The sequence below is a fragment of the Lithobates pipiens genome, unplaced genomic scaffold (genome assembly GCF_037356315.1).
Source record: "Lithobates pipiens isolate NorthernLeopardFrog02 unplaced genomic scaffold, aLitPip1_a1.2 Scaffold_8, whole genome shotgun sequence".
NCBI classification, from domain to species: domain Eukaryota; kingdom Metazoa; phylum Chordata; class Amphibia; order Anura; family Ranidae; genus Lithobates; species Lithobates pipiens.
This window is the reverse complement of record NW_027507903.1, coordinates 603,442,350-603,730,707: the sequence shown is the minus strand read 5'-3', so window position 1 is coordinate 603,730,707 and position 288,358 is coordinate 603,442,350. Positions and strand designations below refer to the sequence as shown.

At 45.0% G+C, this 288,358-nt stretch overlaps 1 protein-coding gene and 1 non-coding gene across 2 annotated transcripts; both read left to right on the top strand.

Moving 5' to 3' along the window:
* The first annotated feature begins 101,354 nt into the window (after window positions 1–101,354).
* Window positions 101,355–228,037, top strand: LOC143961315 (galactose-3-O-sulfotransferase 4-like). Its single transcript, XM_077470572.1, has 3 exons — window positions 101,355–101,461; window positions 149,010–149,304; window positions 227,246–228,037. The coding sequence occupies exons 1-3, from the start codon at window positions 101,355–101,357 to the stop codon at window positions 228,035–228,037; spliced, it is 1,194 nt and encodes a 397-aa protein (XP_077326698.1).
* Window positions 228,038–284,182: 56,145 nt separating this feature from the next.
* Window positions 284,183–284,256, top strand: TRNAI-AAU (transfer RNA isoleucine (anticodon AAU)). Its single transcript has one exon. It is a non-coding gene; the product is annotated as a tRNA-Ile (tRNA).
* The last annotated feature ends 4,102 nt before the right edge of the window (window positions 284,257–288,358 follow it).

Here is a 288,358-nt window from a genome sequence, read left to right as displayed (position 1 = left end):
CGGTGTTCTCGTCCGGCATCTTCCTCTACGGCGTCTCTTCTTGGTTCACGGGCCACTCCACGCAATGGGAGGCTCCCGCTGTGTGGCGCTTCTCTTCTTCTTACAGTTCTTTTATAACGGAGGGCGGGGCCACCCCGGTGACTCCGCCCCCCTCTGCAGCACGGTTCCATGGGTGGTCTAATAGTAACTACAGGAGTCTCTCGCTCAGCAAAGCCAGTATTCAGAGAAGGTCTTGCATTTTTCTCTATGAATGCAAAGTGTTCTCTAATTGGATGAGGTGGAGCTCGCAATATTGCCACCCGTTCTCTCCATCTCGATCAATCAGAGAATTCTTTGCATTCACTAGGAAAAATGCAAGGTGGCCATGCTGATTTAGTGGCTCCATATGTCCAGATGGCCACCTGGAAGACCACGGCCATCACTACAGCTTCCATAGAAGCCAATCAAAGATCACATATGCATACTTATATTGTGCCAAACTGACCCATTGTAAGTATGGAAAATATATTATCCTTAGATACATAAAAGAGGAAATAGGAAAGGTATAGCACATAAAAAGTAGGAAAGTGTGAAATAAATAAACCTAGAAACCAGCCCATGGATTATTTTTCCTTGATTGGCCCCAAGTAGGCACTTGGGTAAGGAAAATACTGACTACTTGCTGATGGAGACCAATGACCCCACAAGTACTGAAGGGCCTCATGCCCATAGCTTGGGCCCTCAGGCTTTTTATGAAGGTAATCTTAACAGCAGGTTTCAATATCTTCTGAATAAAGCTTTAAAGGATATTATTACAGCTGAACATATTTGAGGTTGTGGGGGTGTATGGGATGGTTTCACGCACAGGCTAGACTTATGGTTTTGTAAGCGAGTTCTAAGTTACAGGAAGCCACTCGGTGCTTAAAATAAAACAGCTACAGAAATTTACTCTAAATGGAGTTAAAAAAATGCCCATATTCAGTAATTATATGAAGATCCAAATAAAACGAGATTAAACCCACCAGGTTTATAATTCATCATAGTGCAGCACAACGCACATTGTTCTGTGCGCTGACCTGTGCTGGGTTAAAGTATGGTATGAACCACAACACAGTGGTAGACCCTACATGGATATTTTTTATTCGACATGTGCAATTTATTTTTGTTACAAATCAACATTTGGACAAAAGTTTTGTTATTTGAAGATTCGGATAAATTAAAATAGTAACTAATACAACATTCATTTTTAACGAATTGAACAAATTCATTTCAATTAATTTGTTTCAATTGGATGACATAATGAGATAGTTTGGACCTCTTGTTAATGTTTGAAGCATCTCAAATAATGTAATGACTCGGATCCATTAGTTTTTATTTAGTCAGCATAGAGTGAATTAGAAAAAATGCACTACATAATACATAGGAAATGGAAACATACGTATTGTAATAAATAGTTACAGTAAGGTATGAAAGCTAAGTAAGATGATTCCTACTTGTGTTTTGGTTGGATGGAGGTGGATCCATCAGAATCTCTGTATCATAACATAACATATAAATCCGAATGTTCCAAAATAACTTCAGAAAATACAAATCGATTCTGAAAAAATATATGAAACAAATCCAAATATGTGAAACAAATTCCAAAAACGAACCATTGTAATATAATGAATATGACAAAACAAAATGAACGACTTAAAGTGGGGTGCCCCTAAAAAAAAAAAATTAAAAGTCAGCAGCTACAAATACTGCAGCTGCTGACTTTTAATAATCGGACACTTACCTGTCCCAGGGTCCAGCGATGGGGGGGAACGAAGCCCCCCCTCCCCACTCCGCTCGCGGCACCGTCATTCGTACTGTGGGCACCCGGCTGTGGCTTCACAGCCGGGCACCCACTGCGCATGCACGAGCGGCGCAGGGCACCGTGATACGCTGCACAGTCATCTGGGACACGTGACAGGTCCCAGATGACTGTGCGGCGTGAGGGAAAGTGATGTCACCAGCCCGGGCAAGGAAGAAGGCAGACTACGAGGGACTACGAGGGACCCCCCAGCAACAGGTATTTAGAGGTGAGTAAAACATTTTTTTTCCAATAATTTTTTTAATTTTTTTTAAAGATTTTTAATCACTTTTTTCTTTTTTGGTGGCAACACCACTTTAACAAATAAATCCAAAACAAAACACATTTTTCTGTCGTGCATATTTTTCTCATTTTTTTTTTTTTCAAAGTGCTTTTAGATGTTTGTTTGCTTAGAACGATCCAATTATGTCTCATCTTACGCAATGATCATGAGAAATAAGGCTGTTAATTGCTTCTTTATTCTACAAGTGTATCAGCCTCTAGTCTAGTGTGTGCTAAGTTGTTAATGTAGTTCAATATTAGTTTGGCTCAGGGCCAAGCCTGAGCTGGGAATCTGGGTCAGCGTTCAATGAATCAGGACTGGGTGACTCATCCTAGCATCTCCCTGGTGCCTCCCCTGTTCTCTGGGACATTGTAGAATGTTCTAGACCTAGTGGGAGGAGCTGCTTGGAATATTTATGAGGGTCTCAGCCAATCCCCAATAAAGGGCTGGCAGGGGGCAGGCCACCTCATAAATAGGCATGAGGCATGAGTCATACCAGTGAGGGACAGTCAGGTGGAAGATGGAGATGGAGTGCTGAGGAGGCTGTCAGTAGCCCTTGAGGGTGCCCCTTGGGATGGGGCACATGTGCTGGAAGGATGCTGCCAAAACACATAGAGAAAGCGCCTCTTGGAGGCACGGGAGCCAGGAGATAGGACAACAGGAGCAGATCAGCATGTCTGGGAGGTCTCCTGAGAGTCAGCAGGGTGGGCTGGTCAGTGTGAGTCTGAAGTACTGCGGGGAGAAGTTAGCTTGGAGGGCCAGTGAAAGGGGAAGCTGCAGCCAGGTGGGTTGACAGTGTCCGAAGAGGTGGTGCTGGGATCAGTAGCCACTGGAGTGATGTAAGCCAGACACTGAAACTCTGCTACACAACTAAGGTTCCTGCCTGTAATGGGCTATTACTTTAATCTGACTGAGTGACTGTCATATATTCACAGTGTTCCAGTTGGGTTCTGCAAGCAAATGAGTGCTTGCATATGAGTGTTTGCATTCTGGAACAATAAGAGACCGAGAATAGCACTTGGACTGCTGAGCCGCCACAGAGACACAGGAGGTCTGGGCCTCCCAGACACTCAGAGGTATTATAGGGCTATTGCCCTTCAGAGGATACTCAACTGGCACATCCATACTCAATGCAAAATATGGGTCTCCCTAGAGAAATATATGGTGGGCAAGAACCTGTCCTATACCCCGTGGTTGGCCTGGGAACACAGGGGGCTGTCTGATTCTACCTCTCCACTGACGATCCAAGCATTGAAAACCAGGGATCGCATCAACGCCAGCTTGATGCTGGTGCCCCGTGTCCCCACTGGCCCCTCTGGGAGGTTATCTGTGGTTTCTGCCTGGAGAACAGGCAGCCTTTTTTGGTCCTTGGGTGGATGACGGAAACGCCAGTTGTGGTAAACTAATGCAGGATGGCAAGTTAATACCCCTTGAAACCCTCCGAGATCCGGCTGTGAGTTTTCCTATGGATTTCTGGTGCTATAGGCAGATTCACCACTTTTTTAAAACACAAGAGAGCTCCATACGGAATATCTCCACCCTTATGCCCTTCGAACACCTCTTCATAGCAGAGGAACTAATCCTATACATGGTCTCAGAAGTTTACCAACTGCTCAGCTCTGCGGCTTCCATGGTGAAGCCCTCATACATTAGGGTCTGGGAACCAGACTTGGAGATAGTTCTTACCCCCGCCCAACTGTCTTCCCTAAACCAACTGACCCGATCCAGCTCAATCGACTCTAAGACACAGGAATTGAACTAAAAGATACTACTATGCTTGTACTGTGTACCAGCAGACTTGGTAAGAATCTACTAATCCACATCAGACCAATGCTGGAGGGGCTGCGTCCACAGGGGCACCCTTGTGCATATCTGGTGGGAATGCCCAGCGATTAGACCTTACTGGTAGGACATCAACTCCCAAATCAATGAAATTATGGTCATAGACATCCCTCTCTCTCCGGTCAACTTCCTGCTACACATTCCTCCCATACATGTGAGCCGTACAAGAAAAGTGTGCTGCCCCACTTACTAAATGAAGCTAAATGGCTACTTCCCATATACTGGAAGCGACAGCAAATCCCAAGTAGGGAGGAATGGTGTCGCAAGGTGAGTGACATCAGAGAGGCTGAGGACTGGATTGCCACTTGCAGAGGTACCAGAGACCGCTTCACTGCAACTTGGCAGACCTGACTTCATATGTTTTTGAACCCGGGCCATATGCCCTCTAGCTTGGACGTGACCCTGCTGGAACTTACGGATCCGTCCCTGAAGGGGTGACCCTGAGACTCTCAAATGGAAACCAAGGACTAAAGGGACCTAACACACTACAACGCTATTTAGTTGATAGAGAGAGTGGGGACGAGATGTTCCCTTTTTTTCCTTTTAGCTCTTCGGCAAGTATTGAGATACAGACAGGGCTCGGAGCGGGAGCGGAGTTGGATGACAGGTTCCAGGTATGTTCTACTTTTTTTCCCCCTCTATTTTTTCCCCCGCTACTACTCTATGTTCCAACTGGTCATTGACGCCTGTCTGTAGGTGGCTGACCTGTCACTCATCAGGTGACAGATGAGAGGTAGGCGAGCTGGCCCGACAGAATTAAGTGAACTGATACCATGAGACACCCCGACTTGTAAGGGGGTCCGAGCACTTTGTGCCACCATGGTGCAGAAGCCGAGGCACAGGGAGTCATCAACGGGGAGCGATGTGGGGTGAGGTTAGTTGGAGATGCGTGTTCACCCCCCTCCCCTCTCAATAACCCGTCTGAGACACCCCTCAATCTACACGATACACCATAACTTAAGTATTGTCTGGGAAGCCGGCCAAAATTAACATGCACAATGACTCCTATCGGGAGGACAGCCTCGGTGAGGGGTTGGACGATTGGAGCCTGACTCGCCCTTTGGGCGGCTCGGGATCTTGCTGCTGACCAGCCAATGACTGACCTTTTTATATTCTCAATTATGTCAAATGTCCTACTATGACTGTTTGTCTTTTATGTTCCTATATCCCTTTTATGTGAAAAAAACAAAAGAAATGACCAGTGTATTACTTGAAGCCACCACTTTTGGCAAATGTTTATTGAACTGCACTACCCTGTCTTTCATAAATAAAGATTTTATAAAAAAAAAATTAGTGCTGGAGGAGGAACTAGAGCTGTACATAGAGCTGTACATAGAGACTGTAAATAGGAAGAGTTGTCCCTGAAGTTTATTGCTTATGGGCATCCCATAACCTCCCATCCCTATCCAAGTTATTACCCTCTTAAAAGAAAAAAGTCACAGGCTGTTCTCTGGAGTGCCTGTGAAGATTCTGTGTGCTTGGCTGTGCAGGAATCCCACTTCACTTGCAGCTGCTAATGCTGAGTGAGCAGGTGCCGCTCATCCACATTGCTGATCTGCGATCAAATCTCTGCAAGGAACAGCCGTAGAAGTCCCGGGAAGACCAGGGCGGGCCTGGGTCGGGTAGCTGGTACCTGAAAGTACTGCTCATCAGGAGCCAGACCCTGTCCCTCAAATGCCGGCTTTGTTTGTACACCCTGTCAACTCCACCTGGAAGGAGCCAGTGTTGGAAGACAGCTCATCTGCAGATGAGCCAGTGGTGAGTGGCAGTAGTGGGGCCATAGACTGGGGGTCGCCCAGAATGCAGGCAGAATTCAGGCCCTTAGATGCAGAGTTTGCAGAGTGGTCATCCCATAGTAGCTCAGAGGTGGAGTGGGAGTGGGGAAACTCGCAGGAGAATGTAGAAGTGTTGTCCGAGATGTTGGAAGTACCAGACTAATCTGAAGGGACTGAAGGATCCGTGCAGGCCCCAGTTTGTGTGAGGTAGAAATTCCTAAACAGACCCTCTACTACCCAGGCCAGAGCTGCTGAGTACAGGCAATGGGGCAATGAGTAGTAAAGTCACCCAAAGTCTGTTTTCTCCCTGGGAAAGGCAAGCCTCAGAAACTGCCAAGGTTTTCAAGATTCCAACAGGAGGTGCAGCAGAGAACAGCTCTGGAGTGGGGTCTGGACTACCCCTATGTTCCCCAAGATAGCATGGACATCATTAAGGACTTGTTTCTTTGCTTTATGGACTAGGCCAACCTGATGCCATGACTTGTTTTCTAGATGGATGTCCTATTTAAAACTGAAGAACTTTGGGTGAGGTCTAGTGTGCTATTGAAAAGAAACTGACGACAAGGAGGAGCTCCTCCTATCAGAGACTTTTTTTTGCCTGTTGTTTCTGCCGGCAGGCTCATAACCCTCTGCTGGCAGAATGTACAGATAGATGGTAAGTTAGTGTTAGGAATTGTTTTATTCTTCTGTTCTACAGGTATTGTTGTAGACAGCTTTGTGATGGACAGTTTGCTGGGAGGGCTTCCCTCTATGGGGAGATTCTCCAGATGAAGTGTCTGTTTTTACTGTGCCTGTTATGATAGCTACAAAGACCTATAGTTAAATTTGGATAAGTGTGCGTAGTCAGGAGCTGGCTATTATGTCTGCAATTTGGAGACATTTTTGTTGTGTTATTATTGTGGAGTTGACTCCCTCTAGTGTTTGCTGGACTCTGTGTCATTTCCCTTTCTTGTGACAAAATTCAAAGCAAAGCATTGTGGCATGTGTAGTTCAGAATGCTAAAGTTTCAATGCCAGCAGGACTGATCTGAACTACAATTGACAGAATGCTGAGTGGACAGAACAGACTGCTGGGTAAGGATATAAAAGGGCTGGCGCAACTTAGATCTTTCTCTTGGGATGCCATTTGACTCTGCCAGCAGGAGGTCTGTGTGACAGTGAGCTGCTGTTGATTTGGGGCCTATACAGTGGGGAGCCATTCAGATATACCCAGAGGGACCTCTGTGGACAGCATCGCTTCTTCCCTGCAGTGGACCGGAGAGTGTTCCAGGTCATCCAGAGATACCTGCACTTCAGATTCAAGTAGGCCACAGCGTGGCATGGTGGGCGCCATTTCCTAGAGCCAGGATACAGAAAGGGTTCCTCTTAAAGTCGTCTTCATCGCCTACATCATTGCCAACTGTATCTGAGTTCCAGTGTGGTGAGCGGGCATAGCCCATCTTGTTAAAGGGCACTGCTTTCAGACATCATTCACACAGTTCAGCTTGGTACTTGTAGTTTCACTGGAAGTCAGTTCTTATGCTATAATGAACACTGAAAGCAGACACCCATGCCTTGTTCACATTATTGATTCTTGTAGCTGCACTGAATAACACCATTAGGATCATATGAGAGGAAGTTGCAATATAACAAGGATACCTTAATGTTCTGCCATATTTGCTATACCCTATTATCACAAATTACCTTAGTTACAATACTACAAGGCTACCTGAAGATATCTGGATTTCAAGGAATACCCTTTTACCTTTTCTTATCCTTTTCCTCATCTGCTTTAATTACATCGGACTTCATTTAAAGGAAACCAAAATTAAATATACTCTGCACTGGAATGACTATGCACTGAATAATCTGTATCTTAATCGATAGTTATAGATCCACAAGAATATAATAATGTGCATAAAATATTAAACATACAACTGGTGTAAAGTGCAAGTGCAAAATATAGCAAAACAAATAATTTACACAAAATCTATAAAAGCACAACTAAAACATACAACTAAATATAAAGTGCACAAGTGCCAATAAAACTCTGTGAGGTTATATGGACCCCTAAGCCCACGTACACAGGGTCGGAGATTTCCACAACCAAATCCGTCGGATTTTGCCCGTCGGATCTTGTCCGAAACTGTTGCATACACACAGTCGGACAAAGTTGGCGAAAAATCCGATCTTTCAGAACGTGATGACGTAATTTCATTACGATGGGACTACATTCAGGCTAGTAGCCAATAGCTTTGATCTAGGAATTTGATCTGAGCATGCGTGGCACTTGGTCCGATCAAAATGCTCTACACATGATCGGATTAGGTCCAACCGGCCTAGTTGGTTGGGAAATATTTCCAACATGTTGGAAAATTGGGTCAGACGGAGATTCGGACGGAATCAGTCCGATGTATACCACACACAGTCGGATTATCCGATGACACGGTCTGATAAGACGCATTCCGACGGATTCTCCGACCGTGTGCACGCGCCATTAGAGTTACAAGGTGCCATGCACAATAACAAACCAGGAAATAAAATATCAATAATAATAATAATAATAATAATAATAATATTAGATGAATAAGTGCTAAATGCATACATATGTGATAGCAAACATGTATAAATAAAAGACTTATAAAAAAAGCTGCAAGTGCATAAACCATACAAGTGTCTCTATATTATTAAAAAACAGTTCTTTGTGGCAGCCTGTCTTGGGCTGTGATAAGAAACATAAAATGTTGATTGATGTGAGACTAGATACAGGTGACATGATCTCCAGTGATCATACTATTGACATGCTTGTTACATTTGTACCTCCTTACCATTTCAAACGGGGGGGAGGCCGGGATCTGGGGGTCCCCTTGTTTAAAGGGGCTTCCAGATTCTTATAAGCCCCCTGCCCACAGATCCCCACAACCACTGGCCAGGGTTGTGGGGATGAGGCCCTTGTCCTCATCAACATGGGGACAAGGTGCTTTGGGGGGTACCCCAAAGCACCCTCCCAATGTTGAGGGCATGTGGCCTGGTACGGTTTAGGGGGGGCTTTCTCTCGTCCCCCCCTCTTTTCCTGCGGCCTGCCAGGTTGCATGCTCAGATAAGGGTCTGGTATGGATTTTGAGGGGGCCCCCATGTTTTTTTGACGCGGGGTTCCCCTTAAAATCCATGCTAGACCTGAAGGGACTGGTATGGATTTTGAGGGGGACCCCCACGCCATTTTTTTTTTTGCCGTGGGGTTTCCCTTAATATCCATACCAGACCTGAAGGGCCTGGTATGCTCTTGGAGGGGAATCCATGACGTTTTTTTTTTTTTGATGAAAGTCGCCTGTCCTGGGGGCAACTTAAAGTCGTGTTGTAAGTCGCCCCAAGTTGTGTTATAAGTCGCCCCATGTCGCGCTGTGATTCACACTCAAGTCGTGTCCAAGTTGCCTCCTAAAATCACGCTGGAAGTCGTGTTGCCCCTGTGTGAATGGACTGTTAATGATATGGCGTGCGCTATTATCAATGGCATATTATTATCGCGTGCGATGGCATATTATCTGTTGCGCTTATGCGTGTGCCGGTTCATATGCTCACTTAATAATTCATCTAGCGCACAAATTAAGGTATGAACCGGCGCAGCGCATTCATCTTATTAAATTACCCCGTGTGTCTGCAGTTAAATCCATTATGGAAGGTGAATTAGTATGCTACCTATATGTCTGCCATACAGTTCAGAGACAAGACAAGGAGTAAAATTTAGTTCTAAAAGCAGGAAGTAACATTATGTAGCTTTTTAGAAGTTTAAAGGGAAATTAGAAAACATTAATGGCGAAGCATATCAATTCTGGCAAAGTGTCCATGTTTGCTGTATCATCGCGGGAAAAGTCATTTTCATATATTTATTGATTATGAAGAATATTTGAACTAAAGGATGGTCAGAAATGACATGAGATTGTCAAGGACTGAATTGAATAGATGATAGCTGGATTAATATGAAGAAGTTCATTTTTTTTTTTGAAGCCTGTCTATGCAGTAGGTATTGAGAAATTTCGAGATCCAGCATCTCACAAAAGTGAGTACACACCTCACATTTAAATATGAATTCATTATTAATTTAAATATTTTATTCTATCCCCCCCCCCCTTTTTCCATCTTTCCTTCCCTATATCCCTTTTCAATTCCCTTCTCGCATTTTTCCTTGTTGGCACTCCTTAAAATCCCATCAAATCATTTCCCTTTCTACATTTCTATATAGGGATGTTGGTGCCTTTTATCTGTTATTGCCACCCATATTACTATTTTCCATGTCACAGTACATGTTGGCATTCATGGTTCCCTCAATGAACTGTAGCCCCCCAGTGCTGGCAACACTCTTGCAGCCCCAGACCATGACACTCCCACCACCATGTTTACTGTAGGCAAGACACACTTGTCTTTATACTCCTCACCTGGTTGCACTTGACACCATCTGAACCAAATACGTTTATCTTTGTCTTATCAGACCACAGGACACGGTTCCAGAAATCCATTTCCTTAGTCTGCTTGTCTTAAGCAAATTGTTTGTGGGCTTTCCTGTGCATCATCTTTAGAAGAGGCTTCCTTCTGGGATGACAGCCATGCAGACCAATTTGATGCAGTGTGCGGCGTATGGTCTGAGCACTGACAGGCTGACCACCCACCCCTTCAACCTCTGCAGCAATGCTGGCAGCACTCATACGTCTATTTCCCAAAGGCAACCTCTGGATATGACGCTGAGCACGTGCACTAAACTTCTTTGGTCGACCATGGTGAGGCCTGTTTTGAGTCAAACCTGTCCTGTTAAACCCCTGTATGGTCTTGGCCACAATTCTGCAGCTCAGTTTCAAAGTTTTGGCAATCTTTTTATAGCCTAGGCTATCTTTTTTTTTTTTTTTTTTTCCTCAATCAAAAATTTTATTGAAAACAAAGTCAGGTTTACAGTCAATGATCAAATATATGTATTATAGCAGTCTATCTGTAAACAGTAAAAACAGGCAATTACATCACCAATGTGTTCAGATTTGGTTAACGATAAAGTATGAGGTGTTTATTCAATAGAAGACGTTAACTAGCGTACAACATTTGAGGAACGGTGAGTATTGAGTGGGATGTTTTGGGGGGGGGGGTGGTGGCAGGGGGTAAGGGGAGGGGAGGGGAATGTGGGATGTGGTTTGCCCTTTGCAATATTATATAACTCTGCTTGTTACATATACACTTTGTCATTCTGAGCCTGGTTCCTACTCTGTTGGAGGGTCAAAAGATGCTGGAATGGTTAGCCTTTAAGTGTGCGGAATTCGCGAGAGAGTGTGAAGGCCAGCCATGGTTGCCATGTTTTGTTAAAATTCGTGCTGTTTTCATGTTTGGCCGCCACAATCTCCTCCATCTTGTAGATGTATTGTACTCTGTTAAGCCAGTATGTAATTCCCGGAGCTTTGGTCGTTTTCCAGTGAAGTGGTATCAGTGTTTTGGCCGCTGTGAGAAGATGTCGGGTCAGCGATTTTTTGTATCGGTTTAAATTGATGGGGACCAGATTAATCAAGCATGTGGCCGCATTCAATTCCAGGCGAGTTTCTGTGATGTGCTTTATCCAGGTTCTAATTACATCCCAGTAAGTTTGTATCAGTGGGCACTCCCACCATATGTGCATGAAGGTGCCTATATGTGTTTTACATCTCCAGCATATGTCCGAGGTGGAGGGAGACCATCTCCTGGCTTTTTGTGGTGTAATATACCATTGAGTGAGAATTTTATAGGATATTTCCTGGTATCTGGAGCTTAAGGAGCACTTGTGTGCCAAAATGCATGCCTTATTCCATTGCTCATCAGATATACCGGTCTGGAGATCACATTCCCACTTTGCTTTGAATTTAGTTTTGTCATCACGTGACGCTTGAGTTAACATTGAGTATGCAAGAGATGTGGTATTCGCTATTGGTGATCTCTGTAGACAGATATTTTCAATCGGAGTCAATGGGAGGCAAAATTGATGCTTGTGTTTGTTATTAACCAGGAAGTCCTTCAGTTGGGTGTAAAACCAGTTTCCAGGAAACAGCTCCCCCACCTCGGCGTTTAGTGTTTCGAGTGTCTTGATTTGTGAACCTGACATACAAGTGTGTACCAGGAAGTCTTCTGGCAGTCTGTGGTGTAGGCCAGGAATGAATTCAGGGTTGTTCGTGAGTGGTGTCAGGGGACCTGGGTTCGTTGCGAATTTTTGCGATTTTACCAGTGCTTGCCAAATCTTTATTGTGGTTTCGATTAACGATAAGTTTTGGCTTTCTGGAATGAAGTGACCATGGGAGGTAGAGGGTGTTGCGCGGTGCCAAATTACTTTCTAGTTGGAGCCAGTCCTTATGCGATCCGTGGCAATGCCAGTCTATCACTCTTGTGATGTGGGTGGCCTGGTGGTACTTTTTAAAGTCCGGCAGTCCTATACCCCCATCCCTTTGAGACAGTGTTAAACGCCGGAATTGGATTCTAGGTTTCTTATCTGCCCAGAGAAATCGTCTTTGAATTTGGCTCAGTGTATTAAAAAAGGGTTCTGGAATTTTAATTGGTAGTGCGTTAAATACGTACAGAAGCTTGGGAAGTACCGTCATTTTTAATATTGAGGCCCTTCCGAACCAGGAGAACATTTTTACATTCCATTTGAGAAGGTCGCTTTTGATCGTGGCAAGCAAAGGTTTGTAGTTTACATCATATAGCGACTCAATTTTACTGGTTAAGTTTATGCCTAAATACTTAAGGGTGCCTCGTTCCCATTTATAGGGGTGATTGTCTTGTATACTTTTAAGTTGGTTCTGTGATAGGGTAAGGTTCAGGGCTTCAGATTTCGAATGATTTACTTTAAAGTTGGATATATACCCAAAGGTTTGGAATATTTTGTGGAGGTTGGGTATCGAAATGTGGGGATTAGTGAGAAAGAACAGGAGGTCATCCGCGTAAGCAGCAATTTTGTACTCTCTATCCTTTAGCGTAAAGCCCTGAATATCAGCGTTTAGATTAATCGTTCTGATTAGAGGTTCTAGGGTAAGAATAAAAAGAAGTGGCGATAAAGGGCAACCTTGGCGGGTACCATTATGGATGGAGATAGGTTCTGAAAAAATATTATTAATTTTGATTTTAGCTTGGGGATTCTGGTAGAGAGCTGAGATCCATGACAACATGTTTTCGTTGAGGCCAATATGAGCGCATGTAGCCATCATGTAGTCCCAGGAGACCCTATCGAAGGCCTTCTCGGCATCGGTAGAGAGCAGCATGCCTTTGGTGTTAGATTTCTGTGCATAATGAATTAGGTTCAAGGCCTTGATGGTGTTGTCACGGGCCTCCCTCCCCGGCATGAATCCCACTTGTTCGGGGCCGATTATTTTTGCTAATAGAGGTTTTAGTCTAGTGGCTAGAATTTTAGCTAGGAGTTTAAGGTCTATGTTAAGAAGTGAGATAGGTCTAAAGTTAGCGCAGTCAGTGTGTTCTTTATTGGGCTTGGGGAGTACAGCTATATGTGCCATAAGGAAGGAGTGGGAGTCATGTTGGTTTTTCGCTAAAAAATTAAAGGCCGAACGAAGGGGCTTTATAAGAGAATTAGTGTAAGTCTTATAGTACTGTGACGTGAAGCCATCGGGTCTGGGGCTCCTTCCTGCTTTTAAGTCTGCAACCGCGTTCGAGATTTCAGTGGAGGTTATGGGGTCCTCTAGTGCCTTTGTATCTTCTATTGTCAGGGAGGGCAGTCCACTATTCTGTAGGAAATCATGTATAGTGTCCTGTTTTGTGCTCGTCAGGTGGGACGGTTTGTGTTGGGCCGGAAGTTTATATAGTTTAGAATAGTAGGCATGGAACAAGTCCGCTATTTCTTCAGAATTGTGTTTTAAAGTACCTCTTTCGTCCTTTAAGGCATGAATATGTTTCGACAACGTGGCCTCTTTTAGGGCTTTGGCTAGTTGCTTGCCACTCTTGTCTCCGTATTCGTAGAAAATGCTTTTCTTAAAGAAAAGGGAACGTTTAATCTTCATGTCTAGCAGGAGCCTCAGAGAGGTTCTGTGTTGTGTTAATTGGTTTTCTAGTCTGAGTGACTGGGATTGTTTGTGTTGTAGTTCAAGGTTTGCTATTTGCTGGGAGAGTTTATTAATTTCGACTTCCCTTTCTTTTTTTTTTCTGGGCACCCCATTTGATAAGTTCGCCTCTAATCACTGACTTGTGTGCCTCCCAATTGTTTAATGGGTTCGTGTCGGTGTCGATGTTGTGGGAAAAATATGTGTTGATGGCGCTCAGGATGTCATCTTTTATAATTGGGTCGGTGAGGAGGGTGGAATTCAGTCTCCAATTAAATGCGGACTTGTGTGGTGTATTGAGGTAATGTGACCGCCGTGGGCGCATGGTCAGAGAGGGCTATGATGCCTATCTACGCTGAGAGCAGGTTGCCAAGGTCCCTTTGCGAGATGAATATCATATCGATTCTCGAGTACTTTTTATGGGGTGCAGAGAAGAAGGTGTAGTCTCTGCCTGTGGGGTGCATGGACCTCTATGTGTCAACCAGTGTCAGGAACTGCAGTAGCGCTTTTATTCGTTTGAGGATCCTATACGGGACTTGCGTGTGTCCTGTCGAGGTGTCTTTAAGGGGCGCAAGGGGGATGTTAAAATCTCCTCCAAGTATGGTACACCCTTCGGCAAACCATTTGAGTTCCTCTATAATTTTGTTGCAGAAAGAAATATGAGAGGAATTGGGGAAGTACACATTGGCTAAGGTTACAGGTGACCCTTCCCAGGAGCCTTTGAGAAATAGAAATCGTCCCTCGGGGTCTGTCAGTTGTTGTTTTAGCACAAAAGGAGCATCCTTGTGAAGAAGAATGGTTACTCCCTTGGTTTTGGCCAAGGGGTTGGTGGCGTGATACACTGTGGTAAAGGTACCGTCAGTGAGTCTAGGGATATTGCCGCCCCTAAAGTGAGTTTCCTGAAGGAATACAATTAAGGGCCGAGCTTTTTTAAGTTCCCTTAATAATTTGGACCTTTTTTCGGGTATGTTCAGGCCGTTTACATTATGGGAAAGTACGGTTGGTGCCTTTCCTAAAAAAGCGTATGCCATGTTGTAAGCAGAACTTCAAGAGGAGGACGTCCAGAGATATATTGAGTATACTATCAGTGTACACCGTATTTTCTGTGGTCGCGGGGCGTGAGCGGGCAGGGATAATATAGAAGAAATGGAGCAATTGTGTGGTCGAGGAATAAACGTAGGTGGGGGGGGATGGGGTGAGATTTGTGGGGTGATGCGAAGGGATGAACCGATCTGCCACCACTGGAGGGTGAGTCAGCCTGGTGTGTAACTCATTATAAAGTAAGGCGGTATTTCCCCTGTGGGGGGTAGTGGGAGGTGTTATAACCAAGGCAGTATTATATGTTGCGCTAGGTAGAAGCTCGGTGTGTATCAGTTAGTATGTAACCCTGAGTAAAGGTCCGGCGGGACCTGGGGATCCCAACATCATGACGGGGGAAGTGTCCCCCTGAGAGTAGGGTGACTGGGATCATGTGTGTGTGTGTCGAGTGAGATATTGACTTTACATCGGAATTGTTTCCATTCCGTCTGTTAGCATCTTATACTCTATCAACATTTTATAACTGTAAAGCGCTTACAAAATAGTCAAAGAGGAGAAGTTTTAAGGAAAAAAGGGAGAAAAGAAAACAACATTTCAAGTCATATATAACGTAAACATAGTAATCTGTCAACCAAAAGCAGGAGTTCAGCGCTCTGCAACCTAGTACGAGAAAGCAAACATTAGGTGACTCTATCCTGTAACGTATTCATAGAACCCATTAACAAGGAGTGGAGGCCTAAGGTAAATTAGTAAATAAACCCAGCAATACTCCCCGGCATGTACCAAAGGTCTCCACCGGGGGAGATTTAAAGTGTCTTGTACTGGATTCTAGATATACAATCGCCTCCCAGGAAAGGAGGTAGTGGTAATCCGGATTATCAATGTACCGCAGTTAGGGGTAGCAAGGCGACCAGTCAGCAAAAAGTGGGTAAACATCTTTGGGGTTCTCCCTCCAATTTCTTGGCCAGTCCCATTCCCATTGCGAGGCTGTGCGTGGTACGGGATAAGAGATTTGTGTCAGCCCTTCCAGAGGTTGTAAAGGGGTAGCAACCAAGGCTTCCACTTCTGCATAACTTCAGCTGGGGGTGGACTGTACAAGGTTCCTCCCGGGAGACAGTAGAAGGTATGGTGTGTTTCCCTCACAGTTCAGCTAGACGCAGAAGCCCAAGTTTGTTAGCAGGCTATAATTTCCAGGGGTCAGTCATTGCATAAATCTGTATATGGGACTGGCTGATTCCCGAAAGTTCAGAAAAAAGTTAAGAAGTGCCGCCGAGGTAGGTGTGGCGTTGAGGTTGGTAAGCTCGGTAATCCCGCTCAGGCTGTAAACCGGTCGCGGTTTGTGTTCGGGTACAGATCTCGCACTAACTAGGCGCCTGTTAACCTAAGGCAATCTAAAAACCGTAGTGTTCAATAGGTGACAAAACCTTACAACTTGCAGGAACAAAACTTACGCGTAACATCTGCATGTCAGTAGCCCCTCGTGTCTCTCCCTCTTGGGCTCCTAGTATTTCTAGAGGGATACGGAGGCTCACAGCAGCTCCTGTCTGGATTCCTGCGGTGTTTGCTTGATTGGTAGGGAGACTGTGCATGGGACGGTCCTGGTGAGAATTGCGGATTGTTCACTTCTGGGGGTGTACGAAATTCTGCGTACCACTCCGGAAGGTCCAGGGTGTCGATCTGAAGGTCTTCACAAAATTTATTTAGATCCTCTGGGACTTTGAGCATAAATTGTTTCCCCAAGAAATTTGCTTGAAGTGCGAATGGGAACTTCCATCGGTAATTAATGCCTTTTTGCCGCAGCACCTCTAGGAGTGGCTTCAGGGCCCTCCTGTTTTTAAGCGTAATGGGCGACAGGTCCTGGAAAAGTTGTATCACAGTTTCCTCATGTACAATCCGTTCTTTGGCCCCGGCCTTTTGGAGAATGTCTTCCTTCAGGCAGTAGTTGGGTAGGCAGCATATGATGTCCCTCGGGGGGTTTCCGTCTGGTGCTCTAGGCCTGAGGGCCCTGTGTGCCCTGTCAAAGTCAATAGGGGATTGCTCTGGTCTGTCGATGAGGGTATTGAATATGGCAGTGAGAGTAGGCCTGATTTGTTCTTGGGATATAGTCTCCAGTACCCCTCTGATTCTGATATTGTTCCTGCGTCCTCGGTTGTCTAAATCTTCGATTTGCCGGTTCATATTGATCAAGTGTTGTGAATGCGTGGTTGCGATGTCGTCCAATCTAATCGGGGCTCTGTCCCTCCTTTTCCCCACACGGTCTGATATTGCCAGTTGTTCCGTTAGGCGCAGAATTTCCGTTTTGATGTCAGTGATCGCCGCAGCAAAGGAGCTTTTAATGTCAGCTGCAATGTCTGTCATGGCCACGTAGGTAAGCAGATGTTCACTCTTATTAGCGCCAGTATTTGAGTCTTCAGAGGCTGGTAGAGAGACCTCGTCATCCTCCATGTCTTCTATAATACTGTTACTCTGCGTAGGTGCTTTATTGGCGTTTCTACCGCCGCCAGAGTATTTAAATTTGCTTAGGTTTGCAGATGATGTTTTGCTCTGTGGGGTCCCCAAAGAGCGCAGGGTATGGTTGTGTGTACTTCTCCGTGAGTGCGCTGACATAGTCAGTATGATCCGTTTTCACGTCTCAGGTCCCCAGGTCACCAGGGTCTTGTTACAGCATCGCCTTAAAGGCTATACACCAGGCCACAGTCCCTATTGCCAGTTCCTGAGAGTAAGTGGCAGTCCAATGGTTAGGCGGGGTGTACCTTAAGCACTGTAGTTGTTGCGGTCCTATTGTGCTCAGGACAGCTGGACCTCTGGGTAGGCTCGTGAGGGGGTAGAGTAAGCTGGGTGTAGCAAGATGGCCGCTGGCTTCTTATCTGTAGGCCTGCTGGCTCATATAGTCCCACAGCCTGCTTCTGACCCCTAAATGTCCCAGTTCCTGTAGGGTGAGGTGTCAGGGGGGCCTCCCCAAACTCTATGTCTCTGCAGGGTTCCGGATGCCAAGCAGCGGCAGTTACAAGGGGGGGGGGGCGGGCTTTGCAGTACTCACTGTTTGCTGCAGGCCTAAGATGTGGCCTGAACTCTTGTGAGGCCTAGCCGCGGTTTGGGGCTCTCCGATGGCGCTCCGTAGATTCCCTGGACCTGCCCGGATGCTGTAGTGCTCGGGCCCGGGTGATGCACTCCCGGGATGCTGTGTCTCATGCGGCGGTGCGTGGCGTGGAGCGGCTCGTCGGTAGGCCTCAAGATGGCGCCCGCTAGATTGCACAGCCTCGCGGCGGTCCGCGGCTTCAGCACTGTCCCCGTCGTTCAAATATCCCCCTGCTGTGCAGCCCAGAGTCCGCGGCAGCCGTCCCGTGCAGGAGGGGTGTTCGTCGGCGTGGAAATAGCTCCGGATGGTGGTGGATTGCGATCGCCCTCCTGGAGCTCAGCTTCCACACGTCTGCTCTCCTCCTCGGTTGGACACGCCCCCCGGCTATCTTTATGTAGAGCAACAATTATTTTTTTCAGATTCTCAGAGAGTTGCCATGAGGTGCCATGTTAAACTTCCAGTGACCAGTATGAGAGAGTGAGAGCGATAACACCAAATTTAACACATCTGCACCCCATTCACACCTGAGACTGTGTAACAGTAATGAGTCATATGACACCGGGGAGGGAAAATGGCCAATTGGTCCCGATTTGGATATTTTCACGCAGGAGTGTACTCACTTTTCTTGCAAGCAGTTTAGACATTTATAGCTGTGTGTTGAGTTATTTTGAGGGGACAGCAAATTTACACTATACAAGCTGAACACTCACTACTTTATATTGTAGCAAAGTAACATTTGTTTAGTGTTGCCATGTGAAAAGATATAATAAAATATTGACAAAAATGTGAGGGGTGTATTCACTTTTGTGAGGTAATGTATATATAAGCCTATGTATTAATATAGAGTGGGAAGAAAGGGAGGAACTTGCCATTTAGCACAATATTGTTACTTATTTTAAATGATTAGAGAAACACAGCCCAAGTGTTTTAACACATATAACAATGCCATCTTTGTTCTGTTAATTCAATAATAAAGGTTGGGAAAAAAAGGTAGGAGTTAAGAGGTTAACTGTAGTAGTATTGTTTAACAGAGCTGTGGTGCGTGTATATGTGCAGGGCACACACAAGTGGTATCGCTGGTAGCATTTTTTGAAGCTCGTGAACTACTGGTGAATTACTGGCTATTAGGTAAGGAAAAGTTGTTATTAGTGTAGGGAATTCTCATAAGAGAAATTCTTAATTTTATGTGCATGTAAATTTTTGTCTTGTTTTGGAATTCCAATGTAGAGTATAATTTGTTTTTTCTTCTGAATGCAAATTGATTGCTATGTAGTTGATATATGTCCTGTGATCCTGCCAAGACGGAGAGCGTTGCTAAAGTGGGTAGGTGAGAGGGACAGAGTAGGGTACTCATCTGTGTGTGGTGCTTAACCACTTTCAGACCGGACCATTTTGCTGGTAAATGACCAGAGGTCTTTTTACACTTTGGCACTGCGCTGCTTTAACTGGTAATTGCGCGGTCATGCAATGTTGTACCCAAACAAAATTTGCGTCCTTTTCTTCCCACAAATAGAGCTTTCTTTTGATGGTATTTGATTGCCTCTGCGATTTTTATTTTTTGCGATATAAACGTAAAAAGACCGCAAATTTTGAAAAAAAATGATATTTTCTACTTTTTGTTATTAGAAAAATCCAATAAACTCAATTTTAGTCATACATTTAGGCCAAAATGTATTCAGCCACATGTCTTTGGTAAAAAAAAAGTCAATAATTGTATATTTATTGGTTTGCGCAAAAGTTGTCACATCTACAAACTAAGGTACGTTTTCTGGAATTTACGCAGCTTTTAGTTTACGACTGCCTATCTCATTTCTTGAGGTGCTAAAATGGCAGGGCAGTACAAAACCCCCCCAAATGACCCCATTTTGGAAAGTAGACCCCCTAAGGAAATTGATAAGAGGCATGTTGAGCCCATTGAATATTTTATTTTTTTGCCTCAAGCGATTGAATAATGACAAAAAAAAAAATTTTTTTTTTTTTTACACAAAGTTGTCACTAAATGATATATTGCTCACACATGCTATGGGCGTATGTGAAATGACACCCCAAAATAAATTCTGCAGCTTCTCCTGAGTATGGGGATACCACATATGTGGGACTTTTTGGGAGCCTAGCCGCGTACGGGGCCCCGAAAACCAAGCACCGCCTTCAGGCTTTCTAAGGGCGTAAATTTTTGAGTTCACTTCTCACTACCTATTACAGTTTTGAAGGCCATAAAATGCCAAGATGGCACAAAACCCCCACAAATGACCCCATTTTAGAAAGTAGACACCCCAAGCTATTTGCTGAGAGGCATGTTGAGTTCATGGAATATTTTATATTTTGCCACAAGTTGCGGGAAAATTACAAACTTTTTTTTTTTTTTTTTTTTTTAACAAAGTTGTCACTAAATGATATATTGCTCATGCATGCCATGGGCATATGTGAAATGACACCCCAAAATAAATTCTGCTGCTTCTCCTGAGTACGGGGATACCACATATGTGGGACTTTTTGGGAGCCTAGCCGCGTACGGGGCCCCGAAAACCAAGCACCGCCTTCAGGCTTTCTAAGGGCGTAAATTTTTGAGTTCACTTCTCACTACCTATTACAGTTTTGAAGGCCATAAAATGCCAAGATGGCACAAAACCCCCACAAATGACCCCATTTTAGAAAGTAGACACCCCAAGCTATTTGCTGAGAGGCATGTTGAGTCCATGGAATATTTTATATTTTGCCACAAGTTGCGGGAAAATTACAAACTTTTTTTTTTTTTTTTTTTTTTTCACAAAGTTGTCACTAAATGATATATTGCTCACGCATGCCATGGGCATATGTGAAATGACACCCCAAAATAAATTCTGCTGCTTCTCCTGAGTATGGGGATACCACATATGTGGGACTTTTTGGGAGCCTAGCCGCGTACGGGGCCCCGAAAACCAAGCACCGCCTTCAGGCTTTCTAAGGGCGTTACAGTTTTGAAGGCCATAAAATGCCAAGATGGCACAAACCCCCCCCAAATGACCCCATTTTGGAAAGTAGACACCCCTAAATTTAGGGGTACACTAGTGAGACTAGGTAATAAATGGCGGGTGCCCTGAAACTATAAAAAAATAACTAACCAACCAGCGTCACCTGTAACAGTTATATGGTGATCACTGGTGAAAGGGTTAACTAGGGGGCAATTAGGGGGCTTTATGCGGTAGTATATGGGGGTCCCTGGCGCTATAAAAAGCTGCAGCGAACCTAAATACCTACCTGCCTAACTAGCGTCACCTGTGACACTAATACAGCGATCAGAAAAACGATCGCTTATTAGGCTGGGTTCACACTGGAGCGATGCGGGAACGCCACGAATGCGCGGCGGGTTCCCGCATCGCATGCCTCCCGGCGGCAGTTCACACTGCCCTATGCGAACTGCTGGGAGTGTCAGTGAAATGTTACTGACACCCCCAGATCAGTTCGCATATCGCAGTGCGATCTGCAAACTCGGATCGCATGGTGTGAACACCCATGCGATCCGATTCTGCTGCGGGCCAAAAAAAGGGTCCCGTGCGAATTTGCGGTGGGTGCGGCGGGTGCGGCGAATGGCTGAACTCGAATCGCACAGAGATCGGATGTGATTTGCACTGCAGTGCGGTGCGAATCACATCCGTTCTCATAAACCGCTGCAATGTGAACCCAGCCTTAGTGACACTGGCGACGGGGGGTGATCACGGGGTTAAACCTTTATTGGGGGGGTTAGGGGGGTACCTTAGAACTAAAGGGGGCTAACCCTAACTGCCCTAACAGTTATTAGTCACAAATGACACCCGCCGGGTGATCAGGGGGTTAAACCTTTATTAGGTAATAAATGGCGGGTGCCCTGAAACTATAAAAAAATAACTAACCAACCAGCGTCACCTGTAACAGTTATATGGTGATCACTGGTGAAAGGGTTAACTAGGGGGCAATCAGGGGGTTTTATGCGGTAGTATATGGGGGTCCCTGGCGCTATAAAAAGCTGCGGCGAACCTAAATACCTACCTGCCTAACTAGCGTCACCTGTGACACTAATACGGCGATCAGAAAAATGATCGCTTATTAGGCTGGGTTCACACTGGAGCGATGCGGAAACGCAGCGAATCCGCGGCGGGTTCCCGCATCGCATGCCTCCCGGCGGCAGTTCACACTGCCCTATGCGAACTGCTGGGAGTGTCAGTGAAATGTTACTGACACCCCCAGATCAGTTCGCATATCGCAGTGCGATCTGCAAACTCGGATCGCATGGTGTGAACACCCATGCGATCCGATTCTGCTGCGGGCCAAAAAAAGGGTCCCGTGCGAATTTGCGGCGGGTGCGGCGGGTGTGGCGGGTGCGGCGAATGGCTGAACTCGAATCGCACAGAGATCGGATGTGATTTGCACTGCAGTGCGGTGCGAATCACATTCGTTCTCATAAACCGCTGCAATGTGAACCCAGCCTTAGTGACACTGGCGACGGGGGGTGATCACGGGGTTAAACCTTTATTGGGGGGGTTAGGGGGGTACATTAGAACTAAAGGGGGCTAACTCTAACTGCCCTAACAGTTATTACAGTCACAAATGACACCAATGCAAAAAAAAAAAAAAAAAGACATTGGTGTCACTGTGACTGGGGGGCAGGGGTAATTGGGGGGGTGATCGGGGGGTAAAGGGGGGGTGTGAGTGTGCCTGGCATGTTCTACTGTGTGTGTAGAGTGTTGGTGCAACTTACTGATCCGCTCTCCTCCGTGTCGGAACGAAAAATACCGACACGGAGGAGAGAATACATCACTTCCTCTCCTGTGTTTACATTACAGGAGAGGAAGTGATGTCACCGGGGATTTCTATTCGTCGGGAGCGATCGCGAGGGGGTGGCCATGAATGAATGGCCGTCCCCTCGTCCGGGATCGCTCCCGAACGAATACCGACCGCCGCAGGCACCGGGCGGGGGCCCTATCGGGCCCCCGACCCGCGGGAGGCAAGGGACGTACATGTATGTCCTTATGCCTGCCCGTGCCATTGTACCGACGTACATCGGCGTGCGGCGGTCGGCAACTGGTTAAAGAGGATTGAATCGTGGATTTGGTCAAGAACAAGTTACTAGTTGAGTGATTCCTCCTATCCAAAGTGTTGTTTAGCACAATACACAGAGGTACATATCCGCTTGCATACATTTGCTATATTGCTTCAAGTGAAAACGGGGGATCAAACCACCGACCATTCCTTTGCCACCACTTTTGCATTACATATTCAGTGAGTCCGAGAGACTTGCTGAAGTGGAGAATGAATGTTAAAGAAAGATTTGATTCAGAAAGGTTATCTATATAGATTAAAAATACATGTTTATTGTTAAAATGTTGCAACTATTGTCTGTCTATTCATCAAATGTGTTGGGCATATATTAAAGCGGAGGTCCACCCTAAAGTGGACCTTCCGCTCATTGGAAGCCTCCCCCCCTCCGGCGCCACAATTGGCACCTTTCAGGGGGGAGGGGGGTGCAGGTACCTGTACAGTACAGGTATCTGCACCCACTTCCGGCGTAGATTCTGCAGAAGCCACGCCCCTTTCTGCAGAATCTATGCCCCTTTCCGAAGGTCCCCCGCTGCCTGCTGGGAAACACACGGATCCCAGAGACAGCGGGGACCATCCTTATTTAGCAGCGCGACTCGCGCATGCGCAGTAGGGAACCGGGAAATGAAGCCGAAAGGCTCCACTTCCTGATTCCCATACCCAAGATGGCGGCGGCAGCACCCGAGAGACGTTCGAGAGATCGGCTTCGGGTGCCGACGTCGTGGGCGCGCTGGGCGGGTAAGTGTCATTATTTTAAAAGTCAGCAGCTGCAGTATTTGTAGCTGCTGGCTTTTTAAAAAAAAAAAACGGCGGACTCCCCGCGGACTCCCGCTTTAAGCCCATGCCCAATGCATAGTTAATTGGAAACATTAAAAGGGGAATGTGACACATCACTGATCAATTACATGTACGCACTGGTACCAAATGTTTTTTTTTTTGAGGAATCTGATCAGATACACATTTTTAAGAGTAGCATTTCAATTTATGTATAGGGTATTTTGATTGTTTCAGTTGGAGTCTGACTTTAACCACTTTCAGACCGGACCATTTTGCTGGATTAAGACCAGACCACTTTTTGCGATTCGGCACTGCCTCGTTTTAACTGACAATTGCGCGGTCATGCGACGTGGCTCCCAAACAAAATTATCGTCCTTTTTTCCCACAAATAGAGCTTTCTTTTGGTGGTATTTGATCACCCCTGCGGTTTTTATTTTTTGCGCTATAAACAAAAATAGAGCGACAATTTTGAAAAAAACGTATTTTTTTTTACTTTTTGTTATACTAAATATCCCCCAAAAATATATTAAAAAAAACTTTTTTTTCCCTCAGTTTAGGCCGATACGTATTCTTCTACATATTTTTGGTAAAAAAAAAACGCAATAAGCGATTATTGATTGGTTTACGCAAAATTTATAGCGTTTACAAAATAGGGGATAGTTTTATGGCATTTTTATTAATATTTTTTTTTTTACTAGTAATGGCGGCGATCAGCGATTTTTATTGTGACTGCGACATTATGGCGGACACATCGGACATTTTTGACACATTTTTGGGACCATTGTCATTTATACAGCAATCACTGCTATACAAATACAGTGATTCCTGTGTAAATGACACTGGCAGTGAAGGGGTTAACCAGTGGGTGGCAGTGTAGGAGTTAAGTGTTCCTAGGGGCGTGTTATTAACTGTTGGGGCCTGGGCTTTCTTTTAGTGAACACTGATCTCTGCTCCAATCACATGGAGCAGAGATCAGCGTCACTTGTTGCTAGGCAGAATGAGGAGATGCTGTTTACAAAGGCATCTCCCAGTTCAGCCGCCCCCTGAGATGATCGTGGGTATGCTCGCGGCGATCGAGTCCGCAGGACCCGCGACCGGACTCACAGGGGTCCGGACCGGCATGCTCGGGATGGCAGTGCAGCAAATTTAAAGGGCCGTACAGGGACGCCCATTTGCCTGCCCGTGCCATTCTGCCGACGTACATCGTCGTGCACCGGTCGGGAAGTGGTTAAGGACTGTTTTAATTGTAATTGCCTATCCTTACATTATTGAAGTTAAAAGGTGTTTTTTTTTTTTTTTTAATATCAGCAAATGTGCTATATTTGTGCAAATGATTTTAATTGCTTTTGAGCTGTATTAACAATGATTGGAGATTTTAAAATGTTTGATTTTATCCTTTTATGGTTAAATACACCTTTAAGAATATTATAATTAAGAAGTATATATCTATGCTATGGAAAGAATAAGGAAGTTATGTATTCCAGGCGCTAAGCCAGAGGAATTGTGGTTACTGAAGAAAAAGAGAAGTAATTGTGTTGTGTAATCTTATGCACTAGGGAAAATATATACTTCACGTGAGATAAGGAATTAAAAATATGGAAACAGGTGTTCAAAGATGTTTGAGGGGAAAATATGGAAAAATTCTAAATGAAGAATGAATGGAATGGCCAAATGAATGTAGAATGAGACAGAAGTTGTATTGTGTTTAATGAATGCACGGGGTATTATTATCTTAGGTGTTTACCGTATTTATCGGCGTATAACACGCACTTTTTCCCCCCTAAAATCAGGGGGAAATCGGGGGTGCGTGTTATACGCCGCCCCCTGCTGTTTCTATCCCTTTCTGCCGCTCTCTGCAGCTTCCGGGTATTTTCGGCTATTTTCGCCCATTCTCGGCTATTTTCAGCCGCACTCGGCCGTTCTTTCGGAAAGCCACGAGAACGGCTGAGTGTGGCCGAAAATAGCCGAAAATACCCGAAAGCTGCCGAGAACTACTGAGCGCCGCCGAGATACACAGGACATCCACTCTGTATCTTGGCGGCGCCATTTTTAAGCGGCAAACACATTGACAAGACTGCAAATGACTGACAAGGCTGCATTGGAAGGCTGCAAATGACAGACAAGGCTGCAATGGAAGGCTGCAATTGACACTGACAAGGCTGCATTGATGGGCATTTAAATGTAAGTTTTTTTCCTTAAACTTCCATCCTAAAAGTTTTTTCTTTTAAATTCCCTCCTAAACTTGGGGTGCGTGTTATACGCCGATAAATATGGTATTTAGAATGTACACCAAGAGTTGTCTATATATATTATAGTGTTTTCTTGTTTTGGGAGTAGAGATTATTAGGCCCATGTTCTTGATAATATATATTTCCCTAAAAGTGAAAAAAGGGTGAAACTATAAATGTTGGAAGAGTTACTGAAATTAAGTAACCAGGACCAAAATAAATTGCTGCATGTATTGAGTCCATGAGATACTAAAATATTGAGGGGAACGTTTGAATAACTGTCAGTGACTATTCTGGATATATTTACCTTTTGAATTCCCAGAATGTAAATCGTGAAGTGTTAAGTGATGTAATGTTGTTTATCCATCAATGTTTTGTTTGTTGCTGATGATCAGATATATTTGCAAAGTTGGGAGGCTGACCTCTGAGTCAGAATATGTATTTGGGTAAAATGTTCTGTTCGGAGACCCTTGGGTCCACTTGGGTCCCGGGGATATAATTAACTAAAAACGTGTTGAAGTGTTGTTGAAATCCTGCTGTAATACTGGATTTGAATGGGGAGAAAAAACAAATGTTTAATTCATTATATAGATTCAATATATTTCAGACTGTTGCTGAGAAGCATTTTTATTTCTGCATGCCCCAGCCAGCCAGCATTCACCCTTAGCCCCATGTACATGAAGAAATGCCCACCCCACTCATACCCAAATGCCATGGGAGGTGCTGAGATGAGTAAAGGCGAACTCCTGCTGGAAAATGTTCCTGGAAATGACACCTAGAGGGGGAGCCAAATTACAGAAACCTGGGGTCTACGAATTCCAGTGAGCATCACAAGGAAGAGATCCAGATGCCAGCAAAAAACAAGTCTAGCCCAATGCATCAGTTCCAGTCTGTATTTGGATGTCGAGTTCTGTCCCTACAAAGAGGCAGGGTTTGGGGTGGAGAATTTCTGTAAAATATGGATGAGCACAGAATCGAACCAAAAGTTTGGGAAAAGTTTTGGGAAAAGTTTAGGAGAATGAGAATTATAATGTGAACATTTCCTTTTCCTTCCTTTTTATGAATTTGATGAACATTCAGAAGCCATACAAGAGACTTTTTTTTGTGCTTTTTTTTGGGATTATTTTTTAATTTGCCTAAAAGGTGTCATGCGCCTCCCACTTGCTTTTATGTACTGTCATGCCCCTTCCCCCTTTGTATTCCATGGACAATTGCTATGCAGCTGAGATTATGTGTTTGTTGCTCTCTATTTTTACATGCTTAGTATAGTGTTAAATTTGTGGGAAAGTAGCCCAGGTGAATGTCGGGGGCATATTGGGGGCAACAGGGTTTGTGATTGTCACGTTCGTGACAAAAGAGAGGATTGTAATAATATGCCCAAACCATTGTGACTCCATTTTAGCTTAAATCTGTAATTACGAAAGAATGCACAGAAAAATGCTTGCACAGCACTGTATGCTATATATATCATTATGGTTTAGTTTGTCTTTACCTGTTTTCTGTTCTGTAGGCCATGGGACAGGATGTATGACTTATGACTCATAACCAGATGGCCTGTTGACCCTTGTAACCTCATGATAAATGTATTTTAAGGGTCACTGACTTGTATACCAGCCCTCAAAATTTCAACTCGCCTGCTCACATTTGGTGAGTGAAATTATGAGCAGTGCGAGTATGGTCAGGGCTGTGCTGTCCGGGAATGTATAGCCTCCCTCCGCCGTGCACAGGCTCGCACAGAGGGGCATTGCAGGAGGAGCACTCCAGCGCTTGGGACCGTCCCTCTCCACCTCCCTCCTGACGCTCGTCCCTGCCCTCTGCACAGGCTCACACAGAGGGGCATTGCAGGAGGAGCAGTCTGCTGCCTGGGACCTTCCCTCTCCACCTCCCTCCTGCTGCACATCTAAGGAGTAGGGCGGTGCATGTCATCAAGGCAGTCCTAGGTGGGCATGCTCAAACCCTCTCTGTCCGCCCTCAGTGTTTAGACGATGTCTGACCCCCATGGCTGCAGGAGAAAGGTAACTTTGTCAGTGTGCTGTAGATAAAAGCAGCACATGGAGGCGTTTAATTGGGATTTGAACAAGATGTGTGCTGGGTGGAAAGTGGGGGGGAAGATTTGGAGGCATAGGTCATACTTATGCCTCCAATGAACAGCCTCCCCCCCCCCAAATCTATAATACCAATGCCTCAAAATCCAATGCATTGCATTGAGGCTGCATTGATGAGCACTGATCGGGCTGCATTGATGGGCACTGATCGGGCTGCATTGACAGACACTGATCAGGCTGCATTGACGGACTCTGATCGGCAGCATTGATGAACACTGATGAGTCTGTGCTGATTGACACCAATCAGGCTGCATTGATGGACAGTGATGGGTTGCATTGATGGGAACTGATGGGCTGCACTGATGGGCAATGATGGGCACTGATAGGGCTGCATTGATGGGCGCTGATCAGGCTGTGCTGATGGACACTGATAGGCTGCACTGATGGACTGGTGAAGCTGCATTTATGAGCCAGAACATGCAGAAGAGTTGGTGGATTGGATAACAAAGCCGTCCTCATCGGCCTCATCCTCTGTCACCCAGGCTCAGAGTAGTTTGACTTCCTATGCAGCTGCCAAAGTGGCCTATTCAACGGCTCCTTGTCAACAGCCACTCCTTCCATAGCCCAACCATCATGCATGGAGGAGTCCCCCAAACTATTCGACCACAGTGTCGGGCGCAGCGATTTGAAGGCTCCGATGTTGGTTACCAGGCTGAGGAAGGGAGTAATGTGAGCCTAGAGAGAGGGGGTTCCCAAGAAGGCCAAGAAACTGGCAGTTAAGTTCCCCAGCTGCAGCATAGTGCCAAATTTGCTCCAGTGACGAGGAGGGAGGGGATGATGAGGTCACTGACTCTACTTGGGTGCCTGATAGAATAGAGGAGGAGGCACAACGCCACCGAGGCAGGATATCTTCTAGGGGGCAGCTTAAGGAAACCCATCCTACTGCATCACTTAACAGAGCTCCGCAGGTGCAGGGTGCTGCTGACTCCCTGCTGATTTTGAAAAGTTCCTTGGTGTTAGCCTTTTTGGACATGTGTGCAGCAGATCGCACTGTTGCTTTTTGCAACCTATGTCTGAAGCGGATCAAGCGTGGCCACAACAGCAGCCGCTTGGGCACCACATGCTTGACCAGACATTTGACGACCTCCCATGCATTCTTTGTTCCCATTATACTATATTTGAGATTAAATATCTCTCAGATATGATTTGGGTTAAATGAAAGTTCTTTGACCATGAGTGAAAGCTTTAACACAATAACATTTATTGGTGAGTAGTTGAAAGTCTATCTAAGACACAACCATCTATGTGCAGTCTACAACAAGAAAGAAAATATTAGGTTAAAATAAAAGAATTACATGAAAGAATACAGAGTATATTCCTGAAAACATTAATCTATTTAATTACTTACAAGTAAAATGCAGACCTTTCCCATAATTACCCTTTGCACCAAGGTTCCATCCATTCTGATGGTTGCTCTCCCATAAAAGTGTGTGTTTCTCTCCAATTTAGTCTGTGTATATCATTACATGCTAATGCCTCATTGATTGGCTAGGGTGGCTCTGATTGGCGAGCTTCCCTAATCCTGGTTAAGGACTGGCTACATCTCCAATCCCTATATATTTTCAGAAGTCAGCCCCCTATAATGCAAATCCTTGTGACTATTCTGAGCAGGAGCTTGGATCCCATTGTTTGTATACACAAGCCTAGGCATCAACTTGTCTGGTCTACCAGAGATTTTGGTGAAGATAATATGTTCCACCCTAAATAGCTACAAGCTAAATTAAATGTATTAATTCAATAGAAATAAATGAAATACAGTGCCTTGGGAAAGTATTTTCGCCCCCTTGAACTTTTCAACCTTTTGCCACATTTCAGGCTTCAAACATAAAGCTATAAAATTTTAATTTTTTGTGAAGAATCACCAACAAGTGGGACACAATTGTGAAGTGGAACGAAATCTATTGGATATTTTAAACTTTTTTAGCAAATAAAAAACTGAAAAGTGGTGCGTGCAAAATTATTCGGCCCCTTTACTTTCAGTGCAGCAAACTCACTCCAGAAGTTCAGCGAGGATCTCTGAATGATCCAATGTTGTCCTAAATGACTGATGGTGATAAATAGAATCCACCTGTGTGTAATCAAGTCTCTGTATAAATGCACCTGCTCTGTGATAGTCTCAGGGTTCTGTTGAAAGCGCAGAGAGCATCATGAAGACCAAGGAACACACCAGGCAGGTCCGTAATACTGTTGTGGAGAAGTTTAAAGCCGCATTTGGATACAAAAAGATTTCCCAAGCTTTACACATCCCAAGGAGCACTGTGCAAGCGATCATTTTGAAATGGAAGAAGTATCAGACCACTGCAAATCAAACAAGACCTGGCTGTCCCTCTAAACTTTCAGCTCAGACAAGGAGAAGACTGATCAGAGATGCAGCCAAGAGGCCCATGATCACTCTGGATGAACTGCAGAGAACTACAGCTAAGGTGGGAGAGTCTGTCCATACGACAACAATCAGTCGTACACTGCACAAATCTGGCCTTTATGGAAGAGTGGCAAGAAGAAAGCCATTTCTCAAAGATATCCATAAAAAGTCTCGTCTAAAGTTTGCCACAAGCCACCTGGGAGACACACCAAACATGTGGAAGAAGGTGCTCTGGTCAGATGAAACCAAAATCGAACTTTTTGCCCACAATGCAAAACGATATGTTTGGCGTAAAAGCAACACAGCTCATCACCCTCAACACACCATCCCCACTGTCAAACATGGTGGTGGCAGCATCATGGTTTGGGCCTGCTTTTCTTCAGCAGGGACAGGGAAGATGGTTAAAATTGAGGGGAAGATGGATGCAGCCAAATACAGGACCATTCTGGATGAAAATCTGTTGGAGTCTGCAAAAGACCTGAAACTGGGACGGAGATTTATCTTCCAACAAGACAATGATCCCAAACATACAGCAAAATCTACAAAGGAATGATTCACAAATAAACTTATCCAGGTGTTAGAATGGCCAAGTCAAAGTCCAGACCTGAATCCAATCGAGAATCTGTGGAAAGAGCTGAAAACTGCTGTTCACAAACGCTCTCCATCCAACCTCACTGAGCTCGAGCTGTTTTGCAAGGAAGAATGGGCAAGAATTTCAGTCTCTCGATGTGCAAAACTGATAGAGACATACCCCAAGCGACTTGCAGCTGTAATCGCAGCAAAAGGTGGCTCTACAAAGTATTAACGCAAGGGGGCCGAATAATTTTGCACACCCCACTTTTCAATTTTTTATTAGTTAAAAAAGTTTCAAAAATCCAATAGATTTCGTTCCACTTCACAATTGTGTCCCACTTGTTGGTGATTCTTCACAAAAAAAAAAATTTTTATATCTTTATGTTTGAAGCCTGAAATGTGGCAAAGGGTTGAAAAGTTCAAGGGGGCCGAATACTTTCGCAAGGCACTGTATATATTAAAAATAAATTAAATATATTCATAATTACAATATCCTTCGGCAACAGCACTTCGAAGAAAAATGCAGACTCCTCCTTGATCCTCATCTGGGAATTCCAACCCTACTCCAGTCCTCTGAAAAACCTGCACTGAGAGGAATGAAGGTCTAGCAATAGGTGTCCCAAGTACTTGCAGCCAATCTGCTAGCAGTACACCACCATCTGATTTTAGCAGGGAAATTTCCCTACCGCAGTTGCTAAACATTAAAAAGAAATTTGGTGTCACGTACCTGGTGGAGGGAGCCCGGAGTGCAGGGAGCGGCCTCTCGTAAGCCTCTGGCTCGAGGTCCCCTGAGAGTGGGAACAGGGGCTCTGGAGGGCAGAGGGCACAAGTGCCAAGTCCGTGTAGGTGGGCCTGGTCCAGGAACTGGCGTCAGACAGCAGTGGATAAAGACAGGTGGTTCTGGAGTGGCTGGAAGTCAGCAGCTGGCAGCAAGCAGGTGGGCACACAGGAACGGCTGGCAGGCAGGCAGCAGGCAGCAGAGGTCACAGAACACGGACTGGAACAGCAGGCAGAAGCGGGGTCAAACACAAGCCGGGTCGTCAACGGGCTGGCAGCAGAAGTACCGAAGGAGGAGGCAGAAGAATAGTCAGGAGGTCCGGGGGTCAGGGCTGGCAGCAAGCAGGATAATCAGGAACAAGCCGAGTAGATCAGAGACAGGAACAATCAGGTAATCAGAGGCAACTCTCAGGAACGCTGTAGACAGGACAGCAACGGGCCACTAGAATGAATCACTTAAGAAGCCCTCTGGGCGCCAAGAACGGTCGCACGGCGTGCCCGTTCGCGCCCACGTCAAACTGTGCAACCGTCCGTGACCCCACGCACCCGCGTGTGCACGTTCGCAACCTTGCGCACCCGCGTGCGCCCGATCGTACCTGCTCGCACCCGCGTGCGTCCGTTCGCGCTAACGCGCGCCCGGGAAGACCTATTAGCGCTCAACGGACCAACACTGTGGGTAAGTCTTCCCTGGGCTGCTGGAACTCGGAACCGACCATGACATTGCCCCCCCCCAAGGGGCAGCCTCCGGATGCCCAATTGGGCCATTTTACTAGGATGGGCCCTTCTGAAGGCGAGAATCAGTCTCCTGGCATGAATGTTGGATTCAGGTTCCCAAGAATTCTCTTCAGGTCCGTACCCTTTCCACTTTACCAGGAATTGAACTTGATTCCGTCTACGCCTACAGTCCAAGATAGACTCCACCTCGTACTCGACTTCACCGTCGACGACCACAGGTTCAGGTGGGACAATCCTCCGACTGACGAAGGGGTCCGGGACGGCTGGCTTGAGTAACGCCACATGGAATACGGGGTGAATCCGGAATGACTCTGGCAGTTTCAGCTCAAATGCTACATCGTTTACCGTATATACTCGAGTATAAGCCGAGATTTTCAGCCTCTTTTTTGAGGCTGAAAGTGCCCCCCTCGGCTTATACTCGAGTCATCGCTGTCTGCCCGCTCGATCAGCGTGTCGAGCAGACAGACAGCGGCCATTCTATTCAAAAGCCGCGCCTCCGGCTCCGCCTTCGCCTGTGATAGGCGGAACACTGAATTTCCCAGCAGCCTGTGTTCCGCCTATCACGGACATCGTATCATCCTCGTACTACGGACGAGGATGATACGACGTCTGTGATAGGCGGAACACAGGCTGCTGGGAAATTCAGTGTTCCGCCTATCACAGGCGAAGGCGGCGGCGCAGCTTTTGAACTTTACAATGGCCGCCGACGAAGAGGGCACGGGACGGAGGCAAGGGAAGGCACGGCACGGGACGGGACGGGACGGCGGCGGCAAGGCACGGCACGACACGGGACGGATGCAAGGAGGCAAGTCACGGCACGGGACGGAGGCAAGGAGGCAAGGCACGGGACGGAGGCTCGGGACAAAGGTAGGCTGGACACACACACACACACACACACACACACACACACACACACACACACACACACACACACACACACGGATGGAGACACACACAGGGATGGATGGACGGACACACAGGGATGGACGGACACACAGGGATGGACGGACACACAGGGATGGACGGACACACAGGGATGGACGGACACACACACAGGGATGGACAGGCATGTCTCACCCTCGGCTTATACACGAGTCAATAAGTTTGCCAGTTTTTTTGGGGGTAAATTGGGGGCCTCGGCTTATATTCGGGTCGGCCTATACTCGAGTATATACGGTATTTTCTTTACAATTGGGAAGGGACCCACAAACCTTGGTCCCAACTTCTTAGTAGGGCAGGCCATCTTTAGATTCAACGTGGAGAGCCACACCTGGTCCCCAACCTTGAGTTCAAGCTCCCCCCTTCTCCTCCTGTCAAAGACTTCTTTATTATGTCTTTGGGTCTTTGCCATGGTCTCCTGCAGAAGTTTGTTATTGGCACTAAAGAAGTCGATATTCTCCTGGACTGCTGGTACCGGGCTTTCAGGCAGGTCTTGGGACAAGAATGAGGGGTGGAAGCCGTAATTGGCGAAGAACGGAGACTGACTTGTGGCAGAGTGGATGGAGTTGTTATAAGCGAACTCCGCTAACGGGAGCAAGGAAGCCCAGTTGTCCTGAGAAAAGGACGAGAAGCAGCGTAGGTACTGCTCCAGCGTCTGGTTCGTCCGTTCTGTTTGCCCATTGGTCTGTGGGTGGTAGGCAGACGAGAGACAGAGGTCAATTTTCAAGGCCCTGCAGAGTGCTCTCCAGAACTTGGACGTGAACTGCACACCCCGATCCGAGATAATGTTTGCGGGGACACCATGCAGCCTCACGATCTCTTTAATAAAAACCTCAGCGGTCTCTGCAGCGGAAGGGGTGCCCTTCATCGGCAAGAAGTGGGCCATCTTGGTTAGCCTATCTACTACCACGAAGATTGTGGAGTAGCCTTCTGATGGAGGAAGCTCTACGATGAAATCCATCTAAATCATCCGCCAAGGCCTCTCTGGAACAGGTAATGGTTTCATCAGGCCCCAGGCCCTGGACTTGCTGCTTTTATTACGGATGCAAATGGCACAAGCCTCCACGTATCTTTTACAGTCGGATCTCAACTGGGGCCACCAAAAGGTGCGCTGGACCAACTCGGTGGTCTTGAGGGCGCCGAAATGGCCGGCCAACGGGTGGTCATGGCATGCACTGAGGACTGGCACCCGAGCCTCCTGGGGGACAAAAATTTTGCCTTCATGCCAGAGAAGTTCATCTTGGGCCAGAAGTGTGACGTTAGGTGGAGGAGTGGCACCAACGGAGACTTGCTTAATCAGGGACAACAAATCAGCTTGAAGAAGAAGAAAGTTCCCTGAGGTCAGGATGGTATCCGGATGTGGAGAGGTCTCTGGCTCGTTGAACATTCGGGACAGGGCGTCCGGTTTGGTATTCTTGGAACCCGGGCGATAAGTTATGTGGAACAAAAACTGGGAAAAGAAGAGAGCCCATCTGGCCTGGCGTGGCTTCAACCTCTTGGCGGACTTCAAGTATTCCAGGTTTCTGTGATCCGTGTAAATGAGGATTGGATGCGTAGCCCCCTCCAGCAGGTAACGCCATTCCTCAAGGGCCACTTTAATGGCCAATAGCTCTCGATCTCCGACATCATAATTTGCCTCTGCTTCGGTTAGCTTGCGGGAGAAGAACGCTACTGGGTGCAAGCGGGCCCTAGGCCCATGTCTCTGGGAGAGAATCGCCCCAACCGCAATCTCAGAGGCATCAACCTCTAAGATATAGGGCCGGGTCGGATCAGGATGTTTGAGGATGGAAGCCGACACAAATAAGTCCTTCAGGGTAGAGAAGGCTTCCTGAGCCTCTGGGGACCATTGAAACTTCAGACCCTGCCTGGTCAGTCTGGTGATGGGGGCTATAATAGTGGAAAACCCCTTAATAAATTTCCTATAGAAATTTGCGAATCCCACGAAATGCTGGACCCCTTTTCTGTCAGTGGGAGCGGGCCAATCACGGATAGCGGAGACTTTCTGAGGGTCCATCTCGATGCCATCTACAGAAATTACCAGCCCCAGGAATTGAATACTTGATTGCTCAAAGGTACATTTCTCTGGCTTGGCATATAGCCCGTGCAGACGAAGTCGGGATAGTACTTTCCTGACATGCTCCCGGTGTTCTGCCAGAGAGGAGGAGAAGATCAGGATGTCGTCCAAATAGGTAATGACGAACAGGTCTAGGTAATCCCTGAAAATATCATTGATAAAGTGCTGGAATGTGGCGGGAGCGTTGCATAAACCGAAGGGCATGACCAGGTACTCGAAGTGCCCGAAGCGAGTACGAAAGGCAGTTTTCCACTCGTCGCCATCACGGATGCGGACCAGATTGTAAGCCCCCCGGAGATCTAGTTTCGAAAATACTGCCGCTGACCCCAGTCTCTGGAAAAGCTCCGGCACAAGTGGTAGGGGATAACGATTCTTAATAGTTATTTTATTAAGGGCCCGGTAGTCAACGCAGGGGCGCAAGGTCTGGTCTTTTTTTTCCACGAAAAAGATCCCTGCTCCCGCCGGTGAAGTAGAGGGACGTATAAATCCCTTCCTGAGATTATCGTCCAGGTAGGACTTCAAGGTCACCAACTCGGTCTCTGATAGCGGAAAGATCCTCCCAAAAGGAATTTCTGCCCCGGGAAGTAATTCAATGGGACAGTCATATGGCCTGTGAGGGGGTAAGGTCTCCGCACCCCTTTTGCTAAACACGTCCAGGTAATCATGGTAGGCAGATGGTACAATTTGGCGGGTTTCTGCGTCAACTTCCAGGCAGAGCAAAGAAGAAGAGGCCTGGTCGGTTCCCGACAAACAGTGCTGGAGGCAGTAAGGTGAGGGGAATCTTAACTCCCCGGTGGTCCAGTCAACAAGGGGGTTATGTGCCCTCAGCCAGGGCATGCCGAGAATGATAGGGAAGAGGGGAGAAGTAATAATGTCCAGACAGAGTAATTCTTGATGGGTCCCGGCAATAGTGGTTAACAGGGGCTGAGTCTGCTGGGTTACAGGTCCGGACTTGAGGGTGGAACCATCGGCCAGATGTATAGAAAGTCCCCTTGCCCTGGGCCGAAGAGGGATGTTATGTTTAGAGGCGAAGGTTAGGTCCATAAAGCCACTGCAAGCTCCCGAGTCAATAATGGCGTTGGTCTGGACATTCCCTCCTGGTAGCTGCAAGGAAATGGACACAGTCAAATGGGAGGCAGCACTAGGACAGTCTAACGTAAGGGCAGGAGATACGAAGAGGGACTTACGGAGCTTAGCAGGGCAATTGCGCACGAAGTGTCCAGACCCTCCACAGTAGAGGCAGAGATTTCCTTCCCGGCGGCGTTGGCGTTCTTCAGGCGTTAAGGAAGGCAGGAGTAAGCCCAGCTGCATGGGCTCAGGGAGGTCTTGACTTGTCGTGGTGACAGCAGGAGGGGTGAGATGAGGAGAGCTGGGGACCCAAGGAAGCATCCATACCGGACGAGAAGTGGTTGAAGACCGCTCCAGGCGGCGTTCTCTCAGCCGCCTGTCTATTTGGATCGCCAGTTCCACCAGGGCTTCTAGAGTCTCTGGAATGCCCACTCGGGCGAGCTCGTCCTTCAACAGTTCCGATAGGCCCATACGGAACTGATAGCGTAATGCCGCGTTATTCCAGTCTGTGTCGGAGCTCCAGCGTCGGAACTCCGACACGTAGTCCTCTACAGGTCGGCGACCTTGCTGCAGCGAATGCAGGGCTGCTTCAGCGGTGGCGGTTAGTTGTGGGTCTTCATACAACCGCGACATGGCCTGGAAGAAGATGTCAAAGGTGTCAAGGGAGAGATCCTTCTTTTCTAGTAGACGGTGGGCCCAAGACTGAGGTTCACCGGTTAGCAGAGAGATCACATAGCCCACCTTGGTAGCCTCGAGGGAGAAGGTCCTCGGCTGTAGAGCAAAGAACAGTTCACATGAGTTCCGAAAAGCCCGGAATTTCCCTCGATCTCCGGAAAATCTCTCGGGTGTAGGCACCCTGGGTTCGGGTGGCAGCATCACTACAGCAGGAGTAGCAGAAGTTCCGGAAGTAGCAGGAGAGGAGGTGGACAGGGCCTGGACCCGTTCCTCCAGTTGACTGTAACCCTCCTGTAAACTCTTCACTGCTTGAGTGAGGCCTGCGAGATGGCGGCAAAGTTCGTCCATTGGAGAGGCTCCCTGCATGGGCTCGGACATGGCTGTCCTGTACTGTCACGTACCTGGTGGAGGGAGCCCGGAGTGCAGGGAGCGGCCTCTCGTAAGCCTCTGGCTCGAGGTCCCCTGAGAGTGGGAACAGGGGCTCTGGAGGGCAGAGGGCACAAGTGCCAAGTCCGTGTAGGTGGGCCTGGTCCAGGAACTGGCGTCAGACAGCAGTGGATAAAGACAGGTGGTTCTGGAGTGGCTGGAAGTCAGCAGCTGGCAGCAAGCAGGTGGGCACACAGGAACGGCTGGCAGGCAGGCAGCAGGCAGCAGAGGTCACAGAACACGGACTGGAACAGCAGGCAGAAGCGGGGTCAAACACAAGCCGGGTCGTCAACGGGCTGGCAGCAGAAGTACCGAAGGAGGAGGCAGAAGAATAGTCAGGAGGTCCGGGGGTCAGGGCTGGCAGCAAGCAGGATAATCAGGAACAAGCCGAGTAGATCAGAGACAGGAACAATCAGGTAATCAGAGGCGAATCTCAGGAACGCTGTAGACAGGACAGCAACGGGCCACTAGAATGAATCACTTAAGAAGCCCTCTGGGCGCCAAGAACGGTCGCACGGCGTGCCCGTTCGCGCCCACGTCAAACTGTGCAACCGTCCGTGACCCCACGCACCCGCGTGCGCACGTTCGCAACCTTGCGCACCCGCGTGCGCCCGATCGTACCTGCTCGCACCCGCGTGCGTCCGTTCGCGCTAACGCGCGCCCGGGAAGACCTATTAGCGCTCAACGGACCAACACTGTGGGTAAGTCTTCCCTGGGCTGCTGGAACTCGGAACCGACCATGACATTTGGTCCCAAAAATCCACATGCTCACCTTCTGAATGCTAGCTTGAATGCCAGCTTGGCCAAATCGCTAGCACTGCAACTACTGCCTTTTCAGCTGGTAGACTCTGCCCCCTTTTGTGAATTTGTGGAATGTGCTGTACCTCAGTTGCAGGTACCAAAACGCACTTCCTTTTCACGGAAGGCCATTCCAGCTCTCTACCAGCATGTGGAAGGCAATGTTTTGTGGGCAGTCAGCAGTAAGTTGTATATTACTGCAGACTCATGGTCTAGCAGGCATGGGCAGGAATGTTACCTTTCCTTCACACCCCCCTTATCTCAGAGTCCCCAGAGAGAGGGCGGGTAGTGAGAGATGATGCAAACTCTCCACTGCCCGCAGCTTCATAGTGATGGTGGAACCTCTCTGCAGCTGGGCCACATGTCAGAGCCGGCAGGCAGAATGGGAGAGCGGGCTTGCAGAATGGGCTGCACAGGAAAGCAGAGAGCGGACGAGTGGACAACTAGCTCACAATACTGACCTCACAATTAAACCAGAAGACAAGGGGGAGCAATAATAATACAGGATAAGTCTGGTTACTTTTTGGAATCCACACTACTATTATCAAACACTAACACATACAAACAAGATCATCAATAGAGTTTCAGATGAGGGCATTATTAACTCAATGGAAAGAGCTTTCCTTAAGAGAGAATTTTACCAAAGACCTTATTTTTACCATCTTCCCAAAATTCATAAGGATCCCACCCACCCCCCAGAACGTCCTATAGTGGCCGCTATGGAAAGTGTGTCTAGTTATTTTTCCATCAACCAAGACCACTTTCTACAACCCTTAGAGCAAAATCTTCCATTTTACGTTTGAGATAGTATCCACTTGTTGGATATGTTTGAACACTACACCTGGGAAACCACATACATCTGACTCTCTTTGAACGTCAGGTAACTATATACCTCTATACAGGGGTGTAACTAGAAATCACAGGGCCCCATAGCAAAACGTTGTATGCCCCCCCCCACAAAAGAAAATTAACTAATGTCATTGAACAACAGACTACCACACCCACGTGGCACAGTACCCAGGCAACAGCTTATATTCATTTTGAACAACAAAGTATGCAGTATACTGTATGCAGCTCCTGAAGGGCACACTTTGCAGACCTCCATGCCTTATAACCAATTTCTGTTCTGTTATATAAAACAAAAGAGTTCAACTCACCAGAATGCAAAATCAGTGGGATCCCTGAGCGTGTCACTTGCCATCATCGCCTGTCACCAGATGCAGATTGTCACTTGTCACACGTTGCGGAATGTCACCTGCCACATTTTGCGGATTGTCCACTTGCCACATCCCAGATTGTCACTTGCCAAGTCACTTGCCACACATTATGGATTGTCACTTGCCACATCCTGGATTGTCACTTGCCACGTCACTTGCCACACATTATGGATTGTCACTTGCCACGTCCTGGATTGTCACTTGCCACACATTAAGGATTGTCACTTATCACATCACCTGCCACACGTTGCGGATTGTCCACTTGCCACGTCACCTGCCACCAGATGCAGATTATCACTTGTCCCACGTTGCAGAATGTCACCTGCCACATGTTGCGGATTGTACACTTGCCACGTCCCGGATTGTCACTTGCCGCGTTACCTGCCACACATTACGGATTGTCACTTGCCACGTCCTAGATTGTCACTTGCCACACATTACAGATTGTCACTTGCCACACATTATGGATTGTCACTTGCCACGTCCCGGGTTGTCACTTGCCACGTCACCTGCCACACATTACGGATTGTCACTTGCCATGTCACCTGCCACACATTACGGATTGTCACTTGCCACGTCACAGATTTTCACTTGTCACGTCACCTGCCACATGTTACGGATTGTCACTTGCCACATCCAGGTTGTCACTTGCCATGTCACCTGCCACACATTACGGATTGTCACTTGCCATGTCCCAGGTTGTCACTTGTCACATCACCTGCCACATGTTACGGATTGTCACTTGCCACATCCAGGTTATCACTTGCCACGTCACCTGCCACACATTACAGATTGTCACTTGCCATGTCCCAGGTTGTCACTTGCCACGTCGCCTGCCACACATTATGGATTGTCATTTGCCACGTCACAGATTTTCACTTGCCACGTCACCTGCCACACGTTACGGATTGTCACTTGCCATGTCATGGATTTTCACTTGCTACGTCACCTGCCACACATTATAGATTGTCACTTGCCACGTCCCGGGTTGTCACTTGCACGTCACTTGCTCTGTCACTTTCCTGCTGTGTCACAGAGTCAGGCAGCAGATAATCAGTCAGGCAGCAGAGAGCTAATATCATCTCTCTGCTCCCTGGCTGCCTGCCCAGTGAGCGGGGAACTGCACTGCAGGGATGCAGGGAGCTGGGCGGTGAGAGATGATGTCATCTCTATGCTCCCCCGCCCGTCAGCTCCCTTATTGGCCAGCCCGCTCATGCCCACGCTCTCACCCATGGACCGCCCACTCTATCACCAGCGGACTGCCCACTCTCACCTGCGGAGCCACCTGCTCTCACCCGTGGACCACCCGCGGACCGACCGCTCTCACCCACGGAGCCTCCCGCTATCACTTGCGGAGCCGCGGTGCCTGTCCTCAAAGGGCCCCACTTGACTGCGGGCCCCATAGCACCCACATGTGTTGCTATGGTGGTAGTTCCGCCACTGCCTCTATACCCCACGACATTGGGTTAAGAGCAGTGACACATTTTCTTGCTGATGACCCCTCCATCAATCCTCATCAGGCTGAATTTATTGTGGACGCAACCAATTTCTGCTTAACATATAACTATTTTGAATCTGGAGGTACTTATTACCTACAGACCCATGGGACAGCTATGGAAGCAAATTTCACTCCCAGATATGCTAATCTGACCATGGGCATGTAGGAACTTAACTATATCTGGCACAATAATCCCTTCGTGAAGAATCTAATTTTTTATGGCAGATATATTGATATTATCATTATATGGGATGGAACAGCCACTCAGGTGGATCATTTTGTCCAACATTGTAACAACAGTCATATGGGACTCCACTTTACCTCTGTGTGCGACCAGGACAAACTAGCCTTTCTAGACCTAGAATTATGCCATGAAGGTAGTGATATTTATGCCTATAACTATACAAAACCTACAGCAGGAAAAAGGTCCTATAGGTGAGCTAAAAATGTTAGGAGCCAAATTGCCCCTAGCAAACATAAAGTTACTCATCCCCAAAAGTCTCTCACCTTTCTCGATATCAAAAGGGTGTATCAGTGTCACAAGCCCCGTGCCTCACATGCACACATGTTTGGCATGGACAGAAAAACTTTACCCACAAAGATAAAACCTACAGCTTTCTGGAACTTTTTAATCGCTCTACTGAGTTTGTGGTGTACTGCCTCTCCTGCCCATACAGATTGCTGTACGTGGGACGCACCATACGGGCCTTTAGGGCTAGATTCGTGAACACCGTCGTTTTTTGGAGGGTGGGATTGATAAGCACAGTGTCCCCCGACACTTTGCAGATCACCATGATCAATCAACTGATGGTATGTTTGTTTGGATTCTGGAAGCCATACCCCAATCCCTCTCCATAGCTGAACACTTTAAGCACTTATGTGAGAGGGAGATGTTTTGGATTTATTCCCTGGATACTTTAATGCCGTGGGGTATGAACAAAGAAATTGAGGTTCATACTATCCTATAATCTGCCCTTACTGCTATAATGAGCCTTATAACATTTACTTCATTAATACACTGGTCATTTTACTTTTATGTTTTCAAGTAGTCACTATATTACTAGTTTATACTTCATTACCATATTCAATCATTTTCTTCAAGTATGTATGTTTTTCAAACATACATACTTTTATTCCCCTTGTATATGTGTATGTGTATACATGTATGTATATGCATGTGAACAGATCTATACGCATATCTATATAGTCATAATCTACTTCTTAATTAACTTTTTTTTCTATAATCCATCAATAATTTCTAATGGACTTTCCAATATGTTATCCCTTTTTTATGTATGTGAATATGTATATATTTTATTTATTTAATTATTTTTTTTCTTTATAACATAATATTTATTTTAATAATGTATTTAATGTATGCATGTATGTATGTCTAATCTGCTACTGGAACATTTGCTACCTATTTTTAACAATTTCATTCATTCTTATCAACCTTACTGTTTTTATTAGCTATCCATTTTTATTCATTGGTTTTTATACTCATCTTACCATCCATCCCCATTTTATTCAAGCGTTGAATGTATTTCATAGAGTCAGAGTGCCACCTTAGTGGATCATGTGACTTGGCGGGTTTATCTCCCCAGCACACATATACCACAACAAAGATGGAGTTTTGTATGGTATGAGTCATCTCCGATTGCCCCTGTGTTCCCTGCTGTTCTCATAGGCTGTGAATGCTGAAATCCACCTGCACCAGCTGTCAGCTGCACTTCAGAGACATGGACATTTAGGAGAAAACCACCCCTGGATTTTGCTGCAGGATTACTATCATGCTTGTGTTTATGCACCCTTTGTGAGTAGTTTCACTTTTGACTTATCGTTAAATGGTTTACCAGTACTGCACTTAGAGGTTCTGTGTTTCTTTTCCATTATTACTGGATTCAGATGTTGGTTCTGAGATTGAGAATAATAGGAGCATGAGCATAGGGAGAGGGAGGAACACTGGCAGACAAATTGGCATTCATGTTCCCCAAGCCGCAGCGTAAGTTGTCTCCAGTGGTAATGATGAAGATAGAGGAGATGGAGATGATGATGATGATGAGGTCACTGGTGTGACTTGGGTGCCAGATAGAGCAGAGGAGGAAACTGAAGGTGAGACGGCACAACCCTAAGGAGGCTGACATCAAGAAAGATTAGAGAGCAGCCACCCTATTCCATCACATTCTGCAGCTGTTATCTTCTGGACCATTCCCCAAAGCTCAGCTGTCTGGACCTTTTTCAGCACATCTGCAGCAGGTCTCACTGTTGCTATTTGTAAACTGTGCCTCCATTTGGCTACCACATGTCTAACAAGGCATTTAATGTTCAACCACTCAGCCCATTGGCAAGAGCACCTAAAAGCCACACAAAAGGGGCACAAATCTGTCCCTCCTCCTTACCCACTTCAGTCTACCCCGCGATACCAAGTCATTATCTTTCAGCAGCCTCCACTGACAGGGATGATGGTATAGCACAGGGTGTCCCAGGACCTAGCAGCATATCTGCTAGCAGCACACCACCAGCTGTAGACTGTAGCCAGCAAATTTCTCTGCCCCATCTGCTGCAATGGAAAAAAAAAATACAGTCCCTGCCACCCACATGCCCGGCATCTGAATGTGAGCTTGTCAAAGCTGTTGGCTCTCCAACTTCTGCCTTTCAGCCTGGTGGATTCTGTCCCCTTCAAAGAATTTGCACAAAGGAATGGATTAACCAGGTGGGGGGCACGCTACGGCTAGAAAAGCTATCTTTCAACACAGGGGACACCCTAGCAAATTTGAAGCACAGTGGTCACCCTGGCTGAGCTCCCCGGGCTCAGCCCCAGTGGACCTCATACTTGACAGGCTACTGGTGCATATCATTTCAATTTTTTACAGCAAGGCCAATTCTTCCTTTCATCAAGAGTACCTCCATAGGGTTACGGTGGTAAGGTACCACCAACACCCAAAGACCAATTTTTCAGCACCTGTTTGACAGGTGCATATCATTGGAATTTTTTACAGCAAGGCCAATTCTTGCTTTCATCAAGATTACCTCTATAGGGTTACAGTGGGAAGGCGTCACCAACACCTGTTATTTCTATCCAAAGTCAAAGTGACACCAGTATGTATCCAGAGAATCTCTAATCTTGTTCCCAGTGCACTATATTCAGCTGTTGCTGAGCAAAATAAAGTTAGCTTGCAGGGAAAAAATTTTTTTTGTTGGCTTTATAAATGCAATTATTGCTGCAGCAGATTCTAGACATGGTACAGATCTGCCACTTTACAGGTAGACCAAGGGGACCCCCCAGGCACTATATTGAAAGGAATTTTTCATTTTTATGCTTTCACTTTAAACATCAAAAAATCGCTGCTCATTTAAAAATGTTTTTCACAAACTTTTTTTATTGACACATATCCCCCAGGGCAGGACCTGGACCCCTATGATCATTGTATGACCAATTATTTGCATATAAGCCTTCAAAATAGGCAATTTTGATTTTTGACGTTCGGGTCCCATTGACTTTCATGGGGTTCGTTATTCTGGTCCGAACTTTTGGGGAAAGTTCTGGTGCGAACCAAACAGGGGTCTGTTCGGCCCATCCCTTTTGACGACACCATCACCTACAACTTTGGAGTTTGTGATACCTTAAAGCTAGGTTCAGTCACCAGCCACCATACACCGCCTCAAGGATCCCGGCTGATACTCCCGTCACCTCCAGGGTCTTCTCTTCCAGCTCTCCCTCTTCATAACTGCTGGCTTCCCCCACCGATCAGACCGCTGCTCGGCTGTGGCATGTCTGTTTCTTCCCTGCTGACTTCCCTCTTGCTCCAGACACACCCTTCTGCGCCAGTGAATCTTCCCCCTGAGGGATCCTGTACCGCCGCTCTTACTCCCGAGATTACGTCATAAGCACACAACGCCGCCCCCCCTACCACGCTGGCAATGCTCCATACAGACCTCCCAGGCCCTGACCAGGACCTGGAGGCGTTCCCACCCCTTCGACAGGCTCCACTGGCCACAGAGCCAGAGACCTCCTGCCACTAATCACCCACTGAAGGACGGCCGCCGGCCACACCAGGAGACAGGCTGGCACTCACAACGACAACTCTCCCCCACCAGGCTGCAATGACGATTGGCTTATTGCCAGGGTCACCAACCGCCTGCTCCCGAGCCTGGATGACAGAGAAGGAGACCAGAGCTGGAGTAAGGTGAAAGTCTCCCCCATGAGGCCTCCACCATGGATGGGGATTCCTCCCAGGTGTCCCACCAGCAGCCACAGGCTACCAAGGGTCCAAAAACAGGCTCCCAATGCGGCGTTGAGCCCCAGGGGTATGCTCTAGACCAGCCATTCTCAACCAGTGTTCCGTGGAACACTTGTCAGTACTAGAATCCCTTTAGGACCCAGCACAACTCACCTGACACAGCCTGTGTCTGGGAAACAACAGTGATTGGCCAGCTCACGTTTAAATCACCTGTATCAGCATTCAGTCAGCGCTCGTGTTAGAGTTCACTTGTGTTTGATCCAGCTGATACTTGCTCTGTGACTTTCTTGTTTGACCCGGCTTGTTTGACCTTCCTTGCTTGCTTCTGATTCTGTACCGTTTGGATTCTGATCTACCTGTGTATGACCCAGCTTGCCTAGACTACGCTTTGCCTGATTCTACTAGTACCCACATCTGCAGCAGTGAACCACAAGGTCCAGCAATCATCTATCCTCATCTACAACAGTGAACTACAAGGTCCAGCACTCATCTACCCTCATCTACAGCAGTGAACTACAAGGTCCAGCAATCACCTACCTTCGTCTGCAGCGGTGTACTACAAGTCCCAGCTGACCTGCTCTGCTTAGACCTGCTCATGGTATGTGCTTTGAACTCTTTGTATAATCAGCACACCTGAACTGTTACTTGTTATCTGCACCTAGCCTGACATTAACACGAGCCAATACATAAAGGGAAACCTATCATGAATCCTGAACAGGCTCAGTTGTTTACACAAGAACTTTGCCGTTTATCGCATCAAGTTCAGGAAATGGCCACAGAGCTCACCAAGGTGCAATCTCCTTCTACTACCACCATTACTAAAACTCCATCTGAACCAAAAATTCCTTTGCCCGACCGGTTTTCTGGTGACCGTAAAGCGTTTTGCAACTTTAAAAACAGCTGCAAATTATATTTCAAGTTGAGGCCATCCTCGTCTGGCCCTGAAACTCAGAGGGTTCAAATCATTATCTCTCTACTACAGGGTGACCCCCAGGCTTGGGCCTTTAACCTGGAACCTAACCATCCAGCCTTACTAACAGTAGATGCCTTCTTTGAAGCCCTTGGGTTGCTATATGATGATCCAGATCGTGCTGCTACTGCAGAATCGACCCTGCGTAACTTAAAACAAGGAACTACCACAGCTGAAATGTATTGCTCAGAGTTTCGCAGGTGGGCCCCGGAATCTGGCTGGAATGATGCAGCTCTCCGCAGCCAGTTTAGAATTGGCCTTTCAGATGCGATTAAAGACGCTCTGGTCAACTTCTCCTATCCAGCCTCACTGGAGGAGGCTATGTGTCTAGCTATTAGAATTGACCGCCGCCAGCGAGAGAGGAGGCACCAGAATATAAAGTTGGTGACAAAGTGTGGTTATCATCTCGGAATCTGTCCCTGCATGTTCCATCTAAAAAGCTTGGCCCAAAATTCATCGGGCCTTATGAAATCTCGGAGATTGTTAATCCTGTGTCCTACAGATTAAAACTGCCCCCATCCATGCGCATTCCAAATGTCTTTCATGTTTCATTGTTGAAACCTGTTCATTCCAGCCTCCTAGTAAATGAACCAGAACCTGTGGATGTGTTGGACAGTCAAGAATATGAAGTGGCATTTATTCTTGATTCCAGACGAGTGCGCAATTCCTTACAATATCTTGTTCATTGGAAAGGGTTCGGCCCAGAGGATCGATCTTGGGTACCAGCTCGTGATCTTCATGCTGATCGACTTAAGAAGAAGTTCCATCTCCGTTATCCAAGTAAGCCTGGGGGTGCAGGAGCAACCCCTCGAGAAAGGGGGGGTACTGTCAGTACTAGAATCCCTTTAGGACCCAGCACAACTCACCTGACACAGCCTGTGTCTGGGAAACAACAGTGATTGGCCAGCTCACGTTTAAATCACCTGTATCAGCATTCAGTCAGCGCTCGTGTTAGAGTTCACTTGTGTTTGATCCAGCTGATACTTGCTCTGTGACTTTCTTGTTTGACCCGGCTTGTTTGACCTTCCTTGCTTGCTTCTGATTCTGTACCGTTTGGATTCTGATCTACCTGTGTATGACCCAGCTTGCCTAGACTACGCTTTGCCTGATTCTACTAGTACCCACATCTGCAGCAGTGAACCACAAGGTCCAGCAATCATCTATCCTCATCTACAACAGTGAACTACAAGGTCCAGCACTCATCTACCCTCATCTACAGCAGTGAACTACAAGGTCCAGCAATCACCTACCTTCGTCTGCAGCGGTGTACTACAAGTCCCAGCTGACCTGCTCTGCTTAGACCTGCTCATGGTATGTGCTTTGAACTCTTTGTATAATCAGCACACCTGAACTGTTACTTGTTATCTGCACCTAGCCTGACAACACTAGGGTTTCTTCAGAGGTGGCTAGGGGTTCCTTGAGCTGTGGCTGATTTACCTCCTGTTTGATGGTGCCTACATAGTTCTGAGCCAATGCCACTTGGAGGAGCCAGTGTTATGACACCAATGATCTTTATAGCTCTCTGTAAGGGAACCATTCTTACCACTACTGTAAAAAAGGGCATTGTTCTCACTGAAAACCAAAGTAAGGGGCATTGTTATCACTGGCCCCCAATGAAAGGGTTTTATCAGGGGTTCTGAAAAGACCTGGAAATTATTTTAAGGGTTCCCCTGGGGTAAAAAGGTTGAGAAAGGCAGCTCTAGACTGAGGCTCTCTGGAGGCCAAGACCTCAGAGCCAGTGTGGTCGCAGGCCCCAGTTGAGGGGGTCGTACCTAACCCCTTGCAGTGACGCCGCTACCTGGTTTTGAATCCAGTGAGGGCCATGTATCACCGCTGCGGCTCTGAGCTGTTGTAGAAGCTGCTCCAACTCACTCATGCTTACTTTTCTAGATAAAATGCAGTGAACCACCAGACAGATGTTCTTACTATGATTTTAAATTGCAAATGACGTCCCCTTCCCTCCTCCCTTGAACTACTGTCTCTCCTCTCCTCCCATTAGACATGTGCATTTGTTTTCGTCCGAATGCAGTTTTGTCCGAATTTCAGGTATTTTTGTTATCATTTTAACAAACAATAACGAAAGTGCAGAATCCAAAAAACTAAAGATCCGACATAAACGCTTTATTTTCATTTTTGTTGTTACAACAGTTCGATATAGATAGGAGATTCGACATGACGCTGACAACAATCTGTGTCTATCGAACCTGTGGTCGAATGTGCCTAACCTTAACTCTATTAGTCCAGGATTATTCTACATAGAGAGAAAAGATTTGACATAGAGAGAAAAGATTTGACATAGAGAGAAAAGATTCGACATAGAGACAAAAGCTTTGACATGGAGAGAAAAGATCACTGCTGGAATTGGGTGGGGGGAAGTAAAATAAAAATAATGATGATGATGAATGTTATTGGCTGATTGTAACCAAAGTGGAGGAGCAGTAAAATAGCTAGAACTAAGTACACACGTACAGCCAACTTACTTTCACTTACGATTGCTGGCAGAGAGAGACAAGCTACAGTTCAACTTAACTTTTTCATAATAATCTGCTGCTATTGTGTTAGCCCTTGCACACACGGTCGAACATTCCGACAACAAAATCCATCGGATTTTGTCTGACGTATTTTTTCCGAAACTTATGTTGCATACACACGGTCAGACAAAGTTATCAGAAAATCCGATCGTTCGTAACGTGATGATGTTGTTTCGTTACGACAGGACTACGTTCAGGCTAGTAGCCAATAGCTTTGGTCTAGAAATTTGATCTGAGCATGCGTGGCACTTTGTCCAATCGGAATTCTCCACAAACGATCGGACAAAGACCGATCGGACCATGTTGTCGGAAAATTTAATAGCCCAGCTCTAAAACTTTGTCGGTCCGATATTCCGACGGAAACAGTCCGATGGAGCCCACACACGGTCGGATTATCCGACAACACGGTCCGATCGGACATTTTCCGTCGGAATGTCCGATCGTGTGTACAAGGGCTAAGTGTTGTGAACCTGATAGAGTTACTAGTGTTGCTAGTGTTGTGATAGCCTCAGAGGCTGCCCATGTTGTGGGGGGGATTTGTTTATTATAGATTCTATATTATAGGTTGCGATTCTATATACCCTATCTTGTTACCTGTCTGATCAGTGATCGCTATCACCAGTCCATTTTCTGTTTGAACTATATACATTCAACATGAACCACAAAGATTCGACAAAGCAGCGAAAAACATACAAACGTCAAATCTTTGGCTTATGGTGTCTGTCAAAAGTTTTAAGATTCGACGGAGCAGCTAAACTATACGGGGTCATACAGTTTAGCTGCTCCATCTAATCTTCTTTGAACATTCGACAGACACCATAAGCCTTCAATGACAGATTCGACCTTAATTAATTTGGATTTTCAGACTAATGCAATTGTTAACGAAGAACAAAATAAATAAAAACTAATTTCGGGAGTAACTAAATAAATGCATTTTTCAGACAAAAACAAAATTCCGAAACAAAATATTTCAGTGTGCACATGTCTACCTCCCATCACTCCATCTGCTTGTCCACTCGGGTAAGAACACTGACCTTCTAAAACCAAACCCCTAATTTTTATACTTCCACCTTGTCATGTATGCCCTTCGCTTATGCTTTGTTAAGCTTTGTGCATGTCTTTTGCAATCATATGGATTTGCGCTTGTTACACTTTAGAATATAATTATCTCCATACACATCAGTGGTGAAAAATATGTTTAAAGGGCTCTTGCTCATGCTATTCATATGACTTTTAAGCACAGTGCTCAGATAGCGGGACCGTCGGGACGCACAATTCGGTGACGGGTTGTGAAGCGTTTTCAGATCGAGGTGTATTTTCACCCTACTTTCTGGTCTATCTGGGCCTTTGCTCGTTTGGGCCATTTTTTAGGTAATGTCATACATATTTACTTTTCTAATAATCCTAACATATACATAGGCAATTTAGGACTTGCTTACTGCTCACTGTTAAGTATATATTTAGTAGATACACTATTGCTGCAATGGTAGTTTCCCTTACGTCCCAGGTATATTTATAGTGTAATGTCTATGGTTACTTTATTGAGGATGACTATCCCTATTGTCCCACTATATATGGGACATTAATTTTCATATGGGCTCTATCCCCTAAATGTATGGGGGGGGGGGGGGGGGGGGGTAGGTTGCTGGCATTTAGGCTAATTGGATGTTTCTGATCCAGGCCTTAAATACAAACTCACCCTGTCATTTGTTGCATGTGCTTTATGGTTAGGCTATATATATATATATATATATATATATATATATATATATATTCTTTTAAACAATTTTTTTTAGCATTCCTAGATGACCGTTGGCCTCTTTATACTGTGCTCTCTGCGTGGTCCAACGTCCATCAGACCAGGCGGGTGAATCTGGCTTCACCACCCCATTATTGTAGGGTGTACCATCTCCGCTCTCTCTAGGTGTTGCGATCGTTTAGGTATTAACACCACAAGTTGGGTGAGCACTCATACTCATTGTATAATTCTTAATTAATGTGAATAAAACTAGTTGTTGTTACTACTTGTTATTGGTATTAACAGTATCTCTTACAATCTACACCATGTTATAGATGCATGCTGAGCTGCCTTGAAGAAACAGATAAGAAGTCTGCGAAACGGATTGGCTATCTGCATATACAAGCATCTGCCATATCCAGTGTATTGAGGATCAATTATGGTCAAACAGTTGTGACCAATGTTACTGTTGTATTGAATATTGGTCTACTCCTTGTAACCAAACGTCATCATTTTAATTTTTATATTTACTAACCTTTGTAATAAATTTTATCATTTTTACTACCTTGTTGTTGTGCTTACCTCAGTGACAGTTCTTAACATGCTCTTTAATATCCCACCACCTTATGAGGGAGTGGTGTGCTTTCTCCAGTTTTTTTCTATATTCATATGATCTTATCTGTGGTCAGCCAGCCACAGCCTCCGTCCTGACCTCGGGAAAAGAAGATCTAATATTTTACTGGCAGTACTAAGTACGAATAAACTCATGCTGAGCTCTTATGATTTTCTATCATCTAAACTGAGAGAAACACATATGCTGCCCTTGCTGACTTCCTTCTGTAAATACTAGATGCCTGGTGAGACAAACGTGGGTGTCAGATCCCTGCCCTTCACACCAACTCATGGCAAAGGCCTGACCAGTCTCACACTGTACCGTCACTTGCGTAACAATGCCACTCTCAGCTGCACCCTGCACAAAGATTTTGAAGCTTGTGAGCTCACCTATCTAGATGCCCGCAGCCTGAGAGCGATTGCCGCTGTATTAAGCTAATTAAGCAATTAACCCTTTAACTGCCACCACCAACTTTTACCAAAGAGTTGGAACTTCCATAAGATTAGCAATATAATTATGATTTTAAAATAAATGTCTGTACACACACAGTCACCACAGACAGGTATGTTCAGTGGTTTCTCATATACAGTAGGATTCTTCAAGAGACAGGGATTCTTTTAGTTTGCATTAAAAACTTTATAGACAACTTTAATTTCAATAACATTTTATTGAATTTTCAAAATTAAGTACAATGTGAGCAACATGCCCAGGAGGCAAATAAACCAACATAGCATTTAAGCAAATATAGGCCAATACCGTGTACACACGGCTGGACTTTCCGGCAGACGATCTTCCTGACTGACTTTCGGCAGGACTTGGCCACACATGAACGGACTAAGTCCATTCAAAAGTCCGTTCGTTTTGTAAGACAGAACAAAAAAAAGAAGTCCAATAGCCAGTAGCCAATAGCTTCCCTTGCGTCGTATTTGGTCCTTCAGACCAGCATACAGATGAACGGTTTTCACAATAGGAATTGAGTCCGTCGAACAGATTTGAAACATGTTCTATTTCTAGGTCCGTCTGATTTTTTCTTTTAAGAAAAATGATCGGATTAGCCTACACACGATCGGATTGTCTGACAAACTGATTCTGTCGGACCTAGTCTGACAGAAAGTCCGGTCGTGTGTATGTGGCATTACAGTGCAATTCACAAAGGAAAGGTATAAGAAAAAGGACAATAGAAATAATGTAACATCTATAAAGCATAATGTAGTACACAAGGTCACAGTTAGTGAGGATAAGAATGATGATAACACTCATTGAGTAACAATATTCTCATATCAGAAAGGCATACTTTCAGAAAGAATTGGTTATACAGTGGGGCATAAAAGTATTTAGTCAGCCACCAATTGTGCAAGTTCTCCCACTTAAAAATATGAGAGAGGCCTGTAATTGTCATAATAGGTATACCTCAACTATGAGAGGCAAAATGTGGAAACAAATCCAGACAAATCACATTGTCTGATTTTTAAAAGAATTTATTTGCAAATTATGGTGAAAAATAAGTATTTGGTCAATATCAAAAGTTCATCTCAATACTTTGTTTATATCCTTTGTTGCAATGACAGAGGTCAAATGTTTTCTGTAAGTCTTCACAAGGTTGTCACACACTGTTGCTGGTATGTTGGCCCATTCCTCCATGCAGATGATGTTTTGGGGCTGTCGCTGGGCAACACGGACTTTCAACTCCCACCAAAGGTGGCCTAGCCAGTCTCCAGATCTCAACACCATAGAAAACCTTTGGTGGGAGTTGAAAGTCCGTGTTGCCCAGCGACAGCCCCAAAACATCATCTGCATGGAGGAATGGGCCAACATACCAGCAACAGTGTGTGACAACCTTGTGAAGACTTACAGAAAACATTTGACCTCTGTCATTGCCAACAAAGGATATAAACAAAGTATTGAGCTGAACTTTTTATATTGACCAAATACTTATTTTCCACCATAATTTGCAAATAAATTCTTTCAAAAATCAGACAATGTGATTGCCTGGATTTGTTTCCACATTTTGTCTCTCATAGTTGAGGTATACCTATGATAACAATTACAGGCCTTTCTCATCTTTTTAAGTGGGAGAACTTGCACAATTGGTGGCTGACTAATTTCTTTTTTGCTCGACTGTATACCCATTTGTCTATTCAATAGCTTTCTCGTACCAGATCTTCCACGGTTCCCATACTCTAGTGCAGGGGTGTTCAAACGTTTTCCAAAGAGGGCCAGATTTGATGAAGTGAACATGCTTGAGGGCCAACCATTTTGCCTGGCATTCTTTAAACCATTAAAATTTGGTCTAATGCCAATAGATATATATTAGATATATATATATATATAGATTTATGCCCCTTTCCGCAGATAGCTATGCCGGAAGTGGGTGCAGATACCTGTACTGTACAGGTACCTGCACCCCCCTCCCCCCTGAAAGGTGCCAATTGTGGTGCCGGAGGGGGGGAGGATTACAATGAGCGGAAGGTCCACTTTAGGGTGGACCTCCGCTTTAACATAAGTGCCTAGCTCTCAAAGTCTTTACTTTCCGTATAGTTACAACGCATTCTCAGAAATTGACTATGACGTACTGAGCGAAGCCAGGCTCTATGGTGGCAGCTGTCCACAGGCATGTATGAGTTGTGATCTGTGGACTTAAAATATGTGCGAGTTATTAACCTCCGGTTTACCCCTTTAGTGTCAGAATCGAAATAATTAATAGATTTAGTACTGGCTGTAAAAGACAGAGAACATCCCCTATCTTTGGTATTCAAATCATCCATAAAGGACTGCAGCGAATGATGGCTGCCAGCTTATAGGAGGAGGATGTCATCTATATATCTCGCCCACAACAGAAGTTAAAGTCAAATTTAGCCCCCTATTGCTACCCCCTTCTTTTGAATATAAAACTGATTATGAAACTAAAAAAAATTGTGGGTAGTGGCAAAAAATAATAGACTCATAATATCATAATAAACTCCTTTTGAATATGTAGAAAAACATGGGGGATGGCGACGCTGTTACATAGTATGCATGATAACAAAAAGTCCATCAATTTAGTCCTTGTTATGGAGTTCTTGGTATAGAGCTTAATGTACAAAAAAGACCTTAAATGTTAACCAATTTCCCCCAAACTTCACACAATGGAAGACTCTATCCATGCCAACATATTCAAAAGACATTATGAAAGAAAACATGTTTATTTGCTGGTCACAAAGCTGTTAAAGCGCAAATTGAACAGAGCATGTTATATAAAAGATAATGTCAATGTCATCAATGACATGTACATGGCAAGTTCACAATGTTTAGGCATGAGAAGAAGCAAGAACAGTGCAGTACCTCAGTCAACTCACAACACAAGACATTATAAAATTTCAAAAACAAAAAACAAAACACAACATGTGTTTGTTTCCAGTTCAACTACACATGTTTAAGAGAAACACATTTCACAGACAGAACATTCCAGGTGGGCAAGCATGTGTGTTAGGTTGGCATGTAGGCTGCAGTAAGGTCTCATGCACAGCTCAAAGCAGCTGCTTCTCCAGGTGTTTTAGTTCTTTTGAGCTTTTTTTTCTCTACCTGTTACCTCTTCCCCTCCACGTTAGCCTATGTGTTCATTCATGGCCATCGGCCAAGGAACACAATGCGGTTTCAGAAGTTTAGTGGCAGGGCAGCTTACAGGCAGCAGGCAGAAAAAGCAAATACAAAGAAATTGGAAATGGAAATCTTTGGATTTTTTTTTCTGCCTGTAAACTTTCCTGCCACTAAACTCCTGAAACTAGTGTGCAATGGGCTGACATAGAGGGGAGGCATTAACAGGTAAGGATGAGCTCAGGCGTGTTCGCATGGTCCATGTGCAGAGCCCGCCAGGAAGTCGGCACAGCGCTGCGCTAATCACAGGCAGTGAGACATTGTCCCGATGTGCAGCTGCAGAGATCGGGAAATGTCTCGCTGCCTGTGATTAGCGCAGCGCTGCGCCGACTTCCTGGCGAGCTCTGCACGTCATCACATCAACCAACCCAAGTGCAATACAGTTAGATAATGTTAGGTCTGAGGAGGAGCAACTGAACATTATTTTGTAAACATTTTTTAAATGATAAAAAAAAGTGCTAGCTTCTAGTTCAACTTCTTATGAAACTTGCGAAAAAACATTTTTCACAGACCAAAATTAGGTTCATTCCAGGATGGCAAGGTCAAGGAGCCAAGGACTTAGCAGCAGTTAGGCCACATGCACAATAAAGCTCAAAGTAGGTGCTCCTACAGGCGTTTAAGCTCCCTGTTTTTGAGCCTTTCGTTTGCCTGTAGTGTTACTTTAAGCTGCTCCATATTAGGCTATATGTCCCCCATGCATTGCACGTTGAATCAGCTAGAGTGTGCAATGTGCATACCATAGGTGATTCACTTTTTCACTTAAGGAAAAAGTTTGTGGCATGGAGTTAAAAAGGCAATTTTTTTTTTAAGGCCAACATGGAGAGGGAGTTAACAGGCAGAGGAAACACTAAAAAAAGCTTAAATGCCAGGTGGAGCAGCTGCTTTGAGCTGCAGCATGCAACTGTGCATGATGCCTTACAGTTGGACAGTAACAGGCGGTAGATTTCTTTTCCAATTCAAGCGCAAGTGGCAAATATTTTTAAGAAACAGAAGAATCTAGGCATGTTAAGTTATAAGTCAGTTTCTGGTGTCAGTCAGAATGTGTGACGCTGCACTGAACAATCTCTCACTTTCCACACTATTGCAAAGAGCTGAAAGATATGATTGTGCCATTTGGGCTAGAGTGGGAAATCAAAGTTTATTGACCGCCCAATACTCAAGAGGTTTGCCCGAACGAGGCACAGTGCCCTCTCCAAGATATGCTTCTAGTTGTATAGTAGCAGCTGTGGGAGCACTATTCTCAGTTGTAGATGAATAACCAATTTCTTGAAAAACATTTGTTGCATTTCCAGCATGACCATCTCTTTGGCCTGCCTGCAAGCATCTGCATTTGAGAAGAACTGATCTTTATACCTAGAAGAAGAAAAATACAAGACATTAGACAACATCCTGCAAGCAAAGCAACAACTGTGGAAGCTTGCTGTGGGGGCACTCCTAGAAGGATAGGTGACGACGGGGGACACAGCAAAAACAGTTGTCTGGCCTGCTCTGTGCAAAACCATTACACAGAGACAGAGCAGGTAAAGTGTGTTTGTCATTATCAATTTTGTTTTGTGTTTTTTATGAAGGTGAGAATTACAGTGTTATCACTTGCATTACAATTTTTTTTTTAATGCAAGCAAGTGATAACAGTCACTGTAAAATATCACCTTCATCCAAAAAACAAAAAACAAAATCATATCATCAATATTCAAATAAAAACAATGCAAAATAGCAGCCAGCAATAACTAATTGATTACCTTGGATCGAGTAAGGTAGTGATGCAGTAAAGAGGATTTTGCTCCATGTCAGAGAACCGTTTCTGCAAAGCACCAAGCAATGTGTTCTTCATAGTTTTAACACTGTGGTCCTCATCCACTTCTTTAGATGATAATCGCTGTAGCACAGTCACGGCAGGAATTACATCTGAGGGAAAAGAATCTGAACAACTCACATGCTGAGTCAACTCTTCAAAGGGAGCCAAGATGTTGACTATCTTCTCCAGGCAGCTCATGTTCAGACACATATACTCCAATGGCCCGTTTTTGCTCTATCAGAAACTGCAGCATGTAAAAAGTGCTGTTCCAGCGAGTCTGAACATCTTGTTGAAGTCTTTTAATGGGTTGACCAAGCTGGATCTGAATATCTTGCAGCAGAGAATATGCTAGGTTTGAATGTTTAAAGTGCCCAACTATTTTGCGCCCAATTCCCACAGCTTCCGTAATGCTGCGCTGTGATAAAAGCCCCTCTGAGACAGCCAGCTGCAGTGTATGTGCCACACATGAAAGACTCTGAAGACCAGCATCTTCTACGCCTTTTACCATATTTCTGGCATTATCACAGACTACCACATGGACAGAACTTTTAAGCATCGCCCAAGTGTCAAGCATTTCTTCTAGTATGCTTCTTATAGCTTGGCCTGTGTGAGAGCCTTGAAATTTCTTTGCGCGCAGCATGACTTAGTGCAGAGTGAAATTGGCATCAATCTACTGTGCAGTTAAGCTAATTACAGATATGGGACTCACACTACTGCTCCAAATGTTCGTGGTGAAACTGATAGCCTTTATGTCCTCCTGTAGCATGTTGGTAATGTGTTTTTATACTGTGTTGTGTAATTGTGGCAACATGACATCTGTGACATGACGGCGGCTGGGAATTTCATACTTTGGGTCCAAAAGATTCATAAGTCGCCGAAAACCCACATTGCCAACTAATGATAGTGGCTGATCATCAACGATGAATTGGGTTATTACTTCAGAAGTTTTTTGAGCCCTTGGGTTATCTATGGAAAATTTTTCATGTCAGGGTTTGCTGCAGTGTCAGCTACTGAGTGCAAAAGCTAGTGACAGCTGTAAATTCGCTATGCTCAGTCTTGTGTTTCATTTTGAGGTGTTTTATGAGATTACTGGTATTATAAGAACTAACTTTTGAACCTCCTCTGGATATTTTGGCAGAACAGAGTTTGCAGTCTGCAATGCCTTTGTTGGTTTCATCAGATTAAAAAAACTTCCAGACAGGTGACATTTTTCTGGCAGTGGCATCTGTTTGCATTGCGTTTAAAGCCAGAAATAAGTAAGTCTCTCCACCTTAAGAGGGGAAAAAATAAGGAAAAGGGGGAAAATTTTTGAGCCCAAATGTTTTGTTTTCAGATTTTTTCACACATGATGACACCTACTATTTTTTAGAATAATGAAGCTGCTCTCACCAGTGCTTATTGTTTGTTCCTGACGCATCCAGCATCTTGGTATGGCCAAGTAAACCAGTGGCAGTGGGGATGATGAAATCCATCTGTCGGGTACAACGGTCGGTATCTCGACTACAATACAAAAAGCAGAGGATGGTTTCAGAAAGGCACATGCAGGCAAGCAACAATGATGATTTCTGTAACAGCAGCAGTCATTTGCCGCCATAATGATGGACATGTTAGGCAACAGAGACAATGTGGGACACTAAGTTATGTAACACACACAAACACAGGCCGGCCACCATGCTGGACAGTAGACAGGTTAGGCAAGAGAGAGAGAGAGAGACAATGTGGGATAAACTAAGTGTAACACAGGCCGGCCGCCATGTTAGGCAAGAGAGACAATGTGGGAAAAACTAAACTAAGTATAACACAGGCCGGCCACCATGTTAGGCAAGTGATGTAAGCTAGTGAATGAGTGACTTGTATAGCGCTACCTATGCGAACTGAATCGCCTCAGGGCGCTTTTCTTGCCACCGATGTCCATCTGCAGCTTTTTTATGCGGTCCTCTAACCTGTAGAGTCCCGACACACTTACAACATTGACATACACATATTATGGCCAATTTTTTTTTGTAGTACTGTACAGCAATCACCAGCCACAGGACACATAAGAAGAAAGCAAGCAACAGTTAGAAATAGAAAAGAGCACTCACCGGCCGCCATGAGGGGATATGGTGTAAGGAGGACGCTCGCCATGTGGGGCAGCCATGTAGCAGACGCAGCAGCAAAACTCATGTCATGAGGGAAACAGCACTCACTGCCGTGTGGAGAGGTCGCAACCTTATCTGGTTCATGATCTCCACCCAAGCTGACGTCACTTACGGTATCGGTTTCTGGTATTGGTGCATTTTCATGAGTACCGATACCCCCGAAAATGCCAAGTATCAGCAATGATGAGCAACGATACCATTACCAGTATCGGTGCATCCCTAGCTAAAACATTTATTGTGAAAATGGCTTAATGTAGCTTAATGTGTAATAAAGTGCCTAAAGCTCAATCAATAGCCCTGAAATTTTCCACAGCCTAAGATCTCAACTTCCCAAACCCATCTAAGAAGTTTCATGCAATTCAGTGTCCCACAAGGCAAAGTAGGGGCATTAAGCTTGTTTTTTTGGGAGCTTAATGTGGCTTTTTTTTTTGCCACCTCAGTGTTTCAAACTCCAGAGACCCAGGTCACCTTGATGTCCCTTGTGTCTCATCTTAATCCACATCATTGTGGCCTTGATTTATCTTATGTTCCCCTAGTGTAAGGGGGGAATTTATTATTAAAACGTATTGTTGTTTATTCATATACATGTATTAAAACAAACTTTTTTTTCCCCCTTTCTTCCCTCCCACTACACTCCCACTTTCCTCTTATCCCTTCATTTCTTTCTTCCAAATAGTGCTTCATACATTCCATTCTTTAGGTTTCCTCTACTACGTCTACCCATTCCCATATGGTTGGACTCTCCGCCACTCTCCATTTTCTAGGAATGAGTCTCTTTGGTGCCTCACCTTTTAAACGCAGCAAAGAGACTCATTCCTAGAAAATGGAGAGTGGCGGAGAGTCTTTATATTGTTCGATGCCCTCCTTTGTTCCGTGCAGTATTCTTTAATAATAGGGCAACCCCACCATAGATGACCCATACTACCTACTACGTCGCATCCTCTCCAGCATTCTGCTGAGGTTTCCCCTTGAAATTTACTAATTTTGTCCAGCGTGGCGTACCATCTCGATAAACACTTGTAGTTCATCTCTGCAGTGCGACTATCCACTGCCGAGCTATGGGTTAGTATCAATATTTTCTTTTTAATATCCCTTTCCATATATGTGCCTAAATCTCTCTCCCATTTGTTCATGAATGGAGGAGTCTCCAGTTCATCCATCCTTAAAAGTAAATTATACATTTTTGATATCATGTTCTTGGTGTTTTCTAACATGCATAGTCTTTCCAAGGGCTTCAGTTCCTCAATTTGTTCTCATAGGCTGAGGTAAGTTTTTTACAAAATGGCATTACTGTAAATACCGCCATTCATTCATTTTACTAAATTCCCTTTTTTTTAATTTCATCTAGTGGTAAAACTTGACCCCCTCTCATCACATCCCTCAATTGTGCCTTCTCTTCTTTTAACCACCCTCCACCTATCGATTTTTTTCCTGGTGCAAAGTAATCATTTTCAAATAATCAGTGGCGAATTATATTTCCCAATAAATTTTTTATATACTTTATCCCATATATTAAATGTGTTACGTGTCATTATATGAATATCTCACTTTGGGGGGATTCCATATTATAGTGTTCAACCTCACCCTACTAAGTGCTTTTTCTATACTAACCCACCTTTTTTCATTTTTTTTTTAACCCATTCCGGGATCCAGGACGTCTTCAAAAGCCGCGAGTTTGTGCTCCTCATTACCTATCTCAATTCCTCTAATACTTGGGTCTCTTCTAATTGAGGAAAGTAATGGCTCCAGTGAGAGGATAAATAAAAGGGGAGACAGGGGACATCCCTGTCTCGTTCCATTTCTGAGCTCAAATGGGGTGGAAACTTCCCCGTTTATTTTTACTCGAACTGTTGGCTGATGGTATAGAGTTTTGATGCGTTGTCTCATGATCGGCCCAATCCTCAGTTTATCTAGGGTCTGGAACATGAATCCCCAGTCTACCCTGTCGAGCGCTTTCTCTGCGTCTACCATCAGGAGTAGACCTGGGGATCCACCCTCCTTTATTTTTTGTAAGATCAGCAGCGTTCTCATGCCGTTATCACGCCCCTCTCTCCCTGTTATGAAACCCACCTGGTCTAGGTGGACCAATATATTCAGAAGGTCCCTCAATCTCGCTGCCAATACTTTGGCATAAAGTTCTGTATCCACATTTAAGAGGGATATTGGTCTGTAGTTTGAACATAGCGATTTATCTTTTCCTTCCTTCGGGATAACTGTTATTATGGCTTCTGGCGCTTCTTTAGTCATCTCGTAGTCTCGTAGTCTTTTCCTAGTCCGTTCATGTACTTCCACATCCTCGGAATTAAGATCTTAAACTTTCTATAATAAAGGGCCGTAAATCCATCCGGGCCCAGGCTTTTGCCCGGGGGGTGTCTCTCAATGCCTCTCTAATCTCCCCTTCTGTGATAGGTCCTTCCAATATCTCTCTTTCATCTTCGGTGCTTTTGGGTAGCTCCACCTTCCTCAGAAATGTTTTGGTTTTATCTTCCTTTGAAGCTAGTGTACTCCCTGTCGTCTCCACATCGTACAGCTGTTTATAGTAGTTCTCAAACATCTCAGCTATATCCCCTGTCCGATATAGTATATCCCCCTTTTTTGTTTGAATTTTTTCTAAATAATTTAATGACCTCTTTTTCTGCAGCATTCTTGCTAAATGTTTACTGGGCTTATTTCCCCATAGATATCTTTCTTTAAATATTCGATTAAAAGTTATTTTTATTTCCTGCTCCATCAGTGTTTTAAGTTCTTCTCTTTTTTTAACTATTTTTTGATAGGTTTCTCTATTTATTTTTTATTATTGTGTTTTAGTTTAGCCCTACTGATATCCTCCACTAGTTTTTTAATTTTCTCAAGTCTTTTTTCTCCTTAAACCCAAAGCTATAAGGATCCCCCGTATATAGGCTTTGTGGGTCTCCCACAAAATTGATTCAGACACACCCCCTGAGTTATTCAATAGAAAGTACTGTTCCAGTTCTTCTGCTATTCTTTTACAATCGACTTCATCTCGTAGTAGTTCTTCATTTAATCGCCAACTCCCCCTATGTTTTGGTATCCCTGTACCAGTACTTTCATTCTTACAGAGGCATGGTCCGAAAATGTAGTGGTTTCTATCTTGGTTTCTACGATTTTTCCCAGCATATTATGGTCCACTAATATAGAATTTATTCTCGAGTAAATCTTGTGTACGGGGGAATAAAATGTGAAGTCTTGCACTCTGGGGTGCTGGGTCCTCCAGGCATTTACCAACTGGCATACATGCATTACTTTCTTAATCCTTTTTAGTTGGCTACTACTAATCCCCCGCACATGAGACGAACTGTCTACCCTTGGGTCAAAACAAAAATGTAAGTCTCCCATTAATATGACCTGTCCCCTTTTAAATCCCCCTAGTTTCTCTAGAATTCCCTCAAAAAATGTCATCTGACTTTTATTCGGAGCATATATATTTGCTAGCGTACATTCCATACCATTTAAGTTCCCTCTTAGAAAAAGATATCTCCTTTCTGAGTCAACCTGTCTTTCCTCTAATTTAAACTGTATATTTTTTCCAAACCCTATTGCTACTCCTCTTGCCCTTTTCGATATTGTATCTCCATAAAACTATATAGGATAATGGGTTGAATACAGTTTCACTTTTGATGTATGGGATAGATGCGTCCCCTGTAAATACACCACGCCTGCCCTCATCCTTTTTAGATCTCTCATGATAATATGCCTTTTACTTGGGGTATTAAGCCCTCTTACATTATAGGTCAAAAAGTTTATATCTATTCCTTTTTTTTCTGTTCATTATCTTCCCCCATGCCACCAGAGGTACCCTTTGTCCCCCCTCCCTTCCCCTCATCCCTTCTCCCTCTCTCCCTCCCCCCTCCTCTTCGCCCCCTATCCCCAAATGGGCCCCTGGGCTTGTGGTCTCCCATGATATCATGTTAAACCACAGTCCCTTACACCTAAGGTGGAGCCCAGGGCGCCTCCCCCGGAAAATGGGGGGGGGGGGTCATCCGGCCTCCTGCCCAACACCCCCCTCACTCCCCCCCCCCCCCCCGCAGCACCACATCACCCCCCCCCCACCCACCCCATCCTTATTTTAGTTACTCTGGGTTGCTCTAATATCTTAGCCTATTTCTTGAGTATCCAATTCCTCCTCTCTCCAACCCGGTAGTTCGGGGGGCCTGATGTCTAATTTATCACAGAAGTCCGGTAAGTCCTCCGGGAATCTCAATCTAGCCGATCTCCCCTCCTTTATTCCAATCAAACATGCTGGGAACCCCCACATGTACTTTATGTTTTGTTCTTGCATCTTAATCAAAAGGGGTTTCAAAAGTCTTCTTCTTGTCAGGGTTTGGGATGCCAGGTCTGCAAATATTTGGACCTCTGTTCCCCGATACTGCAATGGGGGTGTTCCTCTCAATTTGGCCCAGATTTATGCTTTGTCTTCAAAAAATCTAAACCGAACAATGATATCTCTTGGTCTGGCTCCTCCTATATTAGTCATCTTTCCTACCCGGTGGACTCTTTCAATCCTAGGAAAGTCTCTTGGTTCTCTCTCTAACAGGGGATTGAAAATATTTTTTATAATTTCCTTCAGGTCTTCTCTCTTTTCTTCATAGACTGCACGTATTCTCAAATTCGACCTTCTGTCTCGATTTACCTGATCTTCTAATCTATACAGGATATTTCTTTGATTTTGTTGGGCTATTTTCAGCTGCTCCCTTAACCTGCACAGCTCTTTAGCATGTTTCTCAGCTCTATCCTCTTTCGCTTGCACTCTAGTCAGCAGGTGTCCCAGGTCTGTTCGCAACAGATTCATCTCACATTTGATTGTTTTCTCTAGTCCTGTAAACATTTCTTGAATATCCCCTTTAGTTAATATTGCAGCCGAGATGCTTAAGTCCTCTGCCCTGCCCTCACTTTCTGTTAAAATATCCTCCGCTGACTGATCAGGTGTTTCCCTTGTCTTCTTGTCCAACCCCTTTTTCTTATCCGATCTCTCTCTTTGCTGCTTCCCCAGACCGCTGGTTTGGGGGGTGTCTCCCTGGGTCATATACATTTATATCATACTTGTTGCTGCCTTTGGGATTTTACCCCGCTTTGGTCCTTTACTCCCCATTTTGCTCCTATAATATATGTCTTTCTGTGTTTTGATCCTTCTCTTCACCCTTATCAATAAATCTCTGACGCTTTTGGTATCTCTGCGTAGCATTTCCAGAGGAGGGAGGGGGACATTGTCGCCTTTGACAGGTAGGTGTAAAGCCCAGAGAGCCCAATATCAATACCCGGGAGAGAGGGAGGGGGGGGGGGGCAAGAAGAAAAAGAAAAGAAGAGGGAAGAAGAGAAGAAGGGCAGAGGATGGTGTAGAGGAGCCGTATTGATAAGCTGGCAGTCGCCACCTCTTTCCCCTTTTCCTCCCAATAAAAAAAAAAAAAAAGGAAAAGGAGAGCTTAACGTGGCTTAACGTACAAAAAAGACCTTAAATGTTAACCAATTTCCCCCAAGCTTCACACAATAGAAAACTCTATCTATGCCAACATATTCTGAAAATTTCAGCTCATTTGGTTAATCACATCAAAAGTTATTCACATGAAGCTATATTTTACAATGCTAAAACATTTAATGTGAAAATGGCTTAATGTAGCTTAATGTGTAATAAAGTGCCTAAACCTCAATCAATTGCCCTGAAACATTGCACAGTCTAAGATCCCAACTTCCCAAACCTATCCAAGAAGTTTCATGTGATTCGGTGTTCCACAAGGCAAACTAGGGACATTAAGCTTGTTTTTCTGGGGAGCTTAACCACTTGCTTACTGGGCACTTAAACCCCCTCCTGTCCAGACCAATTTTCAGCTTTAAGCGCTGTCGCACTTTGAATGACAATTACGCGGTCATGAAACACTGTACCCAAATGAAATGTTATCATTTTTTTCCCACAAATAGAGCTTTCTTTTGGTGGTATTTGATCACCTCTGCGGTTTTTATTTTTTGTTTAAAAAAGGTTAAAAAAAATTTTTTATATTTTGTTATAAAATTTTAAAACAGGTAATTTTTCTCCTTCATTGATGTACGCTGATGAGGCGGCACTGATGGGCACGATAGGTGGCAGTGATGGGCACTGATGGGTGGCAGTGATGGGCACTCATGAGTGGCAATAATGGGCACTGATCGGTTACACTGATAGGCAGCACTGCTAGGTGGCACTGATTGGCACCACTGGGGGGCAAAAATAGGTGGCCCTTGTGGACATTGATAGGTGGCACTCATGGGAATTGATAGGTGGAACTGGTGGGCACTGTGGGCACTGGCAATGGCAGGTGAAAAAAAAATATTACCAAGCTTTTGTTTACATCATGTGATCAGCTGTCATTGGCCATTGGCCCCTTACTCGTATCAGTGTTCACCTGAGTCTGAGGGATCACCTGAGTCTGAGTGACTCGGTGATCACAGCATGCACCGCGCTCGCCCCTGCAGGGCGCAAGCAGGGAGCATGTACAGGGGAGGGCGTCTTATGACGGCCTCCCGGAAATTCAGGTCCGTGCTGTGGCCATAATTTGGCTATAGCACGGATGGCAAGTGGTTTATGTGGTTTAAAGTGATTGTAGAAGGTGCATTCTATGCATTAAGATAAAAAGATAAAAAAAAACCTGTGTGCAGCAACTTTCCTCAGCTCCCCGAATACTTACCTGAGACCTCTCTCCAGCAATGTGCATGAGTGCCTCAGCCATCTGGGCCTCTCCCTCCTGATTGGCTGAGACACAGCAGTGTTGCCATTGACTCCCACTGCTGTCAATCAAAGTCAGGTAGCCAATCAGGAGAGGGAGGGCGGGCCGAACCATGGCTCAGTGTCTAAATGGAAACACAAAGGTGCAGTTCGGCTCGAGTGCCCCATAGCAAGCTGCTTGCTGTGGAGGCACTTGGCAGGAGGATCAGCCAGGAGCACCAGGGAGGGAACTGAGAAGAGGAGGATCAGGGCTGCGCTTTAAAAAAAAACACTGTACATAAGAGTACACCCTCACATTTGTAAATATTGCATTATATCTTTTCATGTGACAACACTGAAGAAATATCCTTTAGGAGCCATATTAGGCAGATGCCAGCTGCACAGTGGAGGACCCGATGCGCGTGGTAATTAGTGCATTTTTCTAGCACTGATTGCTGTATAAATGTCAATGGTCCCAAAAAAGTTTCAAGTGTCCGATCTGTCCGCCACAATGTTGCAGTCCCACTAAAAACCGCAGATCACCGCTATTACTAGTAACAAATAAATAAATAATAAAAATTCCAAAAACATACCATAAATCTATTACCTATTTTGTAGATGCTATAACTTTTGCCCAAACCAATCAATATATGCTTATTGCTATTTTTTTACCAAAAATATGTAGAAGAATATATATTGGCCTAAATTGATGAAGACATTTTTTTTTTTACTTTTTTTGGAATATTTATTATTCATTAAGGGGGCAAATCCTCCTGGGGCTGAAGTTAATCAATAGCCTTGAAGCTTTGCACAACCAAAGCTTTTATTTTCCCAATCCTATCCTGAATATAGATTTTGGTTTTCCACAAAGGACATGTAAAGGTTAATTTTCTTTTTTTAAACAAACATTTCATACTTACCTCCTCTGTGCAATTGGTTTTGCACAGAGTAGCACCGATCCTCCTCTTCTGGGGTCTCTCAGCTGTGCTCCTAGCTCCTCCTCTTCTTGAGTGACCAGTTGGAGAGCCGCTCTACCTTGGGTGAAACTCGTGTGGGTGAGGGGAATGGGGAGGGGGTTCAGTGGAAGTTCACCTTACAGATTTTCTGTAAAGGTCAACCTACACTGTAAACTATTCCAATTAAATGTTTCAGGACTATAATAAAATTGTTAAAAGTGAATAACCTTTAGTCTGTTTTACCAAACAATCAGAGATATTTCGAATATGCTGACATAGATACAGTCTTCCATTGTGGGAATTTTGGGGAAATTGGATAACATCCAAAAAAAATTACAGCACCCCCTGACCCCCAGAGGCATAGCATGGACACCCAAAGGCAGGGAAGACTGTCATTTTGATCTCGGGCAGATCCTAGACCAGCGAAGGGCTGTCGATCAAAGAAAGGTTTGGCGCCAGGGCCGGATTTCCGACAAGGCCACCAAGGCCAGGCCTTGGGGTGGCAGTGGTGCAGGGGCGGCCCACGCTACTCATGAATTGGGGCCCTGATGACGGCTTTGCAGAGCACACAGAGGACACGGGAGGCTGTATTCCCGATCTAGCCAGCAGTGAGGGGATGGGGCCAGGAGCTGCACTGATGCACTGACTCTGCCCCATGTATGCTCAGAAAAGAACGGCTGTAGTTAAAGCAGTGATCGGAGTGGGCGCATCAGTAGAGCTCCCAGCCCCGCCCCCTCTATACTGGCTGGGGAATACAGAGGTCCTGGGGTGGGGCCAGAAGCTTCACTGACGCGCCCATTCTGATCACTGCTTTAAATACAGCCGCTCTGTTCCGAATGGAGCTCCCGGCCCCACCCCCTCTCTGCTAGCTAGCGCTTGAATACAGCCTCCTGTGTCCTCTGTGCAGTGCACTCTGCAAAGCTGTCATCGGGGCCCCATTTCACAGGTAATCTCATGCAGTATATCCGCAGTCTCTGGTAATCTTATGTAGTATGTTCACAGTCTCTGGTAATCTCATGCAGTATGTCCACAGTCTCTGATAATCTCATGTAGTATATCCGCAGTCTCTGGTAATCTCTTGCAGTATGTCCGTAGTCTCTTGTAATCTCGTGCAGTATGTCCACGCAGTCTCTTATAATCTTGTGCAGTATGGTAATCTCATGCAGTATATCCGCAGTCTCTGATAATCTCATGCAGTATATCCGCAGTCTCTGGTAATCTCGTGCAGTATGGCCATAGTCTCTGGTAATCTCGTTCAGTATGTCCGCAGTCTCTGGTAATCTTGTGCAGTATGTCCACAGTCTCTTATAATCTTGTGCAGTATGTCCGCAGTCTCTGGTAATCTTGTGCAGTATGTCTGCAGTCTCTGGTGATCTTATGCAGTATGTCCGCAGTCTCTGGTAATCTTGTGCAGTATGTCCGCAGTCTCTGGTAATCTTGTGCAGTATGTCTGCAGTCTCTGGTATTCTTGTGCAGTATGTCCGCAGTCTCTGGTATTCTTGTGCAGTATGTCCGCAGTCTCTGGTATTCTTGTGCAGTATGTCCGCAGTCTCTGGTAATCTTGTGCAGTATGTCCACAGTCTGGTAATCTTGTGCAGTATGTCCGCAGTCTGGTAATCTTGTGCAGTATGTCCGCAGTCTGGTAATCTTGTGCAGTATGTCTGCAGTCTCTGATAATCTCATGCAGTATGTCCACAGTCTCTTATAATCTTGTGCAGTATGTCCGCAGTCTGGTAATCTTGTGCAGTATGGCCGCAGTCTAGTAATCTCATGCAGTATGTCAGCAGTCTCTGGTAATCTCATGCAGTATGTCCACAGTCTCTTATAATCTTGTGCAGTATGTCCGCAGTCTGGTAATCTTGTGCAGTATATCCGCAGTCTAGTAATCTCATGCAGTATGTCAGCAGTCTCTGGTAATCTTGTGCAGTATGTCCGCAGTCTCTGGTAATCTTGTGCAGTATGTCCGCAGTCTGTTAATCTTGTGCAGTATGTCCACAGTCTGGTAATCTTGTGCAGTATGTCCACAGTCTCTGGTAATCTCCTGCAGTATGTCTGCACTCTCTGACCCTCTCCTGTAGTATGTGTATTAATGGCATCCAGTAAAACGTGAATGGTGATCAAAACAAGTCCTTAAAGCGGAGATTCACACAAAAATTGAACCTCTGCTTTTCGGAACCCTACCCCCCTCCGGTGTCACATTTGACACCTTTCAGGGGGAGGGGGGTGCAGGTACCTGTTTAAGACAGGTATTTGCACCCACTTCCGACCATAGACTCCCACGCTTCACTTCCTGATTCCCTCACTGAGAACGGCGCTGCTCGGCTTCGGCTACCGACATCGCTGGACTCCAGGAAAGGTAAGTGTCCATTTATTAAAAGTCAGCAGCTGAAGTATTTGTAATAATTTTGTTTTAGGTGGACTCCCTCTTTAAGTGAATATCCAAATAGAGATATGTGACGAGAAGAATCCACCACCAAAAGCACTCACCGCTTACCAGAGGGCGTGGGCCCACCCAGCTATACACCTGGTGAGTCAAACAGGCTTTGTATGATGACCCTAAGGCCCTTTTCACACTGGGGCAGTGTGGCACGGTAAAGCGCTGCTATTTTTAGCGGCACATCTCTGTCGTTTTAGTGGCGGTATGCGGCCGCTAGCAGGGTGGCTTTAACCCCCTGCTAGCGGCCAAAAAGGGTTAAAACCGCCCGGAAAGCGCCGCTGCAGCGGCGTTTTGCTGATGGTATAGCCGCGCTGTCCCATTGATTTCAATGGTTAGGAGCGGTTTAGAAAGATGCGGCTATCAGGACTTTTTTCACTGTCCTGATAGCGCACCTCTTCAGTGTGAAAGCCCCTCGGGCTTTCACACTGGAGTGAAAGTGGCCGGTTTTTTCAGGCGCTACACAGGCACTATTTTTAGCACTGTATCACCTGAAAACCGCCCCAGTGTGAAAGGGGCCTTAGGATCCAGGTTGTCTGTATGGATGTAAACTCCATGTAATCACTCGCATAGGCATTGGATATGATAAATTAGAGATGCATGGAAGAATGAACACAACCAGGAAGATATGGAAGAAGAAGAAAGGGGCACATAGTGTAATTCCATAAGGAATATGTTAATAAAAAGTAATATAAGAATTGCACTTACCTACTCCAAATAGAAAAAATCACTTCAAAATCAAATCAGCGATAATAAGAGGATCAGCATATGGTCACTGACGCGTTTCACTTCAAAAAGCATCATCTGGGGTGCTGATCCCTGCTTATTACCGCCTTCAAATAGTGGTGAGGGCCCCCCGTAATGGGATACAGCTGTGATACTCAGTAAGAACCTATCCGGAATCCACTTCCAGTTTCTGGCAAGATGGCGTCGCCGCGTGCACCTCAAGCCTCGCTGTGAGAAGCAGGAAGTGAAACCAAATGTTTCACAGGTCACTTCCTGCCTATACTACAGTATATGAACCAAGCCTCAATTTGGAATGCTAATACAGTAAATACCCAGATCGTCGACACGGCGATCTTAGATGTATTAAATGAACCTTTCCCGCACTTGATCATTCCCATCTCCAGGACAAGCCTGGATGTAGGCTGTATGAAGACTGATCATATGGCAATTCTCCTAAGTATATATGCACCTCCCCAGTATGCATCACTGGCCAAGAAACCCCTAGTGAATGGCTGGCACACACACACAAGCATAATATTCCCCCATTGGCTGTCCCATACTACAGCCACTACACAAAAGGTAGTAGGGGCTTCACAACCTTAACCACTTTCAGACCGGACCAATTTGCTGGTCAAAGACCAGACCACTTTTTGCGATTCGGCACTGCGTCGCTTTAACTGACAATTGCGCGGTCGTGCGACGTGGCTCCCAAACAAAATTGACGTCCTTTTTTTCCCACAAATAGAGCTTTCTTTTGGTGGTATTTGATCACCCCTGCGGTTTTTATTTTTTGCGCTATAAACAAAAATAGAGCGTCAATTTTGAAAAAAACGCATTATTTTTTACTTTTTGTTATAATAAATATCCCCCAAAAATATATAAAAAAACATTTTTTTCCCTCAATTTAGGCCGATACGTATTTTTCTACATATTTTTGGTAAAAAAAATCGCAATAAGCGATTATTGATTGGTTTGCGCAAAAGTTATAGCGTTTACAAAATAGGGATAGTTTTATAGCATTTTTATTAATAATTTTTTATTATTTTTTTTTTTACTAGTAATGGCGGTGATCAGCGATTTTTATTGTGACTGCGACATTGTCGGGGACCCATCGGACATTTTTGACACATTTTTGGGACCATTGTCATTTATACAGTAATCACTGCTATATAAATGCAGTGATTCCTGTGTAAATGATACTGGCAGTGAAAGGGTTAACCAGTGGGTGGCAGTGTAGGGATTAAGTGTTCCTAGGGGTGTGCTACTAACTGTGGGGGGGTTGGACTTTCATTTAGTGTACACTGATCTCTGCTCCAATCACATGGAGCAGAGATCAGCGTCACTAGTTGCTAGGCAGAATGGAAACATTTTGTTTACACAGCATTTCCTCCATTCGGCCACTCCGTGAGACGATCGCGGGGATGCCCGCGGCGATCGAGTCCGCGGGTCCCGCGACCGGACTCACGGGGGTCCCGACCAACGCGGGAGCGCGCCGCCGCTGGCGCGCTCCCGATGGCAGGGCGGCATCGAATATTAGACGTACCTGTACGCCAATATGCCTGCCCGTGCCATTCTGTCGACGTACATCGTCGTGCGCTGGTCGGGAAGTGGTTAATGTCACTCACTTGTTTTGTGGAAAACAAAAATCCATGAAACATCTAGGATATGTTTGGGAAAGCTGAAAGCTTGATTTGTGCAAAGTTTCAAGGCAATTGATTAAGATTTAGGCACTTTATTGTAAGTTAAGCCCCAGTAAGCGCCCGTTAAAAACAAGCTTAACACCTTAAATTTCTGTGGGAGACCAAAATCCATGACTCTTCTAGGATACGTTTGGGAAGTTGAATACTTAGGTTATGCAAAGTTTAGACAATTTATGAAAGTTTAGGCGCATTATGGTTCTTTTTACACAGAGCCACGTGTTTTGGGATTGTAAAATATAGCTTAATGTGAATAACATTTGGTGTAATTTAACAAATGAGCTGAAATGTTCCGAGTATGTTGGCATGGATAGAGTCTTCTATTGAGTGAAGTTTGGGGGAAATTGGTTAACATTTAAGGTCTTTTTTGTACATTAAGCCTCATTAAGCTCCCCAAAAAACAAGCTTAATGTCCCTATGTTTCCTTGTGGAACACCGAATCACATGTAACTCATAGGATAGGTTTAAGAAGTTGAGATCTTACTCTGTGCAAAGTTTCAGGGCAATTGATTGAGGTTTAGGCACTTTATTACACATTAAGTTACATTAAGCTACATTAAAGCAGAGTTCCAGTCCCCCAGCTCAATTATTTTTTAAGACTCCACTTCAACTTGATCCACTTTATATGCAATCTTTAGAGCTATTCTAGTACTCACTTTTTTTCTATTCAAATATAAATAAAAAGATCTTGGAAGCTGGCAGGGTCCATCTCCACTGAGGGCATATGAAGCCCTATTCTATCCATTTCTGGGAATCGGTGCAGCATGCCCCTTCACATCACACTCCTGTGCAGTAATGCCACCGCACGGCGCTCCTTCTTCTTGAGTCCTGACACCTTGCCATAGCGGCGTTGGTGGGCGCTGCTATCCCAGGGGTCCTTGCAAATCACCTAGTGATGTAATCGCCTTGGCGAGGACTACCGAAAATGCAGGAGAAAAAAAGATAATTAAGATATTTCCTTTAAAAAAAAAGAATTTCCATGGCAAGAAGGATTTTTACAGGGGATACCAGGGTGAGGAAGTGTGGAAAATGGGTGGAACTCCACTTTAAGCCATTTTCACATTAAATGTTTTAGCATTGTATGATATAGCTTAATGTGCATAACGTTTGGTGCTATTAACCAAATGAGCTGAAATTTTCAGAGTATGTTGGCATGGATATAGTCTTCTATTGTGTAAAGTTTGGGGGAAATGGGTTAACATTTAAGGTCTTTTTTATACATTAAGCCCCATTAAGCTCCCCAAAAAACAAGCTTAATGTCCCTAGTTCGCTTTGTGGAACACCACATCGCATGAAACTTCTTGGATAGGTTTGGGAAGTTATGATCTTAGGCTGTGCCAAGTTTAAGGGCAATTGATTGAGGTGTAGGCACTTAATTACACATTAAGCTACATTAAGCTACATTAAGCCATTTTCACATTAAATGTTTTAGCATTGTAAAATATAGCTTAATCTGAATAACTTTTGGTGTGATTAACCAAATGAGCTAACATTTTTAGAATATGTTGGCATGGATAGATTCTTCTATTGTGTGAAGTTTGGGAGGAATTGGTTAACATTTAAGGTCTTTTTTGTACATTAAGCCACATTAAGCTCCCAAAAAACAAGCTTAATGTCCCTAGTTTGCCTTGTGGAACACTGAATCAAGGGCGGCACAGTGGTGTAGTGGGTAATTACTAGCGGCTAGCAGTGAAAAGGGTCTCTGGTTCGTAATCTCAGCAACGACACTACCTGCCTGGAGTTTGCATATTCTCCCTGTGCCTGCGTGGGTTTCCTCCGGGTACTCTGGTTTCCTCCCAATCTCCAAAGACATGCTGTTAGGTTAATTGGCTTCTGTCTAAATAGGACCTATTATATGAATGTGAGTTAGTAACCTTAGATTTTAAGCTTCTTGAGGGTAGGGACTGATGTGAATGTACAATGTATATGTAAAGCTCTGCGCAAATTGATGGCACTATATAACTACCTTTAATAACAATAAGCCATTTTCACATTAATATTTTAGCATTTTAAAATATAGCTTAATGTGAATAACTTTTGGTGTGATTAACCAAATGAGCTTTAGAAGAGCAGTAGAAGACTCTATCTATGCCAACATTATTTTCAGAATATGTTGGTATAGATAGAGTCTTCTATTGTGTGAAGTTTGTTGGAAATTGGTTAACATTTAAGGTCTTTTTTGTACGTTAAGTCACATTAAGCGCCCCAAAATCAAGCTTAATGTCCCTAGTTTGCCTTGTGGAACACCAAATCACATGAAACTTCTTGGATAGGTTTAGGAAGTTGAGATCTTAGGCTGTGCAAAGTTTTAGTACAATTGATTGAGGTTTAGGCACATTATGGTACATTAAGCTCTTTACATTAAATGTTTTAGCATTATAAAATATAGCTTAATGTGAATAACGTTTGATGTGATTTAACAAATGAACTGAAATTTTCAGAATATATTGGCATAAATAGTGTCTTTTACTATGTGAAGTTTGGGAGAAATTGATTAATATTTTAGGTCTTTTTTCTACATTAAGCTCCTGAAAAACAAGCTTAATGTCTCTAGTTTACCCTGTGGAACACCAAATCGCATGAAAGTTCTTGGATAGGTTTGGAACGGTAAAAACGTAGGCTGCGCAAAGTTTCAGTGCAACTGATTAAGGTTTAGGCACATTATCGTACATTAAGTTCTTTACATTAAATGTTTTAGCATTATAATGTATGTATGTGAATAACGTTTGATGTGATTTACCAAATGAACTGAAATTTTCAGAATATATTGGCATGAATAGAGTCTTCTATTGAGTGAAGTTTGGGGGAAATTGGCCAACATTTAAGGTAATTTTTCTACATTAAGCTTCCCAAAAAACAAGCTTAATGTCCATAGTTTGCCTTGTGGAACACCAAATCACATGAAACTTCTTGGATAGGTTTGGAAAGGTAAAAACGTAGGCTGTGCAAAGTTTCAGGCAACTGATTGAGGTTTAGGCACTTTATTACAAGTTACATTAAGCCATTTTTACATTAAATTTTTTAGCATTGTAAAATATAGATTAACGTTAATAACTTTTGGTGTGATTAACCAAATGAGCTGAAATTTTCAGAATGTGTTGGCATTAGTGATGGACGAACTTCCGATGGAACGTTTCGTGAACGCGATCTGCGAACGTGCCCAAATGTGATAGAGAGCACTGACACCACACCAGCACCGAGATAGAGAGAGAGCACTGACACCAGCAGCGAGATAGAGAGAGAGCACTGACACCCGCACCGTGATAGAGAGCACTGACACCAGCACCGTGATAGAGAGCACTGACACCCGCACCGTGATAGAGAGCACTGACACCCGCACCATGATAGAGAGCACTGACACCCGCACCGTGATAGAGAGCACTGACACCAGCACCGAGCTAGAGATCACTGACACCAGCACCATGATAGAGAGCACTGACACTAGCACCGTGATAGAGAGCACTGACACCACACCAGTACCGAGATAGAGAGAGAGCACTGAAACCAGCACCGAGATACAGCGAGCACTGACACTAGCAGCGAGATAGAGAGAGCACTGACACCAGCACAGTGATAGAGAACACTGACACCAGCATCATGATAGAGAGCACTGACAACACACCAGCACCGTGATAGAAAGCACTGACACCAGCACCGAGATAGAGAGCACTGACACCAGCACCGTGATAGAGAGCACTGACACCAGCACTGTGAGAGAGAGCACTGACACCACACCAGCACCGTGATAGAGAGCACTGACACCAGCACAGAGATAGAGAGTACTGACACCACACCAAACAGGAGGGTACGGGCATATGGTATGGTGTGCTTTTTTTGTACAAGTGAGCCAAAGGTAGAAAAAAGTGTGCTAGATTATATGAATTGTTTATAGAGTTATGCATATACATGGTCTACTGGTCACATGTGTTGAATTCCTCTGAGATCCATGCCTCATTAATTTTTATAAATGTGAGGTAGTCAACACTGTCGTGAGCTAGGTGAGTACTCTTATCGGTCACAATCCCCCCTGCTGCACTGAACGTCCTTTCAGACAGGACACTGGACGAGGAGCAAGCCAACAGTTCCATTGCAAATTGTGCAAGCTCTGGCCAGAGGTCAAGCCTGCCCACCAAGTAGTCCAGCGGTTCATCACTTCTCAGAGTGTCCACATCGGCCATTAACCCGATGTAGTCGGACACCTGTCGGTCTAGGCGTTCTCTGATGCTGGATCCAGATGACACCTGTTGATGGGTCGGCTGAAAGAATGATCTCATATCAGAAGTGACCAACACATCTTCAAAAAACTCCCGCTTCTTGCAGGCGCTGTTGGATTGGTACCCGCAACTCTTTCTCTAGGAGTGGGAATTCCTCTGCCAGCGCACGCAAAAGCAGAATGCAGCATTTCTCCAAGCAAGGCCTGGAAGTGCTCCATTCTGACAGCCCTCTGTGATGGTGGTAACATTTCCGCCATTTTGTGTTTGTACCGGGGGTCTAAGTACATTGCCACCCGGTACTGGTCCTTGACCTTTATGCTTTTTATACAGGAGTCCCTGTTAAGACACTGGAGCATGAAGGCCCCCATTTGCACTAAACTGGAAGCGGTGTGGTGGCCTGACTCCAGCTCATCATCCAGGATAATGTCGTCCTCCTTGTTCTCCTCTCCCCATCCACGCACAACAACAGGGATCCCAGAAAGGTTTAAAGCATGCTCTTCTTGCTCCTCCTCATCCGCCCCGGCACCATCCTCCTCTGACTCCTCTTCAGACTCCTGTTGTTGACTTGTCTCAGATAGAGTAGCCCCCCCTGGGAATTCATCCAGCATTGCAACTTCCTCATTTTCCTGCTCTTGCTCCTCCACGGCTTGATCAATAACACGACGCAATGCATGCTCCATAAAGAAGGCATAAGGTACCATGTCACTAATGGCGCCATGACTGCGACTGACCAGTTTGGTGATCTCATCAAATGGCCGCAGAAATCTGCATGCGTCGCGCATGAGCAGCCACTGGCGCGGTGAAAAAAACCAAGCTCCCCAGAACCTGTTCTGCTGCAGAGTTCGTACATGTAGTCGTTAACTGCACGTTTCTGCTGGAGCAGCCTATCAAGCATATAGAAGGTTGAGTTCCATCGCGTCGGGCAATCGCAAATAAGACGTCTGACCGGCAGATTATGTCGCCGCTGAATGTCAGCAAGGCGAGCCATGGCTGTGTAAGATCTTCTAAAATGGGCCGAGATTTTCCTTGCCTGCCACAAGATGTCCTATACCCCAGGGTATTTGACAACAAATCGCTGCACGACCAAGTTTAAGATGTGTGCCATGCATGGCACGTGTGTAATTTTGCCCTGTTTCAATGCACTAAGCAGATTGGCACCGTTGTCACACACCACTTTACCAACTGTCAAATTGAGCGGTGTTAGCCACTGATCTGCCTGTGAACGCAAAGCTGAAAGAAGTGCAGGGCCAGTGTGGCGCTTGGCTTCCAGGCACAACAGAAGCAGCACAGCATGGCAACGTCTCACCTGGCATGTCGAATAGGTTCTGGGGATCTTGGGCGGCGCAGCGGAAGAGACGCTAGCAGCGGAAAAGGAGGAGTCAGCCGAGGAGGAGAGGGAGGATGGAGTAGGAGGAGGATAAGAAGAGGCAGGCCTGCATGCAATCCGCGGTGGTAAAACCAAATCTACATGGGTGCCACGGGTTACATGCGTGACAGCCGTCAGAAGGTTCACCCAGTGGGCAGTAAAAGTTATATACCTTCCCTGCCCGTGTTTGCTAGACCACGTGTCTGTGGTCAGATGTATCTTGGCACCGACACTGTGGTCCAGAGATACATTCACTTGCCGCTGAACATGGCCATATAGTTCTGGGATGCCCTTCTGTGAGAAATACTTCCTTCCTGGGACCTTCCATTGTGGTGTTCCAATGGCCACAAATTTTCTAAAGGCCTCCGAGTCCACCAGTTTATATGGCAGTAGTTGGCGGGCTATCAGTTCTGACAAGCCAGGGCAAGAGGGTTATCCGGCATCATCATATTTTTACGCTCGAACATTTGGCCCACGGAAGCCTGCCTTTTTCCAGAAAAACGTGAGGACAGCATGATGGAAGGTGGAGTGGAGGACAATTCTGAGGAGAGAGGAGAAGGAGAAGTAGAAGAGGCTGGACGGTGAGAGCCTGGAGTATGGCTTTGTGGGTTCAGTTGCTCCCACTGGGCTCGGTGATGGCAGCTCATGTGCCTTCTTAAGGCGGTCGTCCCTAGGTGTGTGTTGGGCTTACCGTGACTTATGCGTTGACTGCAAAGGCTGCAGATGGTAACACTATTGTCAGCAGCGGACACGTTAAAAAAGCCCACACTGCGAAAGCCATGTGCCGGAGTCCTGGAAGCGCCAGATGTGGCCATACATGGTTGATGCCTCACTCTGAACTCCCCTCCTCTTCCTCTCTTGTGGGCACCCATGTGACATCAGTAGACACGTCATCATCTACGTCACCTTCCCCACCACTATAATTAGAGATCTTGGAGTAGGCAGCAACCCTGGTGACCAAACTCCTTGGGCTGATCTGGGTACTGACGTCAGACTGCTGAGTGGCGGTTGTTGCTGCCTCCTCTTTCTGATCCAATGCCAAGAATGGCTGCGCATCGGCAATGTCTTGTGATGGATCGGAAAATAATTCCTGTGACTCAAGCGGAGGGTATATGGTGGTGGTGGTGTTGGTGGTAGTGTCTTTGGGGGTGCACACAGCAGAAAGTGAAGAGGGTGCAGATCGAGAGGATGAGGAGGGTAAGGCTGAGTGAGCCACTCAACCAAGTCTGTTGCGTCCTTTGACGTAATCGAACGCACCTTCTGCAATTTGCCACTTTGGCTCAAGCCTGTTGCTAGAATTGGTCAGCAGTACTGCATGCAGTGCACTATAATATGCTTTCTATATTTGAAAGAAATATATTATACGTGTATTACAACCCTATATACTGTACATCTATACTAGTCCTTAAAAGGACCTTTGTGGAGCTATTAGTAGCTAGCTAGTAGCTAGTGAATTGCAGACTGTCCCTGCTCCAAACACCAAACTGTCCCTACACTGAGAAATGACAGCTGCAGAATCGGTTAGCACTGCAGTGCACTATAATATGCTTTCTACATTTGAAAGAAAGTATATTATAAGTGACTTTTGTGGACCTAATAGTAATAGCTAGTGATTAGACTGACTGTCCCTGCGTCCTTTCCCTACACTGACAAAAGACAGAATGTAAAATGGCTGTCAGATCCGGTCTATTTAACAGGTAGGGGGTATACTCATGTGCTGAAATGTCTCAATTGACTGTCCTGTACCCCATGATGGATGTGTCATGGGTCAAAGTTCTTCACAATGTAAACGAATATGTCTGCCGTGAATAGCGCCAAAAATCCGCCGGTTTGGCAAATTGTGAACGAGCAAAGTTTGCCACGAACTGACCGCCGGGCGAACTGCAAGGCCATCTCTAGTTGGCATGGATAGAGTCTTCTACTGTGCATTGTATTTGGGGGAAATTAGTTAGCATTTAAGGTCTTTTACGTTAAGCCACATTAAGCTGCCCAAAAAACAAGCTTAATGTCCCTGGTTTGCCTTGTGGAACACTGAATCGCATGAAACTTATTGGATAGGTTTGAAAATGTAAAAACTTAGGCTGTGCAAAGTATCAGGGCAATTGATTAAGGTTTAGGCACTTTATTATACGTTAAGCTACATGAAGCCATTTTTCACATTAAATGTTTTTGTGTGTCCCGCATTTAATGAGTTACAGGTGCAATTATCCACTTACGTCAAAGCTATTAAAATCCGGCACATGTGCCATCTACCCTGATGTGGCATCCGTCTGACGCTTTGGCGTTACTTCAGCTTTTCCAGGAGAAGAGAATCCAGTCCAGCAGGATTTCATGGGAGGCTGGAGAGCTGTGACCAAGGCTTAGTTGAAGCTGTGGATCGGTGTTGGAACACAGCGTCGGGTGCGGTGGCATAACTGGTGGTTACAACTCCGTTTTGGTGCATGCGTTTTGACTAACACAACAGGTACTGTCACGTACCTAGTTGTAGAGCCTGGAATGCAGGGATCGGCCTCTCGTATCCCCCTGGCTAATGAACCCCTGGAGATGGGGAACAGGTATTCAAAAGTTCAGGGGGCACAAGTGCCTGGCAGATGGAGACTGGTCCAGATGATCAGCTGGGCACCGACAGCGGGTTGGTAGAGCTGGTAGGATTGATCAGTAGCGGGCAGGCACCCGTGGATGGACTGCTGGGCAGGTAGTCGTCAGGAGGCACCAGGAACCCAATGGGTAAACAGGAGCGGGAGTATCGGGTACAGGCCGGGTCAGCAGGAGTCGGTCAGCGAGGTACAAGGGATGAGGCAGAGACGTGGTCAGGCAAGCAGAGGTCGTAGACAGGCAGCAATGGATCGGAGTCAAGGAACAGGCCGGGTATCAGGAAACCAGAGTAACGGGTACAGATTCAGACAACAAGATCACGGACACGCTGTAGACTGGACAGCACGGGTGGAAGGGAGCCAGTGACTAAAGAAGGCCTTAGGGCGCCAAACAGACGTACGACGGGTCAGCGCGTCCCCGCAAGGGAACGTGTTCCCGTTCGTGACCCACGAGCGCGTGCACGTTCGTCCGGGTCGACGCGAGTGCGTTCGTCGGCTTTAGCGCGCGTCAAAGGGAAACGACGGCCTCTCCACGACGGAACTCTACAGGTAAGTCTCTTACATACGACCGAGGTGCCCGAGCGGTCGTGACATTGCCCCCCCCCCCAAGGGGCAGCCTCCGGATGCCTAACCGGGCCAACTTATTCGGGTGGGCTTTCTTGAAGGCACGGATGAGTCTCTTGGCGTGGATATTGGCTTCTGGCTCCCAAGAGTTCTCCTCGGGTCCGTACCCCTTCCACTTGACCAAGAACTGAGTCTGGTTCTGCCTCTTTCTACAGTCCAGAATGGCCTCCACTTCAAACTCGATCTCCCCATCGACCAACACGGGCTCCGGAGGGCTGGAGATTCTGTCAGTGAAGGGGTCCATGACTGTGGGTTTGAGGAGTGATACATGAAAAACTGGATGGATACGGAAGGATCCAGGAAGTTTGAGTTCAAACGCCACATCGTTTAGCTTCCTCTTGATCGGGAAAGGACCTATGAATTTTGGGCCTAACTTCTTAGAAGGGCAGGAGAGCTTAAGATTCAAGGTGGACAGCCAGACCCGATCCCCAACCTTAAGGTCCAGTTCCCCTCTCCTCTTTCGGTCGAAGATTTCTTTACTGCGCTCCTGTGATCTGGTCAGAGTTTCCTGCAGAAGCTTGTTGTTTTCAACAAAGAAATTCAGGTTCTTTTGAACCGCTGGCACTGAGCACTCCGGAAGGTCGCCAGACAGGAAAAACGGGTGGAATCCAAAGTTAGCATAGAAAGGAGATTGCTTGGTGGCCGAGTGAATAGTATTATTGTACGCAAACTCTGCCATTGGCAAAAGAGAGACCCAGTCGTCTTGAGAGAAGGACGAAAAACAGCGAAGGTATTGTTCCAGTGTTTGATTCGTCCTTTCGGTCTGGCCGTTGGTCTGCGGATGGTAGGCTGAGGATAGGCGAAGGTCAATCTTCAATGCTTCGCAGAGTGCCCTCCAAAACCTTGAGGTGAACTGCACCCCCCTATCGGATGTAATGTTGGCAGGAATGCCATGGAGCCTCACAATTTCCTTTATAAAAACGTTAGCTGTCTCCGCGGCTGAAGGGGTGCCCTTCATGGGCAAGAAGTGTGCCATCTTGGTAAGTCGGTCAACTACGACGAAAATCGTGGAGTGATTTTCGGAAGGGGGGAGTTCCACGATAAAGTCCATGGAGATCATCCTCCATGGCCTGTCGGGAACGGGTAATGGTCTTAGTAGACCCCAGGCTTTTAACTTGTTGCTTTTACTTCGGATGCAGGTGGTGCAAGCTTGTACGTAATTCTTGCAGTCGTCCTTCATCTGTGGCCACCAGAAGGTGCGCCTGAGCAATTCCAGGGACTTGAGTATCCCGAAGTGGCCAGCCAAGGGGTGGTCATGACAGGAGGCCAGAACCAGAGTCCGAGCTGCCTGGGGGACGAAAATCCTGTTCTCGTGCCATAGAAGGCCATCCCTGGAGGATAATGGGGTACCGGATGGAGGTATAGCGCCTATGGACGCCTGCTTAAGCTGAGACACCACGTCTCCCTGGAGAAGGAGGAAATTCCCAGCAGAGAGGATGGTATCAGTAGGTGGCAAGTTCTCCGGCTGACTGAACATGCGGGATAGAGCATCCGGCTTGGTATTTTTGGATCCGGGACGGTAGGTGACATGGAATACAAATCTTGAGAAGAAGAGAGCCCACCTGGCCTGACGAGGCTTAAGTCGCTTAGCTGTCTTCAGGTACTCTAAATTTTTGTGGTCTGTATAGACCAAGATTGGGTGGGTAGCCCCCTCCAGTAAGTAGCGCCACTCTTCGAGTGCGGACTTGATGGCTAATAACTCACGGTCTCCGACGTCATAATTTCTTTCGGCCTCTGATAGCTTGCGGGAGAAGAAGGCGACCGGGTGGAGTAAGGACTTGGGTCCCTGCCTCTGGGAGAGTATTGCTCCGACTGCTATTTCTGAGGCGTCAACCTCGAGGGTATATGGGAGAGCAGGATCGGGGTGTTTCAGGACCGAGGCTGAGACAAATAGATTCTTCAGGGACTGGAAGGCCTTTTGTGCTTCTGGAGTCCAATGAAACCTTCGGTTCTGTTTGGTCAGCTCGGTAATAGGAGCGATAATAGCAGAAAAACCCCTTATGAATTTGCGGTAAAAGTTTGCAAAGCCTACAAATCGCTGGACTCCCTTTCTATCTGAGGGAGCAGGCCAATCTTGGATTGCCGAGACCTTCTGTGGATCCATCTCTACTCCTCTTACCGAGATGACCAAGCCGAGGAACTGTATGCTCTGCTGTTCAAAAATGCACTTTTCAGGTTTGGCGTACAAGCCGTGGAGACGGAGACGGGTCAGTACCTTCTTCACGTGTTCCCGATGATTGGCTAGGGTGGAAGAGAAAATTAAAATATCATCCAGGTAAATAATTACAAATAAATCTAGATAGTCCCTAAAAATGTCGTTAACAAAGTGCTGGAAAGTGGCCGGGGCATTACACAATCCAAATGGCATCACCAAATATTCGTAATGCCCGAAGCGGGTGCGGAAGGCAGTTTTCCACTCGTCTCCTCTCCTGATACGTACGAGGTTATATGCGCCTCGAAGATCCAACTTAGAGAAGAACTTAGCGGACCCCAGTCTTTGAAACAGTTTAGGTACCAGCGGCAGGGGGTAACGATTTTTAATTGTGATTTTATTCAGGGCCCGATAGTCCACACATGGGCGTAGGGAATGGTCTTTTTTTTCTACAAAGAAAATTCCGGCGCCCGCCGGGGAGGTGGAGGGCCGAATAAATCCCTTTGCTAGACTGTCATCTAGATATGACTTCAGGGCACTCAGTTCGGACTCGGAAAGAGGGAAGATCCTTCCAAAGGGAATTTCTGCCCCCGGGAGCAGTTCTATTGGGCAGTCATATGACCTATGGGGAGGAAGGGTCTCTGCCCCCTTTTTGCTGAAGACATCAAGGAAGGCGTGATATTCCTTGGGTACCGCTTGTCGGGTTTCGTCATCGGACTCTGAACAGAGAAGAACCGAAGAGTCCCCATCGGGGTTCCGGCTGCAATGCTGGAGGCAGTAATCTGAAGGAAATTCGATGGTTCTGGTGATCCAATCTATCCGCGGGTTGTGTGCCTTCAGCCAAGGCATACCCAGGATGATTGGAAACAGGGGAGACTGAATGACGTCCAGGCACAAGAGTTCTCGGTGAGTTCCGGCAATGACAGCGGGTAGGGGACTAGTCTCCTGAATCACTGGTCCTGATCCCAAGGTAGACCCGTCAGCTAGGTATACTGAGAGTCCCTTCTCTCTTGGTCTGAGGGGAATGCTATTTCTTCGGGCGAAGGACGAGTCGATGAAGCCACTGCAAGCCCCGGAATCAATAACCGCGTGGGTTTGGATAGTCCTTCCTGGGAGCTGCAAAAGGACAGGAACAGCCAGATGAGAAGGGTTATCAGTCCATACAGATGAGGGGACAGGTGGTACAAGGAGGCACTTACGTATCTTGGCTGGGCAGGAACGAACAAAGTGCCCTGGCTCCCCGCAGTACAGGCAGAGGTTGTTGACCCGGCGACGCTGGCGTTCTTCTGGGGTCAGAGACGGGCGAAGTAGTCCCAGCTGCATGGGTTCCGAGGTGTCCAATGTGGATGCGGGTGGAGCAGGAGGAGTTGGGTGACTAGGCACCCGTGGTAGCATCCAGATTGGACGAGTAGCTGCGGAAGAACGTTCCTGGCGGCGCTCCCTCAAACGCCTGTCAATTTGGATGGAGGTATCTATCAGGGCTTCTAATGTCTCGGGGATACCCACACGAGCCAACTCGTCTTTCAGGCCCTCGGAGAGACCCAAGCGGAACTGGTAGCGCAGGGCCGCGTTGTTCCACTCTGTGTCCGCGCTCCATCGCCGGAATTCTGATACATAGTCCTCCACAGGTCTACGACCTTGTTGCAGAGCACGTAGGGCTGCTTCTGCGGTTGCAGCGAGTTGGGGGTCCTCGTAGAGTCTGGACATTGCCTGGAAGAAGGTATCCACAGAGTCTAGAGATGGGTCTTTCCGCTCCAACAGACGGTGTGCCCAGGCCTGAGGTTCATCTGTCAGCAAGGAAATGATGAATCCCACCTTCGTCGCTTCAAGGGAGAAGGTCCGGGGTTGCAAAGTAAAGTTCGCATGAGTTGCGGAAGGCCCTGAACTTGTTTCGGTCTCCCGAGAATCGTTCCGGGGTTGGAACCCTAGGTTCAGGTGGCAGCATGACTACTGAAGGTGGGGGAAGAGCCCCTGGAGCGGCTGGCGCTGCGGCAGATAGTGCCTGAACTTGTTCTTCCAGTCTTCCGTAGCCCTCCTGCAAACTCTTAACTGCTTGAGTAAGGCCGGCCAGATGATGGCAGAGCTCGTCCATGGGGGAGGCTCCCTGCGCAGGCTCGGACATGGCTGTCCAGTACTGTCACGTACCTAGTTGTAGAGCCTGGAATGCAGGGATCGGCCTCTCGTATCCCCCTGGCTAATGAACCCCTGGAGATGGGGAACAGGTATTCAAAAGTTCAGGGGGCACAAGTGCCTGGCAGATGGAGACTGGTCCAGATGATCAGCTGGGCACCGACAGCGGGTTGGTAGAGCTGGTAGGATTGATCAGTAGCGGGCAGGCACCCGTGGATGGACTGCTGGGCAGGTAGTCGTCAGGAGGCACCAGGAACCCAATGGGTAAACAGGAGCGGGAGTATCGGGTACAGGCTGGGTCAGCAGGAGTCGGTCAGCGAGGTACAAGGGATGAGGCAGAGACGTGGTCAGGCAAGCAGAGGTCGTAGACAGGCAGCAATGGATCGGAGTCAAGGAACAGGCCGGGTATCAGGAAACCAGAGTAACGGGTACAGATTCAGACAACAAGATCACGGACACGCTGTAGACTGGACAGCACGGGTGGAAGGGAGCCAGTGACTAAAGAAGGCCTTAGGGCGCCAAACAGACGTACGACGGGTCAGCGCGTCCCCGCAAGGGAACGTGTTCCCGTTCGTGACCCACGAGCGCGTGCACGTTCGTCCGGGTCGACGCGAGTGCGTTCGTCGGCTTTAGCGCGCGTCAAAGGGAAACGACGGCCTCTCCACGACGGAACTCTACAGGTAAGTCTCTTACATACGACCGAGGTGCCCGAGCGGTCGTGACAGGTACGTTCCTTTCTCAAGCTTGAACTTTGGCCATAACTTTATTATAAGTGGATAACTGCACTTGTAACTCATTTAATGCTATTAGTTCTAACTAGGGATGAGCCGAACACCCCCCGGTTCAGTTCGCACCAGAACTTTCGAACGGACCCCAAATTCGTACGAACGTTAGAACCCCATTGAAGTCTATGGGACTCGAACGTTCGAAATTAAAAGTGCTAATTTTAACGGCTAATATGCAAGATACTGTCCTAAAAAGGGTTTGGGGACCTGGCTCCTGCCCCAGGGGACATGGGTCAATGCCTAAAATGTTTTTAAAAATGGCCGTTTTGGCAGGAGCACTGATTTTAATGACGATTAAAGTGAAATATTCCTTTAAATATGGTGCCTGGGGGTGTCTGTAGTATGCCTGTGAAGTGCCACGTGTTTCCCGTGTTTAGAACAGTCCCTGCACAAAATGACATTAAACGGAAATAACACCATTTAAAACTGCTTGCGGTTTTAATTTTATATCTGGTTCCTGCAATATGGTTGAAAAGCATTGAGAAAAATGGCATGGGTAGCCCTCCCTGCCCATTACCAGCCTATTTGGGTCTTGTACGCATATTAAGGGGAACCCTGTACCCATATTAAAAAAAGGAAATGCGTGTGGCCCCCAGGCCCTATATACTCAGAACAGCAGTATACAGGCGGTGCAAACAAGACAGGGACTGTGTAGGTTTGTTGTGTTAAGTTGAATCTGTTTGTAATTTTCAACTGGTACATTTTTAAAGTGTAGCTCCAGTCAAAAAAACTATTTTTAAGCTTTTTGGAAAACATAGGGAAGGGTTATCACCCCTGTATAATTTGTTTTGTCGTCCATCTTTTTTCATCTCACTTGCTGTTGTCTCCTTCCGTTTGCAAGTAGGAGATGTTTGTAAGTTGGATGTTTGAAAGTAGGGGCCTGCCCTATATGCTCTGCAGAAATGGCGGAACAAGGTGTTGGTTTTGCCACAACATTGTAAGCCCTCAAAGTGACTCTTGGTGGGCGCTGGAGCGCCCTGCTGTGAACGATTATATCAAGAATTGGAATTACATGCCATTGTTGAACAGTGGTAGAAAAATTGACCTTTGGTGGTTGTGGTGCTGGTGCCACAACACTATAAGTCCTCACAGTTACTCTGGGTGGGCACAGGAACGTGCCCTCCTGTGAAATATTATATCAAGAATTGTAATTACTGGTCCCTGTTAAACAGGGGCAGAAAAATTGGGCCTTAGGCACTGCTGCTGGTGCCACCACACTGCAACCTCTTCCATATACTCTAGTTTTATTGCAGGAATTAGCCCTGCTGCAAAGCATTGCATCAAAAATTGTAATTAAACGCCCCTGTTAAACAGGGGCAGAAAAATTGGGTCTTAGGCACTGGTGCTGGTGCCACCACACTGCCACCTCTACCATATACTCTAGTTTTATTGCAGGAATTAGCCCTGCTGCAAAGCATTGCATCAAAAATTGAAATTAAACGCCCCTGTTAAACAGGGGCAGAAAAATTGGGCTTTAGGCACTGGTGCCACCACACTGCAACCTCTTCCATATACTCTAGTTTTATTGCAGGAATTTGCCCTGCTGCAAAGCATTGCATCAAAAATTGTAATTAAACGCCCCTGTTAAACAGGGGCAGAAAAATTGGGCCTTAGGCACTGGTGCTGGTGCCACCACACTGCAACCTCTTCCATATACTCTAGTTTTATTGCAGGAATTAGCCCTGCTGCAAAGCATTGCATCAAAAATGGTAATTAAACGCCCCTGTTAAACAGGGGCAGAAAAATTGGGCCTTAGGCACTGGTGCTGGTGCCACCACACTGCAACCTCTCCCATATACTCTAGTTTTATTGCAGGAATTAGCCCTGCTGCAAAGCATTGCATCAAAAATTGTAATTAAACGCCCCTGTTAAACAGGGGCAGAAAAATTGGGCTTTAGGCACTGGTGCCACCACACTGCAACCTCTTCCATATACTCTAGTTTTATTGCAGGAATTAGCCCTGCTGCAAAGCATTGCATCAAAAATTGTAATTAAACACCCCTGTTAAACAGGGGCAGAAAAATTGGGCCTTAGGCACTGGTGCTGGTGCCACCACACTGCAACCTCTTCCATATACTCTAGTTTTATTGCAGGAATTAGCCCTGCTGCAAGGCATTGCATCAAAAATTGTAATTAAATGCCCCTGTTAAACAGGGGCAGAAAAATTGGGCCTTAGGCACTGGTGCTGGTGCCACCACACTGCAACCTCTCCCATATACTCTAGTTTTATTGCAGGAATTAGCCCTGCTGCAAAGCATTGCATCCAAAATTGTAATTAAACGCCCCTGTTAAACAGGGGCAGAAAAATTGGGCCTTAGGCACTGGTGCCACCACACTGCAACCTCTTCCATATACTCTAGTTTTATTGCAGGAATTAGCCCTGCTGCAAAGCATTGCATCAAAAATTGGAATTAAACGCCCCTGTTAAACAGGGGCAGAAAAATTGGGCCTTAGGCACTGGTGCTGGTGCCACCACACTGCAACCTCTTCCATATACTCTAGTTTTATTGCAGGAATTAGCCCTGCTGCAAAGCATTGCATCAAAAATTGGAATTAAACGCCCCTGTTAAACAGGGGCAGAAAAATTGGGCCTTAGGCACTGGTGCTGGTGCCACCACACTGCAACCTCTTCCATATACTCTAGTTTTATTGCAGGAATTAGCCCTGCTGCAAAGCATTGCATCAAAAATTGTAATTAAATGCCCCTGTTAAACAGGGGCAGAAAAATTGGGCCTTAGGCACTGGTGCTGGTGCCACCACACTGCAACCTCTCCCATATACTCTAGTTTTATTGCAGGAATTAGCCCTGCTGCAAATCATTGCATCAAAAATTGGAATTAAACGCCCCTGTTAAACAGGGGCAGAAAAATTGGGCCTTAGGCACTGGTGCTGGTGCCACCACACTGCAACCTCTTCCATATACTCTAGTTTTATTGCAGGAATTAGCCCTGCTGCAAAGCATTGCATCAAAAATTGTAATTAAACGCCCCTGTTAAACAGGGGCAGAAAAATTGGGCCTTAGGCACTGGTGCTGGTGCCACCACACTGCAACCTCTTCCATATACTCTAGTTTTATTGCAGGAATTAGCCCTGCTGCAAAGCATTGCATCAAAAATTGTAATTAAACACCCCTGTTAAACAGGGGCAGAAAAATTGGGCCTTAGGCACTGGTGCTGGTGCCACCACACTGCAACCTCTTCCATATACTCTAGTTTTATTGCAGGAATTAGCCCTGCTGCAAAGCACTGCATCAAAAATTGTAATTAAACGCCCCTGTTAAACAGGGGCAGAAAAATTGGGCCTTAGGCACTGGTGCCACCACACTGCAACCTCTTCCATATACTCTAGTTTTATTGCAGGAATTAGCCCTGCTGCAAAGCATTGCATCAAAAATTGTAATTAAACGCCCCTGTTAAACAGGGGCAGAAAAATTGGGCCTTAGGCACTGGTGCTGGTGCCACCACACTGCAACTTCTCCCATATACTCTAGTTTTATTGCAGGAATTAGCCCTGCTGCAAAGCATTGCATCAAAAATTGGAATTAAACGCCCCTGTTAAACAGGGGCAGAAAAATTGGGCCTTAGGCACTGGTGCTGGTGCCACCACACTGCAACCTCTTCCATATACTCTAGTTTTATTGCAGGAATTAGCCCTGCTGCAAAGCATTGCATCAAAAATTGTAATTAAACGCCCCTGTTAAACAGGGGCAGAAAAATTGGGCCTTAGGCACTGGTGCTGGTGCCACCACACTGCATCCTCTCCCATATACTCTAGTTTTATTGCAGGAATTAGCCCTGCTGCAAAGCATTGTATCAAAAATTGTAATTAAACGCCCCTGTTAAACAGGGGCAGAAAAATTGGGCCTTAGGCACTGGTGCTGGTGCCACCACACTGCATCCTCTCCCATATACTCTAGTTTTATTGCAGGAATTAGCCCTGCTGCAAAGCATTGTATCAAAAATTGTAATTAAACGCCCCTGTTAAACAGGGGCAGAAAAATTGGGCCTTAGGCACTGGTGCTGGTGCCACCACACTGCAACCTCTCCCATATACTCTAGTTTTATTGCAGGAATTAGCCCTGCTGCAAAGCATTGCATCAAAAATTGTAATTAAACGCCCCTGTTAAACAGGGGCAGAAAAATTGGGCTGATGGCATCACCCAGAGCCAGAAATGTTCTTCCAACATATCAGCGGAGGAGGAAGAGGATAGACAATCAACATAACAGGACAGTCACTCAGCATAGGCAGTCTTGAAGGGATGTGATATTTCAAAAAAAATTATTCGGTTACATCAGCTTCAGGTGCTTGGTAGCTGTGGGTGATCCAAGACTGATTCATCTTGATGAAGGTCAGTCAATCAACTGATTCGGTGGACAGGCGCACCCTGTGATTGGTAACAAAGCCACCAGCAGCACTGAAGGTGCGTTCCGAAAGAACGCTGGATGCAGGACAGGCCAGTAGCTCAATTGCATACTGTGCAAGCTCTGGCCAGTGATCCATCCTCAAGACCCAGTAAGCCAGAGGATTTTCGGTGGGAAAGGTGTCCAAGTCTGACCTTGCCCCTAGGTATGCCTGCACCATGTAAATCAGACGCTGGCAATGGTTGCTGGAACCGATCATACCTTGGGGCTGCGGACTAAAAAATTGTCTGAAAGCATCAGTCAGACGGCCACCTTCTCCACCCCTCCTTCTGACCGATGCCTCAGCAACACGTTGTCCAGGACCAGGAGTTTGTAACCTCCCAGTCTCTGGGAACGCATTGCACAGACCTTTCTGCAAGGCCTCCCGGAGATGTCTCATCCTCTGCTCCCTCTGCGATGGCAAGATAAGGTCGGCAACCTTACCCTTGTACCGTGGATCAAGGAGAGTGGCCAGCCAGTAATGGTCCCTCTCCTTGATCCGAAGAATACGAGGATCCTTCCGCAGGCTTTGCAGGATCAGGGAGGCCATGCAGCGTAGGTTAGCTGAGGCATTCGGTCCGGAGTCCTCTGGGTCACTAAGGGCAACATGATCCGCAGCTACCTCCTCCCAGCCACGTACAAGTCCACGTGTTTCTTGGGACTGTAAATCATCCCTACAAGACTGCTGCTGCTGCTGCTGATGCTGAGTGCCAGCCTCCACCTCCATGCTGACACAATCATCCTCCTCCTCCTCTTCCTCCTCCTCATCCTCTTCCTGTGTGATGGGTGGCACAGCAGGAACACTGTCTGGATAAAGGGGGCCTTGAGAGGCAAGGAAGTCCTCCTCTTCCTGCCTCTGTTCTGCCTCAAGTGCCCTGTCCATTATTCCACGCAGCGTATGCTCCAAGAGGTGGACAAGAGGTACAGTGTCACTGATGCATGCACTGTCACTGCTCACCATCCTTGTGGCCTCCTCAAACGGTGACAGGACAGTGCATGCATCCCTGATCATGTCCCACTGGCGTGGTGAGAAAAAACCGAGCTCCCCTGACCCTGTCCTGTTGCGGTAGTCGCACAGGTACTCATTGATGGCCCTCTGCTGCGTGTGCAGCCGCTGCAGCATGGCCAACGTTGAGTTCCACCTGGTGGGCATGTCACATATAAGGTGGTTCTTGGGCAGGTTCAACTCCTTTTGGAGCTCAGCCAGCCGAGCACAGGCATTAAATGATCGGCGGAAATGCACACAGACCTTCCTGGCCTGCTTCAGGACATCCTGTAAGCCGGAGTACCTGCCCAAGAACCGCTGCACCACCAGGTTAAGGACGTGAGCAACACAGGGCACATGGGTCAGTTGTCCCTGTCGGAGGGCGGAGAGGAGGTTGGTGCCATTGTCACAAACCACCATTCCTGCCTTAAGCTGCTGTGGCATCAACCACCTCTCGGCCTGCCCCTGCAGAGCTGACAAAACATCCGCCCCAGTGTGGCTCCTGTCCCCCAAACAAACCAGCGCAAGCACGCATGGCATAGTTTTGCCTGCGTACTTGCGTAGCTCCTGGAACGCCTACGGAGCACCGCTGGTTCTGAGGACAGAGCACTGGAAGAGGCCATGGAGGAAGAAGAAGAGGAGGGGGTGGAGGAGAGAGGTGTGTCACAACCAATAGTAGCATTTTGGAGGCGTGGTGGCGGAACAACCTCCAACACTACTGCACCTTGTCCTGCATCCTTCCCAGCTCCCAGAAGAGTGACCCAATGGACCGTGAAAGACAGGTAACGTCCCTGTCCATGCCTGCTGGACCATGAGTCAGCGGTAATATGCACCTTACCACTGACCGCCCTGTCCAGCGAGGCAAGGACATTGCCTTCCACATGCCGGTAGAGAGCCGGAATCGCCTTCCGTGAGAAAAAGTGGCGTTTGGGGACCTGCCACTGAGGAACCGCACATTGTACAAACTCACGGAAGGGGGCCGAATCTACCAACTGAAAAGGTAGCAGTTGAAGTGCTAGCAATTTAGCCAAGCTAGCATTCAACCGCTGGGCATGTGGATGGCTGGGAGTGAACTTCTTTTGCCGGTCCAGCAGCTGGGGCAGGGACATTTGGCTGCTATAATCGGACGTGGGTGTACTGCTAGCAGAGTGCCCGGAAGCACTTGCCTGTGACACACCTAATTCTACACCTTAATTCCTCTCAGAGCAGGTTTCAGAGAGGACTGAAGGTCTAGTGGGGTTGGAGATGCCAGCTGTTGAGGAGCAAGGAGAGGTCCGCTTTGTTCTTTGGTGTGGGTCTTTGAGGTACGCTTGCCAACGAGCTGCATGGCAGGTCAACATATGTCTGGTCAAGCATGTGGTGCCCAAGCGGCTGATGTTTTGGCCACGCGAGATACGCTTGAGACATATGTTGCAAATAGCAGCGGTGCGATCTGATGCACTCGTCTCAAAAAAGGCCCACACCAAAGAACTTTTAGAATAACGCGCAGAGGCAGCGCCCTGCACAGGCGGTGCTCTGCGGTGTGATTCAGTCGGTGTGCTGCCCCTAAGCTGGCCCCCGGAGGGCATCCTGCATTGTTGGACATGTGCCTCCTCCTCCTCCTCTCTCCTACCAGGCACCCACGTGGAGTCAGTGCCCTCATCATCCCCTCCCTCTTCATCGCTGTAGCAAACCTGGCAGTATGCTGCAGCTTGTGGAACATGACTGCCAGATTGCTGTCCTTCTTGAGCATCCCCTCTCTCTGCGCTCACGCTACTGCCTTCCTCTAGCTGAGTGTCATCATCAGAGCCTACAAAACACTGGGCATCCTCCTGGAGCATGTACCCAACACTGTGCTCAAAGAGTTCAGGAGACTCCTCAGGAGGACGTGGTGGGTCTAGGGAAGGAGTCACTGATGATGACATTAAGAGGAGGGAAGACGATGCGTTGGCAGCTGCTTTGCTAGTACCCTGAGACTGGGTGAGAGAGGATGAGGAGGATGAAGGGGGCTTGGTCATCCACTCTACCAAGTCGTTGGCATGTTGCGGTTCAACATGTCCAGCTGCCGAAAAGAAGGACAAGCGTGTCCCATGGCCACGTGCTGATGACAATGCACCGCGTCCACGACCAGCACTGTTGTCTCTAGACACAGAGCCTGCTTGCCCTCTTTTATCGGCTCGCGCCTGTCTGCCTCTCCTTGCTGGCCTTCCAGACATGGTAATGGCCTGAAGGGAGTTGGGTAAAACAGCAGTTGGGTAGTGTATATTGTGCTGGAGGCAAACAACACCCACTAACTCCTGCAGATGCCGTTATTATAGAACACCAGAGATAAAGGGGTATACTGTAATGGAGTCACACAACACCCACTAAGCCCTGCAGATGGCTCTATTAGAGAACAGCAATAAACGGTAGATACAGGTGTATATTGTGCTGGAGTCACACAACACCCACTAACTCCTGCAGATGCCTTTATTATAGAACACCAGAGATAAAGGGGTATACTGTAATTGAGTCACACAACACCCACTAAGCCCTGCAGATGGCTCTATTAGAGAACAGCAATAAAGGGTAGATACAGGTGTATATTGTGCTGGAGGCACAAAAAACCCACTAACTCCTGCAGATGCCTTTATTATAGAACAGCAGAGATAAAGGGGTATATACAGATGTATACTGTGCTGTGCTGGAGGCACACACAACTTCCAATAACTCCTGCAGATGGCAAGTGGGCTCAAATAGAGAAGAGCTATGTAGGTGGATATAGCGGTGTGTACTGGGTACAGAGCACGCAGACAGCACGCACAAGCTCCTAACACTACTGACTGCAAGCTCTATTATAAAAGATAGATCACTAGCTATATAGGTGAGGTGAATATAGCGGTGTATACTGCGGTCAGGGTACACAGACAACAACCACTACAGAAGAGCAAGATCGAAAATCGGCTGATAACGATCGGTGTGTACTGTGTTGAAGGTACACAGAACACCCACTAACTGCTTCAGACGCCAATACACTACACTAGGCCACCGCGCTGGCGGCCTTATATAGTGTTGGGCGTGTACTACACAGCCTGAGCTATGATTGGCCACAACATGGCTCTCCTCGCTGCTGGCACTGTGATTGTCCAAGCATGCTTGGCCAATCATGAGCCAGCAATGCACTGCGATGACGCAGTGCATTGTGGGCCGTGAGCGCCACAAGAATTTGGCGCATAACGGTCCATAATGGTCCATAACGTTCAGAATTCGCCGAACAGGCGAACAGACGATGTTCGAGTCGAACGTATGTTCGACTCGAACACGAAGCGCATCCCTAGTTCTAACCTAGAGGCACATGTTCTCTTCTTTTTCCTTTTGAATATGTAAGATACTGCTTTCTCTAGATAGACGGTAATCCACTGCTTCGAAGCCCAACTGGTGAGAAAGGCATGTACAGTGGATATAAAAAGTCTACACGCACCTTGTAACATGTCAGGTTTCTGTGATGTAAAAAAAATGAGACAAACATAAATAATTTCAGAACTTTTTCCACCTTTAATGGGACCTATAAACTGAACAACTTGGTTGAAAAACAAAATTAAATCTTTTGGGGGGGGGGGGGGGAGTAAAAATAAAAAACTAAAATAATGCAGTTGCATAAGTGTGCACACCCTCTTATAACTGGAGATGTAGCTGTGTTCAGAATTAAGCAATCTTATTCAAACTCATGTAAAATAGGAGTCAGTACACTCCTGCCATCATTTAAAGTGCCTCTGATTAACCCCAAATAAAGTTCAGCTGTTCTAGTAGGTCTTTCCTGACATTTTCTACAGCAAAAGCCATGGTCCGCATAGAGCTTCCAAAGCATCAGAGGGATATCATTGTTAAAAGGTATCAGTCGGGAAAAGGGTAAAAAAAGTATTTCCAAGGTATTAGATATACCATGGAACACAGTGAAGAGAAAATATGGTGCAATAGTGACATTACCAAGAACTGGGCGTCCCTCCAAAATTTATGAAAAGACGAGAAGAAAACTGGTAAGGAAGGCTGCCAAGAGGCCTACAGCAACATTAACCACTTCAGCCCCGGACCAATAAACACCTTAAGGACCAGAGGTCTTTTTCCAATTTCGCACTGCGCTGCTTTAACTGGTAATTGCGCGGTCATGCAATATTGCACCCAAACGAAATTTGCGTCCTTTTCTTCCCACAAATAGAGCTTTCTTTTGATGGTATTTGATTGCCTCTGCGATTTTTTTTTTTTGCGATATAAATGGAAAAAGAGCGAAAATTTTGAAAAAAAAAGATATTTTCTTCTTTTTGTTATAAGAAAAATCGAATAAACTAAATTTTAGTCATACATTGAGGGCAAAATTTATTCAGCCACATGTCTTTAGTAAAAAAATGTCAATAAGCGTATATTTTTTGGTTTGCGCAAAAGTTATAGCGTCTACAAACTAGAGTACATTTTCTGGAATTTACACAGCTTTTAATTTATGACTGCCGATCTCATTTCTTGAGGTGCTAAAATGGCAGGGCAGTACAAATCCCCCCCAAATGACCCCAATAACTAGCTACCTAGCGACACATGCAGCGATCAGAAAAATGATCGCTTAGTGACACTGGCAAAAGGGGGTGAAAGGGTTAACTCTAGGGGCAATCAGGGGGTTAAATCTTTATTGGGGGGTGATAGGGGGCTACCCTGGACCTAACACTAACTGTCCTGACAGTTTTTACTGTCACAACTGACACTGAATGCATTGATCAGTAAAGAAATGATCAATGCAATCAGTGACACTGTGACTGGGGGGGGGGGAGGGGGGGGATCGGGGGGGGGGTTTGTGTGCCTGTGTGTACCTACATGTCAGTGTAGTGTTGGTGCACACTTACTATTAGTCTTCTCCTTGTAGTCCGGTCAAAAAGACCGCCCCGAGGAGAATGACATCACTTCCTCCTTCCTGTGTAAACAATACACAGTGGGAGGAAGCTTCTCATTGGCCAGGAGCGATCCAGAGGGGGTGGCCGAAAACCAACGGCCATCCCCTCATCACGGAGCGCTCCTGGAGCGAACCGGACCGTCGTATCCAACGGGAGGGGGTCCGATCGGACCCCCCACCCGCTGGAAGGCAATCACGTACATCTACGTGATTGTGCCTGCCTGTGCCATTGTGCTGACGTACATTGGCAATACGGCGGTCCTGAAGTGGTTAAAGAGGAAGTAAACCCTGATGAGTTTACTTCCTCTTTCATTCCCTGCAAAGGCAAAGCATAATGGACTACTATGCATCGCATAGTAGTCCATTATGTGTCACTTACCTGACACAGGAGCCAGCAAAGTCACCGCTGTCCCCTGTAGTCTGGCGCATCCATCTTCTGGGTGGGGTCTCGCAGCTCCGCTGCTGTCATTCGTCATATGGATATTAAGGGGAACTCCGCATCAAATTTTTTAAAAAAATTTACGTGGTGGTCCCCCTAAAAATCCATACCAGACCCTTTATCCGAGCACGCAACCTGGCAGGCCGCAGGAAAAGAGGGGGGACGAGAGAGCGCCCCCCTCCCGAACCATACCAGGCCATATGCCCTCAACATTGGGAGGATGCTTTGGGGGTCTGTGACCCCTCAAAGCACCATGTCCCCATGTTGATGTGGAGAAGGGCCTCATCCCCACAACCCTGAGCGGTGGTTGTGGGAGTCTGCGGGTGGGGGGGCTTATCAGAATCTGGAAGCCCCCTTTAACAAGGGGACCCCCAGATCCCGCCCCCCCTGTTTGAAATGGTAAGGGGGTACAAAAATACCCCTACCATTTCACAAAGAAAGTGTAAAAATGGTTAAATAAGAAAAATTCCTTTATTAAAAATAAAAAGAATAAAAAAAAAGATTCCAGCGGTGCTAATCCACTCTTGCTATCCAGCGATGGATGATCATATCCAGCGACAGGGGATCTCTCAGTCCATCTCTCAGTCCAGCGCTGTCCATACATCCATCTTCTGTCTTCACTGCGGAGACACTGCGGGGATCCCAGCGCTGACGTTTCTTATATTAGGAGGGCGGGGCCACCCGTCACCTGACCCCGCCCCCAGTGACGTATGGGTGACGCCGCCCCCTCTGATGTAACGGAAACCTGCGTCACAGACCCCCAAAGCATCCTCCCAATGTTGAGGGCATGTGGCTTGGTACAGTTCAGGAGGGGGGGGCGCTCTCTCGCCCCCCCTCTTTTCCTGTGGCCTGCCAGGTTGCGAGCTCGGATTAAGGGTCTGGTATGGATTTTTAGGGGGACCCCCACGTCAAATTTTTTTTTTAATTTGATGTGGGGTTCCCCTTAATATCCATACCAGACTCATTGAGTGTTCTCTGTATTACGGGAGCCGACAATATAGCCGCAAGTGATTTTAAAATACTTTTTTCCTGCACAAATGACACTTTGTGCAGGGACAGTTCTAAGCATGGGAAACATGCGCCCCTTCACAGGCATACTATAGACATCCCCCAGGTAAGACATTTAAAGGAATATTACACTTTTATTGTTTCTCTTTAATCATTATTAAAATCACTGCTCCTGAAAAAACGTCCGTTTTTAAAACTTTTTTTTGCATTGATCCTTGTCCCCTGGGACAGGACCCAGGTCCCCAAACACTTTTTAGGACAGTAACTTGCATATTAGCCTTTAAAATTAGCACTTTGGATTGTGAACGTTCGAGTCCCATAGACTTTAATAGGGTTCTAAAGTTCACACAAAGTTTAGGTCTGTTCGCAGGTTCTGGTGAGAACCGAACAGGGGGGTGTTCGGCTCATCCTTAGCTGTAATAAAATCAAAAGGTACTTCAACAAAGTATTCGTTTAAAGGTGTGCACATTTACGCAACCTTATTATTTTATTTTTTTATTTACTTCCCTCCACCTAAAAGATTTCAGTTTGTTGTTCAACTGAGTTGTACAGTTTATAGGTCACATTCAGTGGCGGAATTATAGGGGTCGCCAAGTTCGTCATGGCAACCGGGCCCCTTGCTGCAGGGGGCCCTTAAGGCCCCCCTGTACTCTTCGATAGGAGGGAAGGCTGAGAGGAGTTTCCCGATCATCAGCCAAACTGAAATCGGCACTATGCAGGGAGCTCCTCACATTAGGCTTAGTGAAAGCACAGTGTGTGCTCCTTGTCTCCCCTTAGAGTGCAGTACCCGGCAGGAAGAGCAAAGGTAAATGTCTGCCGTTTTTTTTTATAAGACTATCTACTGTATTTGTGTGTGTGAGCATGCTTGTGTGTGTGTGTGTGTGTGTGTGTGTGCATGCTTGTATGTGTGTGTGTGAGCATGTGTGTGTGTGTGTGAGCATGCTTGTATGTGTGTGTGTGTGTGAGCATGTGTGTGTGTGAGCATGCTTGTATGTGTGTGAGCATGTGTGTGTGTGTGTGCATGCATGTGTGTGTGTGAGCATGCGTGTGTGAGCATGCTTGTGTGTGTGTGTGTGTGTGTGTTAGCATGCTTGTGTGTGTGAGCATGCGTGTGTGTGTGTGTGTGTGTGTGTGTGTGTGTGTGTGTGTGAGCATGCTTGTGTGTGTGTGTGTGTGTGAGCATGCTTGTATGTGTGTTTGTGAGCATGCTTGTATGTATGTGTGTGTGAGCATGCTTGTATGTATGTGTGTGTGAGCATGCATACATGTGTGTGTGAGCATGCATGTATGTGTGTGAGCATGCTTGTGTGTGTGTGTGTGTGTGTGTGTGTGCATGCTTGTATGTGTGTGTGTGAGCATGTGTGTGTGTGTGTGAGCATGCTTGTATGTGTGTGTGTGTGTGAGCATGTGTGTGTGTGAGCATGCTTGTATGTGTGTGAGCATGTGTGTGTGTGTGTGCATGCATGTGTGTGTGTGAGCATGCGTGTGTGAGCATGCTTGTGTGTGTGTGTGTGTGTGTGTTAGCATGCTTGTGTGTGTGAGCATGCGTGTGTGTGTGTGTGTGTGTGTGTGTGTGAGCATGCTTGTGTGTGTGTGTGTGTGTGAGCATGCTTGTATGTGTGTTTGTGAGCATGCTTGTATGTATGTGTGTGTGAGCATGCTTGTATGTATGTGTGTGTGAGCATGCATACATGTGTGTGTGAGCATGCATGTATGTGTGTGAGCATGCTTGTGTGTGTGTGTGTGTGTGTGTGTGAGCATGCATGCATGTGTGTGAGCATGCATGTATGAGTGTGAGCATGCGTGTGTGTGTGTGAGCATGCTTGTGTATGTGAGCATGCATGTATGTGTGTGTGAGCATGCATGTATGTGTGTGTGAGCATGCATGCATGTGTGTGAGCATGCATGCATGTGTGTGAGCATGCATGTATGTGTGGGAGCATGCTTGTGTGTGTGAGCATGCATGTATGTGTGTGTGAGCATGCATGTATGTGTGTGTTCACATATGTGTGTGTGTGCATGTATGTGAGTGTGCATGTATGCATATGTATGTATGTGAATATGCATGTGTTTATCAGTGGCGGTGCATCCAAAAGGGTGCACAGGTACCGCCCCCTCTCTCCAGCCACCCCTCTATGACCAATGGATAGATTCATGCATAGCATAGCATGAATCTATCCATGGCCACCGCTGCCACCCCCATATTTAGGTGTCTGGTCCCTTTTGGGGTGCCGGGCGCCTGAATTACAGCAGCGGGGGTGTTTTTGCAGCACCTGATTAGAGCCATAGGCTCTAATAGGCTTCAAAATAGGTGAACTGCGAGCACCATGCTTGACGCTCACAGTCTACCCAGGTGTGTTAGAAAAGTAAATTAATATTCACTTTCCTAACACTGAACCGCCTCTCCACCAATCAGGTGTGTGGGTCTGTTACCCATCACCTGATTGGCTGAAACGATAGGCGCAGCTATTGGACGCCTATCAGGAGGAGAGGACAGGAGATGCATGGAGGACCCCGCTCATGGCCGTTACCCACTGCCCCACAAAGACAGGGTAAGTGGCGGGCAGACAGCAAGCGGGCGGTGGGGATTCACAGTGGCAGCATTTGATGGGCACACCAACAGCATTTGATGTGCACAGTGGCAGAATTTGTTGGGCACAGTGGCAGCATTTGATGGGCACACTGGCAGCATTTGATGGGCACAGCGGCAGAGTTTGATGGGCACAGCGGTGACATTTGATGGCACAGTGGTGGCGTTTGATGGTACAGTGGCTGCAATTGATGGGCACAGTGGCTGTAATTGATGTTTTTTTCAGAATTTTTCAGTTTGCTTGCGCCCCCCTAAAAATTTTGAGCACCAGCTGCCACTGGTTTATATGTGTGTGCATATGTGCATTTATATGTATGTGTGGGTTTTTATATATGTGTGTGTCTGTGTGTGTGTGTGTATATATATGTATATATATATATATGTATATATATATATATATATATATATATATATATATATATATATATATATATATATATATATATATATATATATATATATATATATAATTATATGTGTGTGTGTGTTTTTACATGTATGTATGCACATTTTATGTAAAATGCTGTTTCTCTGAAAAGCGGTCCATGCTCAGATCGCTTTTCAGGGGCATTTGATAGACGGTAGTGAGGCAATATGTTGCCTACTAACCACCTGTTTTAACCCCTTAAATGCATCATCACTATGGTGCAACTGCATGCAATGCACACAGTTGCAGTGTGGTTGCAGTGCAGCCCCATTCACCTAGGGGTGTACTTCAAGGGTGCCCTGACTGAAAAAAGATTGTGAAACACCAACATAGAGGAACCCATCTCTCCATTTTCCTCCTGCAGCCGCTGAATGCCTGTGGGTGGGAGAGGAGGAGAAGCAGGGGGGGGGGGGGATGGAGAAATCCGTTCCTTTATATGCGGCCATCCACTTGGGACCGGGCCCTGGGGTTCCACCATCGGACTCGGAGAAAAGAGCCCTGTCCGGAGGTCGGGGGGGCACTCAATGATTTCTTGCATCGGGGCCCTGAAGGTTCTAGTTACACCACTGGTCACATTAAAGTTGGAAAAAGTTCTGAAATGATTTATCTCATTTTTTTTCCATCACAGAAACCTCACATTTTAACAGGGTGTGTAGACTTTTTATATAGAGCGTTATTTTCTTGACAACAAGTCTACATATCTCTATCAATCCTGGCTGTCACTGAGTCAATCCCACCGATTATGAGGCAACCTGGAGGGTAAACAAGATCCTTATGGACTTTGGGGAGGTAGTAGATGGTGGGAATTCTTGGAGCTATGGGTACTAAATAAGTCTTTCCTTTATATCAACAAAATCATTCTGATATGCCTCATTAATTTATCTTCTTTTTTTGTAGGAAAAGGTAGAGTTTGTATACTGTATGCATCCTGATTATTAAGAATCTTATACATTTTCTGTTGGTAATCCTGTTTGTCCAAAACTACTTTCCACCCCCCATTTGTCTGCCGGACTGACAACTTATGTTTAATAGCATCACATTTAGCACAGCAAGTTATTTATTACCACTTTGTTACATAGTTTGTCTGACTATTTTTTGCCAGAAGCTTGTTTCTTTGTACCTACGGGCACACTTTCTACCATTGTTTTAGGTCTATGAAGCACGGCCATCACAGCAGAACCAGCAATGAAAAATGTTCAAGGCACATCAACATTCATTTTCAGGTCAGTTTGACAATAAGAACCTCGACCGTCTCTGTTTAAACAGTTGTATCAGGTGATTAATATCCCTGTCTTTTCTGGGGGAAGATTTTCTAAAGCCACATCTCCATTAGCCTCCAATCACTGGAACAGCCTATGATTAGGCAGCGGCTCTGCCTTTAAATCTCACATGTGCTCATTTTCTCGGCAGGAGAATGAAGATGGGTCAAGTTTCTCGGATACGAGTGATGGGATTTGGCCTTCTTGCGCTGATGGCCATTGAACTTACCATGCAGCTTCTGGGCATCCATTTCCCAAAAATGTGAGTGGATCATTTTGTCTAAGGTTGTTATTCTTTGTATGGTTAGCCCCTTCATACCACCAACCGCAGACATTTAAATGTGATTGGCATTTCCATAGTGGTCACATGTTCGGGAGCATGTCCTACTGGCTCTCAATCAGAAGACCAAGAGTTATTAGTGACAGCTGTGAATTTGCCGCAGTTTTTGCCGCGGTTTGCGTATTCTGGCAGCCGGTTGTCAAAGTAGACCGTGTGTACATGAAGCCTTACACGGTTGGGAAAAGGTTAACATCCAGCTTCAACGTAATCAAAAACATAAAATAATCAGGACTGTATCACCACCTGTTGCTCTGACACTTCCAGGATACTAAAAACAATGGTAGCATAAGGTTAGCAGAACGACCCATGTTGCTCGGTCGGGGTCAGTTATCTGACATTCCCAGAAATGTGAAAAGACAAAGAAAAGTATTGTTGGGAGTTTTGAGGCACACCATTTTTACATAAAATATTCTTTCTTTATTAGTAACATTTATAAAACAGTATGTATTTCATTATAATGTACTGAAATTTCTTAAGTATCAGAATAATGATCAGTAGTTGATTTTAGTGGTTGTATTTTGATTTTATAAATCCATGTACCGTAAAACCTTGGATTGCGAGTAATTTGGTTTGTGAGTGTTTTACAAAACAAGCAAAGTTTTTTAATAAATTTGAACTTGATAAACGAGTGATGTCTTGCAATACAAGTAGCAACTGAGTTTAAAAGAGAAGAGAGGTGCCACCAAGTCAGGGGTAGGCAAACCCCGGCACACAAAGCTTCTTTTGTTGGCACTCGACTCCCTCTCCATCAGCAGAGTAGTGCAGGGAAGTGTCGGTGAGACACTAATGCATTACAATTTCAGAATTCCCCACACCGCACCTGCACTGAGGGGGAGGCTCTGTGCCCCCACACATTGTAAAAGATGGGAAACATTATTTGATTCTCTAACTTTGCTGTTGCTGCGATTGTCAGCTTTTGTGATGGGGAAGAGATTGGGTGCAGTTCCGCTGGGGGGGGGGGGGTCCCTTTTTCTAGGAGGAGGAGGACTGTCATTGGCCACTGCTAAAGCAAGTCATAGTCCTGCTAGCCCCATCCACCATCTGGAGGAAAGGGACTTGCTTGGTTGCCACCAACAATCTCACAAAGAAGGGATTTTGTTGTGATTGTGAAAACCACAATCAGGTGACAGTTTGTGGAATTACTGTTGAGCTTCTGGGAACTTTGTTGAAATTATTCCTGAACCTTTACGTCACTTACTACTGAACCCCTGAACTCCGTGTCCCTTTAAGCCACAGCCAGTACTCAGTGCAATGAAAATCACACCCAACTTTTCCTGTGGCGCAGAGCGCCCAGCTTTTTCTCAGCTGCAGGGGCACAACTTATGAATCTGTACACAGGCTAACTGCTTTCAAAAAATGCCCCTGACCTGAGCTCATCATTGTGCATCCATTCCAGATGCTTGTATGTAACATCCCATACATCCCATACAAGCATGTGGGCTGGATGCGAGTGGTGGATCAGCAGGATAAATGTGCCAGGACAGATAGATGTGTCTCATCTCTGCTTCCTTTCCCCACTCTGCATATCACGCATATCATAGGATGAGAAGAGGGTACAGAAGTGGAGCAGATGAGCAGGAGGGTACAGCATGGGGAAAATGAGCAGAAGGGGTTCAGAGGTGGTACAGATGAGCAGGAGGGTACAGTGGTGGGGCAGATGTGCAGGGAGAGACAGGGGTGAAAGAGATGAGAAGGGGTTCAGTAGTGGGACAGAAGAGCAGGGGAGTACAGTGTTGGGACAGATGAGCAGGGGGGTTCAATGTAGGGCCAGATGAGCAGGGGGGTTCAGTGTTGGGCCAGATGAGCAGGGGGATTTAGTGCTGGGGAAGATTAGAAGGGGGTTCAGTAGTGGGACAGAAAAGCAGGAGGGTAGAGCTGTGGGTCAGATGTGAAAGGAGGTGTTTTGGTGAGACAGATGAGCAGGGGGGTTCAGTGTTGGGCCTTGGCTTTTTGACTGGATCTGAAAGCGATGCTTGAATCCCTCATTGAACGCAGCTTGAAAGGGATGGTGTCCATGGCGGTGTGGAGGACGTTCTATTTGGACAGCTTTACCCTAGATGCCTGCATATTTAGACTTAACCATATTGCTACACTTAGAGACGCCTCTCTGTTACTAATAAAGAAAGAATATTTTATTAAAAAAAACACGGTGTGCCTCCAAAAACCCAACAACACTGTCTTTTACTATATAGGGATAGGGCACTAAAATTCCCTCTTTTCTATAACATATGACTAGTCCCAGAAATGTGTCGGAAGGAGAGGATTTTCTGGGCACTGTGGCTTCTGGAGAGATCACATGGACAAGGAGACAGGTCTTGTTTTTTACTTTTTGATCTTATGACAGTGGAGCTTAAGGCCATGTAGACACAGGTGGAGAGCTGCAGCAAAAAAGATGTTCAAGCCCATACTTTACCTTACTGCCGATTGGTGACATTCAGGCCAGAACATTTGTGGCACGATGCGCCAGTTTTAACTCAGCATGTAGTGGTCTGTAGGCATTACGCCTGCCAAACTCACCCATTAAAATCAACGGGACTGCAATGCAACTGCATGGCAAATGTTGCTATGGCAATTGCGGCAGAGTTCTCAAATGTTCAGCAGTATTCCCTCTTGTCCACCTGTAAAATGGGCTCTAATGTAGGGAACGTAAGTTCAACTCAAACATCGGGTGTTCGTTTGTTAGTTGAACAACGGAACTAATGGGGCGCTTGTGGGAAATTCGCCCTCCGGCGAACGCTCCATAATGCACTGCGAGATTGCCGGGCATGGGCATGGATGGGGGGCCGCGCCTGTGCGCCCACATTGCACGGGCCACCACTGGTAGAGAATATAATACAATGCAGTGTAGAGAATATAAAATACAATGTAGTATAGAAAATATATAATACAGTGCAGTGTATAGAGGATATATAATACAGTGCAGTGTATAGAGTATATAATACAGTGCAGTGTATAGAGTATATAATACAGTGTAGTGTAGAGGATATTAAATACACTGCAGTGTAGAGAATATATAATACAGTGTAGTGGATATATAATACAGTAGAGTGTAGAGAATATATAATACAATGTAGTGTAGAGGATAAATACACAGCAGTGTATAGAGTATATAATACAGTGTATTGTAGAGGATATATAATACAGTGCAGTGTATAGAGTATATAATGCAGTACAGTGTAGAGAATATATTATACAGTGTAGTGGATTATAATACGGTGCAGTGTATAGAGTATATAATACAGTGCAGTGTAGAGGTTATATAATACAGTGCAGTGTAGAGGATATATAATACACTGCAGTGTAGAGAATATATAATACAGTGTAGTGGATATATAATACGGTGCAGTGTATAGAGTATATAATACAGTGCAGTGTAGAGGATAAATAATACACTGCAGTGTAGAGAATATATAATACAGTGTAGTGTAGAGGATATATAATACAGTGCAGTGTATAGAGTATATAATACAGTGTAGTGTAGGGGATATATAATACAGTGCAGTGTATAGAGTATATAATACAGTGCAGTGTATAGAGTATATAATACACTGCAGTGTAGAGGTTATATAATACACTGCAGTGTAGAGAATATATAATACAGTGTAGTGTAGAGAATATATAATACAGTGTAGTGTAGAGAATATATAATACAGTGTAGTGTAGAGAATATACAATACAGTGTAGTGTAGAGAATATACAATACAGTGTAGTGTAGAGAATATATAATACAGTGCAGTGTAGAGAATAAATAATATACCGACATAGCATAACGGCGATTTTCGCAGCTGAGCCATGCTGCCGCAGTACAACTGCGGCGGCTGGTAGACATGTGCAAAAGGAAAAAATTTGTTTAGTTTCATTTCGTTTTAATTCGTTAATTAATTAATTTTGTTTTAGTTATATTCGTTAAAACCGTTAAATTCGTTTTCGTATTTCTTTTAGTTTTCTGCCGAATTCGAAAAATCAGTCACATTAGAAAATATTTCAACCAAATTCGAAAATATTTCTACCGAATTCGAAATGATTTCAACATGATTCAAAATCATTTCAACCGCATTCAAAACTATTTCAACCGGATTTGAAAATATTTTGTGACCCGAATTTAGGGCCATGTATCTCGGGGTCACTTGATGCTAGAAACCCCAAATTTGGATATGTTGTAGTACTAGTTCTATTGTGTTTGCATACCAAATTTGGTGTTTCTATCCATAAGTGACCCCGAGATACGTGGCCTCAAATTCGGGTCACAACATGTCATTCTCTGCTGCAGAAAAGTACTTTCATATTGCCCATATCTGGGGTCGCTTGGTGGCAGGTGACGTGGCAAGTGGACAATCCACAACTTGGTCACATGGCACTCGTGGCAGGTCACGTGCAAGTGGACAATACACAACTTGTGGCAGGTGACGTGGCAAGTGGACAAATACAATACACAACTTTTGGCAAGTGGACAATGACATACAGCATATACACTTGCCTTGCGATCAACATCTGTGACTTCTTCAATCAGGCATGCTGACAACTTCATTAATACCATAAATATAAATGAAATAAGATGTGTGTGTTTTTTTTGCACTGGTACACTGCAAGTATGAAAAGTTGATGTGACAGATATATAAGTAAGTATAAGTAACTAACCATCTTCCAAAATTTCTAATTCAAATCGAAAGATTAGAACAGAATAGAAAAAAAAAAATTTAATAGAATAAAATAGAAAGAATATACAACCATCTTCTGAAATTCAAATTTGAATAGAATAAATTTGAATTTCGAATAGTATGAATTAAAATTTTTAAATGAATTAATTTTAAATTTGGATAGAAAAGATTATAATAAAATAGAAAATAGACTAGAAAAACGAAGAACAGAACAGAATATATTATATTTAATCTGTTCTGTTCTATTGTTTTTCTAGTCTATTCTTTTATATTCTATTAAAATCGAAATCATTATATGCTAAATTCGAAATATATTTTATATATATATATATATATATATATATATATATATATATTTCTGACATTTGAATAGAATAGATTAGAATAGAAATAGAGAATAGACTAGAACAATAGAACAGAATAGAATATAGATACTATCTATTTCATTTAGAATTTTTTTGCAGATTACCATTTGTTTTAATAAGATCTCCTGCAGACTATTAGCATCTATTTCATTTTTTTGCAGATCTCCTGCAGACTATTAGTATCTATTTCGTTTTTTCACCAGATCTCCTGCAGACTATTAGCATCTATTCATTTTTTTTTTGCAGATCTCCTGCAGACTGTTAGCATCTATTTTTTTTTTAGCAAATCTCATGTAGACTATTAACAGCCATTTCACTTCTTTTTTTGCAGATCTCCTGCAGACTGTTAGAATCAATTTCATTTTTCTTTTTTTGCAGATTACTATTTATTTCCATCAGATCTCCTGCAGTATATTAACATCTATTTCATTTTTTTGCAGATCTCCTGCAGACTATTAGCATCTATTTCATTTTTATTTTAATTTTTTTGCATTAGAACAGCCATTTCCTTTAGATATAGATGCTAATAGTCTGCAGGAGATCTGCAAACAATGAAATATATGTTATTATAGTGCAGGAAATCTGGTGGAAATAAATAGTAATCTCCAAAAAAAAAAAAATGAAATTGATTTTAACAGTCTGCAGGAGATCTGCAAAAAAAAAAAGAAGTGAAATGGCTGTTAATAGTCTACAGGAGATCTGCTAAAAAAATAGATGCTAATGGTCTGCAGGAGATCTGGTTAGAAAACAAAATAGATACTAATAGTCTGCAGGAGATCTTATGGAAACAAATAGTAATCAGCAAAAGAAATTAAAAATGAAATAGATAGTATCTATATTCTATTCTGTTCTATTATTGTTCTAGTCTATTCTCTATTTCCATTCTAATCTTTTCTATTCAAATTCATTCTATACAAAATTCGAATGTCAGAAAGAAAATATATAAAATATATATAATATATATATATAAATATATATAATTATATATATATATATATATATATATATATATATATATAACCATCATCTTCCGAAATTTGAATTTTGTATATAATGATTGCGATTTTAATAGAATATAAAAGAATAGACTAGAAAAACAATAGAACAGAACAGAATAAAATATAATATATTCTATTCTGTTCTATCATTTTTCTAGTCTATTTTCTATTTTATTATAATATTTTCTATCCAAATTTAAAATTAATTAATTAAAAATTTTGAATTCATACTATTCGAAATTCTAATTTATTCTATTTGAAATTTGAATTTGAGAAGATGGTTGTATATTCTTTCTATTTTATTCTATTAAATTATATTTTTTTTCTAATCTTTTCTATTTCAATTAGAAATTTTGGAAGATGGTTAGTTACTTATATACATCTGTCACATCAACTTCTCATACTTGCAGTGTACCAGTGCAAAAAACACACACATCTTATTTCATTTATATTACTTTTCTGCAGAAGAGAATGACATTTTGCGACCCGACTTTGGGGCCATGTATCTCAGGGCCACTTATAGCTAGGAACCCCAAATTTGGTATGCAAACACAATAGAATTAGCACTACAATGTGTCATAATTTGGGGTTTCTAGCACCAAGTGACCCCGAGATACATGGCCCTAAATTCGGATCGCAAAATATTTTCGAAAATGTCAAGCACTTTTCTGCAGCAGAGAATCACATTTTGTGACCCGACTTTGGGGCCCCGTAACTCGGGGTCACTTGGTGCTAGAAACCCCAAATCCCCGCCCGAGATACATGGCCCCAAAGTCGGGCGCAAAATGTAATTTTTCGAATTTGATTCGAATTTCGTTTGAATTTGTTAGCATTGTAATTCGGTAATTCGGATGCATCCAAATGTCCAAATAATGAAAATTCGTCCGAATTTCGATTCGGAACGAAACGAAATGCACATGTCTAGCGGCTGGTCGGCTAGCGGTTAAGCCACAACATGCAGAAGAAGCCCAATTTTTCTGCACCTGTTTGACAGGTGCATGTCATTTCAATTTTTGTTCTCATTTTTAACAGCAGGGCTCATCAAGAGTAACTGTGAGGGTGGTGAAATGCGGGTTGTTTGGGGGGTATGCTGAACGGACTTGAAGCCATGATGGCCCTGAGGGACTGTTAAACCTGGTTTAATTTAGTTTAATTTGATTTCTGCTCTGTTGATTGCAGTTTGAGCTGTTTGTTTCAGTATGCATGCATATGGAACCGGCCTTAAATATATGCTCATATTACTATGACCTTTGGCTCTCAGTGTTCAAGTCCTTACCAACACCCCCCCCCCCCCCCGCCCCCTTTTCTTCACTCATCTGGTTTTGTTGTTCCATTTGCCAATATTGATAATACAGATGCCATGTGGCACTCTGAGCTATTGGCTTCTGTTATGAATACCCAAGTACTATATGAGAATACCTGAAGCCTAACGGGTGAGACTATCTTTCATGGACTCATTTGCAAGATAGTGAGACCTGTTTTTCTCCAACAATCCCTGAGTGAGCCCTGATGAAATGCGTTGAGGCACAGGGGCTCACTACTATGTATACCAGCCTTTCTCAACCTTTTCAACACAGAGGAACCCTTGAAACAGTTCCCTGGCCTCAGGGAACCCCTGCTAAAAATTAGAAATCTACAACTCATGATACATTAGTGTGATGGTCAGTGGGAAGAATGGTCCTTACACTTGGCCATTGGGAAGAATTACCTCCTTACAGATAGTTAAAAGATCAATGGTGTCAGTGGGGACTTATCTGAGAGGCAGAAATTGCCTAATGCTGAAGGAACCCCTAGCAACCTCTGGAGGAACCCTAGGGTTCCACGGAACCCTGGTTGAGAATCACTGATGTATACTATGCATGTTCATTTTTGTCATGTAGTGTACCAGCTATTGTTATAAATAAAATATACAATTTTATATCTATTACTGTCCATTGTCCATTGTGCCTTTAAAGTCTGACCTTTGGGCTTATGCCCAATTTTTCTTTTATTATACCAACTGTGGCCCAATTTTTCTGCACCTGTATGTAAATAAAAATAAAAAAATGGGGGAAAAAAAAGGGCATGGGAGAACACTTTGGGTTTGTTATGGATTTTAACCACTTCCCAACCGGGGCATTGTAAAATGACGCCAGCAGGAACACTCCCTCCCTCCTGCAGCCCATTAGAGTACCCGAGAACCTATCTGCAGCCCATGTCTCATAGAATATATGTAGCAGTATAAATCTTGGCACAAATTTATGAACAAAAATTACTACACAAAATTGTTACATTTTATAATATAAAACTAAAAAAAGTTATTTTTTTTCTCAAAATGTTTGCTCTTTTTTTTAATTATAGCACACAAAAATAAAAAACCCAGTGGTGATTAAATACCACCAAAATAAAGCTCTATTTCTGTAAAAAAATAAAAAAAATATAAAAATTTTGTTTTGGGTACACAGTAATTGTCAAAGTGTGAGAGCAATGAAAAATGAAATTGGTCTGGACAGGAAGGGGTTGAAAGTGTCCTGTATTGAAGTGGTTAAGGGGAACCCTATGACAGAATTAAGAATAAAAAATGATGTGGGGTTCCCCCCAAAATCCATACCAGGCCTTTTGGCGCGAATTTGGCGCGAATTTGGCGCGACAAAATCATGGCCCACTGGCCTGCTGACAAAATCATGGCTCCGGCCAATCACAGTGCCAGAGCGGCGATACCCGGAAGTAACCCCTGGGGAGATGGCCGTCGGATCCGTGAGCGATGACCTCTGCGGGGACTTTCATCTCAGGTAGGTAATTCATAATGAGCTGGAATGCTTTTTTTGGGAATTTTTTAAACGGGTTTACAACCACTTTAAAACCTGTGTTGTTCATATTTGAAGGATAGCTTTGGTATGTTCATGTTCCTTTTGTTCCATAGTTTCATTTCTACATATCCACTAGGTTTCACTGTATGTTTTTTTTACAGGTCACAGGGGTTTCATTTTTTTCTTCAAGTTCCAGCGTGTTTCAGGTAGGTATTATATTGTTTACTTTAGATACATTGCATCACTACATGCCTAATTTAGGGTTCACGGTACTTTTACCGTCACTTGGGTTATCTATTACGTTCATAGGTATGATAGGGTTGAGATGATCGTTTTTAATTGACTTGTGCGGTGGCAAGTTTACTACTCTGATATCTTAAAGAGGAAGTAAAGGAATTTTTTTTTTTTTTTTTTTAATGCAACCTGTAAGGCAAAGGCATAATGAGCTAGCTCATTATGAATAACTTACCTGAGAACAAAGCCCCCAAAGCGGTCCTCCTCCTTTATCTTCACTGCTGCCATGTATCCCAGAGTGACTTCCGGGTCTCGCTGCTCCGGCGCTGTGATTCGCCAGAGCCACCATGACGTCACTCCCACGCATGCACATGGGAGTCGGCACGAGCGGCATATCGCAGTGATCTGTGGCATGCTCAGTGCACCTGCACGCCGCTGTCTACGGCGCATGCGCGTAGACAGCAGTGCCTGTCTTTTTGTAAATATCTCCTTAACCGTGTAGGTTTAGGAGATATTTCTTGGACCTACAGGTAAGCCTTAATCTAGGCTTACCTGTAGGTAGGGATGAGTTTCGTGTTCGAGTCGAACATACATTCGACTCGAACATTGGCTGTTCGCCCGTTCGGCGAATACCGAACTTTATGGGCCGTTCGCGCCAAATTCGTGTGGCGCTCACGGCCCACAATGCACTGCGCCATCACAGTTCATTGCTGGCTCATGATTGGCCAAGCATGCACTGTGACCCCGTATGCTTGGCCAATCACAGCGCAGGCAGAGAGGACAGCCATGATTGGCCACAGGCAGGATGCCTGTGGCCAATCATAGCTCAGGCTGTGTAGTACATGCCCCACACTATATAGGGCCGCCAGTGCGGTGGCCTTGTGTAGTGTGTTGGCTTCTGTAGGAATTAGTGGGTGTTCTCTGTGTACCTTCAATACAGTGTATACCGTTCATTATCGGCCGATTTTGCATTCTTGCTCTTCTGTAATTGAGCTATTAGCAATCTGCAGGAGTTTGTGCCTGTTGTCTGGGTGCCCTGACTGCAGTATACACCATTATATCCACCTATATAGCTAGCTCTATTGCTCTTTTGTAATAGAGCTTGCAGTCAGTTGTAGGAGATTGTGCGTGCTGTCTGCGTGCCCTGACCACTAGACATGTGCAGAGTAAAATATTTTGTTTACGAATTTCGTTTTCGTCCGAAAAATTTATTTATTTAGTTACTCCCGAAATTAGTTTTTATTTATTTTGTTTTTCGTTCAAAAATTGCATTCGTCCAAATTACGGTTGAATCTGTCTTTGAAGGCTTATGGTGTCTGTCGAATGTATAAAGAAGACTTAACGGAGCTAGTATATAGCATACTTCATGTGAACTTTAGAACCCTATTAAAGTCTATGGGACTCCAACGTTCAAAATCTAAAGTGCTAATTTTAAAGGCTAATATGCAAGTTACTGTCCTAAAAACTTGCAAATTAGCCTTTAAAAGGAAAGTGTTTGGGGGCCTTTTTAGGAAAGTGTTTGGGGACCTGGGTCCTGTCCCAGGGGACATGTATCAATGCAAAAAAAAAGTTTTAAAAACGGCAGTTTTTTCGGGAGCAGTGATTTTAATAATGATTAAAGTGAAACAATAAAAGTGTAATATTCCTTTAAATTTCGTAGCTGGGGGGTGTCTATAGTATGCCTGTGAAGGGGCGCATGTTTCTGGTGCTTAGAACTGTCCCTGCACAAAGTGTCATTTATGCAGGAAAAAAAGTCCTTTAAAATCACTCGCAGCTATTATGAATTGTCGGCTCCGTAATACAGAGAACACACATTGAAAGTCATTGATAAAATAAATAAATAAATAAAAAAAAGCGTGGGGTTTCCCCTAAATATCCATACCAGACCCTATTTAAGGGGAACTCCGCGTCAAATTAAAAAAAAATTGACGTGGGGTTCCCCCTAAAAATCCATACCAGATCCTTTATCCAAGCACGCAACCTGGCAGGCCGCAGGAAAAGAGGGGGGGTGAGAGAACGGCCCCCCTCCCTCCTGAAACGTACCAGGCCACATGATGATGATGATGATGCCCTCCGGGGGCCAGCTTAGGGGCAGCACACCGACTGAATCACACAGCAGAGCTCCGCCTGTGCAGGACGCTGCCTCTGCGCGTTATTCTAAAAGTTCTTTGGTGTGGGCCTTTTTTGAGACGAGTGCATCAGATCGCACCGCTGCTATTTGCAACATATGTCTCAAGGGGATCTCGCGTGGCCAAAACATCAGCCGCTTGGGCACCACATGCTTGACCAGACATATGTTGATCTGCCATGCAGCTCGTTGGCAAGCGTACCTCAAAGACCCACGGGGGGAGGGCAGAGAGTATGGGGGAGGTAGAGAGTATGGGGGGGATGGCAGAGAGCATGGGGGGGATGGCAGAGAGCATGGGGGAGGTGGAAAATATAGGGGGTGGCAGAAAGCATGGGAGGAGGTGGAGAGTATGGGGGGGGTGGCAGAGAGCATGGAGGGAGGTGGAGAGTATGGGGGAATGGCAGAAAGCATGTGGGGGAGGTGGTGAGTATGGGGGGATGGCAGAAAGCATGGGGGGAGGTGGAGAGTATGGGGGAATGTCAGAAAGCATGGGGGAGGTGGAGAGTATGGGGGGTGGCAAAGAGCATGGGGGAGGTGGAAAGTATGGGGGATGGCAGAGAGCATGGAGGGAGGTGGAGAGTATAGGGGGTTGGCAGAGAGCATGGGGGTAGATGAAGAGTATGGGGGGATGGCGGAGAGCATGGGGGAGGTGGAGAGTATGGGGGGGGAGGTGGACAATATGGGGAGATGGCAGAGAGCATGGGGGGAGGTGGAGAGCATGGGGGGAGGGCAGAGAGCATGGGGGGGGGAGGTGGAGAGTATGGGGGATGGCAGAGAGCATGGGGGATGGCAGAGAGCATGGGGGAGGTGGAGAGTATGGGGGATGGCATAGAGCATGGGGGAGGTGGAGAGTATGGGGGGATGTCAGAGAGAATGGGAGGAGGTGCAGAGTATGGGGGGGTGGCAGAGAGTATGGGGGGATGTGGACAGTACGGGGGGATGGCAGAGAGCATGGGGGAGGTGGAGAGTATGGGGGGTGGCAGAGAGTATGGGGGAAGTGGAGAGTATGGGGGGAGGTGGAGAGCATGGGGGGGTGACAGGGAGCATGGGGGGAGGTGGAGAGCACAGGGAGGGTGGTGGAGAGCATGGGGGAGGTGGAGAGCATGAGGGGCAATGAAGAGCATGGGGGGGCAACGGAGAGCATGGGGGCTAGGTGGAGAGTAGGGGGGGAGGTGGAGAGTATGGGGGGTGGCAGAGAGCATGGGGGGAGGTGGAGAGTATGGGGGATGTCAGAGAGCATGGGGGGAGGTGCAGAGTATGGGGGGATGGCAGAGAGTATGGGGGGATGTGGACAGTACGGGGGGATGGCAGAGAGCATGGGGGAGGTGGAGAGTATGGGGGGGTGGCAGAGAGCATGGGGGAAGTGGAGAGTATGGGGGGGAGGTGGAGAGCATGGGGGGGTGACAGGGAGCATGGGGGGAGGTGGAGAGCATGGGGGAGGTGGAGAGCATGGGGGGCAATGGAGAGCATGGGGGGCAACGAAAAGCATGGGGGGCAACGAAAAGCATGGGGGCTAGGTGGAGAGTATGGGGGAAGGTGGAGAGTATGGGGGGTGTCAGAGAGCATGGGGGGGAGGTGGAGAGCATGGGGGTGGCAGAGAGCATGGGGGGAGGGGGAGAGCATGGGGGGATGACAGAGAGCATGGGGGGAGGTGGAGAGTAGGGGGGGTGGAGAGTATGGGGGCATGGCAGAGAGCATGGGGGGAGGTGGAGAGTGTGGGGGATGGCAGAGAGCATGGGGGGAAGTGGAGAGTAAAGGAGGATGGCAGAGTGCATGGGGGGAGGTGGAGAGTATGAGGGGAGGTGGAGAGTATGGGGGATGGCAGAAAGCAATGGGGGGAGGTGGAGAGTATGGGGGGTGGCAGAAAGCATGGGGGGAGGTGGAGAGTATAAGGGGATGGGAGAGAGCATGGGGGGATGGGAGAGAGCATGGGGGAGGTGGAGAGTTTGGGGTGATGGCGGAGAGCATGGGGGGAGGTGGAGAGTATGGGGTGGTGGCAGAGAGCATGGGGGAGGTGGAGAGTATGGGGGATGGCAGAAAGCATGGGGGGAGGTGGAGAGTATAAGGGGATGGGAGAGAGCATGGGGGGATGGCAGAGAGCATGGGGGGAGGTGGAGAGTATGGGGGGATGGCGGAGAGCATGGGGGGAGGTGGAGAGTATGGGGTGGTGGCAGAGAGCATGGGGGGAGGTGGAGAGTATGGGGGGATGGCAGAGAGCATGGGGGGAAGTGGAGAGTAAAGGAGGATGGCAGAGTGCATGGGGGAGGTGGAGAGTATGAGGGGAGGTGGAGAGTATGGGGGATGGCAGAAAGCAATGGGGGGAGGTGGAGAGTATGGGGGATGGCAGAAAGCATGGGGGAGGTGGAGAGTATGGGGGATGGCAGAAAGCATGGGGGGAGGTGGATAGTATGGGGTGGTGGCAGAGAGCATGGGGGGAGGTGGAGAGTATGGGGGGATGGCAGAGAGCATGGAGGGGAGGTGGAGAGTATGGGGTGGTGGCAGAGAGCATGGGGGGAGGTGGAGAGTATGGGGGGATGGAAGAGAGCATGGAGGGGAGGTGGAGAGTATGGGGTGGTGGCAGAGAGCGTGGGGGGAGGTGGAGAGTATGGGGGGATGGAAGAGAGCATGAGGGGGTGGAGAGTATGGGGTGGTGGCAGAGAGTATGGGGGGAGGTGGAGAGTATGGGGGGATGGCAGAGAGCATGGGGGAGGTGGAGAGCATGGGGGGGTGGCAGAAAGCATGGGGGGAGGTGGAGAGCATGGGGGTGGCAGAGAGCATGGGGGGAGGTGGAGAGCATGGGGGGATGGCAGAGAGCATGGGGGGAGGTGGAGAGTATGGGGGGAGGTGGAGAGTATGGGGGCATGGCAGAGAGCATGGGGGGAGGTGGAGAGTATGAGGGGAGGTGGAGAGTATGGGGGGATGGCAGAGAGCATGGGGGGTGGAGAGTATGGGGTGGTGGCAGAGAGCATGGGGGGAGGTGGAGAGTATGGAGGGTGGCGGAGAGCATGGGGGGAGGTGGAGAGTATGGGGTGGTGGCAGAGAGCATGGGGGGAGATGGAGAGTATGGGAGGATGGCAGAGAGTATGGGGGGGAGGTGGAGAGTATGGGGTGGTGGCAGAGAGCATGGGGGGAGGTGGAGAGTATGGGGGGAAGTGGAAAGTATGGGGGGATGGCAGAGAGCATGGGGAGAGGTGGAGAGTATGGGGGGTGGCAGAGAGCATGGGGGGAGGTGGAGAGTATGGGGGATGGCAGAAAGCATGGGGGGCGGTGGAGAGTATGGGGGATGGCAAAGAGCATGGGGAGAGGGGGAAAGTATGGGGGGTGGCAGAGAGCATGGGGGGTGGTGCAGAGCATGGGGGATGGCAGAGAGCATGGGGGGAGGTGGAGAGTATGGAGGGTAGCAGAGAGTATGGAGGGGAGATGGAGAGTATGGGGGGAGGTGGAGAGCATGGGGGGTGGCAGAAAGCATGGGGGGAGGTGGAGAGCACAGGGAGGGCAGTGGAGAGCATGGGGGAGGTGAAGAGCATGGGGGGCAGCGGAGAGCATGGAGGAGGTGGAGAGCATGGGGGGCAACAGAGCATGGGGGAGGTGGAGAGCATGGGGGGCAATGGAGAGCATGTGGGCTAGGTGGAGAGGATGGGGGGATGGCAGCGAGCATGAGGGGGAGCTGGACAGTATGGGGGGATGGCAGAGAGCATGGGGGGAGGCGGAGAGTATGGGGGGTTGGCAGAGAGTATGGGGGTGGCAGAGATTATGGGTGGGGTGGAGAGCCCAGGGGGGAGCAGCAGAGAGAAGCGGGATAGGAGGAGCGGTGGGGGTGGCTGCATATAGAAGAATAATTCTCTCTAGGGATGAGCCGAACACCCCTCGGTTCGGTTCGCACCAGAACTTTCGAACGGACCAAAATTCGTACGAACGTTAGAACCCCGTTGAAGTCTATGGGACTCGAACGTTCGAAATGAAAAGTGTTAATTTTAACGGCTAATATGCAAGATACTGTCCTAAAAAGGGTTTGGGGACCTGGCTCCTGCCTCAGGGGACATGGGTCAATGCAAAAAAAAGTTTTAAAAACGGAAGTTTTGGCAGAAGCACTGATTTTAATGACGATTAAAGTGAAAAAAAAAGTTCCTTTAAATATGGTGCCTGGGGGGTGTCTGTAGTATGCCTGTGAAGTGCCACGTGTTTCCCTGGCTCCTGCCTCAGGGGACATGGGTCAATGCAAAAAAAAGTTTTAAAAACGGAAGTTTTGGCAGAAGCACTGATTTTAATGACGATTAAAGTGAAAAAAAAAGTTCCTTTAAATATGGTGCCTGGGGGGTGTCTGTAGTATGCCTGTGAAGTGCCACGTGTTTCCCGTGTTTAGAACAGTCCCTGCACAAAATGACATTTAACGGAAATAACACCATTTAAAACTGCTTGCGGTTTTAATGTTATATCTGGTTCCTGCAATATGGTTGAAAATCATTGAGAAAAATAGCATGGGTAGCCCTCCCTGCCCATTACCAGCCTATTTGGGTCTTGTACGCATATTAAGGGGAACCCTGTACCCATTTTAAAAAAAAGGAAATGCGTGTGGCCCCCAGGCCCTATATACTCAGAACAGCAGTATACAGGCGGTGCAAACAAGACAGGGACTGTGTAAGTTTGTTGTGTTAAGTTGAATCTGTTTGTAATTTTCAACTGGTACATTTTTAAATTGTAGCTCCAGTCAAAAAAACTATTTTTGAGCTTTTTGGAAAACATAGGAAAGAGTTATCACCCCTGTATAATTTGTTTTGTCGTCCATCTTTTTTCATCTCACTTGCTGTTGTCTCCTTCCGTTTGCAAGTAGGAGATGTTTGTAAGTTGGATGTTTGAAAGTAGGGGCCTGTCCTATATGCTCTGCAGAAATGGCGGAACAAGGTGTTGGTTTTGCCACAACATTGTAAGCCCTCAAAGTGACTCTTGGTGGGCGCTGGAGCGCCCTGCTGTGAACGATTATATCAAGAATTGTAATTACATGCCATTGTTGAACAGTGGTAGAAAAATTGACCTTTGGTGGTTGTGGTGCTGGTGCCACAACACTATAAGTCCTCACAGTTACTCTGGGTGGGCACAGGAATGGGCCCTCCTGTGAAATATTATATCAAAAATTGTAATTAAATGCCCCTGTTAAACAGGGGCAGAAAAATTGGGCCTTAGGCCCTGGTGCTGGTGCCACAACACTGCAACCTCTCCCATATACTCTAGTTTTATTGCAAGAATTAGCCCTGCTGCAAAGCATTGCATCAAAAATTGTAATTAAACGCCCCTGTTAAACAGGGGCAGAAAAATTTGGCCTTAGGCACTGGTGCTGGTGCCACCACACTGCAACCTCTCCCATATACTCTAGTTTTATTGCAGGAATTAGCCCTGCTGCAAAGCATTGCATCAAAAATTGTACTTAAATGCCCCTGTTAAACAGGGGCAGAAAAATTGGGCCTTAGGCACTGATGCTGGTGCCACCACACTGCAACCTCTGCCATATACTCTAGTTTTATTGCAGGAATTAGCCCTGCTGCAAAGTATTGCATCAAAAATTTTAATTAAACGCCCCTGTTAAACAGGGGCAGAAAAATTGGGCCTTAGGCACTGGTGCTGGTGCCACCACACTGCAACCTCTCCCATATACTCTTGTTTGATTGCAGGAATTAGCCCTGCTGCAAAGCATTGCATCAAAAATTGTAATTAAACGCCCCTGTTAAACAGGGGCAGAAAAATTTGGCCTTAGGCACTGGTGCTGGTGCAACCACACTGCAACCTCTCCCATATACTCTAGTTTTATTGCAGGAATTAGCCCTGCTGCAAAGCATTGCATCAAAAATTGTACTTAAATGCCCCTGTTAAACAGGGGCAGAAAAATTGGGCCTTAGGCACTGATGCTGGTGCCACCACACTGCAACCTCTCCCATATACTCTAGTTTTATTGCAGGAATTAGCCCTGCTGCAAAGCATTGCATCAAAAATTGTACTTAAATGCCCCTGTTAAACAGGGGCAGAAAAATTGGGCCTTAGGCACTGATGCTGGTGCCACCACACTGCAACCTCTGCCATATACTCTAGTTTTATTGCAGGAATTAGCCCTGCTGCAAAGTATTGCATCAAAAATTTTAATTAAACGCCCCTGTTAAACAGGGGCAGAAAAATTGGGCCTTAGGCACTGGTGCTGGTGCCACCACACTGCAACCTCTCCCATATACTCTTGTTTGATTGCAGGAATTAGCCCTGCTGCAAAGCATTGCATCAAAAATTGTACTTAAACGCCCCTGTTAAACAGGGGCAGAAAAATTGGGCCTTAGGCATCACCCAGAACCAGAAATGTGCTTCCAACATATCAGCGGAGGAGGAAGAGGATAGACAATCAACATAACAGGACAGTCACTCAGCATCAGCATAGGCAGTCTTGAAGGGATGTGATATTTAAAAAAAAAATATTCTGTTACATCAGCTTCAGGTGCTTGGTAGCTGTGGGTGATCCAAGACTGATTCATCTTGATGAAGGTCAGTCGATCAACTGATTCGGTGGACAAGCGCACCCTGTGATCGGTAACAAAGCCACCAGCAGCACTGAAGGTGCGTTCCGAAAGAACGCTGGATGCAGGACAGGCCAGTAGCTCAACTGCATACTGTGCAAGCTCTGGCCAGTGATCCATCCTCAAGACCCAGTAAGCCAGAGGATTTTCGGTGGGAAAGGTGTCCAAGTCTGACCTTGCCCCTAGGTATTCCTGCACCATGTAAATCAGACGCTGGCGATGGGTGCTGGAACCAATTATACCTTGGGGCTGCGGACTAAAAAATTGTCTGAAAGCATCAGTCAGACGGCCACCTTCTCCACCGCTCCTTCTGACCGAGGCCTCAGCAACACGTTGTCCAGGACCAGGAGTTTGTAACCTCCCAGTCTCTGGGAACGCGTTGCACAGACCGTTCTGCAAGGCCTCCCGGAGATGTCTCATCCTCTGCTCCCTCTGCGATGGCAAGATAAGGTCGGCAACCTTACCCTTGTACCGTGGATCAAGGAAAGTGGCCAGCCAGTAATGGTCCCTCTCCTTGATCCGAAGAATAAGAGTATCCTTCCGCAGGCTTTGCAGGATCAGGGAGGCCATGCAGCGTAGGTTAGCTGAGGCATTCGGTCCGGAGTCCTCTGGGTCACTAAGGACAACATGATCCGCAGCTACCTCCTCCCAGCCACGTACAAGTCCACGTGTTTCTTGGGACTGTAAATCATCCCTACAAGACTGCTGCTGCTGCTGCTGCTGATGCTGAGTGCCAGCCTCCACCTCCATGCTGACACAATCATCCTCCTCCTCCTCTTCCTCCTCCTCATCCTCTTCCTTTGTGATGGGTGGCACAGCAGGAACACTGTCTGGATAAAGGGGGCCTTGAGAGGCAAGGAAGTCCTCCTCTTCCTGCCTCTGTTCTGCCTCAAGTGCCCTGTCCATTATTCCACGCAGTGTATGCTCCAAGAGGTGGACAAGAGGTACAGTGTCACTGATGCATGCACTGTCACTGCTCACCATCCTTGTGGCCTCCTCAAACGGTGACAGGACAGTGCATGCATCCCTGATCATGCCCCACTGGCGTGGTGAGAAAAAACCGAGCTCCCCTGACCCTGTCCTGGTGCCATAGTCTCACAGGTACTCATTGATGGCCCTCTGCTGCGTGTGCAGCCGCTGCAGCATGGCCAGCGTTGAGTTCCACCTGGTGGGCATGTCACATATAAGGCGGGTTCTTGGGCAGGTTCAACTCCTTTTGGAGCTCAGCCAGCCGAGCACAGGCATTAAATGATCAGCGGAAATGCACACAGACTTTCCTGGCCTGCTTCAGGACATCCTGTAAGCCGGGGTACCTGCCCAAGAACCGCTGCACCACCAGGTTAAGGACGTGAGCTACACAGGGCACATGGGTTAGTTGTCCCTATCGGAAGGCGGAGAGGAGGTTGGTGCCATTGTCACAAACCACCATTCCTGGCTTAAGCTGGCGTGGCGTCAACCACCTCTCGGCCTGCCCCTGCAGAGCTGACAAAACATCCGCCCCAGTGTGGCTCCTGTCCCCCAAACAAACCAGCGCAAGCACGGCATGGCATCGTTTTGCCAGCGTACTTGCGTAGCCCCTGGAACGCCTACGGAGCACCACTGGTTCTGAGTACAGAGCACTGGAAGAGGCCATGGAGGAAGAAGAAGAGGAGGGGGTGGAGGAGAGAGGTGTGTCACAACCAATAGTAGCATTTTGGAGGCGTGGTGGCGGAACAACCTCCAACACTACTGCACCTTGTCCTGCATCCTTCCCAGCTGCCAGAAGAGTGACCCAATGGGCCGTGAAAGACAGGTAACGTCCCTGTCCATGCCTGCTGGACCATGAGTCAGCGGTAATATGCACCTTACCGCTGACCGCCCTGTCCAGTGAGGCAAGGACATTGCCTTCCACATGCCGGTAGAGAGCCGGAATCGCCTTTCGTGAGAAAAAGTGGCGTTTGGGGACCTGCCACTGAGGAACCGCACATTGTACAAACTCACGGAAGGGGGCCGAGTCTACCAACTGAAAAGGCAGCAGTTGAAGTGCTAGCAATTTAGCCAAGCTAGCATTCAACCGCTGGGCATGTGGATGGCTGGGAGTGAACTTCTTTCGCCGGTCCAGCAGCTGGGGCAGGGACATTTGCCTGCTATAATCGGACGTGGGTGTACCGCTAGCAGAGTTCCCGGAAGCACTTGGCTGTGACACACCTAATTCTACACCTTCATTCCTCTCAGAGCAGGTTTCAGAGAGGACTGAAGGTCTAGTGGGGTTGGAGATGCCAGCTGATGAGGCGCAAGGAGAGGTCCGCTTTGTTCTTTGGTGTGGGTCTTTGAGGTACGCTTGCCAACGAGCTGCATGGCAGGTCAACATATGTCTGGTCAAGCATGTGGTGCCCAAGCGGCTGATGTTTTGGCCACGTGAGATACGCTTGAGACATATGTTGCAAATAGCAGCGGTGCGATCTGATGCACTCGTCTCAAAAAAGGCCCACACCAAAGAACTTTTAGAATAACGCGCAGAGCAGCGCCCTGCACAGGCGGAGCTCTGCGGTGTGATTCAGTCGGTGTGCTGCCCCTAAGCTGGCCCCCGGAGGGCATCCTGCCTCGTTGGACATGTGCCTCCTCCTCCTCCTCCTCTCTCCTTCCAGGCACCCACGTGGAGTCAGTGCCCTCATCATCCCCTCCCTCTTCATCGCTGTAGAAAACCTGGCAGTATGCTGCAGCTTGTGGAACATGACTGCCAGATTGCTGTCCTTCTTGAGCATCCCCTCTCTCTGCGCTCACGCTACTGCCTTCCTCTAGCTGAGTGTCATCATCAGAGCCCACAAAACACTGGGCATCCTCCTGGAGCATGTACCCAACACTGTGCTCAAAGAGTTCAGGAGACTCCTCAGGAGGACGTGGTGGGTCTAGGGAAGGAGTCACTGATGATGACATTGAGAGGAGGGAAGACGATGCGTTGGCAGCTGCTTTGCTAGTACCCTGAGACTGGGTGAGAGAGGATGAGGAGGATGAAGAGGGCTTGGTCATCCACTCTACCAAGTCGTTGGCATGTTGCGGTTCAACATGTCCAGCTGCCGAAAAGAAGGACAAGCGTGTCCCATGGCCACGTGCTGATGACAATGCACCGCGTCCACGACCAGCACTGTTGTCTCTAGACTTAGAGCCTGCTTGCCCTCTTTTATCGGCTCGCGCCTGTCTGCCTCTCCTTGCTGGCCTTCCAGACATGGTAATGTCCTGAAGGGAGTTGGGTAAAACAGCAGTGTAATGGAGTCACACAACACCCCCTAAGCCCTGCAGATGGCTCTATTAGAGAACAGCAATAAACGGTAGATACAGGTGTATATTGTGCTGGAGTCACACAACACCCACTAACTCCTGCAGATGCCTTTATTATAGAACACCAGAGATAAAGGGGTATACTGTAATTGAGTCACACAACACCCACTAAGCCCTGCAGATGGCTCTATTAGAGAACAGCAATAAAGGGTAGATACAGGTGTATATTGTGCTGGAGGCACAAAAAACCCACTAACTCCTGCAGATGCCTTTTTTATAGAACACCAGAGATAAAGGGGTATATACAGATGTATACTGTGCTGTGCTGGAGGCACACACAACTTCCAATAACTCCTGCAGATGGCAAGTGGGCTCAAATAGAGAAGAGCTATGTAGGTGGATATAGCGGTGTGTACTGGGTACAGAGCACGCAGACAGCACGCACAAGCTCCTAACACTACTGACTGCAAGCTCTATTATAAAAGATAGATCACTAGCTATATAGGTGAGGTGAATATAGCGGCGTATACTGCGGTCAGGGTACACAGACAACAACCACTACACAACAGCAAGATCGAAAATCGGCCTAAAACGATCGGTGTGTACTGTGTTGAAGGTACACAGAACACCCACTAACTGCTTCAGACGCCAACACACTACACTAGGCCGCCGCGCTGGCAGCCTTATATAGTGTGGGGCGTGTACTACACAGCCTGAGCTATGATTGGCCACAGGCATCCTGTGATTGGCCAAGCCTGCGGGGTCACAGTGCATGCTTGGCCAATCATGAGCCAGCAATGCACTGCGATGACGCAGTGCATTGTGGGCCGTGAGCGCCACACGAATTTGGCACGAACGGCCCATAACGTTCGGAATTCGCCGAACGGGCGAACAGCCGATGTTTGAGTCGAACGTATGTTCGACTCGAACACGAAGCTCATCCCTAATTCTCTCCATCCTCCTCCTGCAGTCTCTGAATGCCTGCTTCTCCTCTACCTCTCGCAGGCATTCCGCTACTGCAGGAAGAAGATGGAGAGAATTATTCTTCTATATGCAGCGGCCCCCCCCACCCCTCCTCCATGTTTACAGGGGGGGGGGGGCTGAACTCACGTTTTCTTTTCCGGCACTTCTCGAAAGAAGACCGGCTCCAAGGTGTCTGCTCTGGCTCCTCCTCACGGCACCGACGGCTGACCTATACGGGTGGCCGTGCAGCCGCGCAGAGGCTGAAGGCATCTCATCTAGCTCCTCCCCCGGCGCCGATGGCTGAGCTTAACTGGCAGCCGGCGGCCGAGGAGAGGCTGGATAAGCAGCGCAAGCTCAAGCCTTGAGCCCCACAGGGACTTGCAGCCTGGAGGCCCCGGCGGCCGCGGCCCACCAGGCAAGTGCCTGGTTTGCCCTATGGCCAATCCAGGCCTGACCTTCTATGATAACCATTGTTCCTTTTCTGCTAAAGCTGCAGCTATTTTTGCCTAGCAGCAGGTGATGACTGACTGGAGCAACATGAATATTGAGCTTTTTTGTCATCATTTTGCCGGGTTAAGGTCTTCTGTGTGTGCCATGTGCCAGTCTTCCACACATACTACGTACTGGTGTCCTCTCATGGGACCCCCTGCTGTTCCAGGTTCCTCCAGGGCTCCCTCAATTTATTACCAACCGCAGTTCATTTGACTTCTTTTGACAAACTTGGCCGCCCAATTCAGTTTCTAGGCAAGTCACAGATTCGTAATAATTTTAATCATGGCTCATGCAATTACAGCCAGTGCTGCCTCCTGCATGTCTGTGCCAGCTGCTATAGGGCGCACCCCAAATCTGCCTGTTCACTAAAGCAGGTGAAGCCCTCATGACTAAGCCACATCAATGTCCCTTTCTTACAGGCCTGTCTGGTTTCCCATCCTTCCCCTAAGTTATGTCAATTTTTGGTGGAAGGGTTCACTCAGGGTTTTCATTACATTACCTCGGGGCACTTTTGAGTGAAAAAATCTGTTGCCATCAGTCGCAGACCTGGAGGCAGTGGATTTGTTGCTCCGGTCTGAGCTGGACAAAAGCTATGTCATAGGGCCTTTTTCCACACCACCTTTTAATAATTGGAGGCTCAACCCCCTTGGCTTGGTTAATTGGGAAATTTTCAAATAATCTCTGATTTATGATTTGTCAGACCCTCATTGTTCGCATGTGCCTATTCTGAATTCCTTAATCCCATCAGAGGAGTTTTTGCTCAAATATGCATCTGTGGACCAGGCAATCCAACGTATCATCAGTAGTGATGGACGAACGTTTCGCCCGGCGGTCGTTTCGCGGCGAATTTCCGACTTTCGCCGTCCGCGGGTTCGAACGCCTTTTTCCGTCGTTCGCCCCGGCGGACTTACGTGTTTAATGTATACAAGAACTTTAACCTTTCGTGACACGTTTATCATGTGTTACAGGACAACCAATTGAGACATGACAGCTCATGGACACTTGGACATTCCCCCTAACCTATAAATACACCCGATCCGGTGGCCATTTTACATTCTTTCTTCTGTCACTGTAGGGAAAGGATCCTGTGTGGAGTAGGGACAGAGAAAACGCTAGCTATTTGGTACACAAAAGTTCTTTTCAGGACTGGTATAGGTGTTAGGTCAGCAGCCTGAGTTTCTTTTGTCAGTTTAGATAAAGGGACAGAGCGCTGTATGCTGCTATTTTAGGGACAGCTCAGCCAGATTAGTCTTTCTTCATCATCATCATCATCATCATCATTAGCTGTTACTATCAGGTCCACAAAAGAGCTATTCCAGCTAATCGTTCCAGCCTACTCTTTTTTGCCAATTTGTATAGGGACAGGCAGGAAGCAGTGTGTCAGGCAGTGAGGATAATTTTAAAGACTTGCTGTTACTATTAGTTCCACAAAGGTTCTTTTCAGGACTGGTATCAGTGGTACGGTAATAGGCTTGTACACGTATAATATTCTTTCTTCCAAATATAGAAAGAATATTATACTTGACTGCTGCCCTTCTGCTGCAGTCTGCTAATCATTCACAACTCACTTGTTCCACAAAGCTCTTTATCAGGACTGGTAACTTGGTCTGTCTAGGGTGCTACGGTACATAGGCTTGGGTGCGGTACAGTCTGCTGTTCTGTAAGGACCGCTATCGGTCCACAATACATAGGGTTGCCGTGCACTACTGCTGACCGCTGCCCTATACTGCAGCAGTCCTTCAGCGGTATAGGGACTGACGCACAGTCTGCTAAACACTAATACACAACCTGCTTGGTCCACAAAAGTTCTTATAAGGACTGGTAACTTGGTATAGGGTGCTACGGTACATAGGCCTGAGTGCGTTACAGTCTGCTGTTCTGTAAGGACCGCTATCGGTCCACAATACATAGGGTTGACGTGCACTACTGCTGACCGCTGCCCTATACTGCAGCAGTCCTTCAGCGGTATAGGGACTGACGCACAGTCTGCTAAACACTAACACACAACCTGCTTGGTCCACAAAAGTTTTTATAAGGACTGGTAACTTGGTATAGGGTGCTACGGTACATAGGCCTGAGTGCAGTACAGTCTGCTGTTCTGTAAGGACCGCTATCGGTCCACAATACATAGGGTTGCCGTGCACTACTGCTGACCGCTGCCCTATACTGCAGCAGTCCTTCAGCGGTATAGGGACTGACGCACAGTCTGCTAAACACTAATACACAACCTGCTTGGTCCACAAAAGTTCTTATAAGGACTGGTAACTTGGTATAGGGTGCTACGGTACATAGGCCTGAGTGCGTTACAGTCTGCTGTTCTGTAAGGACCGCTATCGGTCCACAATACATAGGGTTGACGTGCACTACTGCTGACCGCTGCCCTATACTGCAGCAGTCCTTCAGCGGTATAGGGACTGACGCACAGTCTGCTAAACACTAACACACAACCTGCTTGGTCCACAAAAGTTTTTATAAGGACTGGTAACTTGGTATAGGGTGCTACGGTACATAGGCCTGAGTGCAGTACAGTCTGCTGTTCTGTAAGGACTGCTATCGGTCCACAATACATAGGGTTGCCGTGCACTACTGCTGACCGCTGCCCTATACTGCAGCAGTCCTTCAGCGGTATAGGGACTGACGCACAGTCTGCTAAACACTAATACACAACCTGCTTGGTCCACAAAAGTTCTTATAAGGACTGGTAACTTGGTATAGGGTGCTACGGTACATAGGCCTGAGTGCGTTACAGTCTGCTGTTCTGTAAGGACCGCTATCGGTCCACAATACATAGGGTTGACGTGCACTACTGCTGACCGCTGCCCTATACTGCAGCAGTCCTTCAGCGGTATAGGGACTGACGCACAGTCTGCTAAACACTAACACACAACCTGCTTGGTCCACAAAAGTTTTTATAAGGACTGGTAACTTGGTATAGGGTGCTACGGTACATAGGCCTGAGTGCAGTACAGTCTGCTGTTCTGTAAGGACCGCTATCGGTCCACAATACATAGGGTTGACGTGCACTACTGCTGACCGCTGCCCTATACTGCAGCAGTCCTTCAGCGGTATAGGGACTGACGCACAGTCTGCTAAACACTAACACACAACCTGCTTGGTCCACAAAAGTTTTTATAAGGACTGGTAACTTGGTATAGGGTGCTACGGTACATAGGCCTGAGTGCAGTACAGTCTGCTGTTCTGTAAGGACTGCTATCGGTCCACAATACATAGGGTTGCCGTGCACTACTGCTGACCGCTGCCCTATACTGCAGCAGTCCTTCAGCGGTATAGGGACTGACGCACAGTCTGCTAAACACTAATACACAACCTGCTTGGTCCACAAAAGTTCTTATAAGGACTGGTAACTTGGTATAGGGTGCTACGGTACATAGGCCTGAGTGCGTTACAGTCTGCTGTTCTGTAAGGACCGCTATCGGTCCACAATACATAGGGTTGACGTGCACTACTGCTGACCGCTGCCCTATACTGCAGCAGTCCTTCAGCGGTATAGGGACTGACGCACAGTCTGCTAAACACTAACACACAACCTGCTTGGTCCACAAAAGTTTTTATAAGGACTGGTAACTTGGTATAGGGTGCTACGGTACATAGGCCTGAGTGCAGTACAGTCTGCTGTTCTGTAAGGACCGCTATCGGTCCACAATACATAGGGTTGCCGTGCACTACTGCTGACCGCTGCCCTATACTGCAGCAGTCCTTCAGCGGTATAGGGACTGACGCACAGTCTGCTAAACACTAATACACAACCTGCTTGGTCCACAAAAGTTCTTATAAGGACTGGTAACTTGGTATAGGGTGCTACGGTACATAGGCCTGAGTGCGTTACAGTCTGCTGTTCTGTAAGGACCGCTATCGGTCCACAATACATAGGGTTGACGTGCACTACTGCTGACCGCTGCCCTATACTGCAGCAGTCCTTCAGCGGTATAGGGACTGACGCACAGTCTGCTAAACACTAACACACAACCTGCTTGGTCCACAAAAGTTTTTATAAGGACTGGTAACTTGGTATAGGGTGCTACGGTACATAGGCCTGAGTGCAGTACAGTCTGCTGTTCTGTAAGGACCGCTATCGGTCCACAATACATAGGGTTGACGTGCACTACTGCTGACCGCTGCCCTATACTGCAGCAGTCCTTCAGCGGTATAGGGACTAAGAGTTTTGTCACAGGGTGATTTAAAAAATGACAGGCAGAGGAAGAGGCAGGCCCTTCCGCAGGGGTGGTAGGGGTAGGGCAGGAGCAACAGCCTTGAGCCAAAGTGGGAAGTTGCAGAAGGTGCGTTCAATTACTTTAAAGGACGCACCAGACTTGGTTGAGTGGCTCACTCAGCCTTATTCTTCTGCACCCTCCTCATCCTCTCGATCTGCACCCTCTTCTTCACTCTCTGCTATGTGCACCCCCAAAGACACTACCACCAACAACACCACCACCACCACATACCTTCCGCTTGAGTGCAAATGGGGGCCTTCATGCTCCAGTGTTTTAATAGGGACCCCCGTATAAAAAGCATGAGGGTCAAGGACCAGTACTGGGTGGCAACGTACTTAGATCCCCGGTACAAACACAAAATGGCGGAAATGTTACCGCCGTCGCAGAGGGCTGTCAGAATGCAGCACTTCCAGGCCTTGCTTCGAGAAATGCTGCATTCTGCTTTTGCGTGCGCTGGCAGAGGAGCAATTCCCACTCCCAGAGAAGGAGTTGCGGGTACCAATCCAACAGCGCCTGCAAGAAGAGGCCGGTTTGAAGATGTGTTGGTGACTTCGGATATGAGGTCATTCTTTCAGCCGACCCATCGACAGGTGTCATCCGGATCCAGCATCAGGGAACGCCTAGACCGTCAGGTGTCCGACTACATTGGGTTAACGGCCGATGTGGACGCTCTGAGGAGTGATGAACCCCTAGACTACTGGGTGGGCAGGCTTGACCTCTGGCCAGAGCTTGCCCAATTTGCAATCGAACTGTTGGCTTGCCCCTCATCCAGTGTCCTGTCCGAAAGGACGTTCAGCGCAGCAGGGGGGATTGTGACCGATAAGCGTACTCGCCTAGCTCACGACAGTGTTAACTACCTCACATTTCTAAAAATGAATGAGGCATGGATCTCGGAGGAATTCAACACATGTGATCAGTAGACCATGTATATGTCTATAAACAATTTTTGGAATCAAGCACACAGACCTTCTTAATTCATTTGGCTCACTTCCCTGACCCAAAAAAGCACACCGTACTATATGCCCCTACCCTCCTCTTTGAAGAGGTTGAGCGGTGTCATATTTCTACTGGGGCTGCTTATTATGAGGGGTTCCCACCATCCCTGTGCTGTGCTGACTTCCTCCTGGGGGTTCTTATTATGAGGGGCTCCCACCATCCCTGTGCTGTGCTGACTTCCTCCTGGGGGTTCTTATTATGAGGGGATCACACCATCCCTGTGCTGTGCTGACTTCCTCCTGGGGCTGCTTACGGTGCTGCTGTCAGCGCTGTATGTCACGGAGCTGCTGTCAGCGCTGTATGTCACGGAGCTGCTGTCAGCGCTGTATGTCACGGAGCTGCTGTCAGCGCTGTATGTCACGGTGCTGCTGTCAGCGCTGTATGTCACGGAGCTGCTGTCAGCGCTGTATGTCACGGAGCTGCTGTCAGTGCTGTATGTCACGGAGCTGCTGTCAGCGCTGTATGTCACGGAGCTGCTGTCAGCGCTGTATGTCACGGAGCTGCTGTCAGCGCTGTATGTCACGGAGCTGCTGTCAGTGCTGTATGTCACGGAGCTGCTGTCAGCGCTGTATGTCACGGAGCTGCTGTCAGCGCTGTATGTCACGGAGCTGCTGTCAGCGCTGTATGTCACGGTGCTGCTGTCAGCGCTGTATGTCACGGAGCTGCTGTCAGCGCTGTATGTCACGGAGCTGCTGTCAGTGCTGTATGTCACGGAGCTGCTGTCAGCGCTGTATGTCACGGAGCTGCTGTCAGCGCTGTATGTCACGGAGCTGCTGTCAGCGCTGTATGTCACGGTGCTGATGTCAGTGCTCTGTATTACGGTGCTGCTGTCAGTGCTCTGTATCTCCTGCACCCTCTTGTTTGCCTACCCTGGTCCCTGACCTTCCCTCTCCTCCATTGCCTTCATTAGCTCCATAGTCCTGAATTGTCAGAACAATTTCCCAAATAAAAAAAAAATGCTTGTAGTTATCGATCCCAAATTCACCTCATACATGTATTATGCTATTGTCCAGGTGGTGGGACTACGTGCTACCCCCTAATAATTACCCCGTGGCCGCAAATTCGACCTAAAGGTTTGCGAAATTCGCCTCCCATTGAAGTCAATGGAGCCCGCGGCGAACGGTCGTTTTCGCGAACGTTTGTGTCCGTTCGCGTTTCGCGTTCGCGAAACGTCCCGTCGGAAGTTCGTCCATCACTAATCATCAGCATAAGTAGGAATGCTTGGTTGTCCAAAGCAGACATTTCGGATGCTTTTAAGTTTCTCCCTATTTTGCCTTCTCTCTAGCAGTAGCATGGCATTAAGTGGAGGGGGGTTTATTATTTCGCCACCAAGCTCACTTTTAGGTCTAAAAGCAGCAATGGCTTTTTGATGTCTTTGCTGAAGCACTCAATTGGATTCTCATGCATAGGGAACTCTGTCAGGAAGTTATCCACTATCCTGATTGAGAGTTCGAGCCGTGCAGCCACTGATCTGCAGAAGCTCGTGGCTGTGTTTTCTGCACTTGAAGTGCCATTGGCAAGTAAGAAAATGGAAGAAAGTAAGAAAATGGAAGGCCCAGCTACCACTCTGACTTTTTTGGGGATCATGTTAGATTCTCAGGCCATGCAGGCGAGTCTGATGGCAGATAAGTTGGCTCGGATCAGGGATCGGATCCATGGTTTTACAGTTTCGCAAGCTGTTTCCAGGAAAGATTTGCAGTCACTGTTGGGCATGTTAAACTCTGCTATGAGGAGCATTCCCCAGGGCAGGTCTTTCATTTCCCGGTTGCTGGCCTTGTTACCCTCAGCCCCTGACTCCGATACCTGATTCCAGGGTCAAGTTAGATGCAGCGGCTTTGTCTGACCTGCACATGTCGGATGAGTTCCTTCAGCACTGGAAGACATCTCCATGTTCATTCCTGACATTTTGGTGTCTTTTTTCCAGGTCATTACTGATGCTGCAACCACTAGAGGCTATGCGGCTATTTTTGGCATACGTTGGCAGGACCATTGCTGAATGAATGTCGGGCAATTCCCAGGTTCACACAAACGCCTGCCTTGTTTGAGGTCTACCCCATAGTGGCTGCAGCTCAGGTGTGGGGGTCACTTGTGGACGGGCAACACGGTAGTGTTCTGCACAGACAATCAGGAAATTTCCAAGATCATTAATAGGGATGAGCTTGATGTTCGGTTTGAACATGAGTTCGTCTAGAACATTGGGTGTTTGCCGTTCGCCGAAGAATGAACATTATGGGGCATTCACGGTAAATTTGAGCGCCCGCAGAACGCCCCATAATGCACTGCAAGATTGCAGTCCATTGCTGTACTATGATTGGCCAAACCATGCACCTGACTTGCATGCTTTAGCCAATCTCAGCGCCCTCTGCTATGAGAGCCATAATTGGCCAAAGGCACCCCATGGCTCGGGGGGACTAAGTCCATGCCCCACACTATATAGGGCTGCCTGCATTGCAGCCCTGTGTAGTGTTTTTGGCGTGGACGGGGACATAGCTTGATTTCGATGCAGGTTATTCAGTTAGTGGCAGTGTATTATATATATATATATATATATATATATATATATATATATATATATATATATATATATATATATATATATATATATATATATGTGTACATATATATATATATATATATATATACTCTGCATCCAGTCAGTGTAGCCTATATCTACATTCTACAGTGCATTCTGTGGTGTACTATTTCTATTTCTAATCTACTTAAAGCAGTGTATTTGATATATATATATATACAGTTAGTCTAGTATATGCAGTATATATATATATATATATATATATATATATATATATATATATATATATATATATATATATATACCCTGCTCCTGATGGGCAGACGCTATTGTTCTTTTTTAAATTTAATTGTCTGAAGCTGTAGCTTGGCTCAAACTAATTATTCTAAAAGTTCTGGTTTCTGTACCAGTCCAGCTGCGTTGCACTGATTCCCACTTGACCATAGGTGTCGCTGCCTCCGTCGGTGGGTGTGGAACAGCAGCAGGTTGAATGCAATGAATGCCACCTCTTGCTCGGAAATAGTTCAGTGGGTGTGGTTTCCCTGCTGTGCATTCCAGGAGAGGGTATTTAAGGTACCAAAACCATTTTTTCTGGTTCTGTTCTGTCTGTCTGCTTTTCCTACCCCATGGCCCTCCTGGCCTGGGGTCTGTGCCGCATGGATCTGTGCCTCGCAACTGAGAGTGTAGGCCCAGGAACGTCTTGGGGCCTACTGATCCAGGGTTGGTCCTGATGCTTGAAAAAGGAGTGCCGCTATTTGCCATCAATAGCGCGAATACTCGGAAACGCGTCACATTTTTATGACGTCATCAGCCTGGCGCCACGCTTCACTGTGCGTTCCACGCTTCGTTTTGGCCTCCCATACACGGCTGTGTTTTACAACCTAATGGAGGCCCTTTGGGCGTACTAAACTCACACCATGACTACTGGCAACAAGGGTGAACGTCAGCCCCTCTCCTGGAACCCACATCTGGTCGCAGAAACCCTCTGTTGGTCCTGCTGTTGAGAAATTTGGTGTACTTTACTCCAAGAAGGATTTGTTGCTGCACCTCACTATCTCCATTCTCCACTGGACGAGATGTGCTGCTTACAGTATACAGACCTGCTATGACCTGTAGTCCTTCTCCTTCCTTCCTATCCACAGACGGACCTGAACGCTCTTTTGCAGTTTTACATGTGAGTGGATATTTGTTTTATAATAAATGTTTATTTGATACATACACAGAGGCGCCCCCCCTCTCCTTGTTTTTCTTCTCAGGGTTGGTCCTGTGCTGTCTCGCCTGCGGGGAGAAGCCAAGAGAACTGGAGAATCCAGGCGAGGACTTTTGAGGTGGAGGATCGAGCGCAAGGCTGGTGTCTCTGGAGGAGCCTGGAAACTCAGTTGAAGGACGCAAACTGGATCAATATCCTTACAGTATCGCCAGGGTCAGCAGAAAGAATCTGGTACTGTATGGTAGTTCTTCCTAAAACTCTCAAAACCACTAAGTTCAATTGACAAGTCTGTGGCAGAGACTTTGTTTAGCATTTCATCGGCTGCTAGGTCAAGTGAGAGGGTCCTATCCGGTGACTGCTGGATCCAGTTTGTGGAGCTGTTTGTCCTCTGCATCTGACTGATACCTCTAACACGCAATTACTAGGTGCCTGAACTCCCCTTTATCTTCTAACCCTCTATTGAAGGACTGTGTCTTTTGTCTTTCTTTGGTGTTATCCCTAAATAAATCTTCAAAAAAAGACTATGTGTCAGATTTATCATCATTTGGGCTACTTTCCACGGGACCCCCCTAAGATGAAGAAACGAGCAGGTGAAGTAATGGTAAGCCCGAATAAAACCAGCAGCTCCTTTGGGGGTTAGTGCTACATGTGGGGGCTCGTATGTCCGGGATTTGCCGTTACTCTCGCAATTCAAGGAAACTGTTTGAAGTCTACACAATAGAGGGTTCTGGAATGTGCCATATTTGCGGCTAATTGCGGGTCACTACCTGGCGCGTGAGCTGTGGGTGGAGTCAATAAAAGTCCGCAAGTTACGTGACCAGAGGAGCCATTGGGAGGAGCTTTTTCTGTCTACTTACTGCACGAGGCACTGTGTTAGGATGCTGAAGAAAAGAGTTCAACTTTGCTGAGAAAATCTTTTGAGTGCCAGGATCACCGTCTGTTATGGGACCCAGGATGTTTTCTGGGGGTACCACTATGAGTATCAGACTGCCTGGAACGCTGCTGACTGATACAGGGATTCACCTGAGACCACGGGAGTACAAGGGACTGGTCGCCATCCCCCGCCCGTTTGTTCAATGTCTGCACTGTGGGGGGTACTTGTTCACAGTGGAGCAGCCTACCATGCTGCCTCGTGCCTATAGGATGGACTGGGCTAGGGGCATCGCCACTGAGGAGACCGCTACATTTACTCCTGTGGCCGGGCCTACATCTTCTAAACCTACCGCTACAATCAGTGTTCCAGAGGGAGGTGGTGCTGTGACTGCCCTCAGAGGAAAAACTGTGGACATAGTGGAAGCTGTTTGTCAGGACCTGGACTTGAAACTGGGACCTCAGCTGTGTCTGGCGATGAATCTTCTCACTGAACTATCTGAGATGCTGTACAGTGCCTTGTCAGATCCTTTAGACAACCCTGCCTTGTACCTTGATTTCAGCTGAACCTTGAACTCTTTGCTTCTCCCATGAACTTCCTGATATAAGCCATGTCTCTGTACTTCCTCCTTGCCAGAATATTGTGCTATCTCCAGCCTGTATCTCGCTCCTGTCTTCCCTGCTGCTGTTTATATTTGCTACTGCTCGTTATCGACCCTTGGCTTGTTCCACGACTACGCTTCTGCCTGATCCCAACTTGCAGGCCCGTCTTTAATATTGACTGGACCCTGGGCAAGCATTTTCTTGGGGCCCCCTCTTCCATGCTATTTTGCTCTCCGCATGCTTTGAGACATACAATAAATAGCAGCTAGACTCAAAATTAGTACACTGAATCAGATCAGGCAGCGATTGTGATTGGTTTCCAGAGGTTACAGTGTATCATTACCGCTCACTTGCTGCTAGAGATTACAGCACACATTATGACTCACTGTTATTTTCTAGAGGTTACAGCACATGACTTCTGCTTGTTGATTGGATGCTGGAGATTACTGTACATCAATACTGCTCACTGATTGAATGCTAGAGGTTACTGAACATCTATACCACTCACTAATTGGTTGTTAGAGGTTACTGCACATTATTACTGCTTACTAATTGGTTGCAAGAGGTTAGTGCATAGCATTACTGCTCACTGATTGGCTGCTAAAGCTTACAGCACATCATCTCCTCTGCCTGCATATTCACATGCACCATAATTCAGGGTGCTGTGGCACCATGTTATTTTGAAGAATCCACCTCCAATTTGCTTACTTTTGCAAAACATGATGTTAAGCTTAATGACCACAATTGTAGGCAGGACTTTCAAGCATGCTCCTTTACCTCCCCAGTGGGCAGCATTCAGCAGAAATTATAGTGGATGTGACCTCAGGGGGACATGATATACATATGAATTCCACCTCTATTTAAATATCAATTTACATATTAATGCTGCCACTATTTACATATAAGTGCAGGTTATTTACATGTAAACGCAGGGTTTGCAGGTGAGTCATCTGTACATGGCAATAGGGCAGAGCTGGGCAGCAGCAGCAGTTTACACTGAGATATCGGGACACAGCACTGGACTAAAACTTCAAGGGATAAGGGAATTTAAACTGGGATAGTTGGCAAGTATTAGGCAGCTGCTTTGGGTCCCACTACAATGATGGGCCCAGGGCAGCTGCCCCTTTTGCCCTGCCTTAAAAACGGTCCTGCCAACCTGCAACAACTCGTTACCGACCTTTTGGCTTTCTTACTGACCATGCTTCTGTTTGATCCTTACCTGCTCATCTGCTACTGAATCCCAGCTTGCTCACCTCCTGGTGGGGCGATCTTGAGGACCGCACCTGGTACTAACACACAGCTAAATCCATCTCCACTATCAGGAGCTCTGGTGAAAACTGATTAGTACTTAGACTCCACACCTCAGGTGAGCCTGTGTCTTCTGCCAGGGTGACTGCCTGTGTACCTATCCTGCTGGTTAGTGGTAGTCCTGCAACTGCTATAGCAATTGGTTTTCGAGCCTGACCCCTGATAGTGACAGAATATTCTTGCCAAAAACATGGAGGCTGCTATAGCAAATGCTGTGGCTCCGTTCAGGCAGCAAATCGCAGAGCTGCAGAAGTTCGGTGTCACTTACCAAGAAAAATTCTCCATACTGGAAGGTGTGGTGAAGGAGCAGCACGAAGAGATCCATGCTCTGACAAAACAATTGCTGGATCTACTTTCCCGAGATGATACTAACGCACATATGCCTCACCCACCCAAGTTTAATGGCGACCGCCACCATTACAGAGGTTTTCTTAACCAGTGTCACATTAATTTCTGAAAGACAGAAGGTAATGTTTGTTATCAACCTCCTGACTGGGGAAGCTCTAGCCTGGGCCTCCCCCTATATCGAACAAGACAGTGCTATGTTGAATAATTTCCAGACTTTCGAGGATGCAATGAATCAAGTTTTTGATGATCCCAACCGCTGCGCTACGACTGAAGCAAAGTTCCATAGTTTACAGTAAGGTAAACGCTCTGTTGCTGAGTACAAAGCTGAATTCAGACGTTGGATGGCAGATACCACTTGGAACCCAGCAGCGCAAAAGAAGTCAGTTTCGCCAATGGGGTTTCTGAACAGGTAAAAGATGAGCTTGCCAGAGTAGAGACTCCTAATGATCTTGAAGCCTTCATCCAACTATGTATCCGAGTTGATCAGAGGTTACAGAAAGGAGGAAGTAGAGGCTGGGAATGTTTGGAAGTAATGGTGGCATGCGTTTCTCTGCTAGTCAATTTGCTCAGAAGGATCCGAGAGTTTATCCAGATTCTGACACAGCTGAACCTATGCAGGTTGATGCAATTAAGAGATGCATTTCTTTTCAGGAGAAAGAACTACTTAATGTGATTGTAGCCGTATTAGTGCAATTGTGACAGAGAAAATTGAGTACTGTCCGTGATAATTTTTTTATTTGCACTAACATACAATTTTTCAGGACAAGCTTTCGGGTATGTCCCCTTCTTCAAGGTCCAAGCAGTACTCAGGAGAAAGAAAGAAGACATTCGGAGAACCTCTGTCTATATTGTGGAGACTCTGGGCATTACGCAGTTAACTGTCCTAACAAGGTTAGAAGAACAATTGTGGCGACTGATGTGATCCTGCCTGAACAAATCAACTCTTTTACCCAGTCTATCTCCCCATTGATTCTCAAAGAAAATAAAGTAAATTCTCCACTGTCTCATTTTGTCATCCCTATTAAGCTTATTTCTGAGGGCTGTGAAATCCCCTGCTCGGCTATGCTGGACTCTGGGGCTGGAGGAAACTTTATGGACATAGAGTTTGCCCACCACAATAACATTCAAGTCAGAAATACATCTGCTCCTATTGAGATCGAGACAGTTGATGGTTCACCCTTATCCTCAGGATCTGTTACCCATAAAACAGTTCCTCTGGTAACCCAGTTTGAGGCTGACCATCGTGAGACCATCAGCTTTCACTTGATTACATCACCCACATTTCCCGTCATTTTGGGCATTCCTTGGTTCTCCACTCACAATCCCTCTATCAACTGGGGAACACGGACCATAGATTTCACATCTTCCCACTGCAAGGAACACTGTAGGGAATCTTACCAAACAAGTTCTCCGCTGGTCAAGGAATTGCAAGTTGGTGTGGTAACTACCCAGTCATATCACAACTTGCCTCCACAATACCATGCGTTCCGGGATGTCTGTGATAAGAAAAATGCAGATGAGGTACAGCACATGCCACAAATTCATGAAAGGGGGCAGAGTCTACCAGCTGAAAAGGCAGCAGTTGCAGTGCTAGCAATTTGGCCAAGCTAGCATTCAGACGCTGAGCATGTGGATGGCTGGGACCAAATTTATTTTTATGATTTAGCAACTGGGGTAGGGAAATTTGCCTGCTAAAATTAGATGGTGGTGTACTGCTAGCAGATTGGCTGCAAGTACTTGGGACACCTAATGCTATACCTTCATTCCTCTCATTGCAGGTTTTTGAGAGGACTGGAGGTATAGTAGGGTTGGAGATCACAGAGGAGCAAGTAGAAGTCTGCCTTTTTATTTGATGTGGGTCTTTCAAGCGCTGTTGCCAACAGACTTGTTGCCTTATGAGTTTATGTGAAATCTCCATTAATGGGTGTAAAATATTGTAATTATGAATATATTTGATTTAGCTTGTATCTATGTAGGACGGAACATATTATCTTCACGGAAATCTCTGGTAGACCAGACAAGTCGGTGCCTAGGCTTTAGTATACAAACAATGGGATCTAAACGTCATTGTTTTACACATACTCAGTTAATCTCTTGCTCAGAATAGTCACAAGGATTTGCATTAAAGGGGACTAACTTATGCAAAGTATAGGGATTGGAGATGTAGCCAGTCCTTAACCAGGAATAGGGAAGCTCGCCAATCAAAGCCAACCAATGAGGCTTCAGCCTGTAATGATATACACAGACTAAATGGGAGGGAAACACACACTTTTATGGGAGAGTAGCCATCAGAATGGAACCTCGGAGCAAAGGATAATTATGGGAAAGGTCTGCATTTTACTTGTAACTAAATATTTTGTAGATTAATGTTTTAAAGAATACACTCAGTATTCCTTCATGTAATTCTCATATTTTCACCTAATATTTTCTTCCTTGGTGTAGACTATAGATAGATGGTTGTGTATTAGATAGACTTTCAACTGCTCACCAATAAATGTTGTTATTGTGTTAAAGCTTTCACTCATGGTCAAAGAACTCTCATTTAACCATGCATGATGGTGGGGCTATGGAAGGAGTGACTGTGGACAAGGAGTCAGTGGAATAGGCCGCTTTGGCAGCTGCATAGGAAGGCAAACTACTCTGAGCCTGAGTGACAGAGGATGAGGAGGATGAAGTGGCTTTTGTTATCCACTCCACCAACTCTTCTGCATGTTCTGACTTAATAACACGGCCAGCAGCAGAGAAATAGGACAAGCGTGCACCAAGGCCACCTGCAGAGGATGCACCATGTCAACGACCAGCACTGTTGAAACAGAGCCTGCTTGCTCTCTTTTAGTGGCCTGTGAGCATCTGCCTCTCCTTGGTGGCCTTCCGGACATGATGTATATTTTGTTTTGCAACACCACACTACACTGTATTGTGTACACCACCAGACTAGTAGTAGCAACTGCACTATGGCTGCACTGTATTGTAATTACAATTTTTGTATCTAATATTTCACAGCAGGGCCCATTTCTGCACCCAACATGAGGGGTTACAGTGTTGTGGCACCACCATCACTTCCCAAGGCCAAATTTTCTGCCCATGTTTAAGGGGGCATGTAATTACAATTTTGGATACAATATTTAACAGCAGGGCCCGTTCCTGCGCCCACCAAGAGTAACTGTGAGGGCTTACAGTGTTGTGGTTCCACCACCACCACCAAAGGCCCAATTTTTCTGCCCCTGTTTAACAGGGGCATGTAACTACAATTCTTAATCTAATATTTCACTGCAGGGCCCGTTCCTGCACCCACCAAGAGTAACTGTGAGCGGTTACAGTGATGTGGCACCACCACCCAAGGTCCAGTGTTGAGGCTCCCCCACGCCATGTTTTTTTAAATTTGGGTGCGGAGTTCCCCTTAATATCCATACCAGACCCAAAGAGCCTTATAATGGGCTGGGGGGGGGGGGGGGGGGGCATGCCGTTTTTCTCAATGATTTTCATCTATATTGCCAGGACCTGACAATACATTACAGCCGCAAGCAGTTTTACATTACTTTTTTTCCTTTAGAAATGTCATTTTGCTGTCGTATTGTTTCTAAACATGGGAAAACTGCGCCACTTTACAGGCATATTATAGACACAGACCGGGCATGATATAAAGGAATATTTCATTTTTATTGTTTCACTTTAAGCATTCTTAAAATCACTGCTCCCGAAAAAACTTCAGTTTTTAAAACTTTTTTTTGCATTGATACATGTCCCCTGGGGCAGGACCCCGGGTCCCCAAACACTTTTTATGGATATAACTTGCATATAAGCCTTTAAAATTAGCACTTCAGATTTTTCACGTTCGTGTCCCATAGACTTTAACGGTGTTTGCATGTTCAAGCAAACTTTTTTGCATGTTTGGATATTGTGGTGAAAACCGAACCGGGGGGGGGGGGGGGGTGTTTCACTGATCCCTAATCATTAACAAGGGTAGGTCGTGTTCTCTGCACATCATGTCTTTCATACACAGGCTTGTTTGGTTATCTCTTCAGTTTAGTTTTCACATTCACTGCAGGTTTATCAGTGGTGTACAGAACCTTCAGTGTTTGCATCACATTCCATTAAAGCCATCCTTACAGGGGTTGTAAACGTTCATGTTTTTTCACCCTAATGCATCCTATGCCTAGCCCCAGAATAAGGGAGGGGTGGGAATAGTAGATTAAGGGCTCTAGCTGTGGAATAAATTAGGAGTTCTAGAAAATAAGAGGGTCTAGCTATGGAATAGGGGAAGGGGGCTGATAAAATTAACTGTATGACAGAGGGCAAGGTCTAGTAAACATAGGACCCTAGCTGTGAAAAGGGGAGGAGGGAGTCTGCTAAACTGAGGGGCTTGACTGTGCAATGAGGAGGAATCTGTTAAGACTGAGGTTGCGTTCACACTATTGCAATGACAAACATTGCATGTGATTTGCATGGCGTTAATGTGCAGATCACATGAGATGTCTGTGCGATGTGAATTAAGCCATGCAGTTTGTACGTTTGCTGAATTTGCACTGCATCCAGACCAAAATGGTGCAGGACCCATGAAATTCGATTCCTGTTCGATTTCACAGTTCGCACTGCGATCTGCAAACCGTTTTGGAGGTGTCATTAACTTTGTATTGACACCTGCAGCATTTTGCAGAGAACAGTGTAAACTGCCTGCGAACTAAATGCGATGCGGGAACCCGCACAGGAATCGTGCAGGTTCCCACATCGCATATGTGTGAAGTTTAAGGCAGGGGGGTTGTAAATGGCCGTCAACTGATGGCTGGTAGGGATGAGCCGAACACCCCCCGGTTCGGTTCGCACCAGAACTTTCGAACGGACCCCAAATTCGAACGAACTTTAGAACCCCATTGAAGTCTATGGGACTCGAACGTTCGAAATGAAGAGTGCTAATTTTAAAGGCTAATATGCAAGATACTGTCCTAAAAAGGGTTTGGGGACCTGGCTCCTGCCCCAGGGGACATGGGTCAATGCCTAAAATGTTTTTAAAAATGGCCGTTTTGGCGGGAGCACTGATTTTAATGATGATTAAAGTGAAGAAAAAATTAAATATTCCTTTAAATATGGTGCCTGGGGGGTGTCTGTAGTATGCCTGTGAAGTGCCACGTCTTTCCCGTGTTTAGAACAGTCCCTGCACAAAATGACATTAAACGGAAATAACACCATTTAAAACTGCTTGCGGTTTTAATGTTATATCTGGTTCCTGCAATATGGTTGAAAATCATTGAGAAAAATGGCATGGGTAGCCCTCCCTGCCCATTACCAGCCTATTTGGGTCTTGTACGCATATTAAGGGGAACCCTGTACCCATATTAAAAAAAGGAAATGCGTGTGGCCCCCAGGCCCTATATACTCAGAACAGCAGTATACAGGCGGTGCAAACAAGACAGGGACTGTGTAGGTTTGTTGTGTTAAGTTGAATCTGTTTGTAATTTTCAACTGGTACATTTTTAAAGTGTTGCTCCAGTCAAAAAAACTATTTTTAAGCTTTTTGGAAAACATAGGGAAGGGTTATCACCACTGTATAATTTGTTTTGTCGTCCATCTTTTTTCATCTCACTTGCTGTTGTCTCCTTCCGTTTGCAAGTAGGAGATGTTTGTAAATTGGATGTTTGAAAGTAGGGGCCTGCCCTATATGCTCTGCAGAAATGGCGGAACAAGGTGTTGGTTTTGCCACAACATTGTAAGCCCTCAAAGTGACTCTTGGTGGGCGCTGGAGCGCCCTGCTGTGAACGATTATATCAAGAATTGTAATTACATGCCATTGTTGAACAGTGGTAGAAAAATTGACCTTTGGTGGTTGTGGTGCTGGTGCCACAACACTATAAGTCCTCACCGTTACTCTGGGTGGGCACAGGAAGGGGCCCTCGTGTGAAATATTATATCAAGAATTGTAATTACATGTCCCTGTTAAACAGGGGCAGAAAAATGTGGCCTTAGGCACTGCTGCTGGTGCCACCACACTGCAACCTCTTCCATATACTCTAGTTTTATTGCAGGAATTAGCCCTGCTGCAAAGCATTGCATCAAAAATTGTACTTAAACGCCCCTGTTAAACAGGGGCAGAAAAATTGGGCCTTAGGCACTGGTGCTGGTGCCACCACACTGCAACCCCTGCCATATACTCTAGTTTTATTGCAGGAATTAGCCCTGCTGCAAAGCATTGCATCAAAAATTGTAATTAAACGCCCCTGTTAAACAGGGGCAGAAAAATTGGGCCTTAGGCACTGGTGCTGGTGCCACCACACTGCAACCTCTGCCATATACTCTAGTTTTATTGCAGGAATTAGCCCTGCTGCAAAGCATTGCATCAAAAATTGTAATTAAACGCCCCTGTTAAACAGGGGCAGAAAAATTGGGCCTTAGGCACTGGTGCTGGTGCCACCACACTGCAACCTCTCCCATATACTCTTGTTTGATTGCAGGAATTAGCCCTGCTGCAAAGCATTGCATCAAAAATTGTACTTAAACGCCCCTGTTAAACAAGGGCAGAAAAATTGGGCTGATGGCATCAACCAGAACCAGAAATGTTCTTCCAACATATCAGCGGAGGAGGAAGAGGATAGACAATCAACATAACAGGACAGTCACTCAGCATCAGCATAGGCAGTCTTGAAGGGATGTGATATTTCAAAAAAAATTATTCTGTTACATCAGCTTCAGGTGCTTGGTAGCTGTGGGTGATCCAAGACTGATTCATCTTGATGAAGGTCAGTCGATCAACTGATTCGGTGGACAGGCGCACCCTGTGATCGGTAACAAAGCCACCAGCAGCACTGAAGGTGCGTTCGAAAGAACGCTGGATGCAGGACAGGCCAGTAGCTCAATTGCATACTGTGCAAGCTCTGGCCAGTGATCCATCCTCAAGACCCAGTAAGCCAGAGGATTTTCGGTGGGAAAGGTGTCCAAGTCTGACCTTGCCCCTAGGTATTCCTGCACCATGTAAATCAGACGCTGGCGATGGGTGCTGGAACCGATCATACCTTGGGGCTGCGGACTAAAAAATTGTCTGAAAGCATCAGTCAGACGGCCACCTTCTCCACCGCTCCTTCTGACCGATGCCTCAGCAACACGTTGTCCAGGACCAGGAGTTTGTAACCTCCCAGTCTCTGGGAACGCGTTGCACAGACCTTTCTGCAAGGCCTCCCAGAGATGTCTCATCCTCTGCTCCCTCTGCGATGGCAAGATAAGGTCGGCAACCTTACCCTTGTACCATGGATCAAGGAGGGTGGCCAGCCAGTAATGGTCCCTCTCCTTGATCCGAAGAATACGAGGATCCTTCCGCAGGCTTTGCAGGATCAGGGAGGCCATGCAGCGTAGGTTAGCTGAGGCATTCGGTCCGGAGTCCTCTGGGTCACTAAGGACAACATGATCCGCAGCTACCTCCTCCCAGCCACGTACAAATACACGTGTTTCTTGGGACTGTAAATCATCCCTACAAGACTGCTGCTGCTGCTGCTGATGCTGATGCTGATGCTGAGTGCCAGCCTCCACCTCCATGCTGACACAATCATCCTCCTCCTCCTCTTCCTCCTCCTCATCCTCTTCCTGTGTGATGGGTGGCACAGCAGGAACACTGTCTGGATAAAGGGGGCCTTGAGAGGCAAGGAAGTCCTCCTCTTCCTGCCTCTGTTCTGCCTCAAGTGCCCTGTCCATTATTCCACGCAGCGTATGCTCCAAGAGGTGGACAAGAGGTACAGTGTCACTGATGCATGCACTGTCACTGCTCACCATCCTTGTGGCCTCCTCAAACGGTGACAGGACAGTGCATGCATCCATGATCATGCCCCACTGGCGTGGTGAGAAAAAACCGAGCTCCCCCGACCCTGTCCTGGTGCCGTAGTCGCACAGGTACTCATTGATGGCCCTCTGCTGCATGTGCAGCCGCTGCAGCATGGCCAATGTTGAGTTCCATCTGGTGGGCATGTCACATATAAGGCGGTTCTTGGGCAGGTTCAACTCCTTTTGGAGCTCAGCCAGCCGAGCACAGGCATTAAATGATCGGCGGAAATGCACACAGACTTTCCTGGCCTGCTTCAGGACATCCTGTAAGCCGGGGTACCTGCCCAAGAACCGCTGCACCACCAGGTTAAGGACGTGAGCTACACAGGGCACATGGGTCAGTTGTCCCTGTCGGAGGGCAGAGAGGAGGTTGGTGCCATTGTCGCAAACCACCATTCCTGGCTTAAGCTGGCGTGGCGTCAACCACCTCTCGGCCTGCCCCTGCAGAGCTGACAAAACATCCACCCCAGTGTGGCTCCTGTCCCCCAAACAAACCAGCGCAAGCACGGCATGGCATCGTTTTGCCTGCGTACTTGCGTAGCCCCTGGAACGCCTACGGAGCACCGCTGCTTCTGAGGACAGAGCACTGGGAGAGGCCATGGAGGAAGAAGAAGAGGAGGGGGTGGAGGAGAGAGGTGTGTCACAACCAATAGTAGCATTTTGGAGGCGTGGTGGCGGAACAACCTCCAACACTACTGCACCTTGTCCTGCATCCTTCCCAGCTGCCAGAAGAGTGACCCAATGGGCCGTGAAAGACAGGTAACGTCCCTGTCCATGCCTGCTGGACCATGAGTCAGCGGTAATATGCACCTTACCGCTGACCGCCCTGTCCAGCGGGGCAAGGACATTGCCTTCCACATGCCGGTAGAGAGCCGGAAACGCCTTCCGTGAGAAAAAGTGGCGTTTGGGGACCTGCCACTGAGGAACCGCACATTGTACAAACTCACGGAAGGGGGCCGAGTCTACCAACTGAAAAGGCAGCAGTTGAAGTGCTAGCAATTTAGCCAAGCTAGCATTCAACCGCTGGGCATGTGGATGGCTGGGAGTGAACTTCTTTCGCCGGTCCAGCAGCTGGGGCAGGGACATTTGCCTGCTATAATCAGACGTGGGTGTACCGCTAGCAGAGTTCCCGGAAGCACTTGGCTGTGACACACCTAATTCTACACCTTCATTCCTCTCAGAGCAGGTTTCAGAGAGGACTGAAGGTCTAGTGGGGTTGGAGATGCCAGCTGATGAGGAGCAAGGAGAGGTCTGCTTTGTTCTTTGGTGTGGGTCTTTGAGGTACGCTTGCCAACAAGCTGCATGGCAGGTCAACATATGTCTGGTCAAGCATGTGGTGCCCAAGCGGCTGATGTTTTGGCCAGGTGAGATACGCTTGAGACATATGTTGCAAATAGCAGCGGTGCGATCTGATGCACTCGTCTCAAAAAAGGCCCACACCAAAGAACTTTTAGAATAACGCGCAGAGACAGCGCTCTGCACAGGCGGAGCTCTGCGGTGTGATTCAGTCGGTGTGCTGCCCCTAAGCTGGCCCCCGGAGGGCATCCTGCCTCTTTGGACATGTGCCTCCTCCTCCTCCTCCTCTCTCCTTCCAGGCACCCACGTGGAGTCAGTGCCCTCATCATCCCCTCCCTCTTCATCGCTGTAGCAAACCTGGCAGTATGCTGCAGCTTGTGGAACATGACTGCCAGATTGCTGTCCTTCTTGAGCATTCCCTCTCTCTGCGCTCACGCTACTGCCTTCCTCTAGCTGAGTGTCATCATCAGAGCCCACAAAACACTGGGCATCCTCCTGGAGCATGTACCCAACACTGTGCTCAAAGAGTTCAGGAGACTCCTCAGGAGGACGTGGTGGGTCTAGGGAAGGAGTCACTGATGATGACATTGAGAGGAGGGAAGACGATGCGTTGGCAGCTGCTTTGCTAGTACCCTGAGACTGGGTGAGAGAGGATGAGGAGGATGAAGAGGGCTTGGTCATCCACTCTACCAAGTCGTTGGCATGTTGCGGTTCAACATGTCCAGCTGCCGAAAAGAAGGACAAGCGTGTCCCATGGCCACGTGCTGATGACAGTGCACCGCGTCCACGACCAGCACTGTTGTCTCTAGACACAGAGCCTGCTTGCCCTCTTTTATCGGCTCGCGCCTGTCTGCCTCTCCTTGCTGGCCTTCCAGACATGGTAATGGCCTGAAGGGAGTTGGGTAAAAAAGCAGTTGGGTAGTGTATATTGTGCTAGAGGCACACAACACCCACTAACTCCTGCAGATGCCTTTATTATAGAACACCAGAGATAAAGGGGTATATACAGATGTATACTGTGCTGTGCTGGAGGCACACACAACTTCCAATAACTCCTGCAGATGGCAAGTGGTCTCAAATAGAGAAGAGCTATGTAGGTGGATATAGCGGTAGGTACTGGGTACAGAGCACGCAGACAGCACGCACTATCTCCTAACACTACTGACTGCAAGCTCTATTATAAAAGATAGATCACTAGCTATATAGGTGAGGTGAATATAGCGGTGTATACTGCGGTCAGGGCACGCAGACAACAACCACTACACAACAGCAAGATCGAAAATCGTCAGAAAACGATCGGTGTGTACTGTGTTGAAGGTACACAGAACACCCACTAACTCCTGCAGATGCCTTTATTATAGAACACCAGAGATAAAGGGGTATATACAGATGTATACTGTGCTGTGCTGGAAGCACACAACTTCCAATAACTCCTGCAGATGGCAAGTGGGCTCAAATAGAGAACAGCTATGTAGGTGGATATAGCGGTATGTACTGGGTACAGAGCACGCAGACAGCACGCACTATCTCCTAACACTACTGACTGCAAGCTCTATTATAAAAGATAGATCACTAGCTATATAGGTGAGGTGAATATAGCGGTGTATACTGCGGTCAGGGCATGCAGACAATAACCACTACACAACAGCAAGATCGAAAATCGGCCGAAAACGATCGGTGTGCACTGTGTTGAAGGTACACAGAACACCCACTGCTTCAGACGCCAACACAGTACACAAGGCCGCCGCGCTGGCGGCCTTATATAGTGTGGGGCGTGCACTACACAGCCTGAGCTATGATTGGCCACAGGCATCCTGCCTGTGGCCAATCATGGCTCTCCTCGCTGCTGGCGCTGCGATTGGCCAAGCATGCGTGGTCACAGTGCATGCTTGGCCAATCATGAGCCAGCAATGCACTGCGCCATCGCAGTGCATTGTGGGCCGTGAGCGCCACACGAATTTGGCGCGAACGGACCAAAATTTTTGGACTTCGCCGAACGGACGAACAGCCAACGTTCGAGTCGAACGTATGTTCGACTCGAACACGAAGCTCATCCCTAATGGCTGGCAAAAATTTCTTGTTGCTCCTAACAATGAAGGATTACAGCTATTCCAATTGGAAGCTCAATGGTTGCTATTGAAATGAGAAATTTTTCTTGTTAGATCCCTGTTCATACATAAACCCTGTTATCAGATCACTCATGCTTGTCAGACATATGACATATCTACTTTCACCAGCGCATTTATCACATATGGTCTGACATAGGAAAACTAGACCCACAGTAGAGCCATCATCTATGTAGTGCATTCATAATTAGGCTGCTAGGTACATTTCATTCTTGCCTTCACTGTGATTGGATCAGTGATTGATTTGATTTTTTGTTTGTTCAGGGTTTCCTAAAATGTGTTTGGTTTCTCCCAGCTGTCTTTGGAAGAAACTTCCAGAATATAAGACAGGGACATGCAGATGACCAGTATAAATATTATTTATGCCCCAGCTAATCCCTGGTAGGAAACATCCAGAAGGTGGCTGGGTAGGTAATAACTGTTTGGGAAGCTCTGAGTGAATGCCTTCCTCTTCAGGGAAAGTTCCAGTCTCCTTGAGGGGCTACTGCCCCTATGAGAGAGCTTCCAAAACAGGAGATTGTAGTCTGGGTCTCAGCATGAGCTGGGCTAAGGACCCAGGGAAGACTGCTAAAGGAGTATTTGCATGAGGGCCCTGTTCAGAAGTCTTGGGCCTAGAGAAGGAGGTTTTTATCTCCCTCACTGAGGATCTACCTGTGGAGGCTGGGTGACAGACAGCTCCAAGGACATTGTGAGTAAAGACCTTGCTGTAGAATTTGGGTTTGCTTGTGCTAGAAGGGAGGTAAGTGCCAAGTGCTAGACGTTGCTGCATTGACTGGGGCTGCTCTGATAGTCCTAGATATATTAGCCATTTCCTGTTACCTCCAGGAAAGGCTGCTATAAAAATATTAGTGAGAAGTTTGTGCTCCCATTATTGCTATTAATCATTTTGAAGTATCCTGTGACCCTAAACCCCTCTCCTGTTAACATTTCTTCAAGCCATGAATACTGAAAAGACATCCCTAGACTGTATTATTGGGGTCAATGTGAATTGACTTGTTCTTGCAGTGGTCGAAAGCCTCTTTACTTTTAGGAAAGAACCAGTTATTACCAGCAGCCCCTACTAGGGTAGCCCTACATCTTTATATATCTAGATTTCCTTTTTTATTCTTTTGTAAGATGACATAGAAATGTGATCAAGTTACTGTAGGAAATTCTGCTGGATATTTCTGGTCAACAGTTTATATAAATCACTAGGAATGTTTACCACAAGAGAAATGTCCCATGCTTCCTTTGCCACCAATCAGTCTCAAACTTTCATTTGCCAACAGTCAGCTGCAGCTTATAATCTTACTAGTGGTCATCAGTATGGTTCGAGCACTACATGATAAAAGTCACCTAAGGTTAAACTTTGGCCAAGTTTCCAAAAATAACGCAGGGACAATGAGAAACTGAAAAGATGTTGAGGTTAAAGTTCCAGGCCTTTTAGCACACCTGGAGAGCCGCAAATGCTGTGTACACCCTGCCATTGAAGTCAATGGCTGTAGACAGCTGTACACTGTGCTATGGCCACATACAAACTGACCCAATAGCTGTACCCAGTTTATATGCACCTGATGTTGCTGCTCTGACAGGGGTTCAACAATTCCCTAGGCTATTTAAATTAGGAAAAAATCTTTGGTTTGGATATAGTTTATCGTTACACTTCCTAATAAATAAATTTGCACAGTAATGACCTTGTATATTATTGACCTTAATGTCTTTATTATCAGGACCTCTCAGAGCTCCACCCTACGTGACTTACCTTCTCTGCCTCCACCTCTTCCACGGACTTGTCAGCCTAAGAGGCACATTGTGTTCCTGAAGACTCACAAGACGGCTGGAAGCACCATACTGAACCTCTTGCACCGATATGGGGACAAGAATGGCTTATTCTTTGCTTTGCCAGACAAATATCAGTTCAACTACCCTAAGTTCTTCAACACTCACTGGGTAAAAGGCATCAAATTCCAAAACAGGCCGCAGTACGATATCCTTTGTCACCATATGCGCTTCAGCCTCTCAGAGGTAAAAGTTTGCTCTGTAAATTGAAAAGTGATACAGTTCTTAACAACAGTCAGAATACATATATATGATATAAGTATATCTAAAGTCATACCTTTTAAATTTAGTTTTGGCTAAAGTAAGGAATGGTTAATTAATGGTTATGGTTAATAGAACAGATTTGCCTGTCAGTTTTTTGTTTTTTTTTCCTTATTACCACATGTGTCCCATTACAGAGATCTCCTGTCCGTTTCCCTCCCAAAGACACAACCATAAAATCTTAAGTTAGCAAAATCCTCCCTTTCTACACCCAACAATTATTCCTCCTGTGAGACTTTATCTCTATTCCTGTTGCAAAGACAGCTCAAAATGTAACTATAATGGTCAACAGGATGATTTTTTTTTTTTTTTTGGGGGAGATTCAGACAACAATAATAACACTGGTCTACAAATTTTGGAAAATGATCGACTTCTGAGATAAAATGTGCTAATTCTTCAGATGAATTAGAAAACAGGTGATAAAGGTGGTGGTTGGCTAAACTTTTCAACTTTTTGATGCCTCGTAACTTCTCAACAAAGTATGCTAGAACAATGAAAATGGTGCCACATGGAAGTGTATAAATTGATCTTCAATTTGAGACTAAAGATTATAACCTAACTGTAATTTACTGTTTTTTTATTGCAAGGTATATTTGTTTCGGTCAGATCTATGCATCATACAGTTATATCCTGGTGGCTTGTGAAAGTGTCATGCCTAACATTTCCAAGGAACAGTTGCGTGATGTTTTCCCTCAGAAGCCAAGATACCTTGAAACCTTGTAAACATTGCAGAGAACTTCTGCTACATTTGTGGCGAGGTTACATTTGCATTTCAATAGTGAAATATGATGGCAGTGGTAAAAAAAGACAAACCACCTATATTTTCGATGCAAAATAGGGGATCAGGACAAGAGTTGGGCCGCTCATTATTGTTGCATTACATGTGCAACTTATCTGAGTCATTAGCTAAAAAAAAGAAGAAAAGGTCCATGTCTTTTGCAGTCCTAGTGGTGTGGAGAGAGCATGAAAATGTTACATGAAGTATTTTGTGTTATATCCAGCGAGCACTGTGGTTGATGGGAGACGCGGTGGGACTATTCGCAAACCATGGTTGTATCTCATTTGTGAAGCACTTTTGCATGTTAGAAATAACCTTCCATTACCTTAATTTAAAAAATGACAATTAAAATTATTTCATATAATGTCCAGGGATTTAATTCCCAAAACAAAAGGAAGAAAGCTTTTATGCAATATGCTAAACTAAATGCCAACATAAACCTTCTTCAGGAAAACCCATTTTAAGAAGGATAATCACCCCTCTTTCTTCCACAAATCATACAACCAGGCTTTTTATACACTCGCCTCCTCTAAGTCGAGAGGGGTCGCGATCATTCTGCATTGTTTGTTTCCCATGGATGTCCATCAAGTATACAAGGACCCTGAGAGTCCGCCGGACAATCCACCCGTGTGTGGGCTCCGGTTCACTTTTTCTTTCCAAAAGTCCGGCGGACTTAGAAAGAAGTTTTGACTCAAAATTGTCCGCTGGACTCAGCAGTCCGGCGGACAATCCGGCCGCCTGTGTGCTAGTCCACTGGACTTTTGAAATGAACAGACTTGCCACACACGGAGAAAAGTCCGTTCATTTTGAACGTGGCTCTAGGTAGATGGGACTAGCGAAGGAGGTCAATGTCGCCGCCTCCATCGGCAAGATTGACACGTTGCTAGCCCCGTCACCTGGTATGGACTTAAAGGGGAAGCCCTACGCTGAAAAAATTGTGTGGGGGTCCCCCCCAGACCCTTATCCAAGCACGCAGCCCAGACAGTCAGGAAAGGGGGTGGGGACAAGCGAGCGCCCCCCCCCCCCACATCCTGAGCCGTACCAGGCCGCGTGCCCTCAACATGGGGGGTGCTTTGGGGAAGGGAGGCCCTGCGGCCCCCCCACCCCAAAGCACTATTTCCCCATGTTGATGAGGACAAGGGCCCCTACCCATTCCCCTGGTGAAAAAAAGTGTAAAGAAAAAAACACAACACATGTTTTTAAAATAATTTATTGCACAGCTCCGGTGGTCTTCTGTCTTGGGGGGTCTTCTCGTCGGACTCCTCCTCTATCTTTTCTTAGTTCTTTTACTAGCGGAAGAACCCGGCTTTCTTCTTTGTCGTCGCCGCCGCCGTCTGGGGGTCTTCTTCCAACTTCGGGGGTCTTGTCCCCCTCTACGGGTCTTCTTGCTGGGCCTCTGCTTTCTTCTTCCAGCTCTTTTACTAGCGGGGGCCCGGTCTTCTGTCGCCACCCGCCGCCTCTTCTTCCGACTTCGGGGGTCTTGTCCCCCTCTTCGAAGTCTTCTTGCTGGGCCTTTGCTTTCTTCTTCCAGCTCTTTTACTAGCGGTGGCCCAGTCTTCTGTCGCCACCGCCACCTTCTCTTCTTCTTCTTCCTTGAGATGTTGACTCGACGCTCTCTCTGGCCGCAATGACAGGGACGCGTTGTGTGACGACTTATATAGGGACAATGGGCGTGGTAACGTGGCCTGGTACGGCTCAGGAGGGGGGGCGCTCACTCGTCCCCACCCTCTTTCCTGACCGGCCGGGCTGCGTGCTCAGATAAGGGTCTGATATGGACCTTGGGGGGGACCCCCACACCACTTTTTCGGTGTAGGGCTTCCCCTTTAAGTTGAAATGGATATTTTGATGATAGGCAACTCCTATCCTCATATTGATTAGTGGTTCCAAATTAATAACTACTGCAGTAGGGAACAGACACAAAAGATACGCTCAGCATCTTTCCAAATAACCGTTCTCCTTTATTATGATGCATGTAAAGGTTTTTATACACATGATTACATAGGTATCACATTAATATTACAATTGTACGTTTATGGTAACAAGGGGCGTTACATAGGCAGGCTAATTCTAATCAGGACTTGAAAGAATGCAAAACATGTACTGAAAACATTATTAGTGCCGTGTAAACAGTGAGGGCATCGTGCAATACATATAAAATAGAATACAATTATATACAGAACCTACAAATTTCCATTACAGTCTCCTCTCTTTTGATCAATATTTTGATCACTAACCATACCTGTTATCACCTTTAGCCTGGAACCTCCACACGCTTAGGTGGAGGTAGTCCTGGCCAAAGAGGCAAAAACTCCATTGTGGAGAAAATAATAGCTCAGCAGCTTTTTTCATTACAAAATGACTTTTCATTGTGAAAAACAAATGATTGATAAGACATATTTACAGAGTACTGGCTGTACACTCCTGTGGCCAGAATGGCCTTCTAGCTTAATTGCTGGTATGCTGACTTATCAGCATATGTAAACACAGACAATTCTACATAAAATGGAAGCGGCACAAAAGACAAATATGACTTCAACATGGCTAAACTACTTTTCAAATATATATATATATATATATATATATATATATATATATATATATATATATATATATATATATATATATTGTAAGGGATCTTCCCGGGGTAGGGTGTGTTTGGACACAGTTCACAGCAGACTTGGAATTTGATAAAGCAGATCTTGGCGTTTATTCGTGGTACAAACAGTCCAGCAAACAAAATATACAGCAACACGTGCTTTCTAAGTACAACAAAAATAAAAGTCCTAGCCCGGCTGGGCGCTTACTAACAGGTTCTGCTCACCTATCTGACACTTACAAACACAGCGTCTTTCGCCTGGATGTCGCAGGGTGAGTTTTAGCTCCAGCAGTGGCTGTGCTTGCAGCTTCCTTCAACACACAGATTGTTCATTCCCTGGCTGAGAGCGATCACCTGCAGACCCTGCAGGTCCTTTAGCTTCCCAGGCTAATTAGGATCAAAGCTCACCTGATCCCAAACCCAGAACTGGATCGGGGGATGTGGAATGACAGGTCCCTCTACCAAACCTACCTGCCATTCCATATAAACCCAGGCCCGGCAAAATTAAATAACAACTCAGCAGCATATCGCTGCTGAGAAACTGATCCATCCTGGATTTACCATCTCACACTGTGTAGCAACCTAGGTGAGATGTACACCCCCTCAACCACTTCTCCAGTGACATGTCTACATATCCCCCCCCTCTTTTTCAGACCGGAGGGCTGAGCCTTTTGTCCCCACAGACAACTTACCCTTGACAATGCGTCAGCATTTGCCTGTAATTTCCCTGGCCTGTGTTCCACAGTGAAATTAAAGTTTTGTAGGGAGAGAAACCATCTAGTCACTCTTGCATTTCTCTCCTTGTTTAACTTCATCCATGTTAGGGGGGCATGGTCTGTCACCAACTTGAATTTCCTGCCTAGCAAGTAATACTTTAATGATTCTAGGGCCCACTTTACTGCCAAACATTCTCGCTCCACAATGGCATAATTTTTCTCGGCCGGGGTTAGTTTTCTACTCAAGTACGTCACTGGATGCTCCTCACCATTCACTACTTGTGAGAGTACTGCACCTAAGCCTGTGTTAGAGGCATCTGTCTGGACCAGAAATTCTCGCCTGAAATCGGGGGTAACTAAGACAGGTGGTTGGCACAAGGCAGACTTAAGGCTTTGGAAAGCCTTCTCGGCCTCTGGGGTCCACGTGACCATTGCTGTCTTTCCGCCCTTTGTCAAGTCAGTTAGTGGAGCAGCAACTGAGGCAAAGTTCGGCACAAATCTACGGTAATACCCCGTAATACCCAGGAAAGCTCTAACCTGTTTCCTTGTCAGGGGTCTAGGCCAATTCTGTATTGCCTCAATTTTATTTAGCTGTGGCTTAATCAACCCTCTCCCAATAATGTAGCCTAGATATTTGGCCTCTTCTAGGGCTAGAGCACACTTCTCGGCATTTATGGTCAACCCCGCATCACTTATGGCATCCAACACGGCCTGTACCTTACAGAGGTGACTTTCCCAATCAGGGCTAAAAATGACCACATCATCGAGGTAGGCAGCTGAGTAATCACGATGTGGTCGCAGAATCAAGTCCATCAACCTCTGGAAAGTTGCAGGCGCTCCATGTAACCCGAATGGCATCACTACATACTGGAATAGCCCATCAGGGGTGGAGAATGCAGTTTTCTCTTTAGCCTCACCAGAAAGTGGAATCTGCCAGTAGCCCTTTGTGAGATCGAGGGTGGTTATGTACCTGGCGTTACCCAACTTCTCAATCAACTCATTAACCCTGGGCATAGGATACGCATCGAACTTGGAGATCTCATTCAACTTTCTGAAATCGTTACAGAACCTCCAAGTTCCATTGGGCTTTGGGATTAGCACAATTGGGCTGGACCATTCACTCTGTGACACCTCAATTACCCCCAGAGCAAGCATACGTTTTACCTCGGCAGATACGGCTTCCCTACGTGCCTCGGGTATCCTATAGGGCTTAAGGTTTACTCTGCTTCTAGGCTCAGTTTCAATGTGATGATGGATGAGGTGTGTACGCCCTGGGAGGTCAGAGAACTTGTTTTTGTTTTTCTGTAAAAATTCCTGAGCCTCCTGTTTCTGTGACACTGATAGAGTATCACCTACCCTGACTGGAGAGATTGGTGGTGACAAATTATTAACAGTATTTGTCGCCACCAAGGATTCCCTGTCTTTCCAGGGCTTGATCAAGTTTATGTGATAAACTTGGAAAGGCTTCCTTCTACCTGGTTGGTGCACCTTGTAGTTCACCTCACTGACCTTTTCAACAATTTCATAGGGACCTTGCCACTTCGCCAAGAATTTACTCTCAACAGTGGGGACTAGTATAAGGACCCTATCGCCTGGGTTGAATGTCCTGATTCTTGCGGACCGGTTGTAAATTCTACTTTGGGCCTCTTGAGCCCTCTGGAGGTGTTCCCTTACCAGGGGCATTACAGTGGCTATACGGTCCTGCATTTGTGCTACATGCTCAATAACACTCTTGTATGGGGTGGACTCATTCTCCCATGTCTCTTTTGCAATGTCTAGTAGACCCCTAGGGTGATGACCATAGACCAACTCGAATGGTGAGAACCCTGTGGACGCTTGGGGCACCTCCCTAATAGCAAACATGAGGTAGGGTAATAAATGATCCCAGTCACGACCATCTTTTGCCACCACTTTCTTCAACATATGTTTCAAAGTTTTATTAAATCTCTCCACCAATCCGTCCGTCTGGGGGTGGTACACAGAGGTACGGATGTGTGAGATTTTAAATAGTCTGCATAATTCCTTCATTACTTTCGACATAAATGGCGTACCTTGGTCAGTTAGGATTTCTTTGGGGATCCCAGTCCTAGAGAACATATAAAACAACTCACGTGCAATTGTTTTAGATGCAGTGTTCCTTAAGGGTACAGCCTCAGGATAGCGGGTCGCATAATCTAGGACTACCAAAATATACTGGTGTCCTCTAGCTGACTTTACAATGGGACCCACTAAATCCATGGCAATACGCTCAAAAGGCACCTCTATAATAGGGAGCGAAACCAAAGGACTGCGAAAATGTGACACTGGGGCACTAACCTGACATGTGGGGCACGACTCACAGTATTTTTTAATGTCATCATATATGGCCGGCCAAAAAAACCTCTGGAGAACCCTCTCTCGCGTTTTGTCAGTCCCCAAGTGACCCCCAAGAACATGGTTATGTGCCATGTCAAGCACCTGACGCCGGTACGGCTTAGGTACCAGAAGCTGTTCCACAATCTCATCCTTAACCTTATTGACTCTATAGAAAAGATCATTAGTCACCGAAAAATGTGGAAATCTTTTGTCAGCATCTGGTTCCTGAGGTACCCCGTTCATAACAGCAACCTGCTCTCTCGCATTTTTGAGAGTGGGGTCCTGTAATTGTGCAGCCCCAAAATTATCGCTAGACACCTCTAAGTCTAGTATATTTTGCTCAGTGGGAGGAGCCTCCTCCTCCCCAGCCAGGACCTGCAAAGGAAAACAATCATTTTCATCCTGCACACTTTTATCATTCACAGGGGACAAGGCAACCCCCTTAGAGGTATCCTCACTCCTTTTGGGGATTTTTCTTTTTTCCCAGAGAGCCCAGAATAAAGGAAAATCGCGCCCCAATATTACATTATGCATGAGGTTTTTAACCACACCCACTTCATATTGTACTGTGCCTTGTTCAGTCCCGACTTTAGCCAGCACTATAGGGTACACTTTTGTATCACCATGTATACACACAACGCTCATATGCTTTTTAGACTCTAAGTCCCCAGTCACCAGGCTAGCATGCACCAAGGTTACAAGGCTTCCTGAGTCCATTAACGCTTTAACAGGAAAGTCATTGATTGTGATGTTGCAGATTTGCGGTTCAGTCTCTAGTCCAGGAACTGCAGCACAAGATGGTTCCGCAAATAGCGACTGACACCGGCTAGCGTCACATTCCATGGGTTCAGAGGTAAGAGGGCAATGGGCCGACACGTGTCCCGCCTCATGGCATCTCCAACACTGGATAGGGCCTGGTCTCTTTGGCAAGGAGTCCTTTTCAGAGCCCCTTAGCCACCCGGGACCATCACCAGTCTTTTGTCCCTGAGACACCACTTGAGCCCTTTTCCCCCCATCAGCACCCCTCCACACTCCCCCAATAGATAGAAGTCTCTTACCAGCTGACGGCACAGATCTGGCGCTCCGGGGAGGTGAAGATGCTGCAGGAACATCACGGAGGTAGTCCTCAGTCGCCTGGAACCTCTCCACAAGGTTGACAAGTTCGTTTGCGTTCTTAGGATCACCTTGTCCCACCCAGCGTTGCAGGTCAGTAGGAAGCGCTCGGAGGTAGCGATCCATCACGACCTTCTCTAGGATTTGTGCAGGAGTAGAAGTGTCTGGCTCCAACCACTTTCTTGCCAAATGGATTAGGTCATACATCTGGGACCTCGCTGATTTGTCCAGACTGTAGCTCCAGTTGCGTACCCTCCGGGCACGGACTGCAGTAGTAACTCCTAGTCGGGCAAGTATCTCCTCTTTTAGCCGAGTATAGTCCTTAACCTCTTGCTCACTGAGGTCATAGTAGGCCTTTTGGGGTTCACCTGTTAAATAGGGCGCAATTACCTCTGCCCACTCAGCGGCTGGTAACTTCTCTCGCTCAGCCACGCGCTCAAATACTGTTAGAAAGGCCTCAACATCGTCCTCAGCAGTCATCTTTTGCAGCGCTTTCTGCACAGTCCTTCTCCCAAAAAAAATCTCTGGAGCGGCTCCCATCACTATGGGTGGATTAGTAACGACAGGCGCCTCACGATTTACTATCAGGTGCTCGATAAGTTGTTGTTGGCTTTGGCGCAAAGCTTGCAACTCTTCCTTATGCATCTGCTGTTGTGCCGCCATGGACTGTTCATGTCGTCTATTGGCCTCTGTCTGCGCCTGCTGTTGTTGCAAACTCACTTGAATAAACTGCTTCAGCATCTCCTCCATGTTGCTGGACTGTTCTTGGAGTGTAGTTGCAGCTTTCACCCAGGACATCAGCAGCTGTAGCCAAGTCTGTCCACACCGTTGCCCCTAGCAACCGTGTTGCCCGCTACCTCCACCAATTGTAAGGGATCTTCCCGGGGTAGGGTGTGTTTGGACACAGTTCACAGCAGACTTGGAATTTGATAAAGCAGATCTTGGCGTTTATTCGTGGTACAAACAGTCCAGCAAACAAAATATACAGCAACACCGTGCTTTCTAAGTACAACAAAAATAAAAGTCCTAGCCCGGCTGGGCGCTTACTAACAGGTTCTGCTCACCTATCTGACACTTACAAACACAGCGTCTTTCGCCTGGATGTCGCAGGGTGAGTTTTAGCTCCAGCAGTGGCTGTGCTTGCAGCTTCCTTCAACACACAGATTGTTCATTCCCTGGCTGAGAGCGATCACCTGCAGACCCTGCAGGTCCTTTAGCTTCCCAGGCTAATTAGGATCAAAGCTCACCTGATCCCAAACCCAGAACTGGATCGGGGGATGTGGAATGACAGGTCCCTCTACCAAACCTACCTGCCATTCCATATAAACCCAGGCCCGGCAAAATTAAATAACAACTCAGCAGCATATCGCTGCTGAGAAACTGATCCATCCTGGATTTACCATCTCACACTGTGTAGCAACCTAGGTGAGATGTACACCCCCTCGATCACTTCTCCAGTGACATGTCTACTATATATATATATATATATATATCCCTTACAATTAAAGTAATTGAATCGAAAAGTACCCTAAACTGTGATCGCAAGAGGGAAAAAAAATCAAACACAGAGATTTCTTTCATTTAGTCATATTACAGTGTCTGGTGTGGATCCAGGTGACTTTTCCTTCAAGTTTTGCAAAACTGTACATGAAATAGATGCTGTATTGAGTCTCCAAACATTTCCTTATATATAAATGTCTCTTAACAATCCACATGTCATCTGACTTTAGTTTTAGATCCTTCCAAACTTTTAGGATCTGGAATTGGGGAGAAAACACATAAATAAGTTTGTCAAAAAACTTAAAAAATCAGCAACATTCTCTGTGAGATCCAAATGGAGACAAAATATAAGCAAGTGAGTAACACACTCCCAAAACAAATCTCATAGGGAGAGAGTCCAACATCCACTTAGGGGCTTGATAAAATATAATAAAACATTCAGGCAAAAGTTTTCTTACTCTACTTTGTCCGCTACATTGTAGACAGTAGGGGGAATAAAAATAAAACCTCAAAACTTCTAGTAAGGACTCTCCTATAAAAATGATTTCCTCTGCTACTCTCTGTAGATTCTGCACTCTGCACTTAAAAACTACTTCTGAGAACACCTTTTTACTGTGGCCTTTGCAGTAGCATTTGCCACTGGAAATCCAGAAAACATGTCCATACACACAAAATACATACTCGTAAAATTCCTGACTTGGGCATCTGGATATATCTTTTTGTTATCTCTGGAAGGGATGTTCAGCTTTTGGTAACACCTTTGGTAACAGGTAAAACAAGAAGTGGTATGTTATAAAAACAACTGTGGAGAACCCTGGCTCTATCCCACGCTCATTTACTAAGGCAGCCATAACTACTTGTGACTGATGACACGGTCCCTGTGTCAAGCTGAAGGGAAAAGAGTGTCTGGCAGACATAAATGATCACCTTTTCCAAAGTCCTGTTTCATAAGAAGTTGCCCTCTGTGGACCACTTGTGCTTCTCGTTCTGGGGTCCTTAAAGTTGAATTATTAATCCCAGCTATACTGGGCCAGAACTAGGGTGGAATCTGTGAGTTGCACAGACCCAGCAAGTATCCGGGGCTGTAAATGCATCATCCTTAGAGTCGCCTGGTCTGCTTCCATATGTGAGTTTTACTGTTAGTATGGCTACCTCAGCAAGAACCTGGAAGGCTGAAAACAGCCAATCAAATTAACTTAGTGTGCGTGATTGGTTTACCTGCCGAAGTAAAAACAAACTTCTGCCCCTTCAAATGGAACCAAAAGCTCTCTGTCTTGACTATCTATATAAATATATACTCTTTTTATAGCTCACAGGCTTTTCTAAAACATGGAGCTCTGCTTCTTGAGATGGGGAAAAAGGATCCAATGGCTCTGAATACAGGGAATCCTTCTGGGTGATAAACTTCATCCTCGGTATAAAACCAGGAATAACACTACAAAAAAGTAAATACTCGGGTTTTCAGGGAGTGTGTCCTGCACTGGGCTCACAGCAGCTGATTCCCACGTCATCAATTTAACACATGTGCTTTTTCTTTGTCTCCAGCCTCCTCCAATAGAGGCAATAGGTGGCTGGATTCAAATGTACACATTTTTCATTGCTAGATTTGTACATAAACACACAAAACAAATTCATATTTTGAACCTTTCATTAGACAAACACTTAGTTAGCTATATATTTGCTGTACAGAATATCGGACCATTAAAAATTAAATATTTGACCAAAATAATGTCTGTAACTTTCTCTAATAGCAACTTTCCATAAAGTTACAGCTCTGATATATCAGGGTGAACCATTCATTACTGGGTCCAGCTTGCATAAACAATGGCTTGTTTTCTATCATGCCGTTTGTGTAAGAACACCAGTTTCATGTTTCAAAAAGACAACTTTTTCCTGGCAATATTATAATAAATGATAAGAATACCCTGCAATCATGCAGAGATGTCCATAAATCCAAAATATTCTTCTACTTGTACCCACTGCACTTACAAGGAAAAGGGGCACACCATTTCACAATCCACACATTCTGCTTTGGATTTCAAAAATAAAAATACATAAAAACAAAAGGACCAACAATATGTATGACGGATCAAAAAGCACTTGGCCATCAAAAACTATAAACCAACTGGCTGCAGGCAGCATCTATCCTAACAGGGTGTGTGGACTTGATGTGATGGGTCTGTTATATTTAAATGTTATTATTACTCTCACATCATGGACCGCACATCAAGTTATTATCAGACTTTAAGATTTCATTTCTGTAGAAAAACTACCTTAAGTATCCCATCCATCTTGACTTTGTTAAACATTATGGCAGCTGTATTCAAATTAACAACCTCATCTTAATCTTTTTTTTCTTTCCACTCAATAAATGTAAAATTACAAAATTGTTATCTTAATCTAAACTAATTCAATTTTTACCAATTTCCCCATTAACCTAAATTTCATTTACAACCAAAGGTTGTCTAAACCAGTTTCAATATATCTATATTTATTAATAAAATTGTTAAACTCATATTAGAAATTAATACTCATATGATAATTTCAATATCACACACTAATATATATGCACAGATAAATGTCCTTAAAGGGGGACATATTACTTAATTTTACTTAATTTCTCTCTTTTTTTAATGCACTGTTTCCACTATAACAGGATATTAAATTTGTGTAAGACACGGTTAATTTGTAACCTTCATTTTACCATGTTTGGAAAACAGATTCAAAAATAATTGTGATCACATTGTTTATCATTAGATTCGTTAACCCGGCACATTTTGTTATAAATGTTTTGTCTAAAAAACTGAAATTGGAATGGTGTCCTCCAGCTTATCACCAAACTCTTATCCCAGCTGCATTCTTTCAGGAGAGCACAAAGGAGGGGGTCACATCTGCGTACATGACACAAGCGATAGAACTAAAGGTTCCAGCATTCACAAACATACTCAAATATATCTCTAAAATCGCTTACATTATTCCCATTTGTACACAACACATGCATATCATTCTCTCACTGTCTTTTAACGCTTTTTAATACTTCCTTGCTTAAATTTCAGCTTTCTTTATTTTGTTCTGATATCCTTTGCATCCAATGTATTGTAATACCATACTTCACTTACTCTACCTTCTATGATAAGACGGGCAACCATAGTGCTCATCCCATCTTCCCTCTCTGACAACATATAAAGGATTCTGTTTTAAATCTCTTTACTGTTTCTTGACTTTACTAGTTGTAGTGCCTGACCCCAAATTCATCCCACAACTTAACATCAAAAAGTCTCTTTCTCTCTAGTGTTAATGTCACTCTTGATCTATCCTGCTCACATAAATAGCTGTTTCTCTAGCTGTATACTCTGCATGATTCTTTGTCCCTGTGGACTTTGGTGGTAACCCAGTTACCCTTTGTGGATCCCTGTCCACTTTAGCCATTAATCTAGGGGCTCAGTATAGGCGGAACCGCACCTTCGGTTCATATATAGCGCTCCTCTTGCGCTGGGCATTTTTGAGGGTCTCTTACCTGTCATTCCCTTACTTAATTTAATGCCCATAATGACTGGCCAGTCTTCTCTACGTGTGCCTATACCCTTTTGCCTCTAAACTACTTTATCTAGCAGATGTACTACATATACCTGTGAACAGCACTATTCTTCCCTTTCTCTATAACACTCCGATGGACAGTAGACAGTGACAACATAACATATAACCACCAATCAATACAGTTCGATTAAGGGGAGTAAAATAGGTACCCTTTGTCCTGAAAATGCCTTACCGATCAAGGAAGTCTGATAACTCAAATGTAAGCAAAAAGCTTACCTCAGCCAGCTGATTATCAGAAATTCCCGGATCGTCTCAAGCTCCTCGTTTCGGATACTCAGGGTCACCTGATAACCCCTGCTGAGCTGGCTCGCCACCTGAAATGGATATTTTGATGATAGGCAACTCCTATCCTCATATTGATTAGTGGTTCCAAATTAATAACTACTGCAGTAGGGAACAGACACAAAAGATACGCTCAGCATCTTTCCGTTCTCCTTTATTATGACGCATGTGAAGGTTTTTATACACATGATTACGTAGGTATCACATTAATATTACAATTGTACGTTTATGGTAACAAGGGGCGTTACATAGGCAGGCTAATTCTAATCAGGACTTGAAAGAATGCAAAACATGTACTGAAAACATTATTAGTGCCGTGTAAACAGTGAGGGCATCATGCAATACATATAAAATAGAATACAATTATATACAGAACCTACAAATTTCCATTACAAAGTCTAACCAGGTGACGGGGCTAGCGACGTGTCAATCTGGCCGATGGAGGCGGCAGCATTGACCTTGACCGCCTACGCTAGTCCCGTCTACCTGGAGCCGCGTTCAAAATGAACAGACTTTTCTCTGTGTGGGGGCAAGTCCGTTCATTTCAAAATTCCGGCATAGTCCCACGGTTTGTCTGCGGTACCTAGTCTGCCGGAAAAGTCCAGTCATGTGTGGGCAGGTCCGTTCGTTTGGAAAGTCTGGCGGCACAGTGGTGTAGTGGTTAGCACTCTCGCCTAGCAGTAAGAAGGGTCGTTGGTTCAAATCCCAACCACGACACTACCTGCCTGGAGTTTGCATGTTCTCCCTGTGCCTGCGTGGGTTTCCTCCAGGTACTCCGGTTTCCTCCCACAAACCAAAGACATGCAGGTAGGTTAATTGGCTTCTGTCCAAAATTGGCCCTAGTATATGAGTGGGGACCTTGGGTTGTGGGCTCCTTGAGGGTAGGGACCAATGTGAGTGTGTAATGTACAGGGATGGGGACAATTGTAGACACTCAGGTTGAACTGGATGGACTGGTGTCTTTATTCAACCTTACTAACTATGAAACTATGAAACTAACTATGAAACCTCCGCTGCAAAGTCCGGCGGCTTTTCCGCCGGATAGTCCGATCGTGTGTACGCGGCATTACAGCGCCTACCCATCAGTGTGGACGTGTAAAGTCACTACAGAAGGCCGGGACAGAATATCCGTTGCCGGAGTTTTGCCATCTGTGTTCCTGTCTAGAAGACCTCGGATCGATTCGGGTCATTGGAAAGAGAGCAAGCTGCTCAATCTTTATTCACTATCACCAGTACAGAACCCTGTGCACACACACATCTCTACCTAAGAACATTTTACTGCATTGTTGGAACACTGTGTTCAGATGCCTTAGGCCTTTACCACTCAGGACCTATTGTTTCATCTATAACCAAATTGATTACAGTTAACGAACTCCAGCTAGCTAGCAAAGAATAACAGATCTGTAACATGGAACTCTATTGTCATTACTTATAGGAAGCCAGGAAAAGACCATACTTTACCTCAAAATTATAGGCCAATCTCGGTAATGAATGATGACCTGAAAATGTTTAGTATGTAACTAGCAAACAGACTCTCCACCATAATTCCTACGCTTATTTCTCCATACCAATCTGTATTTATCCCAGGTCACCAAATTACTGACAATATTAGACTTGCGTCTAACATAGTCCAAGTTTCGAATCTCAGATCTAAGGCAGTACTGCTTTTAAATCTAGATATCGATAAGGCTTTTGATTAGTGTTTCATGGAAATATATGGATTGTATTCTACGCAGATATGGTTTCAATGGCGAATTTCTACATGCTTTTCCTGCTCTACAGTGCCTTGCAAAAGTATTCACCCCCTTTTTTATCCTAATTTGTTTCATTACAGCCTTTAGTTTTGCCGATGTTTGTTTTTTTAAAATCTGAATTATATGTGATGGATCAGAACACAATAGTCTAAGTTGGTGTAAGTAAAATTAGAAAAATATATACATAAAACTATTTTTCAGAAATAAAAAACTGATAATTGGCATGTGTGTATGTATTCAACACCTTTGTTATGAAACCCATAAAAAGCTCTGGTGCAACCAATTACCGTCAGAAGTCACATAATTAGTGAAATGATGTCCACATGTGTGCAATCCAAGTGTCACATGATCTATCATTACATATGCACACCTTTTTGAAAGGCCCCAGAGGCTGCAACTTCTAAGCAAGAGGCACCACTAACCAAACACTGCCATGAAGACCAAGGAACTCTCCAAACAAGTGAGAGATACTGTTTTTGAGAAGTACAAGTCAGGGTAAGGTTATAAAAAAAATATCCAAATCTTTGATGGTCCCTAGGAGCACCATCAAATCTATCATAACCAAATGGAAAGAACATGGCACAACAGCAAACCTGCCAACACACAACAAAACTCCCAGACCAGGCCATGAGGGCATTAATCAGAGAGGCAGCATAGAGACCTAAACTAACCCTGGAGGAGCTGCAGAGTTCCCCAACAGAGACAGGAGTATCTGTACATAAGTCGACAATAATCCATACGCTCCATAGAGTTGGGCTTTATGGCAGAATGGGCAGAAGAAACCCATTACTTTCAGAAAAAAACAAAATGGCACGTTTTAGGTTTGCGAAAGGGCATGTGGGAGACTGCCAAAATGTATGGGGGAAAGTGTTCTGGTCTGACGAGACTAAAATTAAACTTTTTGGCCATCAAAGAAAATGCTATGTCTGGCGCAAACCCAAGACATCACATCACCCAAAGAACACCATCTCCACAATGAAACATGGTGGTGGTAGCATCATGCTGTGGGGATGTTTTTCAGCAGTTGGGACTGGCAAACTGGAGTTAAAGGGATTGTAAAGTAATTTTTTTTTAAAAGAACAAACATGTTATACTTACCTCCACTGTGCAGCTAGTTTTGCACAGAGTGGCCCCGAATCTGATCTTCTGGGGTCCCTCAGCGGCTGTCTCTGCTTCCTCCTGCAGGTACTTCTCGCGTTCATGCGAGCTCCCTCGCATGGTGAGAAGCACCTGCGGGCACGCTCCCGTGATACAGCCGGCGGCTATAGCGGCTCGATGTATCACATGGCCCCGCCCCCAGCGCGCTGCGTCATTGGATGTGATTGACAGCAGCGTGAGCCAATGGCTGCGCTGCTTTCTATCCATCCACTCCAGCCAATCAGCAGCCAGGCTGAGTGGAGAAGAGGACGGCGGGGCGAGCGCGGGATTTTCGAGGGGTCAGGTAAGTAAAACGGGGGGACTGGGGGTGCCAGCAGTGTGAGATGTTTTTTCACCTTAATGCATAGAATGCATTAAGGTGAAAAAATATTTACCTTAACAACCCCTTTAAGGGAAGATGGATGTTGCTAAATACAGGGATATTCTTGAGAAAAACCTGTACCACTCTGTGTGTGATTTGAGGCTAGGACAGAGGTTTACCTACCAGCAGGACAATGATCCCAAACACACTGCTAAAGCAACACTTGAGTGGTTTAAGGGGAAACATGTAAATGTGTTGGAATGGCCTAGTGAAAGCCCAAACCTCAATCCAATAGAAAATATGTGGTCAGACTTAAAGATTGCTGTTCACAAGCGCAAATCATCCAACTTGAAGGAGCTGGAGCAGTTTTGCAACAAGGAATGGGCAAAAATCCCATTGGTAAGATGTGGCAAGCTCATAGAGACTTATGCAAAGCGACTTGGAGCTGTGATAGCTGCAAAAGGTGGCTCTACAAAGTATTGACTTTAGGGAGTAAATAGTTATGCACATTGACTTTTTCTGTTATTTTGTCCTATTTGTTCTTTACTTCACAATAAAAAAAAAACATCTTCAAAGTTGTGGGCATGTTTTGTAAATTAAATGATGCAAATCCTCAAACAATCCAAGTTAATTTCTGGTTGTGAGGCAACAAAACACGAAAAATGCCAAGGGGGTAAATACTTTTGCAAGGCACTGTAGAGACACAAAACAGGCTAACGATAAAAGCAATGATGAAGTCCATGATGGCTGGGAAATTCCACATGGAAAACACAGGTGGACAAGCATGAGCCCCTGTATGAGCCATCGGCAGACATCCACAAGAAACCCCCTGATGGCTACACCAGCAAAGAGGATAGTATGGTCTAAAACCAAAAAGGTAGAGTAGAGGACTCTACTCTACCTTTTTGGTTTTAGACCTTCTTTGGGTTTTACATTATGTATATGCATTATTTGTTCTATATGCACATAGTTGCCAACATTGCAAAAAAAAATTCCGGGACACTTTTTTGGCTGTAGGCAGAGCTTTATTATAATTAGGGGGCGGGCATGCGTTTGTAGGCATGGCATAGGAAAAAAGAAAACAGAGGTGCGCGAAGCACGCCCCTGGCGAAAAATGGGTGTGTCTGCATGAAAGTGTGGGTGTGGCTTAAATGGGCGTGGCTCAAATTAATGTGGTTAGAGTCTGAGATGAAGGGATGGAGAGGGAAAGGGGGAGAGAGGAATGAAGGGACAGCAGCCTCAGATCCTACACGACAATAGAAATATGTGTATTCTAGAAAGTTTAACAATCAGCAGATAAAGATAGTCCAAACACCTGGTTTTAAAGCTTCAATCATCCCGGCACCATGATTGTTATGGTGTCAGGATGATTGAAGTGCATTATTTCTATTATTACATTGTAATAGAAAATTAAATCATTCAACTCACCATAATGCCGAATCAGTGGGATCCCTGAGCGTGTCATCTGCCACATCACCTGCCACCAGCAGAGTCCTTTCTTGCATCAGGTGCCCCCAGCAGAGTCCTTCCTTGCATCAGGTGCCCCCGGCAGAGTCCTTCCTTGCATCAGGTGCCCCTAGCAGAGTCTTTCCTTGCATCAGATGCCCCCAGCAGAGTCCGTCCTTGCATCAGGTTGTAAAAAATGTCTTTATATATATATATATATATATATATATATATATATATATATATATATATATATATGTATATATATATATAACGTTGATAAGACAAACTTACGATTGTGAGACAAATTTCCTTAATTAGTTCTGAGTCAGCGTAAATCAAAATGTGTGTTTTATTGTACACACTAAAGTAGAAAAATAATACTTACAAAAATAGTACAATGATAAAATTCTAGTATTGTTCATTCGTTTCAAAGATTGAAGAATTCTTAACATTAAACCATGTGCTCATGGAATCTAAAATGGCCGAATAACACTTTGTATGCTGAATAAAGTCTGTGTGCTGAGATGTATGTTGTATTCAGAGCTGAGTGTAGGAGCAGAACGACCGTCTTTCAACTAGCTTTTTCTTATATGAACTAAAAGCTTCTAAATTCGCGCTAAAAGAATAAACCCTCCTTCTAATTAACACTCCCTCACAAGGGTGTGGGCTAAGGAGTGGTTACCATAGCTATTAAACATCTGGTATCACTCAGGCATACAGACTTTCTCCTAATGACAGGAAGTGGGGGGAAGGAACCTAAACCTTAAACAAAATATCAGTTACATAGGAAAATGTCTTTAAAAGCATATATAAGATTTACAATATTCATCAAAATTCTGACAGATTTTAAATGTTTCCTTTTCAGGTTTCAGCATGTCATAATATGGAGATTAATTGATTTAAAGTTACCATACACACAATTATGGAGAATTCATATTCTAAATAAAGTATAATAAAGCCAATTGAAATTTTAGATATTAAGAATATAACATTCCCCTCTGAAATATGAATACTTATCATATTTTTCAGTTATAAATTCAAAACATACATGTCACAATCACGCAGACTCTGATCCAATAACTCCAAATGTTCTGTCATGTGTAACTGAATCCGTAACTCCAAAACCCATTCTCCTTTTAATCTTGTTTTGCAGTAAATCATCTTTCTAATTTGATAATATAATTTTTTCATTCTAAACATCAAACATAACTGGAATATAAGGAATAACATAATAATAATAAAAAGAATTACAATAAGATGTGATAAAATATTTCCTGCTGCTGAAGTTATCGAAGTTTTTCCTCAAATTGATACACTATTACTAAATTTTTTTCACCAATTACTTCCTGGATATTCTGACCATTGATGTGATATTTCTTGCAAATTACCTTGTTCATGTTTAAACAATACTTCTGCATTTTGCAATTCCATAGCCAAACCTATTAATAAACCTTGATCCTTTTGAATTATATTTGCCCATTTTTCCCATGGAAATTCATCTATTTGGGAAATATTATACTGTGTAGGAAGAGCGCTAATATTTTTCATAAACATATTTGTTAAATTTGTTTTCAACCCATTAATACTTATTGCAACAATGTCTCCTTCTATACAATACAAACCTTTAGGTTTTCTGTATTTGTACAAGAAGAGAAAAAAGTTTTAACCTTTTCTGTATCTGACATAATCTGAAAACGAACCTTCTTTTTATCTACACGAGCAATTAATTCAGAAATTGTTTCAACTTTTTCTATTCTTGCTGAACATAATGTGTGATTATGATAGCAAGAATGAAATATACTTTTATCTTGATTAGGTAAACAGATAACTTTAGACTGGAATTGTAAACATAATGACAGATCTAATTGTTCTAATTCAGAATTTTCATTGTTAAATACAAAATCTGTATACTGTAATTTATAGTATAATAATTGTGTATTGCTGACAGGTAATCCCAAAACAGTGATTGGAACCAGAATTTGTTATTTTCTAGCTATTGGAATCATAGAAGAACTATAACATATGTCCTGTTTGCATCCTATCCATTTATTTACCCATAAATCTGTATGATTTATAGCATATGCATATTCTTTGGGCAAATATTGTAAAATGCCAAGAGGAGTTATTCCACTCTGAAATGCTTGTGCAATTATTTTAAAATTAGTGGAATATTCAGTTTGAATCTCTAAGCATGCTCTGCCTATATGAGAATGTTGTTCACTTATCATCAAATCAAGAGTAATATTTTGAAGATGTAAAATAGATGAACCCATGATATTAGCAGTTTTAATAACCATATTTTCTAAAATCTGATTTAAATGTCTTTGTATTTTACTCCCCACAAAACCAGCGGTTTCTAGATCAGACTTTAAAGTATTAATATCCATACTATTTGTTATACTCTCGATTGTGCTAATCCCTCCTAAAATACCTTCAACAATACCACGCTTATTTCTGTTATAATTTCTATTATTAATTCCAAACCATCTCTCAATACCCAATTCCATATTAACCAAATGTCCTTGACATTGTGGAAACCTTGTAGAAATTTTCCATTCTGAAACATTAAAGTTCCACAAAATAATGACAAACTTTCCCTCTCTCAAAAGAGTTCTGGATTGGAAATGGTTAATCTGAAAAGGACTCGCAGAGAAACTTTTCTTATTGACACATTGAGTTTTCCTTGGAGACATAACAATAACACTTGCCTTAGCACATTTCACCGGATAATTTCCTATCGATATGCAACATTCATATATACCAGTATCATTCAAAGATACTCTCATTTGTTGATAAACAAATGTATCATTGATCCAATTCACACTACCAAAAATTCCTTTATGAATTATGATAGTAGAACTATAAAGAAAACTACCCAAAAACTCATCATTTCTTTTCCAAGTTAACAATGGATTTTGAGGTAAAGATATTTTTGTATTACATATCAAATGCAAATTATCTTTATCTTCCATAATTTTCAAAGATTGTGGGAAAATATTAATTTCTGGAACAATCCTATCAACTATAGTAATATCAATTTTGACCCTTATTTGAGTAAATGTTCTTGTTACTTTAAAATCCCATGTTCTTACAACGTCCCCTTTTTCATCTCCAATTATATTTAAATGTTTTGGATTTAATATCTTCATGAAACTTTGAAAAAGGTAATAAAATTGATCAAAGGGATAAAGTATTTTCCCAGATCTTGACATAGTATTAGTAACATCTCCAGACCACTTTGTTGAACCATTACCTTTTAAATATATAGACCAGAAACTCCTCAACAATATGTTACATTCAAAAGTTCCGGTTTTGTTATTTTGTCTATAATATCCATGCATTTTAACAAAATTTGTTTTGGATTCTATTTTAACTTTGATTTCAATATTATTGCTGTGAATGAAATACAATTGTAAACAGAAATCATATCCCTGTCCTACACATACAAATCCATACAAATCTTCTGCTGTATTAATATAAACATCTCTAAAATTATGATTTTTGTCTTATGCATTAATATCAATAACTCTATAATTTTTGTCCTTTGTAATGATATCAATGTTCTTATTTTTTAAATTCATCTGTATTGATATCAATGTCTACATCTCTCTTATTTCTGAATAATGCAATGATTTTGTTGTGTAATTCTTCAGTCCTGTTAACCTCTGCATAACTGGAACAGTTCGTGATATATTTTACCCCAGATAAAATTGTCACTAGGAAAAGATGAATCCTGTGATGATGATACATTTTCTCTCTTTAAAACTTTTCTTTTGTTGAGCTAACATCTTTTCATCTTTTTGGGATCCATGATTCCTCCAGATTAGATTTTTATAATTCATTCCTGAAAAAAGGAATGCAGCATCATTATATCGGCATATACAATTTGTTATACCCACGTTTTATTTCTACATACATTTTTCACTGAACTGAGAATGTATTTGTACCCCTTGAACATCCAAAATGTCAATGGACCTTCCCAATTACTTTTCAACTCCTGAAACTTTAGCTCCGCCTGTAAAGTACATCTCACCATCTCTGGCTGTGACCTTACATGTGACAATTTTTTAATCACCATTTCCTTCTGTCTTAGACTTGTGCTAACAACATCTAATTTTATTTTAAATAAACCTTTCTGTTCCTGGTCAACTTGATAGACCGCTTATCTTGTACAAAAGATCATTTTGGTTTAATAATAAAATAACAAAATGTTACAAGAACAATATCAATTGTAGAATATCAAAAATAGATTATTCTTACAATGAAGATTAAAATCCGATATATACCGTATGTGTCTTGTGTGTGCTGGAGTGAAAATCTCTCTGGAATGTGTGCCCTCCATTAATTGACTTCTCCTGTTACAAGATTCAACTCCTAAAACACCAACCCCCCCCTTTTTCCTTTCTAAGACTAGCTTAAAAGTTTGTCTGGGCTATACAGTTCCACAGAATGCCACGACTTTTGAATGAGCAAATTTGCCTCCCACCTTTCTAAAACAATGGGCGTTACTCATCCTAAATTCCTAAGGGTAGGCCTATGAATACTATGTATAAAACATTTTAAACATATACAATATTTTTTACCTTTAAAACAAATACTACATATCAATATATATACAAATTATTTCTTAATAATCTCCTAATCAAGAAATATTGTAATATAAAAGACTTATATTTTTAGCTAACACAATGACACTTTTTATCATGAATTAACTTCCTTTCTCAACTGGAAATGTGTAGAGGGACCATTTTTTTGCATAACATCTGCAACCAATTTGACTTCTCTATTGTCTCTCTTTGAGGTGACAAAAAAATTCACGGGGAAACACAAACGCCATTTTCTTTCCTATTTTAAGCTCAAAAGGAGAATACTTTCTTACACCCATTAAATTGAATGGAACAGTTTGCTGTTATACCCAAACTCAAAAAACATGATTAATCAACATCCCAACAATTGTTAAAGCATCATCATTAGTGAATCCCACCTGTAGGTGTTGTGGTATATGAAACACAAAAATCCTTTTAGTCATGACACAAGATCATGGTCTACTGACCCAAAAAATGATGATGTGCCAACTAGAGAAAAACGCAAAGAAATCACCCCTTCACGTTTCTCTACAAATTAAGAATTCTGTGTGTCTATTTTCTTCACAACATAAATTTTAACCATTCAGGATGAAATCACTAATTCTCCATACAAATCTGTTTTCTTAGCTAATTGAATGTGTCTGTAGTTCTACTGCCTACAGCTAACTCTCTGTTGTCTTAAACATAAGGTATTCGGTTGCTAATTGAGTACCAAGCTGAAAATGTATTCAGTTACTAATTGAATACAAAGCTGTTCTTTGCCCTCCTTTTCAGGTGAACTAAACCTTTCAATGTTCAGCCTGAACAAAACAAAAATAAAAAACATAATAATCATAACAAGGAAAAATTAATAAAAAATAATAATCCAAAGGATTATCCTTGAAAATATTAAAAATATATCAAAGTCCTCATTAATATTCCAAACGTCAAAACCAAATCTCTTAAGCTCAAATCATAACCTTATTCATAGCAAGTAAACATCAACCAGAAAATTCTCACCATCCATGCAGTTCATTTAAGGACTACTAACAGTGTTTTTCACAATGTTATATGCTACATAATGATACCTTTCCTGTCTTAATTGACTATTTTCAGTTTGCAATCTTTGCATTTGGGTCTTAGGCCGCGTACACACGCGCGGACTGTTCGCCCAACTTTGTCCGTCCAACAGTTTCGGCAAACAGTCCGCTCAAACTTAGCATGGACGGACATGGCCACACACGACGGACGAACAGTTTGCTGAAACCGTGCGCGATAACGTGAACGGCACGTACGACGGGACGAAAAATACGACGTCCTATACACTGCATTATAGCTTTCGGCGTGAAAATCCTTTCTGAGCATGCGCGCAACTTTGTTTGACGAACAAGCCTACACACGGGCGGACTGTTCGCTCAAACAAGGTTTCAGCGGACAGTTTTTCGGAAATTCCGAAAAACCTTGTCCGTCCAACTGTCCGCTGAAACTGTCCGCTGAAAGCCCACACACGAGCGGACTGTCCGCCCAAACACTGTTCAGCGGACAAAGTTGGGCGAACAGTCCGCCCGTGTGTACGCGGCCTTAGAAGGGATATAAATTTGATTATTATGACCTTTATACTTCAAATTACTACACCAGCGTACAGAATATACTTCATAACGCCTTGGCATGGTTTTTGGATAATACAACCTCTTTTGTATATTGTTATTATTATTATTATTAGCCATCAAACAAAACCTATGCTATGTGACCCTCTCGTTTGCAAACAAAACATTTAAGAGTTGCTCTTTTTGCATAAACTTTCCTCTGAGCATATGGCGATGGAAATTTACATTTCTGTTTAATATTGGTATTATTGAAGTCATTTGACTTCCCACTTTCATTGTCTGATGAATTACTAACAATTGACTAATCAGAAGACTCCATTGTTTCAATTCCTGAGTCAACGTCATTAACTCTCACATCCGACTTTGTCACATGTTCAAGAGCCTCAATTTTTGAGCACTGAGCATGTGCAGAAGACTGAGCTTGCATTAATTGTTTGTTTTTTTTCATTTTCAAATAATCTTTATTAATTTTCTTCATAATTACAGTCTTTGTATAAAATTACATCATGTTATTAGCAATATAAAAACTAAAGCACAGAGTATGTCGGTAGTAAGCATTCAACCACCCTTTCATAAGTTTAACAATAATCCTACTTCCCTTGTTACTTTCCTTCCCCTCCCCCTCCTCCCCTCCCTTAAAAAAAAAAAAATAGAATACCTTTCTTCTCTGCTTTTCTTTACCCTCCCCCTTACTCCCCCTTCCCCCCTCTCTCCCTCTCCCTCCTCACTTCCTATATCTACCTCCTGGGTTCCTACATTGATTATCCCATCCTATCCATCCATGGCTTCCACATTTTTTCAAATTCTTTCAAATTTCCTCTCTTTATATATACTACGCTTTCCTTCCATACTGTTTCTGTTATTAACTTCACCCAGTCTACTACCGAGGGGGGTTTCTCTGCCTGCCACCTCTGTGCTATAAGCTTTCTTGCCTGGAACATACACCTCAGTATTGCTTTAGTTGTATAAGATGAACCTCCTATTCCCTCAGCCAGGCCCAGCACACATAGTCTGGGGTCTCCCCGTACTCCCACTCTAAACGTTTCTTTTAGAATGTGGATAATCTCTGACCAGTAGCAGAACAGCCTGGGGCACCTCCAGAACATGTGGGCCAAGTCCCCGGTGTCCTGATACCTTGGGCACCTATCATCCGCTCTCTTCCCAAAGCCAAACAATCGCTTTGGAGTATAGTATGATCTATGCAGCAACATCAGGTGCGAAAACTTCTGCGCAGGCGAGATTGAGATAACATGTCCTCCCTCCAGTATCTTCCTACATTGCTCTTCCGAAAATATCCCAAGTTCCTCCTCCCATTTCCCTCTACATTCAAGTTTTTCGGGGCTTTCTATGTTCCCTTCACATATATATGGGTAGATTTCTGCTATAAGTCTACCTGTCTTTTCTTGGGAGTTTAGTCTACCATAAAAAGGGGAATTGCTCCAAACTGGCCCTTGTTTATTAAATTGTTTATCCAAAGCATGTCGGATTTGCAGATATTTATAAAATGAATGCTTTGGTATATCAAACTCTGCACTCAATACATTAAATGTTATTAATATATTTCCTTCATATAGTTGGGCTAGTTTATCAATCCCCTTTATCTCCCAGGGTCTATATCTACCTATCAATTCCAGTTCCGGTAAATTCAGATTGTTCCATAGTGGGGTATGTTTAATCAAACCTCCTAAACCTTTTATTGCATTTACTGCCTTCCAGACTTTTAGAACCAATTTTATCGTGGGTATTCTATGTATAAATGAGTTTGCCTCCAGTGCTTCCACTATTGTCTTATGAGGGGCCTCTGCTATCATCAATGCCTCGTTTATTCCACCACTTGTCCCCAGATGCTGCAATTGAGCTGCTAAAAAATAGCTCCGTGGATGAGGTACTGTCATCCCTCTTTTCCTAGTAGGTAGTTGCAAGGTCTGGAGGCTAATCCTTGCCAATCCGCCTCTCCATATAAGTTCTCTAAATAGTTCTTCGATTTTCTTAAACCATTTTTTGTCAACCCATATCAGAGAATTATGCAGCAAATACAGCCTCTGGGGCATCCACAACATTTTGATCAAATTGCATCTTCCCGCAACTGATAGAGGGAGCCTCTTCCATATTTCAATTTTAGTTTTGAATTTAGCTATTAGTGGAAGTATATTATCACTAATATATTTATTAGGATCTCTTTTAAAAGGTATCCCTAAATATTTTATTTGTTCAACCACCTCTATCTGCAGAATTACCAACAAGCTTCGATTCCCTAGGGGATCCACCCGCATTAGGGCTGACTTTTCCCACTTTATGACCAGTCCAGTAAAACTATCAAAATCAGCCAAGATGTTCATCCCCTGCCTAAGGGACTGCTCTGTGTCCCCCAAAAGAGGAGGACATCATCTGCATACAATAAAATTTTCTCCTCCCCCGTCCTTCTCTGGAAGCCTACCATATTTATATTTGATCTTATTGCAACGGCTAATGGTTCCATAGCGAGAGCAAAAATCAAGGGCGACAGTGGGCACCCCTGCCTTGTTCCCCTCTCTAGTAGAAACTTATCTGAGTACTCATCATTTACCCTTACTTGCGCACTAGGACCATTATATAGGGTCTGTACCCAGGCAATAAACGTAGGGCCAAAACCAAATGCACCCAGTGTTCGCCATATATATCCCCATTCTAAACTATCAAAGGCTTTACCCACATCTAAAACCATAACTGCTCTTTTACCCACATTTTCTGTTGGTAGCTGTAGGTTTAGGTAAAGCCTCCTGACGTTTATACTGGTGGATCTACCAGGGATAAATCCCATTTGATCGGGATGTACTAGTCTCATAATGATTTTATTCAATCTGGCTGCCAACACTTTAGCTAATATTTTAGCGTCAGAACAAAGAAGAGATATAGGTCGATAGGATTTAGTCTCTAGTGGGTCCTTCCCCTCCTTATGCAGAACAACTATTGTTGTTTCCGTCATTGATTTGGGCAACCTCCCTTCCTCTTTTGCCCAATTTAGTACTTTAAGGAGCAATGGAAGCAGTATTTTCCCATAATATTTGTACGTTTCCACTGGCAAACCGCCCAGGGATTTCTGGTTGGCCATTTCTACCACCGCTGATTGAATTTCCTCTAATGTTAGTGGGGCTTCCATTGCCCCTTCTCCTCTTAAGTAAGGGACGGAATTTTAATGTTATTAAAAAATATATCCATTTCCTTGTCTTTCGCTGCCCCCCTGCGATCTGTATAGTTTCTCATAATATATGGGAATTTGCATTAATGCATTAATTGTTTTTTAAGTAAACTTATACTATTCTCATGTTTAATCTTTTCCTGAGTCAAAAAAACTATTTGACTTTCTTTTTCTTTAGACGATTGCAATAATGCATTCATTTTATGTTTCAATTCAACTTTTTCAGTCAATAATTGTTCAATATATAACTTCTCCTGCGTTTGTGCAATTTCTGTTACACTTTGCCTTGCTGTCTGATTCACTACACAAATCATTTGTTTTTCTGGCTCGTCAAATATCATAGTATTAAAAACTTTAACTAGCTTCATTACATTACATAATTTTTTCTTTGTTTTAACTAATGAGAATCTATCCTTCTCAATGTCAGTATTTGCCTGAAAGCATTGATTATACATTGATTTCCATAAAACAGCATCAGAGACCTGTTTCGATAAACCTTTAAATTCCAATGTACTTTCATCAGCTAAAACATCTACAAATTCCATATCAATTTTCTACTCACCAAATATAAAACTTTTCCGTTTTCCCGCTGGACTCTAATTCAACCGTTTATCAAGACTTCTGTATAACTGAAATTCTCCGGTCTTTCCCAATCATCAAAATCATAATTTTCTTCTAGGTTCTTTTCAATCTTTGCGAAGTTAATTTCTGTTCATCACTTCTTTCCCCTCTGATCAAAGGAAGGAAGTTGAAGAAAAACTTCCGACGTATGATTGACTGTCTGGCTGAGCCAATGTAAAAAAGGTCTTTATATATATATATATATATATATATATATATATATATATATATATCGTTGATAAGACAAACTTACGATTGTGAGACGAATTTCCTTAATTAGTTCTGAGTCAGTGTAAATCTAATTGTGTTTTATTGTACACACTAAAGTAGAAAAATAATACTTACAAAAATAGTACAATGATAGAATTCTAGTATTGTTCATTCGTTTCAAAGATAGAAGAATTCTTAACATTAAACCATGTGCTCATGGAATCTAAAATGGCTAAATAACCCTTTGTATGCTAAAGAGTAGCTGAAGAAAGTCTGTGTGCTGAGATGTATGTTGTATTCAGAGCTGAGTGTAGGAGCAGAAGGACCGTCTTTTAACTATCTTTTGCCTATATGAACTCAAAGCTTCTAAATTCGCACCAAAATAATAAACCCTCCTTCTAATTAACACTCCCTCAAAAGGGTGTGGGCTAAGGAGTGGTTACCATAGCTATTAAACATCTGGTATCACTCAGACATACAGACTTTCTCCTAATGACAGGAAGTGGGGGGAAGGAACCTAAACCTTAAACAAAATATCAGTTACATAGGAAAATGTCTTTAAAAGCATATATAAGATTTACAATATTCATCAAAATTCTGACAGGTTTTAAATGTTTACTTTTTCAGTTTCAGCATGTCATAATATGGAGATTAATTGATTCAAAGTTACCATACACACAATTATGGAGAATTCATATTCTAAATAAAGTATAATAAAGCCAATTGAAATTTTAGATATTAAGAATATAACACAGGTGTCCCCAGCAGAGACCATCCTTGCATCTGGTGCCCCCAGCAGAGTCCGTCCTTGCATCAGGTGTCCCCAGCAGAGTCTGTCCTTGCATCAGGTGCCACCAGCAGAGCCCATCTTTACATCAGGTGCCCCCAGCAGAGTCAGCCCTTACACCAGTGTTCCCAGCCTCAGTCCTTATATCAGTGTCCCAGGCAGAGCCATAGTTACCCCCCCCGTACATATTTACCCCCTCCCCCTGTACATAGTTACCCCTCTCCCACACTATATAAGGCCGCCTGCACGTCGGCCCTGTGTAGTGTGTTGCTGCCGTTATAGAGAGGTAGAGAGAGAGTGTGTGTCATTTCATTTACTTTGAGCAGGCAGTTTTTTTCAGTTCAGCAAGATCTCACTGCAGACTGTTCCTGCTATACTGTTTCTAATCTATTTCAGGCAGGCAGTTGACCCAGTTTAGCTATATCTCACTGCAGACCATTCATGCTGTACTGTTTCTAATCTACTTCAGGCAAGCAGTTGATCCAGTTTAGCTAGATCTCACTGCAGACCGTTCCTGCTGTACTATTTGTAATCTGCTTCAGGCAGGCATTTGATCCAGTTTAGCTAGATCTCACTGCAGACCGTTCATGCTGTACTGTTTCTAATCTACTTCAGGCAGGCAGTTGATCCAGTTTAGCTAGATCTCACTGCAGACCATTCCTGTTGTTCTGTTCCTAATATACTACAGGCAGGCAGTTCATTCAGTTAGCCGCAGAATATTCAGTACTGTATCCTGTGCAGCTAGATATCGCTGCAGACCGTTTCTGTTGTTCTGTTCCTAATATACTACCGGCAGGCAATTCATTCACTTAGCTGCAGTATATTCAGTATATTGTATCCAGTTTAGCTAGATCTCAATGCAGGTCGTTCCTGTTGTTCTGTTCCTAATATACTACAGGCAGACAGTTCATTAAGTTAGCTGCAGTATATACAGTACTGTATCCTGTGCAGCTAGATCTCACTGCAGACCATTCCTGTTGTTCTGTTCCTAATATACTACAGGCAGGCAGTTCATTCAGTTAGCTGCAGTATATTCAGTACTGTATCCTGTGCAGCTAGATCTTGCTGTAGACCGTTCCTGTTGTTCTGTTCCTAATATACTACAGGCAGGCAGTTCATTCAGTTAGCTGCAGTATATTCAGTACTGTATCCTGTGCAGCTAGATCTCGCTGCAGACTGTTCCTGTTGTTCTGTTCGTAATATACTACAGGCAGACAGTTCATTCAGTTAGCTGCAGTATATACAGTACTGTATCCTGTGCAGCTAGATCTCACTGCAGACCATTCTTGTTGTTCTGTTCCTAATATACTACAGGCAGGCAGTTCATTCAGTTAGCTGTAGTATATTCAGTACTGTATCCTGTGCAGCTAGATCTCACTGCAGACTGTGCATGTTGTTCTCTTCCTAATATACTACAGGCGGCAGTTGATTCAGTTAACTGCAGTATATTCAGTACTGTATCCTGTGCAGCTAGATCTCGCAGCAGACCGCTCCCGTTGTTCCGTTCCTAATATACTATAGGCGGCAGTTGATTCAGATATTCAGAATCAGTATATATATACATCCCGGCTTTGTGCAGCTACATCTTACTGCAGGCCATTCCTGGTGTACCAATTCAAATACATTACAAATAAATCAAATAGAGTATGTCTGGAAGGCCGAAAAAGAGAGCCAGATGCTCACAGGACACTAAAGGAGGGCAAGCAGGCTCTGTGTCTACAGCCAACATTGCTGGTCGTGGACAAAATGCATCCTCAGCAGGTGATCATGTGGCGCGCTTGTCCTTTTTTTCAGCAGCTAGCCGTGTTGAGCCACAACATGCCGAAGAGTGTGGTAGAGTGGATGACCAAGCCGTCCTCATCCTCCTCATCCTCTGTCACCCAGGCTCAGAGTATTTTGGCTGCCAATGCAGCTGCCAAAGCGGCCTCCTCCATTGGCTTAATGTCGTCAGTCACTCCTTCCCTAGCCCTACCATCATGCCCTGAGGAGTCCCCTGAACTGTTCAACCACAGTGTTGGGTACATGCTGCAGGAGTATGTGCAGCGTTTTGAAGGCTCTGATGATGGTACCTAGATTGAGGAAGGCAGTAAACGTGAGCCCAGAGGGGGTACCCAAGAAGGACAACAAACTGGCAGTCATGTTCCCCCAGCTGCAGCATACTGCCAGGTTTGCTCCGATGACAAGGAGGGAGGGGATGGTGAGGTCACTGGCTCTACGTGGGTGTCTGACAGGAGAGGGAAGGAGGAGGAGGATGAGAAGGAGGAGGCATATCTCCAACATGGCAGGATGCCCTCCAGGGGCCAGCTTAAGGGCAGTCAACTGACTGCATCACACCGCAGAGCTCAGCATGTGCAAGGCACTGCTGACTCCACGTGTTTTTCCAAAAGTTCTTTGGTGTGGGCCTTCTTTGAGATGTGTGCAGCAGATCGCACCATTGCTGTTTGCAACATATGTCTGAAGCTTATCAAGCGTGGCCAAAACAGCAGCCGCTTGGGCAACACATGCTTGACCAAACATATGTCGAACTCCCATGCAGTCCATTGGCAAGCGTACTTAAAAGACCCACACCAAAGAACAAGGCGGACATCTCCTTGCTCCTCACCAGCTGGGATCTCCAACCCCACCATGCCTTCAGTTCTCTCAGAAACCTGCGCTGAGAGAAATGAAGGTGTAGAATTAGGCCAGCCAAGTACTTGCGGGCAATCTGCTATCGCTACACCTATGTCCCATTGTAGCAGGCAAATTTCCCTACCCCAGTTGCTAAACCGGCGAAAGAAATTCGGTCCCAGCCATCCACATGCCCAGCGGCTGAATGCTAGCTTGGCTAAATTGCTAGCACTCCAACTGCTGCCTTTTCAGCTGGTAGAATCTGCCCTTTTTGTGAATTTGTGGAATGTGCGGTACCTCAGTGGCAGGTTCCCAAACGCCAAGGAAGACGATTCCAGCTCTCTACCGGCATGTGGAAGGCAATGTCTTGGCCTCGCTGGACAGGGCGAGGCCAACTCATGGACCAGCAAGCATGGACAGGGACGTTACCTTTCTTTCACGGCGCACTGGGTGACCCTGCTGGCAGCTGGGAAGGATGCATGGTGCAGTATTGTTGGAGCTTGTTCCACCACCACGCCTCCAAAATGCTATTAGTGGTGATTTTGAAACACCTCTCTCCTCCACCCCCTCCTCTTTTTCTTCCTCCATGGCCTCTTCCTCTATAGATTTGTCCTCGGAAACCAGCGGTGCTCCGTAGGCGTTCAAGGGGCTACTCAAGCACTCAGGCAAAAAGATGGTTCGCAGCAGAACTCCAAAATAGAGACAATGTTCTTACCTGAACAGCGAACTCTATGGGAGCTGAACAGGAAAAATCAAAAGTGCTAATTTTGAAGGTTTATATGCATTAATTGGCCATAAAAGGGGTATGGAGGTCCCATTGTCATTGCCTATAAAAGAATTGTCAAAGCGCAGAACAGGCCTGCCAGGAGGCGAGAGCGTTTTAATTTTTTTTCTACTTTTCGGGTCTGGCGGGCGTCATGATTGACAATGGAATTTTTTTATTTTTTAATAAAGGACTTCTTTATTACTACTTTCTTGTGGTTATTACTTTTTGACAATTTGTTGGCAAATGAGTATGGGTATGATGCCCATTCACACATGGAGGGAGGCGAGATCCCCATGTTGAGGGCATGTGGCCTGGTATGGTTCAGGAGGGGGGGGGGGGCGCTTGTTACTGGGACTTTTTTTTATTGTTTAGCTGTCAGCAGGGAAACCCATTGACAGCTGATGACTCATCGGTTGTTGACACCGTGGCTGGCTTCCCGCCTCTGCTCCTTAACAACCAGCTTACACTGTGCAGCGCTCAGTGCATTGCAGGTGCAGGGTGTTCTTCGGGAAGCTGCAGGCTGTAACAGCCAGGTGCCCATAGTGAAGATGCCGGTGCCAAGGAAAAGAGACAGAGGGTGAAACCGAATGCTGTGAGCACAACGTTGGCTCATCATGGGACAGGTGAGTGGCTGTTTTTAAAAGCCAGCAGCTACAGCTTTTGTAGCTGCTGACTTTTATTTTTTTCACAGGAAACTGAAACTCCTCTTTAGGTTAGCCAATAAAGGGCATCATTTAAATTTCTGCATTAATAGATGGCTAACACAGTACAGTACTCTACTACTGTCCAGATAGAAAGTGGAAAGTCAGCCATGCTCGGAAGCCCTGCCGATCCTAGTGAGGAGCTCTAGAGTTACCAGGGGCTGGAGTGACTCCACATTTTTTAGCTCAAAAGCTTTGTCTCAGGCACCTAAGATTCTAAGAGAGATTTCAGAAAATTTGGGGGACTTTCTGCCTTAAAGTGGATGTAAACCTTTGGGTTTAAAAAAAAAAACATAACAAACATGCCTATACTTACCTGCTCTATGCAATGGTTTTGCACAGAGCACCCCCGATCCTCCACTTCTGGGATTCCCCGCCAGCACTTCCAAGCCCCTCCTCTTCATTGGGTGCCCCCACGGAAAGACGCTTTCCCTAGGGGCACTTGTTCGGGCTCACTTCCAAGTCCCATTGCTGCATCCATTGACACAAACAATAGGACTCTTATTTCACAGAATTTGATTGAAAGCAGTTAGAGACAATGACTCCTGCTGCTATCAATATGCCCAATGAGAAAAGGGACAGCGGCTGGAACCACTGAGCTCATGCACATTGCTGGATCGGGCTCAGGTAAGAAAAAGGGGGGCCTGGAGGGAGCTGCGGCACAGAAGGGTTTTCACCTTAATGCACAGAATGCATTAAAGTGAAAAAAAATACTTTAAATAGGACATAATGTGGAAGGTGTGCCCCAAAAAATGCAACTGAAGGACTAGTTACTAGTATTGCCTGTGGTTTTCTTGCAGCTGATCCTTATCCCCATTGCTGACTTACCATAACTTGTTTTGTGCTCTTTTTTGTCTGTGTGGTGGCAACTGGCAATCATCCTGATAGAGGCAGGACTCTTCTTTCTTATGTCAGAGCAGCCCCCATTATGACTGGTGCTCTAATGACTGGTGAGACAATGATCAATAGGCAGCAGGAGAGTTGCAGAATACACAAATCCATAAAAATGAAAGCAGGTAGAACTTTGCAATGGAGGTCATTAGTAGGGATGGGCCGAACGACCTCCAGTTCGGCTCGCACCAGAACTTTTGAGCATTGCGAAAGTTCGGAACTGAATAACAAACCTCATTGAAGTCTACGGGACCCGAACGTGAAAAATCAAGTGCCCATTTTGATGGCTTATATGCAAGTAATTTAGCATACAATGGTTATGGTTGTCCGGGTACTGCTCTGGACATGTATAAATGAAAAAAAAAGTTTGTAAAAAAACTCATTTTTAAATGAGCAGGGATATATTGATGCTTAAAGTGAAAGAATAAAAAATGAAAAATTCCTTTAACTATAGTGCCTGGGGGTCCCCTTAACCTACTTGTAAAGTGGCGTATCTGTACTGTGTATAGAAGCTGCTGCAGAAATAATTGCATTTACTGAGGATTATAGTATCTGGAACTGCCTCCTCCCAGCCACATACTACTCTCAAGGGTTCTGCAGATGGAAAACCATCTCTTACTGTTTGATATATGTCTTCCTCTGCTTCAATGCCTCCAAAACTGCCAGAATCCTCCTCCTCCTCCTCCCTCTCTTCTTGTGTGTTCTGTTGCATAGGAACAATGGTGTCCGCATAAAGTGGGCCTTATGAGGAATGGAAGTCCTTCTCTTCCTCCCGCTGCTTTGCCTCAAGTGCCCTGTCTATAATGCCACGCAGAGTCTGCTCCAGCAGGAACAAAACAGGGATTGTAAAAATACCAAAGGAAGAAGCAGCGCTAAGGTATGTGATAGGTTGCTGCCGTCCCACGAGTCCTCGGCCCCCACCAAGAGGCCGTGGATGTACAACTAGTTTATAAATAGTAATAGGGCCTTAGGCGCTACCTCAGAAAATGTTTTATGAGCTACACCCGTAATAGATAGAAGTATTCTGCGATCTCTCTGCTGTGCTAGGTCAATGACCCGCCTGTGCCGAGGAGAGACCACAGAACCTTCTCCAGTAATAAGATGTTACTAGTATATCTTAAAAGGACTATGTGGTCCAATTGGGGCTAAGAAAATTATGTGTACTATTCCCTTAACTTCGGTGTATAACAGCCAGCATAGAGGGTAATCCGGGATAAAACCCCGCTCTCTATACACACCTTATTAATATGGAGTAGTGTTAGGTAATTGGGATGATTTAGGCTAATGAGATGTGATACACAATTAAAACATAATTAAAGTATAGAAAATATATTAAAGCATAGAGGGAAAAATTATTTCTTATATAAGTCAATGTGAGCCCTCAATCTAAATGTCTCTGTGTAGTTCATTCAATCCGCATTAAGTGTCTCCAAATATGTGGCTAATGTCACTAATAAATCCAGTGTGACGTTGGATACTAAATAAGGTCCACAGCAAAATGTGCAAAAATGCAGAAAAATGTGCAAAAATGCAAAAAACAAATATAATAATAATTGTAAAAAACACAAAAATATGTGCAAAACCAATGTGCAATAATACAGTGCTCAAAATTCCTTAAATTGCAATTTGCAAAAGCTGCAAAGTTCATAGAAAAAAGTGCACAGTCTGTATGTAGCAAATCTTCATACGAATAAAGAAAAAGGTGACTTTAGTGCTCATTCAGAAAAGGTCGGTGACTTCTGTGCTCGCCCCCTCAGGTCCCCACTCACCGGATCCCTGTACCCCCAGGGGGTTACGTGCATGTAGTATCTCAGTCTCCAAATGCTTGTCAGCCAAATCCTCCACCTTCTTTCACTCCTTTATAATTCGGATGATTCCTCTTTAAAGCGATTAAAGGCAGGCCAATAGGTCCTCAGAGGGATAAAAAATAATTCCCATAGTGCAGTACGTTTGTCACCAAAAAATTATTTTTATTCTTAAAAAAATTATTTGTTCAGATCAACCAAAAAAAAACAAAATCAAAAGATCAAAAAAAAATGTAAAAAATCCATCAAGTACAGAAATAAAATATATATAAAAAATATATAAAAAATAATAAGTTAAAAAATTTGGTTAGATGTGATAACCAACAGACAAATGGACAGAACCACAGCTCGTATAGTGCATGGGGGCAGAAAATTATTTAGTTAGATGCACCTATTGGGTCCCAGGTAGGAGCATCATACCTCCACGTGCTCTACTACTGGCCCAGGTACTAGATAGAAAACTGTCCTCATACACTAGGTGGAAAATTATTATCGAAAAGCTTAAGAAAATCCCTGCTGTGATGCAGAGAACTGTGGAGAACCAGCATGTGTTCCAGCTGCGCTCCACAAAGTCTGCCGGCCGGAAGTGACGTAGTGTGCGTTTGCTCCGTCGTACGCGTTTCATCATAGATGTCCTCAGCGACGGTGCCATGCCACCACACACTACGGTCTATGAGGCCGAGTAGGTACCTCCCACTTCTAGCCCACCAGTCAGGATGTTAGAGCTTCGTATATGCTTTCCTACCTTTCCAAATGAAAACGTTAGATACCATAGAGGGAACTTACAGGGAATCCATATAAGGCATTATGTAATCTTAGGGGAAGCATATAAGGATACCATATAGTCCCCATTTTGTACAATTTATCCTAAGGTGCTAAAAGAGCCAATTTTGCTCTCAGAGTGCCCTTGCTGTTCAATTACCAGGACGCTGAGCTATTGTCAGGCAGCTACATTGATATTAAAGAGTTTACCATACGTGCCAGATATTACTTTGTAAAGCTATTTAAACCATATTTTTGGGGAAACATATTTTTAGACAGACATTTTCAATAGCCAAACAGCTATACCAAAGTCCTCTATTCCTTCGGATTGGGTACGCATTACGATTACCAAATGGGGAATTTTTTTATTTGAAAAAACACCTCTTTAAAGCGGGAGTCCACCGGGACTCCGCGTTTTTTTTTTTTTTTTAAAAGCCAGCAGCTACAAATACTGCAGCTGCTGACTTTTAAAATAGTGACACTTACCTGTCCAGCGCGCCCGCGATGTCGGCACCCGAAGCCGATCTCTAGGTCGTCTGTCGGGTCCTGCCGCCGCCATCTTGGGTATGGGAATCAGGAAATGGAGCCTTTCGGCTTCATTTCCCGGTTCCCTACTGCGCATGCGCGAATCGCGCTGCGCAATAAGGACGCTCCCCGCTGCCTCTGGGATCTGTGTGTTTCCCAGCAGGCAGCGGGGCACTTGCGGGAAGGGGCGGGCACTTGCGGAAAGGGGCGTAAGTTACACCCCTTTCCGCAGAGAGCTATCCCGGAAGTGAGTGCAGTTACCTGGATTATCCAGGTAACTGCACCCCCCTCCCCCCTGAAAGGTGCCGATTGTGGCACCGGAGGGGGGGAGGGTTCCGATGAGCGGAAGGTCCACTTTAGGGTGGACCTCCGCTTTAACTATATATTACACTAAGCCCTTGTACACACGGTCGGAGATTCCGACAACCAAATACGTTGGAGTTATTCTGACGGATAAATTCCGGTTGCCAAGAACGCGGTGACGTAAGTCGTGTACAGCGGTACTAGAAAAAGGAAGTTCAGCACCACGTCCAGCACCCTTTGGGCTCCTTCTTCTGATCTCGTGTGTATCGCGTGTTAGTAGAAGTTTGGTGAGAGACGATTCACGCTTTTCAGATTTGTGATTCAGTTCGCTACTGCTCTTCAGTTTCTGCTTGTCTTTGCGTATCTGATAATCAGTGCATGTAGTCAGTAAGCATTTGTTTCTCATTGTGGACTATATCTTGGTATAGTACGCTTTGATTTGCATTGCTTATTGTCTGCTTGCTTCTGCTATTCAGGTCGTTCTTTCAGGCATTGCTGTTTATTAGTGCTTTCTGTTGTCCGTTCTGACCAGCCAACCGTTTTCAAACCATGTTTCGTCTACGTACTCGTCGTAGAGTTTGTGCTGTGCAGGGGCTTCGTGTTGGGGTTCTTCCTTTGACACAAGCCCGGTCCATGAACAGGGAGGGGAGGCGTTTGTGGACCAAGAATTGGTTGCGCCAGCGTGACCAGTTCTCGCACATGCCTTTGCTCCGTGAGATCCGGGAGAATAATCCTGATGATTTCAGGAATTATCTCCGGATGACGGACCCCGTTTTTCACTGTCTGCTGGCTTTGCTGTCCCCTTATATCACCAGGCAGGATACCTGCATGCAGCAAGCCATCACTCCGGAGCAAAGGCTCATCACCACGTTGCGCTACTTGGCGACAGGGAGAAGCCTTCAGGACCTGAAGTTCTCCACAGGCATCTCCCCCCAGGCTCTGGGGATCATTATTCCAGAGACCTGTTCTGCCATCATTCAGGTCCTGCAGAAGGACTATATGAAGGTAAGTTTTAGCCTTTAACATCACATTCTATGTATTTAATGATTGCTAATGTATTGCATTTCTTTCCTCATTCCCTAATTACCATTATTGCTATATGCTCTAATTCATATGCTCTGCCCCTTTGTCCTCATGCATATTTGCCTTACTAACTTCCCCACCATGCTCTTCTTGGCCCATAAAACTATAGTCTAGTCACTTACCAATGTCTTTTGTCAGCTCCATAGTATTGCTTTCCCCTAAACACCCCCTAAAATGTCTACAAATGTTATGTGTGTGCTTTAATTCATGCAGAGTGACATTTTTTTTTTTTGGTTGTGCGAAACTCCTTAGGAACCTCCCTCCCCCCAACTGCTAGGCCAGCTGATAGCAATCCTCTATCTGCTGACTTTATCAAACCCAATACACACTATACCTACCTTTTTGATGATCACATTTATGGAGGAGTTCACCAAAGCATGTAGTGCAAGGGCCTGCCTCAATACTTTCAAATGCTATATTTTTTTCCCCCTATTATTATGTTGATGTGTAATAGCAGAATGTCAAAATGTGCTTCCATTTTGTTTTATTTTTGGTATTATGACACTTCTTACCTGTCCGGTGGGCTGCCAATAGTGTAAGTAAGGAGGGGCTTCCCAAAGTATCACACATTATTTAGGCATTCAGCTCTCAATCAAGTGGAGAGGGTTACCTGTCCAAAACATCCCGCCCCCTCATTTTTTGCAAGGGCCCATCAGATGGGGGGGATGGGGGTGGGGGAGTGATGACTCTGATAAGGGGACCTTATACTTTAGGCTTTAAATACTAATTTCCCAAAATGTTATAATGATCTTGGCCAAAAATGTTGATGTCTAATCTGCTTGCAATGTTGATTTGCAAAATTACAAATTTTTGGTCTTGTTTCACTCCACAGTTTCCTTCAACACCACAGGAATGGCAGACTGTGGCCTCCCACTTTGCCAGTCGTTGGGACTTTCCCAATTGTGGAGGTGCAATTGATGGGAAACACGTCCACATCGTCCCACCCCCCAACTCTGGGTCGTACTATTTTAAAAACAAGGGGTTTAATAGTATTGTGATGTTGGTGGTGGTGTCTGCGACCTATGACTTCTTGTATGTGGACGTGGGGCAAAATGCCCGGATGCCGGATGTCGGATGGTGGAGTGTTCGCACGGACGGAGTTCTACTGGCGTCTCCAGAGTGGCAGTCTGGGCTTGCCACCCCCAGAAGAGAATCAGGAAGGACTCCTGTTCGTCTGCGTCGCGGATGAGGCGTTTGCCCTGGAAAACCATCTGATGCGACCTTTCCCGGTGAGGACCCTCACCCCAGACCAGAGGATCTTTAATTTCCGGCTGGCCAGAGCCAGAAGAGTGGTGGAGAACACTTTTGGAATACTGGCCAGCCGGTTCCGCCTTTTTTTAACGCCTATCCACATGGCGGAATATAAAATAAATCACATAGTGCTTGCCTGCTGTGTTCTGCACAATTTCTTAAAAAGACATTCAGCAAACAATGCGGTCTCAGTTAGACAAGATGCAGACTTGCTTGAAAATGAGAACCTCACGGCCCTTGAAGCTGCTCGTCCTGGCTTGCCCCCCCAAAGCGCCCGTGAGGTCCGAACCCAATACATGGAGTACTTTGTGGGTAGGGGGGCCATTGATATGACAGACAATGTCTGAGCGGCACTTTTGGAATACATTTTTCTTTGAAACTCCAATGATCTTTGTTTTCATTTACTGCTTGGCTTGGTTTTAGGTGTCTCCTAGGTAATTTTTTGTTTTTTGTTGTGCCTTTTTCTACAACAGTGCAAACCCAAGTTCTGAGCGAGATGAGGGGACAGTCTCTTCTTCAGATAATCTTATTATGTTGTGTGTCTGCTACACACACACCTTGTTTTTGTTAACTAATGTATGTAGTGCATTACTGACCAAAATCTTGCTCATTTTCAGCACCATGGCAGAAATATGTGGGGTCAGGAAAATGGCATGATTGTGAAAATTAACACATCACTGTGGGTGTTATTTACTAAGGCACTTCCAATTGCACTACAAGTGCACTGCATAAGTCCACCTGAAACTGCACTTGGAGTGCAAAGTGGAGTTGCCTTTAGTAAATAACACCCATTGTCACCGAAAACAACAATTTTACTCCAAAATTGTTGATAATTTCACTTTTTAATCAAAGCACATTCACAAGTGCGTTTAGAAAAGGGTTTTACAACAAACCTACATATTGGGTATATCAAAAACATTATTTAAGGTCATTTTTGGGTAACTTGGTGTTTTTGTGTAAACAGGCATGTATCAAAGCGTAACATACAGAACACAGGAACTTACAAAGTTCAACTTTGAAAAGTGAAGACAATATTAGACATGAGTATGTACAAACTGGGCTGATATTGCCTTCATCACATGGGGTGTCACCCCTGGAAAATCCAAAATTGGAAGATGCACACAGTGTGTCAACATGTGCTATCTCCCATCATGGGGGATCAATGTACATGTTTTGGGGCTGCAACCCCTTGAACTCAGCCACTTTCCACAAAACAGGTACATTGATCCCCCATGATGGGAGATAGCGCATGTTGACACACTGTGTGCATCTTCCAAATTTGGCTTTTTGTAAAAGACAAAAGTTGTTGTTTAAAAACAAAAAAAATAAAACCCTAGCTAGTTTGGGGTGTTTCACACTCTCCCCAAAACATCAATGATGTTCTTCATTTTATTTTTAACATCATTGATGTTTTGCTGTATATTTTCTAATCCCGATTGCACCCCATTATCTCCCCAATCAGGATCTGGGCACTTTCACTGGTAAAATGTGATTCTTCTTCCACATCACCTACAAAAAAAAACACACCATGTATTATAAATATGCCGACATACATTGATGAGCTTACCGGAAGCTGTGGTCTCCGACACTCACCTGTTGTGGTGGCAATTTGTCCAACTTCAATGATCTCTCCTTCCTCCTGCTCCTCTGCTTCTGGTGTTGGAATTTTGCCTTCTTTGTGAGGGGTGGGGTCCCTGGTGTCCTCAGACTTCCCGAGTCTTCTCTCCCATATGAGAATGTAAAAAAGGAATACTTAGCACACAGAGGGCAGAAATCGCAATATGAAACATTGCTTGGAAGTGTTGTACAATTGTGTTTTTTGGCCGAGTTCAAAGGTGAGAACATTATTGTGGACACTTTCTAAAGCTGGAATACTTACCTGCAGAACGATGTTTCTTACGAACGAATGAAACCATGAACTTGAAAGTGGCCATTTAAAACTGTACAACATGAAATCAAAGCACATGGAGCATGTATACAAGCAAGAATAATCATATGAACACACGACAACTACTTACTTTTTTGAAGAACACGCTTGATCCTTCTGTACTGATCGTGCTCCCTCAGTTTCAGGTCTCACCAGCGTTTTCTCAGTTGATCCTTGGATCGGCGTACCCCAAAATTCTGCAGAAGACTCTTCACAACTTTAGTCGTGATCTTGGCCTTTCTGATATTTGGGTTTGGGTAAGGTCCATACTTCCCATCATAGTCGGTCCTCTTCAATATGTCCACCATCTCCAACATCTCTACAAAAGACATATTTGAGGCCTTAAATCTTCTCTTCCTGGATCGGGACGTTTCAGGCTCTGGGCTTTCCTCACCCTCCTCCTCGTTAATGGAACTCTGATTGCGCACCTGCGTTCTCTCCGCCATGTGCTCTCCCCACTGCGCAGAAAGTGAAGGGGCGGGGAATAGCCTAGAAAGAACATCAGGGGCGGGCGGAGTTTCACGCATGGGCACTGTATATAAAACGCAACACGCGTGTGTCGTACGTACGATCTGTGAACAGAGGGAGAAGCTGACGCGACGATCGTGCAAACTAAGGTCAAATTTTGAACTTGGTACATCACTAGCCTATAATGCTTCTAGATTGAGGCCTGCATTAGTGGAGTTTAGCCTGAAATTAGGGTTTGTCTTGTGTTGTGTCTTGCAGAGATTATGGACGGTTTCAATGATCACAGTTTCCTCCCTCTGTTCATCGATAAATACAGGGAGCTGCCCTGCCTGTGGCAAGCGATGCACCCTCATTACAGTAACAAACTAAAGAGGCAGGCAGCGATGGAGAAACTGGTTGAGTTTGTGAAGCCGGTGGTCCCCAGGGCAGACATCCACTATTTAAAAGTGAAAATCGGTGGCCTGAGGAGTACATAGGAGTACATATTTGAAGGAGAGGAAGAAGGTGCTGAAGTCCATGCAATCTGGAGCTTCAGCAGATGAGGTATATGTCCCCAGGCTGTGGTATTATAACAGGATGCATTTTCTGTCAGACCAGGCTGAGGTCAGAGAATCACTCTCTACCCTTCCTTCCACGCGTCCTTTGCTACATTCTACACTTGCTGAGTCTTCCAACGCCCAACCTGGGCCTTCCACTCAGGAAGAACTGGGGGAGCCCAGCTTGAGCCAGGTATAGTATTGTTGTACATATTTTTGGAGTAAAAATGAATGATGTTAACTTGATTTGTGCTCACTAATTGCTGATTTTAGAAAGTGTTTCACATATAAATAGACAGTAGTGGTCAAAACCTTTGGAACAAGAAAGAAAAATGCTGGGCTCAGAATGATAGTCTTTTCTATTGGTTAACAATTTGCAACAGTCTTAATGTGAAAATTGTGTGTGTTTGATGACCCAAAAACTAAAACTATGTCCCTTTTTCATACACAGGAAGACATCAGCCAGGAGGAGGGTGTGGAATGCAGCAGCCAGGAGGTGGCTGTGGAAAGTGGCAGCCAGGAGGAGGCAGGGGTAATCGGCAGCCAGGCGGTGAGCGGGCAGAGGAGCCTGACAGAATGCCAGGTCCCTCCCCTCCGCCTTCCACGCAAAAGGGTGAGAAAGGGGGGGAATGTGGAGGAGTCGGCTCTGAGGCTGATAGGGGAGGCTTCAGCGGCCCTCCAAGCCACCCCCACCTATCAAGAGGCCTTTGCCGCCTTTGCCGCCTTGGCTGCGTGCAAACTGGAGAAAATGTAGGAGAGGCAACAGCTCTTGTGTGAGAAGATAATTATACACACCCTCAACAAGGGTCTGTTGGGCCAAATCACACAGGCAACACACTTGTGTGATTTGGCCCATGCCCCTCCTCTTCCTCCTTCTGCCACACCTCCAGCACCACAGCCACAGCCTGGAAGGAAGCGTGGAAGGAAGACCAGAGTGTGATGACCTGGGTTCAGTCTGGTCTGACAGAAGATGCAGCCTCTTGTAGTACCACAGCCTGGGAACATAGATGTCACCTGCTGCTGTTCCGGGTTTCTTGGACTTCAGGACCAGACTTCTCTCCCTCAGACATGTACTCCTCAGGCCACAAATTTTTGCGTTTAAATAGTTGATGTGTGCCCTGGGGGCCAAAGGCTTCGTTAATCTCCCCAGTTTCTCCATCGCTGCCTCCCTCTTTATTTGTTACTGACACCTAAATAAAGTTTTTTTTTGTTTGAAGAAATACTTGCATATGTGTTTGACTTCAAAAAGGCCAGTTTATTTGTGAGCAGGCAGGTACATTTCAAAAATAAAAAGTGACATGGATAACAAGGGGCACCAACACCAAACAACCTCCTGTAGATTAAAAAAGAAAAAGAAAATACAAAAAAGATAATAATGTTGTAGTAGTAAGTTGACACACAAAACACACCCCAAAAAATGCAAAGATTTGCAAACTGTCAAAAAAAGGAGATGTTTATGAAAAAAAAACCCACAAAATTCCCCCCCCAAAAAAAAATGTGTAGATGTGATGATTTAAAATATTGTATTGCTGAAATGAGTAAAAAAGACTGAAGAAATACGTTCGGGAGAAGTGTGTGTGACTATGAGCATCAAAAGAAGTTCATTCTTACAGCATTGTAAAGAACAAGAGAATGCGCTTCATGAAAGAATTGTTAACATTGCAGCGTGACGAATGTGCTATATCGATTACTAGCAGTAGTTTTACCTGAGCGAGCGCTTCCGTGTCCGAATTTGATTGTGAGCATGCATGGCACCTTTCTCCGTCGGAGTAGGCTACCCATGATCGGAGTATGTCCGATCGGAGCATTTTGAAAATTTTACCGGCAAGTTGGAAAAGTTGGTCCGTCGGATACTCCGACGGAAACAGTCTGCTGCAGACCACACACAGTCGGAATATCCGACAAAACGGTCTGATAGGAAACATTCCGTCGGAATCTCCGACCGTGTGTACAAGGGCTTAGAGTATTTCTTCAGCCCCTAATAGCTCCTTATATTAATGTGTGATCATCACATCCCCTATTCCTTTCCCAATATAGGGCTTGTACATTAATGCGCTGATAATTATCATTTAATTATCAATCCCCCATGTCATCCAGAGGCACCCATAAGGCATAAAGGTTGTAAAACAATATAAAAGATATATAATAAGGATTAGGTTACATGCATAACCCCTAAAGGTCGACTTGGGGTATCCATCAATTCATATAAGGTCCATGGGACTATATACACTAGTGATGTTCCGCCCCCTAATAAAAAAGAGACTAAAGAGAAGGAAGAGAGAAAATTGCAAAAAAATTTAAAAATTCAACAGAGAGAGAGAAAGAGAAACAATGCAAACAGGAGAGGGAGAGAAGGTGGTGTCATATAATAGGGGGATGAATTATACAATTTTTCATACTACTCCCTAAAATTCATCTCCTTGTGTATATATCATCTAGTCCTTTTTATAAGCTAGTGTAATTGCTTAATATTGTGTTGGGCTGAAGATGCTTATAATGCATTTTTTGTTAGAAAATACCATACCATACTTTGCATCTATATATAGGCCCCCCTCTTTCTTAATACCCCTATGGGTTGGCTATAAAACAATTTAAATCTATATCTAAATTCAACCCTCTGTTTCGTTTTGAGATATAAGGGTGGTCATGTTGCCTCCTCTCCAATTATGTTTTATACAGTCTATCCCATAAAAGACAAGACACGACGGATCTCTTTGGTGAAATAGATCAAAATCACAGGATAGGTTATGTTTCGGGAACCCTTTTTTGATATTGTTAATATGCTCTCGTATACGTACATATAGGGGCCGTGTGGTTCTGCCCACATACTGTAAATTGCATGGACATTCAATTAGGTATGTAACGTGTGTACTCCAGCATGTGATAAGCTCTCGTATCTTATACTCTTTATAATCTGTTCTTGATTTGAACGTTTCTTTTTTGCGGGGATGGGGTTTGCTCACCCTACATGCCAAACATCTTTTACACTTATAGAATCTTTTCAACTCACTAAAAATCTTTATTGACCTAGGAGGATCAATCACATTGTGCACCAAGAGGTTTCAGAGATTAGGGGCTCTTTTGTATACAAAACTAGGCTTTTTTGGGAGGATGTTAGATATAACTTTATCTTCCTGTAGGACCAATATTTCTTCACAATTTTCTCAATATCATGATATTGCGTACTATACCCTGTGATAAAAGCCACATACATTTTTCTTTTTTCCTTCTTTTTTTTCTTGAATAGAGTTCTTCTATTTATATTTCCAACAGCCTTATTGAGATTTTCTAGCACTTCCTGTTCATAGCCTTTCTCCACAAATTGTGTTATCAGTCTGTCAGCTTGTGTGGAAAAATCCTCCAATGAGTTACAATGTCTTTGTAACCTTAATAACTGCCCTTTCGGGATATTCCCTTTCCACTTGGAGTGGTGGCAGCTAGAAAATAGTATATAACCATTTTTATCTGTATCCTTGCAGAAAGTTTTGGTATTAAAGCGGGAGTCAGCCGGGACTCCGCGTTTTTTTTTTTTTTTTTAAAAGCCAGCAACTACAAATACTGCAGCTGCTGACTTTTAAAATAGTGGCACTTACCTGTCCAGCGCGCCCGCGATGTCGGCACCCGAAGCCGATCTCTCGATCCTCTCTCGGGTGCTGCCGCCGCCATCTTGGGTATGGGAATCAGGAAGTGGAGCCTTTCGGCTGCGCAATAAGGATGGTCCCCGCTGCCTCTGGGATCTGTTTGTTTCCCAGCAGGCAGCGGGGGACTTTCGGAAAGGGGCGTAATCTACGCCCCTTTCCGCAGAGAGCTATCCCGGAAGTCGGTGCAGATACCTGTACTGTACAGGTACCTGCACCCCCCTCCCCCCTGAAAGGTGCCAATTGTGGCGCCGGAGGGGGGGAGGGTTCCGATGAGCGGAAGGTCCACTTTAGGGTGGACCTCCGCTTTAAGGACGTCTCCATTTTTGAAAATTTCCAGATCTAAAAACTCTATCTTGTATCCATTAGATTTTCTACTAAAGGTCAGGCCATATTTATTGTGGTCCAGGCTATGAAGGAATTTATTGAAGGAATCAGGTGTTCCATCCCACAGGACTATTAGGTCATCTATGTACCTCCGAAAGAATTTTAATTGGGGTATGTTTTTGGAATATATATACTCCTCCTCCCACATGTTCATGAGGAGGTTTGCCACACTCAGGGCATAACGTGCCCCCATTGCTACTCCCTTTGTCTGTACATAATAATGGTGTCCATACCAAAAATAGTTGCATCCCATGGCCAGACGCAATCCTTCAATAATATATTGGACTTGGTCCTGCTTCATATCAGTAAGTTCTTACAGTGCTTTCTCCACACTCACAAGCCCATCCTCTTGTACAATACTGGTGTATAGCAAGTTCACGTTTATAGTCGCCAACAAGTAATTCTGTGTCCCTTTGATGTTTTGCAGTTCTTCTATAAGCTGAGAGCTATCCCGCAGGTATGACCTACCTTTGGGGACCAATGGTTTCAATAATTTATCTAGGTATTCCCCCAGCTGTGTAAAAAACAAATTTATTGCATTAATAATTGGTCTCCCTGGAGGCTTAATTAGCCTTTTGTGTATTTTGGGAGTGTAGTATATAACTGGAGTTTTTGTTGAATTGGATATTAAATATTCGGCTTCCTTGACATTGAGAATGCCGATTGATTTACCTTTCCTTACGTATTCTTCCAATTTTTGTTCATACTCTAATTTCGGATTTCCCTGTAGCTTCCTATAGGTTTCTTTCACTTTTAGCAAATTCTCCATTGCTTCTTGGTAATCTTTTTTTTGTCCAAGATAACAAGACCTCCTCCCTTATTAGCCGGCCTTATAACAACATCCTTTTTATCTCCCAGATTTTTAATCGTTTTCCATATGTTTTTTGTCTTCTTCATATTCTGCTTCTCCAGTTTCCTTAAATCATTCTCTACCATTTTGCTAAAAGCTCCCAGACACTGGTTATCCCGTGTATTTGGATTAAAGGTGGAGTTATTCTTCAGATCTGTTTGGGTATAGATCGGTGCATGTTTCTCTCTCACCTCCGTATTTAGTGCAAAATGTTTCTTCAAATTAAGCTTTCTCATACATTTTTTTAGATCTATATAGGTTTCAAATTTGTCCAAAGGCTTGTCTGGAGCAAATTTCAAAGTCCAAAACTTGAATTTCTTCTTCAGTGAACTCTACATGGCTTAGATTGTATATACCTTTCCCTATTATACTCTTCTTCTTTTTCTTGTTCTTCCCTCCTCAGCATCCCCTATTGCGTTTCCTCTTTCTCCATATCTCTGTGTAGGTCTCGTTCTCCTCCCATAATAGTTGTCCCGATTCATCCTGGGGGTACGCTGTTCCATGTGACCTTCGTGTTCCTACTGATCTTCCAGTGTCCTGTGATACCCCCCTCTGGGTTCCCCTCTGTTGGCATTTCCTCCTCTCCATCCAGGAGTTCTGTAGGGAAATATAATGATTTATTAAGGAAAGTGAATAATATATATACAACCACACAGTGCAATAAATCAACTAACCGGGCACAAGGACAATACCAAGGCAAACATGTGAACGCTTGCCAGCTATTTATAGGCCTGTGATTGGCCTCAAGTGACAGCTGATTGCAGGGGGTGCTGTCTGCTCCACACTGCTAGGATCCATCCGCTGGTGGACGCCAGTACTGCAGCCCAAAGGTGCATAACATCAGCAGGGAAAAGCTCTCCTGACAGTTCGAAACTGCCAGGAGACACCTGCTGGTGGACCTCAGTACTGCACGCCAAAAGAAAGATATCAGCGGATGGAACATTTCCTGACAGTACCCACCCTCAAAGGAGCGGCCTCCGGACGCTCCAACTAGCTGCTGCTGGGACAAGTCCATGGCATCAAGCTGGGCAGCAGGCAGAGTCACATTAAGTTGGATATGAAGACAGTCTAAAATATTAGACCAAGCGATGGGCATCTCAAGCTGGACAGCAGGTAAAGACATAACAGGCTTAGCAGCAGGCACATCGAACTGGGCGGCAGGCTTCGGGTCGTTGGGCTGGGCGACAGGCTCCGGGTCATCGGCAGGGTCCGGGTTGTCAGACTGGGCAGCAGTCACCTTGAACTGGGCAACAGGCACATCAAACTGGGCAGCCGGCACAGGCACATCAAGCGGGGCAGCAGGTACATCAAGCTGGGCAGAGGGCACAGGCACTTCAACCTGGACAACGGGCACTTCAAGCTGGGCAGTGGGCACAGGCACTTCAAGCTGGACAGCAGGCACTTCAAGCTGGACAGCGGGCACAGGCACTTCAACCTAGACAGCGGGCACTTCAAGCTGGGCAGTGGGCACAGGCACTTCAACCTGGACAGTGGGCACTTCAAGCTGGACAGCGGGCACAGGCACTTCAAACCTGGCAGCGGGCACAGGCACTTCAGGCTAGGCAGCAGGCACAGGCACTTCAGGCTGGGCAGCGGGCACAGGCACTGCAGGCTGGGCAGCGGGCACATCAAGCTGGGCAGAGGGCACCGCAAGCTGGGCAGTGGGCACTGCATGCTGGACAGTGGGCACAGGCACTTCAAGCTGGACAGCGGGCACAGGAGCTTCAAGCTGGACAGCGGGCACAGGCGATTCAAGCTGGACAGCGGGCACAGGATCTTCAAGCTGGACAGCGGGCACTTCAGGCTGAGCAGTGGGCACTGGCACCTCAGGCTGGGCAGCAGACAGGAACACCTCAGGCTGGGCAGCAGACAGAAGCACATCGGACCAGGAAGCTGGCACTTCAGACTGGAAGGCAGGCAGCGGCACGTCAGGCTGGAAGGCAGGCACCGGGACGTCAGGCTGGAAGGCAGGCACCGGAACGTCAGGCTGGAAGGCAGGCAGCAGGACGTCAGGCACATCAGACATGAAGGCCTCAGACTGGAAGGCCGGGACATCAGACTGGAAGGCATCGGACTGGAAGGCCGGGACATCAGACTAGAAGGCATCGGACTGGAAGGCCGGGACATCAGACTGGAAGGCATCGGACTGGAAGGCCGGGACATCAGACTGGAAGGCATCGGACTGGAAGGCCGGGGCATCAGACTGGAAGGCATCGGACTGGAAGGCCGGGACATCAGACTGAAAGGCATCGGACTGGAAGGCCGGGACATCAGACTGGAAGCCATCAGACTGGAAGGTCGGGACATCAGACTGGAAGGCATCAGACTGGAAGGCTGGGAAATCAGACTGGAAGGACGGCAACGGGACATCAGACTGGAAGGATGGGACATCAGACTGGAAGGCCAGCAGGGGGACATCAGACTGGAAGGCCGGGACATCAGACTGGAAGGACGGCAGCGGGACATCAGACTGGAAGGTCACGCTGGACAGCAGGCACTGGGACGTCAGGCACATCAGACTGAGGCACAGGAACTTCGGGCGGAAGACACTGGCTGGATAGCAGGCAGGTGTTTGGCAGAATCAGGTGGGTGATCAGGTCAGGTTCAGCTGGCATGCAGGCAGACTGGAGCAGGTTGGTGTGGAGGCAGGTTGCGTTACTGGCAGGATCAAATGGGTAGGAAAGAACTTCCGTCTCTTTTTAGATTTAGCTACTGAAGTCCTGTAGGTAGCTGCAGATCTATAGGTAGGGGATGAAGCAGACTGGAGAGAAGGGCTGGAATATGGCAGGGAAGATATAACAGTGGCTGGGGGAAGTTCTTGAGGGATAGTAGGCAATGGAAAAGAGGCAGTTGGGACATTAAAACATTAGATTCCCAAAACCAATGTCACCCATCACAACAACTGAAAACTAAACTACAAATATTACGACAGGAACTCAGAACGACTCTATTGGATACATTTGAAAAACCTACTAGAAAACTTAAAGCTAGAGATGAGCCGAACACCCCCCGGTTCGGTTCGCACCAGAACTTTCGAACAGACCCCAAATTCGAACGAACTTTAGAACCCCATTGAAGTCTATGGGACTTGAACGTTCGAAATGAAAAGTGCTAATTTTAACGGCTAATATGCAAGATACTGTCCTAAAAAGGGTTTGGGGACCTGGCTCCTGCCCCAGGGGACATGGGTCAATGCCTAAAATGTTTTTCGAAATGGCCATTTTGGGGGGAGCACTGATTTAAATGACGATTAAAGTGGAAAAAAAGTGAAATATTCCTTTAAATATGGTGCCTGGGGGGTGTCTGTAGTATGCCTGTGAAGTGCCACGTGTTTCCCGTGTTTAGAACAGTCCCTGCACAAAATGACATTAAACGGAAATAACACCATTTAAAACTGCTTGCGATATGGTTGCAATATGGTTGAAAATCATTGAGAAAAATGGCATGGGTATCCCTCTCTGCCCATTACCAGCCTATTTGGGTCTTGTACGCATATTAAGGGGAACCCTGTACCCATATTAAAAAAAGGAAATGCGTGTGGCCCCCAGGCCCTATAAACTCAGAACAGCAGTATACAGGCGGTGCAAACAAGACAGGGACTGTGTAGGTTTGTTGTGTTAAGTTGAATCTGTTTGTAATTTTCAACTGGTACATTTTTAAAGTGTAGCTCCAGTCAAAAAAACAATTTTTAAGCTTTTTGGAAAACATAGGGAAGGGTTATCACCCCTGTATAATTTGTTTTGTCGTCCATCTTTTTTCATCTCACTTGCTGTTGTCTCCTTCCGTTTGCAAGTAGGAGATGTTTGTAAATTGGATGTTTGAAAGTAGGGGCCTGCCCTATATGCTCTGCAGAAATGGCGGAACAAGGTGTTGGTTTTGCCACAACATTGTAAGCCCTCAAAGTGACTCTTGGTGGGCGCTGGAGCGCCCTGCTGTGAACGATTATATCAAGAATTGTAATTACATGCCATTGTTGAACAGTGGTAGAAAAATTTACCTTTGGTGGTTGTGGTGCTGGTGCCACAACACTATAAGTCCTCACCGTTACTCTGGGTGGGCACAGGAAGGGGCCCTCCTGTGAAATATTATATCAAGAATTGTAATTACATGTCCCTGTTAAACAGGGGCAGAAAAATTTGGCCTTAGGCACTGCTGCTGGTGCCACCACACTGCAACCTCTGCCATATACTCTAGTTTTATTGCAGGAATTAGCCCTGTTGCAAAGCATTGCATCAAAAATTGTAATTAAATGCCCCTGTTAAACAGGGGCAGAAAAATTGGGCCTTAGGCACTGGTGCTGGTGCCACCACACTGCAACCTCTGCCATATACTCTAGTTTTATTGCAGGAATTAGCCCTGCTGCAAAGCATTGCATCAAAAATTGTACTTAAACGCCCCTGTTAAACAGAGGCAGAAAAATTGGGCCTTAGGCACTGGTGCTGGTGCCACCACACTGCAACCTCTCCCATATGCCCTTGTTTGATTGCAGGAATTAGCCCTGCTGCAAAGCATTGCATCAAAAATTGTACTTAAACGCCCCTGTTAAACAGGGGCAGAAAAATTGGGCTGATGGCATCAACCAGAACCAGAAATGTTCTTCCAACATATCAGCGGAGGAGGAAGAGGATAGACAATCAACATAACAGGACAGTCACGCAGCATCAGCATAGGCAGTCTTGAAGGGATGTGATATTTCAAAAAATATTATTCTGTTACATCAGCTTCAGGTGCTTGGTAGCTGTGGGTGATCCAAGACTGATTCATCAACTGATTCGGTGGACAGGCGCACCCTGTGATCGGTAACAAAGCCACCAGCAGCACTGAAGGTGCGTTCCGAAAGAACGCTGGATGCAGGACAGGCCAGTAGCTCAATTACATACTGTGCAAGCTCTGGCCAGTGATCCATCCTCAAGACCCAGTAAGCCAGAGGATTTTCGGTGGGAAAGGTGTCCAAGTCTGACCTTGCCCCTAGGTATTCCTGCACCATGTAAATCAGACGCTGGCGATGGGTGCTGGAACCGATCATACCTTGGGGCTGCGGACTAAAAAATTGTCTGAAAGCATCAGTCAGATGGCCACCTTTTTTACCGCTCCTTCTGACTGATGCCTCAGCAACACGTTGTCCAGGACCAGGAGTTTGTAACCTCCCAGTCTCTGGGAACGCGTTGCACAGACCTTTCTGCAAGGCCTCCCAGAGATGTCTCATCCTCTGCTCCCTCTGCGATGGCAAGATAAGGTCGGCAACCTTACCCTTGTACCGTGGATCAAGGAGAGTGGCCAGCCAGTAATGGTCCCTCTCCTTGATCCGAAGAATACGAGGATCCTTCCGCAGGCTTTGCAGGATCAGGGAGGCCATGCAGCGTAGGTTAGCTGAGGCATTCGGTCCGGAGTCCTGTGGGTCACTAAGGACAACATGATCCGCAGCTACCTCCTCCCAGCCACGTACAAGTCCACGTGTTTCTTGGGACTGTAAATCATCCCTACAAGACTGCTGCTGCTGCTGCTGATGCTGAGTGCCAGCCTCCACCTCCATGCTGACACAATCATCCTCCTCCTCCTCTTCTTCCTCCTCATCCTCTTCCTGTGTGATGGGTGGCACAGCAGGAACACTGTCTGGATAAAGGGGGCCTTGAGAGGCAAGGAAGTCCTCCTCTTCCTGCCTCTGTTCTGCCTCAAGTGCCCTGTCCATTATTCCACGCAGTGTATGCTCCAATGGTGGACAAGAGGTACAGTGTCACTGATGCATGCACTGTCACTGCTCACCATCCTTGTGGCCTCCTCAAACGGTGACAGGACAGTGCATGCATCCCTGATCATGCCCCACTGGCGTGGTGAGAAAAAACCGAGCTCCCCTGACCCTGTCCTGGTGCCGTAGTCGCACAGGTACTCATTGATGGCCCTCTGCTGCATGTGCAGCCGCTGCAGCATGGCCAATGTTGAGTTCCATCTGGTGGGCATGTCACATATAAGGTGGTTCTTGGGCAGGTTCAACTCCTTTTGGAGCTCAGCCAGCCGAGCACAGGCATTAAATGATCAGCGGAAATGCACACAGACTTTCCTGGCCTGCTTCAGGACATCCTGTAAGCCGGGGTACCTGCCCAAGAACCGCTGCACCACCAGGTTAAGGACGTGAGCTACACAGGGCACATGGGTCAGTTGTCCCTGTCGGAGGGCGGAGAGGAGGTTGGTGCCATTGTCGCAAACCACCATTCCTGGCTTAAGATGGCGTGGCGTCAACCACATCTCGGCCTGCCCCTGCAGAGCTGACAAAACATCCGCTCCAGTGTGGCTCCTGTCCCCCAAACAAACCAGCGCAAGCACGGCATGGCATCGTTTTGCCTGCGTACTTGCGTAGCCCCTGGAACGCCTACGGAGCACCGCTGGTTCTGAGGACAGAGCACTGGAAGAGGCCATGGAGGAAGAAGAAGAGGAGGGGGTGGAGGAGAGAGGTGTGTCACAACCAATAGTAGCATTTTGGAGGCGTGGTGGCGGAACAACCTCCAACACTACTGCACCTTGTCCTGCATCCTTCCCAGCTGCCAGAAGAGTGACCCAATGGGCCGTGAAAGACAGGTAACGTCCCTGTCCATGCCTGCTGGACCATGAGTCAACGGTAATATGCACCTTACCGCTGACCGCCCTGTCCAGCGAGGCAAGGACATTGCCTTCCACATGCCGGTAGAGAGCCGGAATCGCCTTCCGTGAGAAAAAGTGGCGTTTGGGGACCTGCCACTGAGGAACCGCACATTGTACAAACTCACGGAAGGGGGCCGAGTCTACCAACTGAAAAGGCAGCAGTTGAAGTGCTAGCAATTTAGCCAAGCTAGCATTCAACCGCTGGGCATGTGGATGGCTGGAAGTGAACTTCTTTCGCCGGTCCAGCAGCTGGGGCAGGGACATTTGCCTGCTATAATCGGACGTGGGTGTACCGCTAGCAGAGTTCCCGGAAGCACTTGGCTGTGACACACCTAATTCTACACCTTCATTCCTCTCAGAGCAGGTTTCAGAGAGGACTGAAGGTCTAGTGGGGTTGGAGATGCCAGCTGATGAGGAGCAAGGAGAGGTCCGCTTTGTTCTTTGGTGTGGGTCTTTGAGGTACGCTTGCCAACGAGCTGCATGGCAGGTCAACATATGTCTGGTCAAGCATGTGGTGCCCAAGCGGCTGATGTTTTGGCCACGTGAGATACGCTTGAGACATATGTTGCAAATAGCAGCAGTGCCATCTGATGCACTCGTCTCAAAAAAGGCCCACACCAAAGAACTTTTAGAATAACGCGCAGAGGCAGCGCTCTGCACAGGCGGAGCTCTGCGGTGTGATTCAGTCGGTGTGCTGCCCCTAAGCTGGCCCCCGGAGGGCCTCCTGCCTCGTTGGACATGTGCCTCCTCCTCCTCCTCTCTCCTTCCAGGCACCCACGTGGAGTCAGTGCCCTCATCATCCCCTCCCTCTTCATCGCTGTAGCAAACCTGGCAGTATGCTGCAGCTTGTGGAACATGACTGCCAGATTGCTGTCCTTCTTGAGCATCCCCTCTCTCTGCGCTCACGCTACTGCCTTCCTCTAGCTGAGTGTCATCATCAGAGCCCACAAAACACTGGGCATCCTCCTGGAGCATGTACCCAACACTGTGCTCAAAAAGTTCAGGAGACTCCTCAGGAGGACGTGGTGGGTCTAGGGAAGGAGTCACCGATGATGACATTGAGAGGAGGGAAGACGATGCGTTGGCAGCTGCTTTGCTAGTACCCTGAGCCTGGGTGAGAGAGGATGAGGAGGATGAAGAGGGCTTGGCCATCCACTCTACCAAGTCGTTGGCATGTTGCGGCTCAACATGTCCAGCTGCCGAAAAGAAGGACAAGCGTGTCCCATGGCCATGTGCTGATGACAATGCACTGCGTCCACGACCAGCACTGTTGTCTCTAGACACAGAGCCTGCTTGCCCTCTTTTATCGGCTCGCGCCTGTCTGGCTCTCCTTGCTGGCCTTCCAGACATGGTAATGGCCTGAAGGGAGTTGGGTAAAAAAGCAGTTGGGTAGTGTATATTGTGCTAGAGGCACACAACACCCACTAACTCCTGCAGATGCCTTTATTATAGAACACCAGAGATAAAGGGGTATATACAGATGTATACTGTGCTGTGCTGGAGGCACACACAACTTCCAATAACTCCTGCAGATGGCAAGTGGTCTCAAATAGAGAAGAGCTATGTAGGTGGATATAGCGGTATGTACTGGGTACAGAGCACACAGACAGCACGCACTAGCTCCTAACACTACTGACTGCAAGCTCTATTATAAAAGATAGATCACTAGCTATATAGGTGAGGTGAATATAGCGGTGTATACTGCGGTCAGGGCACGCAGACAACAACCACTACACAACAGCAAGATCGAAAATCGTCCGAAAACGATCGGTGTGTACTGTGTTAAAGGTACACAGAACACCCACTAACTCCTGCAGATGCCTTTATTATAGAACACCAGAGATAAAGGGGTATATACAGATGTATACTGTGCTGTGCTGGAGGCACACACAACTTCCAATAACTCCTGCAGATGGCAAGTGGTCTCAAATAGAGAAGAGCTATGTAGGTGGATATAGCGGTATGTACTGGGTACAGAGCACGCAGACAGCACGCACTAGCTCCTAACACTACTGACTGCAAGCTCTATTATAAAAGATAGATCACTAGCTATATAGGTGAGGTGAATATAGCGGTGTATACTGCGGTCAGGGCACGCAGACAACAACCACTACACAACAGCAAGATCGAAAATCGGCCGAAAACGATCGGTGTGTACTGTGTTGAACACAGAACACAGAACACCCACTGCTTCAGACGCCAACACACTACACAAGGCCGCCGCGCTGGCGGCCTTATATAGTGTGGGGCGTGCACTACACAGCCTGAGCTATGATTGGCCACAGGCATCCTGCCTGTGGCCAATCATGGCTCTCCTCGCTGCTGGCGCTGCGATTGGCCAAGCATGCGGGGTCACAGTGCATGCTTGGCCAATCATGAGCCAGCAATGCACTGCGCCATCGCAGTGCATTGTGGGCCGTGAGCGCCACACGAATTTGGTGCGAACGGACCAAAATGTTTGGACTTCGCCGAACGGACGAACAGCCAATGTTCGAGTCGAACGTATGTTCGACTCGAATACGAAGCTCATCCCTACTTAAAGCTAAATATTACCATACTAGCAACAAAGCAGGAAAAAACATGGCACTTCGGATCAAAGGCAGATATTCCAAATCAAAGATTCCATATCTATACCACCCTATTACTAGAGAAAAATTGCAAGACCCCCAAGACATAGCGAATGCATTTAGCTGTTATTATAGCTCCCTTTACAATCTTAAAGATGATTCTCAAACTCCCACACCTACCCCAAAGATAATAAGTGATTTCTTAGATACTATTAGTCTCCCATCATTAACTACTGATCAAATCTCTGATCTTAACGTCCCATTTTCAGTGGAAGAAATTGCTAGAACTATAGACTCCCTGCCCAACAATAAATCTCCGGGCCCAGACAGAATGATAGGAGAATACTATAAATTACTTTGAGATATACTGGCTCCCCACTTATGCTCACTTTTTAACGAAGCGGCATCCAAATCAGAATTTCCGGCTGAGATGCTTCAGGCCTTGATCATAACACTGCCGAAACCAGGCAAAGATCCCAACACTCCCCAAAATTTCAGACCGATTTCATTATTGAACATTGACATCACAATATACGCCAAAGCAATAGCGAATCAACTGATGAACTACATACCAGACCTCATTCACAAAGATCAATCTGGCTTTACTAAAGGTCGACAATCTTCAGATGCAACAAGACGTCTGATTGATATTATAGACTTCACTGAGAGACATCAAACGCCTTCTCTGCTCCTTTCTTTGGATGCAGAGAAGGCGTTTGATAGGGTCCATTGGGGCTATTTACAGTCAGTGCTTTTAAAATTCGGCTTTCATGGAATTTTTTTATCGGCAATTTTTGCACTGTATAAGGGCCCCTCAGCGAGAGTATACACAAATGATATGATGTCTAGGCCCTTTGGCATCTCGAATGGAACACGACAAGGTTGCCCCTTATCTCCTTTAATATTTAATTTAGCCATCGAACCTCTAGCAGAACGTATACGATCTGACACAAAACTATCTGGTATAAAAATTGGGCAAATAGATAATAAAATAAGTCTGTTCGCAGATGACATAGTGCTTATAGTGTCTGATCCTATTTCATCTCTCCTGAATCTCCAAAGTATACTAACGACATTTGGAGCAGCATCATATTATAAAATCAATGAAACCAAGTCCCATATTTTAGACCTAGGATTATATAACACAACCAGGCAGTTATTGTCTAATAAATACCCCTACCACTGGAAAGACGAGGGGATTTCTTACTTAGGAATCACTCTCACTAACAAAACAAAACAGTTATTTAAAACAAACTTTTTACCATTTAAGAAACATTTTGAAACAGATCTGACAACACTTAGTAAATTCGAATTTACATGGGAGCTTTCAAAATGATGACCTTACCAAAATTATTATATCAACTCAGGTCCCTTCCAATATGTATCCCTAAATACTACTTTAAATCCTTACAAAGCAGTTTGGGAAAATATCTATGGAATGGCAAAAAATCCCGTTGCGCATACCATATACTAATTAAACATAGAAATATAGGTGGTGCGACCGTACCTGATCTACAGGATTATTATGACGCAACTCTTTTGACCCAATTGCAAGAATGGTTCTTGCCTACTCCTAAAACTTTATGGGGACAAATTGAGAAAGACATCACACGACAGCCTAATATGCAATTCTGGTTACTTAGTAGGAAAATTAAGTCCACAATTACAGCTCAATACCCACCAACGGTGAAAGCGACGCTACACTCTTGGCAGAGAATCATCACATACAAATGGGATAAAACTCCAATAACGGTGTTAACCCCTCTTCTAACAATCATACCAACATTAATTCCTGGCGTACAAATACACGACTAGAATTTGGGTCGGGATATCAAACTTGGTTCCTTCTTCCAACAAGGCTCATTAAAGTATTTTTCTCAGTTAAGTAATAAATTTCAGCTTCCGAATTCTGAGCGATCTACATATATTCAAATAGAAAAGTGTCTGCTACACAATCCACAACTCAGAGCTTCAATCCCGGTTAAAATATGGTCTTTCCTCAATAACCATGTCACCTCACAGAAAGGAGTAGCTACAATATACCCAATTCTAGGGGAAAAAAACATACCCAGCAAACTACCTTCCTTCCTTAAATGGGAACAAGATTTGGGGCAAGACTTTTCAATTAAACAATGGATGGCTTCCCTACGAAGCATATATAGGGCCACTGCATGTGTTACACTATGGGAATTGGCACAAAAAATTGTTCAAAGACAATATCTGACTCCACATATCCTAGCAAAATTCAAGGGGAACTCGTTACCTAATTGCTGGAGAAATTGTACCCAATTGGGTACCCTATTTCATATTATGTGGGACTGCCCAAGCTTACATAACTACTGGCAGGCAATCTCCCATTTACTCACTTCCGTAACAGGCATTGTCCTTCAACTTTCACCAGAACTAGCCATTCTGAATATGAATTTACATACGATTCCCAAACAATATCATAAAGTAGTAACACATATACTTTTAGCTGCAAGACTATCCATAACTAGAAAATGGAAAACTGACTCTCTTCCTACTATGACAGAAGTTATAGAATTAACCCAACTCCACCACTCCTACGAATTGTTATTTCCTAATGACAAATCCCTATATATAATATATATAAGGAACAACAACTATGGGAACCTTGGAGTACATGGTACAAAAATTATACTTCCACAATTTAGATAATGCTGATTCTTTAATCATATAGGAGAAAGAACTCCTGTGCGTTTTAATATTTTTTGGATGGCTTTAAAAATAATTTCATAACAAAGTGACAAATATATCACATGTCTGTTTATCTGAATTGAGCTGCGGAGTAAGAATAGATCTTTATTTTCCTTCATAAAAGATAACTACTGTGTTTGAATTTCCTTTAGGATGTTGGCCTAGGTACTCCAAGACACAGATAGATCCCTGTGAGGGGTGTCTTGGGGTCCAGAAGTAGCCATTATCCATATCGCTATTTATAAATCTTACAATAATTATATTACGGACGTTATTATACAAGTTCTAAGAGACTTACTCTTGTTCGAGTCCCTTTATGACTATGAATATTAGATACTTGGGAATACTACTTTATTCTTTATTGTGGACTATTTGTTTCTATGCTATATTGTGCTGAGAAAACCCTGTCACTACATTATACTGTGTTATGTTACTTTTATTACTATATATTATTTTTTTTGTTTTGTAACCCTTGTTGTAACTAACTCTGCTAAAAATCTCAATAAAAACATTTGAAAAGAAAAGAAAAGAGGCAGTTGGATTAAAGGCAGGGTATGTGCAGGAGGAATAAACAGGGTATTGATATTTGGTGGGAAGTAGGGTATATTGGGCTGAAACTGAGGTTGCCATAGATGATGGAGGAAGAGATTCTTGGGTAGGCAGACGTTTGGTAGCAGAGATGGTTTGTTGTGGGCTGGCTGTGGTTGATTGCAAAATACCAGATCATGCTAAAAGTAGTGGTTGTACAAACTGCGGGTTACATACTGCCTGTCTGACAAGGGATTGTACAGAATCAACATATTCTACTATCATCTGTTGGGAACAGGCTGTGTAATGCTCAAAAAAGTAAGGGGAATCATCTTCCAGAAGCCATACCAGTGATGTGACTTGATTAATACTGAAAGGTGGAGAAAAATCATCCTGGCCCTCTGGGATGCAGGGCAGGGCCAGCTCTGTGCGGATTTGAATTAATGGCTGAACATCCCCAAACAGCATACAGCCCTGATCAACCCAGGAGTGAGCTAAACAAATGGTTTCCAACAGCTGATCACTGGTCCACTCTTTCAGTATCTGGCGGAGATAGTCACTACTCTCAGACGCCAGCAAAGCATAATAACGAATCACCTCTAAATTAATTTCAGTAAGCAACCTGAACCAAGATGGTTCCTCTGTGTAGCCACTTCTGGTCAGGGATGGCCTTGGTATTCTGTCATGTATCAGATAAGACCAGAACTGTGTGGACTGCAACAGAGGAAACCCAAACGTGTATAAGTGAAATATAATGATTTATTAAGGAAAGTGAATAATATAAATACAACCACACAATGCAATACATCTAAAACTAACAGAGACCCTCAAATAACAACAGACAGATATGTACAATAAATGGGAAATACCAAGATCGTAAATGATAGGCAGGCCAGGGTCATGCACAGAGGATCATTAGATAAACACAGGGCAGTCCAGAATCAGAGACACAAGCCAGGCCAAGGTCATACACGGGGAGATCAGCAGATGGGGTAGGAAGAGGATGGACGGATAAGACTGCAGGGCAGGGATGATGGTAACAGGTGGGACAGGGTAGGGACCAGGACAGGGAAACAGGATCAGAAACATGGGTCACAGGTTCAGGGCACAGGATCAGGATCAGCAGGTCAGGGCACAAGTACAATACCAAGGCAAACATGTGAATGCTTGCCAGCTATTTATAGGCCTGTGATTGGCCTCAAGTGACACCTGATTGCAGGAGGTGCTGTCTGCTCCACACTGCCAGGATCCATCCGCTGGTGGACGACAGTACTGCAGCCCAAAGTTGACATAACATCAGCAGGAAAAAGCTCTCCTGACAGTTCAAAACTGCCAGGAGACACCTGCTGGTGGACCTCAGTACTGCACGCTAAAAGACAGATATTATCAGCGGATGGAACATTTCCTGACAGGTGGATTCCCTCTTGCGTTGTTGAATGGCCTATCCTCCTGGAAGTATGGATTATATATGTGGTCACGTATTGGTGAATAAGGTGTGTATAGAGAGCGGGGTTTTATCCCGGATTACCCTCTATGCTGGCTGTTATACACCGAAGTTAAGGGAATAGTACACATAATTTTCTTAGCGTCAATTGGACCACATAGTGCTTTTAAGATATACTAGTGACATCTTATTACTGGAGAAGATTCTGTGGCCTCTCCTCGGCACAGGCGGGTCATTGACCTAGCACAGCAGAGAGATCTCAGAATACTTCTATCTATTACGGGTGTAGCTCATAAAAATTACTACTATATATATATATATATATATATATATATATATATATATATCAACTGCATATAGTTTAGCTTTATATCTCACTACTTCTCTGGCAGGCAGGTTATTCGGTTAGCTGCAGTGTATTTTATATATATATATATATATATATATATATATATACAACTCTTGTGTATATATACATATATCCACTGTATCCAGTTCAGCTACGGCCTCCTGGTGTACTGTTTCTAATATACTTCAGGCGGTGTACACAGTATACAGTGCTGTGCACCCATAGTGCAGTTGCTCATACTTTTCTGGTAGTCAATACAGTACACTCATAGTTGTTATTACATTTCTGTTGGTGTACACTATACTGTGCACCCCTAGTGCAGTTGCTACTATGTTCCTGGTGGTGTACACAATGCATACAGTGTACCCATAGTTGTTATTATACTTCTGTTGGTATACACAGTACCGTGCACCCCTATTGCAGTTGCTACTACTTTCCTGGTGGTGTACACAATAAATACAGTGTACCTGTTACCGGCCTCAAAATGTGAATTAAGAGAGCCGATGATTGTAGACGCGATGAGATAAAGTGATCAGCTTGGCATGGACTGCAAATAATCACACAAACAGCATGAGATATGACCACTGACTTTATGGCTGGAAGTAGTTTCACTTTTACATAACAATACATCTTTTACATTTTTTTAGTCACATGTTTATAACCGTTAACCATATATATAATACAGATTTAAACTACAGTATTTTAAAACCTAGTTACAACAATGAACATTACTATATTTTAATAACATATATATCCCTGTTATTCAGTGTTATAGATAATTATCTTTATCTCTCTGGTACACTTTAAGTGTGCAATAATCATACTGGCAATGCATTGCTTTAATACAAATATTATCATGGTAGTACTCTTTTTTAACCACTAGATGTTGCACATTGCATGTCTGTATGACGCAATGCATAAGCTTTACATACAATAGTTTTTTTTCTTATTTTAATAACAGAAACCATGTGCTTTCTAATCTATGCAATTTTCAATAAATCAGGTTTAAACATACCTATTTAGAACGGTTTAGTGCTTATAATAGACATTTGTTCTGACTAATGCAGTATTTTCATGTTCTTATGCCCTTTTCACTTGTTTCTCACACATGCTGTTCTAAACTTCTAATTACAGCAAAACTATAGCATAAAATCTCCTGAGACTTTTTCTGCATCTGCTCAAGATGTTTAGGAATCTTTCTATCACAGGTTAATACAGATTAGGAATAATTTAGAGTACATACCTGCAAAGAATCACACAAACAGCATGAGATATGACCACTGACTTTATGGCTGGAAGTAGTTTAATTTCCAGTCACATGGTGTGTGACCTTATATAGACTCTGTTTGTGTACCTTCTCTGCCATCTACTGGTTATTAATAGAATAGAAGGGAGATATTTAGAAAAAAAAAAAAAAATGAATATGTGCTTTGCTTTGGGGTGTCTGTTTTGTGACCATATAAACCCCAGTCCGTCACATACCCATAGTCAGGCATGTACTGGCCATAGGGACTATAGGGAGTTTCCCGGTGGGCCGATGGCTCAGTGGGCCGGTTTCAGTGACAGCCAGTGGCATAGCTGGGGGGGACTTTTGGGGCTATAGCCCTGAATCTGGGGGCCATAGCCCAGAGTCAGTCCAGGAGTCCCCAACCACAGGGTCCCGGCCCACTACCTGCCCTCTTTCTGGTGACCCTGATGTAAGGAGGGGCTCTCTGGGGGCCCTGATGTAAGCCGGAGGCTCTCTGGGGAACCTGATGTAAGAGAGAGGCTCTCTGTGGACCCGGATATAAGGGGGGGCTCTGTGGGGACCCGGATGTAAGGGGTTGGCTCTCTAGGGACCCTGATGTAAGGCGGATGATCTCTGGGGACTCTGATGTAAGAGGGGCTCTCTGGGGACCCTGATGTAAGGGGAAGGCTATATGGGGACCCTGATGTAAGGGGAGGCTCTCTGGAGACCCAGATGTAAGGAGGTGCTCTCTGGGGATCCTGATGTAAAGGGGGCTCTCTTGGGGCTTTTTTGCGCAATTGCATACAGTTTATATACTGTTTTTTGCGTGTTTGCAAAATTAAAGTGGTCCGGTCTGGATGAAGTCCAGCGCCAAATTTTTGTCCCAGTCCAGCCCTGCCCATTGTTGTTATTATACTTATGTTGGTGTACACAGTACCGTGCACCCCTAGTGCAGTTGCTACTACTTTCCTGGTGGTATACACAATACATACAGTGCACCCTTAGTTGCTATTAAACTTATGTTGGTGTACGCAGTACCATGCACCCCTAGTGCAGTTGCTAGTGCTATTATTTTTCTGGTGATGTACACAATACATACAGTACACCCATAGTTGTTATTACACTGCTGTTGGTGTACACAGTACCGTGCACCTCTAGTGCAGTTGCTCCTACTTTCCTGGTGGTGTACACAGTACACAATACAGTGTAGTGTTTTTTTGCTAAACAAAATTGACAGTATGTCCGGAAGGCCACCAAGGAGAGGCAGACACTCACAGGCCACTTAACCACTTTCAGACCGGACCATTTTGCTGGTAAATGACCAGAGGTCTTTTTACACTTTGGCACTGCGCTGCTTTAACTGGTAATTGCGCGGTCATGCAATGTTGTACCCAAACGAAATTTGCGTCCTTTTCTTCCCACAAATAGAGCTTTCTTTTAAAGGTATTTGACTGACTCTGCGGTTTTTATTTTTTGCGATATAAACGTAAAAAGACCGCAAATTTTGAAAAAAAATGATATTTTCTACTTTTTGTTATTAGAAAAATCCAATAAACTAAATTTTAGTCATACATTTAGGCCAAAATGCATTCAGCCACATGTCTTTGGTAAAAAAAAAGTCAATAATTGTATATTTATTGGTTTGCGCAAAAGTTATCACATCTACAAACTAAGGTACATTTTCTGGAATTTACGCAGCTTTTAGTTTATGACTGCCTATCTCATTTCTTGAGGTGCTAAAATGGCAGGGCAGTACAAACCCCCCCCAAATGACCCCATTTTGGAAAGTAGACACCCTAAGGAAATTGATAAGAGGCATGTTGAGCCCATTGAATATTTTATTTTTTTGCCGCAAGCGATTGAATAATGACAACAAAAAAAAAATTTTTTTTTTTTTACACAAAGTTGTCACTAAATGATATATTGCTCACACATGCCATGGTTATATGTGGAATTGTACCCCAAAATACATTCTGCTGCTTCTCCTGAGTACGGGGATACCACATGTGGTCGACTTTTTGGAAGCCTAGCCGCGTACGGGGCCCCGAAAGCCAAGCACCGCCTTCAGGATTTCTAAGGGCATACATATGTCATTTTACTCCTCACTACCTATCACAGTTTTGAAGGCCATAAAATGCCAAGATGGCACAAAACCCCCACAAATGACCCCATTTTCGAAAGTAGACACCCCAAGCTATTTGCTGAGAGGCATGTTGAGTCCATGGAATATTTTATATTTTGCCACAAGTTGCGGGAAAATTACAAACTTTATAAATTTTTCACAAAGTTGTCACTAAATGATATATTGCTCACACATGCTATGGGCATATGTGAAATTACACCCCAAAATAAATGTTGCTGCTTCTCCTGAGTACGGGGATACCACATGTGTGGGATTTTTTGGGAGCCTAGCCGCGTACGGGGCCCCGAAAACCAAGCACCGCCTTCAGGCTTTCTAAGGGCGTACATTTTTAATTTCACGCCTCACTACCTATTACAGTTTTGAAGGCCATAAAATGCCAAGATGGCACAAAACCCCCCCAAATGACCCCATTTTAGAAAGTAGACACCCCAAGCTATTTGCTGAGAGGCATGTTGAGTCCATGGAATATTTTATATTTTGCCGCAAGTTGCGGATAAATTACAAACTTTTTATTTTTTATTTATTTTTTTCACAAAGTTGTCACTAAATGATATATTGCTCACGCATGCCATGGGCATATGTGAAATGACACCCCAAAATAAATTCTGCTGCTTCTCCTGAGTACGGGGATACCACATATGTGGGACTTTTTGGGAGCCTAGCTGCGTACGGGGCCCCGAAAGCCAAGAACCGCCTTCAGGCTTTCTAAGGGCGTAAATTTTTGATTTCACGCCTCACTACCTATTACAGTTTTGAAGGCCATAAAATGCCAAGATGGCACAAAACCCCCACAAATGACCCCGTTTTAGAAAGTAGACACCCCAAGCTATTTGCTGAGAGGCATGGTGAGTATTTTGCAGCTCTCATTTGTTTTTGAAAATGAAGAAAAAAAAAAATTATGTATATTTTTTTTCTTTTTTTCAATTTTCAAAACTTTGTGACAAAAATGAAGGTCTGCAAAATACTAACCATACCTCTCGGCAAATAGCTTGGGGTGTCTCCTTTCCAAAATGGGGTCACTTGGGGGGATTTTGTGCTATCTGGGCATTCCATGGCCTCCGAAACTGTGATAGGCAGTGAGGAATGAAATCTAAAATTTACACCCTTAGAAATCCTGAAGGTGGTGCTTGGATTTTGGGGTACCGTACGCGGTTAGGCTCCCAAAAGGTCTCACACTTGTGGTATCCCCGTACTCAGGAGAAGCAACAGAATGTATTTTGGGGTGTAATTTTACATATAACCATGGCATGTTTGAGCAATATATCATTTAATGACAACTTTGTGCAAAAAAAAAAAATAATAATGTATTTTTTCCACAACTTTTGTCAAAATATAAAATATTCCATGGACTCGACATGCCTCTCAGCAAATAGCTTGGGGTGTCTACTTTCTAAAATGGGGTCATTTGGGGAGGTTTTGAACTGTCCTGGCATTTTATGCACAACATTTAGAAGCTTATGTCACACATCACCCACTCTTCTAACCACTTGAAGAAAAAGCCCTTTCTGACACTTTTTGTTTACATGAAAAAATATTTTTTTTTGCAAGAAAATTACTTTGAACCCCCAAACATGAAGTGTTTTTTTAAAGCAAAAGCCCTACCGATTAAAATGGTGGGTGTTTCATTTTTTTTTTTCACACGGTATTTGCGCAGCGATTTTTCAAACGCATTTTTTGGGGAAAAAACACACTTTTTTTATTTTAATGCACTAAAAATCACTATATTGCCCAAATGTTTGATGAAATAAAAAATATGATCTTAGGCCGAGTACATGGATACCAAACATGACATGCTTTAAAATTGCGCAGAAACTTGCAGCGGCGACAAACTACGTACATTTTTAAAAGCCTTTAAATGCCTTTACAGGTGACCACTTTAGATTTACGGAGGAGGTCTACTGCTAAAATTAGTACCCTCGATCTGACCTTCGTGGTGATACCTCACATGCATGGTGCAATTGCTGTTTACATATGCCACCAGACCAACGCTTGCGTTCCACGTTGCGCCTTAGCAGGGGGGTACAGGGGTGTTTTTTTTTTATTTTATTTTTTTTATTATTTATTTTGCTTTTTTATTTTATTTTTAAACTGTTCCTTTCATTTATATATATTTTTTTATGATTTTTATTGTTATCTCAGGGAATGTAAATATCCCCTATGATTGCAATAGATAGTGACAGGTACTCTTTTTTAAAAAAATTAGGGTCTATCAGACCCTAGATCTCTCCTCTGTCCTCAAAGCATCTGACCACACCAAGATCGGTGTGATAAAATGCTTTCCCAATTTCCCAATGGCGCTGTTTACATCCCGCAAAATCTAAGTCATGAAATGCTCGTAGCTTCCGGTGTCTTAGGCCATAGAGATGATTGGAGCCATTCTGGTCTCTGATCAGCTCTATGGTCAGCTGGCGGAACCACCGGCTGCATTCTCAGGTTCCCTGTTGGGACAGGAGAGCCTGAGAAAACCATGGAAGATGGTGCGGGGGGGGGGGGGGGGACATTCCCTCCCACTGCTTGTAAAAGTAGTCTAGAGGCTAATTAGCCGCTAGGATTGCTTTTACATAAAAGCCGACCGCTGGCTGAAAAGAATGATACCAAGATGATACCTAAACCTGCAGGCATCATTCTGGTATAAGCACTCAAAGTCCCGCAACATACCAGTATGTTGCTGGAACTGGTTGGGCATATATTGTAATTTTTTTTTCATGCAGCCTGTGGGCTGAACGAAAAAAAAATATTGATCGGTGGGTATGCCCACCATTAGATACCACCCTTCATCCACCCACTTTCTAATGGTGGGCATACATGCACCATTTATATATGCCGAAGCATGGGGGCATCCTCCTGCAAAAGGTAGGAGCAGATCGCTCCTCCACCCCGTATGCCCCCATGCTTCGGCATATATGCTCTTTTTTTAACTGTGGTGGTGAAATCACCTCCGACAGCGCTGGAGTCGTGGTTTTACGTATCGTGGGAGCAAACGCTGTTGCTGTCAAGATAAATAAATCCACGCTACAGCTGAATGGCGTACCTGAAAACAAAAAATGGTTAACAATAAAACATTGCAGAATAGAATACAGTACAAAGGAGCAGAACAATAGAGAGAGAATAGAGAGAGAGAGAACAATAAAACGACAACTATTTTTGGTTTTTTTATTTTATATTTTTTTTGGTTTTTTTTTTTTTTTACTTTTTTTTTTTTTTTTAAACACTTTTTTATGTAACTTTAACACTTCTGTTGTAACGGTTCCAGCGGTTTGGGTCTCTCAAAATGCGATGGCATCTTGGGAGACCCTGTGAACGTGTGCCTAGCCTGTGCAATGCTGTACCCTACGCTAATACTCAACTAGTTCATGGTAGCGTTCAAAACATTCACCAATGCAAAGACCAGGATTGTCAGGACAGCGGGGACAACAATAACGGGTGTCACGCCTAAATCCGCACTTTCTGCAGACACGACATTTTCTTTGGGGGGCTCGTTGGGTAGGGGTACTCGGGAGGGCATAAAGATAATGCCTCTCATGCAGCCGGCTTACTGCATCTGGTAGGGGAAGGTGAGGTGGAGCACCGTCTGGATACAGAAGGGCTCTGACGATATCCTCCTGGAATTTAAGGAAGGATCCAGTCCGTCCTGAAGCTTTGTGTAGTACATAAGCATTCAGTATAGCCAATTGGAATAAATAAACAGACACTTTTTTGTACCAGCGTCTGGCCTTACGGGCAACTAGATACGGCGCCAACAACTGGTCATTGAGGTCCACCCCTCCCATGTTAAGGTTATATTTGTGGACACAGAGGGGTTTCTCCACAATACCAGTCGCCGTAGGAATTTGGACCGTCGTGTCTGCATGAAGGGAGGTAAGAACGAAAACATTCTTATTATCCCTCCACTTCATAGCGAGCAAATTATTACTGTGCAAGCAGGCTCTCTCCCCCAGCCTAAGAGGGGACTCTACAAGCCGCTGGGGAAAGCCCCGGCGATTAGGTCGCACGGTGCCACATGCTCCAATCTGCTGATCAAACAAGTGACTAAACAGTGGCACGCTTGTGTAATAATTGTCCACGTACAAGTGGTACCCCTTTCCGAATAAGGGTGACACCATGTCCCACACTATCTTGCCAGTGCTTCCTATGTAATCAGGGCAGTTCTCCGGCTCTACGTGACTATCTCTACCCTCATAAACCATGAAACTACGTGTATAGCCTGTGGCCCTGTCACAGAGCTTATACATCTTGACCCCGTATCTGGAACGCTTGTTGGGGACGTATTGTTTGAATGACAAGTGACCAGAAAACTTAATCAGGGACTCATCAACGCAGACAACTTGATGGGGAGTAAACATGTCTGCAAAACGTTGGTTGAAGTGGTTTATGAGGGGCCGAATTTTGTAGAGCCGATCGTATTCAGGGTCTCCACAAGGACGACAGAGTTCATTGTCGCTGAAGTGCATGAACCGCAAAATCATCTCGTATCGTGCCCTGGACATGGAAGCAGAGAACACGCGCATATGGTGAATTGGGTCAGTGGACCAATATGACCGCAACTCACTCTTTTTGGTTATGCCCATGTTGAGGGAGAGGCCCAGAAAGATTTTAAATTCGGAAACCGTAACTGGTTTCCATTGTTTGGCAAGGGTGGACTGGGGAATAGTGGCGATGTGTTGACCAGCGTACAAATTGGTTTGGTCCACAATAGATCTATAGAGATCTTCGGTGAAAAACAGTGAGTAAAAGTCAAGTGTCTTAAAATCAACTGTTTCCACGTTAATGCCAGGTTGGCCAGTGAATGGGGGAAGTACGGGTTCTGCAGAAGATGTGGGCACCCAAATAGGATTGGCGAATTCTGCAGGAAGGGCACTATGGGTACGATGGGCCTGTCTTTGTCTTCTTCTTGGTGGCAGCGGGACACTACTTGTGCTTGCCACCTCGCCAGCTTGAACTGCACTTATGGGACTCGCCACGTCACCACGTGTTACTGCAGTGCTGGATGTAGGTCCAGGGTGTACTAGGCCGCTGGTGCTTGCCAGTTCACCAGAAGGATGAGCGGCTCTAGTACGTCTCTGCTCCATACGAGTGACCTGCGGTTCCTGCACCTCAACAACAGAATACATACGGGATTGGGCACACCTGTTCTTAGCAGCGGCCTCATCTCCGTCGTCAGAGCTATCTGTCATGGAGCCGCTGTCCTCTACAGGATCGTATTCTGAGCCTGAATCTGACAGATGAGTGACGTCCTCTTCACTATCTGTCATGCTCAGAAACGTGTAGGCCTCTTCACTAGTGTACCTTCGCTTTGCCATTTTGGGCTCTAAATTTAGGGGTACACTAGTGAGACTCACAGGTAAAAAAGCACCTAGCCTGTCAGCGACTGTTTCAAAACGCTACAAAAAAAACTGTTAGCGATCGCAGGGATCAAGCCTGACTCTGCGAACGCTGCAGTTATGTGTGTTGTGTTTTGTAAGTGACAGTGATCGATCGATACTGCACTTGGGTGGGCTGGGCTGGGCTTGGCGGAGGGGCTAAACGCAGGTGCTAGCGGGTATCTGGGCTGATCCCGCTAACAATGCGTTTTGGGAAACCTAAAATGCAGGCAACGCTAATATAGATCTGATCAGATACTATATTACTAAGGGAGGTGTATGCTTTGCGCGTGGTTGTTAGCGGTACTGGCACTAACCTGACGCTGGGGCGACGCAGGCCTTATCTGACCCTCAAACTTATATCACCCGCCGGGTGATCAGGGGGTTAAACCTTTATTAGGTAATAAATGGCGGGTGCCCTGAAACAAAAAAAAAATAACTAACCAACCAGCGTCACCTGTAACAGTTATATGGTGATCACTGGTGAAAGAGTTAACTGGGGGGCAATCAGGGGGCTATGCGGTAGTATATGGGGGTCCCTGACGCTATAAAAAGCTGCGGCGAACCTAAATACTTACCTGCCTAACTAGCGTCACCTGTGACACTAATACAGCGATCAGAAAAAAATCGCTTATTAGTGACACTGGCGACGGGGGGTGATCACGGGGTTAAACCTTTATTGGGGGGGTTAGGGGGGCACCCTAGAGCTAAAGGGGGCTATCCCTAACTGCCCTAACAATTATTACAGTCACAAATGACACCAATGCAAAAAAAAAAAAAAAAAAATGCACTTGGTGTCACTGTGACTGGGGGGGGCAGGGGTGATTGGGGGGGGTGATTGGGGGGTGATCGGGGGGTGAAAAGTGTGCCTGGCGTGTTCTACTGTTAGTGTAGTGTTAGGTGCAACTCACCGATCCTCTCTCCTCGGTGCCGGAACGAAAAAGACCGACACGAGGAGAGATTACATCACTTCCTCTGCCTGTGTTTACAATACAGGAGAGGAAGTGATGTCACGGAGGATTTTCATTCGTCGGGAGCGATCGCGAGGGGGTGGCCATGAATGAATGGCCGTCCCCTCATCCCTGATCTCTCCCGAACGAATGCCGACCGCCGCAGGTACCGGGGGGGGCCCGATCGGGCCCCCCACCCGCGGGCAGGCAGGGACTTATATATACGCCCATATGCCTGCCCGTGCCATTCTGCCGACGTATATCGTCGTGCGGCGGTCGGCAAGTGGTTAAAGAGGGCAAGCAGGCTCTGTGTCTACAGTCGACAGTGCTGGTCGTGGACACGGTGCATCCTCAGCATGAGTTGGTGGAATGGATAGCAAAGCCCTCCTGAGTGTGTGGCACGAAGAGGCACAGGACGCCAGCAGGTAGGGTAGGACTTGTGTAGCGTTCCTTTAAGAGATGGCTGCTGAGCTGAACCTGGTTTAATAGGAATTCCAGAAAAGGCTGAGGATCAAACACAGGAAGTACAAGGTAAGTCCGAGGCTCAGGCAGAGGGTCAAACACTGGAGAAGGCAGGCAAATCCGGGTCACAGGCAGAAGGTCAAACACTGGAGGCAAGGAAAGTACATTAAGAAGGCCGAGGGTCAGGTCCAGGAGGACAGCAGAGTAGTCAGGAACAGTCTGGGTCACAACAAGTAATCACATGCAGGAAACAGGAAGCAGATACAAACGGGAAGCTGAAGACAAACCAACAACCCATCTGAGCGCCTGAGATACTTTAATTAGCCCCGCCAGAGCGTCACGTTGGGCATGCGCTGTTATGCAGGCACACGTGCTGTTCCATCGGGCCGCGAACAAGTGTGCGCTGGTGTAGCATTCTGCCACGCATGTGCGCAGGGATACAGCTGATGCGGCTGGAAAGAACACTTCTCTGTCATCCAGGCTCAGAGTAGTTTGCCTGCCAATGCAGCTGCCAAAGCGGCCTATTCCAATCGGCTCCAAGTCAACAGTCACTCCTTCCCTAACCCCACCATCATGCACGGAGGAGTCCCCCAAACTATACAACCACAGTGTCGGATATATGCTGCAGGAGGATGCGCAGCGATTTGAAGGCTCCAAAGATGGTACCCAGGTTGAGGAAGGGAGTAACGTCAGCCTAGAGAGAGGGGGTGCCAAAGAAGGTCAAGAAACTGGCAGTCATGTTCCCCCAGCTGCAGCATACTGCCAAGTTTGCTCCAGTGATGAGGAGGGAGGGGATGATGAAGTCACTGACTCAACTTGGGTGCCTGATAGAAGAGAAGTGGAGGAGGAGGAGGCACACCTCCAATGAGGTAGGATGCCCTCCGGGGGGCAGCTTAAGGGCAGCCATCCTATTGTATCCCACCACAGAGCTAAGCAGGTGCAGGGCGCTGCTGACTCCCCACATATTTAGAAAAGTTCTTTGGTGTGGGCCTTTTTGACACGTTTGCAGATCGCACCATTGCTGTTTCATGTTTGAAGCGTATCAGGCGTGGCCAAAACAGCAACCGCTTGGGCACCACATGATTGACCAGACATACGACGACCTCCCATGCAGTCCGTTAGCAACAGCACTTAAAAGACCCACATCAAAGAACAATGCGAACCTCTCCTTGCTCCTCATCAGCTGGGTTCTCCAACCCCCACTATACCTCCAGACCTCTCAGTAACCTGCACTGAGAGGAATGAAGGCATAGCAATAGGTGTCCCAAGTACTTGCAGCCAATCTGCTATCAGTACACCTCCATCTGATTTTAGCAGGCAAATTTGGTCCCAGCCATCCACATGCTCAGAGTCTGAATGCTAGCTTGGCAAAATTGCTAGCTCTGCAACTGCTGCCTTTTCAGCTGGTAGACTCTGCCCCCTTTCATGAATTTGTGGAGTACCTCAATGGCAGGTTCCCAAACTCCATTTCTTTTCACATAAGGCCATTCCGGCTCTCTACCAGCATGTGCAAGGCAATCTCTTTGCCTCGTTGGACAGGGCAGTCAGCAGTAAGGTGCATATTACTGCTGACTCATGGTCCAGCAGGCATGGACAGGGACATTACCTTTCTTTCACGGCGCACTGGGTAACTCAGCTGGCAGCTGGGAAGGATGCAGGACAGGGTTCAGTATTGTTGGAGCTTGTACCGCCACCATGCCTCAAAAATGCTAGTGGTGATTCTGCCACAACTCTCTCCTCCACCCCCTCTTCCTCTATGGCCTCTTCCTCTGCAGATTTCTCCTCTGAACCAGCGGTGCTCTGTAGGCGTTCAAGGGGCTACGCAAGCACTCAGGCAAAAAGATGCCATGCCCTGCTTGAGTTGGTCTGCTTAGGGGACAGGAGCCACACTGGGGCAGAGATTCTGTCAGCTCTGCAGGGGCAAGCTCAGAGATGGTTGACACCACACAAGCTTCAGCCAGGAATGTATGTATGTGACAATGACACCAACCTCCTCTCTGCCCTCCAACAGGGACACTTGACTAATGTTCCCTGTTTGGCTCACATCCTACATTTGGTGGTGCAGTGGTTCTTGAGCAGGTACCCGGCCTTACAGGTTCTCCTAAGGCAGGCCAGGAAAGTCTGTGGTCATTTCTGCCGGTCATATAATGCCAGTGCTCGGCTTGCTGACATTCAAAGAGAATGCAACCTGCCCAAGAACCGCCTCATTTCTGGAACTCAATGTTGGCAATGCTGCAGCGGCTGCACATGCAGAAGAGGGCCATCAATGAGTACCTGTGAGAGTATGGCACCAGGACAGGGTCAGGGGAGCTTGGCTTTTTTTCGCTACGCCAGGGGCTATTGATCAAGGATGCATGCACTGTCCTGTCAACATTTGAGGAGGCCACGAGGATGGTGAGCAGTGACAGTGCATGCATCAGTGATACTGTGCGTCTTGTCTACCTGTTGGAGCACACGCTGGGTGGAATAATGGACAGGGCCCTTTAGGCAGAACAAAGGAAGTAAGAGGAGGACTTCCTTACCTTTCAAGGCCCCCTTTATCCAGACAGTGTTCCTGCAGGCCCGCCGATGACACAGGAAGAGAAGGAAGAGGAGGAGGATTGTGTCAGCATGGAGGTGGAGCCTAGCACTCAGCATCAGCAGCAGTCTTCAAGGGATTGTTTACAATCCCCAGAAACCCATGGACTTGTACGTGGCTGGGAGGATGTGGCTGCGGATCAGGTCGTCCTTAGTGAACCAGAGGACTCCGGACCGAATGCCTCAGCAAACCTACGCTGCATGACCTCCCTGATCCTCCAAAGCCTGCGAAAGGACCCTCGGATTTATGGTATCAAGGAGAGGGATCAGCACTGGCTGACAACCCTTCTCGATCTACATTACAAGGGTAAGGTTGCAGAACTTATCCAGCCGTCGCAGAGGGAGCAGAGGATAAAACATCTTCGGGAGGCCTTTCAGAAAGGTTTGTGCAACGCGTTTCCAGATCCTGGGAGGTTACAAATTCCTGGTCCTGGACAACGTGTTGCTGAGGCTTCAGTCAGTCACAGAAGGAGCGGTGGAGAAGGTGGCCATCTGACAGATGCGTTCAGACAATTTTTTGGTCCACAGCCCCAAGGTCTGATTGGTTGCAGGAACCATCGCCAGCATCTGATTTACATGGTGCAGGAATACCTAGGGGCAAGATCAGACTTGGAGACCTTTCCAACCGAAAATCCTCTGGGTTACTGGGTCTTGAGGATTGATCACTGGCCAGAGCTTGCACAGTATGCAATTTAGCTAATGGCCTGTCCTGGCCAGCGTTCTTTCTGAATGCACATTCAGTGCTGCTGCAGGCTTTGTAACCGATCACAGAGTGTGCCTGTCGACAGACTCTGTTGATCAGCTCACATTCATAAAAAAGAATCAGTCTTGGATCACCAGCTACCAAGCACCTGATGCTGATGTAACCGATTGATTTTTCTATGGATGTGGGATCCCTTGAAGACTGCATATGCTGAGTGACTATCCTATTATGCTGCACTCAACAAGAGTATCTATAAGGGGTTGCAGTGTTGTGGCACCACCACCACTGCCCAAGGCCCAATTTTTTAACGGGGCATGTAATTACAATTTTTGATCAAATAGCAGCAGCAGGGCTTGTTCCTGCGCTCAACAAGAGTATGTATGAGGGGTTGCAGTGTTGTGGCACCACTGCTGCCTAAGGCCCAATTTGTCCGCCCCTCTTTAACCGGTTCCCGACCAGCGCACGACGATGTACATTGACAGAATGGCACGGGCAGGCATATTGGCGTAAAGGTACGTCCAATATTCAATGCCGCCCTGGTCGGGACCCCCGTGAGTCCGGACCCCCGCGATCGTCTCACGGGACGGCTGAATGGAGGAAATGCCGTGTAAACAGCATTTCTCCATTCTGCCTAGCAACTAGTGACGCTGATCTCTGCTCCATGTGATTGGAGCAGAGATCAGTGTTCACTAAATGAAAGCCCAACCCCCCCACAGTTAGTAACACACCCCTAGGAACACTTAACCCCTACACTGCCACCCACTGGTTAACCCCTTCACTGCCAGTGTCATTTACACAGGAATCACTGCATTTATATAGCAGTGATTACTGTATAAATGACAATGGTCCCAAAAATGTGTCAAAAATGTCCGATGGGTCCCCCACAATATCGCAGTCACAATAAAAATCGCTGATCGCCGCCATTACTAGTAAAAAAAAAATAATAAAAAATTATTAATAAAAATGCTATAAAACTATCCATATTTTGTAAACGCTATAACTTTTGTGCAAACCAATCAATAATCGCTTATTGCGATTTTTTTTACCAAAAATATGTAGAAGAATACGTATCGGCCTAAACTGAGGGAAAAAAATGTTTTTTTTATATATTTTTGGGGGATATTTATTATAACAAAAAGTAAAAAATAATGCGTTTTTTTCAAAATTGTCGCTCTATTTTTGTTTATAGCGCAAAAAATAAAAACCGCAGGGGTGATCAAATACCACCAAAAGAAAGCTCTATTTGTGGGAAAAAAAGGACGTCAATTTTGTTTGGGAGCCATGTCGCACGACCGCGCAATTGTCAGTTAAAGCGACGCAGTGCCGAATCGCAAAAAGTGGTCTGGTCTTTGACCAGCAAAATGGTCCGGTCTGTAAGTGGTTAACAGAGGCGTGTAATTACAATTTTTTATCAGATATTTAACAGCAGGGCTTGTTCCTGCGCTCAACAAGAGTATCTGTGAGGGGTTACAGTGTTGTGGCACCACCACCACTGCCTAAGGCCCAATTTTTCTGCCCCTGCTTAAAAGGTCATTTTTATCTAATATTTCACAGCAGGGCCTGTTCCTGCACTGAACAAAAGTATCTGTCAGGCTTTACAGTGTTGTGCCACCACCACCACCACCACTGCCTAAGGCCCACTTTTTCTGCCCCTGTTTAACAGGGGCACGTAATTACAATTTTTGATTAATATTTCACAGCAGGGCCTGTTCCTGTGCTCAACAAAAGTATTTGTGAGGCTTTACAGTGTTGTGCTACCACCACCACTGCCTAAGGCCCACTTTTTCTGCCCCTGTTTAACAGGGGCACGTAATTACAATTTTTGATTAATATTTCACAGCAGGGCCTGTTCCTGTGCTCAACAAAAGTATTTGTGAGGCTTTACAGTGTTGTGCTACCACCACCACTGCCTAAGGCCCACTTTTTCTGCCCCTGTTTAACAGGGGCATGTAATTACAATTCTTGATATAATATTTCACAGCAGGACCGGTTCCAGTGCCCACCAAGAGTAACTGTGAGGACTTACAGTGTTCTGGTACCACCACTACCTAAGGCACAATTTTCCAAAGAGTGTATAGGGCAGGCCGTATAGCATATACAAGCAGTCCCCTATTTTCAAACATCCGACTTACAAACGACTCCTACTTACAAATGGAAGGAGACAACAGAAAGTGAGAGGAAATCTAGCCCTAGGAAAAGAAATTCTCTCCTGTAAGAGTTAATATGTGAAAAAGGTCTCCCCACTGATGCTTTATCATCAATCCTTGTTTCCCTAATAACCCAAAATTTTCAAAATCCAATTGCCATTGGGACAGAAAGTGAGGTGAAATCTTCTGAACAGGGGCACAGACAGCAAAACAAATGTTACAGGGGTGATGTTAACCCTTCCCTATGTTATCCAAAATGTACCTGTTCCAAATTACAAACAGATTAAATTTAAGAACAAACCTACAGTCCCTATCTTGTTTGTAACCCAGGGACCTCCTGTATACTGCTGCTGTTCAGTGTATATAGGGTCTGGGGGCCCCACGCCTTTTTTTTTAAATTTGGGTGTGGGGTTCACCTTAATATCCATACCGGACCCAAAGGGCCTGGTAATGGCCTGGGGGGTGCAACATAAAATTACAGCCGCAAGCCATTTTAAATGACTTTTATTCCTTTAGAAATGCAATTTTGTGAAGGGACTGTTCTAAACACGGGGAAAAATGCACCACTTTACAGTTATACTATAGACACCCCCAGGCATGATATTTCAAGAAATATTTCACTTTTATTGTTTCACTTAAGCATTATTAAAATCACTGTTCCCGAAAAAACTGCAGTTTTTAAAACTTTTTTTTGCATTGATTCATGTCCCCTGGGGCAGGACCCGGGTCCCCAAACACTTTTTATGACAATAAATTGCATATTGGCCTTTACAATCGGCACTTTTGATTTTTCGCGTTCGAGTCCCATAGACTTTAACGGGGTTTGCGTGTTCGCACAAATTTTTGGTCTGTTTGCAAGTTCTCCTGCAAACCGAATCGGGGGGTGTTCGGCTCATCCCTAGTGTTTAATTACTACTACTAGCTTTACCATGCTCTGGATCAGTGAGAACCTTCACAGACATAAAAAGAGTTTTCTTTATTTTGCAGGTTCGGAAGATTATGCCAGCAGACTCCTTCTACTTCACGATCTTCAGGGATCCAGCAACCATGACAGAGTCTTCTTTCACCTACTATCGTTTTACATCTTCAGCCTTCAAGAAGGCACCCAATTTCACAGCTTTTATTTCCAATCCATCATATTACTACCGAGAAAAAGAGTCATACAACCACTATGCTCGCAACCTCTTATGGTTTGACTTGGGGCTTAACCATAATGCTCCTTCTACAGGGACTCTGGCAAGATCTGGAGCACAGACAGTGGAGGAGACATTCAACTTAGTTCTACTTGCAGAATATTTTGATGAATCAATGGTTCTTCTCAAAGAGGAGCTATGCTGGGATCTGGATGACGTGGTCACATTTAAACTCAACAGTCGTGAGTCTTCCAGACCACTGGAACCAGAGGAAGTAAAAAAGCTTCGGGCATGGAATTCTCTAGATTGGTACCTCTATGAGTATTTTAACCGAACCTTCTGGGACAAGGTGGAGCGGTTTGGCAAAGAAAAGATGGATAATGAGGTTATGAGATTGAGAGAAAGGAGGCAACAGTTAGCTGAGCTCTGTCTTCAGAATTTGGATCCAGTAAGGGCAGAAGACATTGAGGATGCATTTAAACCATATCAAAATGGGCAGGAGAATATCCTAGGCTGGGCCCTAAAGAAAGACCTTGAGCCTTACATTCATAATCGTTGTGTTCCAATGGTCACTCCTGAGCTGCAATATAAAGACTTATTGGATGCACGCCAGTTTCGAGCAAGGATAAAAATGGGACACAAATAATAATGGCACATGCAAGGGTAGCAGCCCCATTTGGCCAATTTATATAAGAAAGTAGATGATCTGGTTGCTGCAAAGTGGATACAATGTCAAAACACAATAATTTTCTGCATCACTACTAGGTCTGATTTTTTTAGGTGAAGGTTTGTCACTTTGATTAGCAAATGATTTGTTGAGTACTAACTATGCACATGCACCTCTTTGCTGAATTTGTTAAATTACTAGAAGGCCCAAAAACATTGACAGAAATTAGTCTGTATGCTACAACTAATACACTACTAATCATAATAACCCAGAACTGGCAGCACTAATGTCATCTTGGTTCTTCAGTTATTGATTTATTTATTATGTGGTTTAGGATGTTATTTTTTTTCTTGGGAAGTGAGATTGGAGATGGCCCCTCCAAGTACAGAAACAATGCAAGTGCACTTATAGAGTGTAATGTGAAAGCAAAAACTTTACAGTGTACCACTGGAGCCCCTTAGGATTCACTGTACATAATTTGCAGAAAGTTAGTGTTTCATTGCGGCTAGACATGCCCTTCACAATGCAGTACACAGTCCTAGCAATAGGTCAAGCAGACCAACCACTGCATTGTGGGATAAGGTAAGCATTGCCCACTTTCTCCATCCCACATGTCTCCATCCCACAAGTTTGGATTTTTCAGGGAGCTCCACTGGTGCATTGGGGAAGCAGCAAAACACCATGAACTTAATTTAGAACTTTGGCTAGGGTAAAAAAAGAATTAGAACCTTTGTCAGGTTTTATGTTCTATTATTGTTCATACTAGAGAGTTTTCCTTGCATCTCCTGTGCCAGATGTGGCAGCAAATGAATGGAAAATTCTCAAAGGGGAAATTAAATGTTTGACAGCTGTCCCACCAGAACAGGGATTCTCACTGGCAAATATCTGCTCTGCTTTTATTTTGGTGACCTCCTAAAATGTTGGACTTCCCTTTTCTTTCTTTCCAAGTTACAAAAGTCACCATAACAGATAGTGATGATGGATCTCACCAGTCGAGGCTTGAACCACAGTAAAAAAAGGACTGAGGTTCTAAGCTAGGAATCTCCAAACTAAAGCCCCCCAGCTGTTGTGGAACTACACGTCCCATGAGGCACTGTAAAACTCGGACATTTACAGACATAACTAGACATGAGGCATTTTAAATCTCTGACATTCACAGACATGACTAGGCATGATGGGAATTGTAGTTCCTGAACAACTGGAGGGCCATAATTTGGAGACCTCTGTTTTAAGCCTTCCCCATTTTATCAAAAAACAGAAACAAATGGCTGGACTTCTGTAATAAGATTTAGCACTGTTGAGTACCTGCAATGTTGGCTGTGCTTACACGTTGAAGGTTTAACTTAAAATGTCTTAAGCAAGAACTGCTGCTGCAAGCTACTGTGAGTCACTTTGGGTGGGGGGCTTGTGCAACCCATCTTACCTTAGAAAGGTCAGAAAACTCCTTGTCCAGCTCCCCCGGCCCCTCTTATGTGTAAGTTATTCTGTGTCTATAATGCCGCGTACACGCGATTTTTCCCCAAAAGTCCAGCGGACTTAGAAACTAGTTTTGACTCAAAAATTGTTCGCCGGACTGCGAGTCTGGCGGACAATCCGGCCGTGTGTGTGCTAGACCGCCGGACTGTTGAAATTAACAGACTTTCCCGCACACAGAGAAAAGTCCGTTAATTTTGAACATGGCTCCAGGTAGCCGGGACTAGCGAAGGAAGTCAATGTCGCCGCCTTCGGCGGCAAGATTGACACGTCTCTAGCCCTGTCATCTGGTATGGACTTAAAGGGGAAGCCCTACACCGAAAAAACGGCATGGTGGTCCCCCCAAGGTCCATATAAGACACTTATCTGAGCACGCAACCCTGAGCTGTACCAGGCCGCGTGCCCCCCACCCCAAAGCACCTTGTCCCCATGTTGATGAGGACAAGGGCCTTTTCCTGACAACCCTGGCCGTTGGTTGTCGGGGTCTGCAGGCGGGGGGCTTATCGGAATCTGGGAGCCTCCAGATACCGGCCCCCCACCCTATGTGAATGAGTATGGGGTGCAATGTACCCCTACCCATTCACCTGGTAAAAAAATGTAAAAAAAAAACACCACACAAGGGTTTAAAATAATTTATTGCACAGCTCCGGGGGTCTTCTTCTGTCTTGGGGGGTCTTCTCGCCAGACTCCTCTGCTATTTTCTGCTAGCTCTTTTACTAGCGGAGGAGCCTGGCTTTCTTCTTCGTCGCCGCCCGGGAGTCTTCTTCCGACTTGGGGGGTCTTGTCCCCCTCTTCGGGGGTCTTGTTCCCCTCTTCGGTTCTTCTTGTCGGACCTCCGCTTCTTCTTCCAGCTCTTTTACTAATGGAGGCCCGGTCTTCCATTGCCGCTACCGCTTCTCTTCTTCTTGTTCCTTGAGATGTTGACTCAACGCTCTCTCTGGCCACAATGACAGCGACGCGTCGCGTGACGACTTATATAGGGACAATGGGCGGGGTCACCGGGTGATGTCCCCACCCATTATGATGTCACAGTCCCAGAGGATGCTGGGTTTGTCCGCCAGACTAAGTCCGCCGTATAGTCTGAACGTGTGTACGCGGCATTAGGGGCACAGGGTGACCGAGAACCTCAGTCGGGTCTACACAACACAACCACACTGGAATGAAGGGGTTCTTTCAATCGGTAATATATATGAACAATATCCCTCAAGAAATATATGAAGATAATAATTCCACCTTTCAGACTGCTAGAATATTGGAGTAGTGTCTCAGACCATTGCTAGATGGTTTGAGGTGGGGTGGGGGTTGTTAAGTGTTTATTGTTAAGTGGCTCTATCCCATTGTTCTATTGTTTCTGTCTGCCTTGGAAGCAACCTATTATGGGATGTATAGGTGTATGTGGAGTATCTGCTAGAGGGGAGCAGGAATTTCTCCTAGCTGGTTGTTTGTCATGTTACTGAATGTAGTTTACCCCACCCTGTGTCATTGTTCAAAGAAAGGGGGATTGTCCCCTGAGTGTATATCTCTTTTGTGCCTGTGTTTGAATAAACAGTCTTATGTTTCTTACCACCTTACACTGATGTCTCGACAAGTGACTGTGTGGACTAGGGGATCTTGGATCCTGCTGGTACCGGGCAAGGGGGGCTTATATGGCGGCCATACTCCTCGAGGGCGGGGTCCGTTACTCGGTTAACAAAAACAGGCCTCCATTAAGAAATGTTTCAGAAAGAATTTATAAGAGGAGTTCCACCCAAACTTAGAAGTTCTGCTTATCTGACTCCTCTCTCCCCTCCGGTGCCACATGTGGTACCTTTCGGGGGGAGCAGGTACCTGTTTTTGACAGGTAGCTGTTCCCACTTCAGGGAGACCACGCCGCGGCGCAATCACTATGAAGTTCAGCCCCCCTCCTTCCCCTGCTACCATGCCATTCAGAAAGCGCAGCGTGCAACATGCATGCACAGTAGTGAACCCTTACAAACAGGGTTTCCCTCACAGACAATGGAAACATCAGCTGGGGTGCCGACATCACTGAATTCCAGGATAAGTGACCTAATATTAAATGTCAGCAGCTACAGTATGTGTAGCTGCTGACATTTATTTATTTTTTCTTGGGGGGGCGGAACTCCTCTTTAGCATATATAGGGCCCCATATTACCCTCTATGAAGTTGTAACTTGGACCTCTCAACTTTGAGTCCAGCTGCTTTCTTTTAATATGACTACAGATGTTCACTTGTATTAATAGAGGCAGAAGATGGGCAAAAGTATGTGGACATTCCTCCAAATATTTGAGTTCAGGTGTTTTAGTAAAGGACACTATTAATGTTACATCATGCGATCATACGAAGATATTTCAAGAAAATTGTAACTGACCAATGTGTAATAGAGGTTTGGGGAAGAGCCTTTCCTGTTCCAGCATGACCAAGCACCTATGCACAAAGCCAGGTCCATAAAGTCATGGTTTGATGAATCTGGTGTAGGGGAACCAAAGTGGCCTGCATAAAGCCCTGACTTCAACCCTAATCAATACCTTTGGGATGAATTGCAATGTACATAGTGAAGCGGGTCTTCCTGTCAAACTGCAACACCTAACCTCTTTTGGCTGAATGTGCACCAATTACCTAAGACATGACTTTGGGATGGGATGTCCAACAAGCTCATAAAGGTTTGATGGTAAGGAGTCCACAAACATTTGGCCATGTAGTCTAGTACAATTACCACAAATGGAGTGGTTACTGACATTATCCTAGGCCATCTAATGCTACCTCTGTACGCCGAAAGGTTTATTAACTTCTTGAGATCTGCGCTATAGCCGAATGACAGCTACAGCACGCACCTGCTTTGCCGGGACTACGTCTATTGACGTCGTCCCATGCACGAGTGGCCTGCGCGCCCCCTAAGGGGCGGCAGGGCACGCTCTGTGATCAGCGAGTCTATGAGACTCGCCTGATCACAGATCGGAGCAAGGGGTCAATCCTGACCCCTTACCACGTCATCACAACAGAGCCGGTAATCGGCTATTATTCCTCCTCGCGCTGATAGCACGAGGAGAAAAAAAAGCCGATCACCGGTGGCCGTGATCAGGACATCAGTCCAGATCACGGCGAGCTGGGGACAGCTCATCAGTGCCCACCTGCCCCCTTCCAGTGCCACCTAAAATATAGCAAAAAGTGCCACCCATCAGTGCCCATAGTGCCACACATCAGTGCCCACAGTGCCACCCATCAGTGCCCACAGTGCCACCTGTCAGTGCCCACAATCTGCCTCGCATACACAGTACTGCACCTCAGTGCCACATATCCGTGCCCATCAGTGTCATGTACCAGTGCCCATCAGTGACGCCCATCAGTGCCCAGCAGTGCCACCTATCAGAGCCACCTATCAGTGCCACCTATCAGTGCCTATCAGTCCTATCTATCAGTGGTACCTATCAGTGCCCATCCGTGCCACCCATCAGTGCCATCTTATCTGTGCCCATCTTTGTCCATCAGTGCCGCTTTATCTATGCCCATCAGTACTGCCTTATTTGTGCCTATCGGTGCCACCTTATCTGTGCCAATTAGTGCCGCCTTAACTGTGCCTATCAGTGCCCACCAGCGCCGCCTATCAGTGCCCACCAGCGCCGCCTCATCAGCGCATTTCAATGAAGGAGAAAAATTACCTGTTTGCAAAATTTGATAACAAACTATTAAACATGATTTTTTTATTTATTTTTAATCTTTTGTTGTTTGTTTAGCAAAAAATAAAACTCCCAGCTGTAATTAAATACCACCAAAAGAAAGCACTATTTGTGGGAAAAAAATTTCATTTGGGTACAGTGTTGTATGGCCGCGTAATTGTCATTCAAAGTGCATCAGCGCTGAAAGCTATAAATTGGTCTGGGCAGGAGGGGGGTTTAAGTGCCCAGTAAGCAAGTGGTTAAGACTGGACCACAGCCATGGACAACCTCCCAAGTGTCATTCTGAAATCAAAGCTTTTACGGCATAATGTGCACTAGTTCAAACACAGCACAGTTAGTTCATCCCAAAAAGATACAGCAGGTGAAGTTAGAAGAGGCCTCTGTGAGAAAGGAGATGCTTAAGAACTATATCTTCAGAAGGCACGTGTTTATTGTTTATAGAAAAATTCAAAAGACACCATCAACATGTTATGTGGCACTGTACTGGTCACTTCTTCAGAATAGTTGTATAGAACACATTAAGATGAGGAGGGTTGGTCTCTAAAGGCGTGTATTCTCAGAGCTGAACCCATCTGTGTTGCCTTCAACTTTTGAAGACACCATTATTACCACAAAACCATCATCTGCTTTTGTGGCTCTGCATTGGCCACTTCTTCAGTTTAAGTGTACAAAATACTTGAAGGTAACACAGATGTGAGTACATTTTTGATCTAACTCAACTTCTCTATAATCTATAATGTATTGTATAATCTCCTACATCAAAACCACAAAAAATTGGTCTGGAGTTCTATAATAAGATTTGGCACTGTTGGGCAATTGCTTTACCAGGTACAACGTTAGCTGTGCTTACATGGTTTGTATGTTTATTTATGAAAAAAAAAAATTGAAGAACTGTTTGTGTTGCTGACAGATATCACTAATTTAGTCAGCATAAACATTCCTCAATTAAGAAATGTTTCAGTACTAAATACTAAATGTAGGGGACCACGTATTACCCTTCATGTAACCTTTAACTTGGGCCCATTAACTGAGTCCAGTTGCTCTCCTTCAACATGACTCCAGTTTGTCATCATGGCAAGCTTGACATTCAGGTTGCTTGACCCCCTTGTGGGTCCCTTGCAACACCACATATGTTAGCACCTGTTTGATCTAATTCAAGTTCCCTGCAGTTGCATATAATCTACAACACTCAGATAGATCTTTTCCATCAGTTGCAGTTTGCCTTTTTTTTTCCCTCTCTTCGCTCCTCCTTTCTGGAGAACTTCCATATCAAGCAACGTGATTGCACCCAATGTTTCATGCAATATGCAGTATTTTTACCCCTCCCCCCCAAGAAGGATGTAGAACAGTGATCTCCAAACTGTGGTCCAGATGTGGCCCTTTCCTTGCCTTTATCCAGCCCTTGGGGCACTACTCCTCCAACTAACACCAATGATGGGGCACCATTCCTCCCACTGACTCCATTGATGGGACACTACTCCTCCTACTGACACCAATGTCGGGGCAATATTCCTTCTATTATTAGTATTGTTATTATTATTATACATGCAGAATTTATATAGCGACAACAGTTTGCGCGGTGCTTCACAACATGAGGGCACACAGAACGGTTAAAATACAATTCAATACAGGAGGAATTAGAGGGCCCTGCTCCTTAGAGCATACAATCTAGGATGGGGCATTGTGTACTCCCACAGGTCACAGTATGGCCCCTTAAAGCCTCAAGGATAATAAACTGGCCCTTTGCTTAGAAAACCTAGAGATCTGGCCATTGGTATAAAAGAATGATGATATTTTCATGCATTGTTCTCATGACAGCTGCCTACATTGCGCAGTTGATCTCTGTCTGTAAACGATGTGTTAAGGGCCATCTTTAACCACTTTTCCTCTGCCATATACCAAAATGACGTCGGCAAAGTGATTGTGTTATCCTGATCGGACGTCATATGACGTGGTCCGGATAACAAGCCACTGCGTGCCCCCGGGGGCGCACATCACGGCGATTGTTGCTGACACCCTGTAACTCCGATCCTGTGACCAGCTGTGTCCAATCACAGCTGATCACGATTTAAACAGGAAGAGTCATTTATCTGCTTTTCCTTACTCTCGCCTGACAGATGCGAGCAGAGCCGATCGGCTGCTCCTCTGACAGGGGGGGTTTGCGCTGATTTTTTATCAGCGCAGCCCCCCCGCGGATGCCCACCCAGGACCACCATTGTTGTTGCCACCAGGACCACCAGGGATGGACATCACTGATGACCACCAGAGATGGCATCCCTGGTGGCCATGGGTGGCAATGTGTGCCCACACATGATGCCAATCAGTGCCCACCAGCAATACCTGCCAGTGCCTCCTAATCAGTGATGCCATTCAGTTCCATCTATCAGTGTCAATCAGTGCCACTAATCAGTGTCCTATCAGTGTCCTATCAGTGCCCATCCATGGCCATCAGTGCCCACCAATCAGTGCCGCCCATAAGTACCCATCATTGCAGCCTTTCAGTGCCCATCTGTGCACTCTCTAAAATTTAAAAATAGTTTTGGTCAATGCTGTGAATGGTGAGGTTAGTTAAATAGACAGGATGCTTTTAATCCAAAATTATTGGTGGTATTCCAAATGCTTTACTGTGGCAGCTCTTGATAGGCAATTAATGATCAAATCTGATTCCCCTGTGGAGAGTGGCAAAAAATTGTTTGTGTGATATTGATTGTGACCCAGAAATCCCACTGGAGAAAAGGGAAAAATCTAGACTATTGCTCCTTTGAGTAAATGTATAGGAGAAAATGCTGTTTTATAAATGTAGAAAAGGCTACAATGGATCTACTGTACGTTAGATAAACAAAAAATGATAAATGGTCAGCATACGGACAATTTGTTACTTTATAACTAAAACCTTTATTCATTCAAGAATACTTATTCTTAGGTGATCATTTTTTAAAAGACCCCGTTGTAAATAAAATAACTAGAAAAACCCAAGTTACCTGTAAAAGAAGACTGTAAACACATACTCTTCCCAGTGCCCATGCTGCTCAACACTGCTCTGCTCAGGTTCTTGTCTGCTAAAGTGTGCTGAAAACCGACACTTCCAGGAGTGCCCTCAGCCTCCATAATGTACTATCAGAACCTTTGTGAATAAATAGATATATTTTCATCATTTTAATTTTGGAAACATGGATGTTTAAAAACTATATGAGCCCCATAAAAATAAAGTTTATTTTAGGTCACAACTAACACTAAGCCCTTGTACACACGGTCAGACATTCCGACGGAAAATGTCCGATCGGACCGTGTTGACGGATAATCCGACCGTGCGTGGGCTCCATCGTACTGTTTCCATCGAAATATCCGACCGACAAAGTTTTAGAGCTGGGCTATTTTATTTTCCGACAACATGATCCGATCGGACTTTGTCTGATCGTTTGTAGAGAATTCTGACAAAATGCCACGCATGCTCAGATCAAATTCCTAGACCAAAGCTATTGGCTACTAGCCTACACATAGTCCCGTTGTAATGAAATAACGTCATCACGTTCTGAATGATCGGACATTCCGACAACTTTGTCCGACCGTGTGTATGTAAGCAGTTTCAGACAAAATCCGACGTATTTGGTTGTCGGAATGGCCGACCGTGTGTACAAGGGCTAAGGCATCTTGCATTCCTTACTGGAATTGCTGGGAATTGCAAACAAAGTATTTGCAAAACTAGTTAACCACTTGACCACTGGGCACTTAAACCCACTTCCTAACCAGACCAATTTTCAGCTTTCGGCGCTCTCACATTTTGAATGACAATTACTCAGTCATGCAACACTGTACCTATATGAAATTTTTGTCATTTTTTTCACACAAATAGAGCTATATTTTGGTGGAATCACCACTGGGTTTTTATTTTTTTGCGCTATAAAAGAAAAAAGACTGAAAATTCTTTGAAAAAATGATTCTGTTATAAAATTTAGCAAATTAGTAATTTTTCTTCATGAATGTAAACATCCGCTGTAATAAAAAAAGCATCACAGGTCCTCTTTAATATGAGATCTGGGGTCAAAAAGTCCTCAGATCTCATATTTGGACTTAAATGCAAAAAAAAAAAAAAAATGTCATTTGAAAAAATGACATTGAAAGAAATGTACCTTTAAGGAGGTATGGGCGGAAGTGACGTTTTGACTTCGCTTCCACCCTCCTATGGTATAGAGACGAGTGGGGGCCATCTTAGCCTCACTCATCTCCATACTCAGGTGAGGAAAGGACCAGATCGCCTTCGCCGCTACCGATGGCTCCGGTAAGCGGCGGAAGGTGCAGGAGAGGGGCGGGAGTGGGGAGGCACCCCTCCGGCCGCCGATAACGGTGATCTTGCGGTGAACCCACCGTGGAGACCACCATTATCGTACACAGGACCGCTGATGGCTGAGAATGGCTGGGTATGGCTGAGTATGGCTGGGTACGGCTGAGCATGGCTGGGTATCGCCGAGTATGGCTGGGTATTACCGAGTATTGCAGAGTATGGCTGGGTATCACCGAGTATTGCAGAGTATGGCTGGGTATCACTGAGTTTTGCAGAGTATGGCTGAGTATTGCAAAGTATGGCTGGGTATGGCAGAGTATGGCTGGGTATGGCAGAGTATTGCAGAGTATGGCAGAGTATTGCAGAGTATGGCAGAGTATGGCTGGGTATCACTGAGTATTGCAGAGTATGGCTGGGTATTGCAGAGTATGGCTGGGTATCACCGAGTATTGCAGAGTATGGCTGGGTATGGCAGAGTATGGCTGGGTATTGCAGGGTATGGCTGAGTATTGCAGGGTATGGCTGGGTATTGCAGGGTATTGCAGAGTAGTGCAGAGTATGGCAGGCTATTGCAGAGTATGGCAGGGTATTACAGAGTATTTCAGGGTATGGCAGAGTATTGCAGAGTATGGCTGGGTATTGCAGAGTATTGCAGGGTATGGCAGGGTATGGCAGGGTATGGCAGAGTATTGAGGAGTACGGCTGGGAATTGCAGGGTATTGCAGCGTACTGCAGAGTATGGCTGGGTATTGCAGAGTATTGGCAGGGTATTGCAGAGTTTTGCAGAGTATTGACAGGGTGTGGCAGAATATTGATGAGTATGGGCAGGGTGTGGCAGAGCATTAGCAGGGTATGGCAGAGTATTGCAGGGTATTGGCAGGGAATGGCAGTATATGGCAAAGTATGGAGGGATGGCTGAACATGGATGGATGGATCCATGGATGTGACTGCAATTGTCACAGAGCAGCGCTGTGGGCACTACAGATCCAGCCCACAGTGCTGCTGCCATCCAATTTCTCCCCTCCACTGTACCGATCGGTACAGAGAGGGGAGGGAGGAACCGGCGTCATGACATGACGCCGGTTTGTTTACAAGTGATTGCTCCGTCAAATCAGGCAATCATGTGGTAAACAGCTGCGATCAGCAGCCATTTACCATGATTCGTGATGCACCGGGTCCTGTGGACGGCGCGCAAGAGCAGGATTCTGAGACCATGTCACTGTACGCCCTCCCAGAGTTATCCAACTGCCCTGTAGCCGTCATTCGGCTATGGGCCGGTTGGTAAGTGGTTAAAAGAACAATAGGTCGTATTACTTTACCCCACCTTTAGCCTAGAAAAAGTTGTTTGTTATTTCCTTTTTTTTAAACTTTACATTTCTATTATTTTTGACAAAATACATTCCAATATAAATGAATACAATTAATTGGTATTGCTTATCATATTGCATAGAACAGATAATAACAAAAATTGGGGAATGAATAACAGGAAGTAATAATAACTTTAGGGTACAATATCTGAAGTTTGATGTCCCGCTACCGCCCACCCCAAGTGGGATCATACTGTAGGCAGGAGCTGGTCACCAAATATTAAAATTGTTAAAAATGAAAAGAAGAAGGAGAGGAGACTATAAGAAATTCAATGTCTTGGTGTATCATATGTCGCTATTCTTTAAGTAATTGGAGGCTCTCGGGGTGTTTATCCAAACTTGCCATTTTTTTAATATAAGATAGTGAAAGAGAATTTTTTGAATGCTAAAATCAATTTGTATTGGGCCTGAGTGTTTAGTCTTATAATGACATTTGACAAGTTAGGAGCTTCTGTGCATTTCCACATATCGGCAATGGTAAGTCTCGCTGCTATCAGGATAGGTGATACTATTGTTCTATAGCAATGTGGTTATATATCTAGATTTAATCCTAAAAATGCTGTTGCCGTTGTCAGTTCTGTCAAATTACCTGTACACGACAAGTAGAGGCGCAAAAGATCAGAAAATAATATACTCCAGAGGGCTGTCTGTATAAAGTTATATTGGACGATGATATGAATGAGAACTTAGTTCTCAAGTCCCGTGAAAGTGTCTTTCGTTCTTTGAGTGGGTCTTTGGAATGCAGGGCTGCCACCACAGGGAGCTGAAACCAGGCTCCTAGACTGTTGCAGAAAAAGAGAAGAAGAAGGGGGCGCCTCTGGGTGTAGATTTTTAAAAGGCAATTTATTCACAGGTAAAACAAACAGATGATGCACTCACATTTTCCAAGGCATAAAAAGGCATGTAGAATACAAGGGGGGCGGTTTTTTCATCTGATTCGTCCGTCACATAGGATCCGGTCCGCGGGTGTCATGTTGTCCTCTCCTGCCATTACCACGAGTTTGTTGTTAAAAAATGCCGGCTTGGTGGACGCAGAGGATGTGTTTCCAAAGCGAGGCTTGGTTAGCGGTGACACGCGGGTCGCGGGGTTGTGACGTCACGGCGGGCGATGCGTTTCCTGAGCGTTCGGGTCGAGGTGGAGAGACGACCGCGCTCTTTCATCAGGCCAATCAGATGGGAAGGGGAAAACGGGGGTTTAAATAGAGGAAGAGAGATTGAAACAGGAGGCGTGGTTGGGCGGAGAGTGGGGCGTGGCTTCGGGGTAAGCATACAGATGGAGAGAGACTAAGTGGAGAGGGGCATGAATCAGGAAGATAGGGGAGGAGACAACGGGGAGAGGGTGTAATGAATACAGATGAAACGAGCAGACAAGCGGGGACAAAAGGACAGAAGAGAGGGAACTATAATTTGAGCCATCTAAACAGGCATAATATATAAATATATGGGCATGTTAATAATAAAGCATATGGAGAAATCATCTAGGTGTATATTGTAAATGTATGGTATGAGGGGGATGAAAGGAGAATAAGGAGGTATATCGGAAGAGAAGGTGGAATTGTAGATGAGAGAGTTATAACTACCTCGGAGGAAAAGGGGGGGGGGGGGGGGGGTGGGCCAAGAAGTATATACGAGTCATGTGACAGAAAACGAGACTGTATACTAACTAAGGGAAAAAAATATATATAGGGAAGTGGTTGAAAATAGCTAGTAGGGAAGCAGCATGAGTACATTATGGCGTTTGAGCTAAAAAATGGGGGGAATTAACTGAGAATGAATTATATGGAGTAGAGATATGCAGGGAGAAAAAAGGAAAATTACAGAGAAGTAGAGTAATCGAAAAAATGAATGGAAAAAAAAAAAAAGGAGGGAAGGGAAGGGGGAGGGGGAAGGGAAGGGGGAGGGGAGGGGGACGGTAGCATAGTATGTGAGCAGTGGAGATATATATACTTTATGCTACCTGTAGTGGTTAGGTGGGTCTGGGAAGGCTAGATAGGAAGAGAAAAAGGGGGGAAAATGATAGCGGGATAATGGTTGATATCTAATTACCAGGAAAGGAACATATAAAAATTGGTCGGTTTGTCGTCAGTCCACCGATCAATAGATTTTAGAAAATAACTTCATGCATCTTATCATAACAAATGTCAAATTACCTGTAAGTTCTGCAATAAAGGAGGAAACGTGAAAGAATCTTGCATGACCAAAGAATAGGGTATGGGTTTCCCATTAATTCATCACACCTCCAGCAGATGGGAGAGGTGGAAGGGAATATTTTGGAAAATCTATAAGGTGTCAGGTACCATCTGTTAAGTATTTTTTGTGAATTATCCCAATGTTCTATACATGAGGATGCTGTACTAGAGTTCAATAGGGCTTTATGCCATTGTTCCCATGTAAAGGTTTGTGAAAGGTCCTTTTCCCATTTTAACATGTTAGGATTTTTTTTCTTCTGGGGTAGAAGGGGAGAGAAAGTTGTAGAAAAGCCTAATTCCTCTTACTTTTTAAAATTTGTGGTGTGTGAAATATTGCCATATTTCTGTTGGGATATCAATTTTGTCAGAAAGGATTATATTTTTTAGATATGCGCATTTGCTGAATTTCCCTTCCACTATGTTCTTGAAGTGTGCTGGTAGGCAATTATATGTTTGGAAGCCTTGTTTGGTCCATTCTTTTGTTGATTAACGTATTTCACAGTAAACTATTATTATTGTGGGCAATGCTATCTTAGGGAACACGTTTTTCTTTTTAGTTTTAGACAGAATATGTTTCCAAGCTATTGTACCGCCAGTACTCCCGATGAGTACGCGCTATGCTTGCAAATTTAGTTTTTGCCCAAAACTGTAGTTGAGTTTTGGGGTTAATCGTGCTAAATTGTGCTTGGCATCAGTTTGGCTGGGCTGTATTATGGTTCTGCCTGATCATAGGTGGGGTTCGCACGTGTGAGAGGCCTTAGAACGCAGTCTGGTTGGAGGCATTAGGTACCAATCTCTCTCAGAGCCAATCAGTGGGAGTTTGTCTCACTGTGTATTCTGGGAGAGGGTACTTAAGGTGCTGAAGTCACGTGGTTCTGGGTTCCGGTCCAGAAGTTGTTGCTGACTCCGTGGTCCTGGTCCTCCTGACCAGCCCCCAGGGGGCCTCATGGCCTGGGGTGCGGATCCATTCATTTCTGAGCCTCGGAACTGGCTAGTCCGAGGTGCAGTAACTGGAAGGAGGATTCTAAGGTGTTCCGGTGCAGTCTCGGGTTTGGAGAGGCCCAGCAACTCTACATGCGACCAGGGGAGGACTCTTCAGTAAGAGAGCCACGCAAAAGGCTGGTTGCTCACTAAGAGCCTGGAAGCTGAGCTGCCATGGGCATTGATTGAATCCACATTTCTTATGGCATCACCGGACCGGCTGAAAGATTCTGGTACAGTAAGAAAAGTTCCTACTTCTATCCTTCTGGTTACAACTAAGTTCTTCAACCAAGTCTGTGTGAGAGACTTTGCAAAGCTAGAATTACCTGTTGGCTGCTAAATCCAAGCTCAAGGATTTATCCAACAGTTAAAGAGTCCATTTGCGAGTGGCTATTTCCTGGATTATGTACAGAGAGAGACTTTTATTGAAGTCAGCAGTTCCGAGCACCTGAGCTAAACTTTATCCTAATACCCTCTATTCTCAACTTAGAGACTGAGTTTGTTCAACTGTTTTATGCAAAATAAAAATCCTAACAAGGAATTCAAGTGTCAGTCTCTAGAATTACTGGGTTATCAACCCTGGGAACCCCTAGACAAGGACAACGAGTATGAGCTGGTGGAGTTAATCGGTAAGCCGAGAAAAATTCAACCGCTCCTTCGGGGGTAAGTGCTACACTATTAAAGTTGATTTAATAGAAAGTAGGTTTGGAACAATTCTTTTTTTGGTTATTACATGCTTCGCCATAGAAAGGGCGAATGGGTCATGACCTATAGTAATTTATTTTTCGATATTTAACCATAGTTTATAATAAGGAGAGGTAAACCAATATTTCATTGGTCTAATAAAGAAGCATAATGATAGTTTCTAATGTCTGCCAGTCCCATTCCTCCTAGGTCTTTGTTGGCAGTTAGTATTGAGAATACTACTCTTGTTTTTTTCCATTCCATATGTAATTTTTTAATTTAGTGTTCATTAGTTTAAAGAATTTGGAGGGTAATGGAAGAGTGCAGAAATAATATAGTATTTTAGGTAATGTGGCAGATCCCATACTAAAGATGAGTCTGTCCGCTGTAAATTCTTTCTCTGTCCAGTGCCACACAATGCAAGACTCCTTAGCTTTCCCATTCACTAGTTGTAGCTCAGTGTAGGGTAAAACATCAGACTGTTTATTAGAACCAGAATACAGTCTTATACACAGTTGAAGAGGAGGTTCCCCCTTCCTGCTCATATTACTTTAACAATACATCTGTAACCAGAAACCTAATTAACATGAGCTAGTTTACTAAATAATTTACCCAGACTAGGTGACTAAATTACCTTTTAGGGTAGACTTCACATCTCCTAGCTCACCGACTATACACATTATCATAAATATCAACACAGAACTCCTTCATACAATAGCAAGGTTAATTAGCACAAACAACAATGGGTGAAATACTCTTAGGCCGCGTACACACGAGAGGATTGTCCGTCCAACTTAGTCCGCTGAAACGTGTTTCAGCGGACAGTCCGCTCGTGTGTGGGCTTCAGCTGACTTTTTCAGCGGACAGTCTGGCGGACTAAGTCTTTCGGAATTTCCGTAATACAGTCCGTCCAACTTTGGTTTCAGCGGACAGTCCGCTCGTGAGTAGGCTAGTTGGACGGACTAAGTATGGCGCATGCTCAGAAAGGATTTACACGGCCGAAGGTTGCATTGCAGTGTATTGGACGTCGTATTTCTAGTCCCGTCGTACGTGCTGTACACGTCATCGCGCAAGCTTTCAGCGGACTGTCTGTTCATCGTGTGTGGTCAAGTCCGTTCATTCAAAAGTAGGATGGACTGTCTGTCGGATTGTCTGACGGACTTAGTTGGACGGACAATCCTCTCGTGTGTACGCGGCCTTAGAAGCCACACTAGTAGGCCACAGGAGACCCAGAGCTTTCCAGATCTCATTAATCAGCATTTCTTTCACATACATCTGCTATATGAGTCCCAAGCATGCCCAGACCATCATGGCCTCTCTAATAATGCCCTTTTGCATTACATAAAAGAATATCTTCCTAAATGCTTGTTGCTCCCTCAAATGCCAGGGCCCATAGAGGCTAGCATTCAGTCCCCTCCAAAATCTTCTGTCCTGGGTGAGTCTGTTACAGGTAATATTTGCATCTTAAATGCTGCTTTTTTCCCGACCCATGAAAGTTGAGCTTTTTGGATTTGGTGCAGATCCTCATTCGTTTGTTCTAGGAGTTTTGGAAAATTGACATCATATAGTTTGGAAGAAGGATATGTAAGTTTTATACCTATATATGTTACAGTTGTCTCGTCCCAATTATATCTGTATTTCTCACAAAGTTTTTCAGTTTGGGCTTTGTGGAGGTTTATAGGTAGTGTCAGGTACTCACCAGGGCCGAGTTGCTGAGAGCAGCTTCCCTTGCAGCTGAGTGCATGATACCCCTGGAGGTGGAACAGTGGGTACTGCGCACAGGTGGCCAGCAGGTAAGAGAGGCTTGCAGGATGGTCCTCTGCTGAAGGAGATACCCGTGCAGGGCAGACTTGACACTGGACTGAGGCAGGCCCGGCTGGGGCTCAAACACCTGGATCTGGAGATGGAGACTGGAGCAGGATCCGGTGAGGAGGCTGGGGGTCAAACACAGGAGTCCTGACAGAGAAGAAGTCTTGAAGCAAGCCAGGGTCATATACGGTGGTCAAGCAGCAGGCCGAGGATTAAACACAAGGGTCAGGTAGAAGCAAGTCCAGGAGGAAGCCAAGGGTCAAACACAGGAATCAAGCAAATAGAGAAGTCCTTAAGGCAAGCCAAGGTCAAGTGCAGGAGAGATTCAGGAGTGGTCAAGTCGATCTGGATCACAACAGGCACAACAGGTACAGGAACACAAGCAAGGAACACTGGAGCTGAAAAGACAAACCAGCAATGATACAGGAAACAAAGCTGCCTTTTATAGGCCTACCAGGGGGAATCACGCTGTGCGCACAACAGCGCACACGTGCCCACAACAGCGCACAACAGCGCACACGTGCCCACAACAGCGCACACGTGCCCACAACAGCGCACACGTGCCCACGCCATTGCACCGCATAGCGCACACGCGTGTGGTGGCCCACAGTATCGCGCACCTGTATGCGCGAACCCGCTGAATCGCGCACCCGTATGCACAAACCCACTGAATCATGCACCCATGTGCGCCGTTGCGCAGCTCTACCTGGCAGGTGCACAGGGAAGCGCCAATGCTGGCAAGAAGGATTTCTATTATTCCTCTGACAGGTAGGGTATAACATTTATTTTGATTCATTTTATAACAGGACACATTACTATATTGGTCTAATAATTTCTGAACATTATACAGAGATACGTCGGGGTTTGTCAAGGTTAAGATGATGTCATCTGCAAAAAGGTCCAGTTTGTGATCATATTGTCTTATGTTTATGCCACTGATATCCGGATTAGTGTGTATATATTCACCTAATGGCTCTATTTCTAGGTAAAATATTATTGGGGAAAGTGGGCACCCTTGTCTAGTGCCATTGGATAAATTGAAGTTTTTGGAGATTAAACCTGAGGAAAGCACTTTTGCTGAGGGTTGGGAATATAATGACATAATAGCTGAGTGTATGAATCCTTTCATGCCAAATTTTTCTAATGTTTTGGAGATATATTGCCAATGCATTCTATCAAATGCTTTTTCAGCATCTAAAGCTAACAAAGGAGCAGGTGCTTTATTTTCAACATGGTTGATTAGATTCACCATTCTTCTAGTGTCGTCAGGGGCTTGTCTGCCTTTAACCAATCCTACTTGATCTGGCCCAATGAGATATGATGTTATATTTATATAACGATTGGCTATAATCTTAGCATACATTTTTATGTCTACATTTAGTAATGATATAGATCTGTAATTTTTGAGTGATGTTGGTTCTTTATCCGGTTTTGGGATGATAATTATTAATGCTTCTAACATCTCTTTTGGGAATTGGCTAGATAATGCAGTTTGATTGAACATTTTGGTCAGATGAGGCAATAGTATTTCACTAAATGCTTGGAAATATTCTCCTGAGAGTCCATCTATGCCTGGGGTTTTGTTTTTAGAGAGGGATTTTATAACTTTGAGAGTTTCTTGTAATGAGATTGGGTTGTTGATTTGTTGTAGATCTTCCGGGTCTATATTTGGCTTGTTGATATTTTTTAGTTAGTCAGCTATATATTGGAGTGAAGGTTGTGGGGTGGATTGATCTAATTAAAGGTTATATAGAGATTTATAATATTCTGAGAAGGAATCAGCTATTTCTTGGGGGTTGTAAATCGCTTTATTTGATTTGTGGTGAGCTAACTTGTTAATTTTGTTTTTATTTTGGCGTTAGGCGTAGTTGGTTAGCCAAAAGTTTACCTGCTTTATTACCTTGAGAATAGTGATTCAGTTTCATTAGTTTCATGTATTTGTCATGGTCATCTATCAGCCTATAGTTTCGTTCTTAGATTATTGTGTTGTTGTGCTAATTTCATATCACTTGGGGATTGTTTGTGTTTTTCTTCAGTTTCAGTAATGTCTTTAGTAGTTTATTTTTTCCCTAGCTGCTATTTGTATTAACCGGTTCCCGACCAGCGCACGCCGATGTACGTCGGCAGAATGGCACTGGCAGGCATATTGGTGACAGGTACGTCCAATCTTCAATGCCGCCGTGCCGGTCGGGACCCCCGTGAGTCCGGTCGCGGGTCCCGCGGACTCGTTTGTCGCGGGCATACCCGCGATCGTCTCACGGGACGGCTGAATGGAGAAATACCATTGTAAACAGCATTTCTCCATTCTGCCTAGCAACTAGTGACGCTGATCTCTGCTCCATGTGATTATAGCAGAGATCAGTGTTCGCTAAATGAAAGCCCAACCCCCCACAGTTAGTAACACACCCCTAGGAACACTTAACCCCTACACTGCCAACCACTAGTTAACCCCTTCACTGCCAGTGTCATTTACACAGGAATCACTGCATTTATACTGTATAGCAGTGATTGCTGTAAAACTGACAATGGTACCAAAAATGTGTAAAAAATGTCCGATGTGTCTGCCATAATGTCGCAGTCACAATAAAAATCGCTGATCGCAGCCATTACTAGTAAAAAAAAAAAAATAATAAAAAATTATTAATAAAAATGCCATAAAACTATCCCTATTTTGTAAACGTTATAACTTTTGCGCAAACCAATCAATAATCGCTTATTGCGATTTTATAACCAAAAATATGTAGAAGAATACGTATCGGCCTAAACTGAGGGAAAAAAATGTTTTTTATATATTTTTGGGGAATATTTATTATAACAAAAAGTAAAAAATAATGCGTTTTTTTTTCAAAATTGTCGCTCTATTTTTGTTTATAGCGCAAAAAATAAAAACTGCAGGGGTGATCAAATACCTCCAAAAGAAAGCTCTATTTGTGGGAAAAAAAGACGTCAATTTTGTTTGGGAGCCACGTCGCATGATTGCGCAATTGTCAGTTAAAGCGACGCAGTGCCAAATCGCAAAAAGTGGTCTGGTCTTTGACCAGCAAAATGGTCCGGTCTGTAAGTGGTTAAAAGACCCCTAAAAAATGCTTTATGAGCAGACCATAGTGTGGCACTTGTTATCAAACCAGTATCATTAAATACAAAAAATTCTCAAAAGGTTTTTTTATCATGGACAAATATTTCTCTTGGGAAAGTATGTAGGTATTATTCATACTTGGTTGTTGGTGCAGGGAAATCCTGTGTTCATTTCTATTGTTATTGGAGCACGATCAGACCAAGAAATGTTGTGGATTGAGCTTTAGATGTGTTCTGAAGTAATAAGTTGTCCGTGATAAAAAATAATCTATCCTTGAGTAGGATTTGTGGACATGGGAATAAAATGTATTGTCCCTTTCAGTGGAGTGCAGACACCTTCAGGGATCATACAAATCTTCATTAGAATATATCTTATTTAGTCCCATTCTTTTGGTGTGTCCTTGATTGGAGGTATCTATAAATGGATCCATCGGTGCATTGTCTCCGTAAATTATGAGTTGACCTTTTTTTGCATTTTACGTGCCTTCATTATAATTTTCTTAATAAATTGATGAGGGTTTTTGTTCGGGGCATAAATATGGACAATAGTAAAATCTGTGTTTTCAATGGTTGCTGCCAGAATAATGCACCGACCTTGAGAATCAGTCTTAACGTTTAGAGGTTGGAAGGAAACAGAATCTTTTATTGCCAATATTACTCCTTTTTTTTTCTTGGTGTTGTTGGATACAAATATATGAGGGAATTTGTGGTGGGAGAATTTTGGTGCTTCTTTCATAGCAAAATGTGATTCTTGAATGCATACAATGTCACTTTGGAATTTGAATATGTCATTCCAGATAACTTTCCGCTTAAATGGGTTGTTGAGGCCTTTTGCATTAAGTGACATTAGTTTAAGACCCATGGAAATGTTTGTAAGCAACGTTAAAGAATATCATTAGATTTCTTGAATGAGGTAAAGAGACATTGGTACTTACAGAGTTGGTTCTCTTTTCATCCATTAGATGGCAGTATTGTACCTTGTATGCTACTGAGTGTAAAAAAAATAAAAAAATAAAAATAAACCATAAATCATATTTATAACAGAATAATAAAAGGAGGAAATATATAAATTCCTGTGTACAAAGATTTGTACTGTGTGTGTGGGGTAATAACGTGAGGGAAGAGTTAAACTTGGAATAGAAAATTCCCCGATTGGGGGCTCTCTGAGCAATTTGGTACCCGAGGCGATTTACTATCGTATACTGTTGTATATAATAAGCTAGTAAACAAGTAGCACTGTGTGCTGTGAGGAATTTGGAAACCTCTTAAGAAAGGAGAATCATATTGACTAGGACTTTTTTTTCTATTCCTGTGGGATTTTCCCAGGTGTGGTTTTGTTAAGTGCGATTTCTTTAACTTTTGGTAATAATCCCCAAGTTTTCAAAATTTTTATACCGTCTTCCATGTTGGTAATGTTGTATGTAGTTCCTTCTCTGTCTATCATTATTTTTGTAGGAAATCCCCGCTTATAGAGGATACTGTGGTTTCTGAGGATTTTTGTGATTGAATTGACGTTTTTGTGTGCCAGAATTGTTGCTTGTGACAGATCCGAATAAAGTATTATTCCTGCATAGGGATCTGGAAGCTGTGAATTATGCCTTGCAAATTGCATCAGTTGATCTTTTACTTGAAAGAAAGAAATTTTTGTGAATTTTTGCGATGACATCTCTAGGCAGTCTAGGCAGTCTTTCTGATATATGTGACGGTTTAGGAAGTCTATCTGCAAGGTATATCATCAGTTCTTGTTGGGGAGTTGCAGGGAGCAGTTTAGAAATCATTTCTGTTAGAAATCTTTTCAGGTCAGCAGGTTTAATATTTTCAGGAATTCCACCGAATTTTATATTATTCCTCCTGGACCTATCTTCCAGATCTGCGACCTTCATTTTTAGATTTCTGATCTAATTTTTCACAACAAAATGTGCGTCAACTAAATCACTCATTTTGTTTTCCACATATTCCAAACTGTCACCTAGTTTGTTGATTTCTTGCTTTGACTGATTCATAAAATGTATCATGTCAAGCTGAAGAGCCCCACTTACTTAGACCAGCGCCATCTTTAATTATATATATATATATATATATATATATATATATGTATATATGTGTCTTTCACCTAGGTGTATAAATATTCACAGTAAATAGGAAATACACCTTATATAGAACAATGAACATTAAGGCTATGGGAGTACCTCATACTTATTTAAACTTTACATACATAAAGAACCAACATGATGGATTATTGTGGTACTAGAGAGGGACTTATTCACAAATTAATTAAGAATATGTTTATTATAACAAAATTATACACAAGAAAACACAGAGTAGGTGAAGCTATCTTGTGTAAGTTTATAGGTTAAACTAATTATAATTTGTTCATATCTTGATTATTATGATACATTCCTTACATGATATATGTGCACTCCATACCTGTTCCGACATGAAACTATCCTCAGTGTCATTTGTCTCTCCTCCAGGTTTTTAGTATGAAGTTCTGTTGTTGCAAATCATGGAGTAATCGGTTCCGAAGAATCGAATAAGTCAAACGCGTCAACCATCTCTGTGATATATGTATATATATATATATATATATATATATATATATATATATGTAACTGCTGTATCAAACAACCTCACAAATTTATTGGATGTTTTACTATGTGTTTTCTTGTGTATAATTTTGCTATAATAAATGTATTCTTAATTAATTTGTGAATAAGTCCCTCTCTGGTACCGCAATAATCCATCATGTTGGTTCTCTGTGTGTCATGGTTATGCAATAGAGTTTGTCTGCTTACCTGTTTTCCATATGTTCATCAGCCGACCCTCACCTGACTGCTTTTGTAATCCATCCTCTGGCATGACTCCACCCTAGCTCCTATCAGAGAACTCTATATTAACCTGTGCACTGCAGACCAACCCTGCTGATCAACCATTGTGTATTCCTTTGTGTGTTTAGCTTCCTGTTACCTGCCGTGTGCTCTTCTGTTGTTCCGTTACCAACTTTGGCGTGTTATTGACTATCCCTGTTTGCTTGTGATCTTGACCTTTTGGCGTGTCCCTGACTATTCCTGTCTGCTTGTGGCCCTGACCTTGGCTTTATCCCTCACTATCCCTATCCTCCTGTTGCCTACTGTGGGTGCGAGCTGGGGGACCCTGGGGGTCGCGACCTGGAGCCAGTTGCAGCCAAGTCTATTCTCACCACTAAAGGCTCTGGTGAACACCTGCTGGTTCTTAGACTCCGCGCCCCAGGGAATCTTACGCTTTAACCTCGGTGGGATCTGTCTCCGTCCGCAGCAGTCAGCCTTAGGGTCCACAACCTTGCGGTGCACTCCTGATCCCTACAGTGTGCATCTGTCACCTTGCCTCAAGGTGACCTGACACTGTGTATGTAAAGGAAATACATCTTTTCATAATTAATATGATTATATTTAAACTGTCGCTGCAACAGAAATTTGTGCTAATATGTTGGCAGTTACCAGATCTCCTAAACATTATACATATACACTGCTCAACAAAAATAAAAAGAACACTTTGAAAACAAATCAGATCTCATTGGGGAAAAAATATCATGCTGGATATCTACAGTCAAGTCCATAAATATTGGGACATCGACACAATTCTAATTTTTTTGGCTCTATACACCACCACAATGGATTTGAAATGAAACAAAGAAGATGCAGACTTTCAGCTTCAATTTGAGGGTATTTACATACAAATCAGGTGAACTGTGTAGGAATTTACAACAGTTTGTATATGTGCCTCCCACTTTTTAAGGGACCAAAAGTAATGGGACAGATTAACAATCATCCATTAAACTTTCACTTTTTAATACTTGGTTGCAAATCCTTTGCAGTCCATTACAGCCTGAAGTCTGGAATGCATAGACATCACCAGACACTGGGTTTCATCCCTGGTGATGCTCTGCCAAGCCTCTACTGCGATTGTCTTCAGTTCCTGTCTGTTGTTGGGGCATTTTCCCTTCAGTTTTGTCTTCAGCAAGTGAAATGCATTCTCAATCAGATTCAGGTCAGGTGATTGAATTGGCCAATTGCATAACATTCCACGGCTTTCCCTTAAAAAACTCTTTGGTTGCTGTCACAGTATGCTTTGGGTCACTGTCTATCTGCACTGTGAAGCTCCATCCAATGACTTCTGCATTTTGCTGAATATGAGCAGATGATATTGCCCGAAACACTTCAGAATTCATCCTGCTGCTTTTGTCAGCAGTCACATCATCAATAAATATAAGAGAACCAGTTCCATTGGCAGTCATACATGCCCACGCCATGACACTACCACCACCATGCTTCACGGATGAGGTGGTATGCTTTGGATCATGAGCAGTTCCTTTCCTTCTCCATACTCTTCTCTTCCCATCACTCTGATACAAGTCGAATATCTTGGTCTCATCTGTCCATAGGATGTTGTTCAAGAACTGTGAAGGTTTTTTTAGATGTTGTTTGGCAAACTCTAATCTGGCCGTCCTGTTTTTGAGGCTCACCAATGGTTTACATCTTGTGGTGAACCCTCTGTATTCACTCTGGTGAAGTCTTCTCTTGATTGTTGACTTTGACACACATACACCTACCTCCTGGGGAGTGTTCTTTATCTGGCCAACTGTTGTGAAAGGTGTTTTCTCCACCAGGGAAAGAATTCTTCGGTCATCCGCCACAGTTGTTTTCCATGGTCTTCCGGGTCTTTTGGTGTTGCTCAGCTAACCGGTGCATTCTTTCTTTTTAAAGATGTTCCAAACAGTTGATTTGGCCACACCTAATGTTTTCTCTCTGATGGGTTTGTTTTGTTTTTTTCAGCCTTATGATGGCTTGCTTCACTGATAGTGGCAGCAAGCAGCCACTTGTCCCATTACTTTTGGTCCCTTAAAAAGTGGGAGGTACATTTACAAACTGTTGTAATTCCTACACCGTTCACCTGATTTGGATGTAAATGCCCTCAAATTAAAACTGAAAGTCTGCAGTTAAAGAACATTATTTGTTTCGTTTCAAATCCATGGACCGCAACATAATGTCCCAGAGGTGTTCTATTGGATTTAGGTCAGGCGAGCGTGGGGGCCATTCAATTGTATCAATGGTATCGATTCCCTCATTCTCCAGGAACTGGTTGCATACTCTCGCCACATGAGGCCGGGCATTGTCAAGCATCAAGAGGAACCAAAGACCCACTGCACCAGGATAGGATCTGACAATGGGTCCAAGGATTTCATCCCGATACCTAATGGCAGTCAGTGTGCCATTGTCTAGCCTGTAGAGGTCTGTGCATCCCTCTATGGATATGCCTTTTCAGACCATCATTGACCCACCACAGTATGGATACAGCATGTAAAACAAAAAGCTGCAACGTCTGAACCTGAGATATTTAAAGAAATTACACCATCCTCCTTTACTGTCAGCTCCTTGAGGCGATTCAGTTCGCATTGTGTGCTATACAAGTATTTCATTCATTCATCACCAAACCGGTTATGCTGAACGATGTTACAGGCAGCATAACGTTATCCATGGATTCTCCAGATCCTCTCACATCTGTCACATGTGCTCAGGGTGAACCTGCTCTTATCTGTGAAAAGCACAGGGCACCAGTGGCAGTCTTGCCAATTCTGGTATTCAATGGCAAATGCCTGTCAAGCTCTACAGTGCCAGGAGTGAGCACAGGGCCAACTAGAGGATGTCGTCCCCTCAGGCCAACCTCATGAAGTCTGTTTCTGATTGTTTGGTTAGAGACATTCACACCAGTGGCCTGCTGGAGGTAATTTTCTAGGCCTCTGGCAGTGCTCATCCTGTTCCTTCTTGTACAAAACAGCAGTTACCAGTCCTGCTGATGGGTTAAGGGCCTTTTATGGCCCTGTCCAGCTCTCTTAGAGTAGCAACCTATCTCCTGGAATCTCCTCCTGGAGCCTCCTGTGGGAGACACTGCAAATCTTCTGGCAATGGCACATATTGATGTGCCATCCTGGAGGAGTTGGACTGCCTGTGCAACCTCTATAGGGTCCAGGTATCGCCTCATGTTACCAGTAGTAACACTGACCCTAGCCAAATGCAAAACTAGTGAAAAACAGTCAGAAAAGATGAGTATTTTCAGGGTATCTTTGAAGTCAGCCCTCTGTAGGTTGATCATTTTCATCTCCATCACACAATGTGACACCCTTTCATTTTTATCACATTACCCAGTCCATTTCAGTATACAGTAGATATCCAGCATGATATTTTTCCGCATTGAGATCTGATGTGTTTTCAAAGTGTTCCTTCAATTTTTTTGAGCTGAGTATATTAGACACCAAGATGCATTTCCAACGTAATGAGATGCCATTTTAGGAGATGCTGGTAACAACCATTGTAAGCCAGCAGCCATTTTAAAAGGGTAACTATAACATATTGACATTTTACTGATTCGTTGCTTAGCTTGATAAGCCTATTGATTTATTTCTTGTAATAACTAGATTGCTCTCCCCCGATATTATAACCATTTACATTTTTCATTAATTCTATTTAAATTTTTCCAGTTTTCATTTTCTGTTTTTGCACTATAGTAGAGTACCATTTTTACATAGATTAACGCTTATTCCCTCTGCAGGGGAAAAACTGTTGGACTTCGCAATACACAGGCTATTGTCTAATAGTAAGTTATATATGGTTATTTTGTCCACGGGGTGAATTTAATCACTTAGTTTTATTCAATACTTAGCAATATATATGTTAACGAGTGTTATAAAAGATCTTGTTATTTTGATGTAAAATTGTTATCTATATTCATCCACTAATCTAACCATTTATTGTGAATATTTGACTTAGTGAATAAATATTAATTGATTTCCATATTCAGTCTGTAGTCACATTGATCATTTTGTTATTCCAAAGGAATTCTACTGGTCTAAAATTACTCAAAATAATCGTTCAGGCAATTTCTGATGCACAACGCATAGCGTAACAGTACCTCAACCTCCCACAGTGCCCCTCCAGCCTACTGCTGAGCCTCCAGCCCTCCAGAGTGCCCTCTACCTCCAAGAATATCCCACAGTGCCTAAAGAATGCATGCTCTACTGCAGTTTACCTAGGAGACTGGGAACCGGTGCTCTGGCCCAAATGCCTTTGAAATGTAGTAATAATCCTCTGATGCAATGAACCTGACTACTCAATAACATCCATTGGAACAATTTTTTGTTGGCTACATAGCCGGATACACTAAGTAATATGCTAACACGTTTCGTCCAAAGCCTTACTCATAGCATGCTACCCACAGCATATTATGCAACAGTGCCCCCCAAGCTTCCAAAGTGCTCCCAACCTTCTTTGGAAACCTCATTCCTTACAGAGCCACCAAGTCTGCTGGAGAATCCCCTAACCAACTCCACAATACCCACCTTCCTTTCCCTCACAGTGACACTCATCCCCCATGGATGATTTTGGAAGAATTTAGCAGGCATTTGTTTTAAAAAGGTTGGGAACTAGTGCTCTCCTGCTCTAGGAACACATGATCAGCACTGTAATTTGCTCAGATGACCGGTGATGTGTCAAATACTGTCCCCCATCAGATAGTGTCTGCCCTGTACTGTGCTTGCGCAGTACGGAGGACAAGGAGACGCCAAAGGACTCCAAAGATGAACGGCGCCTGCGCTGTGAGTCCAGGTTCAAGCCCCACCATCCAAGTGGACATAGAGTTAGAATAAAAAATAGCCAAGCGAAGCAAGGCCATGCCCAAAGCGTGGTGAGCGAAGCGAGCCCGCGAGGGGCCCTGTTACTATGTGCTATCCTATGTCCACTTGGATGGTGGGGCTTGCACCTGGACTCAGTGCGCCGGCGCCGTTCTTCTTCAGAGATTTTCGGAGTCTCATTCTCCTCTGTACTGCGCAAGCACTGCACCTGCTCAGTACGGGGCGGACACTATCCGATGGCCGGAAAGTTTTTGACAGAACACCGGCAGGGAGACTGAAGTACTATATTTTGCAGGAGAAAGTATTCCAATGATTATGCAATTAAAGGGGTAGGATAGGATCATGGCGTAGGGTGTTCATTCAGAAAACATCAGTTTTAATGCCATTTTTATAGCCCTGCATGTCCTTACATTGTACGGTGCAGTGGTAGATGGTGACACTATGCAAATGGTTTATGAGAAAATATTTATGTTTTAGAGCTTGCCTTTAAAATGGTTGTAAACCTCAGACAGGAAATATGAACAAAGCATATCCTTCAATAGTGTATACTTGTCTCAGTTAATAGCATTAGGTGTCATTTCTGTTGGCTGTTTTGTTTCTCTGCTATCAGCACAAATCACTTTTTTCCTGACATTAAGAGAAATAAAGGTGACAGGGGAGAGTGCTCCAGCACACAGCCTGTGATTGACAGCCTTGGTTATTTTCCTGTGTGCTGTGTAGAGGGGGGTGTCCCTTCCCTCCAAACAGCTCTCAGGGCTCTCCTCACTGAGCTCTGCAGTGTGTCATTTCAGCTCTCCGCCCCATTTTTTGAAAGCTCAGATAAGCTTTATAAGTTCTGGACTTTGAGCGGATGTGGAGAAAAGAAGACTGCAGATAAATAGGTACAATATATGTAAAAGGATTTGTTTAATCTCTGTGTATCTCCTGAGGCCAATAACTCCACTGGGTATATGCAAGGGTTTACAACCACTTTAAACTGCTCAAACTCATAAGAGTAGTCCACCTTTTGAAAATTCTAGTTGCCTGGCTGTCACTTGGACCCTCTTACTCCAATGTTTTAAGCTACAAACATGCAGTTAGGGATTCCAATGTTTCCTTGACTTACCTGATTTGTATTCTTATTCCAAGTTAGTCACTCAAAGTATAGAGCCCTTATGTGAATGCATTTCATACTTTGTATTAATACTCAAAAACCCAATAAAAGTTTTGTGAAACAAAGTATAGAGCCAGCCAAGGAGCATTTTCAGAGCGAGGTCAGGAATGACATTCACTGTATTTACCTCCTGACATGATTACTGTAAAGATTTAACACTTGATTCTATGGCACTGGAAATGTATTTGTTGCTAGAAAGACTGGCTCTAATGCCACGTACACACGACCGGACTTTCTGGCAGACTAGGTCTGACGGTCTTTCCGACTTACTTTCGGTGGAGTTCCGACGGACTTTATGAACGAACGGACTTGGCCACACATGAACGGACTGAGTCCGTTCGTTTTGAACATGGTGACGTAAACGGGACTACACAAGGGAGTCCAGTAGCCAGTAGCCAATAGCTTCCCTTGCATCGTATTTGGTCCGTCAGACTAGCACACAGATGAATGGTTTTCCAGATTTTAGTCCGTCGGAATTGAGTCCATCGGATAGATTTCAAACATGTTCTATTTCTAGGTCTGTCTGATTTTTTTTTTTCAAAAAACGATTGGACTAGCCCACACACGATCGGACAGACTAATCCCTTTGAACCTAGTCTGCCGGAAAGTCGGGTTGTGTGTACGCGACATAAGGGAGTATTGACTCTGAACAAGCAACTGACCCATTTGGAAAATGTTGGTTTGTTATTGATCCCTCCTTCATACTCTCCAAGAAGGTTTTATGCTGCATTTAATGCTGACACTGATATCTGTTGGTGAAATCTGGTATAGCAGCCCGACCAGTTACATTATGTTGCTTTATGTATCAGGCCTGATAGTAATGGACATATTGCAAACCTAGACGGCTACTGGTACCGGCTACTTGGGGTGCGGGTCCATTAAGTTACGTCAATGCATGCCTAGGCACAAAGAATGCTGTAGTATATTGATTTGTGATTCATTTTGAATGCATCTACAGAACACCAACAAAAATGGTAATGTAGTGTAGAGCAACTCCAAGATAACATAATAAATAAAACTCACTAACAGCTTGAAGTAAATATCCAAAGCCCCAATGTAAATCCAATCACTGTGTAATGCATGAAATATCTGTACTTCTGATGTAGCCCTCAATGAAATTGGGTTTAACACCCCTGTCTTAACCTCTCTGGCGGGATTCCCAAGTCTGGCTTGGGGTAAGATTTCATTACCATAAGCGGTATTCCCGAGCCAGACTCGGGATTGCATCGCTGGATCCATGGAGGGGGTTACTTACCTTGTCCCCTGGATCCAGCGATGTCTCCGCCGCCGTGTCTCGCTCGATCTGTCACAGTACCGAGCTCCGTTCCCTGCGAGCGTTGCGACGCACAGGGACGGAGTTCGGCGCCAAATTCAAAAAGTAAAAAACACAGTATAGATACAGTATACTGTAATCTTACAGATTACAGTACTGTATCAAATAATTACACATCCCCTTTGTCCCTAGTGGTTTGTCCAGTGTCCTGCATGCAGTTTTATATTATAAATACTATTCTTTATGCCAGGAAACTGGAGATTGTCCATAACAACCAAAAAATTTCAGTTTACATCAAAAGTGGTTATAGACCAGCTAGAAAACAGCGATAATAAATTAGAATCACTCGCAGAATTGAGCGATAGTAATTTGTGGGGAAATTCGTCATCAAACACTAAAAGTAATGACAGCGACAATTCTGCAACTCAGCACATTTCAGTGTTTTTGATTTGATAACATTATTGAATAATTTCTATTATTATTATATTATTATTTGTTATAATTATTTGTAGTTCATATATATATATATATATATATATATATATATATATATATATATATTGTATCATGTTATAATTTATGATTTCATATTTCAAATTGCACCCGGTATGTCTATTAGATTCTTGTTTGGATGGATTTAAGTGAATTATTTCTAAAGCCGCGTACACACGGCCGGACTGTCTGGCCAACTTAGTCCGCCGAAACACATTTCAGCGGACAGTCCGCTCGTGTGTGGGCTTCAGCGGACTTTTTCAGCGTGCAGTCTGGCGGACTAAGTATTTCGGAATTTCCGTAATACTGTCCGTCGGACTCGCATTTCGGCGGACAATCCGCCCGTGTGTATGCCAGTCCGCCATACTTTTGAAATGAGCGGACTTTTCCCGCCTGGAGAAAAGTCCGCTCATTTCGAGCGGGTATCCAGGTAGGCGGGGCCTGCGAAGGAGATGTGACACCGCCCCATTGTCCCTATATAAGTGGCCGCGCAGTGCGTCCCTGGCATTCCGGCCGGAGAGATCGTCGAGGCAACATCTCCTGGAGAAGAGGAAGAAGAAGAAGAACGGAAGGTGGCGGCGGCGGCGACGGCGACAGAAGACCGGGCCACCGCCTGTAAAAGAGCTATAAGAAGGCGCGGTGGCCCGGCAGAAGAACCGAAGAGGGGGACAAGACCCCCGAAGTCGGGAGAAGAGGCCGGCGGCGAGGAAGAAAGCCGGACTCCTCCGCTAGCAAAAGAGCTACAAGAAGATAGCGGAGGAGTCCGGCGAGAAGACCCCCGAAGACGGAAGACCACCGGAGCTGTGCAATAAAGTATTTTATCTCGTGTGTTGTGTTTTTTTTGTACTTTTATTTTACAGGTGAATGGGTAGGGGTACATTGTACTCCATACTCATTCACATAGGGTGGGGGGCCAGTATCCGGGGGCCCCCTTATTAAAGGGGGCTCCCGGATTCCGATAAGCCCCCCCGCCCGCAGACCCCGACAACCAACGGCCAGGGTTGTCGGGAAGAGGCCCTTGTCCTCATCAACATGGGGACAAGGTGCTTTGGGGTGGGGGGGCCGCGGGGCCCCCCTTTCCCCAAGGCACCCCCATGTTGAGGGCACGCGGCCTGGTACGGTTTAGGAGGGGGGGCGCTCGCTCGCCCCCTTTCCTGGCCGGCCAGGTAGCGTGCTCGGACAAGGGTCTGTTGTGGACTTGGGGGGGACCCCCACGCCGATTTTTTTCGGTGTTGGGGTTCCCCTTTAAGTCCATACCAGGCGGCGGGGTCAGCGACGTCTCCTTCGCGGGCCCCGCCTACCTGGAGACGCGCTCGAAATGAGCGGACTTTCCTCCGCGTGTGTGGGCGAGTCCGTTCATTTCAAAAGTAGGGCGGATAGTATGGCGGACTTAGTACGCCGTATTAGTCCGCTCAAAAAGTGGTGTGTGTGGGCAAGTCCGTTCATTCGAAAGTATGACGGACTGTCCGTCGGATTGTCTGACGGACTAAGTTGGCCAGACAGTCCGCCCGTGTGTACGCGGCTTTAGAATTACAGGTCTACAATATAAAATGCCAAATTTCCATGCAAAAAAATGGTACCGCTTTCAGCACCTAAAATCTGAAATAATCATACCGTCAGGGAGGTTAAGATAGGACCCCAAAATGGCTCAGATACACGTAGATTACATGTAAGAAAAAAAGGGGACTAATAGTGCTCTCCATATAATTTTAATTTTAATATTACTGGCAATGGATTAAAACCACTTATAAGATAAAATGGCACAAAGTGAGAAATACAGCGCATCATAAAACTTGATGACAGTCTTTTTATACACCAGTTGTCAGGTCACCTGAGACCAAGTGACAGATGCACACCGTTGGAGTCGGGAATGCACCGCTAAGGTAGTGGACCCTACGGCTGACTGCTGCGGATGGAGCTCTGGGTGGTTCAGGAAAGCAGGTCCACTGGAGCACCAACACGGATCCCACTGGGAGCTAGAGCATACGATTTCCCAGGAGTCCAAGAGCCAGGAGGTTTTCACCAGAGCCTCTAGTGGTGGATGGACTGAGCTGTAACTCGCTCCAGGTCACGGCCCCCAGGGTTTCCCAGCTCACACTCAAGGTAGGCTACTGGAGGATAGAAGGAAGCAGCAGTCCAGGAAAGCAAGGCATAGTCAGGAGATAAGCCAAAGGTTGGGGCAACTAGCAGACAAAGAACACGCCAAAGGTCAGGGGTAACAAGCAGGCAGGGATAGTCAAAGAATAATCGAAGATCGATGAACAGAAACAGACATAGAGCACACAGCAAGAAACACACAGGAAGCCAAACACAAAATATTGATCAGCAAGGCTTGGCTTGCAGTGCACAGGTTAATATAGTGTTCCTAGTTAGAGACTGGGGTGGAGCCATGATTGAGGGAAGATTACTTAAAGCAGTTGTATACTCAAATTTTACACTTTTACCTACAGGTAAGCCTATAATAAGGCTTACTTGTAGGTAAAATGAATATCTCCTAAACCTCTACGGTTTAAGAGATATTCCCTATGCATGTAGCCACTGACATCAATGACATCAGCTGAAGGTCCGGCAGTGTTGCCAGCCTTGCTGAGAAGAAAATTTCTGCATGCATGCGTGGGAGTGACGTCATTGCAGCTCCAGCCACTCACATTGCCGGGGCTGCGAACCTGGAAGACATGCTGAGGGCAAGATGTCAGCTCCCTCGGCGTGGACCGGACACTGATACTTTGTTCTGAGCTGCATACTAGCCCATTATACCTTTGCCTTGCGGGGGGGGGGGGGGGGTTCCTTTTTTTTTAATGTGCGAGTTTACTACCGCTTTAAGCATACAGGTGAACAGCGACTGTTCTCTAAGCTGAACACAACAGAAAGTTGAGCAAATAGACATGAACACCACTGCAGAGTCATCACACCAGTCTCACCACTCGGTTGATTACAGATGGCTGCAGGATGATGTCGCCAACTAGGTTCCTCCCCCTACATGAGTTACATCCGGAGAGGCAGGCTTCTTCAGCTCATTACAGCACCCCATATTGAGTTATAGAAGAAAGGTTGGGACTTTGAATTAGGTGGGCAAGTGAGGCCAAAGGATCAGTCATCTTTATATGAAATCATTTCATTGATAAACGATAATATAGTAACAGGATTAATATCCAAGTATGCATAAGCATTCACATTATATATACACCATGATTCATACATTGTGAGTAACAAGCCCCCAGGTGATACAGAGCAGATACTCCTTGATGCGCATAGTCACAGAGCTGCTAAATAAAAGCCTCATCCAGCGTAGCGACTCATTTGGTGGCCTGTGACTGGGGTTCACACTCTATTGGCATGTAAGTAGTCCTATATGCATGCCCTCCCTATAACAATGCACATTGAATTTTTACTCATTTGATCCTTATTCTTTTTTAGACTTTTGTGCAAAACTGCCCCGGAAGAGTGTTTTGATGCACGAAACAAGTCAGTATTACGACATGCACCAAACAACAATTTCCTCTACTAGGTCTAGAAGCTTTTATTTAGAAGCTCTGTGACTATGTGCATTTTAAAATGGGTGTATCACCTATCAAGGATTATCTGCCCTGTATCACCTGGGGGTTTGTTACTCTGTTCACAATGTATCAATCATGGTGTATATATGATGTGACTGCTTATCCATACTTGGATATTTATCACGTTATTATGTTATTGTTTATCAATAAAATGATTTATATAATGGTGACTGATCCTTTGGCCCCACTTGCCCACCTCATTTAAAGTCCCAAGACCCCTCTTTTTCACATTGCAGCACCCCATAGCGCATGATGTGCATTGTGGTGCTCCACAGTAAAATAAAAAATAGACTAGAAGCAATGTCTCCTGCCCATTAGTGATGGCCGAACGGTTCGCCCGGCAGTCGTTTTGCGGCAAATTTCGGCTGTTCGTGGTCCGCCCGTTCGGCAGACTATTGGCGCTGTTCGCCCGGCGGACTTCCGTGTTTACTGTGTAAAATAACTGACCTATGATGACACATCCATCATGGGGTACAGGACAGCCAATTGAGACATTACAGCAAATGGACACTTGGACATTCCCCCTAACTTATAAATACACCCGATCGGGCGGCCATTTTACATTCTTTCTTCTGTCACTATAGGGAGAGGTTGCTGTGTGGAGCAGGGAGAGATTGCAGTGACCCAAATCGCTAGCTATTTGGTACACAAAAGTTCTTTTCAGGACTGGTATAGGTGTTAGGTGTATATAGGTTTGCTGTGCTACTGATTGTTGCAGCAGCCTGAGTGTGTTTTGTCAGTTTAGAGAAAGGGACAGGACGGTGTGTCTGCTGTAGGGACAGTCAGTTTAGTCATTAGCTGTTACTATCAGGTCCACAAAAGTGCTATTCCAGTTATTGTTCCAGTAGCCTCTGTTTTGTCAGTTTATATAGGGACAGGCAGGAAGCAGTGTGTGAGGCAGTGAGGGTCAGTTTAATCAGTAGCTGTTACTATATTAGGTCCACAAAGGTTCTTTTCAGGACTGGTATCAGTGGTATGGTAATAGGCTTGTACACGTATATATTATTCTTTCTTTCAAATATAGAAAGAATATTATACTTGACTGCTGCCCTTCTGCTGCAGTCTGCTAATCATTCACAACCCACTTGTTCCACAAAGGTCCTTATAAGGACTGGTAATAACCTGGTGTATGGTGCTATAGTACATAGGGTTGAGTGAGGTACAGTCTGCTATTCTATAAGGACTGGTATAGGTCCACAATACATAGGGTTGAGGTGCACTACTGCTGACCGCTGCCCTATACTGCAGCAGTCTTTCATCGGTATAGGGACTGACGTACAGTCTGCTAATCACTCACACACAACCTACTTGTTCCACAAAGGTCCTTATAAGGACTGGTAACTTGGTCTGTCTAGGGTGCTACAGTACATAGGGTTGAGTGAGGTACAGTCTGCCATTCTATAAGGACTGGTATAGGTCCACAATACATAGGGTTGAGGTGCACTACTGCTGACCGCTGCCCTATACTGCAGAAGTCCTTCATCGGTATTGGGACTGACGTACAGTCTGCTAATCACTCACACACAACCTACTTGTTTCACAAAGGTCCTTATAAGGACTGGCAAGGTATAGGGTACTACAGTACATAGGGTTGAGTGAGGTACAGTCTGCTATTCTATAAGGACTGGTATAGGTCCACAATACATAGGGTTGAGGTGCACTACTGCTGACCGCTGCCCTATACTGCAGCAGTCCTTCATCGGTATAGGGACTGACGTACAGTCTGCTAATCACTCACACACAACCTACTTGTTCCACAAAGGTCCTTATAAGGAATGGTAAGGTATAGGGTTTTACAGTACATAGGGCTGAGTGAGGTACAGTCTGCTATCCTTTAAGGACTGGTATAGGTCCACAATACATAGGGTTGAGGTGCACTACTGCTGACCGCTGCCCTATACTGCAGCAGTCCTTCATCGGTATAGGGACTGACGTACAGTCTGCTAATCAGTCACACACAACCTACTTGTTCCACAAAGGTCCTTATAAGGACTGGTAAGGTATAGGGTACTACAGTACATAGGGTTGAGTGAGGTACAGTCTGCTATTCTATAAGGACTGGTATAGGTCCACAATACATAGGGTTGAGGTGCACTACTGCTGACCGCTGCCCTATACTGCAGCAGTCCTTCATCGGTATAGGAACTGACGTACAGTCTGCTAATCACTCACACACAACCTACTTGTTCCACAAAGGTCCTTATAAGGACTGGTAACTTGGTCTGTCTAGGGTGCTACAGTACATAGGGTTGAGTGAGGTACAGTCTCCCATTCTATAAGGACTGGTATAGGTCCACAATACATAGGGTTGAGATGCACTACTGCTGACCGCTGCCCTATACTGCAGCAGTCCTTCATCGGTATAGGGACTGACATACAGTCTGCTAATCACTCACACACAACCTACTTGTTCCACAAAGGTCCTTATAAGGACTGGTAACTTGGTCTGTCTAGGGTGCTACAGTACATAGGGTTGAGTGAGGTACAGTCTGCCATTCTATAAGGACTGGTATAGGTCCACAATACATAGGGTTGAGGTGCACTACTGCTGACCGCTGCCCTATACTGCAGCAGTCCTTCATCGGTATAGGAACTGACGTACAGTCTGCTAATCACTCACACGCAACCTACTTGTTCCACAAAGGTCCTTATAAGGACTGGTAAGGTATAGGGTACTACAGTACATAGGGTTGAGTGAGGTACAGTCTGCTATTCTATAAGGACTGGTATAGGTCCATAATACATAGGGTTGAGGTGCACTACTGCTGACCGCTGCCCTATACTGCAGCAGTCCTTCATCGGTATAGGGACTGACGTACAGTCTGCTAATCACTCACACACAACCTACTTGTTCCACAAAGGTCCTTATAAAGACTGGTAAGGTATAGGGTACTACAGTACATAGGGTTGAGTGAGGTACAGTCTGCTATTCTATAAGGACTGGTATAGGTCACTGCAGCAGTCCTTCGTTGGTATAGGGACTGAGAGTTTTGTCACAGGGTCATTTAAAAAATGACAGGCAGAGGAAGAGGCAGGTCCTTCCGCAGGGGTGGTAGGGGTAGGGCAGGAGCAACAGGCTTGAGCCAAAGTGGGAAGTTGCAGAAGGTGCATTCAATTACTTTAAAGGACGCACCAGACTTGGTTGAGTGGCTCACTCAGCTTTACTCTTCTGCACCCTCCTCATCCTCTCGATCTGCACCCTCTTCGTCACTCTCTGCTATGTGCATCCCCAAAGACACTACCACCAACAACACCACCACCACCACCACCACATACCTTCCGCTTGAGTCACAGGAATTATTTTCCGATCCATATCAAGACATTTCTGATGCGCAGCCACTCTTGGTATTGGATCAGGAAGAGGAGGTAGCAACAACCGCTACTCAGCAGTCTGACGACAGTACCCAGATCAGCCCAAGGAGGAGGTTGGTCCCCGGTGTTGCTGCCTACTCCGAGATCTCTACTTATAGCGGTGGAGAAGGTGACGTCGACGATGACGTGTCTAGTGATGTCACGTGGGTGCCCACAAGAGAGGAAGAGGAGGGGAGTTCAGAGGGAGATATGGACCAGCAGATAGGGAGGAGAAGCAGGAATAACTTACATTGCACAGGAGGGACAAAGCAGACTGCAAATGTATCAGGAGTGAGTCATCGACCATGTATGGTCACATCTGGCGCTTCCAGGACACCGGCACATGGCTCCGCAGTGTGGGCTTTTTTTAACGTGTCCGCTGCTGACAATAGCGTTGCCATCTGCAATCTTTGCAGTCAACGTATTAGTCGCGGTAAGCCCAACACTCACCCAGGGACGACCGCCTTAAGAAGGCACATGAGCAGCCATCACCGAGCCGAGTGGGAGCAACTGAACACACAAAGCCACACTCCAGGCTCTCACCGTCCAGCCTCGTCTTCTACTTCTCCTTCTCCTCTCTCCTCACAATTGTCCTCCACTCCACCTTCCATCACGCCAAGCTCACGTTTTTCTGCAAAAAGGCAGGCTTCCATGGGCCTAATGTTCGAGAGTAAAATAATGATGACGCCGGATAACCCTCTTGCCCAACGGTTGACGGCTAGCTTGTCAGAACTCATAGCCCGCCAACTACTGCCATATAAACTGGTGGACTCGGAGGCCTTTCGCAAATTTGTGGCCATTGGAACACCACAATGGAAGGTCCCAGGAAGGAAGTATTTCTCAGAGAAGGGCATCCCAGAGCTATATGGCCATGTTCAGTGGCAAGTGAATGTATCTCTGGCACACAGTGTCGGTGCCAAGATACATCTGACCACAGACACGTGGTCTAGCAAACACGGGCAGGGAAGGTATATCACTTTTACTGCCCACTGGGTGAACCTTCTGACGGCCGTCAAGCATGTAACCCGTGGCACCCATGTAGATTTGGTTTTACCGCCACGGATTGCATGCAGGCCTGGCCCTTCTTCTCCTCCTCCTCCTACTCCATCCTCCTCCCTCTCCTCCTCGGCTGACTCCTCCTTTTCCGCTGCTAGCGTCTCTTCCGCTGCGCCGCCCAAGCTCCCCAGAACCTATTCGACATGCCAGGTGAGACGTTGCCATGCCGTGCTGCGTCTGTTGTGCCTGGAAGCCAAGAGCCACACTGGCCCGGCACTCCTTTCAGCTTTGCGTTCACAGGCAGATCAGTGGCTAACACCGTTCAATTTGACAGTTGGTAAAGTGGTGTGTGACAACGGTGCCAATCTGCTTAGCGCATTGAAACAGGGCAAAATCACGCACGTGCCATGCATGGCACACGTCTTAAACTTGGTCGTGCAGCGATTCCTTGTCAAATACCCTGGGGTCCAGGACATCTTGCGGCAGGCAAGGAAAATCTCGGCCCATTTCAGAAGATCTTACACGGCCATGGCTCGCCTTGCTGACATTCAGCCGCGACACAATCTGCCGGTCAGACGTCTTATTTGCGATTGCCCGACGCGATGGAACTCCACCTTCTATATGCTTGATAGGCTGCTCCAACAGAAACGTGCAGTTAACGTCTACCTGTATGAACTCTGCGGCAGAACAGGTTCTGGGGAGCTGGGGGTTTTTCACCACGCCAGTGGCTGCTCATGCGCGACGCATGCAGACTTCTGCACCCATTTGAGGAGATCACCAAACTGGTCAGTCGCAGCCATGGCACCATCAGTGACATGGTACCTTATGCCTTCTTTATGGAGCGTGCATTGCGTCGTGTCATTGATCAAGCTGTGGAGGAGCAGGAGCGGGAAGATGAGGAAGTCACAATGCTGGATGAATTCCCAGGGGGGGCTACTCTATCTGAGACAAGTCAACAACAGGAGTCTGAAGAGGAGTCAGAGGAGGATGGTGCCGGGGCGGATGAGGAGGAGCAAGAAGAGCATGCTTTAAACCTTTCTGGGATCCCTGTTGTGCGTGGATGGGGAGAGGAGAATGAAGAGGACGACATTATCCTGGATGATGAGCAGGAGCCAGGCCACCACACCGCTTCCAATTTAGTGCAAATGGGGGCCTTCATGCTCCAGTGTTTTAATAGGGACCCCCTTATAAAAAGCATAAGGGTCAAGTACCAGCACTGGGTGGCAACGTACTTAGACCCCCGATACAAACACAAAATGGCGGAAATGTTACCGCCGTCACAGAGGGCTGGCAGAATGGAGCACTTCCAGGCCTTGCTTTGAGAAATGCTGCCTTCTGCCTTTGCGTGCGCTGGCAGAGGAGCAATTCCCACTTCCAGAGAAGGAGTTGCGGGTACCAATCCAACAGCGCCTGCAAGAAGAGGCCGGTTTAAAGATGTGTTGGTGACTTCGGATATGAGGTCATTCTTTCAGCCGACCCATCGACAGGTGTCATCCGGATCTAGCATCAGGGAACGCCTAAACCGTCAGGTGTCCGACTACATCGGGTTAAAGGCAGATGTGGACGCTCTGAGGAGTGATGAACCCCTGGACTACTGGGTGGGCAGGCTTGACCTCTGGCCAGAGCTTGCCCAATTTGCAATCGAACTGTTGGCTTGCCCCTCATCCAGTGTCCTGTCCGAAATGACGTTCAGCGCAGCAGGGGGGATCGTGACCGATAAGTGTACTCGCCTAGCTCACGACAGTGTTAACTACCTCACATTTCTAAAAATGAATGAGGCATGGATCTCGGAGGAATTCAACACATGTGACCAGTAGACCATGTATATGTCTATAAACAATTTTTTTAATCGAGCACAGAGACCTTCTTTCTTCATTTGGCTCACTTCCTTGTCCAAAAAAAGCACACCGTACTATATGCCCGTACCCTCCTCTTTGAAGAGGTTGAGCGGTGTCATATTTCTACTGGGGTTGCTTATTATGAGGGGCTCCCACCATCCCTGTGCTATGCTGACATCCTCCTGGGGCTGCTTATTATGAGGGGCTCCCACCATCCCTGTGCTATGCTGACATCCTCCTGGGGCTGCTTATTATGAGGGGCTCCCACCATCCCTGTGATATGCTGACATCCTCCTGGGGCTGCTTATTATGAAGGGCTCCCACCATCCCTGTGATATGCTCATTATGAGGGGTTCCCACCATCCCTGTGCTATGCTCATTATGAGGGGCTCCCACCATCCCTGTGCTATGCTAACTTCCTCCTGGGGCTGCTTACGGTGCAGGTGTCAGTGCTGTATATCACGGTGCTGATGTCAGTACTCTCTATCACGGTGCTGCTGTCAGTGCTGTATATCATGGTGCTGGTGTTAGTGCTTTATGTCACGCTGCTGATGTCAGTGCTCTCTATCACTGTGATGTTGTTAGATGACTCTATCACGCTGCAGGTGTCATTGCTGTATGTCACGCTGCTGATGTCAGTGCTCTCTATCACGGTGCTGCTGTCAGTGCTGCATTTCACAGTGCTGGTGTTAGTGCTTTATGTCACGCTGCTGATGTCAGTGCTCTCTATCACGGTGCTGTTGTCAGATGACTCTATCACGGTGCAGGTGTCAATGCTGTATGTCACGCTGCTGATGTCAGTGCTCTCTATCACGGTGCTGCTGTCAGTGCTGTATATCACTGTGCTGGTGTTAGTGCTTTATGTCACGCTGCTGATGTCAGTGCTCTCTATCACTGTGCTGTTGTCAGATGACTCTATCACGGTGCAAGTGTCATTGCTGTATGTCACGCTGCTGGTGATCATCTCCTGCACCCTCTTTGCCTACCCTGACCTTCCCTCTCCTCTATTGCCTTCATGCGCTCCACAGTCCTGAATTGTCACAACAATTTCCCATATAAAAATAGAATGCTTGTAGTTGTCGATCCCAGATTCACCTCATACATGTGTTATGTCATTGGCCATGTGGTGGGACTATGTTTGCACAGCTATTAATTATTTTGTGGCTGCAAATTTGACCTGTAGGTTTGCGAAGTTCGCCTCCCATTGAAGTCAATGGGGCCCGCCGCGAACATTCCGGTTCGCAAACTATCGGCCGCGTTCGCGGTCCACGTTCGCGAAACGTCCCGTCGGAAGTTTGTCCATCACTACTGCCCATTCAAAATAAATGCCACTAGTGAGAAGGGGTCCTCAAGGTATCTATCAGGACACTGTAGATATACCCTGTGGGTGATTAACTGATGAGAAACAAGTACTCTTGATCTGCATAGCTTTTGCTTACAAAGACTTTGGAGGAATGCAATTGAAAAAAAAAATCAAAAGGCCAGCTTGGAAAATGTTGGTTTGTTTTTGATAAAGGTGAGATGTAATATGTTATGATGTGATATTCTACTGCACCTTAACCACTTGCCAACCAGCTGCCGCAGTTTTACTGTGACAGAATAACACGGCTGGGCGAAACAACATTATGGAATGTTGCTTCTCCCTGTGGCCACTAGGGGCGTACGCACGTAGCCGATGTGAGTGCCCGGCGGTCGCAATCACTGCCGGGCTCCTGCTATCGCTCGTGTCCCGATAAAAATCGCAGATCGCCGCCATTACTAGTAAAAAATTATAAAAATGCCATAAAACTATCCCCTATTTTGTAGACGCTATAACTTTTGCGCAAACCAATTAATATACGCTTCTACATATTTTTGGTAAAAAAATTTGCAATAAGAATACATATCGGCCTAAACTGAGGAAAAAATTTTTTTTTTTTATATTTATATTTTATATTATATATTTTTGGGGGATATTTATTATAGCAAAAAGTAAAAAATATTGAGTTTTTTTCAAAATTGTCTCTCTTTTTTTTTATAGCGCAAAAAAAAAAAAATGCAGAGGTGATCAAATACCAACAAAATAAAGCTATATTTGTGGGGGGAAAAGGACATCAATTTTGTTTGGGTGCAACATCACACGACCGCAAAATTGTCAGTTGAAGCGATGCAGTGCCGAATTGCAAAAAGTCTACATACAAGTCTACATACAATTCCGAAGAGGTTGCCAAAACATCCTTGAAAAAAATGCAGCTTCACTCTGTAAAGCCCCTTCCGCTCCACTGATCCCCACTTGAGGAGGCGTGTCTGTGTTCGCACTGACACAGTCCTGCTCTCCCCTATGGATTTGGTGGATACGTTCGGATCAGATAGCGGCAGGTGTCAGTAGACTTTTTACCGCTGACATCCGCTGCTCCATAGGGCTGAACGGAGGGTTCCGAACAGGTCCACCTGAAAATCTGACAGGCAGACCTGATCAGACAACCCATGTAAAAGGGGCCTAAAGGTTTCTGTTGGAAAAAATTTTCTTTAACTACTTCAGCTCCTGAAAGTTTCACCCCCTCCACGACCAGGCCATTTTTTGCTATATGGCACTGCATTCATTTAACTGACAATTGCGCGGACATGCGACACTGTACCTAAATAATATTGATGTCCTTTTTTTCCCCACAAATAGAGCTTTCTTATTTGATCACTTCTGCAGGTTTTATTTTTTTGTGCTATAAACAATTTTGAAAATATTTTGAAAAAAATATATATTTTTTTGAAAAAAAAATCTAACGGAAAATTTATATCAAATACTTACCGTAATTTTCCTTTCTTGATAGGCTCCATGGCAGCATACATGTGGGTTGACCCCACCTCCATAACTACCCAATAGGACCCCTCCCTATAAATTTCAGCTGTGAGCTCCTAGCCGTGTTTCATAACTAGCCTACTCCAAGCATTGGGAGGGACTCCTGCTGCCATGGAGCCTATCAGGAAAGGAAAATTACGGTAAGTATTTGATATAAATTTTCCTGACAGGCTCCATGGCAGCATACCTGTGGGAAATAACTCACCAAACACACCCGGGTCAGCACAATGCTGAGCAAAGAAAATACATTTATTTAACACTGTCAACCGACAGCACTTTCAAACCAAAATTAATGGATGACAAGGTGGCTGGTTCAACACAATAGTGGGAAACAAAAGTATTATTAGGTGACCAAGAAGCCGCTCTACATAAGCCAGGCTTCTAAAACTTGTGCCGCGTGACGTCACGGCCGCGCCAGGCCTGCGATCCTCATGCACATGCGCGGAACCAAGCTTTGCTTTTGTTCCGGGACTGCACAGAACGCAGCTGGAACCCAGAAGTAAGAGGGAGCGGCGGCTGGAACGCACAGGGAGCCAGCCGCTGTTAAGGCAAAATGTGAAAAGGACAGGTAATACAGAAAAACAATACACAATAAACATAAACACTGCTGCCATGAAGGCGATCGCTTACCACTACCTACGAACGAATTGGCCGGGACATCCATACACACACACACACACACACACACCGGGCTTTTCAGGGCAGATAATGGCCACCTGCAAACTGCGAGGCAAACAGGCCTGTGCACGCTTATCTTTCCAATTATAGACATGAATCCAGCTCTTCAGCACTTACTCTGCCATGCACTCCATACCCTGCTAAAATTCAAGGCTTATCGGAGGGACATGGCACCAAATCGTTCGGCCGATCATGATCGTAGAACATCGTCTTCAGGTAGGAGAACCAAAACATATGGTCCTACGGAGGAGGACAAAAAAGAAACACGGCTAGGAGCTCACATCTGAAATTTATAGAGAGGGGTCCTATTGGGTAGTTATGGAGGTGGGGATCAACCCACACGTATGCTGCCATGGAGCCTGTCAGGAAATATATGCTTTACTTTCTGCTATAAAACATACCCAATAAAAAATGTAAAAAAACAGTTTAGACTAATATGTATTCTGTTACATATTTTTGATAAAAGAAAAATCCCAATAAGCGTATATTGATTGGTTTGCGGAAAAGTTATAGCGTCTACAAATGAAATATTTTTTATTTATTTGTTACTAGTAATGGTGGCGATAAGCGACTTATAGGGGGACTACAATATCGTGACAGACAAATCGGACACCTAACTGACACTTTTGACACTTTTTAGGGACCCGTGACACTAATTCAGTGATCAGTGCTAAATAATATGCCCTGTCACTGTACTAATGACACTGGCAGGAAAGGGGCTAACATCAGAGGCAATCAAAGGGTTCACTGTGTTCCTAGGGAGTGCTTACCAACTGTGAGTTAGGTGCTTTGACTGGGGGATGGTAAAGATTCCCCTCTCACAGAATGGTCTGACCGACAATTTTGTAAAAAAAAAAATATATATATTTTAAACTTTCTGCTATAAAACATACCCAATAAAAAGATGTACAAAATCAAATTTCTTCATCAATTTAGGCCAATATATATTCTACATATTTTTGGTAAAAAAAAAAAAAAAAAAAATCACAATAAGCTTCTATGGATTGGTTTGCGCAAAAGTTATCAAATCTACTAATAAATGGTGCCATCTTATACCACTATAAGAAGTTTCCCTGTGCCTGTCTTCTGTAAAAATCTTCCCCATTGTACCTGTATGAGCTCCACTCCCGCCGCTCAACTGATGCACGGCTCTCTCTCTCTCTCTCCTCTCTTTCCCCCTTTCCCCGACTGACATCAGCGGGAGCGCTTGGCTTTTTTTTTTTTTTCAGAACACAGGTACAGGGGAATTTCTTATAGTGGTACAGAGCGGATGGCAGCATTAGGTAAAAGCGGGTTAACAACCACTTTAATGTTTTTTTACTAGATGTGTTTTTTCTGCTATAGTGAATATTGATATTATCTGTATGTTTGAATGTAGAATTAAATTGTTTCTATTAAACAAAGAATATTAAATAAATAAATTAATTAATTAAAAAAAAGAATTTTCTATGAGATTTTTTTTTTATAGATGTCTTTTTTTATTATTAATGTGTAGTGAACACACACGCACACACAATTTATACTGTGTTTGTACGAGAGACACTGCTTTACAGCTAACTGGAAACTGCCAAGGTACTGACGTCAAAGCAAAATGAATAAAAACGCAATTTGATGACATGGGTTGTCCTGTGTCTGGTCCTTTGTTTCCGGCTTCTGGGCTAGAAGTAATCCGTACTGACTGTAGACATAGAAAGATTGCATTTCGGAAGAACTGCTGCCTGCTTTATTATTCAAGTCTATTAATATTTTTGCGTGATGGTATTCATTGAGGGCTTGTTTACACTTGTGGCCGAGAAGCAGTAAAAGTAGGTGGTTGAGCCAAGATTTTATCCCTCTTAAAAAAAGAGCTCTAATCATACCCAAAAAAATACTGTGACTATTGGCTTATAATACTGTATATATACACAGTATCTCACAAAAGTGAGTACACCCCTCACATTTTGGTAAATATTTCATTATATCTTTTCATGTGACAACACTGAAGAAATGACGTTTTTCTACAATGTAAAGTAGTGAGTGTAAAGTAGTAAGTGTACAGCTTGTATAACAGTGTCAATTTTCTGTCCCCTCAAAATAACTCAACACACAGCCATTAATGTCTAAACCTCTGGCAACAAAAGCGAGTACATCCCTAAGTGAAAATGTCCAAATTGGGCTTAAAAGTGTCAATATTTTGTGCGGCCACCATTATTTTTCTGCACTGCCTTAACCCTCTTGGGCATGGAGTTCACCAGAGCTTCACAGGTTGCCACTGAAGTCCTCTTCCCCTCCTCTATGATGACATCCCAGAGCTGGTGGATGTTAGAGACCTTGCACTCCTCCACCTTCCGTTTGTGGATGTCCCACAGATGATCAATAGGGTTTAGGTCTGGAGACATGCTTAGCCAGTCCATCACCTTTACCCTCAGCTTCTTTAGCAAGGCAGTGGTTATCTTGGAGGTGTGTTTGGGTTTGTTATGTTGGAATACTGCCCTGCAGCCCAGTGTCCAAAGGGAGTGCTGCAACTATGTCAAAAAAAATATACAACTGGGACTCTACTTGTGCCTTCGAGAAATATGAACAAATGTAATACAATGATAAACTTATGAAAAAATAGACCATTTTATTTACTATAAAAACAGTTGAAAAAAGTACATTACAGTTTATACGATTAGGTTTGAATTCAGAACAATTAATAAAAATGTGACCTGCGCATTTCGCGGTTAGGGCCTTGAATATAGCACAATATGGCATTGTGTGAATTCCAGAAACTGTAATCAGAGGATACCAGCTCGGCGGGACAATGTGAGGCCTGAGAGCCCGTGGGAAAACTCCACCCCACCTCAACTGGGAGGAATGGGTTGGTCCCAAGTGGTTACGTGGAGATATATACTAGGTTTTAGCAGAGAGTTAATGTGATCCTAGGAATCAAGAGATACACTATGCTTGAATTGTAGTTTTCACTTTAGTAAGAGGAAGATATATATTTCTAAACCTTGAAGAGAGAGGCATCCCAGAATGAAGAAGAAAGCTGAATTCTCAGCTTGCTGTAATCTTGCAAAGTCTCTCCCCAGAATCCCCCACACAAGTGAGCAGATGAGCCGTCAAAGGGAGGGGATCATGCTCTGCTTCAGTATCTCACAGTCAGGGCTGGTGCTACCACTAGGCAAACTAGGCAGCCGCCTAGGGCACACTGCTGCCTAGGGGTGCCCGGCCACTGGTTTCCCTCCGCATCTGCATGCTCTGCAGGCTGCAGCATGTAACTAACTCTAGTCTCAGGCAGCTGATCCGTCCGACCGGTAGTGTAATTAGAGGCGCAGCACTGGAGCCAGAGTTAGAGGAAGAAGAGCCAATGCTTGTATAGCGGCACCTTCTGTCACATGGGCAGGGTAAAGGGGGTGGAGTCAGGGGTGGAGCCAATGGGGGCGGCAAAATTATGTTTCGCCTAGGGTGTCAAAAATCCCTGCACCAGCCCTGCTCACAGTACATGTTAGCATTCATGGTTCCCTCAATGAACTGTAGCTCCCCAGTACCGGCAGCACTCATGCAGCCCCAGACCATGAGACTCCCACCACCATGCTTGACTGTAGGCAAGACACACTTGTCTTTGTACTCACCTGGTTGCCGCCACACATGTATGACACCTTCTGAACCAAATAAGTTTATCTTGGTCTCATCAGACCACAGGACATGGTTCCAGTGATCCATGTTCTTAGTCTGCTTGTCTTCAGCAAACTATTTGCAGGCTTTCTTTTGCGTCATCTTTAGAAGAGGCTTCCTTCTGGGATGACAGCCATCCAGACTAATTTAATGCAGCATGCGGTGTATGGTCTGAGCACTGACAGGCTGACCCCTCCACCCCTTCAACCTCTGCAGCAATGCTGGTAGCACTCATATGTCTATTTCCCAAAGACAACCCCTGGATATGATGCTGACCACGTGCACTCAACTTCTTTGGTCGGCCATATTGAGGCCTGTTCTGAGTGGGTATGATCTGAGCACTGACAGGCTGAACCCCCATCCCTTCAACCTCTGCAGCAATGCTGAGAGAACTTATACGTCTATTTCCCAAAGACAACCTGTAGATATGACACTGAGCGCATGCACTCAACTTCTTTGGTCAACCATGATGAGTCCTTTTCTGAGTGGAACCTGTCCTGTCAAACCGTTGTATGGACTTGGCCACTGTGCTGCAGCTCAGTTTCAGGGTCTTTGCAATATTCTTATAGCCTAGTCCCTCTTTATGAAGAGCAAAAATTCTTCTTTTCAGATCCTCAGATCTGTTAGTACAAAAGTCAGTACAAAAGGTCTGGGTTGCCAGTGAGTTTGACACCAAGGTAGGGGAGATATGATGTCACCCATCTAAGCCCTTATACACACGATCGGAGATTCCAACAACCAAATCCGTTGGATTTTGTCTGTCGGATTTTGTCCGACGGATCTTGTCCGAAACTGTTGCATACACACGGTCATACAAAGTTGTCGGAAAATCCGATCTTTCAGAACGTGATGACGTAATTTCGTTACGATGGGACTACGTTCAGGCTAGTAGCCAATAGCTTTGATGTAGGAATTTGATCTGAGCATGCGTGGCACTTTGTCCGATCGGAATTCTCTACACATGATCGGAGTATGTCCTATCGGAGCGGAATTCTCTACACATGATCGGAGTATGTCCTATCAGAGCATTTTGTCGGAAAATATTTCCGGCAAGTTGTAAAATTTGGTCCGACGGAAACAGTCCAATGCATACCACACACAGTCGGAATATCCGACAAAACGCTCCGATAGGACACATTCCGACGGAATCTCCGACCATGTCTACAAGGGCTAAAGGAAAATGTTTCCTGCAGATGGGAGACCTCAGTCGGCGGTAGGGAAACATTGACACACAATGGACTTCAATTGGTTGACTTCAAGACCCGATATAGTGGCAAAGCGATCTGAAGTAAATATTAGGTTAGGTAATGTAATATGGGGTGAAGTGACAAACATCAGGGCATCATCAGGAGATAGGCATAATTTGTGGTGACAGGAGGCAACTTCAATACCTTTAATATCCAGATTCGCCGAATAGCTAGAGTCAGCAGTTCTAGAACGAGGGTAAAAATTAGTAGGGAGAGGGGGTAACCCTGTCTAGTTCCTCGGGCAGTTGGGAAAATGAGGGCCAAAACCCCATTTCCACAAGTTTTAATGAAGGTAAGACCAGGACAAGGTATCAAAGGCCTTTTTGATATTGAGGGACAATAGGTGTAGGGGAATCTGTTGTTTGCAAGTTAAATGTTGTAGAAGGATTGCACACTTGACATTGCCACTGGCCTGTTGGTTGGGAATTAAACCAACTTGGTCCTTCTATATAAGAGTGCCAATTATGTTGTTGAGTCGCATTGTGAGAATCTTGGCCAAGAGCTTGATGTCTAGATTTAGTAGGGCTATAGGCCTATAATTAGCCCAGGAGGTATGGTCGGAGCTAAGCTTGGGAATCATGGAGAATATAGTGGTAAGTGTTTCCCCACCAAAAGAATGCTGCTTTTGAAAGCATTAGTTAAAAGAGGGGCCAACCAGTCAGCAATTTTTTTTAATAATAGGTGGCAGACAGACTGTCGGGGAAGTTTTTGGGGTTTAAGGGATTTGCTAGGGCGATATAGGGCTTTCTAATGCATCTTGGTTCTTCATTGAAAGTGTAGGGAGGGTTATATCATTTGAAAATTGTCAAGTAGGGATGGACCACAGGTGTCTTAAGCCGCGTACACACGGGCGGACTGTTTGGCCAACTTAGTCCGTCGAAACACATTTCAGCGGACAGTCCGCTCGTGTGTGGGCTTCAGCGGACTTTTTCAGCGTGCAGTCTGGCGGACTAAGTATTTCGGAATTTCCGTAATATTGTCCGTCGTACTTTGGTTTCAGCGGACAATCCGCTCGTGAGTAGGCTAGTTCGATGGACTAAGTATGGCGCATGCTCAGAAAGGATTTACACGGCGAAAGGTTGCATTGCTGTGTATTGGACTTCCTATTTCTAGTCCCGTCGTACGTGCTGTACACGTCATCGCGCAAACTTTCGACGGACTGTTTGTGCATCCGTGTGTGGTCAAGTCCGTTCATTCTAAAGTAGGACGGACTGTCCGTCGGATTGTCTGACGGACTAAGTTGGCCATACAGTCCGCCCGTGTGTACGCGGCTTTAGACTCATATAAATGAGATAAGTGCTTATGAAACGTGGGGAGCACCCTAATTGGGTCGCTAGGATAAATGTCTTTAGAGACTTTGAGACAAATTGGTTTATGCGTCCGATCAGGTTGATGGAGCCGTAAGGCTAGGAATGTGTCTGCTTTGTTAGCTTTTAGATATAAGGTGTGCTGGGCTCTGCGGATGGATTTTTCGTCCGCTTCTGCTAAGAGCAAGTCAAATTCAAGTTTGGCCTTCTCTAACAGGGTTTTATTGGAAGATGTGGGGTGAGATTGATATTGGAGGTAGAGGTAGTAATATGCATCTTCCAGATGTTTAAGCTTGAATTTTTTATCTTTATGAAGTTGGGAGGAGACACGGAAACAAGTACCCCTAATAAATGGTTTATTCGCTTCACACGGTAGAACGAGTGAGATATTTGGAGCAGCATTGTGCAGTAAATACTCCTTAATCGCTAGTTGTATGTCAAAACAGTAAGATTGATTAGTCAGATAAGCTTCATTCAGGCACCAAATGCGATCTGTAGATTGTGGAATTAATGAAGCCAACAAAGTAACCACTGCACAATAGTCTGACCAGGGAATTAGTTGAAAAGTGGAGTGCAGTAAGGTAGAGGCAGATGCTATTGCAATAAATATGGTCAATTCTTGTGAAAAACTTATGGGGATTAGAATAAAATGTGTAATGGCGACAAAGAGGAGTTACATTCTCGCCAAGTGTCAAAAAGAGCTGTGTCCTGCACTAGACATCTAAACGCTAGAAAGGGTACATTTGATGTGTAAGGAGATCTATCAAGATCTATCTCTTTCGGGTCTTGCTCATAGCGGTGCCCTCCTATTTCTTTTGCATAATTCAAAGCCGCATACATAAATACATATGGGGATCCATTAAACTCAGAGTATCTTCCTCCATATTAATGAACCACAGATTACATGGCGGACTGGGTGTCCCTTGTTTTTCCAAATACTACCAGGCGGCCCAACTGGCCAGATTGTCCTATATCATGCCACTGTGGAGGTCCCGCTGTGGGTGAGCCTCGAAGCTTTAGATCTTGACCCTCTTTTGCTTGATAACTTGCTTTGGTTACAATGCCCAGAATGTAAGTCCTTACATAATCCGGAGACAGCACACTCCCTGCAGCTATGGGATAGGCTCAAAGGTCCTTTTAAACTACACTCCCCACACTACCCCTTACTATCCTTCCTAGGCCACCCGCTGTTAATCCAAGCTCACATAGACGGTTTAACTAGGCTAATCACTCTGGGCACTTCCTCTTCCCGGAAATCCTTTTCGATCTTGCAGAAGCAATTCCAAATCCCAAATAGGGAAATCTTCCATTATCTAGAAATATCCGATTTTTTTGCTCCTTATCTGCGTGCCTCTACATCACCTGCTAATATGATGCTGTACGAAGGCATCTGCGACTCTGAACCCCACGCTCCATGTATCATTTCTAAGTTGTACACCCACCTCACGACTACATCTTCCCACCTCCCCTCCTATACTGGCCGTTGGACCACTGACCTGAACTTCTCTCTAGAACAGGAAGATTGGGATGACATTTGGGCTACGACTAATTCCTCGTTCCAAAACATGCTCGCTGTTGAGACCAATTACAAAGTGCTTTTGCGCTGGTACCAGGTCCCGGCAAAAATTGCTAAATAACTCTCAACCTACCCTCCACCTTGTTTTTGAGGTTGCTGAGAACGGGGCACATATGTGCATATCTAGTGGACCTGTCCGATCATGCAGCGATTTTGGGCCGAAATCTTTAGAATATTGTCCACTTTACTAAGCAGACCGGCTACCCCTGACCTGGCCTTACAAAGGCCCAATCGAAACTAGCAATATACATCATTACAGCTTCTAAACAGTCTATCATGAGGGCCTGGAAATCCTCAACTCTCTGCTCAGTATAGACTAAAAATTGGGTCACCTAAGCTTTGATTCACAGTAAGACTGCGGCCACCATCTTGAGAGATCCCACACTTTCATGATGAGATCCCACAACACCTGAAAATATGGCAACTGTGGGTGGATCATTTCCTCCCTCCTGGCTTCGATCCCAAGCTCCTGGAAACTTAAGGTTGTGAGACCAACGGACGTTCTCTCCCTCCTCCCTTGTGATCTCACCCCTCTTTGCTGCTTCTTTTACACTCTTCCTTCTCTTTCTCTTTCTTCTTATCTTTTCCTTTGGATATCTTTCATCTCCCTTTTCAGACATTATCTGAAGATATGTGGTCAGGGCCTCCTGGGTTACTCCTCTGCAGCCCTTTCCACAGTCATCACTCTCCTTTGTAAATTATTGTACTATAACTATCTGTGCCACGTGCGTCAGATGGAAATTTATTCTCCCCTACACTTCCTCTACTTATGATGTAATGTTATCATATGGTTAACATGTACAAAGACACCGGCTTATTGTACTACATTGTCATTGTCTCTCATACAATGTTTGTTATTATCTACTTCTAATAAATAAAAAATATTGAACAAGAAAAAATGTAAGTCTAGACTCTAATATGGCAAAGGGAACCAGATCACTTATACTCTTACCAAAACCTATTGAAAACAAAAACGTTATTCTGGTATTAATTAACCACTTCAGCCCCGGACCATTTTGCTGGTCAAAGACCAGACCACTTTTTGCGATTCGGCACTGCGTCACTTTACCTGAAAATTGCGCGGTTGTGCGACGTGGCTCCCAAACAAAATTGACATCCTTTTTTTCCCACAAATGGAGCTTTCTTTTGGTGGTATTTGATCACTCCTGCGGTTTTTATTTTTTGCGCTATAAACAAAAATAGAGCGTCAATTTTGAAAAAAATAATTTTTTACTTTTTGTTATAATAAATATCCCCCAAAAATATATATAAAAAAATGTTTTCCCCTCAGTTTAGGCCGATACGTATTCTTCTACATATTTTTGGTAAAAAAAAATCGCAATAAGCGATTATTGATTGGTTTGCGCAAAAGTTATAGCGTTTACAAAATAGGGGATAGTTTTATGGCATTTTTATTAATATTTTTTTTTTACTAGTAATGGCGGCGATCAGCGATTTATATTGTGACTGTGACATTATGGCGGACATCGGACATTTTTTACATATTTTTGGGACCATTGTCATTTATACAGCAATCACTGCTATATAAATGCAGTGATTCCTGTGTAAATGACACTGGCAGTGAAGGGGTTAACCAGTGGGTGGCAGTGTAGGGGTTAAGTGTTCCTAGGGGTGTGTTACTAATTGTGGGGGGCTGGGCTTTAATTTAGTGAACACTGATCTCTGCTCCAATCACATGGAGCAGAGATCAGCATCACTAGTTGTTAGGCAGAACGGGGAAATGCTGTTTACAACGGCATTTCTCCGTTCAGCCGCCCCGTAAGACGATCGCGGGTTTGCCCGCGGCGATCAAGTCCGCGGGACCTGCGACCGGACTCACGGGGGGTCCCGACTGGCACACAAGCGAGCCGCCGCCGGCGTGCTCGCAATGGCGGGGTGGCAAATTTAAAGGGACGTACAGGTACGCCCATTTGCCTGCCCGTGCCATTATGCCGACGTACATCGGCGTGCGCCGGTCAGGAACCGGTTAAATGAATCCGAAAAAAAAAATAAAAAATTTGTCGTGCACGTCTCTCATTTTATTTTTTTTTATGCACATTTTTAAAGTGCTTTTAGATGTTAGTTTGCTTAGAACGATCCACTTATGCCTCATCATCCGCAATAATCATGGCTGAGAAATTAGGCTGTTCAATGCTTCTTTATTCTTCATATAACAAATGAGCATGAATCACCTGAAAAGAAGGCTAATGCGTTTTTTTTCAGTTATTGAGAAACAAATGTAGTTATTCTGTGCATGGCACACACCCACAAGAACATTACTTGAAGTTGAAATTTAGCTAAAAATATTTATTAGATTACAGCTTTAGTGGCCTAACTTATGTGGTTGAGATTTGGCTATAATCAATCTCACCTGTGCTAACACACACCCTTTCAGTCTAATGGTATAATGCATGTTACTTAACCCATGTCTCCCGCATTTCCCCAGTAAACAGACCTGACCATGCTTACGTCCTCATCTCAGCATGACTACCTGCCTAGCAGTGCACTGGCTCTTTTATTCACACACACAAAGGAGGTCACAAACAGGAAGCCCTGGCCCCAACAGCCAATCGCTTCCTCCACAGGATGTGACAACACAGGATGTGAATATCAACACAGGATATGAGTTTATACAACAACCAATGACTACTGTTCCTGCTGATGGGAGCTTATCTGCAGGTGTATGTCATGGCACCTCAAATATGTTGATCAGGCATACAGGGGTGACACGAGCGCACATCCGCTAAACCGGTAATGTGCTTGCAGGGCGAACACATCCACCCAGACGAACGTCTGTGCATCACACAGGGGCCCTTTCGCCGGAGGACATATCCTCACTCTACAAACACCTCTCTCCAACCTCAGGAAGTTTTCCACTACCTAATGGATCTCAACCAGCGTCAGTCTGACCCAGTCAGCTTTTTAGAGTGGGTTGAGGGAAAACTAACATTGGCAGACACTATGACAATACATCTTCATAAAATTTCCACAACACTTACTAGCAATCAAGCATGTCCCCCATTGTGCCGGCTGTTGGATTCTGTGGAAATCTTCTCTCCAGGGTGCACAGTCCTCTTCCTGGTGCAGAATCATGAAGGGTGTGCCGGTCCTCTTCCTGGCGCTGAATCCTGAAGGGTGTGCCGGTCCTCTTCCTGTCGCTGAATCCTGAAGGGTGTGCCAGCCCTCTTCCTGGTGCTGAATCCTATAGGGTGTGCTGTCCTCTTCCTGGTGCTGAATTCTGAAGTGTGCCAGTCCACTTCCTGGTGCTGAATCCTGAAAGGTTTGCCGGCCCTCTTCCTGGTGCTGAATTTCCGGGGCTGCGGGAGGTAATAGGGTTTTGAGCTGAACTCAGTAGAAGACCCACTCCCTCCTCTCCCTAATCCATTGCGAAAAGCCCATTCATTGTTTACACTGCATTTAACTTGATCTGATGTGGGGCTAAGGCTGTTGCCCCTCTACATGGGGACAAAGTGCCTTACAAGAAGAAAACCTTTACTTCCCTTCACTTTGCAAGGCACCCTTTCAACATTGAAATCCATGGAAAGGAGGGCACACACTCATTGTAGCGCCTTTCCTGGCCACCCAGGCTGCATGCCTAGATAAGTGCCTGGTTAAAATTTTAAAGGAACCCCCCCCCCCCCCCAAAAAAAAAAAATCAGTGTGGGAGCATTTTTTTCCCTTAACCACCTCCTATCCACCGTACGTTTATGAATGTCCTTGGGTGGGAAGGGTGATATCTTGGTTATCGCTGCAACTGTGACAATGAGGGAGATAGCAATCTTTAGGGTCAGTAATTCTGCACAAAATAAAAGTAAGTGGCTAACGAGCCACTGGATTTGTTTTAGAGGGGGCGGAAGGGGGTCATACCCCCATCCCGCAGACACCGCAGCTGCCTTTACTGGTCTCTCCTGTGTGATCCGAGAGCCCAGTAAGGACGCTAAAGGTGGCATCATGCTGGAAGGAACAACATCACACTGTGTGATGTCAGAAACAGGAAGCGACAAGGATTTTGTCACTTCCTGTTTAGGTGGGTGTTACCAGCCAGGCAAGCAGCCGATCAGACCGATCTGTGTCTGATTAACTGCATTGGAGGCTAGAGGAGAGATTCATGGGTCTAATAGACCCCAGATCTCTCCATAATGAGGACCTGTCATGGCTCAAGGGATGTTGTTGATCACTTTTAATACCAATAAAGTTGATTAAAAAAAGTTAAAAGGTACAGTGTTAAAAAAGAAAAGAAAAAAGAAAAATAATAAAATGTAAAAAAAATAAAAAAAATGTTAAAAAGCCCCTGTTCCCCCGTGCTCATGTGCATATGTAAACGCCGATTGCACCACACATGTGAGGTATTGTCACAAATGTCAGAGCGAAAGCCATAGTTTTAGCACCAGACCTTCTGTGTAACTCTAAATTGGTAACATGTAAAGGCTTTTAAAGCGTTGCCTATGGAGATTTTTAGGGACGAACGGACGCAGCTTTAAAGCATGACGTGTGTTGTATCTGTTTACTCGGCGTAACATTATCTTTTATATTTTAACAAACAATCGTGTATTATATTGTGCTTTTGTGCATTACAATTAATTAAAGTGTATTTTCTCCCAAAACATTGTATTTGAAACACCGTAGCGCAAATCTTGTGTTACATAATTGTGTCATCATTTTATTCTCTATAGCCTCTGCTAAAATATATATAAAATATATATATATATATATTTTTTTTTATATATATATATATATATATATATATATATATATATATATACACACACACACACACACACAGTATAAATATATAGGGGTTCTAAGTTAAAAAAAAAAACGTTTTTTTACATGTAGGCGAGACATTCCAGAATTGAAGTGGTTAAAAAAAAAGCATGGTGGTTCCTCTTAAGATTCATACCAGACTCTAATCACTCAGAGCACAGATGGGCGTGAGAGCATGTGTCATCACAGAAAAAAAAGAAATTTGAGCATGTGACCATGTGGCCGGTTAGCTCAGTTGGTTAGAGCGTGGTGCTAATAACGCCAAGGTCGCGGGTTCGATCCCCGTACGGGCCAAAACTTTATTTTTTATTTTTTTTATGGTCAATTTATTTTTTAACGCCTCACTTACATACCCTTGGTGCAAATTACGTGAGCAATGCCTGGAATACAAAAAGACAACTGAAATATGAGTAACTGATAACAGCATACCCTTTACTGGAGAGCAGACACACATTTACTGTGTCTATTCACCCTCCTTAATGCCCTGAAAAAAAAAATCATATGCATTCGCAATAATTTGGGTTTGCACATATCCCTTTTTACGCTTTATGATTTAATTATCTCCATACACATCAGAGGTGAAAAAATATGTTTTAAGGGCTCTTGAACACACTATGATTTTAGACAAGAAAGCACCAAACAATATATTAGTGAAGTTGCCCTGCAATGAATTCTGTGATTCGGATGTATCCGAATTTGCGAAATCACAATAGTAACGAATTTCAATGAATCCTAAATAAATTATAACTAAACGAATTGGAAAAAATAATTTAAATTCATATTTGAAAATTAATTCTAATTCCAAAATGAATTTGAAATGGAAAGAAATATTGCAATTAATACTTAAATAATAAAATGTAAATAATTAATATGTAAACGTGAAATAAAATGATGATTTCTACTTGGGCTGCTTTACAGAATAGAATAGAACAGAAGAGAAAATAAAAAGAATAGAATAGAATAAAACAGAAAACAATTTAATAGAATAGAAAGTAAAAGAATAGAATAAAACAGAATAGAATAGAAAATAAAGAAATGGAACATAAAAGAATAAAACAGAATAGAGTAAATAAAAGAATAGAATTGAACAGAAAATAATAGAAGAGAAAATAATATAATAAAATATTTTCTATTCCATTCTGTTTTATTCTATTGTTTTCTATTATATTATATGTCTTTATTTTTCAGTTATGTTGTATTCTAATATGCACCGAATGGGTTTTTTGATGCCGAAACCGATACCGAAAATGAAAAATACACTAGGCCGAAAACCGAAACCGATACCGAAAATGACTGTTTTTAAAAAATATTTTTATACAGGAGGTGGTCAGAGACTGGGGACATGGTTCAGGAGATGGTCAGAGACTGGGGACATGGTACAGGAGATGGTCAGAGACTGGGAACATGGTACAGGAGGTGGTCAGAGACTGGGGACATGGTACAGGAGGTGGTCAGAGACTGGGGACATGGTACAGGAGGTGGTCAGAGACTGGGGACATGGCACAGGAGGTGGTCAGAGACTGGGGACATGGCACAGGAGGTGGTCAGAGACTGGGGACACGGTACAGGAGATGGTCAGAGACTGGGGACATGGTACAGGAGGTGGTCAGAGACTGGGGACATGATAAAAGAGATAAGTGTGTTGTCCCCTGTGCAGCCAGTGTGGTGTCCCCTGTGCAGCCAGTGTGGTGTCCCCTGTGCAGCCAGTGTGGTGTCCCCTGTGCAGCCAGTGATGCCCCTAGTGCAGCCAGTGTGTTGTCCCCTGTGTAGTCAGTGATGCCCCCGTGCAGCCAGTGTGTTGTCCCCTGTGTAGTCAGTGGTGCCCCCGTGCAGCCAGTGTGTTGTCCCCTATGTAGTCAGTGATGCCCACGTGCAGCCAGTGTGTTGTCCCCTGTGTAGTCAGTGATGCCCCCGTGCAGCCAGTTTGTTGTCCCCTGTGTAGTCAGTGATGCCCCCGTGGAGGGGCTGTATGCGACGGCGCGCGACGGGGGAACACACAGCTATTGAAATTAAAGCTGTGATGTTCCCGGCGCTCTATTGAACCACACGGCAGAGATGTCTCTCCTGCGCTATACACCTCCCATGATGGGCGGCACCAGGGGCGGGGCTCCGCCCCCACCCAGGCCCCGCCCCATTTTCGGCTCAACTATCGGCCGTTTTTTCCTTTCGGCAAATTGCCGAAAGGGCCATTTTCGGCCGATATATTTTGGCGGCCGAAATTTCGGTGCATCCCTATATTCAATTATTTTATTTTCTATTCTATTTTATTTTATTATTTTCTATTCTATTCTATAAAGCAGCCTAAGCAGGAATCATCACCCTATTTCACTTTTATACCTAACTGTTTTAATAGCAATATGTTTATATTTCAAATTCAAATTAATTTTCAAATAGGACAGAATACAACAGAAAGTAAAAGAATGGAGTAGAATAGAAAAGAATAGCATAGAATAATCTATATTCTATTCTGTTCTTTTCTATTATATTCCTTTATTTTCTATTCTATTCTCTTGTATTACATTCTGTTCTATTTGTTTCTATCCTATTCTGTTTTATTCTGTTATATTGTATTGTTTTCTATTCCATACCATAAAGCAGCCAAAGTAGGAATCAACATCTTATTTCACTTTTATACCTAACTGTATTTATTGCAATATTTTTCCATTTTGAATTCAAAAACATTTTCGAACTAGAATTCGATTCGAAAATATTGAAAATACAAAATAAGTGCGAATATACAAAAAAAAAATCAGAAAATGAATCATTCTAACATAATGAATATGATGAAATTAAATTATTAACTTAAAGTGGTGTTGCCATTTAAAAAAATAAAAATAAATCAGCAGCTACAAATACTGCAGCTGCTGAATGACTTTTAATAATCGGACACTTACCTGTCCCAGGGTCCAGCGATGCGGGGGATTGAAGCCCCGCTTGTCTCCCCCTCCGTTCGGCGCCGCACCTCGTGATTGGCCACGCAATTATTTGTGATCTGTCACGTGTCCCAGATGATTGACAAGAGGGAGGGGGCAGAGCTGAGCCCTTCCTGCTCCGAGGGGAAGTGATGTCATGATCCCAGGCACTGAAGGAGGCAGACTACGAGGGACCCCTAGCAACAGCCATTTAGAGGTGAGTAAAAAAAATAATTCCAATTTTTTTTTTTTAGGAACATTCATGAATTTTTTCAACACAGACAGTAATTCGTTTCCAGAAAGGGGGAGGGCTATGATCTGCAAAGAGGGAGGGGACTATGTCAGTGAATTGACTCTTCCTGAAATAGGCAGATTTGCTAGCAAGTTCAAAGGCAAATTGCAAGTGAACAAAAATCACTATGGAAAGAAAAAACACTGCAAAAAAAGCATTTAAAATAAATGCATATAAAATAATTTATTCTATGCCTTTACCTGCAGTTTTTAAATGAGTTGGTGCCAGGGTCTCTTTAAAACATTGCTAGGGCTGTATAATGAAAAGCCTTTATAAATAAAGTATGTATAAACTCATTACATCATGAGATCTTTCCCCCTGAACACATGACAAGCTGGATGTGTGCTGTGCAGAATGCTGACCCCACCTATATACAAGGGGATTTACAGACAAGGTTACACAAAGTCCAATGTTGTCTCATATAAGTAACAATACAGTACATTCGCTTCCCAAAGGAGCAAAAAAAAAAAAAATAGACTCTTTTGTTTTATGTGGAAACTCCCACATCACTTCATGGGTAGCCCTCTTCCCATCCAACATTGCTATAAAAACTGATGGAGCCAGGCGAAAAAATTGTTGGCCAAAAAGTATACAGAATGCAGTAGCCCAGCAGAAGGGCTACATCCATCCACAGTTAGTATGGCTGAAGCAATCTGTAAGATGTATTCAATATATTAATGTATGGCCCAGAGTTGCCAAACCCCCGAAGTGAAATTTACTGACAGGATGCCAAAATGTACAAACAGCACCACTTTTTTTTTTTTACTGAAAAAAAACATGAAATTTACTGGCAGAGCTAAGTTTTTTACTGCCACTGCAAAAAAAGTACCTAAAATGGCTGTTTTCAGTGCTAAACGATGGTTAGAGGATGCGGACATTATACAAGAGCTGGTTAGAGGATCCAGACATGATACAAGAGATGGTTAGAGGATGCGGACACGATACAAGAGATGGTTAGAGGATGTGGACATGATACAAGAGATGATTATTGGATATGAAAATGATACAGGAGACGGTTAGAGGCTGCAGACATGATAAAAGAGATGGTCAGAGACTGAGGACATGATACAAGAGATGGTCAGAGACTGCGGACATGATACAGGAGATGGTTAGAGGATGTAGATATGATACATTGGATGGTCAGAGGCTGCGGAAATTATACAGGAGATGGTCAGAGGCTGCGGACATGATA

What these genes read in the sequence shown, in the direction of transcription:
- LOC143961315 (XM_077470572.1), top strand. Translation starts at nt 101,355, where the DNA reads ATGAAGATGGGTCAAGTTTCTCGGATACGAGTGATGGGATTTGGCCTT. An exon ending in GGCATCCATTTCCCAAAAAT is followed by an intron (nt 101,462 to 149,009) that starts GTGAGTGGATCA and finishes CTTTATTATCAG; the next exon opens with GACCTCTCAGAGCTCCACCC. An exon ending in TGCGCTTCAGCCTCTCAGAG is followed by an intron (nt 149,305 to 227,245) that starts GTAAAAGTTTGC and finishes TTTATTTTGCAG; the next exon opens with GTTCGGAAGATTATGCCAGC.